This window comes from Triturus cristatus, chromosome 1_1 (genome assembly GCF_964204655.1).
Source record: "Triturus cristatus chromosome 1_1, aTriCri1.1, whole genome shotgun sequence".
Lineage (NCBI taxonomy): Eukaryota > Metazoa > Chordata > Amphibia > Caudata > Salamandridae > Triturus > Triturus cristatus.
In genome coordinates this window covers 874,284,246-874,572,603 of record NC_140579.1, presented here as the reverse complement: position 1 = coordinate 874,572,603, position 288,358 = coordinate 874,284,246, and positions in this window count along the sequence as shown.

The following is a 288,358-nucleotide window of genomic DNA, read 5'->3' as shown; positions in this document are numbered from 1 at the left end:
TATTGTACACTGTATGCATTGTCAGCCCCCATGTGTGGTGCTTGTCTGCACATGGCCGAGAGTGTGTTATGTTTTCACAGCACGGTTAGCCTCACCATATCTCTGTGGGAAGGGGACACAACCACTAGTTTGCCCCAGAAGTGTTTAATGTGTTGGGAGCAGGGATCATACATGCTGTTTGTTATTTGCAGCTTTGACAATGATGACACTTACCTTTTGGTCACTGTGATGAGGGGGGGTTTAGTTCCCATCACCACAATGCTCAACATCTGCTGCATTTTGGAAGCCCCCACTTAACTTCTGTTCTACACAGTGAATGGGTGTTCTTTTTACATTGCCACAGTGCTATGGTGATGCTTGCCTTGTGTATGTCACACTCATGTGTTGGTCACACATGTGCGGTTACTTACATTGTATGTTCGTAGTCATAATCACTGTTGTGGGCATTTGTCACAGACTACACACTGTTGTCATGATGTTAGGGGGGGGATGTATTTTGCTGGCATACCTGATGTTAGAGTATGCTGGATGTGTTGCGCATCACCCATCCTATGGTTGGGGGTGACAGTAGTGATGGGCAACATAAGCCCTATGGCTGGGGGTGGCAGTAGTGATGGGCAACAGGTCCCCTATGGGTGTGGGTGGCAGGGGTGATGGGCAACATATGCCCTATGGATGGGGGTGGCAGTAGTGATGGGCAACAGGTCCCCTATGGGTGGGGTGGCAGTAGTGATGGGGAACATAAGCCCTATGGCTGGGGGTGGCAGTAGTGATGGGCAACAGGTCCCCTATGGCTGGGGTTGGCAGGGGTGATGGGCAACAGGTCCCCTATGGCTGGGGGTGGCAGGGGTGATGGGCAACAGGTCCCCTATGGGTGGGGGTGGCAGTAGTGATGGGCAACATAAGCCCTATGGCTGGGGGTGGCAGTAGTGATGGGCAACAGGTCCCCTATGGCTGGGGGTGGCAGGGGTGATGGGCAACAGGTCCCCTATGGCTGGGGGTGGCAGGGGTGATGGGCAACAGGTCCCCTGTGGGTGGGGGCGGCAGTAGTGATGGGCAACATAAGCCCTAAGGGTGGGGGTGGCAGTAGTGATGGGCAACAGGTCCCCTATGGGTGGGGGTGGCAGTAGTGATGGGCAACATAGTCCCTATGGCTGGGGGTGGCAGTAGTAATGGGCAACATAAGCCCTATGGGTGGGGGTGGCAGTAGTGATGGCCAACAGTCCCCTATGGCTGGGGGTGGCAGTAGTGATGGGCAACAGGTCCCCTATGGGTGTTGGTGGCAGGGTTGATGGGCAACATAAGCCCTATGGCTGGGGTGGCAGAGGTGATGGGCAACAGGTCCCCTATGGGTGTGGGTGGCAGGGGTGATGGGCAACATATGCCCTATGGGTGGGGGTGGCAGTAGTGATGGGCAACAGGTCCCCTATGGGTGTGGGTGGCAGTGGTGATGGGCAACATAGTCCCTATGGCTGGGGGTGGCAGTAGTGATGGGCAACAGTTCCCCTATGGGTGTGGGTGGCAGTGGTGATGGGTAACATACGCCCTATGGCTGGGGGTGGCAGGGGTGATGGGCAACATGTGCCCTACGGCTGGGGGTGGCAGTAGTGATGGGCAACAGGTCCCCTATGGGTGTGGGTGGCAGTAGTTCTGGGCAACATATGCCCTATGGGTGGGGGTGGCAGTAGTGATGGGCAACAGGTCCCCTATGGGTGGGGGTGGCAGTAGTGATGGGCAACATAAGCCCTATGGCTGGGGGTGGCAGTAGTGATGGGCAACATAGTCCCTATGGCTGGGGGTGGCAGTAGTGATGGGCAACATAAGCCCTATGGGTGGGGGTGGCAGTAGTGATGGGAAACAGGTCCCCTATGGCTGGGGGTGGCAGTAGTGATGGGGAACAGGTCCCCTATGGCTGGGGCTGGCAGTAATGATGGGCAACAGGTCCCCTATGGGTGTGGGTGGCAGGGGTGATGGGCAACATAAGCCCTATGGCTGGGGGTGGCAGGGGTGATGGGCAACAGGTCCCCTATGGGTGTGGGTGGCAGGGGTGATGGGCAACATAGTCCCTATGGGTGGGGGTGGCAGTAGTGATGGGCAACATATGCCCTATGGGTAGGGTGACAGTAGTGATGGGCAACAGGTCCCATATGGGTGGGGGTGCCAGTAATGATGGGAAACATAGTCCCTATGGCTGGGGGTGGCAGTAGTGATGAGCAACATAGTCCCTATGGGTGGGGGTGGCAGTAGTGATGGGCAACAGGTCCCCTATATCTGGGTGTGTTAGTGGTGCTGGCCATGCAACCCCTATGTTGGGCTGTTGTTAGTGGCCAGGATGTGGATCCCCTGTGTGTGTTTGCCATTTTGTGGATATGTGTCGTTTGTTTATGCGGTAGGTGTCTGACTTACCACCAGCCACGGTCCGTGGAGGGAGTTCCGTGGGGCGGAAAGGCGGGGTGGGGGAGGGGCAGGGTGGGGGGTACTAAACACCGGAATTTGGATAATTGGAGGTAAGTAAACAATTAAATAAATAAAACGAATTTCGTAGCGCGTGTTGCATCACAAAATGCGATGCAGCGCGCGCTATGAAATTCGTTCCCTACTGTTGCACTGACTGGAGTAGGAATAGTACATTTCATCCATCCGCTATCCAACACTTTCCCATCTGTTGCACTCACTGGAGTGGGATATAGTCATTTTTACCCCTTCGCTATCAAACACTTTCTCTACTGTTGCACTCACTGGAGTGAGAATAGTACATTTTACCCCTCCACCATCCAACATTTTCCCTACTGTTGCACTGAATGGAGTGGGAATAGTAAATTGTATCCCTCCGCTATCAAACACTTTTACTACTGTTGCACTCATTGGAGTGGGAATAGTAATTTTTATTCCTCAGCAATCCAACACTTTCCCTACTGTTGCACTCTTTGGAATGGGAATAGTCATTTTTACCCATCCGCAATCCAGAACTTTCCCTACTGTTGCACTGACTGGAGTGGGAATATTACATTTTGCCCCTTTGCTCTTTAACAGTTTCCTTGGTGTTGTATTGCCTGAAATGGGTGCAGTAAATATTTTCTATATGTAATTTATCTTTTAGTACAGTTGCATTTGTTGGAGGGAGATTTGTACATTTTATTTTTATCCAGTCTTAATATTTATGTGTTGTGCTAAATGGGAGTGGTAAATTGTTTATGTATTTACTTTAATAGTTTAATACTTTAAGATGTAGTGGGAATAGAATGTGTATTAAATGTTATAATTAATTTTGTATTGTTATAATTTATATTATTATGTTTTGGTTATTTTAAATTATAATATTTTTAATTATTAATATTTGTTAATTGGAAAATAATGTTTACTAAGTTTAAAGATTTATAAATAGTTTAATTTGTAATATAATTAGAATGTTTGTAATTAGATTTTATGTTGTTGATATATATATATATATATATCAACAAAAGCTCGCCCTACGCCTCCATGCCACTCCGCTGGAACAAAGCGAGAAAGGACCCAGATAGGTGCTTGATTAGTTTATTGTTACAAGCAACATTCCACCATGACGCGTTGCGGCACCTCCTCTGCCTTGATCACATGACAGCGCTTACACGGAAGGATTTCATTTTTAAAGTGAAATTGTAAGGTCACATGGTGCAATGGACATAGAAAACAGAAATATGTAATTACAACAGTATGTAACTCGAAAAAGAGACACCAGGCTTTACAATTCTGTCGCTGAATGCCTGCCATTTTATGGTATCCTAATTGTTATGTCAGCTATTAAAATAATATTTCAGGGTGCCATACGTGAAGAGTCTCTTAAGAAGTTAATTAATGGCATGAATGCCAGAGACATACGAGTTTCCATATGTTAACGTACATTGCAGAAAATATTTACATGGGACCTATGTGATAAAATAATTATAACCGTGCATCCAATAAAATTGTAAAAGAAAGTTAAGAACTAGTTAAAGAACCGGTGTTAAAGTGTAAAGTGTCAGTGCATAAAAAGTAAATAAAAGTTATATAAAGGGACTGGTTGTTAATATGTAACCTCCCAGTGTATATAAATATAATGGTAACAAGGATGGTTCTAGTGTCACATTATATTATATTTATTTGTTATGTTTTTCTATAATTTTAAAAATATAAAATACATTAAAACTATTAGTTTAATAATTGTTTTAAAGTAAATATATTTATATATATATATTAATTATAATATATGTGTGTTTAACCTTTTTAGATTGTTTATTTGTTATATCTTTTTAAATGTTAAAATGTATATTAAGGGCCCGATTCCGATCCCTACGGCCGGCACGCGTTCGTAGAGCTTTCCGAGCGACTCGGGCTCCTGGGCTCCGAGCGACAGTGTACTGCGGTGATGGACTCGGGTAGCTCAGAGCCCCATTGAAGTCTATGGGAGCCTGGTGTCCGTTGTGTACATAGGCTCCCAAAAACAATAAGCGCACATCTCGGACAAGAGCGCCCCCTGTCGAGGGGACGCCTCGGTCCCGCCCGCATCGTGCATGCATGTGTGGGGGGACACGGGTGAAGGAGGGCCTGCTACGGACCCCCAAAGTCCGCTTCCCGGAGCTTTTTCGAGTCAGAGGCAACGACTCGATCCAGCTGCTCGGCGCGCGCATCATACTTGGTCATCCGGGAATCCACCCCGTTGCACTGTGCGTATCGGCCATGGTGGAGTCGTCCGGAGGAGATCGCCGTCGCTCGTAGTGCGAGGTGATTATCACATCGTACTTGCTCGTACAGCTGTACGAGTCACACGGAAATCGCGCGTACGACTTGGACTCGCTACTGACAGATGCTGTCAGGAGCGCTTCCGAGCGATATCGGAATCTGGCCCTAAATGTAATGTATTTTTTTTTAATTAATGTTAGTATTTAATAAATATATATATATATATATATATATATTGAACGCCGAAAGGCCTGAACTCGCTGCATACCCGCGGCGTTAGTCTGGAATAGCTCTAGGCTTATCTTATGAAATATGGCTATCTGAAAGATAAACACAGCCATGAGAGTTCTGTGCAACTGGCAGAAGCTATAAGATAAATAGGGTGCCGCTCGTCGGACTAGGCTGGTGGTCATTCTGAAGCTGCTGTTTCCCCCTGCCTGGGACTGCTGAACTCAACGGACTTTGCACTTTGGGAGGTTGCTGTGCAACATCGCTACTCCGGGACTGCGAGGACCAGGGTGCTCGCTGCTGCCTTGATCCAGCACACCTGTGTCCTCTTCCCGGCCCCTCCCCCATCCAGTTCATTACCTCTCGCGGCCCCCGCTTCGCGGGTGCCGCTCGTCGGACTAGGCTGGTGGTCATTCTGAAGCTGCTGTTTCCCCCTGCCTGGGACTGCTGAACTCAACGGACTTTGCACTTTGGGAGGTTGCTGTGCAACATCGCTACTCCGGGACTGCGAGGACCAGGGTGCTCGCTGCTGCCTTGATCCAGCACACCTGTGTCCTCTTCCCGGCCCCTCCCCCTTTTCCAACACTCGAGCAGCTTAAGAGCCCCGCCCCTACGCGCCAGTGGTACGCGCCCGGAGCGAAGACCGGGCAAAGAGTGGGCCGTTTGAGGCCGTTCGAGGACAGGAGAGGCAGGGACAGGGCTCACCTTCCTAGGCCCTCACCTCTATTGTATTAATGGCGTCTGCGAGAGAAACTCGGAGTAAAACAACGCAGGCTGCTGTTAAGCCCACAGGTACTTTGGACTTATACTTTGCAAAGGCAGGCTCTCTATTGGTTGACGACATAACTACCCTAGAGAAGCGCATTTCCCTTGAAATAGATTGGATTAGAAGATCGTCTCTAGGCCCCCTCAGACAGGCTACCTCCCCGCCACAAATGTCAGAACATGTCGAACCCGCTACGGGGGGGGCTGCCCGGCTCCTCGACATTACTGAACCCAAACAATACGTCTAATATAGACTGTGACATTTCCACCTCATTTGATTTTACCGCACTATCCCTCCTGCCCCCAAGGCTTTCTACTGCCTCGTTAACACGCAAATCAAATATAGCCCCTGAGATACCTACGAACATTAGTACTACCCCTACTTCACATATCACTCAGGGGAACCGTGAGGGAGCAATACCCAAGAAGAAGGGAAGGGCTCAAACTGTAGGGGGGCGTAGGCCGAAAATCTTAAAGCACGCTCCTAGGGGAAAAACAACTCCTCCGACAGCGGGACGAGGGGGAGTGGCTTTACCCCCAACCCAGACTAACAGACCTGTGAGTCCAAAAATTGCTGTGCGGAAGGAGGGCTTCTCACTTGCCGACATAAAATCTCTCATGAGTGAAATGCTCACCCCCATAATAGATCGCCTTGCATAATTGGAATCATCCATACAAAATTTACAATATGGATTGGTCCAGTTAGGGGACACATTTAAATCAACCAAAGTAGTCACAAAGCCCGCAGACGCACCACTATCTAGGGATAGCCCTGGCCCACAACTCCTTCCCCACTTACATCTGCCCAGATTGATTGAATCTCCAATACCTGGGCCTAAGATCCCCTCACGGAATATTATTCCCAACCCCCCAGACATTCCACTACTATCTCCATCACGGGTGCAGGGACAAGACAGTAGACATAGATTAGTTAATCTACCACCTGAGTCAGCCGCCTACACAGTTATCCTAACGGGTATCCCGGAATTAAAACCATCGACCAGTGAACCATTGGTGGCTTTAAAAAACAAAGTCATTCATTGGCTTTCCAAGAACAGGCCTCTACCTGAGGGTGTTAATAGCGAGGTTCTCATGGTCAGGAGACTCCCGTGGCTGGGAAACACCAAAAAAACTATTACGGGTGACTGTGTATTGATTAATTTTAGGGATCCCCGCACAGTTTCTCATATATGTAGCTGGCCATATCTAACATCGGGATCTCTTATCCAATCTCTTCCACTTTCCTTCTTTTACCCTCCCACAATATCTGCACACGCTGAGGATGGATGGGACTTAGTATCCAGGAGAAATGGGATAAGGGCTTCACTGGCGGACAGGGAACGCTGGCAGAAAGGATGCCCCAGACGCGACCAAGTCCCCACCCACAATCGTTTCTCTATCCTAGATATGGTGGATTGACCGTTTGGGTTGGTGGGCGGTGGAGCTTTGAACAAAAGCAAGAATAGTCAACCAGTACCTCTCAGGGAGAAGGAACACCCGCGTCACTTCCAAGTTACAGAAGAGGGTGGTTTAGAGGTGGCCCTTCTTCCTAGGAGTACTCCACCTCGGAGGGCTATCCAGGGAATTGACTACGGCCCAACCCCCCCCCCCCCCCGGAGGTTGGAGCTGGAAGTGGTCCCCTCCCCAAGCCCACCCCTTGTGGTACCAACTCTTCCCCCCTTAAGATACTATCATGGAATATTGCGGGGCTCTCCAACAAATTGAATAATCCGTCCTGGTGTTCCTTTATTGAGCAGAAAGACATCTGTCTCTTACAAGAGACTTGGGCTAGAGAAAACATCGCTCATAAGGGGTATGCATCCTTTTCTACACATGCAACGTGGGGGGGTAGAGGGCGTCCCTCAGGCGGCCTTACAACATGGGTGGCCACCGACTTAGGCTGCAGGGCGGATGTATTACCCACTAATTCAGCAGATATTCTTGCTGTGCTGCTGGAGTGGCCGAATATCGGCAGCCTTCTGTTGATTAATATCTACTCACGGCCAACAAATATCACCCAGGAGTCTCCCACCATAACGGAGCTCGCTTTGGTTGTGAAGGATATACCACAGGGCACCGCCTATCTCATAGGAGGGGATTTTAACTGCCACTACGAGCCCCTCCCTGGCTTTATGGAAGGCTTGGCCACGGAGGAGGATCTCCTTTGGCACATTCCCCCCACACAGGCTCCGGCCCCAAAGATATGGTCCCCCTTGGCTCTGCAAATTAATTCCCTTTTGCTGAAATACGGACTACGTGCCTGTAATGGCAGGTCTAAGTCTGATACCATGGCAAGATGCACATTTAACAGAATGGGCAGCGAGTCCAGACTGGACTACGTATTAGTCCCGGTGTCTTCTTGGCCTTTTGTTGAAGATTTTTGGGTCACATTCAGGAACGATAGCGACCACAACGCCCTTGAATTAAGCTATAGTCATCCCGGCTCCCCAGTTAGGGGAAATCAAATGGCCGATTCTACGGATTGTCGGGGACTCGAGTCTAATAGACGCAGAATAAAGTGGGAGCATTTATCCTCCCATCCGGATAAGATTCATAATTTATATGCTCAAACACTGCCTCTTCTCGAGAAGCTTCAGGTGTTAGCCGAGAAAGCCACCAGCGAGGATATTCACTCCGACCTGGGACAGCTACATGCCGACCTCCTTAAAATAGTCTCTGAATTTTAAACCAAACCAATAACCAGGACTAATAGGAAAACTCTCGGTCCATCCTGGTACAACGGCGCTTGCCGTAAGGCAAAAGCCGACCTTCTGGAATCAATCAAGGAAGGAAGGGGTGCCGTGGACATTAGGGCCAGACGGAGTGTCTATAAGTCCTTGATCTTAAATGCCAAAAGTGAATGGGAACATGACAAATGGACTAAACTTACTAACTTCCTGGCCCGTGCAGACTCGCGCAAATTTTGGCGCTGTGTCAACACGGGTTCTGAGGAACTGCTACCTGCCTTAGAACCTAATATCTCAGCTAAGGTGTGGGAGGACCATTTCCAGTCTCTTTATAAACTACCAGAGGATGTTGAGGAAAGTTTTAGCTTTCCCCACTGCCCCCGTGAGACGGGCGAACCATTCACATTAAAGGAGGTACGAGCCGCTTTGACTGGTCTCGCCACAGGAAAGGCACCTGGCTTAGATGGTCTTCCGGGCGACCTGTTCAAGCAGGAGCCAGACGTTTGGACCCCCTATTTCTTGACTCTCTATAACGCCATCCTAGCGGGCATGGCTATTCCGGGTACTTGGCTGGGGGCAGAGATTGTCCCAATTTTTAAAAAGGGTTCGCCTCTGCTCCCAGCCAATTATAGACCCATTAGCCTAATAGATGTACCGCAGAAGATTTTTGGCAGGCTCATTCTAAATCGCCTCCAGGATTGGATCGAAGAAACAGCGATTATGAGCCCCTACCAAGCGGGATTCCAACGAGGTATTTCCACTACCGACCAAATTTTCCGCTTAAATCTTTTATACTGGAAGACGGTGCTGATTGAGGGTGGCAGTCTCTACACAGTTTTTGTGGATCTTCGTGCCGCCTTCGATCTGGTGCCTAGAGATAAGTTATGGTCGGTGTTAATGAAGATGGGGGTCCCCGTGGATATTCTCTCAATTTTGAGAAGGCTCCACCAGGGGAACTATGCCAAAGTAAGGTGTGGACGGGATGGTACTTTGTCCGACGCTTTCCCTGTCGATAGGGGGGTCAGGCAGGGATGTGTCCTCGCCCCGACCCTTTTTTGTCTTTTTGTCAATGGGGTCGTAGATCATCTTTGCACCCTGATTGACATTGATGCCCCCAAGTTGGATGGCAGCAGGGTTCCTGCAATCTTGTTTGCGGACGATACCCTGCTGCTCTCCAAATCCCCTATGGGCCTCCAACGGGTTTTGGATGGCTTCGTAGGTTTTTGTGAGGAACGTGGGTTGGAGATCAATGCTGCTAAAACGAAATTTATGATCTTCAACCCCCCCCCGATCACACGTGCGTGCCCTAGTATTGGGTCCTCTAGGTTGGAGAGGGTCTTTACCTTTGAATATCTGGGTATAGTTATTAACGAGCGCATGACTTGGGAATCTCACAAATTAAGGGCTAATATGAAACTGACTCAGTTGGTGGGAGGAATTGGCAGGCTGACAAAAGGCCTCACATATAGGCCCCTAGGCCCACGTATACAAATATACAAGGTCCAGGCTAGGGGGGCAATTATTTATGGTGCAGATATTTGGGGACACACGTCTTCACAGAAGCTCCAGGTAACGGAGAATACTTTTCTCAGGCAGCTGACAGCGTTACCTGCTAGTACCCCTCTTCTGCCTCTTAGACTAGATTTGGGCTTAAGACCGATTTCAGTGGAGCTGGGCTTAAAACCCCTAACTTTATGGTGTAAGATATGGTCTTCCCCTGAACTTTCTAAATACAGATCAGAGCTGCAAGAGATTCTGCGCCTCCGTAACAATACACAAATACCTTGGTTAAGTTACATAAAGCATACTTGTGAGACACTGGATCGACCAGACTTATGGCATGATCCCGAGGCTGCATGCCTCAGGGACTCACGTAAACTCATCACGAAGGCTTTTCGTGAGCATCATTTGCAAGATGCTATAAGGAACGCGAGGGAGGGCTCTCACACTGCCTACTTCCTGGCTTTCAAAGACTTTTACCACCTTGAGTCGACTTATAATGATATGGGTCCCACTCTCACAAGAAAGCTTTATATGCAATGGCGCTATAATACTCTCCCCCTGAGGGCATTTACTGCTCTTTGGCCACATTCAGAACATACGGCCTTATGCCCCTTTTGCAAGCAGACACAAGAGACTGACTTGCATGTTATATTTTTTTGCCCGGTATACAGAAGAGCAAGAAAGTACTGGCTTTGTCCACTACTTAGAAACATGGGATTTAACCAATACTCCCCCGCTTTTAGATTACTTAAGTCTGACATTTCGCCCCCAATTGCATTTGCGGTTGCCAAATTTTTAACGTCCATGTGGTTTACACGATTACGCCTTCTTAAAACCATATCAAGTAATGATGTTTTATCGAGCTAATATCTTTATTACAACTGTGTAATGCTTTTATACTGTAATGTGTTTTGTATTATGATGTACTCTTTTATGGTCTCAATGACCGAAATAAAGATACTTGATGATGATGATGATATATATATATATATATATATGTATATTACCTACTGGCGATAGCCAGTAGGTAGTTATAGTTAGGACCACGTTTCCATAGGAAAACCTCAACATTCTATTTTGAATAACTTTGGCGCCGGTCGACGAATCCTCGCAAATTTTTCAAAATAGGTGGGGCGCTACGCTCCGCTCCTACCCTGAAAGTCTCGGGGGGATCCGTCAAGCGGGGGCTGAGATAAAAGGGGGGTCCCAAAACGCGTTTTTCCCATGCATTTTTCCATAGGACCTTTAGAACGAGCTACAGCCCGAACGGCTGAACAGAATTACTCAAAATTTGGCAGAGAGGTAGTCCCTAGGTCAAGGAAGTGCCTTTTGTAGGTTTGGTGTAAATCTGTTCAGTAGATTCTGAGAAAATAGCCTTTAAATCAATATATATATCTGAGCCAGCTTACGGTACGCTTACCGTACGCTTACGGTAAGCGTACGGTGGCGTGCGCGAGCGCGATTCTGATTGGCTCTTAGATCTTAGTAAACATTCGAATCGGCCGAAACCAGGAAGCGGCGGCCGCCATTTTGTCTCTCGCACTGAGAGTGATTTTTAAAATATCAAGCCCAAAAACATGTAAAGGGGCTGTTTTGACAACTCCCTCCCACATAGTCATGTTGAGGGAGTCCCCAAACATCCCCCAAGTGCAAAAACGGTTTTATTTTTTTTTCGGCAATTTCGCGGGGTACGCTTACCGTACGCTTACCGTAAGCGTACGGTAAAAAAATAAAAATAAAAAAAACACTATCCACACTTACCCCACCCCCTGTGCTTTTGGTGGCCGAAGGCCACCAAAAGCACCGGGCTTATGTTAAGGGCAAAAAACACTATCCACACTTACCCCACCCCCTGTGCTTTTGGTGGCCGAAGGCCACCAAATGTACAGGGCTTATTATAAGGGAAAAAAACTTAGCATTTAAAAAACCGTACTAATTCACTGAAAAAACCATAGGTTTCACACACGTTATAGTTAGGAATTAGCATTTAAAAAACCTTGCAAATTCACTGAAAAAACCATAGGTTTCACACATGTTATAGTTAGCGGAAATTTTACTGATAAAAAACCAGTGAAATTCCCCCGTTATAGTTAGCGCAGGCAACTATAACTCACGCGACTGCAATCTTCTGCTGATGACATATGTGTCTTTATGAAAAAAAAATATTTGTAATATATGTATAGCTAAAAATGTATGGAAGAAGACATGGGCAAATAAGTGTCTAAATACAGTATTAGCATCAGCAGAGGATTGCAGTCGCGTGAGTTATAGTTGCCTGCGCTAACTATAACGGGGGAATTTCACTGGTTTTTTATCAGTAAAATTTCCGCTAACTATAACATGTGTGAAACCTATGGTTTTTTCAGTGAATATATATATATATATAGATATATTCACTGAAAAAGCCATAGGTTCAGGCACGTTATAGTTAGGAATTAGCATTTAAAAAACCTTAGACATTCACTAAAAAAACCATATGGTTTCAGGGGCGTTATAGTTAGCTGGACTTTTCACTCGTACAAAACCATTGAAATTCCCCCGTTATAGTTAGTTCAGCTAACTATAACTCGCGCGCCCGCAATGCACTGCTGATGACGTCACATATTGCATCACTCATGACATGGTCAGTGACATCACTCATGACATCACTGATGACATCTCAAATGACATCACTGATGACATCATCCAGTGAATGTGTGTTTTTCTGACAATTACATATGTTTTATATATGTATATCTCAAGGTCGATGGAAGAATAAATCGGTATATAAGTGTCTAAATGGATGATTTGTTTTTGAAAAATTGATTGTATAACTGACTGATTAAGTGTATCTTAGTGAATACATGGCTTAGTGAGTAATGTTTAAATATGTAAATATCTGTATCAGTCTCTCACTTTGTGTATAAGTGGCTGCATGGGTTGGTGAGTAGCTACATGAGTGTCTATATAGGTTATTAGTTGTTTTTTTGAGTATCAGTATGAGTGCCTGAGTGTCTGTATGGTTCGGTGGGGGGTATTACGTAGTGCATAGGTGCATGAATGAGTGACTCACTGTTTGTATGTGTTGAAGACAGCATGTGTGCACGACTGTATGGGTGGATGAGTGTGTGCATGGGTGTGTTAGTGAGTGAATGACTGTCTCAATAGTGTCTTTATGAGTAGCTACATATGTTTTAAACTAGTATATGTGACTATTGGTATATATAAGTGAGTATATGTGAGAGTGAGAAATTGAAAGAGTTCCTGTATGAATAAGTATGTGTTTCTACAAGTGACTGTTTAAAAGACTAAGTATGTGTAAATTTCTGTAGAAGTAAGTGTGGTGGTGTGTGTATAACTGTATATGCAAGTAAATGGATGTTAGATTCTTTATTAGCATGAGTGACTATGTGTGAGTAACTCTATGGATGAGTGGCGTTGTGTAACAGGATGTATAGGTGTATGAGTACATATGATGAGTGAGTACATGTATGAGTGACTGTATAGGACTGTTGGTGAATGAGTGGATGTGTATGTGGATCTTAGAATTACTGAATAGGTTGTTGTAACTGGTATTGGTATGTCCATTGTTTTGAAAGTTTTAGTTTCTATTTTTGAATGTGTGTATCAAAGGTTATATTAGGGGGAGAGGAGGTCTGCCACTCTATCACAAGGATGATGTCATCAGTGATGTCATCAGTGATGTCATTTGAAATGTCATCAGTGATGTCATGAGTGATGTCACTGACCATGTCATGAGTGATGTAATATGTGACGTCATCAGCAGTGCATTGCGGGCACGCAAGTTATAGTTAGCTGAACTAACTATACCGGGGGAATTTCAATGGTTTTGTACAAGTGAAAAGTCCAGCTAACTATAACGCCCCTGAAACCTATGGTTTTTTCAGTGAATATAGATATAGATATATATATATATATTTTTTTTTTTCAGCCGTTCGGGCTGTACCTTGGACTAAAGGTCCCTATGGAAAATTGCAAGGGGAAAACGTGTTTTGGGACCCCCCTTTTTTCTCAGCCCCCGCTTGACGAATCCCTCCGAGACTTTCAGGGTAGGAGCGGAGCAGAGCGCCCCACCTATTTTTAAAATTTCGCGAGGATTCGTCAACCGGCGCCAAAGTTATTCCAAATAGAATGTTGCGGATTTCCTATGGAAACACGGTCCTAACTATAACTATCTACTGGCGACCGCCAGTAGATAATATATCAATACAAGATTTGATACCTACAAAGCCATACGCAAACTAAAACTTCGCAAATTCCATGCTTTGAGAAAAACAAATACGCTGACATCGGATACTGGTGTTACACCTGATACAGGACGTATCTTGACATCACAAATACCCAATGAAATCGTGGAATTATGGCAGAATGAGGAAACGAGCACACAGGTTGCCTTACAGACCCAAGGAAGTAATGCAATTGGACAACAGGTGACCGAGCAACAGATCTCTCCCCTAACGCCATTCAAACCAATCTCTACTTTTGTCCCAATACTTCTACGTGATTCTATTGATATATATAATGAGATTGTCACAACTCAGATCAAAGAGCTGCACAAACGTACAAGTAATAAGAAAAACCCCTTTAATGCCAAGCAAGCAAGATACTTTGCACTTATCGAAAAATTAAAAAAGGATAAAAAAATGGTTATAAGGGGCAGTGATAAAGGAGGAAATATCGTGCTGATGCCCAGAGCACTGTATGATAAAGAAGCATATTCTCAGTTAAACAATCGAGAACACTATGAACGATGCAACATATCCGATTTGAAGACCTTACAATTGGAATATCACAAGAATCTTCTGAAATGGAAAAATAAATCTCTCCTATCCAATGATGAATATGCATACTTGAAAACTGACTTTCCTAGAGTTCCATTCATTTATTTCATTCCAAAGGTACATAAGGATATGATCAATCCCCCTGGCAGGCCTATCATATCAGCCAGGGGAGGCCTTTTGGAAAAAACCTCTGTATATATTGACTATTTTTTACAAGGTTATGTCAAGTCGCTCGATTCTTACATTCAGGACACGGGTGATTTTTTATTTTAACTCCAAAAAATTGAATGGAAAACAGGGTATTGGATGTTAGCATTGGATGTATCGTCCCTTTATACCAGCATAATACACAAGGATGGCTTGGCAGCGATTAATTTTTATTTATCTAAAAGGGACAATGACTTTTCTGACCATACCAAAATGCTTTTAGAAATGGTGAAAATCTGTCTACATAACAACATCTTTATGTTTAATAATTTGATGTACCGACAGCTCCAAGGAGTAGCCATGGGGGCCAGCTTCTCTCCAAGCTACGCATGTCTACACATGGGGGCTTGGGAGGAGCTGGTCCTCAGAAGGGAATATAAGGCCATAATGGACACAAATGTTATAGCATGGTATCGGTACATCGATGATTTATTTGTGGTATGGGACGGCACTAGAGAAGCAGCTGTCAATTTTGTGGATCTAATTAATACCAATGATTACAATCTCAATTTCACGGTGAATCTCAGTCAGACCGAGGTTACATTTTTGGATACTGTAGTGTATATCCAGAATGGGACCATTGAAACTAAACTGTTTAGAAAAAAAACAGCTGGCAACACTATCCTGCACGCGACTAGTGCACACCCCCAACATCTCATCATGAGCATACCTTATGGTGAGATGCTTCGAATTCGAAGGGTCTGCAGTGACGAAACTGAATTAAAAGCGGCCCAAGAATCCAGTAAATCGAGATTCTTGCAAAGGGGGTATTCTGTTAAAACTATTGAGGGGGCCATTGGCAGATCTCTAATGAAATCTAGACAAGATCTACTCAATAATTATGACACAACTAAGGTCACTCAGCCCTTTAACCCATCTCAATCTGAACCTCAAAATGTTTTCAGGATAATAACAGGATATAGTAAACAACATGCTGATCTTTATCGCATATTCAATCGCAATTGGCCCATTTTGCTAAGTGATCCTATTATAGGTCCAACTTTACCTCGCAGAGCTACTATAACTTTCAGTCGGGCATCCTCCCTAAAAGATCTTATTGTAGATACCAATCCGGAGGTGATGGAAAAAACTGGTTGGCTCCAATCAAATGGAGGATTTTTTAGATGCAAAACGTGCAAAGCTTGCACACATGGGGTCAACACCAAGTATTTTAAAGATGGTTTTAGTGACAAGAAATATAATATAGAGAAGGTTTTAACTTGCAAAACTGAATACGCGATATATGTGCTTCAATGCACATGTGCACTTAAGTATGTAGGAAGTACGAAACTGGAGGTACACAAACGTATCCTCCAGCACTTGAGGGCGATCACTAATCAGGACAACACCTACCCGGTGGCACGACATTTTAAGGAGGTACACCGTAGTAACAACAAGGACCTATCTTTTTTTGTCATTGACTCGGTGCCACCGAGTAGACGTGGGGGAAATCGTGAAGCGAGGTTGAGACAGATGGAAACTAGATATATACTCCAGCTGAACTCGAAATCCCCCATTGGACTTAACGTCACTGAAGATTTGCATACTATCTTACATTAAACCCTTCTCAGGACACATATTTATTTATTTATGTATTCAAATATCTATTGGAACTAATAGAGTGCAATCGTTAGTAGCAATATGAAAGAAGTCTGGCCCAAGGTTTGGGACTATAATAAACCATTGAGGGTTTGTATTAAGAGGTTATTTTAAAGGGGGAAATCATTTTTACCTTTTTGTAATTTATTTATTGTTTTAAAAGAACAAACAAAGTCACCATTCCTTGGGATGAATTATGCCAGAATCATATCAATAAGATTGCGCAGCAATACATACCACATCACCAATTAGGTTCCCTAGGGTTGATGGTATGTTGAATTATATGTACTAATATATGGAATGCACTCGCCCATCTTTTCTCATTAGGTATATCTCAGCCTATTCTTTTTGATATCTTTAAATACTGCAAACCCATGATGTTGATTATTTCCATCACTCTAAATCAATAATCTGGACTACTCATAAGCATTGTATCCAGTATCACAGACCGGGAAGGCAGGTCCGAGGTCAATCAACAACAATTTGACAGCTGGGATCAGCCAAGGCCATCTTTTCCCCATTAGCACTTACATTGCACAGAGTTGTTTTTTATGAAATTGCCAATGTTTATTAACGTATCTTAATTGGTTTTAAGGTTTTTTTCATGTATAACTGTTTTTTAATGCATTGTATTTGAGTGTTAAATTATTGAATTCTGTGTTAATTTATTAGCATAAATTTTGCACTCAGCTAACTACCTCAAACCTTAAGCACGACCGCAGGGAGCTGCAGTTAAATGAATATTAAATGAAGGCATTAGGAATTATATTTGGAGGATGATGTGGGATTTATCCCGATAGCTGACTTTATAATAATATATACAAAAATCGGATTTTTTTCGTGGATATTAATCCAATTAGTAAACAACTTTGGGTGTTTATTACAAAAATCAAAATGTAAATATCGTTTGGTTCATAGCAACATACCAAACTCAAGTCTGTCTTCCATTCCTATACCCTAATGATATCACGTGCTTTTCAAGGTTCCTCCTATTTAAGGAAGTGATGTATTTTCATTTGTTGTCATGTGATCAAGGCTCAAGGGGAGCCGAAACGTTATGGCGACATCAAGCAGTTGAGCGAATAAATTCCTTGCACTAAAGAAGGTGGTCCGTGTTTGTGTTGTTGCGCGGGGGCTACGAGGAGGCTGCCCTGCCAGGGATGCAATTGAACTGATATATATATATATATATATATTTTGTACAACTATATTTATGACATCAATATTTCTTTTGCTATTTATGTACTTACCATAATAAATATAGGATGTTGATATTTTTGACATCGCTATTTATAACTCGATATTGTGGTATGGGGATATTTTAGGTGTTGATATTCTGTCAGTGAACCAGTTTCCTTGAAATTCAGCAGTCCCAACAGGTAATTGAAGCTTATGTAATGCCACCCTGGGGCCGATTCCGGTCACAAATCGTAACGACCGACACGGACCCGGACCGGATACCGACCGACACGGACCAGCGCCATACGACCCTTGCAGTACGATGCAACGCGTGTGAATTACAACCGACACGTACGGAATACAAGCCGTACGACCGAGCCGTAGGGAAAATAGTGAACCGGACGGAAAACCGACGCGAATTTCACCGACCGACACGAACCCGGAATGAACCCGACCGACCCGTACCCGCGATGTCCGATCCGCGCAGTACGATGCAATGTGTGTATACCCAGAACGACTCGCACGGAGACCAAGCCGCACGACTGACACACACAGAAAACCGGGCCCACAAGTAATAGAGATCTCCGCGACCGACGCGTATGAAACACAGAAGATAGGCAGCATGAACGAGGCAGAGAAGCCCGCACGAGCCATCAGCGTCCGTTTCCATCAGAAGAACGTCTCCTTCATGCCTACAAAACCCAAAGGTAAAAAGGAAAAAAAAGGACCAAACAAGCAATGACAAAGCCAATAAATATGAAATAAAAAAAACCTGGGACAAAGAGACACCCACAACTCCAAATATATAAAGGACTACAATCACTACCATGATCCCTTGCAAACAAGAGACACAGCCAGCAGCAAACACCATTACACAGCAACCACAGACACTCACAACTCACAACTCACCCATCACACAACTCACACACCATCAGCACCTCATCCAAAAGCACAAACACATGCAGCCAGCAAAGCGAACACCAACCCACCCTCACACACACATCCCTCACCACCACCACCCATCACCATGCCCCCAAAGACGAATCCAAAGTTCACAGATAGTGAGTTAGAAGTGCTGGTAGACGAGATCATCAGAGTAGAGCCACATTTGTTTGGTACATTGGTCCAAAGGTTCCCCATGTCACAGCTGTGACAAGGCTTTGACTTTATTGTGTAATCACTTGTACTGTACACATGTTACAAACCATCTGGTCTAAGTGTTTCCTGCTAGACGTGCTAGTCAGGAGAGTCAGGTGTTCAAGATTGAAATAACATAATTCTGGGGAAATACAATGATGTGTGGGCAAGAAGAATTGGCGGTGATCAGGGATAGACTTGGAGGCTTACTATAATAAGGTGGTTAATAGTCGAGATTATGCAGCATAGTGAGTGAGACTTCATGGAGCTCAATAGATTGTCGGTCACTAGTCCACTCATAGAGTGTAATTTGTATTGTGATAATACAGGTCCTTCTGAATAGCTGAGGCTCCTTGTGTGTAATTAACATAGTCTGGAAGTTTATTTTGGTTGCAGGTGAGACTTGTTAGTGGAGGAAGTGCACTGACTGGGGCAGACCTCCCGTTGAGGCACTGATGCATATGCATTCCTAATGTGGAAAAAATATCCACAAAAATTCAGTGCAAAATTTTACGATTTAAGAAACATTTCCCTTTTCCAGTTGACCTCTAGGTCCTTTCAGAAGCTGCCATGAGCATCCCAAATTTGATGAACATCCCACATTTCTTGCTTCCTGTACCTGTGCCTCTACCACTTCTCATCAACTTCTGTCAGGACAGTCCATACAGCGAACACATAGATACATTTTCTTGTGCTAAACATACTTATTACAAGTCTGCTTATGGGTCTCTCTAACTATTCTTTTGTCCCACAGCACGAACACTTACAATGTCCCTGGCACACATCCCTTTCTTCCAGTTGGTACTAGGCTAGAATGCCGCCTGCAGAGACCTTAACTAGTTACTAACATTTGTACTTGAAACTATTTATGACTTAGCAACCTACTGCTTTCCTCCAGCCTAATGCACTGTAACCCTGTCCATACTCTGACATCTGTCAACTTGAATCTTCTGGTTTCACCAAAACTACCCAGCACAGGCATCCTGTCCTCCTTCCTCCTTCACCAGTGCCTCATCTATAAAATTCAAACCTCCCACAAACAGTAATCACCTGACGTTGGAATGAAAAGGTTGATTCTAGTCTTTCAGCCATCTTGTACTGTAAATATGTAGCTGATCTTGGCTATTTGTGCAGTGCTAAATCACAGTACCATATATAGATATTGTCCACTAATCACGGACTGGCACGGGAACCCACAGCAAAGGTGTAACTGCTGCTAAAGTGATCAAATGTTCGCTAGGGGCTTGATCAGTCCAGGAAAAGCGAAAGCCAGGAGGGTGATAACGTGAAGACAATGTTAAAGCCAAGCTGGTACGCTGATAGGGACCTAGGCTATGAGTGGTACAGAAATAAACAGGTATCCGTTTCCCTTAAGGTAACCCTCTCCCAAGTGAAGGGGTCAACGAAGCAGTGTTTGGGAGTTCTGTCCTGTCTCCATTACGTAACCTTCTTGCAGGTCTCATAGATGAGTCAGTAGATCCCTTTTGGTGTGCCCACAAAGGAGACTAAAGGTGGAAGTAGAGATTAGACCCGATTGCCGGTACAACCAACAAAAAGTAAACTAGCAAGGACCTCCTTTAGTCAAGAAGGTTACTGTGACACAGTGCTAACAGGCAACACAAAAGCTCTGAAGTATCGCAGATGCACATGCTGTGGGTTGAGACAAGCAGTAGTAGTTCAGTACTCTTCAGACATCTTGCCGCGTATTAAGGTGGAGGAGCAAGAGGTGGATATTTAGGTTGTCTGGAGACTCTATGCAAATCCACACCCTCGCTGTGGGTGTGAGAATGCTTAGTTTTATATATTAGGATTTAGGCTAACAAAATGTTTAACTGCATGGCAAGGTGTGGGTATATACCTATAAAGAAGCTAAACTTTGTGTAACGAAAAGTGTAATCACTAGCTTTTAGTATACTCGTGTTTAACCAAATATATTTTCTTAAAGTTGGCCGACCAAACAGTCAGTACCCACAACAGTGGGTAAGCCACTTCCCCCCCTGCCCTTAAGCATGACTGCCCACTCTCCTTTTTTCTCTATGTACGAGAAAATGCGCGGCTGGGGCGCTCTCCCCTGCGCCTTACCAATCACAATGCTGCCATTGCAGCGCTGTGATTGGCTTAGGGGAGCAAGGGAGGCTGCCTAAAACCCAGGAGAAGCAGGAGGCAAGGAGCTGAGGCGCCAGCGCATGATGGTGGAACTTGTGGAAGGTAAGGTTTTTTTTTAAATTTATGGCCACTTAACCTCCCACCGCGTGAACTCACCCGTCCGTTTTGCCGGCCGCGACTGGTCAGAGGGAAGGCTGAGCGATGCAACGAGTCTAGATTGGATTCTGACCAGCGCTTGATTTTAGAGACCTACTCGCTGTGCAAGGTAGTCGCCAGGAAAATAAAATAGCCCCCACTGCACTACGAAAGTGAGGAAAGTGAGCGATTTCGACCCGCCCCATTAAGTGGGACTCGTACACGTCCATTTTTCAATTGTTTAAATTCACGAGTACAAGAGAGAGGTTTTTAGAACGGCGGGGCAGGCATTGGCCACGCCAAAGGTATGGCGGTCGAGCCGGCCCCCTCCGCGACGGTGGTGGGGTGGGGAGGGGGGCGTGCCTTTCGCGCACCCTAGTGATGCGGCGGCCTCCCCCCAACCTCCCCTATACCCTAATAGGTCCCGGGCGTGGGCGCGACCCAGAAGTGATTGGAATCACTTCCGGGTCGCGCCGATGGGCTAACGTCGGTTCGGGGGTATAAAGGGCTGGGGAGCCCAGGAAACCGCCTCTTGGTTCCTGGCTCCCCAGCTTGCCCCCCACACACGCCTCGCTAGGAGGCGTTAACCGTTGTTTTGTTTTCTTCTTCCCCTCCAGGTCGTCGTGTGGCGAGGACGGGCACCGGACAGCAATCGGCCTGAAGTCCGACGATCGCTGGAAGCCGTCGATCGCTGTCGGGCGGTTTCGCGGGGGACGGCAGTGAAGCTGCGAGAGGTGTCCGTCGGTGGCTGCTTCGACGTCGACACAGTGGGCGGAAAAAAATCGCATCGGAAGAGTTGCGGCGCGCACGGAGCGGATCGGAGGTCGAGGGCAGGAGCTCCACGAGCAGGTACCCAGCGGGGGTTTGTGCATAACCCCTCCGGTTTGTGCACCGTTGGTGCTGCTGAAGTGTTTAGCTTTTACCAGTTGGTTCGCGCCCTACTACGGGCAAATTACAGTTTTTGTATTGATTTGGCATTTGAACTGTTTTCCTGAACGCGCTGTGGGTGATTGTTTGGCGGCTTTAGCATCGGTGATAGCTCATTAGATTGAGCGTGAGTTTACAAATCGCTAGGTCTCCGGTTGTGCTGAGCAGCCTGTTTTCTCTTTTCATTGGTTTTTAAAATATTTTGCATTGGAATACAACTCTCCCCCCCCCCTCCCCCCCCCCCGCTTAGGTTTGAATTAGGTGTCCACTCGCACCGAATGTCACAAAGTAACAGACAATGCATCGTGGGTGGAATTGAGGGGTGGGGAGCACCAGTTTTTTCCAATATTTTGGGGGGAACCAGTTCTCAGAACCTTTCTTGTGGGATTTTACAAGTTAATTGTTCACATGAATAAACATCGCAATACAGACGTGGATATATTTGGGGAACACAATAGCTGGCTCTGTTGCGTGTGTCTTTGTGAATTGCTATCACGTGCGGGCGGGGCATCAGTATTTGGTGGTCCTTTTGGCGACAAGTGTCGCAGGTTGACTGTTTCTAAAGTCTTTGCATTAAATTCCTGCACGACTGAGGACTGCTAAGTGCACTGCCCTCTGTACACAGTTGAGCGACCGCATTAAGCTCCAGTCAGGTTAAGAGTCTGATCTAGGGAGGGGTTGTGGTTTTCCATAATATATAGTTGCATTATGGCAGGTAAGGCGAAGAGGGGGGAACAGGGCTCTCGCATGGAGAGGCTGATGGAAGAAATGATGCGGAAGGTGACAGAGATGGGGCAGGACCTTGCTAACCTCAGGGAGAAGGTCGAAGGACAGGAGGGTGAGAGGCCTAGGCGCCCACATGTGCCCCCCAAGGCCGCCTTTCCATCTATTCCCAAAAGGGTGAGAGCCAAGAAGCGCGTGGCGAAGGGAATACCTTCACCCACCCCCCAAGCGCCAGGGGGCGATAAGGTGCCACTTACCCCTGCCCCGGTACCAGGCCCAGTGAGCCCAGTGTCACCAGTGCCGGCGACAACCCCAGCGGTGCCGGCACCGCTGGCACCACCTCCGCATCCAGGGCTGCCGGCTATTCCCGTGGTCCCTGTGCCCCAACCCGCCCCCCTAGGGGGGCCACTCCCAGCGACTCCGGGCCCCGTCCCGTTACCAATACCACCGGTGGGGGGGGGGGGGAGGTCCCGCAAGATGTAGTGTCACATCTGGCGGCAATTCTGCCTTGGTTGGGGAAGGCAGGCATTTTAGCCCCTGCGGTGGGAGTAAAAGAGTTAGGTACCGATGCGTTGGCAGAAGCAACGCGAATTGTGTGTGAGTTCAATGCTGGGAGCAAGGAGCAGAGCATTGCTGGGTCTGTCACTGCGTTACCTTTCATTTCAGGGGGGGTACCGCCACTCAGGAGGACAAAGGGGTGTCAGTCCCCAGTGCGACATCCGGGATTCCACCGGAGGCTTCGGCGACAACGGTAACAGGTAAACTGCCTACATTGCCAATGTTGGGTGTAGGCGAGATCAGCTCCGAGCGCAAGTTCCTGGGCAGGCATGTGTCGCAGGAGTTAAAAAACAGGATTTGGGCTGGTGAATATATTGACATGTTTTCGCTACTGATCTGCGAGAGGGAAAGGGAGGAGTCAAGGAAGAACAAGGATTACATGCTCCCAAGGGAATGGGCTAGTGAAATGCTGAAATATAGGGTGGAAGAGAACTTACTTAATTGGATTAGAGCCTTTTCCATATTTATGGCTGTAACAGCTGAGCGTTTCCCAAACTTGCAGGCGCAGATGGCTTGTTATCAAAACAGGATAGTGTTGGCACATGACAAATTCGCAGGCGGAGGGTGGTTAGTGTATGACCAAAATTTCAGGGTGGCTAAGGCATCGGTCCCAACCCTGTCATGGGACCGAATTTACACAGTATCTTGGTTGGATCTATTTGGGAGCGAGGGGCATGGTAATACAAAGAGTCAGTCCCTTCAGCCAGCTCAACCTTTTCAGCCCTTTCGGTCACAGGGTAACACAAACTACACTGCGAGTTCAGGCAATAATAATAGAAGGAAAAGGACGTGCTGGGACTTCAACAGGCGGACTTGCACCAGACTACAGGGTCAGTGCAGGTTCAAGCACACGTGTTCCATTTGCGCCAATCCATCCCACCCCGAATCTAAGTGTCTTAAAAGATCAAAGGATAAGAGCAGAAAGAAACAGGATTGAGGTGGGGTCCCCGCTCAAAGCGCGCTCCCCCATTGATGTGACGGCACTGACTCCATGGCTCAACAAATACCCATGTCACTCGACAGCAAGGATTCTGTTGGAGGGTTTCAGGGATGGTTTTAGGATACCAGCTTCAAATTATGTGGGGGCATCTGAGTGCCAGAACCAACTCTCCGCCCGGACCAATCCAGGCATAGTCTCCACAAAGATTGCCAAGGAGTTGCGCCTGGGTAGGGTGGCCGGCCCTTTCAAGTCGGTGCCAGTTGAGAATTTTTTATGCTCCCCTTTGGGCGTAGTCCCCAAGAAGGTAGAAGGGGAATTCAGACTCATCCACAACTTGTCCGCTCCCAAGGGTAACTCTCTGAATGATGCCATTAACGATGAGTTCTGCAGTGTTAGATACGCCTCATTTGACCAGGGAGTGGAGATCCTCAGGGGTTTGGGCCCCAGAGCACTGATGGCAAAATCCGACATAGAATCAGCCTTTCGGTTACTCCCTGTACATCCGGACGATCACCATCTGCTGGGTTTTAAATTTCAGGGACATTTTTATATGGATATGTGTATGCCTATGGGCTGCTCTGTGACCTGCGCATATTTTGAAAAATTCAGTTCATTCTTGGAATGGGTTTTCAGACAGAGGACAGGGCACCAGTGGGTCATGCATTACCTGGATGACTTTCTTATCCTGGGGTCGCGGGGTTCCCTGGAATGTGGGTGGGCGCTGCAGGAATTTTGCGCGCTCATGCAGGCTTTGGGGGTTCCTTTGGCTCCGGGGAAGACGGTTGGCCCAGCATCTACAATAGAGTTCCTGGGCATTGAGCTGGATTCTATTCAGAGGTGTTTTAGGCTACCCATGGACAAGGTCAACAAATTCAGGGCATCTTTACAACTATGCTTGGGCAAGCAGAAGGTCACATTACACCAGTTGCAGCAGACAGTTGGGCAACTCAATTTTGCTCTACGAGTCATTCCAATGGCTAAACCATTCTCCAGATCCATCTCCCAAGCCATGGCTTTTTCAAAGAAAAACATCACCACACGAGGCTGTCAGCTGAGGTTCGGCAGGACATGCGGATCTGGATGGCATTCCTGCAGGATTTCAATGGCATGGTAGTGTGGCCCGGTCTGCCCATTGCGCCCGCGGAGTTGGGTTTAATGACTGACGCCGCGGGCAGTGAGGGATTCTGCGCCATACTCGGTACCGAGTGGGTGGCTCAACGTTGGCCAGCGTGGTGGGTGGAGAGCGGCCTAACAGAAAACATTGGCTTCCTGGAGCCATTCCCCATCTGGGTGGCATTGATTGTATGGCCGGAACAATTGTGTAATCAGTCAGCGATCTTCTGGTCAGATAACATGACTGTTGTTGAATGCATCAACCAGCAGGCAGCCCGGAGTAAGATGATTCTCCGCCTCTTGAAGGAGATTGTTCTCACATGTATGAAATTGAATGTACAATTTAGAGCGAAACACGTGCCTGGTGTACTTAATCATGCGGCTGACGCACTTTCTCGCTTTAAGATGCAGGTGTTCAGGTCTCACCTCCCAGCAGCGGCAGAGTGTGCCACCCCCTTCCCAGAACGACTTTGGCAGATTGGTGCCCCTGCTTACCAGACCTCGTGACAGCGAGTCTAGCACCCAGGACCAGGAAAGCATACGAAGGGGCGTTCTGGCAATATTGTTCTTTCTTGGGTGAAGGGTGGGCTGAGCGGTGGCACGACACGGGGGCACTCATTGCATACTTAGGTTGTTTGAGGACCAACGGGCGTTCAGCGGCCGCAGCAATTTCCTTCTTCGCTCAGATCAGCGACAGGGGTGATCCCACTAACAGTTTCACAGTGAGGAAGGCTCTGAAAGGGTGGTAGCGCCTCCAGGGGGCGACCCCAGACACAAGACAGCCGATTGGGGTGGAGCTTCTGATGTCCATATTAGCAGCCCTCCACGCAATTTGCAACTCCTCAGGGGAGGTCCTGTTATTCACTGTTGCCTTTTCATTGGCCTTTTACGGCGCCTTTCGCATTGGGGAGTTGGTGGCCCAAAACAAACTAGACATGCACGGCGGCCTGCAGTTTGAATGCATTAAAATCAGGGCCAATACACTATTAATATCTGTCAGGAAGTCCAAGACCGATCAGGAGGCCCGGGGGGAGGGGGTGATTCTCCACCGGGCACAGGGTAACCCATGCTGTCCTGTATCACACGTCGAGGGCTACCTACAGGTTAGACCACTCAATGTAGGGGGGCCTTTCTTGATCCATGCGGACGGGGTCCCGCTGACACGATTCCAATTTAAAAGGGTGTTGGACATGGCAATTCTGAAAGCAGGTCAGAATCCCGAGAGTTTTGGTACCCACTCCTTTAGGATAGGGGCTGCCACTGAAGCAACAGCCAGGGGTCTATCAAGTGGCGATGTGCAGAAGATAGGGAGATGGGTGTCCAATTGTTACAAACGTTATGTACCCCTACACATGTTGTGAGGGTGAGAGGCACACAGCGCTGATGCACGGTTTTTCTGCTTCCATTACAGTTTCTCAAGCCTGTCACACAGGGGAGAAACTCAAGACACCGCACCAGCAACAATCGGCAACACGGATATCATCACCACAAGAGGAAACGCTACAGACTGTGTGGATCATAGGCCATTCATATGTAAGGCGTCTGTCTAACCTTTTTTCTACAGGTGATTGCAGGGAAAGAGCGCGTCAGGGAGGTTTTGAAGTAGCATGTCATGGAAAAGGGGGGCTATGTTTTGATTGGTTCAGGGGTATCATACTGGACCTGGTAAGAAAAGGGGGTCCACCCCCTGATATAATTATTCTGCACCTGGGGGGGAATGATTTAGCAAGACTAGGAAGAAGAGGGTTGGTGGAAACGATAGTCACTGAAATAGGCTGGTTAGCTAAGACTTGTCCGGGCTGCACTATTGGGTGGTCTCAGATGATACCCCGATTCAAATGGAGAGGGGGGAATCTGTAAAGGCTTTGAATCACTCTGCAAGGAGAATCAATAATAAGCTTGAGAGACTTTTCAGGGCTCCCCACTTGCAGACCATCGCCCATGGATGCATTAGGGGCGAGCCGTGCTTCTTAAAAGATGGCGTCCACTTATCCCAGTTAGGCAACGAGGTGTTCCTGGAGAATATGTTGGAATGGTTGAGGGGCCTTAGTCGCAGGGGATGACCTTTCTAGTGGGCACAGGGGGGGGTTAGATAGTCGGTCAACTATGCTAGCCTGTGGCGGTATGGTCATGATTGGTGAGCAGTAAATTTAAGGTCCTTAGAGGGCGGCGCCATTCCCGAATGGTGTCGCCCAAGTGGGAGGGACAAGTGGTCTCTCCTAGTACTTCAGGGGCAGTTGGGTGCGGGGGAGGAGGAAGTCACGCTTTCTCTAGGCTGATTGGCCATCCCGCACGTGCACAACGGCTGCAAGGGCCCCTTTATGGAGATCAGGTATAGAGCGTACGGGGGTAACCGGGGGGGGGGGGGAGTACCCTCACGGTGAACGGGCCCTCTGCGCATGCGCACTCTGGCTGGAGGGCGTGGTTATAATTTGATAAGGATCTGACACCAGTTAGTGACCTTGCCGTAGGCCTCTTTAGGACGCAGAAAATAAAGTTTGAAAAGATTGTTAAAGATATGTTTAGATATGGACAGGAAACCTTTGTATTAGAGTTATGTTAAGGTTAGCCATTCGATATCTGTACTTATGAATTGTAATCTGTGTAAAGTATATTTTCTGTTGTGTTTTAAAAGTGAAATTTTAATGTTTATTAATTTTGTATATTAAATACGGCCGGGGGGTGTCACGCCCCCTGCCTTCCAAAACTTCTCCCCTGTCACAGGTCTTTTGTGGGGAGGAGGGGGTGTAGGGAGTACCTGGCCATATAGGTGGCTGGCTTAGGGGGCTTTGCCAAGGGTGTCTGGAGTGAGATAAGGGTGTCACCTGCCCGCCAGATGATGTGGCCTGAGGTAAATGTGTATGATCCCTCACAGTAAGACTCCACTAACAGAGCAGACATTGTGAGGCCTTGAATGCACGACAGGGCTGCGGAGCCAGCTTCGAGGGCGCGAAGAAATAAAGGGGTGCTGGAAGGCGGGGGGATGGGGCGAGAGGGAAGTGAGATGGAAAGAAACGATGTGAAGAAAGGAAAAATAGGAGTGCACAGCAGAGGACGAGGGAGAGAGGAAACGCAAACGGGAGAACGACTGAGGGAAGGGATAAAATATAGAGAAATAGACTAGAGAGAGGAAAAGTGGTAACAAGGGGGTTGAGAGAAGATGAAATGGAAGGAGAGATGGGGAGAAAGAAAAGGGAAATTGGAACTGAGAACAAGAAGACACTGGATTTACATAGTAGAATCCAAGCGATAAGGTCATAGGCGATTACATTTAATGTGAGGGAGTGAGCGAGAGAGAAGAAAAGAGAGAGCAAAAACGGCACCAAGTGGAGTCCAGAGAAGATGAGAAGGAGAGATATGGAAAAAGGAGAATGAGGATGGCAGGCAAAATAGAGGACTAGCGAAAGAGAGATAGGAACTTACAGGGAAAGAGAAATAAAGATCTAATGGAAGAGAGTGCCTCAACGAGAGAATGACTTCAAGAGGGGCTGAATGAGGATGAGAAGGAAGAGCGAGATGGGTGAGAGAAAGAACTGATGGTAACAAGTCGAGGAGAGAAGGAAAGAGAGAGAAGGAAAGAAAGCGAGAGATACAGAGGGAAAGAAATAGAGAGAGAGAGAGAGAGAGAGAGAGAGAGAGAGCAGAGTGAGTAGCGAGGAGATAGACACTAGGGAAGAGAGACAACTCTTTCTGTTTTGTCACGTCATTTTAAGTCGTGAGTGCATAGAGCAGGAAATGTTGGCTTGTTGGGTGGCAGTGTTCTGATGACGCCATACCCCTTTTTCTCCTGCATGCCATGTCACTTCATACATTACATTCCCTGTATGAAGAGATGTTTAGTGTGATTTTGTTTTGCCATGCTTTGTGTTAGTGAACTAGGACAGAAGAGGGCTGGGTCTGTGATTCAGCAGGCCGTGGAGCTCTCTGCCTCCTGACTGAGAGGAGGGGCTAGCTGGGGGCGCCAGCTTTGGTGTTCAAGAAGGAAAGCAGCAGCAAATTCATCTGTACTGGGGCTCTTCAAGAAACAACTCAGAATGTGCTGCTTGATAAAGATAACAAAATACCTTCGAGCGCCCAACGAGTGAGGGGCCCTGGGGAACATGCACCGGTTTTCCAGTGTATGAGCTGAGTGAGACCAGGCCCTGAATCACAGAATAAGCGGTGTCTGCTCTGAATAACTCTGTCAGATTTATTACGCATGTGCGCAGACGTGTTATTATTGCCCCACCACTTTAAAAAGTCACCAGTCGCGACTGTGAAGTATATGAAAGTTTCGTCATAAATAAATAGCAATGGATATGTGACATACATGCCAGCAGACCAAATTCAGGCTGGAGACTTCCAATTGTGGAGGCAAGAATGGCTTTATTTTAGCTGTCTCCCACCTAAAATTGCTTCTGCTTTCCCCCATTTTTTCAAAATCTCCCACTTTCCTGTTCTAAAATGCTGGCATGTATGCCATTATATAGATTAAAATGTATTTATTTGGAGAGACTCTCCTTAAGGAGTGTATGAGATTGGCTGTTACACACGTTGCATGAGTGCTGTGTCTGTGAGGCGAATCTGATAAAATTGTAGTGTTATTCTAAAGAGCCAACCACACACAATGTGACCCTGCACAGAAGATTCCACAGTTACAAAATACACCCACTGCCAGTGGCGGCTGGTGATCTTTGAAAAAGGTGAGGCGTAATACCTGGACCGAATTTCATCGACATACTCCAGAGTGGTGTGACGGCAGTTGTCCCTCAGTAATTTTTCTTGTTTAAAAAAATAAGGCAAAATCATGCATTTTCCTATTCAGTTATCAAAGAAAAAGCTAAAAGGCACAATTGGTTCTACAACAGCACATGGACTAGGGGCCAGCACATATTAATGCTAAACAAGAATGAGGGATATTGTTTTTAGTAGAAGTCCTTAGTGCATGTTTCCAAGATGGAAAAAGTTCCCCAACTTAATAGGTGGCATTTATGTGTAATTATGACCATAGAGGTGTCACACTGTTGGCCACAGTGTGTTTCTTTAAATATTAGTAATTTTAACTTTACGCCAGCAAATGTATGTTGCAGTCCTATGACTGTTCATGTCATAGTGCATGCCTACTTACTGGCTGTGGCAAACCAAATACTCTGTATGCCAAGTTATGCGTCAGGAAAAGCCCCAAAATGTCCAGTTTCTGTCAGTGGACTGTTTTTGCACGCTCACTGACAGATGCCTTCTTTGAATGTAATAGATTTGCTATTTAACCATTTACAGGATTTCCCTCTATAGAGTTTGTATGCCTGCCACTATCTTTTTAAATAGCCTGTCTCCTGTCACTGCATACATCATCTGCTAGGCCTGCTCAGCATTAATAACTCACAGGTGCAATACCTTATAATAAGGCAGTTTACCACTTAGCTACCTAACTTTGCAATCCATCTGCATTTTTTTGTGGGAACTGTCAAGTACCAGTGTATCAAAGAAACAATTAAATAGGGTTTTTAGTTGTCCATATGCCACTGTGAAAGGATAAATGGTCAGTTACATCACAAAGAAAATTATAAGTGTGAACAAATGACCAATCAGTGCCAACATGTTGTGACTATAAGCACAAAAAAGAAGTACTGCTCATGCTTTAATATCACCATAAATTACAATATTGTCCATCCAAACCCTGTCACATCATATTCTCATTTGCTTCTTCATGTAAACCATTAAAAAAAGGCATTTGTGCAGTGGTGTAAAATGCAAAACAATGGCTATTGTATTGAATCTTTTTTAACTTTAATACTGAAAAAACACAAACGTGTTTTTCAGGGGACCGCTCATGAAACAAACTGTATGTTTTAATACCTACTGTGTTATGACTCATTTTGAGTCACATAGCACGCACTCCAGGCAGATATAAGGATCCAGGCGCAGCCACAAATAAACCATAAATTAAAAAACAACTCTATTTGTTAAAGCGGTTTTGGAAACTGTCAGGTGTCTGTCAAAAATGTATCCCCCTGCCAATAGTCAACTATTTCCATCTCGTTCATGCACTCTCTCACCATGTCTCTATCTAAACCTATTATGTTCTCTTGCACCCTATTTCTCTCACCCCGTCTTTCTTTCTCTCTCCCTCACCCTGCCTCCTACTCCCTCTCTCGCCCGTTCTTCGTTTCTCCCTTTCGTTTCGTCCATGCTGCATCAAAGCATTAATGCTGCATATTCAATAGAATGAATGATCATGCCACACAATAAGAAGTCTCGAATGGGCCAGATGCTGCACTCGCTTCTACCATGACTGATTAATAACGAACTCAAACTCAGCAGGACTTTGTTAATTAATTGCAGAGAGTTTGATCTTGCCTGGCTTTTTAACCGTACCCTTTCATACCTGTTTCTGGATGAATTTTCTTAGGGAAAGATTAGAAACTCTTTTCAAATTCTGCTGACCTCGGCTGGTAATTCGGTAATGTGTTATCTCCCTAATTTCTTCTGCCACGTGTAGTGAAAGGGGAAAACCGATAGAGTGGAAGAGGCCTGCCTGCCTGCCTCAGACATCATCTCAGCCTTTGACAAGGAAAGTGAAAGTTTAACTCCTATAACGAGCAGGAAGTGATCTGATCATCCCGCCTCCTACTGTTCTACACTGAATTTAATTGGTAATAGGAGCTCTTTTGATGCCCGCCCGTTGACATTGCTATGTTGCGCACGTTATGTGCTGTTGTACGCATGCGCAGTGCAGTCTGCTTTTGAACATGGATTGTTTTTTGTGTTGAAATTTTTTATTAGCATTTCAGAATCATTAAACAAAAACAAGAAAACTCAAATACAAGTAATAAGGGTAAGGATCATATGATAGAGATTAAAAAGTAAATTCATATATAAAACAATATTTAATATTATGCTATCTAGGACAGTAAATATATATAACAATATATAAAGGAAAGAGTGAAAAAGCATACACAATCAAGTTTTAAAAACGAAATGATAACAAATACAAACATGTTAAGAAAGTAAAAAAGTATTCCATATCTGTGAAAATAACTCTAGTTGATCTTGAATATTATATATAATCCTTTCGTGCGAAGCATTTTGAATCATAGCAGATAACCAGGACTCTTGAGATGGTGGAGTGGAAGATTTCCATTGTCTTAATATACAGATTTTAGCAGTTGCAAGCGCGGTATGTAGGAAACGAGATTGTGGTTTAGAAAGAGTGGGAACATTTCTGAAATCATGTAATATAATATTAGCTGTGGAGAGGGGTAAATGCAGTGAGATAGACTTATGTAAGGTCTGACCTATGTAAGACCAATAATGTTTAACCAATGGACACGTGCAAAGAATATGAACAATATCACATCCAGAAGCATTACATCTCCAACAATTGGAATGCGGTAACAAGCCTGCCTTATATAATCTAACCGGAGACCAATGCCAGTCATGTAGAATTTTAAATAAGCAAAACTTTAAACGAGCTTCTCGAGCTCCCTTATCCAAACCATCTAGTATATTCATCCATTCCATATCTGAAAAAGAAGTCTGTAAACGTGTTTGCCATTTATGACGGAGATCGCAGGATAATGGGTGTGAAAATAATTGAGATGTAATTGTTTTGTAGAGACCTGAAATGACACCTTTCTGTTTGCCCCAAATTTGTAAATAAAACACTATTGGTGATATAGATAATGACCAAGGTGTGGCACCAAGGGCTTTGAGAAGAGATTTTCTAAGTTGATCGTATTTGGCATGCTGCAGCGGGGGTAAGTTGAATTCATCCGTTAACTGTGATAGAGGTTTAAGATCCCCGTCATGGAGAATTTGGTCTAGTGTGAGAATGCCTGCCGATTTCCATTGAGGCCATAGAAAGCTTCTACCTTTAATGCGTATTCTGGAGTTGTTCCATATAGGAGCCTTTACATGTAAACGAGAATTAATGCCCAAGATACGATGCGCTCTTTGCCATATCTTACGCATTGCAGACAATAGGGAGTTACGTGGATCTATTCGGCTTGAACCAGATCCATATAAAACTGCAAGACCATTTGTTGCAGAGAGAAGATGTCGCTCAACATGGACCCAATGTGGTGTATTTAAATTATCTTGGAGCATGTATGAGAGCTGTGATAAATGCAAGGCAATGGTATAATGTTCAATGGAGGGAAGACTGAGACCACCATAGGAATGATTAGCATTTAATTTATGTATAGCCAGACGAGGTTTAATAGAACCCCATATGAAAGATTTAATTTTGGAATCTATAAGGCGCAATGTGGATAAGGGAACATGAAGAGGAAGCATACCAAGAATATAAAGAAAGCGCGGTAACGTAACCATCTTCACCGTTTGAACTCTACCCCATAAAGACAGACCCAGCGCTTTCCATTTATCAAAATCTCGTTGCATCTGAATGATTAAAGGCCCTAAATTATCTGATACCATGGCGTCCAATCCCTTATTTACCAAGATACCTAAATATTTTAACCGAGAAGGTTGCCAATGAAATGGATATCCCTGTATCACATCCCTGGGGGTGCCATCTGAAATGGGAAGTGCTTCACTCTTATCCCAATTTATTTTATACCCAGAAAAAGAAGAAAATTCCTCTATAATTTGAAGTAACAATGGTAAAGATCTGTTTAAATCAGTAATAGTGAGCAGTATATCATCCGCATATAGATAAAGTTTAGATTCACCCACCGGTAAGGAAATACCAACCACATTGGAAGATTGCCGAATAGCGGCCGCTAAAGGTTCAATGGCTAATAAAAATAAAAGTGGGGAGAGGGGGCATCCCTGGCGGGTGCCTCGCTGTATAGTAAAAGTATCGGAAGTAAATCCTCCACAATTGACCAGTGCAGTGGGTTGTTCATATAACAATTTAATCTTTCTTATAAATTGTTCTCCCAAACCAAATTTTTCTAAGATTAGGAATAAATAATCCCACTCCACTCTATCAAATGCCTTTTCAGCGTCTAATGATAATGCCAAAGCATCATCCTGTAAAGATTTAGCAGTATGCAGAGTGTGAGCTAGGGAGCGTAAATGATTTCTGGAAGATCGACCAGGTACAAAGCCCACCTGGGTATTATGAATGAGAGAGGGAATAACTCTGCGCAGACGAGAAGCAAGAATACTAGCTAGAATTTTAATGTCACAGTTAAGAAGTGAAATGGGACGATAACTGCTACAAAGAAGTGGATCTTTTCCTGGTTTTGGTAAAACTGCTATTACTGCTTTATTAGATATATAACCTAAGGTGGAAGTACGTTCGGCTTCTTGAAATGCCGCATGCAAACAGTCTATAATTTTATCTCCGGACCAGCGATAAAATTCTGCTGGAAAACCATCCTCTCCTGGTGCTTTGTGATAAGGAAGTTTAAGGATAGCGTGAGAAATCTCTTCTTTACTAATGTCTTCATCCAGTATGGATCTATCGTCATCAGAAAGAGATGGTAGTTCTAATCCATTTAAAAAAGACAACATTTTACCCTGATCTATATGGGCGTCTGGAGTGTATAAAGATTTATAGTATGTGGCAAATTCATTAGCAATATCCTGAGGACATGTTAACATGGAACCCTTAGAGGATTGAAAAGCAGGGATAGCCATAGCAACCTCTCTTTGCTTCAATTGTGCTGCTAGAAGTCTACCCGCTTTTTCACCCTGTTCATAATGTCTTCCTTTCATTTTTTGTAAGGCATATTCCGCCTTGGAGGTGAAAAGAGAATTTAATGCCATGCGTGATTGTTCCAGTAATTTTCGATTTTGTAAAGTAGGGCTTTTAGTATATAAACGTGTGAAATTGGTAATGTCTTGTTCCAATTGATTTTGTTTAGCAATATTTTGTTTGTTGAACTGGGCTGCATCTCGCATAAGTCTACCACGAATATTAGCTTTAGCAGCAGCCCATATGACCCTGTGAGAATCCACTGAATTTTGATTAAATGTGAGATAATCATGAAGATGTTCTTGCAATTGTTTTTTACCAAGGGGTGTTTTATGACGTTGGATGTTCATTCTCCAGGGTTTACGACCTGGTTTGGGTGTCCCAGTCTGTAGGCACAAGAGGACCGGAGAATGATCAGAGATGGATGCCGCCAAAATACAAGAATCTTGGATTGATTGGACCGTTCTTTGAGAAATTAAAAAGTAATCCAATCTTGATAAGGTGCCATGGGAGGGAGATGTGAATGTATATTCAACATCATTTGGGTGTGATAAGCGCCAATGATCTATAAGGCCGTTGTCTGCAATGATATCATTCATAAGGGCTCTGTCCGCTGCATTATTCTTATCAAGAGGTCCAGCTTTGTCCAAAACTGGATCTCTCACCAGGTTCCAATCGCCTCCGATGATGTATTGTGAGGCATCAATCTCCGACAGCAAACGATTCAAACGTAGAAAGAAATCTTTTTTAGCACCAGTAGGAGCATAAACTGAACCCACACATATATGAATATTACCAATGCACATTTTTGCAAAAACATATCTGCCTTGTGAGTCTTCCCATGTTTTAAGTACACAAACTGGTAATGTTTTTCTGATAAGGATTGCTACCCCACATTTTCGAGTAGGGCCTGCTTCTGAAGAAGACCCATTGCTGATACTACTGTGGATAACTTTACCCACCCAATCTCTACGAAGTTTTTCAGACTCGAGTGTATTTAGATGAGTCTCTTGAAGAAGAGCCACATCCACCTTTTTAGATTGTAAATAGGAAAGAACCTTCTTCCGTTTGATATAGTGTGTTAATACATTGACATTCCAGGATATAGCAAATAAATCATGAGCAAGGACCATGTTAGAAATAAAAATAAATAAATAAAATAAAATTTAAAAAAAAAAAAAAAAAAGAGAGAGACTTGCAAAAAGATGTGATGGAAATGGATATAGAAGAGGAAAGGAAAAAAGCCACCAATAAGAAAGATAAATTAAGATAAAGTATAGAAAGCAAATAAAGAAAGATTTATAGACTACAAAAGAATAATAGAAAGAGTATAATAGAATAACAATAGACTTTTAACCGCGGGTCTGGGCGCACTATAGCACCGCTCTGGGCCGGGACTCCATGAATAAGGAAAATCCAGGGCTAGAACATTTAAAGAGAGAAAAAAGAAGGGGAAAAAAAGCAATTTAAAGTGGCCAATAACATTGATATGAGAAGCTAGGAAAGAAAACCCTGAAAGAATAAAATAAAGTAAAAATAGAAAATATGAACTAAGCTGGTAAGGAATATAAAGGGATATAAAATCTGCCCTTTAAAGGATAGCATATTAAGAGAGCATAACATTTATATTATAACATTTTGGAAATATATTAGAAGATTTAAGTCATAGTAAACTAAATATTGATAAAGATATAGGATTTGAAATATATAAATATCTAAGAATAGGTCAAATAGTCATCATAGATAAAATAACTATATTGCATGTGATAGATAAATCATGCACTAATAACCTATAAAGGACATCATCAAGAAATATAATAGTAGTGAATAATCAAAATCCATAACATAAATAATAGCCCTAATAAAAGATAAGCATGAAAAGTTAATACTGAGACATTTTGATGACTAATATATGTAAAATGCTACAGAGTTGTGACTATCTATTCATGAATACAGGAAAATAAATAGAACATTCCAAAAGGACAAGAGAATTTAACCAGTAAAACAGCACAGAGATCATCTATATCTGTCAATTAGAGAGACATAAGCAAATGTACCTGCAACCTATGGCTTAATAAGTTATATAGGAGCCATGACATCAAAATTATTTCTCATTAGAGGCAGACTTTAGAGGAGAACGGGACTTATCTCGACGTTGTTCCTGAGTTAAGGTGGAGACAGTGTTTAAGGCGGAAGATGTATCATCTTGACTGCGAATAGACCGTTCAAATTCTCTGCCTCTTTGACGGGATTCATGTAGATTGCGAGGCATGTCATCCACAGATGTGGGAATAGCTTGAGGATTCCGAGAAGGAGCAGGGGTAGGAGCAGACTGCGTGTCCATGTCTTGAGATGTCATGTCAACCAAAAAACGTTGTAATTCATCTGGATTGTAGAAGTCTCTGGTGTCCCCATTCTTAGAGACTCGAAAGCGTGCTGGATCAAACAAACCATACTTAATGTCTAATTTCCTCAATTGAGGTCTCATGGAGAGAAACGCTTTCCTTCTTTCATTGGTGTCACGGGAAAAATCAGCTGCCAATCGTATTTCATAACCGTCATAAGAGTAGGAACCCTGAGTACGTGCTTCTATCAGTAGTTGTCGAACTTGCTCATGCCTTAGGAAACAAGCAATAAGGGGTCTTGGACGTGTGTCTTTACCGTGCCGTGGATGACCTAATCGATGTGCTCTCTGGATCTCAAGCGGTGGATCGAACTGTATGCCAACTAATTTAGGGAGTACATCACACAAAAAGGCTCTGGTATTCTGGCCTTCAATTTTTTCTGGAAAGCCAAAAAAACGAATATTGTCTCTTCTGCTGCGGTCTTCTAAATCCACTAACTTACTACGCAGAAAAAGAAGTTCTTCATCTCTAGACTGAGTTGATGCGATTTTATTTTCAACAATTGTCAAACGTTGATCAAGACCCTCTGTTTTAGCATGGAATAGTGCTATGTCAGCTCGTATTGATTTAGTTTATGAGGTAAGAGATGAAATGTTTATATCCATGTCAGTTAGCCGACAGCTGATTGTTGAAATTTCTTGGAAAAGACGATCCATGGCAGCATTGGATACCGCCAAGGAAGTATTATGTGCCTTATTAGAAGTTGATGCAGTGGAGTTTTTTCCAGACATCTTGCGTGGTTGTTTTAATACATCAGCAAATAAAAGTGAATGAGAAGGTGTGTTTCCACTCTTGTTATTAGACATTCACTTCTAACTTCAAATGTCGGGGAATATTTAAAACTGCAGACAAACAACCCTTCAAGTAGAGCGATCCAAAAAGCAAGATATAATCAAGTGCTACTGGAGTCAAAAAGCATTGAGGAAAATATCGCAGCAGTTTTATGTAGATTAGAAAAGTAAGCAACTGTTTGCAGACCTGCAGCTGAAAAATCTCCTTATTTTAATGAAAATTATCATGAGAGAAATACTTAAGTTGTGAGGAGAAAAATAAATGAGGAGTTTGCGCTATATGAATAGCATTGATGCATATTGATGTACATGCAGACAGCATTAAACCTTTCAGGGAATGCTGGAAAAATCACTGCAACAATGATTTCCCTCACTTTCTTTCAGTAATAATCCTCATGTGAGAGAAAAAAAAGCAGATTGCGCAGTTCTGCACTTTGATTATGTTAAGCCTCAAGTGGAGTTGTCATTCATCATATATAAAATATGAGACCGGGAATATTACATCCAGACTGAGGCCTGCAACACTTGTAGCCCAATTAGCAGGTAAGCAGTGAATATAATGTGCTATCAACTCACTTCCTTTTTTAACACATGTCTGTACACCGATTACTTTTAGCCAAAAGTAAAGCTGCCTTTTTTCATAAATACATTTTCCATTGTTAGTCCATTTAGCAGAGGAGTCAGCAGGAATACAAGTCACACATGCTCCAGGAAACATAAATTATTACTGGGCCCAGCAGCCATGTGTTGAAGCAATGTTTCTTATTTCACTGAAGCAGTTGAAAAAAGCTTAACCTTAAACCAGAGAACATAAATTACTGCTGGGCCTGGCAGAAGTGTATTGAAACAATGTTTCTTGCTTGAAAAGGAACTGTGGAAAAATGCTTAAAAAGGCAACTTAATAATATGAGACAGCAGAATTTCTTTAAATTGTTGTATTAGCAGTGAATTGTGAGTGTTTTTTTCCTCAGAATACAACACTTCAGTTATAGATGATTATAAAAAGGGCCGGTTTACCTCATGAAGAAAAAATGTTTTTGACCGGGAATGTTTCCTCCAGCCGTTGTCTCTGGAGTCACAGCCCAGCGACAATGTATCCACACTTCAGAAAAGCCAGTTAGGGATGGTCTAGCAGGACAGAATTTTCACCTGCAAATAGATGTTCAGTCCATTTGAGTGCCGGCCCAGAGCAGAGCCTCACAGTTAGGCGGCCATCTTCCTACGTGGCCAGACCACGTCCCCTCTTGAACATGGATTGTGCCTATGTGAAGGGATGTTTCTAAATTACGCCCTCATATGCACAATCCAGCGAAGATCTACAGAGTAACGTCTGCTTACTCTGTAATGCGATCGCATTTAAAGAGAGAGCTCTCCCTGCCGTTCAACATCGGAAGAACGGGCTCTGCATTTCCTGGCGCACAGTAAGTTTGGTTTTTAAAAGACACAATACAAGCAGCATATTATCATGCACCACTTTTGGAGGCAGGCTTATATTAAGCTTCCAGTGCACCAAATGCAGCTCACAAAATATAGGGGGGGCGCCGCTCCAAAGCCCCTGTGGATAATCCGCCACTGCCCACTGCCCTTCCTGTGTTAAAAAAAAATACATACATCATGCGGTAGTTTTAAGGTTCAAAATGTTCTGCTTTGCGATGGAAATACATTTTTTTTTTAATCTGTTTGCAGAATATATGCAGATAGCTATTGTAAGACCTGGGGTCTCCAGGCCCTATGGGGCGGTAACGTGACACGAGCGGTCGGGCCACCAAAGGTCTGTGTGTAAAGCAACCATACAACACGCACCTCACATGCGACGAGGAACACACACAATAAGTGACGCCACCCTGTAGGAATTATGTAAATACTCAAGTTTATCCAAGTAGGTCACGTTAAATGCAGTTCATGAGGTAGCAGTACATTTCATATGCGGATAATACAATAGCTAGCGATGTACATATCAGTCAGGAGCTATAAAGGCTGTTCCTACCACATATGCAATTCATGAAATGACAGTACTGCCTGGGGCACAACTACCAGTCACGTAGCTGCACACGCGCGTTGGGCGCGCTAACCGGTGACGACCTCAGAACGGGGCACCTAGCATGGAGAGCTACTCGTGATCTCTGGCACATAGCACTGTAATAGGGAATATAAATAACAGAGCGCTATTCGTAATCAATAGCGTTTAACACATCAATATGGCACAGGAATAACAGCGCGCTACTCGGACTTGATAGCACGTAACACTTCAACCTGGCACATGAATAACAGCGCGCTACTCGGACTTGATAGCACGTAACACTTTAAAACAGGGCATGTAAACACAAGGCGCCACTCGTAATCGATGACTCTCAGTACCTTGGAGCGGAGCGTATAACATAAAGCGCCACTCGTAATCAATGACTCTCAGTACTTTGGAGCGGAGCATATAGCATAAAGCGCCACTCGGAATCAATGACTCTCAGTACTTTGGGACGGAGCATATAGCATAAAGCGCCACTCGGAATCAATGACTCTCAGTACTTTGGGACGGAGCATATAGCATAAAGCGCCACTCGGAATCAATGACTCTCAGTACTTTTGGACGGAGCTTCCAGCGGGGAGCTCCGGTGCAGTTCGTTGGGCACCACGCTTCAGTACCGCTCGAGGGGGCACACGGAAAGGATCCCTCGGCGGGGTCTCTTCCGTCGTGAAGACAGGGGGGGGAATCCCACGGAGAGGAAACCCGGCTAAGGGTGCGGTGTGGCTCCCAACCCGCAGGGGGCGCACCGGGGGCGATTTCAGCCTCCGGGCTTACCTCGATCTCGGCGTCAGCAGGCGTCCGCTCCCACGATGATGGGGGAACTCGGCCCTGGCCTCGCACACCTCCTCACGCAGCTGCGACGGCAGCGACGGGGCCCCGGGCTTCTCCGCAGGCCTCGTGACACGGCAGGGCACTTCTCCAGGCCTCCAGGCCACGGCGGTGAGCGCGCTGGCGTCGTCGTCACCAGGGGGGGCTCAAATTAAGGATGGGGTTCTGTGCTCAGCGGAGCATGCTGCCGGGGGTCCCAGACCACGGCAGGGAGCGCAGGGGTCACAGCGCTGATACCTGGTCAATCCCCGGTGGTTCTCCAGTCAGCTTTGCATCAGGGTTCAGGGGTCAGTCTGGACACACAGTCTCAGTGCTTTGGCTTGTAAGTTGAAAGTTCAGTCTGGACACGCAGTCTCAGTGCTTTGGCTTGTAAGTTGAAAGTTCAGTCTGGACACACAGTCTCAGTGCTTGGCTTGTAAGGTTAAAGTTCTTAGATATCAGATAAGGTCTTGTTGGTGCAGATGTATCTGGCGCCCTTAAGGGGTTCTGTTACAGGGGGTTAGGAATGGAGAGGGTGACTAGATCCTTCCTAGTCAGGCTGGGCAGAGAGTCTCTGGGTCCTCCTACTGCTGGGCAAGATCAGTGGGTTTCACAGGGTCCCTCACTCACTTAAGAGGCAGTACCTAAATCCTGTCACTCTCAGAGGCATAAGTCCCTGGCTAGGCCCTACCGCCTACACTCCTGGTGGATTCTTCCAGCTCTGCTTCACCCCAATGGCCAACTCACCACAAAAGTTTCCCTCCCTCTCTTAAGTAGCCCTAGGTCAGGTGACCTCTGGCCAAGGCGGCAAAAGAAAAACCACACCTCCCTTCTAGAAGGTTCCAGCACATTCCAGGAGCTTCCCCACTCTACCTATGGGACAAAAAGGCAGGCTGGAGTCGCAACATTGTTGTGGGGTTCCAGCCAGCTCCTGGCAGCTAGGGTGCTACTATGACAGGCCACTCTGCAGTAGCAGGGGCCTGTGGCAGCCATCTTGGGTGAAGGGAGCACCTGCACCTTAACACTACAAAAACGAAAACTTTCAGGGAAAAAGGGCCAAGTCCAACATAACCCCCTTCCAGCCAAAAGCCAGGGTAGACCGATCAATGGCTTGATGGTCTTCCCTGCTTGGGGCGAGAAAAGGTGGACGCAGGCCCGCAACTGCAGATTCTCTTCCACTCTGGAACCCGATGGTTCCCTCTCAATCCTTCCTGGACCAACGAAACCACCCCACTGGGGCTCCCTAGCTAGTTGTGGCCAGGACCGGCCCCTGGGCCATCCAGATGTCTCTGGCCCTCGTGGTCTCGCAGAGTGGGGGGCAGTAGCCCCAGGCCTGTAGTGCCCGGTGACCACTCTCCTACTCTTCCTTGCAGTCCTAAACTGTCTCTGGTCCTTCCACCTGGGGTCCACACCCTTAGGCTGACCAGCCTTCAGGGGCGAGGCTCTCCTCCCCCTAACTCTCCTTCTGGGGTTCCTCACCCTACCCTGCGAGGCACCCTCAGACCATCACTGTCTCCTCAGTACAGGGCCTTGACCCTTCAACTGATTCCCCAACCTAGGGCCTAAACCCTTCGGCTGAGCCGGTGCCCGAGGCGAGACCTTCCTCCCTCTGCACCCCCTTCCAGATTTCAGCACCCTCCTAACGGGAAAAGTACCCCTGGAAGTCAATTTCGGGGGGACCCTGTTAACAGAGGCCCCACCCGCCAGGTCAGGCAACCCCTGAGCCTGGCACCCCAGCCCAGGATCTAAATCCTGCAACTGGGCCAACCCCAGAACCTCAGGCTCGCTGGTTACAGTCGCCCTGGGTCCTCCTGACACTAGGGGCTCCCTTTCCTCGGGCGGCACATCGGGACAGCCTAGGCTCCCAACCTGGGGCTCCCTTGCGGAACTCTCCAGGCCCTGAGACTGCGGATGGGGCACCTCGGGACACCTCCCCGTCTCACTCCTTCCTATGGATAGGTCGTGAGGCCCTACAACCCTCTCTCCCTGGGACCTAGCTGGGCTATCTGCCACCTCCCCCACCTCGTTGGGTTGGAAGAGCCCTGCACCACCCCCTTCAGGGTCACCCACCAATGCCTCCTCAGACACCCTGGTGATGTCATCCTGGGGTAAATAAAATTCCAGCTCCTGTGGAGCTTTCGGTATGCTGCCACCAGTGTCCTCACTGGACACATTCTTCTGGAGGGCACGCAACTCCAGCTCTTTTAGCCGAAGCTCGTGAGCCATCTTCATTTCCTCCATTGCCCATCTCTTGTTTTCCCTTTCCTGTTCTAATTTGGCTAATTCCCTTTCTTTCTCATGTTCCAATCTGGCCCTTTCCATTTCTTTCTCTTGTTCTAACTTGGCCAGTTCCCACTTTAACTGCCTCTCTTCCCTCCTGTCCTTGTACTCCTCTGGAGACGCGCTCCTCCTCGACCCTGTCCTACTACTGGCCCCAGAACGTCTCCCTGGGGGCACATTTTCGGATACATCTACATTTAGTATGTCGATCACTTCTTGGGCGCTCTCCTCCTGAGGTGCCTCTGGTGCCTCCTGTCCCTCATCCCCTCTCCCGTCTGGGTGGGCTTCTACCCATGCCCTAATGGCAGTGCGGAGTTCCGGTCCTTTGGCCCTCCGTACCCCAGGCACCCCCATCCCCTGCCCGAACTCCCTTAGTTGCTTCACTGAGTACCCCTCGAGGTCAGCTAACCGGAATTCCATTCTGGCAGGTGGGGACCTAGACACTAAGGAGAAAAATTCCTAGGGTATAGGCAACAGTTATCAGCTAACCAGGCTCCTTGCACTCTCAACCTGGACAGTGGAAATAATAATGCAGCAATCAATGGTTTTTAAGCTCTGGAACAAATAGGCGTTTAATTGTGGCGCCCTTCGCTTCACGGAAGGGTGCTGTATGGTCACAGGTCCTAAGGATCCCACCGCTCGCCAACAATGTAAGACCTGGGGTCTCCAGGCCCTATGGGGCGGTAACGTGACACGAGCGGTCGGGCCACCAAAGGTCTGTGTGTAAAGCAACCATACAACACGCACCTCACATGCTACGAGGAACACACACAATAAGTGACGCCACCCTGTAGGAATTATGTAAATACTCAAGTTTATCCAAGTAGGTCACGTTAAATGCAGTTCATGAGGTAGCAGTACATTTCATATGCGGATAATACAATAGCTAGCGATGTACATATCAGTCAGGAGCTATAAAGGCTGTTCCTACCACATATGCAATTCATGAAATGACAGTACTGCCTGGGGCACAACTACCACTCACGTAGCTGCACACGTGCGTTGGGCGCGCTAACCGGTGACGACCTCAGAACGGGGCACTTAGCATGGAGAGCTACTCATGATCTCTGGCACATAGCACTGTAATAGGGAATATAAATAACAGAGCGCTACTCGTAATCAATAGCGTTTAACACATCAATATGGCACAGGAATAACAGCGCGCTACTCGGACTTGATAGCACGTAACACTTCAACCTGGCACATGAATAACAGCGCGCTGCTCGGACTTGATAGCACGTAACACTTTAAAGCAGGGCATGTAAACACAAAGCGCCACTCGTAATCGATGACTCTCAGTACCTTGGAGCGGAGCGTATAACATAAAGCGCCACTCGTAATCAATGACTCTCAGTACTTTGGAGCGAAGCATATAGCATAAAGCGCCACTCGGAATCAATGACTCTCAGTACTTTGGGACGGAGCATATAGCATAAAGCGCCACTCGGAATCAATGACTCTCAGTACTTTGGGACGGAGCATATAGCATAAAGCGCCACTCGGAATCAATGACTCTCAGTACTTTGGGACGGAGCTTCCAGCGGGGAGCTCCGGTGCAGTTCGTTGGGCACCACGCTTCAGTACCGCTCGAGGGGGCACACGGAAAGGATCCCTCGGCGGGGTCTCTTCCGTCGTGAAGACAGGGGGGGGAAACCCACGGAGAGGAAACCCGGCTAAGGGTGCGGTGTGGCTCCCAACCCGCAGGGGGCGCACCGGGGGCGATTTCAGCCTCCGGGCTTACCTCGATCTCGGCGTCAGCAGGTGTCCGCTCCCACGATGATGGGGGAACTCGGCCCCGGCCTCGCACACCTCCTCACGCAGCTGCGACGGCAGCGACGGGGCCCCGGGCTTCTCCGCAGGCCTCGTGACACGGCAGGGCACTTCTCCAGGCCTCCAGGCCACGGCGGTGAGCGCGCTGGCGTCGTCGTCACCAGGGGGGGCTCAAATTAAGGATGGGGTTCTGTGCTCAGCGGAGCACGCTGCCGGGGGTCCCAGACCAGGGCAGGGAGCACAGGGGTCACAGCGCTGATACCTGGTTGATCCGTGGTGGTTCTCCAGTCAGCTTTGCATCAGGGTTCAGGGGTCAGTCTGGACAAGCAGTCTCAGTGCTTTGGCTTGTAAGTTGAAAGTTCAGTCTGGACACGCAGTCTCAGTGCTTTGGCTTGTAAGTTGAAAGTTCAGTCTGGACACGCAGTCTCAGTGCTTGGCTTGTAAGGTTAAAGTTCTTAGATGTCAGATAAGGTCTTGTTGGCGCAGATGTATCTGGCGCCCTTAAGGGGTTCTGTTACAGGTGGTTAGGAATGGAGAGGGCGACTAGATCCTTCCTAGTCAGGCTGGGCAGAGAGTCTCTGAGTCCTCCTACTGCTGGGCAAGATCAGTGGGTTTCACAGGGTCCCTCACTCACTTAAGAGGCAGTACCTAAATCCTGTCACTCTCAGAGGCATAAGTCCCTGGCTAGGCCCTATCGCCTACACTCCTGGTGGATTCTTACAGCTCTGCTTCACCCCAATGGCCAACTCACCACAAAAGTTTCCCTCCCTCTCTTAAGTAGCCCTAGGTCAGGTGACCACTGGCCAAGGCGGCAAAAGAAATACCACACCTCCCTTCTAGAAGGTTCCAGCACATTCCAGGAGCTTCCCCACTCTACCTATGGGACAAAAAGGCGGGCTGGAGTCGCAACATTGTTGTGGGGTTCCAGCCAGCTCCTGGCAGCTAGGGTGCTACTATGACAGGCCACTCTGCAGTAGCAGGGGACTGTGGCAGCCATCTTGGGTGAAGGGAACACCTGCACCTTAACACTACAAAAATGAAAAAATTCAGGGAAAAAGGGCCAAGTCCAACAGCTATAAAAAAGGTTGCCAATGCTCATTCAGTTTAAAAGCCACGTGGAAAATATACTAGATATTGCACACATCCAGTTTACATTAAAAATCAGAAGACAATGGTTTTGTCGCCCATTAAGAATCCAAAGAAAATTTGACTTGCTTTCGGTTTTATCCGAAAACCAGCAATGCCCATCCCGGTTAGCCAGTGAAACATCTTTTTCTTTGAAGCGTCGGGCTCTCCTGTGGCCACATTGCAGTGACCAGAAGACTTGGGTCCTCCTCAGGGGTGGCTGGTGACATTTGAAATTGGTGCGGAGGAAAAGTTGAGGATAAGTGTTATGTCGATAGCGAGCTCGCCGACTATGATAGGAGGGACTCGGGGGGAGAGGGACTTGCAAAGTGTGTGCAAATGGAGCATTTTACAGCAAATTTGAGAGGGCAAGAATGTTTATAAAGCAATTCTGAAGGTGTAGACTTGAAATATGCAAATACATTACAAAATACCCCATATCTTACAGCACTAAACATATCCACCTTTGACTGTAGTGTACACATAGTAATGCAACATGTGAGCTTTTAATTATCTTACCAGGTAAATACTACACCCGTACCACATTCCTGATGAACGAGTGTAGTGCATTTGTGATACTTGTCTTGTGCTACCTTTGGATTTTACACAATCCCTATGATTTCAGTCACAGCATTGATGGCAGCACCCCCACTCTGAAAATTGTTCCAGCACCCCTGTGAGAAAGTGGCTCTGTATATACTGTTCCTTAATAGGTACAGGGTGTACAGAGTCCACAGACCCCAAGGGTTTAACAGAGGTTAAAGTTAGATATAACCTTACTCTCCAAAGTGGTAGCTTGGTCGAGCAGTAAGGCAGTATCAGAGGACAGTGTAAAGCATTTGTTGTACACACTCAGTCAGCAAATGGTTCCACACACTCAATAACTGAACTCTAGGCCAATGGTTTATATATAAAAAATATATGCTTGTTTTATTTTAGAACCAACACTTGGAGTTAAAATATACTTTCTCGACAGGAGATGTTTCATATAAATACTTTTCTATGTGCAATAGACTTTAGTAAAAAGTTACAAGTAGTTGCAGTAGGCAACTCTATTTCTAAACACAACAATACATTGAGCTCAATGATAAATTCAAGTTATTTGCAACAGATTACTTTTAGGATTACTTTTGGAATTCCAGGCCTGGATCCTAGATTCAGTCCTGGGTCAGTACTTAGAATCAAGTGATGAAAGTCGACTTAATTACTGTGGTGATTTTTAAACAATATTTAGCTATTTCAAAAATTGACAGAAAATATTTCAGAGAAAACAGTCAATGATTCCCTATGGAAGAAAATGTAAGTTACAGGTACAGTATGTTCTCGTTACTTTTGTAATCCAGTACTGGGTGCCTAGACTCAGTACTGGGACCTTTATCCAAACCATTAAGTAATTACGTTTTCAGATATCATACGATTTTTTTTTTTTTTATATAAGAAACCTTTATTACACATTAATAAGATACAAACAAGGGCCTACAACCACAAGGGCCGGCCGCTAGAAAGCCCGGGAGCCAGCAAGGCAACGCCATACATTCAAATGAGCCAGAAGCAAATGCTCCCGAAAGTTCGTAAGCACATATAACAGGCCGCGGCCACAGTCCAAGGGCGATCAAAAAGGACGGTTTCATATTTTCTATTTAAAAAACAAACAATAACACACAAACAAGGCAATGAGAGTCCGAAATAGCAGCGTGCGCTCCCCAGGACGGGGGAAGATCCACGTTATCTGGAATAACTCTTGACAGGAGGTGGTAGTGGGGGGCGGCGGAGAAGAGGACAAAGCATACACAATTACGTAGAATGTGCGGCTAGGGGGACAAAGTGACGTCGACCTCTCGCGGCAGAGGCGGAGCGCAGATATTTCCACGATAGGAATTCCATGGACCCCACACCTTAGTCCACCTCCCAGGCTTGCCTCTCGCCACATACACCGTCTTTTCCCTGAACATACACCAATCCATATTCTCCTTCCATACCGAAATCGTAGGCGGCCTCGGGGAACCCCACAACTGTGCGATATTGCGCTTAGCCACCATGTACCCCAAAGTCACCCACTGCGTCTGCGCTGCATTATAGTCATTTGGTTCCCAGACATTCAGCAAACACCTCCTGGCCTCTGGTAACAAAGCGACATGCGTGACCTCCTCCATTACAGTATGTACCCCGTTCCAAAATCGCACGACCGCCGAACATTCCCATAGGATATGAAGAAAGGTACCCAACAAGCCACAGCCACGCTTACACATTCCATCCCTCGAATAACTCATACGTATCAAACCAGGCCCTGTGACATACACTCTATGGAGTATCTTCAGCTGCACAAATCTAAGGCGGGCCGGGATCGCCACCTCTTTCGGGGAGGCCACCGCCGATACCCAATCCTCATCGTCCAGTTCCAATCCGTCGGCCGTCCACGCCTCCCGCAGATGGGTCAGCAAGTCCGTACGATCATTAATAAGTTTTTTATAGATCAGAGAAATAGTGCTGTCGGGCACATAGCCATCTAACACCCTATCTTCCAACGGGGAATATTCTGGGATAGCAGCAACATCCGCAAAAACCGAACACAGCGCATGGTAGACCTGTGCATATCGGAAGTACTCCCTATCATTTAATTTGTATTCAGTTTTGAGCATTTCAAACGTTTTAAAGGACCCTTTCGCCCAGAGGTCACCCACCTTACTTATACCAATCATATCCCATTTCTCAAAGCCTTTCGTTTTCCACAGACAACCCAAGCGCTGGGAGGCATACAACGGTGTCGCTCGAGTCAAGCGATCCCTCCACGCCATTGCAGCATTCGCCGCATGCCACACGCGTACCGCAACTTGCGTTGGTCCTGTCAACCGTGCATCCGGAGTCGCCGAATACAGTGCCCTATTGTAATCCCCGCCCGGAAGTAATAACTTATCCATCTCGAAGGCCTGATTCAAAGCAGGACCGTATATCCCGTGGTTCACTGCCGCCAATTGAGACGCCCAATAGTATCTTTTAATATCGGGGAGGGCAACACCCCCATCATACCAAGGGAGTGTCAACTTGGCGAGAGCGATCCTCGGTCGCCCGTCCCAAAACAGTTGGCGCTGAAGACCCTCCACCTCACGGAAGTAACGGGCCGGCACGACATCCAGCGTATTTTGTAAAGCGTACAAGAAGCGAGGCAGCGACATCATTTTAAACAATGCCGCCCGTCCGAGCGGCGAGAGCGGAAGCCGTCGCCACCTCGAGACATCGGCCTTCAATCGCTGGAGTGGAGGGAGAAGGTTTTGCTCATAGCGGACCGCGGGGTCCAGTGATATGAAGATTCCCAAATATTTGAACCCCAATGTAGCAATCTGAATAGGGCATCCCCGCGGCAGGAGGGGGGCCTCGCCCGAGAGGACGTAAACACATGACTTTGCCCAGTTGATAACCAGGCCAGAATTACGACCGAAGGAATTCAATACGTCCACCAATACAATTAGCGACTTTCGAGGAGAGGTGAGATACAAAAGGATGTCATCCGCATAAAGGGAGACACGGTCCTCAAATTCCGGCGTCCATCTAATGCCCCGCAACGACGGCTCCCAACGCAACCAGGCAGCGAGAGGTTCTAAAGAAAGTGCAAAGAGGAGGGGCGACAACGGACAGCCTTGTCGCGTACCTCTCCCCAGCGCGAGGGGAGCCGACACCCTACCATTCACCACAACCTGCGCCAATGGGTCAGCGTATAGTAATTTTACCCACCCAATGAATTCAGGGCCAAACCCGAACTTCGCTAACGCAGCCCAAATATACGGCCACTCCAAAGTATCGAACGCCATGGTAGCGTCCAAAGCCGCCAAGATGGCCGGCTCACGCATAAACTCCGCTCTAGCAAGCACGCCATGCAACCGCCTCAGGTTCAGGGCGGTATTACAATGAGGTATAAAACCGGACTGGTCCTGATGAATCAAGTCGCCCACGACCCGAACCAGACGATTGGCCAATACCTTAGCCAGAATTTTGGGTTCCGCGTTCAACAACGAGATAGGCCTGTAGGAGGCACAGCGGTCTCGCGGCTTCCCCTCCTTATGTATCACAACTATGGTGGCAAGACGTTGGTCAAGGGGGAGGGAGCCCGCCGCCCGTGCAGCGAGGAACATGTCACGGAGATACGGTGCTATCTTATCTGGACGCAACTTATATAGTTCAATGGGGAGACCATTGGGACCCATTGCCTTACCAGAAGCGATCGAGCGAATGGCCAAAGCAATCTCATCCGGCGACAACTTCGCCTCCATCAATATGCTATCAGCCTCCGAGAGTGACGGCAATGCAATATCTCTAAGCAACAGATGAGAGTCCTCCTCCGAACGCCCAGAGACCGGAGAGTATACCCCACGGAAGTAATCCGCGAAGCAGTTAACAATTTCTACCGGGTCAGTCACACACACGCCATCCACTCTCTCCACAACCGGCACCACTCTACTCGCTCTCTCCTTCTTGTCCAACCAAGCAATCAACTTTCCGGCCTTATCTCCCACATCATACAGTCGTCCTTGTTGCTCTCTACTCATCCTTTTAGCAGCATCCGTGACCAGTGCTCTATAATCTGACTGTTTAAGGCTGAGAACGTGCAATTTCTCATCCGTAACACCCCGCTCCAAATCCCCCTCCATCTCAGCGATGTCAGTTTCCAGGCGAACCACCCCTTCCCTCCCGCACCTCCTAGCATGGGAAATAAGAGACAAGGCATGCCCCCGGATCACCGTTTTATAACCTTCCCATAGGGAGACAGCAGACGACACTGACCCTACATTATCGTCGAAGTAGTGATCAATGGACTTAACCAGTTCCGCGCGAATATTAGGGTTACGTAAATACCAGGGGTTAATTGGCGCTACTCTTCCCTCTGCCCCAGGAACAACCTCCATCTGCAACAATAGAGGGGAATGGTCAGAAATACCTCGGGCCAAATGACGCACCTCCCCGATCATTTCAGCCTGGAACGCCGGCATAAGTATATAATCAAGTCTCGAGAGACTCCCGTGGGCCCCCGAGTGGAAGGTGTATTGTGCCTGCCCCGGGTGCATCAGTCTCCAGCAATCTATAAGTCCTAAAGTATCTAGAAAGCCACCCAGCCAGGCCTGGGCTCTAGGGAGATCCCTGGGGGGGTGACGGTCCTCCATACCGGATACAACAGCGTTAAAATCACCCCCTAATACCAGAACCCCCCCCCAGGGAGTCCCAGGACCAAACGCCCCAAATCAGCAAATGTAGCCGTCTGCAATCCCGGTGGCACATAGACAGCAACGAGCGAAACAGTTCTACCCTCCCATCTCCCCACCAATGCTGTATATCGCCCTCTATCATCGTGGAGCACCTCGTCCACCTCCAACGGGAGAGAGGCCCTGACCAAGATACCAACTCCCCTAGAGCCAGAAGTGAAACCAGAGTGAACAGCAAGGCGATAGCCCCGCCTATTCAGGGCATGGAAGGAGTTCCCAATCAGATGTGTCTCCTGCAGGAAAACAATGTCGGGTGAGATCCGTTTCAAAAACTGCAATACCACCCCGTGCTTGATCCTATCCCCCAGTCCGTTCACATTCCACGAAAGTATTCTCAAACCCTTACCCCCCACCCCGCTCCCGTGCATGATGTCCACATCCCGGAGAACACAACCAGGACAAATCAACAGCTAACCTCACATTGCCTTGTGAAACAAACAAACAGTCCCCAACATCCCCCCTTCCCCACAATATCCAAACCACAACTCCCCCCTCCCTGCACCCCTGCTTGAGCCCAAACAGCCCCCCCAACTTGCAGTGTGCCTGTCGCCCTAACATATACTGAACCACAAAAAGAACCCCTGAAGGAGGAAAGGGCCCCAATATGCTCTCCACAACCTCCGAGCATTTGAAGGGCATATTGCACCAAACTTGAATCCCATAGAGCTAAGGTACAAAACGTCACCAGCCTAGCCCATCACCGGGAACCAAAGTTCTAGTCCTGTTCCGCCGAACCCTCGCCACTCTCCGCCGTCTGACCATCCTGATCTCGACTCCGAGACAGGGTATCCAACCAGTCTCCAACCGCCTCCGGCCGGTCGAAGAAGTGCGAGCGATCCTCGAACTCAACCCGCAACCTGGCCGGAAATAGCATCGCATACTTCAGCTCCATGTCCCTCAAGCGCCGTTTGACGCCCAAGAATCCCAGTCGTTGTTTTTGGACCGCTTGCGTAAAGTCTGGATAGAAGCTGGCGTTAGAGTTGTCAAATTTCAGCGGCCCAGTCACCCTCGACGCCTGAAGGATAGCATCTCTGTCCCGAAAGTTAAAAAGTCGGGCAATTATAGGCCGCGGGGGAGCACCCACTTTCGGCACACCACCCGGAATTCTGTGAGCCCGCTCCACCGCAAAGAATTTGCTCAGCCCCTTGGATGCGAGATGGTTGACCACCAGATCCTCCACAAAAAGGTCAGCAGCAGGGTTCTCCGATCGTTCCGGTACCCCAATTATACGAACATTGTTCCGCCTGGCCCTGCTTTCGGAATCCTCAAGTCGACGGTCAGTTAGGTCACTGGCCAGCCGTAACCTACGAACCTCCGTTTGCAGGGCGGCCACGTCCACAGTTAGGCTCGACGCTGTGTGGTTCAAAGCATTGACCCGCTCATTCGTTTTAGACAGATCCGCCCTGACCAGATTTACATCGATCAGGACCGCATCCAATTTACGAGCCAGGATATCAAACTGCTGACCCACTGCAGCCTTCATCTCCTCAATGGCGCCCATGACGTCTATCAAAGTCAAGTCAGCAGATAGGCCAGAGACATCCTTGGACCTTTCCGGCGATTTATGCGACCCACCAGGGGATCCCTTTGTCTGCGCATAGCGGTCCATGTTATTAGCCTGGGTGTAAACTCCCCGCCGGGTATTCTTGGGTTTCTGCTTATCTCCGTCCAGCCTCGCCGCCATCCTCCGGTGACCACTGAGATCGGCACCTGCCAGCACAGGAGTAGGGACCAGACAGCTAATTCAAGGGACCACAGCCGTCACGGACTGTAGCCTGTGTATAGTCCGAGATCCAGGCCAAACACTCCACCGTCCACGCTCCTCTGGAACATCAAGGTCCCTCAGCCGATGTCAGCAAACAGGTTCGAAAACGAAAGTGAAAGTGCGGGGTACGTGACAGGCCAGGCCCTGCATGCCGCTGTTGTTCACTTCGTACCCGGGCACCTCACCAACTCGAGTTCGGGACCAAGGCAGGAGCAGGCCGTAAACTTCAGATCGCAACCATTCCGGTTCCCCGAGCCCGATTTGAATTTGGAGAACGGATGGCACCTCAGCTCAGGCTCATCAACAAAAGCCCGTCGACAAAACCAGGATTGATTCAGGATAGACGTGGGAGGTTGCGGAGGCCCTCGGGAGCCTTGAGCCTACGCGGCCATCTTGATTACGCGCTAGGCTCCTCCCCCTATCATACGATTTTTAAGGAATATTTAGAAATTGCAGAAATTGACACTTAGAAGAAATTTCACAGAAAAACAGTCACTGGTTTCCTATGGAAGAAAATTGAGTTAAGGGTAAGTACAGTTGTAGAGATTTTTCGGAGTCAGTGCTGGGCATCAAGATCCAGCACTGGGAGTTCACCGAGGAACAGGTGAGTAAATTCGTTTTTGCCACTCGGCTGTTTTTTAGTGAATATTAGAAGATTTGAAAAGTCCACACTTAGAAGAAATTTCAGGAAAAAGCCAGTCAATGTTACCCTATGAGGAAAATAGGGTTTGCGGTTTAAGGGTAAGTACTCGACTGGCAGAGTTGAGGTTCTGGGCACAGACTCAGGGGTCTCCCAGGGTCAGGTAGGTACAGTTGGTTCACCCTCAGCGGCTCTAGGGCGGCCGGGTGCAGAGAGAGTTAGGCCTAATGTTATCCTATGAGGGATAGGGGGGCCTTGTTTGGTGGCTGCTGTCTGGCAAGCCACGCGGCTGTGGGAGCTGGGCTCCTGGTCACTTACTCAGGGCAAGTGGGGAAGTAGGTAGGTGTAGAGTTTTCACTGCCAGGGCCACTTGGGCGGCTGGTGCAGAGTGCTTTTGAGCCTTCGGGCGCTCAATGGATTTCAATGGGAAATCTCCGGTTTGGAAAAAGACTGCAAGCTCGGGGACGAGGACTCTTCAGGTGCCACCACCACTTCGACAGGTAAGTTGGGTAGTTGGAGGATAGGTAGGTACCCCGTGATTGGACACAGAGGGCCGTGGGGCGCCGGGTGCAGGGGTGCCTTTTGGTGTCGGAAAATCTTACCCTCTGTTGATCGCGGTTGGGGTGGCACACGGTTCTGAGGCTGCAGGCTTCTTCAGGATTGTCGAGGGGGGTCCTTGGGTGCCGGACTCGGGGTCACAGTCGCCGTGGGGTCGTCCTCGTGGGTTTAGTTCACTCCGGCACCGGCCAGGCTTGGCTGGTGCAGAGTGGGCTGAGTTTGCGGTTCCGGGCTGCTGCCAGGGGTGAAAGGTAGGTTCTGAGTAGAGCCTCTACTCATGGGAGTCCCAGGGAATCAGAGTTCAAAGGTAGCCAGGTCCTCCGGGGTTTCTGAGGTTGCTGGCCACAAGAGATGCCGCGCTGGAGCAGGAGCAGGTTCGAGGGTCGACAGGCCGGTAGGGCTGGGGCCAAAGCAGTTGGTGTCTTCCTCTTTTCAGCAGCTTCAGGGCAGGTCTTTGTTCTTCTTGCTCTTCTTGTAGTTTCGAATCTGGGATCTGGGGAAGGAAGGTTCAGGGTTCCCCTAAATACTAGATTTAGGAGCGTTACAGGTAGGTGAGGGGCAGGGACCAATGGGTCCCTGTCCTGGGGTGGGTACACCCCCTATCCTGCCTCTCTCCTATGGGAGGGGGGCAGTAGCCTAATCTTGATTGGGTAGGGCTTCCCATCTTCAAGATGGCGAGAGCCCGGGGATGTGCTTCACCTCGCCTCCCCCACCTGAGGGGTGGGGTTGGCAGGCTGGCACATTCCTTGTCCTTATTTGGGGTTTCCGGCCAAGCTTCCCGCCAGAGTGGGGGGTTGCAGTGGCCTGGGGAAACTCACAGAGGCGGCATGCCTTTGAAGCTTCCCCCTGCCCATCCTGGGGGAGGAGATTTAGCACCTCGCCCAGGATGTGCATTGTTGCAGGCCCAGGAGAGCAGGGGCTCTCCTACCCAGGGGTCCAGCAACATGTCTGGTGTGTGGCAGCCTAGGCAGCCCCAGCACAGACGTGGATTGTAGGTGAGGTTTTAGGGGGCATCTCTAAGATGCGCTCTGGGGTGCTTGGCACATTAAATCCCACACTGGCATCAGTGTGGGTTTAATGTGCTGAGAAGTTTGTTACCAAACTTCTCAGTCTTCAGTGCTCCCTTTATTGTGCTGTGGAGTTCGTGTTTGACGAGCTCCCAGCACCATGTACTCTTAAAGGGCAGCACTGCACTTACAGAGCCCAGGAATGGACCTGGGTACTGTAGGGGCACAGGGCTCCTGCTCCTGTGCCCACACCATTGGCATAGGGCACCCAGCTAGAGGGGTGGCTGATGTATGCCATGGCAGTGTAGGTGTGGGCATGGCACACAGGGATGTGTGCCATGTCGACTCTCTGTTTTGTCTTGTACCCAGACACTCAGCCTGCAAGAGCAGTGTGTGTGTGTTAGGGTACAGGGCCTGTAAGGGTGGCACAATAAGTGCTGCAGCCCTTAGAGGCCTTCCCTGGTCACAAGGCCCTGGGTACCTAGGGTACCATTTACCAGGGGCTGACATGTGGCCAGGGTCTGCCAATTTGGGTTTTGTCTATTAGGCAGTTTTTTAGGGAAGGAACACAGGCCCTGGGCACCTGATTGGCAGGAACCAAGGGCACAACAAGGAAAAGTGCATCAGCTATTAGGCAAAAAAAGGGGGGGTTACTGCAACAAAGATCCACTTTCCTACAACCCCTGCAGTCTTCAATTATCGCAGACCAGATCAATAGACCTTGAGCCGATGCACTTTCATTGTGGGCCAGTCTGCCACCAGCAACGCGTGTGTTCGTTTTAACCATATAGATCATAGGTCTTCAAACTGCCAGGCGCGCCCCCCTGGGGGGGCACCGCATCCCCTCAGGGGGGGCGCGCACTCCACCCCACCACTTAACCTTCCATTGTCCTTCCAGGCCCATTAGGCTTCGTGTGTCTCAGTCCGAGCAGCTGCTGCAGCTCGGGCTGCTGGGGGCTAGTCAGGGCAGCGTCTGGAGTCTTATCTCCGGCACGTCCGAGCTTTTCACAAGTCTTTAAAGACCATTTGCAACCCATGTATATCTTGGAAACGGAGCACAAAGAGCCAAACAAGAGCTCAAAGCAAGCACAAAAGAGCACAAATTAGTCCAAAAGGTCAAAGAATCGTACAAATAACACAAAAGGGCACAAAAAAGCAGAACATAGCAAAAAGGAAGAAGAAAGGAGCAAAAAATGCACATCCCGAGTGTGACCCGTTTTATGCTGTCTCGATAGAGAATTTCAGTATTGTTAATGGCTGCTAAACTGTTCAGGTTTTTTTAAATATGCTTGGGGGTAGTCTGAACCGAAACCGGACCTATTGATAGCGAACCATTTAAACGTTCCTGTTACATTTGAATGGCATTCATAACTTCATAAGCTCCGGTCATAAAAGGCATGATTGTAGGCTTAACAGAAGAGGAATCCCTTTAGAGAAAACCAAAAACAATGGAACTTTTTTTCTTTTTCTGTAGTGATTTTTGTTCAGGCTTTTGTTTGCCCTTTACTACTGTTTCGATGTTGCAGGTAAAGGGGCAGGGCTACGTGTTTGGCGCTTTACCCAGGCTCCACTACCTCAGTGAATGGACTTGACCCAGGTGAGCTTGGTGCTTACTTAAATAAACTCTGAACATTGGTGTCCATATTTCACCCATGTTTCTATGTGTAGCCAGCTATACACCTTGTGTAAACTGGCTACAGAGGCTGTTTGTTTTCTGGTTCCAGTACCCCCTGAGCCCCCACACTGCCTATTTCTTAAATTTGGATTTTACTTTGTACTGCCTTAGTGTGAGAATGCATTTTATGAGTAGGTATATAAAGTTGGGTTACCAAAAGAAAAATGCCAGCCATCTGTTGTTTAAAGAGCCTGCAAAGGCCTTGTCTTGACACTAAGGTGCCGATTCCGATCCGTTAAAAAAATTTACCGTCCGACTCGTATTCGTATATTTTTAGGTACGAATCGTACAAGTACCGTACAAACTGCGAAGTACGATTTGTACGTGAAAAATACATACGAATTGCGTCGGGAAAATGGTCCGAGAGGGAGCCGTAAAATTTTATGTCCGAATAGCGTCGGGAAAAGTGTCTGATAGGGAGCCGGACATTTTTACGTGCAAATCGTAAAACAGAAGTCCGAGCGCGCTAGTACAATCCGTACCGCCCGTCTGAATACACAACCGCATGTAAAAGGACCCGTACGGAGCGAACGCTGTAGCCTACATGTACACGGGTAAACTTGTGCCCGAATACGAGTCGTACAGCCCCCCTCACCCCGCACATGTCAACAACGTACCCCCGTATGTCAGCACCGTACCCCCCCTCCGCACCGTACCCCAACACAGTAGCCCAGCCCGCACCTGTACGCGCCATACCCCAACACCGTATCACAGCCCGCACCCGTACGCGCCGCACCCCAACGCCCTAGCACAGCCCGCACCTGTACGCACCGTACCCCAACACCGTAGCACTGCCCGCACCTGTACGCACCATACCCCAACACCGTAGCACAGCCCGCACCTGTACGCACCGTACCCCAACACCCTAGCACAGCCCGCACCTGTACGCACCGTACCCCAACACCCTAGCACAGCCCGCACCTGTAGGCACCGTACCCTAACACCGTAGCACAGCCCGCACCTGTACGCGCCGCACCCCAACACCGTAGCACAGCCCGCACCTGTACACACCGCACCCCAACACCGTAGCACAGCCCCGCACCTGTACGCACCGTACCCCAACACCCTAGCACAGCCTGCACCTGTACGCACTGTACCCCAACACCGTAGCACAGCCCGCACCTGTACGCACCGTACCCCAACACCGTAGCAAAGCCTGCACCTGTACGCACCGTACCCCAACACCGTAGCACAGTCCCGCACCTGTACGCGCCGCACCCCAACACCGTAGCACAGCCCGCACCTGTATGCGCCGCACCCCAACACTGTACCCCAGCACCCTCACCCAGCATCGCGTATGTATGGACCGTAGCACTATGGCGTACGCCTACGGCAACACTACCATAGTGCTACGGGCCCTACACATGCGGGTACGGCCCGTAGCACTAGGGTAGTGTTGCCGTAGGCATACGCCATAGTGATATGTGCCGCACATACGCGGGTACGGCCCGTATCTCTATGGCGTACGCCTACGGCAACACTACCCTAGTGCTACGGGCCCTACACACGCGGGTACGGCCCGTAGCACTGGGGTAGTGTTGGCGTAGGCGTACGCCATAGAGATATGGCTCGTATCCGCGTATGTACGGCCCGTAGCACTATGGTGTACGCCTACGGCAACACTACCCTAGTGCTACGGGCCCTACCCACGCGGATACGGCCCATAGCACTGGGGTAGTGTTGCCGTAGGCGTACGCCATAGTGATACGGGCCGTACATACGCGGGTACGGACCGTATCTCTATGGTGTACGCCTACGGTAACACTACCATAGTGCTATGGGCCCTACACACGCGGGTATGGCCCGTAGCACTAGGGTAGTGTTGCCGTAGGTGTACGCCATAGTGATACGGGCCCTACACACGCGGGTACGGACCGTATCACTGGAGTAGTGGTGCCCTAGGGGTACGTGTGGAACGCACCGTACCTGTGTGTGGATAGTGAAATTACATAGGGGACACGAGGGACAAGTATAAGGGCCTAAATGCATGCTGGTTGTCATGGAGACCAAATTTCCAGTTCAAATTTTTGCATCAGGTGGCCAGCAAAAGTCGGTTGGAGACAATATACTATGTTGCAAAGTGGTTGTTGACTTGACATCATGCTCAAATTTTGAACCATGCAAAGGCCCTCACTGGGGTAGGTTTAAAGGGATTGGAGGAAACGTAGGATGCAAATGTGATTGACCAATCACTCTGTACTCCTGTAAATGAAACAGCCCAGCAAGGGAGATATAAGGCAGCCAGGACCCATGAGAGAGCACTTGCCTGCACAACCTTTCATTCCACACCACTGCTGCTGCTCGTGATTCCTCTGGCACCATGTCCAGGTCTGTGGAGAGGGCCCAGCCATTCACCCAAGAGGAGAATGAGGCGTTGCTGGACGTCGTCCTCCCACAGTACCCCTGCCTATATGGGAGACCAGGGGAGCAGGTGAGTGCTGACTCCACTAGCTGTGACTGTGCCCCTTTTTTGTGTCTGTCACTTCTGGCATTGTGTCCAGGTGTGACAGACATGCAATGTTGTTCATGGTGGGTCCCGGGGGGGGGAATGCCTTATGTCTCCCATGCAGAGCCTGATGTGGTTCATATCTGCACTCCTCACTTGCATTGTGCTTACTGTGACAATTACTGCATGGTGCATGCCACATTCAGCCTTGCTAATCCCCTTGGGAATGTTGTTTCCATAGATGTGATTCTGTGGTCCCCCCAGTGTGACAGGTGACTGTGCCCACAGATGTGTGTGAGTTGAGTGTACCTGTGGTGATAGTGTCCAAATGATGTGTACGGCCCCTGGACATTGGTGTGTGTGTGTGTAAGTCCCCTGTCATGTGGGTGAGTGTCTATGTGGAGTGTTGCACCCCAGCTGCATGGAGGATGCATATGCCCTACCCATCTGATGTGAGCAGGGAGCCGTGCTGTATGTCTGACGTGCTGAGCTAGGCCCACACCTGTGCCTCCCCCCAGTCAAGTGGCACATGTGCAGAGTGATGTTTGTACCCGCAGTTGCCAATGGTAGGTGATTGTCCTGTGCCTGTGTGTCTGTGTACTCCGCTGAGGTTGCGTCAGTGGCCTGGGGCATGTGACTGCTTTTAGGTGCTGTCCATTATCCTGGTGTTGCTTGTGATGCAGAGTGTGAGCCATGATCATTGATTCTGTCGCACCCCTCATGCCACCTGTGTACTTTAAATGCCACGTAGTGCATTTGGCCTTCCCCAGAAGATAATGTCCCTATGACAAAGGTGCAATGAGTTTGCTGCATACTATGCCCTGTTCAAACAAGCCCAATTGTTCTAATGTGTGTCTCTGTGACATGGAGCAGGTGTATTGATGTTGTCTCACTTTGTCATCCTCACAGGTAGCCACCTACACCAAGGGGAGATTTGGAAGTGGGCCGTCAGGGCCGTGAGGTTGGTGGAGGGTCGCAGTCTGCGCCTGGCCCAGGTGAGGAAACGCTGGCAGGATATCCGGTGCTGGACCAGGAGGATCGCCCGGGTCCTGCTGGAGGACTCACCTCCATGCAAACACGGCCGGCGCCTGACCCACCAAATGAAGCGTGTCCTGGCGGTGGTCTTCCCTGACATGGATAGGCGGCTACAGGAGAAGCAGCAGCAGGAAGGGGGTAGGTACATGTGTGTTTGTTGTGTGTCACCAGCTTTTGGAAGTGCTCAGTCGCCTGGATACACTGCCAGGGTTTATATGCGCAGTGCATATCCTGTTCCCCAAAGTCAACCGGTCCTGTTCTTCCTCCCTTCCCCTCCTTGACATGTGTTCCCTGGTCTGTGTGTAGTCACTCTTGCACAAGGTAATCTAGGCTGGCAGTTAATCCAAGTGCCCAATGCTTGCAGCATCATGTGTGGGGGTGGTCTGTGACATGTGTTGGGACCTTGCCTGTGCCCTGTCCAGTTCAGTCATTTGGGGGTCCATGATTGTTGGCACTGATGCAGAGTCTCAACATAGGAGTGTGAGGCTTAAAATGAACTGCCTTGCAGCATGCATGACCGATGTTGTGGCCTCAGACAAGATGTGCATGAGGGGGAGATATGCATAGTGCGGGGACGGTTGCTCCTGTTGCAGTCAGATCTATCCACGACCATGGAGCAGTGTGGCCACTACAGTTCCCTGAGACACCTTTTCCTAGGAATCATGTGTGTCATCCAACACTGTGGACATTCTCTGTGTCTTCAGCATAGGTTGGCCTCTGTGGCATTGTACCCTTGCCTCATTTGTATTTACGTAAAGTGTGCTACATGTGTACACTGTACAGGATGACCCAATGTGGCTTGTGCATCCTCACACTGGCCAGTGCCTGTGTGTCTGTGTACAACTATCTGATGATGGTTGTTTGTCAATAATATGTGTGGTCAGCCCCACGAGGGGTAGTTAGAGTGCAATTAGGCTTTAATGGAGCCCATTAATGTTATCCCCGATTAAGAGGTGTAAGTCCTTCCTCTGTCTCAATCACATTGTCTCAGGTAGGGGGGGGGTTTGTGCGGGCAAGGCCTACATGTCCAAAGCATATGTCTCCTTGCCAGGTCTGGCCTGTGTGTGATGATAGTCGGAACAGACACTCAACAAGTATTGACCCAGTCATGTTGTGCAGGGTTTAATGTTTGTGCTTTGCAGCATGTGTCAAAAGTTAAAAGACATGGTTCCTGCTCATCCATTTTTGGCAACGGTGTGTGGTCCAGATGCTGTGCTCGACTGACCCCAGACATTAGCTTCTCTGTATAATTCGATATCAAGTTCTTTGCTGTTGTGTCATACTCTCCATTGTTTCAAAGTGGCATGGTGGCTCAACCAACTGTGTAGTGCATGGCCTACATATGTGCGTAGTATTGTAGATGTTACCCATGATGCTTTTCATGCTATGCACTGTGACCTATGTAGTTTGGACTCATGTGTCATATGTATACAGGTGTCTGATTATTTCCTGTCTCTTCACCTTGCCCACAGCATCGTCGGGGGACACCGAGGGTGACACCGGCACGGACGTGGAGGAGGGATCCAGCACCGGTGCCACCAGTGCTGGGGAGTCTGGCGCAGCAAGTGGCACGGAGGGTGAGGGGAGTCAGGTGGAGGAGCTGTCCAGTCCCAACACCGACTATGACGCTGACGGGTCCGAGGCTGAGCTCCCAGATGGGGCGGAGGCTGCTCCCACAGCTGAAAGCAGCAGTACATCTCTCGCCACCCCCTCCATTCCCATCACCGCCCTCCCACTTGCTCGGGTCCCTTCTGTCCGTGCTAGGCGACTACATGTCTCCTTCGTGCCAGGCACCGCACCCCCTGCCCCTGTCTCCCCTGCTGCCGTCAATGCCGAGTCTGTGGACATCCTGCGGCAGTTGCAGGTTGGTCAGACATCGCTGCTTAATGTCCTCCATGGCCACACCAGACTGCTGACACAGATGGTGTCGTACATGAAGGGCATGTCATCAGCGATGTCTGACCAACGGATGTTGCTGAGGTCCATGGACTCGTCACTGACGGCAGCAGTGGGTCTCCTGTAGCGCTCCGTCCCCCCCCCACCCCTGCCCCATCCACACTTCCCACTCCCATGCCTGTCCCAAGCACACCCAGACATCCCCATGCACGCACCCCACCAGACACAGGCAGCACACCAACAGGGAAGGCCAAGCGCACTCCTCCAGTCACACACACACAGGGGGAAGTAGGCACACCCACAGGGTCGGGGGGCAAACGGCAGCCACAGTGGGAGTCCGCAGTCCTCACGACCCACTTCCTCCAAACCCACTCCCCTTAGCTCCCCTGCCCAACAGTCGGACAAAGAGTCCTTCATGGCCAGTCTGTCCCTCAGCCCCAGTGTGACACCACCCCGCAAGCGGTCGAGGAAGTCCCCAGGCAGGGGAGTTGAGTCCCCCCCCCATCCACACCCTCCCCCACTAGCGCTGCAACCCATCCCTCCGACCCCCCCCCTCCTTAGGGCCTGTGGTTCCTTCGGGTGCAGGGGAGACGCTGGCAGACCTTGCAACCGTGTGCAGCGCCATCCTAACCACCACTTTTGGCGCTGCCCCACCCCCTGTAGTGGAGTCGTCCGTCCCTGCACCCACAACACCTACCCTTGCCCCTCCTGTCCCTGGTCCTTCCCCCCACATGATGCCCCCCCCCCCTGTGGATGGAAAGGAACTGTGAGCTGTGCAGGCAAGCTAGGGGAGACGAATCCCAATGTGTCCCCCCGGGGAATTCACATATGGACTGGCCTATGGGCCTTGTATATAGTGTACATTTCAAATCCAATTTTTTTTTTATGCTGAATAAAGCATTTTGTTTTTCATTTGCACACAAATGCTTTTCTGGTATTGCTGTTGGTGCTGCTGCTCCCTGAGTTGGGGTGGTGATAATGTGTTAGGTGTCTGAGAAATGTTGTAGTGTGCTGCTCATGGGGAGGACCCTGGTATCTGCGTGCCATCACAAAGTCTCTGCAAATAATCTTTGGTCATGTAAGCTCTTACTGTATGGTGACATTGTCCCAAGGAGTGTTCCTTCCTCTGTGGCACCTGACTTCTTCCCTGCAGGGTGTTTCCCAATTGTTGTGCTGACCTGTGTCTACAGTTCCTTGCTGTGTGAGGGATCCCTTCAACTTTGCCCATGCCTGCTCAGCAATGTTTCCGCCTGCATCGTCTGTGCCATCCTTGGTAGTCACTGTACTTGTGTATGGAGTATGTTGCCATGGCTTAATGTGGACATGGTCCCTTTTCCGCACTATGCATGTCTGTACTCCCAGCCTAGCACACATGTGTTACTTGTTCTGCAGGGTATTTGGGCACCTGACTGACAATTGAGGGCATTGTATCTGTGGGTACTCCACCCTTTTCCTTCCATGGGAGGCAACAACTTGTTGGCTGCCCCAGCACCTGTACATTCCTATCAGTCCTGGAATGTGGGTGACAGTGTGTGTTCCCTTTGGCTCTCTTAGTTTAGTGGGGTTTCACATGAGGATACAGTCTTGTTGCATGATCTCAGTGTGTGTATTGTGCTGCCACCGCCAGGGGTGGGTATGCATATGTAATTTGTCATCACACCCACATGTGGTGTGTCATGCAGTGGGGGAAGGACATCCATCCTCATGGGAGTGGGACACTGCTGTCAGTGATGTGTTGTCATGGCACTATCAACATAGTCGCACATTGTGGATGCCTTCATGCACCCATGGAGTTTTGCTAATGGGAGGATGATGTACACACCCCCATGTCTCTGTCCACTGCTGGGAGGCCTCTGCACCCACCCCTCATTTGTCTGGGCACTGTTTGGGAGTCCTCTGCACCCACCCCTCATATGTCTAGGCACTGCTGGGAGTGATGGGCACACACCCCTATGTCTCTGTCCACTGATGTGGATCGTAGCACGACACCCACCCACACGCTCTGAAGCCCTGGGTATGGGCCGTACCACCATTGTTGTGGTGAGGTAGGGGTACGGCCCGTAGCCAGGCCTGAAGAGCGTGGGTACGGGTCGCACCACGCGTACCCCTACGTCACCCCAACAATGGTGGTACGGCCCGTACCCAGGCCTGAAGAGCGTGGGTACGGGTCGCACCACGCGTACCCCTACGTCACACCAACAATGGTGGTATGGCCCGTACCCACGCTCTTCAGGCCTGGGTACGGGCTGTACCACCATTGTTGGGGTGACGTAGGGGTACGGCCCGTACCCAGGCCTGAAGAGCGTGGGTACGGGTCGCACCACGCCCCCCCCACCCAGTGACCAGTCCCTGGAGGTACGGTATGTACAGGGCATGTGTACATTTTGCCTTGGGTGGGGGTTATGTTTCCTGCCCCTGCCCCCCACCTTTGCCCCTGGGTGTTTGTGGTGATGTGTTCCAGTTAATAGAATGCCTATGGTCTATGATGTCATTAAGAATGTTTTCTAGGGCTATCTTTGAATGTGAGTGTGACAGTTGCCTCCGGGGCTTCGGCGGTGCTTGGGACGGCTCTCTGTATGTCTCAATAAATCTCTTCCACGAACAACTACCGTTTTGCGCCTTACTTCACTTTGCGACAGGATGGGATGCGTGTCTACACGTTCTGTATCGGACTCTACTGTGAAGTGTTATGACGTGAACTAATCCACCGGAAAGATTTCAAAGGTTCCGGTATCTCTCGCTTCCTCAGCGAATTGAAACTGTTTTTGAGTCCCTGCTCTTCAGCTAACTGTGAGTAATTTTTTTTCTTCCCTTATTGACTGCAATTTCATTAGCGAGACTTCACGGAAAGAAACAGAGAGCCGTGCCCGCATTTTCTTTATTTAACCAGAGCCACCTTGAACTTAAAAAAAAAAACTCCCGTCAATCGAAGCAGACAGATTTTGGGGCTACAAGCGTAATTTTAAACGGGTATTTCAACGCGCGCCGCAGCGGAAGCCTTACCGGATCTCGAGGTGCAAGTGGAGATCGTTCTACAAGCTACGTGAAGTCAGCTGGAACGCATCGTTGACACGCACGGTCTGCGTACGTCACACGCAGGAACAATTTTTCTCACGTTCTCACAGCTGTTCTGACCTTCTGCGGCGTCTGCGTTGGTTCCTGTGCACCAGGTCGTAGGCTATGAGGGCCGGGATGACACGTAGGATGGGGTCCATGGCTGTCCGTTGCGTACAGGTGCTCCTTCCTCGCGTCCTCCTCAATTTCCCGGCAGTTTTTGGCTCCCGTAAAAAATGCTACGTGCGGAGTGACGTAGGCATGAATCGTACTTGCTGGTTCGTAAAACGCTGCCTGACTCCGTCCGGACGTCACGTACGCGGTGTCCCGGATCGGAATTGTGGGTATATTTTAGCCGGTCGGTGTTTTGTACGAATCGTACGGAAATGGTATTTCTGTACGAATCGTACTTGCTGGTTTGTAAGGTGGTTTTCCCGGGTACGAGTCGGACGGAGAAAACGCTCCGTACGACGGTTCGTACCCGGGTTTTACAGGATCGGAATCGGCACCTAAATAGGGTTATAAATAAAATAGTATGTCTTTATTTGTAATGTGACTTTTCAATCTATGTTCCCTTTAATTATCAGTCATGGATCATTCAGGCAGCCCTAGAACACAATTAAAAATGCTTTCTGTTCAAAGTATGCACAGATACGGGCTGAAAATTGTACGGTCTGGGACATCAATATAATGCGCTGGCAACCCTAATCCCAAGACTGGAACTTTGTTGCAGGATGAGCACATTTTTTCCTCCACCCTCGATCCCTGGACCCTGACTAATGCCATAAAAGCAATAGTGTAACTTATATATGAAATCCTATGCCAGCCCTCAATAACATGCTGAATAACTTCAACTGTGTCTGGGAATGCAACCTGCATTCAGACAACTCACTTCTCATTCTCGCCCTTCACTTTCACACTCACCCTGCACTCACAGGGATCACAATGTACTCACACTGATCACCATACACTCACAACACCCGCTCACCCTGCACTCAGTGACCACACTGCACTTATGCCACTCACCATGAACTCACATTTTTCTCCCTCCACTTACCCTGCGGTCACATGAACACACCGCTCACTCTGCACTCACAGTGATCACTCAGCACTCACAATGCGCTTGCGCTGTTCACCTTGTACCTCAACCTGCAGTCACACGAGCACACTACTCACCTTGCTCATGTGACACTTCACTCACCTGTCCCTCACTGCTCACTCTGCAATCTCACCCAAACAAGCCCATCACTAACCATACATTCATTTGTCCCACTCTGCACTTACATCTGCACCCAAATGGTCACCTCACGCACCCTGCAGTCACTCCTCTTACCCTACTCTCACGCTGTCGCATCGCTCACCATGCACTCACATGGGCACTCCTGCCACCCACACAGCGCAGAGGGTTAATGTGCCTGCTACAAAGAACGTGTATCATGCATATCACAGAACTGAGAGTTAGTGAACTACGGTAGCCCTATAAAAAAGTGAAATATTGGTCAGAAAGGGGCTATAGAGAGATGAGGTGCATTGTTGGCGATTGGTAGTGAGGGAATTCAAGGAGAAGGAGGAAAGGGGCTCTCAAAAAGACTGTTGCACCATGGGCGACAAGTGTTAGGGCAGCCCTGGCTGGGAGTCTTAGCCCCCTCCCCCCGAAGTCCGGGTCTAGTTGCAACCCTGGTTGCTTCCCATGTCAGAAGTATATTTGCTGCCTGTTTTTCATACCCCCCTCTCGAGTTAGGGCTCTCTGATTGGAGTAGTCATCCAGAACCGCCAATCAGCATGTAGTTGCTGCAGCAGAGCACTGCTTTGACGTCAGCACTGACGTTCCTCCAATGAACGGGACAGCAGGAGAGATGCCAGGGAGTGCCACAAATTTTGTGTACATAAAGTTGCAAAATACTTCAAACTTTGCTAATGAAACAGCACTTCTTCTGTTGCCTTTTGCCTCGTGGTTGCTGAATTTGACATGTTGGTTGCTGCTTTTCGCCTCTCTCTTGAATCCTCCCCCCTCAAGGTTATCCTGGGTTGTACCCTGGCAGCTACTGCATTTTACTGCAAGGAATTTTCAATGGTTGTATCTTTCCTGAAGATTCCATCCTCTGGCAGGTAAGAGTGAAGAGCTTTTTGTTTGTTTTTAAAGCTTCGCTTCTTTCCCCTTTGTCCCACTACTAGTGGGAACATTGGAGGCTTCAAGGAGGAGCGGATTTGGAGATAATGCCATGGGTGCTGACTTTGGTTCTGGGGACCCAGGTTCGAGTCCTGGCATCGGCTCAACATCATGTGATCCTGGGCAAAATCACTTAATTTACCAGTGACTTACGAAAAATGAATTTGACCTTGATTAATGTCGCTGGTGCTTGTTTGACATGCTCCAATCCCTAGAGCTGAGTACACAAGCCTAATATAACAAATATTGTGAAGTATGCCTACCATCTGTCCTCACTTCTTTCGTAGACCAAATTTAAATGCTTTCTTGTGCAGTTATTTCTGAAGCTTTCCAAGGCAATCTTCTTTCTAAGCCAACTATTGACTCTTGATGCTGTTAGAGAATAAAGATGTATATATCCTCTTGAATCACTTATATCACATGTGTATGATGTAAATGTCCCCTAGGCCTTCTTGGAAAACTGTGGCTGGGCTCCTATTGGCACGGCAACACCTGGCCATACTCCAGATAATCACAGATTTTTTAATTGTGTCAGAAAACATGTTTTGTGGATCCCCTTTTTCTGATATCTTGTATAGGGACAAGGAGGTGGCGCAAGAGCCAGAGCTCAAGACTAGAGCTTGGGAACCAGGTTCAATTCTTGGTGTCTGCTCAACATCCTGTGATTCTGGGCAAATCACTTAATCTCCCTGTGCTTACAAAATGATGAATGTGTGCTTGTGTAATGTAAAAGATGCTCCTGTAAGGCGCTCCAATATCTTTGGGTCATGTTCGCACTATATAAAACAGCAAAAATATATTACAAAATGTTGTGAGCACTACCGTTTCTGGGTACTGCTCAAAACTGGAAGTGGAGCACAACCAAAGGATGGCAGAAGCAAGAATCCATCCACACATTGACTGTCTCTGTGGAGAAAAACAGGCACAGCCCACACCTGTTTTTCGGGAGTGTTTTTACTAATCTATCCTAAATTTTGTGTTTTATGTTAAAAATAAAGCACCAATGTAATTTTTTGGGGCAATTGTTTTCTTGGAGACTTTTCATTTGAACTTTATAATAAGCACAACAAAAAAATCAGTTTACTAAACACTCTTACTTTATTTAATATTATTTGCCCTATACCACCAGGGCTCTGCAGGAGGGAATGGCCATCAATGACGCAGAGTACCAGCTTCCATAACTTTTTTGTCAGGGGGTGGGGGGGGGGGCTCGACGTGTAAAAACGTTTAGATGGGGTGCTCAGCCGACAAAAGTTTGAAGACCTCTGATATAGATGGTTTCGTTTGATTCAGACAAAACTGTACACTGCGTTGCCAAAGAAAACCACATGATGTCAGTATTGCATGCTCTTCGTAATTTAAAAAATGTGGTAAGGTGTTCAGCAGCATCACGAGCGGAGTGGCTATCAGAGGGTGGAAAGCAAAGGATCACGGAAAACGGCTCAAATGAGCTAGTTTAAACGTGAATGTAAAACAGAATGATGACCAGTCAAAGCTAGACTAAACGTTTCAGTGTTGTTTCACTTCGGGCGAAATATGATCATAATTAAAACGCAAGTGTTCAGTCACAATGTACACAGATCGCTGCACGTGTACTTTTAATCGGCCATTATTTCCCCCAAAACTACGACAATAATATAAAAGACCAAAGGAAAGGTGGTAAGAGCAAGCACTTTCATCTGTCAATTCCACTCTAAAGCTGGTCTTTTTGTGTATATGTGACTTCTTACATTGCTTTCCTTGATTTCTCTAAGCTGAAGTAAGGTCACTAAAGGCCACGTCTCCCCTGCCCCCAACTCCCCGAAAAAATACTATCAAAAAAGGCAAAAAACAAACTCCCAAACCTTGAGTGTGTAGGGGATGCTTAATCTGTTTTCTGCGGTTTCAATTGTGTTTGAGCGTATGTTTATCACTAGTTTTGTCGTGGTGAGATGAGTGTTTTTTAAGCATTATTTAATGGCTTCAAATTTGGCCTTACCTGTAGGGTTGTACAAGAACTACAAAGTGTGTATTCGGCCAGTCTGCCTCCAAGCAGATTGCAAACTGAACAGTAGCGCTCCCTGCCCCCACCAATCCCCCCCCCTTTGCACACCCGTTTTTGGTTAAGTGATTTGGCCAGAGTCACCCGAACAGGCCAAACTAACTGGGTTCACACACCCCAGCCCACCCCAGAATCTGTGATCTGACATTTGATGTCATCGGGGTGTTGCTCTGGTGAGCGCGGGGGGCCCAGTCACAGGGCCCAGGAGTGTGAGGGCTCCACTGCACCTCGGTTATACCCATGGGCGTCCGCAGGGGGGGGGCAAGGAGGGGCGCTTGCCCCCCCTGGAGTGCCCCTCCTTGCCCCCCCCTGCAGACGCCCTTGCTTTTACAGACGCTGTTTGTCTGTAATTCTGGGCCCTGCAGGGAGCAGAGCTGTTCTCTGCCAGAGGCCTCAACTCCCTGACGCGGCGCCTCGCACTCCTCCTCGCAGCCCCTCCCGCCCATTGTCATTCTGTCTGTGGCTCATTATCACATACAGAATGACAATGGCCAGTTTGGGCTGCTAAGGCATACTTCCCACCCTGGAACCTCTATAGCCCTTAGCTTAAAACAGGTATTCAAACGGTGGGGCGCGCCCCCCTGGGAGTCCATGGCTGCATTCCCAGGGGGGCGCGAATGCGTCTTCAACTAGTTGTTATTTTTCACAGTGTGTGGAGCGCTTTGCTTGGGAGAACCTGATTTCAAGTTAGCAGACAGAGTGTCCCCCCCCTTTAAACGGAATGGCAGTGTGTGTGTCCTTCAGTGCGCCCCCCAGTCAGGGGAGCCACAGCATTAAACAGTCCAAGAGTTGAGTGACACTTGGAGGCACCATCCCTCTGTATGCAAAATTGCCATCAGCCACTAAAGAACCCCCCCTTGCAAGGCCGCTCGTAAACGAAGCTGCCTGGCTAACAACCTGCTCTATGTCTAAGTGTGTGGCCGATCCAGCCGATCGTGGCGAGGCTTCAAAGCTCGCACTCCTGCACTCACAATACTGGTGTTTGAGCGCCGAAACTCGGGCCATGAAGGAGGAGCAGCGCTATCTCCACTGCCATCCTGCAACCTCGGAAGGCTGCATTACAATACCGCAGTCGAGCACCAGAGTCCCTGAGAAACACTGCCAATCTCATCTCCAAGGTACCGGGAGTGGTATGGGCCCAGAGGGTGATGGTGGCACGTTCAATACAGCTGAAGCCCTTGATTTTATGAGACGCAACACGAGCGGTCTTCACTGTATTGTGCAGCGCCTCATGTTCTGTGCTCTCTTCACCTGGATTGGGATTGGAAAGGTGAGCAGTAGGGGATGTGAAAGAACAGTAGTGTGCACGTGTGCGCTGTCCACGGGGTTTCCCACCCTTCACACCACCAACTATGAAAGATAGATCAGTAAAAGGATGGATTGATGAGTGAAAGGGTGGATGATGGGCGAGTGAATGGGTGGATGGATGAGAGAAATGATGGATGGATTGATGAATTAATAAGTGAAAGGGTGAATGAATGGATGGATGGATGACTGGATGGATGGGTGAAAGACTGGATGAATGAGTGAAAGGGTGGCTTGGGTGAAAAGGTAAATGGCTGGATGGATGAGTGGGTGGATGAGTGAGAGGATGGATCGGGTGAAAGGGTGGATGGGTGATGGATGAGTGAAAGGATGGATTGGGTGAAAGGGTGGATGGTTGATGGATGGATAAGTGAAATGGTGGCTGGAGTGGTGAAAGGGTAAGTGGTTGGATGGAGGAGTGGATGGATGGGTGGACGAGTGGATGGATGAGTGAAAAGATGGCTTATGTGAAAGGGTAAATGGTTGGATGGATGAGTGAGTGAATGGATGGATTGGTGGAAGAGTGGATGGATGAGTGAAAGGATGGATTGGGTGAAAGGGTGGATGGATGATGGATGGATTGGGTGAAAGGGTAAATGGATGAGTGAAATGATGGATGGACAAATAGACGTTGGATAGGATTGCAAATGGTTGAAAAGGTTTGGATATGGATGGGAACACAGTTGGAAGAACAGAATGAATGGTGAAAGACTGAATGGTAGATGAAAACACTAATAGATAACAGAAAGTACATTTGAAATGGTAGCTGTCAGGGGTTTGATGGAAGGATGAATGACTAGATCCCTGGACAATATACCCCTTCTGGGGTGGGTTATGATGACTTACTTTGCTTTCTTGGTGCCATAAGAGCTTTAGTTCAAAGTGGGAGGTATTTCAATTTTCTGGCTATTCCCTTGCCTATGTATTACTATTCTGTATTTGCTGTGTACTTATGTGTGGGATCCATACATCATACATACGACATTTTGAGTGACACCCAACTACTACTTGAATGTTACACTAGTAATTGTAAATGTTTGCATGCTTTGTTTTAGGTGTAAGGTTTTAGGGAGAGCCTCATAGTGCCATAAGCTGTGCTTGAGATGTATATTGTGTTTGTAACAATAGGCAAGGTGTCAAAAATAAACTATGTGATAGTGTATTGACAGTGCCTTCTTTAAGAAAGCTGCAGGGAAAAGCACCTTTGTGACTTCCGTCAGCTAGTGCAACTCTCTGCGAAGCCCCCATAAGCAAAGTTAGATTCCATATTTTAAGTTCCACTTGCTGAAACACCCATAATGCGTTCCCTACAGTGGGTTCATCACAGCAATCCTCCCTTTAAATCACCTATGCTTGCCACTTTACATCTCACAATGGCACTCAGGTAAGAGATGCTGGTAACAAAGTCTATCCGAGCAGATCTTCCTCAGCACTTCTCGCACCATACATGTCTGCTCAAGACCGTGAGTTGTAAACAAAACATCAGACTGGCTAACCCAGTGCAGTAACCATATAAATAGATTATTATCATATGAAATACCTCAAAAAGACCTGCACAGTTGCTCAAAGCTGTGCGCATACCAAAAAACCGTGAAGTGCACGATTGCCACAACTTGATATAAACTTATTTTGACTTGTATTTAAGTGGTTGTCTATTTACTTACTTTTATACTATCGCGCAACTTCCTCTGATGTTTCTGTAAAACGTACCTTTTGTCCTGAATTTTCGTCCTGAATTTTGACCCTTTGTCCTGAATTTTTACACTTACCATCCTGAATTTGCAGCCACGTCAGTTGGTCACTTAACATTAACTGGTGAGTTCACTTCGGGCGCAGCGTTCACACATGACGTCACCAAAAGTACAGAGTTCACCCAAACGTGTCTGCAAAGCATTCACCAACGCATCCATGGTACTTACAGTGTGAAACGCTGGGATGCGCAGATCTGGACAGGACTGAAGCCCAGAAGCTTGACTGAAGCACGCACCTCCACTAGCAGGGACAAGACACGCTACAAGCGGGAACCATGAGCCTCCTTCCCCGCCACAAACGTCCTGCTCAGTCCCATTCCAGAACAGGGATTTCTCAAGAAATCTTCTGCATGTGGGGGCCCTTTTGTTGCCAATCTTCATCTCACATTGAAGTGACCCCTCAGCCAGCGCTTTAAATTGGCCGGGTCCCCCGGGTCGCAGAGGACGTTGCAACGGGTCCTTATCGGGCTCTAACGTCATGCCCTTTATTCTGACATAAACACTGATCGATTTCTAAATAATGAATGTAAAAAGGCAATCCATGTAAGCGATTTAGTTCCTGTTTGTGTTTGACGTTTTACTTAATATTTCATTCCCTTAGAGCGTTAAGCATTTCCCGGAGGTTGTGTTTCTGTATTATTTCCATGTAGCATATTACGCTTGTAAAGCGCCTACTTTGATCTGAGCCACCACCAGGTGCAAAGAACTAGCCATGGTTGAATGCTAAGCATCCGAGAATGTGATTTGTATGACCCCTTCTGAGAGGCCCAGAACCAGCCCGAGCCAGCCCGCCTCTGAACGGTTTCAGCGACCCTCCCTGCCCCCACCCTTTGTTTTCTTTTAGACTGGTGCCACCGAGGTGATATTCTTGCCTGAAGGCAGGGATTTCACCTAAGCACTTGATGTGTTGTGAATGTGAGCATGGGGTGGGAGTGGGAAGATGTGCACAGCAGGGGGAATGGGATGGCCAGTGCTGGTGACGCTTTTCCTCTGTAAAGGAATTTCTGCTGGTGTCATAGCCCAGGGTTTGCTGTCTGTGCACTTGTATAGATGTGTATTCCATACAAGTGCACAGAGCAAACCCTGGGCTATGACGCCAGCAGGAATTACTTTACAAAGGAAAAGCGTCACCTGCACTGCCATCCCTTTCCCCCTGCTGTCTGTGCACTTGTATGGAATACACATCCACGGCGCTGCTCACCAGATAAATGATGAACAGGGCCATGGATCTGTCTCTTTTTGCATCCAAGGGCACCAACGAAGAAGTAGAGGAGGCCCAGGCAAGGAGAAACCAGGAGACATTTGACCTACATCTATCTACACAGTGAGACCTTCGGGAGGGGCTGGATGCCAGGAAGACAGTGCTGCTGATCAGCCCTACTCCACTGAATAGTATCAGAAGAGGAGGCAGCAGTTTTTAAGTAGGTTCCAGTAACTTTAATGCATTCTACAGCATCAGAATTACCTACTGGCTGCATATCTAGGTTTCTCTCAGTGAACGGTGTTCTAGACTTACATGCATGGAAACGTCAAGGAGGACAGTCCCCTCCGAATATCGAAATGTAGTGTAAGCTCGTAGTGTTCAGCTTTTGGGGTGCCAGGTGGTAACTTAAGGATTCAGGTTGGGTGTGTGTTTTAGGGTGCCAGGGAGTAATTTTAGGGTTCAGGGTGGGTTAGGGATTGGGGTGCCAGTGGGTAATTTGAGGGTTCCTGGGGGGTATGGGTGTTGGTATGCCGGGGGTAATTTTAGGGTTCAGTGTGGGTATGGGTTTTGGGGTACCAGGGGTGTAATTTTAGGGTTCAGTGTGGGTATGGGTTTTGGGATGCAAGGGGGGGACATTTTAGGGTTCAGGGCAGGTATGGGTTTTGGAGTGCCAGGGGGGGGTAATTTTAGGGTTCAGGGTGGGTATGGCTTTTGGGGTGCAAGGGGGGGACATTTTAGGGTTCAGGGCGGGTATGGGTTTTGGGGTGCCAGGGGGACAATTTTAGGGGTGAGGGCGGGTATGGGTTATGGGTTTTGGGGTGCCAGGGGGACAATTTTAGGGATCAGGGAATGTATGAGTTTTAAGAGGCCAGGGGGTAATTTTAGGGTTTATGTGTGCTCTAATTTTTGCCCAGTTTCAAATGCAGAATTCACTACTGTTTTTTCTCAGCTTGGCCTGAGCATTACCCGATCCTGATTGTCTGCCATTTTAGCCCCGCCCCTATTGATTAACATTAGCCACGCCCCTTCATTTGCCAGGTTAGCCCCGCCCTGGAAAAATTTCTGCGGACGCCCATGGTTATACCTGTCTTTTGCTACCTATCAGGGTTTCAAGAGGAAAGGCAATCTTTCTCACTTGCATTAGGGCCCACGCAAAAATAGCCAAGATGCTGCGGTACTCGAATTAAGTATGAGTCAGAAAAGAGTATGGGACAGAAAGCATATGACAATTACCGCGCGGGACGAAATCAAAGCGAAGGAGGCGGGGTGTTGTTTGCTCAAATCACTCCTTGCACTTTCTGAAATGGGACAAAGTGCCACAAGTTCATTATTGAACTTTTGTGAAACACAACACGAGGTAGAGCGAGTGTTGCACGGGCACATCGCTGCTCCTCCTTGTGCCACTGATCAGTGAAACCCGGAACCAACCTCACTTTGAAAATAATTTTAGAGCGCACACATTTACGCCTCTGGGTGTTAGTCATCTCTGTGGTTGGCACTGGGGATTTCAAGTCAGTTTTCAGTTTGGTTTCGAGTACAATTTCAGTTTGGTTATCAGTTCAACGTTAAATTGTTGTATTCACTCACCTGTGTTCTCTTGCTCTCAACCCGACCCCCCTTCCTTCTGTGAACCTGCTCAGCCCCGGAGCTCCAGCCACCAGTAGTTGCCCGTACGCTGCCCTTACGTAGAGTACGGCAGCTCCCTGGTTCCCAGCCATTTATACAGAGGACACGTCACATTGGTGACCGTCGAATGTGTCATCATACATTATCAGTCTGTGGGTGGGTACCATTTGGCCCGGGTTAACAGGAGGACAGAGCAAGCATTGGGTGCCGTCCTATTTCTAACAAGATCCCCTATGAAGTCACTTGTATGATCAAGTCATGGCCCTGAAAAGAAAAACTCAGGCTACCTGACATATTTCCCCTACAGTGGTCTCTGGTTTTGTCTCTGACGCACGTTAGAACTCCCTTCTGCATGTACCCGGGGCCTCATGACATCACAGTGGAGAGCCTGTGATGTCACAAGAGTTCCGTCCATTTGTGTTTCTCGCAAGCGTTGGTTAAAACAAATGATACATTCGGAATGCCCGTCGAGCTCTTCCGATTGATATATTAAGGATTCTCAGTGGGTTGCATCCACAACTCTGTGAATGGCAGACTCCCGGGGCCGGGGTGTGTGGAGGATGCATTGCCCAGGAGGCGCCCGCTCCTGGGACGGGGTGCTGCTGCCAATCTCGTCGTCCTCGTCTCCCTCCTCCTCGACCCTCAGCACTTCATCTTTGGCCCCGAGATCCTCCACTCGAACTCCTCGGTGGAATGGTGGCGTTCCGTCTGCGCAGTGCTCGTCGACTCTCTGATCTTTCTCTGCCCTCCGTGTGTCCTCTGCCCACCGCTCTTCGGGTCTCTTCAGCCCTGCGTGCCTCATCTGCCCTCCGCGCCTCATCTGCCTTACGAGCCTCCTCTGCTCTATGTGCCTCTTCTACCCTCTGTGCCTCCTCTGCCTTACGTGTCTCTGTAAAGGTATGGATTACAGGAAACAAAAGCCACTTGTAAAGAAATCCAGAGATCATTATCTTTGTTGAAGTTGATTTATTCTTCTGTCTTGAAAGGAAGTCACTGGAGCACGTCTGTTGCGGTAGAAATCCAACTGCTGAACAAGTTCTCCAGTTTGGAATCATCTACCACAACAGAGGCACGACAAGAGCGCTCCTTGAAAGTAAACATACTTTCAATAAGCGCACGCCACAGAACAGAGAATATACAGAAGAGAACTGACATCACAGAATACAAGTTACATCATCTACTTACGTACTCTACAGTCTCCGCCTCCTTCACGAACAGCACTGACTAGAGTGGACTAGCAACCAACTCCTCTCAGCCAATCCTGGCGCTGCCAGCAGCGCCATGATTGGCTTAGGGCATTACTACTCGCCCGCCTGTTGGTCTACATGATTGTCAGTTCACTTCTCCCTCGGCGTCTTTGAACTGAAGAGTAAACCGATTACTTAAGTTCAAAGTCGCCGAGGGAGGTACGGGCGGGGGGCTACGCCCCAACGCCCCAATGGATGCACCGCGCCTAAAATGAAGGTGCGGTAAGGAATCTGCGTGTAAAATTTGATAGTGTCATGATGTTTACTAGCGAGTGATAGCGAACGCGCACAAGCTCTCCTGCGCGAGAGCATCCCTGTCCTCCTTCCCTCCCATTGTTTGCCACAACATTCCACCTGCCCTGATGTTCCCTGTCCCCAACTGTCAATGGTGATAATCCGGCGAAAAAGAGGTTCTTCCCGCACCTGTTTGGGTCTGTTATGAATAAAGCTTCTACTTGTGAAACGTTTCAGCGTCCTTTCCACAAGTGGCGACGAGCGGACTCACTCACGAACAGCCCCGCCGCGGATTCTTCGGTGTATTCAGATTTCACCGTATGGAATGTCAAGACTCTACCCTACAAAATCCAGCTTCCACAGTATCCAGACCTGCTTGCATCACGGATGACTTACCGATTGTAAGTCCGACGTATCCTTTCTGCCTGAGGTGCCTCAGCCTGTTCCGTGGTGTTTCTGCTGGCTCAAGGTAGGAGCTGTCCTCTCTCTCGCCCCGCGCCTCGAACTGATCCTCCCCTCAGATTGACGCTGCGTGCCCCGCCCTCCACATGACAGCTTTTCAGCGAGGACTGCCTTGTTAACCCTCATCTTCGGGCGCAGCTGTTTCGTCCTGTCAGGGAGTCTTCGCACGCCTCAACGCTTGCCACCCACGTCATTGGAACGCAGTGTCAGGCGCCATTTTAAGCGAACTGCATTTAGGCTCATGTGTTCGATTCCCATTGCGGCACATTTACGGTGATGTGCACACCATTTCAACTTATATAAACGAACTTCTGCACGGTTTCTGTGGCAACTTTCAATATGTGCAGCATGATTATAATTGATATGCCCACTGTACACTAACCTTGAAGCATCTCTGGCATTGTTACCTTTTCACGCCTTCAGGTCATAATTAAATTCTTCTGTGACACGCGCAAAAGTGGACTTACCTTCAATATTTGCGTGTGTGATTCTTATGACCATCAGTGTACATCATGTGCGCGTTAAGTTCCTTGAATCTAGCTCAACCTCAAGCCTTTCTTCCCCTCAAAGGGGCACCGTGCATGCCGTGGAAAGAGTGGAAAGAATATTTTTGTAATTACATAGAGACGGTGGAGGATGAGGATTTCACTTCTGCGAAGAAAAAAAAAGTACTTTTGTATTGTTTGGGTCCTGGTGGCATAAAAACTTACAACAGCATTGAAAAAAAAGTTAGAGAAGGTGATAATGTTTTTCAGCATGCGTTAGATGATTTAGATGCTCATTTTTCCCCTATAGTGTGTGTCGCTGTGGACCGTTACAAATTCTCAAGAAGGAAGCAAGGGAAAGACGAGAGCATTGACGAATATGCCTCAGCTTTGAACAACCTAGCCTTAACATGCAGATTTGGTCAACTACAAGAAGAGTTTATACGTGATCAAATAGTTATGCACGCTAGCAACACAAACATTCAAGACAAACTTTGGGTCAATGGTGAATCTCCTCTGAAGGAAGTAGTCGCTTTGGTTAAGAAAGCAGAGCTTACAGGTCGATGTGCCAAAGCAGTCCTGGACGAGCCTAACATAGTAAAAGCAATTAAGTCTTCCAATGCTGGCAAAGTAAGATCTAAAGGGTTTACTAGTGAAAGTCCTCGTGATCTTCGCAAGAAAAGTGACCATCACATACATAAATCCAAGGATGAGAAGTTGCACACGGAACGCAAGTGTTATCGCTGTGGGTCTCCTTCCCACTTGGCAGACTTTATTAAATGTCCGGCTAGACATCAAAAGTGCACGTCCTGTGGGTTAACTGGTCACATCGCGAAAGCATGCAATAAAAGGTCATCTAGATTCAGCAAGCCCGTGAAACACATTCAAGAGGAGAGCGACTCAAAGTCGGAGAATTCTGATTATTCTGATTCTGACGACATCAGTTATGTATTTTCCATAGAGTACGACGTACTTGAACTTACTCCCTCCAAGAGGAGAAAACCCATGTGTGAAATAAAATTGGGTGGAGTATCGATGAATATAATGGCTGATTCCGGATCCCCTTTCACAATTATTAATGAGAACGTTTGGAAACAACAGTTTATAGACAGAATTGGTACTACTCTTGAAAAATCAAATGTTGTTGCTAGGAGTTATACAGGTGACAACATAGAGTTCTTAGGGACCCGCAAACTTGAATTTGAATTCAAGAACAGGAAAGCACTTTGCAAACTCTTTGTTGCCAAAAGAGGACCTTCGGTTTTGGGATGGAGCGATCAAGCTGACCTTGGCATCATCCTCAACCCCAATAGTGCTGACCCTGTTTTGTCCGTTGATGAGTCGTACAAACACAGCGTGCACAATGACTTTCCTGAAGTATTCTCGGGCAAAGTGGGTTTCCTAAACGGTTTCCAACACAAAATTGAACTAAAAGACTCGGCAGTCCCATGCATGCACAAAGTAAGACATCTTCCCGTTTCTGTCAGAGGCGACGTCCAACGGGAATTGAACAGATTGGTCCATGATGGTATAATTGAAAGAGTGGAATCTGCTGAGTGGGTTTCTCCCTTGGTTGTCGTTAAACGCCCCAATGGGAAACTCAGACTTTGCATAGACCTCAGAGACCTCAATAAGAACATTATAGTTGACCAATACCCCTTGCCTCGCATCTGTGAAATGTTCAATGCCACTAATGATATGGTTGTGTTCTCTATTATAGATTTAAAATCCGCGTATCACCAGATACCCCTACATGTGGATAGCAAGAAGTACACCACATTTATTACACCTTTTGGATGTTACCTCTTCACCAGGGTACCGTTTGGTCTGGCTTCGGCCGCAGCGCTTTTCCAAAGAATAATGACTGCTATCTTTGAGGGCGTTGACGGTGTGAGGTTTTTCCTGGTCATGGGTAGCACCCAATCGGAACATGATTTACGCCTCAGGCAAGTTTTGAACAAACTTAAAATGCATGGGCTAACAGTTGAGTTAGACAAATGTAAACTATCCCAAAACAAAGTGACATACTTGGGTCACACGATTAGCCAGGAAGGTATCAAACCCAAACAAGGCCTAGTGGACGCCATCCTCAATGCTCCCTTTCCATCTAGCAAGGAAGATGTGAGAGCCTTCCTCGGCTTAACTGAGTGTTACTCCAAATTCATTAGGAATTTCTCAGAAAAGACGTACAATCTAAGACAACTACTTAAAAATAGAACCAAATTTGAGTTGTCCCCAGATTGCCAGAGCACCTTTGACGCCATCAAGAAGGAAATCAGTAATGCACCGTTTCTCAAAGGTTTTGACTCGAAGGCCAACATTTTTTTGACTACCGACGCAAGCAACAAAGGACTGGGCGCCGTACTTGCGCAGAAGGACAATGAGAACAATGAATGGGTTGTGGCCTTTGCATCCAGATCGCTCACCCCTGCTGAAGAAAAGTATTCAGTAATTGAACGAGAGATGCTGGCCTGTACCTGGGCGTTCAATTACTTCAGAGCCTATGTGTGGGGATATAACGTACACCTTCGCACGGACCACAAACCATTAATCAAGATTCTGTCTGCTTCTGGTTTGCAGAATGCTTCCCCACGATTAAGTAAAATGTCGATCAAGTTATTGGATTACAACTACTCTGCAGAATACTGGCCCGGTGTTAAGAACAAAGTAGCTGATTTCCTAAGAAGGCTGCCTCTACCACACACTGAAAGTCAGGACGACCAGGTTGAGGCAGAACAAGTAGCACTACTGTTCAACTCTGACGGTGGCGGAATATCGGCGGAGGAGTGGGAACGACATATGGCTAGAGACTCAACACTTCAGAACATTTGCAAGTATGTCAACTCCTCTTGGCCTGAGAAACGTCACCTCGATGAGAATGCCAAAGCGTTTTGGGAAATAAAAGATGAACTGAGCTTGGAGAATGGTGTGCTGTACAGAATGGGCAAAGCCATAGCCCCCATCACTCTGCGGACCAGAATTCTCAATTTGTGTCACATAGGTCACCTGGGCATCTCAAAAACTAAGCAAAGAGTCAGAACTAACTATTGGTGGCCTGGCATTGACAAACAGACTGAGGTTTTGATAAGAGACTGTGTAGAATGCGGTGATTCAGACAAGACCCTCAAGACGTCCAGGGTTCCTCTCTCTCCCATCACACCCCCCGCGATGGCATGGGAAAAAATCGGATTAGACATCGCTGGACCCATTGAAGGACATGATGGTGAAATCAAGTATTTGCTGGTGGCCATGGACCATTTCTCAAAGTGGCCCGATATAGAAATTGTCTCCGGCGTTGACAGCTCTACAGTCATTTCCTTTATGGACAAGCTGTTCGTGAGCGAAGGATTACCCAAATATGTGCTCACCGACAATGGTCCCCAATTCACCTCCGAAGCGTTCAAATATTTTCTTGAAAGGAACTGCATCACCCACCACACCACCTCACTCTACCATCCGGAGGGCAATGGTCTCGTCGAACGTTTTAATCGTGTCTTAAAAGGACACATACAATTATCGAGGAATGCCAACCTCAATTGGGAAGAAGAAATATTCAAACTTATTTGGGCCTTCAGGATTTCCCCATGTGCCAGTACCGGTGCAGCACCTTTTGTCCTCATGAGAAGCAGACAACCGTTAAGCAAAGACTTGGGTTGGATGCCAACTTCAAAACAATTGGAATGGTCACCAGAAACTATAAGAAAAAACATTGTCAAGGCGCAAATGTGTTATAAAGATTGGTATGACTCAAAACATGGAGTGAAGGAACACTCATTCAAAATCGGGGATCTTGTGAAAGTTCGCCTTGAAAGGAAAGTCAGGAAGGGAGAAAGCCGATTCACCGCCCCCCTTCGAATCTGCAAACTTTACAACAATGCAGCAAGACTCAGTGATGGCAAAGTCTGGCACATGAATAGGTTAGCCAGATGTCATCATGAAGCCAAACAAACGGATCGATTTCATAGTGATAGAATTAGCAAAGACTTGTGGGTCGATTATGGTGAAGCCACGAAAGACCATGTACCTATGTCAAGTAATGGGTTTGCACAAGATCACACATCGGGCACTGACTCCTCTGATTGTCACACGTCGGACCAGTTTGTGGATGTGAGTCATCGCACACCGATGCTCAATCGGAGTTGCGGGGGCGATTCACATTCTGACTCTGAAGTTACATCTGACGGTCAGTGCCACAGTGGAAGGGTTGGCAGAGCTCGCAATGAATCCCACTCAGACACAGAATGTGTATGTGACCCTCATAGAGCTAAGGGCAGGTTTGGCAGAACTATCAACAAACCAAAACGTTATGATGATTTTGTTTGTGATTAACTTTGTACAGTTATACTCTAAATTGCATAGGACTTGTAATGTCGTTTAAGCATTCAAGAGAGGAAGATGTGTTATGATGTTTACTAGCGCGTGATAGCGAACGTGCACAAGCTCTCCTGCGTGAGAGCATCCCTGTCCTCCTTCCCTCCCATTGTTTGCCACAACATTCCACCTGCCCTGATGTTCCCTGTCCCCAACTGTCAACGGTGATAATCCGGCGAAAAAGAGGTTCTTCCCGCACCTGTTTGGGGCTGTTATGAATAAAGCTTCTACTTGTGAAACGTTTCAGCGTCCTATCCACAGATAGCCAGCTACCTTTTAAACCATAGGTGAGAAATATCCCAGCGGTTTGATTTATCCTTTTAAAATTTCTAAAGATGACTTTGCTCTTCCTACCTGGCCACACTCGCAAGATGCTGATCTATGCAATGATCACGGCGAAGCTTGTTTATGCAAATTCACTGTATTTTGGATTGCCAGCTGGAGTTCTCAATAAATTACAGTTGGTATTAAAATGCTGCTGCGGTCTAATTTTGAACTAACCCAGAAGACAATCTACTAGGCATAAGTTGAAGGCACTACACAGGCTCCCGATCAAACAGTGGGTAGTGTTAAAAGCCCTGACTATGGGGGGCGTGGCTTGGACGCCGTAGCTGCATGGCGGCTTCTGTGTGAGCTCTGTGTGGACGCGGAGCTTAAGTGTCCTTTTCGCATCTTCGGACGCCACCTCTTCACGTCAGATGGCACCTTTGGGTTCGTGATGATTTGGTGCATCGGTATGCCGCTAATGGAGACTCCAGCAGTGCTCTTCGTCCTGGGAACCGCGGCGGTGATTATTCTCTCACAAAGACGCGAGCGCCCGCCATTTTGAATCGCAGCGCTCGCGTTCCGATTTTTCTGGCTTCTTCCTCTTCAGGGTGCTGTGCCTGGATGTCCATCAACTTCGATGTGCCCTTTCTGCGTTTTTGTTAAGAGGACAACGCAGTGAGTTGTTTATATCGTCTTTCCTCGCCCATTTCACCAGCTTAAATGGCTCTTCACTGCAGATGCTGCTATTTTCCTCAGAGATGCGAGCGGCCGCCATTTTGTATTGCTTTTTTGCGGTGCTAGGTTCTTTTTTTCTGTTTTTCATATTTCTAATTGTGTTTTTCCTTGCACAGCTATGGAATTGTGACTTTTTATATCTCCAATGTTCTTATACATGGTCTGAGGCTCCTCATGGGCATTAATTGGTTATATTCTCCGCTGCCTTTTTTTTTTCTCACCTCCTGCTGCTGCATTGGTTTTTTCATGGTCTTTACCTCCCAGTCAATACATGAGCTTTTCCTGCTTTTGTTTTCTATGGCGTGAACTTTCCTCATCAGTCACGGTCTCCTCAAGTACTTGCTGATTTTGTGAGACTTTTTCCTTCCAACGTCGCTGTGCCGATTCCAGTCATGGTGGGATCTTGTTGAACTGTGTTCTAGTGTCCAAAGGGTGTAGCTGCTCCGGGATAGGCTATATCAGATTTCCAAGTCGCGTTCCTGCTTCTGCTGAATTTACTACTATCCTGCGCTACAGTGTCGCTGGGCTCTTGTTGATTTTGGGCTACTGTACCCCTGACTCTCTACTGCTCAAGGATGTCAAACGATCCGCTTGCGCCCAGAGCCTCGAGCTCAGGTACAAAACCGAAAAGGCACAAACACGACCCGCCTTCACCGATTTTATCCTCACAAAACCCTGTCCTGGACTCCATTCTAGATGAGGTTCGTGGCCTCCAACCATTCATGTCCACTACCAATGACAAGCTTAAACAAATTGAGGTACGATGGATTGTTATGGAAAGTAAGGTATTAGATCTCGAACAACGAGTCAGCGATTTACAGGATATCTCCACAAAGATCCCTCTTCTTGAACAGGAAGTTCTTAAACTAAAGCTCCACACAGAGGATCTTGAAAATCGCAATCGCAGAAACAACCTTCGCCTTTTTGGCCGGCCGGAAAATGTTGAAGGGGCTGATCTAGTGTCATTCTTAAAGAAATTCCTCCCAGAGCTTCTAGACCTTCAATCTTCATCAAATCCTCTTAACATACAAAGGGCTCACCGACTGGGTCGGCCTCAACCTTCTGCTACCAGACCGCGTGGAATTATAATGCTTTTCCTGGAGTTCACAGATCTTATGCAAGTCTTGAAAGCCGTTAGAGTCAAACGCCGTCTTACCTGGTCTGGCCATAATATTTATATATCTCAAGATATTTCTAATGCTACCAATGCCAGACGTAAAGAATTTCTTGCTCTTCGACCTCAGATGCGTCAACTTAACATTCAATATGGAATTCTTCATCCTTGCCTGTGCAAAATCACACATGAGGGTCGCACACGCTCCTTCGAGGATCCGGAAAAACTCAAACTTTTTCTTCAGAATTTTTCTGCACATGGCATGGACACTGGTTCTTGATTTCCTCTACATTGATGGATTGTTTCTCTTTATTGATATAATGATCTGCATGTTTTCCTTCCTTGTTTTTTTGTTCTCTTTATACACGTGAAGTTCTGGTACATTTCATTGTTCTCTTTACCTGTTTTCATGGTGGTCCGTGTCCTTCGGTGTCGCTATGCTCCCCGTTCTTAGATCTTCTCTCTTTTTACAGATCTGGATGTTCTTCCTTGATCTGTCTACTTTTTTCCACTTACTCCTCTTGTTGCATTCTCTTCCTTCTTTAATTTATTTCTATTCCCCTTTGCCTCTCTCTTCCTTATCTTTTATTCTATTCTCTTGCTTTGGTGTTTTTTCCAGGATTTTGTCCTTTGATTTAGCTATTAAAAATTGTCTTTCTTTTTCTTTTTTTGTCACTCCTGCAGTCATGTGGTCCTATGTCCGTACGTTCCCCTCCATCCAGAAGTATGGTTAATGTCGTTTCGTGGAATGTCCGTGGTCTGGGTCACCCGGTCAAACGTCAGAAGGTATTGTCCCATCTTGCTAAAGTTAACACACAGATTGCTTTTTTACAGGAAACTCATTGCAATGACACTGAATCTCTTAAACTTAAACGTCAATGGGTTAACCAGATTGTTTTCTCCCCTGCTAAGGATCGACATGGTGGTGTGGCTATCCTGTTTCATAAATCTATCAATGCTCAAATTTTGTCGACTGAATGTGATCAAAATGGTCGTTGGGTATTGACTGAGGTTATCATAGACAAGAAGCAGATAGTTTTTTTCAATATTTACGGTCCTGTTAAACCAGATCCAGAATTTTGGCATTCTATAAAGTTGAAACTTCTAGCCATCTCCAATCCCAATATTGTGGTTGGTGGTGACTTCAATAATTGGTTAGACCCGTTCACCGATAGACAGTCCAAATGCAAGTTCAAACCTGACAAATCCCACAAATCATTTCAAACTGCCATCTCCTCCCGCCCTCTATTTGACTCGTGGAAAACGTGTAACCCTGATATCTCAGAGTTCACGTTCTTTTCACCCGTACATCATACTAGATCCCGAATTGACTATATACTTGTCTCTAAAGCATTGTTACCCTGTCTACTGTCCTCTGACATTGGGTCCATTTTTATATCTGACCATGCTCCTGTCTCCACCCGTATTGATTTATCCCTCACCACTTGTAAACAGGGCAGATGGCGCTTTAATAATTTCCTGTTATCAGATCGCACTTTTATTTCAGAAGCGACTTCTTTTATCAAGGAATTCTTTTCTTTTAATAATTCCCTAGACACTTCTTTACATAACAACTGGGATGCTTTTAAAGCATCTTTTAGAGCCTTCACTATTGCTTATTCCTCTAAGAAAAAAAGGTTACTGCACACTAAATATAAAGAAACTTTAGCCCATATAAAATTGCTTGAACATAATTATTTTTCTTCCAAATCTTCCTCATCATTACAAGATTTAATAAAAGCTAAGTCCACTTTAAATAAGATTATTACCAAGGATGCCTGTAATATTCTCCTTAAGATTAAGTCGAAATATCATGGTGGCCAAAACAAAGCCGGGAAATTGCTTGCTAATTATCTAAAAATTAAATCAGAACGAAAAGTTATTGGTCCCATTCATTCAGAGCTGGATGATGCACTCCTTTCATCTGATCCTGATATTATTGCCTCATTTCAGTCTTTTTACAAGCTCTTATATACCGAAACTACCAATCCCTCTAAGGAAGATTTGGTCTCCTTTTTCCGTGATGTCCCTAAGCCTAAAACCTCACAAGATGATTTTCAACCCCTGGAAGAAGATATTTCCCTACAAGAATTGACCGATGCTCTTAAATCCTTGAAGAAAGCAAAAGCTCCTGGTCCTGATGGCTTTTCAATTGAATTAATTTCTGCTTTTTCCTCAATTTTTGCCCCCAAATTACTCGAACTTTTTAATTCTTTTATTTCCAACTCCCTGGCATGTGGCTCTTTTTTGGAAGCTCTTATTGTTGTACTCCCCAAACCTGGTAAGGATCCAACCTATTGCAAACATTTTCGTCCTATTTCACGAATTAATTACGATTGTAAAATTTTTGCAAAAATATTGGCGTCTCGTTTAGAGAAAATCATCCCTATACTCATTAACCCAGACCAAGTTGGTTTTGTTAAAGGTCGATTGGCCTCTGACAATGCCAGGATGTTTTCCAATATTCTTGCCCTTAGTAAAAAATATCCTTCCCCGCTAGCTGCTCTATCCTTAGACGCAGAAAAAGCCTTCGACCGTGTTAATTGGGAATTCTTAATTCATGCATTACAATGGTTTGGTTTCGGCCCAAAATTTATTTCTTATGTTAAATTGTTATATACTAATCCTAAAGCTTGTATTTCTGTTAATGGTCTCTCTTCCCCCTATTTTTCCCTGCAGAGGGGTACACGTCAGGGCTGCCCTTTGTCCCCATTATTGTTCCTGTTATGTTTAGAGCCTTTTTTGGAACGTGTTAGGAATAACCCTCGCATTACCGGTTTCAGTTTTAAATCTACACAAATTAAGCTGTCTGCATATGCTGATGATGTTCTTGTTTATATGTCTAACCCTGAATCCTCCTTACCCCCCTTTTTACAGGAAATTTCATCTTTTGCTAAAGTGTCAGGTTACAAATTAAACTTCTCTAAGACTGAAGTTCTACCCTTAAATCCCTCATGTTACAGATATATGTTTGAGTTATCTGGTTTTACATGGTGTCCTCAAAAAATTAAATATCTCGGCATCTGGTTCTCCCCCAACATTCGTGATACACTACTTCATAATTTTTCTTCCTTAAAATTTAAGATTACTAATTTGTTAAATCTTTGGTCCCCTTTGTTTCTCTCTTGGTGGGGCAGACTTGATACAATTAAAATGATGATTGTCCCCCAGGTTCTATTTATATTGTCAATGTTACCTTTTAAGATTCCTAGATATTATTTCTCTCAGATTAATTCATTATGCTCCAAGTTTCTATGGAATAACAAACATGCACGTATTGCCCTGTCTAAACTGATTCGACCTAAGAATGAGGGTGGGGTAAGATTTCCTGATTTTAATTTATACCATGATGCATTTTTGATTCGTCAATTCTTTGTTTTGTCTAAGGATTATCAGGATTTACCTAAGCCTCCTTGGGTTACTGTTGAAAGCTCTCTGTTAAATGATTTCTCAATACGTGATGTTGTTCACATGTCTAACTGTACTTTTATTTCTAAGTATCCTATTTTGAAACATTCTCAAGTTCTGTTGCACACACTTTTCTTTAAGTCACTTAACAACTACCAATCTTTTCTAGCGTCATCACTCTGGTTTAACAAATACATCAAATTTCGCCACAAATCATTTTATTACAAACAGTGGAAAGAAAAGGGTATTTATTAAGTACATCAAATGTTTGCCAATAATGTGATTCTTTCATTCCTTCAGTTGCAAGAATCTTTTCATTTGCCTGATTCCTGCATCCAGCAATACGATACTTTAGTTCCAATTCTTCAGGGATGTATTCAAACCTTCTTTCCTCTACCAGTTCCTACTTCCTTTCTTCCTGTCTCTTCTCTATATCAAATTTCTAATGATACTATTCCTACTGCCTCTTTCATTTATAAATCTCTATCTTCCCCTACTGTCACTCGGAATAAGTCTAAGGTTGAATTGGATTGGGAACAGGACCTCTCTTTGACCCTTTCTATATCACAATGGGACAAGTTCTGGCTGAAAATATTTAAGACATCTAAGGCTGCTAATCTAACACAATCCCTATTTTTTATTTATAATAGAGTTGTTATTACTCCTCTCTTGCTACATAAATTCAATCATTCTGTCACTGCTTCTTGTTGGTCTTGCCTTAATGCTGAAGGTTCTTTATTGCATCTATTATTTTACTGTCCTAAGGTTTATGCTTTCTGGGATATTATTTGGTCAAAATGTGCTGTGATTTTTTCTCATAAATTAAAACTTAATCTTCAAAATGTATTTCTAGGCACTCTGTCGCCAGCTTTTGATACAGTGACTCCTATTTCACCCTTATTGGATTTATTTCTTGCTGTGGCTTTTAAAGTTATACTAACTTGTTGGAAAGACAACTCTAAACTATCCTTTTTACATTGGTGGAACTTTATATGTGATGAACATAGAATCGCCTCTATTCCTCAACCCTCCATTCATCTTCAAATCAAATCTGATTTATTATGGCTCCCCTTTACATCTTTTCTGTCATCAACACCATAGTCCTTCTCCTCTTTTCTTCTTCTCCTTTCTTTCTCTTTTTCTCCCTTCTCTCTGTTTATTTGTTTTCCTTTTCCCTTTCTCTTTCCCTTTTTTGATAAAAAACAATTAAGTATCCTATTACTTACAGATTTTACTCCCCCTCACTATGTCCTTTGGTTCTTTGTTTACTATTATAATACAATAATTTTTGTTCTTGCCTCTTATTTTTAGCAACATTATTATCTCCGTTCATAAATTATACTACACTTTTTCTATGTATTATTTGCTTAGTGTATTACTACTATTTTATATTTGCCTGTTTGCTTATACTTATACTCTTTTTGGCTCAGTTCATATTTGTAATCCTGTGCTTTCTTATCTTAATAAAAATATTTAACAAAAAAAAAAAAGTCCTGACTATCACTTATACGACCTTACATCAATCTGGGCCTATACTTACAAAGGAGATTCAAGAAGTATGACCCTATTAGGACTTTACACTCCTACAACCAAGGATTGATGTGTTTTACTAAGATACATAAGGAGAGGCTGGGAAGACGTTTCACCATCTGTCTGGCTGCAAAAAACTGGAACCGGCATCCCAAAGCTCTTAGAGATTTAGATACAGAAAAGGCTTTCATGGCATCAGAAAAAAGTCATCTTTTCAGCAAATTCTAAGTTAGTGTTCCTCTCTACAGACTTCTTTAGGGCCAGGATGCTTCTTTAGAAGCAGCTGCATACTTTATAAATGACATTCATTCATTCATTGCACATCCGGTATCTGTAACACTAATGTACCAAATATTCATGCTGATCTAGTAAGTGGCAGACAAATGCTACAATAAGGCTTAGGGGAAGTAAAGGCAGGGAACTCTTAGGGAACTCTTGGAACTACGGGAAGGCCAATGAACAAAACTTTGCTTAAATAATACACACTGTGCACACCTTTAACCGCCACCTAGAGGCACCACCTACCACCGAAATAGTGTATTTTTAAAAAAAAGTCAAAAGTTTACTATTATTTTAAATAGCAAAATGCTTACCGTTTCTTTAGCTATGGACTTTGAAACATGTTTATTGGCCTCGCCAGACTTCAGTTTTCCAAAAGAATCATACATAATACATACACATAGAGAGGCTTTTTGTCAACAGGCTGCACTTATTGGTGTGACATGGTCATTCACAGTTTGCTTCCACCCACCGCAGCATACAGTAAGGGGAAATGGATCAGTGTACTTTACCCATTGACTCCCTTCACTTTGAGTGACTGCACTAAGCTTGTTTACACTGTTCAAAACGTTTTAAAATAATATCTTTTTATTCAGTGAGAAAACTCTTTCAAAGTGTGATTTTTATTTTTATATGCTATCTTTAAAAAACGGCTCGTTATTTTGCGTTCACTTCAGTGGCCCAGTTAGATGGGAGTAAATTTCTTGCCTCCATTATAAAATGTTCAATTGCTGCTCGCAGTTTGAGCACTTGGTTAGCTGATGGTTTGTTTTAAGGTCTGGCTCTGGCCGAGACCTTTTGTTTTTAGTAAAAACACCTATACTGCACACACCTATGAGAGGGGTTTTCAGTCATCCCTCTTCCATCCATTGCTCTGCAGTAATGTCATTCACGCTTTGTTTCTGACCAACACAGCAAACAGCATTCAGTCCTCTGGTGAAATGTGCAGCAGGGCAGTGGCGTAACAAAACTTAAGGGGGACCCCTGCAAAACACATGTAGGGAGCCCCCCCGGCGGCCTGGCCCACCACCTACCACTTTGCCCACCGCCTATATATCTGGCATATTTTGATTTGAAACCTCCAACATTTAAATGAAATGCCTCTATATTGTCTTTCTCAAAGTTCTAATGAGAAAGCGGGAAACCCTCTTAACATATAAGCTATGCCATTTGTAACAATACTGTCAAAAGCAGATTATTTAACTGAGGCAGCAATCCTCAGAACAATGCCAAGGAGAGATCCTATTGTCTCAGAAACTGCCTATGGCTGAAGAATAAATATGAAGGGTCTGAATTAGAATTGACATTAATGGACAATAGCATGAAACTTTGAAAGACAAACCCAAACCAATAATTCCATAAAAACTCGACTGACAATATACATGAGAAGAACACAAGATATAACTCAGTATCCTGCGAAAGGCAAGAGAAATAGACTGGTGAATTATCTGCATGCCACACACTAGCGACTGTCAAGGGTTGTGCATGATAATAACGTGAACTGAGGAAACAATTTCAATTTCTAAGACCATGTCTTTATTAGTAAGCATTTCAAAACAGGCAGGCAAACAAGGCTGAGGAAGAAAACTGTTTGGATGCTTCAGAACATTGATGCAGATGTTTGCCTGTTTTAATGTATTATTTCTGTAGTGTAAACAATGCTAAATACAAGATTTAAGGTACACGTATTACAGACAAGTGCAAGCAACACCATAAATAACACTGCATGTAGAATAAAAACAAACCATATCAGCAATCACCTAATGACAATCTATACAAACTGTAGTTGGTAAAGCAAAATAAAAGTGCAAATACTTTCAAAGTGACCAATAAAGCAATCACCAGTCTGGCAATAAACAAAAATGAAGCATGTTTAGTAAAACAATTAACTTTCTTCTTGCATCAACGTGAAAATACATTCAAAGTACATGATAAAAACAAGTCCAGCAGTATGCAAAAATGAAGCCAAATTAGTCAAACAATTCCCTGTTTGGTGTGTGCTTAAAGGCACATATATTTCAAAGCAACTGGTAAACAATAACAACTACAGCACCATACAATAATCAAACCAGTTTAACAATTCCCTTTTTGAAGGCTCAAATATTTCAAAGTGACTAGCAAAACAGTAACAAGTACAGCAGGCAGCAGCATACAAAAATCAAACCACTTTAGTCAACCAATGCCCTTTTGGTTTGTACTTGTGCATGAAGGTGCAAATTATTCAAAGTGACAGGTAAAACAATAACAAGTACAGCAAGCAGTAGCAAACATACATAAAACCTATTTAGTCAAACTAATTCCCCTTTTGTATGTGCACCACCACAGAAACACTTATGCAGAGTTTAAACATTCTGCACCTTTGCTACAATTTGTATTTTTAAATAAACCTTATATACTAAATGACTTTGCCATGGACCTAGAAGTGCCAGCCCACGTGCTAATTAAGGCCATCATATTCACAGATGGCACCAGGAACATCTTAAGGATATTAGGGGCCAAACATATTTTGGGGACCCCTGTAAGAACAGTTTTGAATTTATGAGCCTATTTCAGCTCTTTCATGTCCTCTTTCGGAGAGTCACAGACAGTGCACAGACACACTAGTCAAAATTCTAAATGTGTTTACATGTAATATTCAGAGATAGTGATGTGTGTTTTCAATATTGTAACACAGCAGCATATTATTGCAAATAATCTCTTTGACACTCTCCCATTTCTCATATGTGTGAGGTCCTGATTTGATCCAAAAGAAAATGTTATGGATGTTGCATGAAACCCAACATTACTCTACAAAATGTCTGTAATAGACACACATCATCAATATTGAAAAAAGCGAAGGAAAGTTGTATTTAAAACAATCTGTTCAAGAATCATTTAATGCGATCAGGGCAATACTCTACAGAACAGAGTGGGTTTTATCAGGGGGCCCCTGAAAGTCTGGGGCCCTGGGCCGAAGCCCACTTTGCTCATGCCTCAAAAAGTCTCTGGATTGCATCTGACATTCTTTTTGGCGTGCCCTCCCTCCTCCTTTTCAATGAATTCCCTCACTACTACTCACCAACAATGCACCTCATCTCTCTGTAGCACCTTTCTGACAAACATTTTTTTTTATAGCGCTACACATAGTTTACTCACACTCTGTTCTGTGTTCTGCATGGTACATGTTCTTTGTAGCAGGCATATTAACCCTCTGCGCTTTGTGGGTGGTAGGAGTGCCCATGTGTGCACGTTAGTGATGCGACAGTGTGAGAGTAGGGGAAGAGGAGTGACTGCAGGGTGAGTGAGGTGACCATATGAATTTGGATGCAGATGTAAGTGCAAAGTGGGACTAAACAATCATGGTTAGTGATGGGCTTGTTTAAGTGAGATTGCAGATTGAGCAGTGAGGGGGACAGCTGAGTGAAGTGTGACATGAGTGCAGGGTGAGTAGTGTGCTCGTTTGACTGCAGGGTGAGGTACAGGGTGAACAATGCAAGTGCATTATGAGTGCAGAGTGATCACTATGAGTGCAGGGTGAGGGGTGAATGGTGGGATTGCATGGTGATCAGTGAGTGCATTGTGATTGCTGTGAGTGCACATGAGCGTAAAAGTGAAGGGCTAGAATGGGGAGTGAGTTGTCTGAATGCAGGGTGCATTCCCAGACACTTAAAGTAACTCAGCATGTTATTGAGGGTGGCATAGGGTTTTCAGATATAAATGTTAAATTATTGCTATTATGGCATTAATCAGGGATCGAGGGTGGAGGAAATAAATCATGTGCTGATCCTGAAACAAACTTCCAGTCTTGTGATTAGGGTCGCCAGCTCAATATTTTGATGTCCCAGACGGGACAAAAATAAGCAGTCACCTAAAGCCGTATTTTCAGCACTTATCTGTTCATACTTCGAACAACAAATATGACTAGAAATCACTTAATTGTGTTCTAGGGCTGCCTGAATGATCCAGGACTGATAATTAAAGTGAACAAAGACAGAAAAGTCACATTACAAATCAATACATACTTTATTTATAACCCTATTTAGTGTCAAGACAAGGTCTTTACAGGCTCTTTAAACAACACATGGCTGGCATTTTTCTTTTGGCAACCTTACTTTATATTCCTTTTCATGAAATGCATTCTCACACTAGGGCAGTAAATGTAAAATACAAATGTAAGGAATAGGCAGAGTGGGGGCCCAGGGGGTGCTAGAACCAGAAAAAACTAAGCTTTGGTAACCAGTTTACAAAGGTATGTAACTATGCAAATAGTCTCTGGTCTCAAGGCAGTTGCCTTCAACCCCCTTGCTGCTGGGCCTTCAAGCTCAGGTCACCTGCACCCACCGAACGTGGCACGCACCATTTAATTTATGAGGCAGGACTGTTATGAGCAACTCACTGGTCCAACCCACGCCGGCGAGAGAGTGTAGTGCTGCCTGAGTGTGCTACAGTGATGATGGGGCCCCTGGAGGCTGGAACACGGGGGCTGCTGTGGGCATAGCTGCCAAGGTTTCAGCTTGCCATATGTGACATTTTCATAATTTCAGTGTAATTATGAGTGATATTTCAACTACGAGTGACATTTTCTTGCGAGCAAAATTATGCAATGAAGACAATCAAAACATATAAATATCAGAAATTACACTCATTTGAGCAAGAAGAAACCTGAAGAAGATCTTAAAACACCATGAAATGGAAGGGAACTCAGTCATGGAATGGCACAGTATGGCCTCTCATTGTATAGTAGATGGTCATGTACTGTGCGTGTCCTTCCCTTCCACAGAGGCCAATGGTCCATTTTCAAGCCGTGCAATCCTTGAAGACGCACACCTGCAGGGCATAGAAACTACACCGCAATACACAGGGCGCAGTGCTAGCAACGTAGAACCACCTTGATACAAACTAACCCCCGGGGCCAAGCATCATTAAAAAATACATACCTAAAACTCATGCCAGGAAACAGAAATCAAGGTTTTGGAAGTGTGTTTTGTCAAAAGCTGTTAGGAGTGTTTTATAACACAGGGCAGCTGGGAACACGGTTTAAGCACATGATATGGCTTGTGGTACACAACATGACCAGTATGGAAACCCCCATGTTGTATGTGGGGGTAAAAGGAATATTTAAAACAACTTCTGATACTTAATCTACACATTCCCATGTGCTTTTATGTAATACAAGATTGCTGCCTGCTGCAGAGGTGCCCCTAAAATTGCCAGCCTTTGCCCACACTGGGCCCCCTCCCTGCCAGCAATCAATCAGGAGAGCCCCAGGACTCCAGGGACTCTCTGTTTACGAAGGACCCAACCCAACAGGATGTGAGGCGGTCCCAAAATGAATAGTTACAACACACGGATCCATCTTAGCTGCCTAAGTGTGACACTGACTCACGCACGGACAGGCACCATACTGCATTATCCTCAGGCTGAGGCAGGAGCTGTGCAGTAATCTCACAGCAAAACCAACAGCTAGTATGACTGTCAGAAGAGACCCACCTGTTTTAAATTACCCCCAAAATACAAAGAAGCACGGCCGCCAGAAAGCCGGCTGCATTTGCCGACAAGCGCTTGAAATAATGCGCGCACGTACCTGCGGCATTGCTGTCAAGTTTTTAAGATTGCTGATGTGCGACATTTCAATTGCGATTGCAATCGCAGAGCCCACCTAGGCACCAAAGGCATGCATTAGGCACAAGTGGTCTTGGAAGTGTAAGAAAGTGCACATAACATTCCCAACTTTCAAGGTTGTACGAGGCTTTAAACATATCCCAGTCGTACACGTTCTGTTTTTTCAGAGCGCGAAAAATGAAATGAATGAAATGAAATGAAAGAAGCATTTATAAAGCGCATGGCTACCCTAAGGCCTCCCAGCGCTAAGAACCAATCAAACAGAAGAGCAGACTGATTAGACAGTTGGGAAGAGATGCGTCTTCAAAAGTCTCAGAAAGGGAAGATATTCCTCCTCCAGACGGATAGAGTCTGGGAGGGCGTTCCACGCCTTGGAGGCAACATAGGAGAAACAGCGGCCTCCACTTCTGGACCTGAAAATTCTAGGAACCATGGCCAGGCGTTTATTTCCAGAGCGAAGGAACCTTCTGGGACAGTATGGGGAAACTATCCTTCGAAGGATTAGTGGACCCTTAGCGGCCATGATCTTGTGTGTAACACAGAGGGCCTTGAATTTGATCCTTTCTGCAATAGGAAGCCAATGCAGCTGTCTAATTGCTCCTCTCGCTGATTCTCTCTGCGGAATTTGCAAGAGAATTCTTGCCGCACAGTTCTGGACCTTCTGAAGTATGCTTATTGTGGATTGAGGGACTCCCAAATAGAGGGCATTAGCATAATCCAGACGTGACAGAATTAATGCTTGGAAAAGCAGTTTTTTCGCATTAAACGGGAGAAGAGGCAGGATTTTTCGCGCTGTTTTCAGTATCCCGAAACAGCACCCAGCTACCTTTTTAGCCTGTATCTTCATGTCCAGTTTGACATCCAGCCAAACTCCTAGGCTCTTAATATGATTTTTAGGAGTAGGTGGGTTACCCATACAGCTAGGCCATGCCAGAAGCAGGCTTGGAGGCAGAGGCCTACCCAACAGCATAAGATCTGTTTTTGCTCCATTTAACTGAAGGCAGGACTGTTTCATCCAGTCTGATATTTCCTCAAGACATCTGGAGAGATTACTTTCAGGCTGTCCTGGGTCTTTGAGGGAGACTATCAACTGGGTGTCGTCGGCATACGTGACAATTTGTATGCCAAACACCTCCACTATCTTAGCTAATGGACTCATATAAATATTAAAAAGAGTGGGGCTTAGTGAAGAGCCCTGAGGCACTCCACGCTTCAAGGGCACATTCTTGGAAGTCACGTTATCCTCAAAAACCTGGAATGTATGGCCTTCCAAAAAGGAGACTATCCATCTCAGTGCGGTTCCGGTCACCCCCATCTCATAACATCTGGAGATAAGGATTCGATGGTTGACGGTATCGAAAGCCGCACTAAGAAAAAGCAAAAATCATTGAGAAAGGCCTTTTTCAGAAAAGTTAGGGAAGATTTAGAGCTACCTCTTGTAAGCCTATCACTTCAGTGAATCAGGTAAAACGTCAGAAATTGCCACAATGCACAGGCCTCAATCTATGTATGCTGTAAGGTATGTTTCTTTGGTGACTAAGCGGCCGCCCATTATTTCTAGACTGAAGGCCTATATTATGCACTCAAATTTGATTATGGTTGAGGCTTGTGCACCGTCGGGTGGCTGAAATAAATCACAATTTTTAATCATGATGATTGTCACAATCATCATGATTAAAAATTGCGATTTATTTCAGCCACGCGACGGTGCGCAAGACGCAACCACCCATAGCTGCCAAGGTTTCAGATTGCTATGTGTGACATTTTCATAATTTCATTGTGTTTGACCTGGCACATTGGCGTGAGTCTCCCTTACATTTTTCGCTGTTGCCTCATACGTTTTTGCTGGTGTTAGTTGCTCAGGGCACTGTGCCACTGCTGTCCAGTGCCACAGTGCAAGTGCTCCCTATTGTAAATTGATGTATAATTTGTGATTCCATGATTGGTTGGTTTGGTTTACCTGTCAGTCCCTAGTACAGTGCACCAGGAGTGCCCAGGGCTTGTAATCCAAATACTGCTGGTGGGCTTGCAGCACTGGTTGTGCCACCCACAGAAGGAGCCTGTAAACATGTGTCTAAGGTCTGCCATTGCAGAGCCTGCTTGCAGTCTGGTACTGTCATGCTGACTGGGCAAGTGCACCCACTTGCCAGTCCCTAAACCTTCCCTTTTCTTCATATCAGACACCCCTATGGTAGACCCAAGGGCAGGGTGCATTGTAAGGATGAGGTAGGACATGCCCTGGTGTGTGTGGCATGTTCTAATAGTGAATTACAGCCATTTTCGTTTTTCACTATTGCAAGGCTACCTGTTCTCCATAGGCCAGAATGGGCAGTTTGGTTATTACATCTTATAATCCTAACTGACTAAGAGAACATGGTAGAAATTCAAATTTAGTATGCCTGAACTCAGGATGATAAAATACAACTTTTAGTGAAGTTGGTTTTAACATTCTGTGTTTGAAAATGCCACTTTTAGAAAGGAGGCATTTTCTTGTCTAACCATTCAAACCTGCCTCTGCTAGGCTGTGTGTATTCCTTTGTCTGGAGTTTGAGTGACAGGGCTGGGGAATTCCAGGAGACAGGGTGAGGTGCCCCAGTGGTGAATAGAGAGATCTGCATCCAGATGGGTGGGAGGAGTTGCACCTGGGACCTGAATAGGGCTGTGCCTGCCTTCCACAATGCTGGCTCCACCTCCTGGGGAGCGGCTGTTGTCTCTGCCCTGCACAGTGAATGAAGAGAAGGAATCCTGTCAACAAAGTGCTCCAGGGTTGTACTTGCCTTCCACAATGCTGGCTCCACCTCCTGTGGGGTGTCTAATGTTTCTGCCCTGCACTGTGAAAGGAAAGGAGAAGTCTGGTAAACAGAGTGCTCAGGAACTGGTTTGGACTGGGCAAAGGCCCCTCTGCCTTCAGAGGACAAAGGATTTCTGGGTATAAATATTGGGACCCTGATCCCAAGAATTTAGATCACTTTGGGAAAACAAGAAGAACCTCTGCTGAGGGAGGAACCAGAAGAAGCTGAGGAGGAAACTATCCCTGAAACGGGGGATTGGCCTGCAGTGGTTGCCTTACTGCCAAAGAGAGGAGAAAGGAACTTTGTGTATACTTTTGCTAAACTTGTGAAGGATCTCCAATGGCTTGGAAAAGAGCTTGCCTCCTGCTGAAGTATCAGGAACAACAGACTTCACCCCCCAGCTCCCCAGAGTTCTTTGGAAATGCCTGCTGCTGTTGTTGGGCCTTCTGAGGGACTCCGTGTCGCAAGGAGCTGGAAGCGCGACTCAAGAAGGAGAAGCGTGCCCCCGTCGGAGCTGTTGTCATCGCATCTCGTAAAGTGTGTCGCCGCTGCAGCATCGCATCGAGCGGAAGCGTCTCGCATCATCCAGGAAGTGTCCCGCAACGCCGAAGAAGCGTGTCGCCATCGCAGCCATCGTAGCTGACGCATTGCACCGTATCAAGAGAAGAGTCTCGCATCGAGAAAGAAGCGTGTCACCATCGCAGCCATAGTAGTTGTCGCATTGCACCGCATCAAGAAAAGCGCCTCGCATCCGCGGAGAAGCGTGCCGCCGTCGGAGCTGCTGTCGTCGCATTGTGTAAAGGGGTGTCGCCGCTGCAACATCGCATCGAGCGGAAGCGTCTCGCAAACGTCAGAGAAGAGTGTCGCTGCCAAGGCTGCTGTCGTTGCATCGCGTAAAGGGTTACACCGCTGCAGCTGAAGCATCGAGTCGAGTCTTCTCGCAACATCGGAGAAGCGTGCCGCATCTGGAAGATCTTCACGTCTTTATTTCTTTGCACCAAAAACTTCATCGCATCAACATCGTTGCAACACTTTTTTTGCCCTGCGTGTCGCATCTAAAAGGTACATTGACTTAAAGTGTCGCATTTAAGAACTTTCTTTTTTAAATCTTTTTATTAAATTTCAAAAGTAAGCAATGAAAGCAGCACACATGTGCGCCACGCAGGGCGCATATCGTAATATGAAAAGAGAACAAAAGAAATCAAAGGAAACATTGCCAGGTGATCGATGCATGCACAGTGCAGATATCGCAACAACACATCTCCTACTCTCTAGCCACAGTTCCAACCCTGTCATTCGATCAGACTCGACAAGACCCATGAGCAGAGCAAACAATCATTAATATTTTAAGAGACAGTGTCCCCAGAGGAGGTGGAATCTTGCAATTACTGTCTAAGCGGCTCCCAAATATCGTTAGGCCTTGACAGGGAGGGTAATTCCTCTGCGTAGGTTTCAAGAGTTTCCTTACAGTATATTAAATCCTTAATCCAGTCTGATATCTGAGGACAGAGACGACCATCCCAGGACATAGAGACCCGCCTTTTAGCTAATAAAAGAGCAACGCAAATAAATCTCCCCAGCACCCCCTTTATATGTGGTACATGACAGAGCAAACACGCCGTTGCCGTGCATTGTATCAGAGCCCCCGTCATCTCGCGTATATGACGGAGGATCTCCTTCCAGTATGTGTATACCGCCCCGCAGTCCCACGCAAGATGGCAGAAGTCCGCGCCGTCGTGTCCACATCTCCGACAATGCGCGGAGTCTCGTAGACCCATTTTGTACAGTTTAAGAGGTGTATAGTATACCTGGTGTATAAATTTTAGATGTATCCTACGTAGATTACCATTGGGCGATAACCGTCCTGTAAGGGTGCATATTTGTTCCCAGTCTTTCGCTGTCAAGGGGACCTCTAGAGCAGAATTCCATCGCTCTAAACTACTGTCCACTCCCCTTCGCGTCTCCTCCTGCACCGATTTATATAACTTTGTAATTAGTTTCTTCTTGGAGGGGACCACCAGCAGCAGCTGTAGCGAGAGAAGCGCTGGGGGCTCGGATGGAAACTCCGAATAATGACTTTTCAAAGCGCACATTAATCGGTGTGTAGTGTATGTGAATAGCGGCGTGGGATTGCTAATGAATCCCAATTCAGCGTCTACCATGCACGTGCCCTCCGAATATACATCGCGTATGTGCGTTATTCCGACTTCTTTCAGCGCCCTAATAGGACCAGCTTCCTGCATAACAGATAGAGCCGCATGTCCCGCAAGCGGCATCGCTGGAGCATATAGAGGGAGCTTTCCTGCCATCCTACCAATTGCCTGCCATGCCGTTACCGTCGCGTCTATCGAGTTAATTTCATGTTGAGGTGTACCTCTTTTTACATGAGTTAGTATTCCCGACAGTGGTATGGGATGTGCGTCTCCACTCTCCACCGCCAAGTGAGGGGTGTAGTCATGAGGCCGGTACCAATAGTAGGCGTACTGAGCCTGGGCGCACAAATAATAAAGATAAAAATCGGGCGCACCGAATCCCCCCTAGCATATGGGAGCGCTAGCGTGGCCCAACTTATCCTCGCCTGCTTTCCTCCCCACACTAATTTCAGGAGTTGAGTTCTGACCGTTACGAAAAAATGTCTGGTTAGTGGTATGGGAATATTACAGAACACGTACAAAAATCGCGGCAGAACTACCATTTTGAGTAGCGCAACTCTATCCGCCAGAGACAGAGGGAGATGCACCCATCCTTCAACCTGCTCCTATCGATGCAGCGCCTTGCCGTAATTCTCCCTTATAACCACCTCAGGATCACGATGCACCCAGACACCTAAATATTTAACTGGCTCAGTCGTCCAGATTAACGGATATTCCAAGGGAGGGGGACACGTGTCAGAGGTTAGCGGAATAATCACTGACTTTCCCCAGTTGATCATAAGGCCAGAGTAAAAACCAAATCTGATGTTTTCTCTCAGCACCTGCGAAAGGTGAGTCTGCGGTTCTCGTATGAAGAGGACCATGTCATCCGCGTACATGGATATCCCGACCAGGCATTGATTGAAATTAAGCGCTGTCTGTCGATGGCGTTGGCGTATTACACAGGCCAGCGGTTCGAGCACAAGAGCAAACAGGAGAGGCAACAGCGGGCACCCCTGCCTGGTGCCTCGGTCTATGCAAAGGGGGTCCGAGGTATTTTCCCCAACCCTCACTCTCGCAGAGGTATCTGTGTGGAGGAGTTGTAGCCATCGCAAGAAAACATTTGGAAGGCCCATTCTCCTCAAGATGTGGAACATATACCCCCATTCGATCGAATCGAAGGCCCTAGCGGCGTCGAGCATGACTGCAGCAGCCTGTAGATCGGGGTTAAGGATGTGATACATGGCGAAGATCGTACGCAGATTGTTGGAAGTAGAGCGTCCCGGGATAAACCCAGCCTGATCCGGAAGCACCATAACCGGGAGCAGAGGCTGCAGTCTAAGAGCTAATATTTTCGCAAAGATTTTGGCATCTAGATTTATTAATGACAAGGGTCGGTACAATTCGCATTTGGCCGGGTCTTTATCTTTTTTTAATAGAGTGATAATAAGCGCCTGTCGGAGTGAGGGCGGAAGCATCCCGGACTCATGCGCCTCCGCATACACCTCTAAGAGGTATGGGGTGACAATGTCAATGTATTGCTTGTAAAATTCCGAGGTGAGCCCATCCGGGCCAGGGGCCTTGTTATTAGGTAGGGATTTAATGGCTTCTTTAATGTCAGACTCCTCTATGGGCCGACCGAGGTATTCGCGGTGCCCGTCTGCAAGCCAGACGCATGCAATTCCCTCAAGGTACTCAGACAGAGCCGCGTGGTCACACATTCCCCTAGAAGCATATAACTCGCCATAACATTTTTAAAATTGTTCTACTATGTCCTGGGGTTGATAGTATTCACCCCCATGTTCATCTACTATCTTTTGAATATGCTGGTGATTAGCGCGATTCCGAATAGTCTCAGCTAGCCTCTTGCCTGGGCATCCGGCCTCCCATAAGCCCTGGCCACCTGTCGCTTCGATATGTAACGTATCTCTTTACTCGCTAAGTCATCATGTTCTTTAAGTAGAGCGTGTATCCTATCAAGTGGAGTGGTTGTCGGGTTCACTAAGTATTGTTCTTTAAGTACGCCCAACTGCACTTCAATCTTCGACAACTGTCCTCTAAGGTCCCTCAGTATCCCCGAAGAGGTGCTCATACATACCCCCCGAATCGTAACCTTGAATGCTTCCCAAAGCGTTGCAAAACTATCCACTGACCCCACATTCTGTGTGAAATATTGTGTGATTGCCTGTCTGATAGTGTCGTCATATATCGGATCTAATAATGCCTCAGCTCTGAATCTCCAGGTAAACGGAAAGTGCCTATTGGTTGGTATAAGGATTGTCAGCAGTACTGGGTTGTGATCCGAGAGCGTGCGTGGTAAGTTGTTTACATCCACTACCCAGCAGTTAGCACCCTCATTCAGCAACCAGTAGTCCAGCCTTGACCAGCTGTGATACTCCGTCGTCACATGCGTACCCACTCTTTCGTTAGCATTCCGTAATCTCCATACATCTATGAATCCCATTTCCACCATAGCGTTACGTACACACTGCGCTACCCTCACTGTACGTGCTCCTTGTGGGAGAGACCTGTCGAGGGTCGGGTCAATATGAGTATTAAAATCACCCCCCCATAACGTCGCCGCTTCCGGCCAGCCCCGGAGCACATCCAACAGCTTTACATAAGGTTGTGTATCGTCCACCACTGGTCCGTACATGTTGACAAGTGTAATCAGTGTATTTCCTAGCTTGCCATGTACTAAGGCCCATCTCCCCCCATCGTCAGTCTGCAACCGTATTGGGGTGAATGGAATGCCCCTCTTCATCAAGATCAGCACCCCCTGGCGTATGTGAAGAAAGAGGACGCTAGTCGGTATCCCGCCCATCTACGCGCTACATTAGATTCGCTCTGCATGGACAAATGCGTTTCCTGCAGCAGAGCGATATGAATTTTATGCCTATCCAAATGCGCCAACACCTGCCGAACTTTTTTGGGATTGTTCAGTCCGCGTATATTCCATGTCACACAGTTGTAACTCTCACCCATTGTCCCCACTGCCACGCTTTGCTCTGCACGCAGATATCAACACTGACATACACCCCGACCATCCAAGAAAAACAGTGTCTACTCTCATCACACATAACACACAAACAACCCCAGCAGATGGCCGAGGCCCTCCCCCACCCCCACCCACTTTAGCAACCCCAACACGCCAAAGACAATCCCTGCTATAACTGTCCCATCAACCAAAAGAGTACACCCCGCAAACTTAACTTGGGGTATTCCCATGGGGGGAGTCGTAGTGACGCGCATTTCTCTCCCCTATCAAAAAAAAAGAAGAGAAGGGAGAGGGCCGCCAGCAATCTATCTCCACTGAAGCACCCGCACGTAGCCCACATCGTACAGATAGATCTCAGTAGGAACCGAGTGCCCAGGTGTCCACGTCGATACACATCCAGCGACAGGATATCAGGTCAAATGATCATCCCATCGTCCCGCATCATACAGTGTACCATAGCACCTGGCAGCGCCATACCCTTCCATATATTTCCATCTAGGGCACAGCTCACCCCCGGCCCCACCAATCGACTACATGTGCCGCAGTGCCGGCAGTCGGCATGCGCCAATGCGCTTCTCAGCAGACCCGACCACAGCCGTAACATCGGAGGCCCACGAGCCAAGAAAGTATGGGAAAAAAAGGAAAGCATCAGGACATCTAGTACATAAATGCTATTCAACATCAGAAGTGTGTCCAGGTGACTGTTCTTTGCGCCTCAGGGTCCGCGTGTATTCCATAGCTTGCTTCGGGTTAGTAAAAATCTTTGCTGCTCTGTCTTCGGCGATCCGTAGTCTCGCAGGATAAAGCATAGCATATGGAACATGCTCCTTAAGCAGCACCTTCTTGACCCCCTGAAATTCCTTTCTCGCCGCCTGAACCGAGGCCGTGAAATCCGGGTAGAAGGAGAGTTCGTTACCCTGATAGAGTAGCTTTCCCTTCTGACATGCCACACGTAAGACCGCATCCCTGTCTCTGAAATTTAGCAGGCGTGCTATAATGGGCCGTGGCGGGGCACCTGGAGGCGGGCGCGCCGCCAGAGATCTGTGCTCCCGCTCGACCACCAACATATTGGAAAGGTTTTCCGGCCCGCAGACGTCTCACAGGAGAGTCTCGATGTACACATCCAAACGGCCCACATTTGTTGACTCCGGCAGGCCTAAGATGCGTATGTTGTTACGCCTCGAGCGCGCTTCAATATCCTCATTTTTGTCTTTGATCAGCGCCAGCATTTTTTCCATATCCGTCGCTTTGGCAGCCACTTGTTGCAATCCGTCTTCAGCGTCAGAGATCCTCTGCTCAGCCGCCCCCAGTCTCGCACCTTGCTTATCCAGTTTTGCTGATATATTGTCCATGCGGCTGGTGAGCGCCTCAATCTTGCTGTCTATTGATTGCAAGCTGTTCTGAATCGCCTCCAGAGTCTTTTCCAACGCTGTGGGAACCTGCTCCGTCGCGTCCATCTCCACGTCTGAGGGCGCACCCTGCGGAGCCTTGCTCGATTTGCGCGACTCGAAGTTGAGGCGAGGCTGGTGCTTGTCGGGTTCGCCCATTTTTCCGAGTATTGTCCCTTCTTGTCAAGTATTCTCTGAAGCGGCTCGCGATGCAGTGTCAAACAGAGACAGCACACCTACCAGACGCCCACCGCTTCACTGATCTGCGAGATAGCACTGCTAGTCCACACTCCAGCCCGGCCCGCCGGTTCACAAGGCCCTATATCTCGCAACACATCTAGAAGACTCCGGCGTGGATGGGCAGTCACCTACCAGAGTCTGCTTAGCTTAGCTCCACAGTCCCCGCAGGCCTGCATATACCCCTCGTGGCCCGAAGGCCGGCTCCCCCCCGGAGCTAGCGCAGACCAGCTTCCCACCAGCAGAGACGTTAGTTTTGCACCGAATGTGTGGTGAGGAGCACAGGCCTGGTCCGCAATGTTGTCAGCGCCTTCGGAGAGGGCCCCCCGCCACCCGCAAAAGACAGCGGTACCGCTAATGTCCCGAATCAGATGTCGAAAGAGGGGGAGCATCCAGCAATCAGAGTCCACGGGGTGGTCAGCATCAAGCAACACATGAGCCCTCCAACATGCGGGGCGGCTTCTCGGCAGCAGCAGTTATAATATAATCGTGGGGGGGATCTTATCTCATTTACACCAATCACTGCTACATGTCTTCAGCCGATCCTCCGATGAGCTCCTCCGCCCCCGATCAGCGCCTCACGGCCCAGTGCATCCCCGCAAGCCGGGCGCTCGCGTGGCGCCCGCCCGTGACAACAGGGCAGGTCGCGAACACGCGCCTCCTCACCGAGCTCCGGCGCAGGCGCGGGGTCACATATCAATGAAGGACCGCAGCGGGGGCCTCCCAACACCTCGTCGATCCCCCGCTTTGCCCGATTTGCAGCAATCAGTTGATCACGATCTCCGCCGCTTCCCCGAAGCCTCTCCTTCCCTCAGAGCGCCGCCATGTTGTCTACATGCGGGCCTCGCAGGTCCATCCGGATTATGGCGGCGGGGCCGACGCACTCTGCCGCAAACACGGCCGCAGCGGTCCCCAGGCACTCGGGAGCAGTTCCACCGCATTTGGGTCGCGGGAGAGCTCCGGCAAGTCAAGATATTCAGCAGATCTTAGCGGCGACCGGCGGTGCTGCACTACAGTGCCGCCATTTCGCCGCGCGCCAAGCCACGCCCGTCGCATTTAAGAACTTAAGAGAACTAAGCAAAATTCTACTATCTAAAGTAACAGTATTGTGTGTATTTGTCATTTAATGGTCTTGTGGTAAATCTATATAGAGAATACTTATTTTTTATATAAAGCCTGTGTGGTGTCCATTTGTAGTGTTGTCACTTGGTTACTGTATGTGTTCACAAATGCTTTACACACTGCCTCTGAGATAAGCCTGTCTGCTCGTGCCAAGCTACCAAGGGGGTGAGCAGGGGTTATTTTAGGAGTGTACCCCCTTACCCTGACTAGAGGAGAGGGTCCCTATTTGTCACAAGTGCATACCTGTGCCAACTAGAGACCCCCAAGTCTAACATTGGTGGTCAGCGGTGAGGATTCTGGACTTGCATTTGTGACTCATGTACAGTGATTGGTGAACACTACTTAGTGAGTACAGACCATAACGCGACCACATACTTGTTGGTAGATTTCTTTTTGGGACTTTCTATTTTTGTGAACTGCCAAGTTTAATCATGATGGAGAGAGCAGCATCCATAGTCTCTGTTGATAATGAGTGGGAATGGGAAGAAGATAAACTGGACAGCTACCCAGTAAAACAGCTAAAGTTCTTCTGCAAAAAATTCAATGTTTCTACTACTGGATGTAAAAATAAGACAGAGTTCTACAAGGCGCTGAGGGCCTGGGTAGAAGCAAGGAATGCCACTGATGATGATAATGCAGAGGAGCAGCTGGATGGGCCAGTGGGTACAAGAGGAAGGAGAACCTCTTCCCCTGCCGGTAGTAGTGTTTCTGGTAAAAGTCTATCTCCAGAGGAGTTGGCAGATAGAAAAGAGTGTAGGGTGCACGAATTGGAGCTGACCAAGCTCAAGTTAAGTGGGCAGTCAGAATTTGGAATGCAAAGTAGAAAGTTAGCCTTAGAAGAAAAGAAGCTACAGTTTGAAAATGAACAGATTTTGAGGGAGTTGGAGTTGAAAGCCCAGAACTTAGGGAGTACTCCCTCTGGTGGCAGCACACCGTCAATGCCTGTGGAATCTAGAGTATATATCCCTAAAGATGTAGTGAAGGCATTTAAAAAAAATTATGATATTGGGCTGTGGTTCAAGGCCTATGTGGTAGCCATGTCTTCCCACCGGTTGCCTGAGAAGGATTGGGGAGCGGGGTTGTGGGGACTGTTCCTTAGTGAGGGGCGGGGCACACTGCTAGACTTGCCTTCTGATGTCTATAATTCCTATCCCCACATGAAAGATGCATTGATGTCTAGATATGGTTTGAACCCTGAGATGTACAGACAGAGGTTCAGGGGTTGCACAAAGATAGCAATCAGTACCTATGTTGAATATGTCACGTTTTTCTGCAGAGCATTAGATGGTTGGGTGAAGGGTAGCAAAGTCAATGATTTTCAGGGACTGCTTGATTTGATTGCATGGGAGCACTTGTCAAGTAACTGTTTTCCTGAGCTATGCCAGCACCTGATTGATAGTAGGCTGACTAATCCTAGGAAGCTTGCTGAAGAGGCGGACCGCTGGGTCAGTACCAGGGTCCACAATGGTCACGTGGGAGACTCAGCCAAGAGTGGGCAGGGTCCCCAGCAGAAGAGTGGGGGGGACAAGGGTAAACAGAGGGAGTTCCATAGGAGGCCCCAAAGTAATCCCCATGGGAACCAAGGGAAAGGTTCTCAGCCTCCCCCCCAGAAACCATCAGGGGCCCGACAGGTCCACCTGTTCAAAGAGGGCCCCAAATGTGGAGAACTGGGTCATTTTGCCAATGATACCAAGTGTCGCCTGTTTGGAAAACCAGCACCCACTGGTGCAGCCCCCCGGCAGATGGCTAGTGTAGCCCTGGGTGAGGAGAGGGGTGCCCAAGGTGGGTGGGGTCCCGCAGAGATGTCCCTTGTCTCATTAGGACACTGTGAGGTGGTCCCTAGGACCCAGCTGCCTGATAACACTAAAAAATACAGGCAGTGGGTGACCATCAATGGCCATAGAGTGGAGGCTCTGAGAGACACAGGGGCCAGTGTGACAGCTGTCAAGTGTCACCTGGTGTCTCAAGAGCAGGTTGTCCCTGGAGCATTCTACCCAGTTGTTGCCGCTGACAACACAGAGAGTCACTGCAAGGTGGCTCAGGTTCCCTTTGAGTGGGTCTCTGGTACCCTTCAGGTAGCTGTGAGGCCCGCCATGCCTGTTGACTGTTTGTTAGGGAATGACTTGGAGAGCTCACCTTGGGCGAAGGTGGAGCGGAATGCACATTTAGAAATGTTGGGTATGCCTGACTGGGCGTGTGTGACCACCCGGTCAATGGTAGCGAGTAAAGGTGCTCAAGAGGACCTGGAGCCTGAGAGGGAGGCCCAGGTACCTGCCGTCAAGAGTAGAGGCAGGGGGCGCGGGAAACCGTCCCCGAAGTTCCCACGGTCCAGGAAGGAGCAGACCCTGAGGGAGATGCCCTGGAGCCTACAGGGGAACAGGTAGCCGAACTGGGGGACCTGCCTGAGCTGACCCATTAACAGCAAGAAGGAGGACCCTCCAGGGAGGAATTCTGCAAGGAGCAGAAAGAATGCCCTTCTCTTGTGGGTCTGCGGCAACAGGCTGCAGACCAGAGAGCAGGTGATCAGTCTGGATCACATTAGATCTACTGGGAGAATGATCTCCTGTATACAGAGCCTAAGATTGCTGAGCCTGGGTCAGCCCGTGTGCTGGTGGTACCCCAGCGCTTCCGAGCCTTCCTACTGGGGCTGGCTCATGATGTTCCATTAGCAGGACATTTGAGACAGGAAATGCGCAGGAGTGCAGACACTCACTGCAGGACGTGTCAGACTTGCCAGGCAAGTGGTAAGAGTGGGAGGAAGCGCAAGGCTCCTCTCCAGCCATTCCCTGTAGTCAGCACCCCCTTTGAACGGGTGGGTATTGACATTGTGGGGCCACTGGACCCCAAGACAGCCATGGGCAACAGGTTCATCCTGATCTTGGTGGACCATGCCACCCGGTACCCGGAAGCCATACCTCTGAGGACAGTGACGGCCCCCTTGGTGGGACGAGCACTGATGGGAATTTTCTCCAGAGTGGGATTCCCTCGTGAGGTAGTGTCTGACCGGGGCACCAACTTCATATCCAAGTATATGAAGTCCCTGTGGCAGGAGTGTGGTGTAACCTATAAGTTCACCACTCCTTACCACCCCCAAGGAAACGGGTTGGTTGAGAGATTCAACTGAACCCTTAAAGGCATGATAATGGGTCATGAGGAACCCATGAGGCGTAAGTGGGACGTCCTCTTACCATGCCTGCTCTTTGCTTACCGTGAGGTGCCACAGAAATCTCTAGGGTTCAGTCCCTTTGAGCTTCTCTATGGACACCCCGTAAGAGGACCTCTAAGTCTGGTCAAAGAAGGCTGGGAGCAATCTCCCAGGAAACCTCCCCAGGATGTATATAGCTATATGCTGACCTTTAGGAACCAGACTAGGCATTTCAGACAACTCGCTGAGGCGAATCTGGAAGCCAGCCAGGAGGAGATGAAGCGGTGGTACGACCAGAATGCCACTCTGGTGGAGCTTCAGCCTGGACAGAAGGTGTGGGTCATGGCCCCAGTGGAGCCCTGTGCGCTCCAGGATAAGTGGACCGGCCCCTTTGAGGTCGTGGAGCGCAAGAGTCTGGTTACCTACTTGGTGGACTTGCAGTCTCCCAGGAACCCCTTGAGGGTCCTGCATGTCAACCGCTTGAAGCCCCACTTGGAGAGGTCCCAAGTGGGCATGCTCTTGGCAACAGATGCTGGGATGGAGGAGGAGACCGAGCCTCTTCCTGACCTCCTGTCAGCCCGAGAGCAAGCTGGGTCAGTGGATGGTGTCAACCTCTCTTCCACCCTGACCCCTGAGCAACAGAATGACTGTCACTAGTTGCTGGGACAGTTTTCTGATCTGTTCTCCCTGGTTCCTGGTGTCACTGATTGGTGCGTCCATGAGGTGGACACTGGGGACAGTACACCTGTGAGGCGCAAGGCCTACAGAGTGACTGACAGGGTAAGGGCTTGCATCAAGGAGGAGGTCTCCAAGATGCTTGCGTTAGGGGTAATTGAGTCCTCTAGCAGTCCTTGGGCCAGCCCAGTGGTCTTGGTCCCATAGGCTGCCGCGCCGGGTGCCACACCCGAACTCCAGTTCTGTGTGAACTACCGAGGGCTCAATGCAGTCACCAGGACTGATGCATACCCCATCCCCAGAGCTGATGAGCTCATAGATCGGCTAGGGGCTGCGCGGTACCTCACCACATTTGACTTAACGTCTGGGTACTGGCAGATCGCCTTGACTGATGGGGCAAAGGAGAGGTCAGCATTCTCCACACCAGATGGGCACTACCAGTTCCGAGTGATGCCCTTTGGGATGAAGAATGCCCCTGCCACCTTTCAGAGGTTGGTCAACCAGGTGTTGGACTGGACTCGTTCAGTGCCGCCTACCTGGATGACATCGCAGTGTTCAGCGCCAGTTGGGAAGAACATTTGCGCCACCTCTGGGAAGTGTTGATGGCACTGCGGAGGGCAGGCCTCACGATCAAGGCGAGTAAGTGCCAGATCGGGCAGGGTTCCGTGGTGTACTTGGGACACCAGGTAGGGAGCAGCCAGGTGGTGCCCCTACAGCCCAAGATTGAAACCATCCTGGCTTGGGAGCCACCCAAAACCCAGACAGAGGTGAGAGCCTTCTTAGGATTCACGGGTTACTACAGGAGGTTTGTCAAGGGATATGGCAACATTGTTGCACCCTTGACAGCGCTGACTTCCAGGAAGCAGCCAAGGAAAGTGATTTGGACTGACACCTGTCAGGAAGCTTTTGAGGCCTTAAAAACTGCTATGTGCACAGCGCCCGTGCTCCTGGCACACAACTTCTCCAAGGAGTTCATAGTGCAAACCGACGCTTCAGAGCATGGTGTGGGGACTGTTCTATCACAGATGAATGAGGGCCTAGATCAACCTGTAGCCTTCATCAGTAGGAGGTTACTTCCACCGGAACAGAGGTGGAGTGCTATTGAGCGTGAGGCTTTTGCTGTGGTCTGGGCACTGAAGAAGTTGAGACCCTACCTGTTTGGGAATCACTTCCGGGTTCAGACAGACCACAGGCCCCTCAGATGGTTGATGCAGATGAGGGGTGAGAATCCAAAGCTGTTAAGGTGGTCCATTTCCCTACAGGGGATGGACTTCACGGTGGAACATCATCCCGGTACAGAACACGCCAATGCTGATGGTCTGTCCAGATTTTTCCGCCTCAGTGATGAGAACTCCCAGGAGGTAGGGTAGTTCTCCCCACATTTCAGCTGGAGGGGACACGTGTTAGACCTGGCACATTGGCGTGAGTCTCCCTTCCATTTTTCGCTGTTGCCTCATACGTTTTTGCTGGTGTTAGTTGCTCAGGGCACTGTGCCACTGCTGTCCAGTGCCACAGTGCAAGTGCTCCCTATTGTAAATTGATGTATAATTTGTGATTCTATGATTGGTTGGTTTGGTTTACCTGTCAGACCCTAGTGCAGTGCACCAGGAGTGCCCAGGGCTTGTAATCCAAATACTGCTGGTGGGCTTGCAGCACTGGTTGTGCCACCCACAGAAGCAGCCTGTAAACATGTGTCTAAGGTCTGCCATTGCAGAGCCTGCGTGCAGTCTGGTACTGTCATGCTGACTGGGCAAGTGCACCCACTTGCCAGTCCCTAAACCTTCCCTTTTCTTCATATCAGACACCCCTATGGTAGACCCAAGGGCAGGGTGCATTGTAAGGATTAGGTAGGACATGCCCTGGTGTGTGTGGCATGTTCTAATAGTGAATTACAGCCATTTTCGTTTTTCACTATTGCAAGGCTACCTGTTCTCCATAGGCCAGAATGGGCAGTTTGGTTATTACATCTTATAATCCTAACTGACTAAGAGAACATGGTAGAAATTCAAATTTAGTATGCCTGAACTCAGGATGATAAAATACAACTTTTAGTGAAGTTGGTTTTAACATTCTGTGTTTGAAAATGCCACTTTTAGAAAGGAGGCATTTTCTTGTCTAACCATTCAAACCTGCCTCTGCTAGGCTGTGTGTATTCCTTTGTCTGGAGTTTGAGTGACAGGGCTGGGGAATTCCAGGAGACAGGGTGAGGTGCCCCAGTGGTGAATAGAGAGATCTGCATCTAGATGGGTGGGAGGAGTTGCACCTGGGACCTGAATAGGGCTGTGCCTGCCTTCCACAATGCTGGCTCCACCTCCTGGAGAGCGGCTGATGTCTCTGCCCTGCACAGTGAATGAAGAGAAGGAATCCTGTCAACAAAGTGCTCCAGGGCTGTACTTGCCTTCCACAATGCTGGCTCCACCTCCTGTGGGGCGTCTAATGTTTCTGCCCTGCACTGTGAAAGGAAAGCAGAAGTCTGGTAAACAGAGTGCTCAGGAACTGGTTTGGACTGGGCAAAGGCCCCTCTGCCTTCAGAGGACAAAGGATTTCTGGGTATAAATATTGGGACCCTGATCCCAAGAATTTAGATCGCTTTGGGAAAACAAGAAGAACCTCTGCTGAGGGAGGAACCAGAAGAAGCTGAGGAGGAAACTATCCCTGAAACTGGGAGATTGGCCTGCAGTGGTTGCCTTACTGCCAAAGAGAGGAGAAAGGAACTTTGTGTATACTTTTGCTCAACTTGTGAAGGATCTCCCAGGGCTTGGAAAAGAGCTTGCCTCCTGCTGAAGTCTCAGGAACAACAGACTTCACCCTCCAGCTCCCCAGAGTTCTTTGGAAGTGCCTGCTGCTGTTGTTGGGCCTTCTGAGGGACTGTCGCAAGGAGCTGGAAGCGCGACTCAAGAAGGAGAAGCGTGCCACCGTCGTAGCTGTTGTCGCATCTCGTAAAGTGTGTCGCCGCTGCAGCATCGCATTGAGCGGAAGCGTCTCGCATCATCCAGGAAGTGTCCCACAGAAGCGTGTCGCCATCGCAGCCATCGTACCTGACGCATTGCACCGCATCAAGAGAAGAGTCTCGCATCGAGGAAGAAGCGTGTCGCCATCGCAGCCATCGTAGTTGTCGCATTGCACCGCATCAAGAAAAGCGCCTCACATCCGCAGAGAAGCGTGCCGCTGTCGGAGCTGCTGTCGTCGCATCATGTAAAGGGGTGTCGCCGCTGGAACATCGCATCAAGCGGAAGCGTCTCGAAAGCTTCGGAGAAGAGTGTCGCTGCCGAGGCCGCTGTCGTCGCATCGCGTAAAGGGTGACGCCGCTGCAGCTGAAGCATCGAGTTGAGTCTTCTCGCAACATCGGAGAAGCATGCCGCATCTGGAAGATCTTCATGTCTTTATTTCTTTGCACCAAAAACTTAATCGCAACAACATCGTTGCAACACTTTTGTTGCCCTGCGTGTCACATCTAAAAGGTACAGTGACTTAAAGTGTCTCATTTAAGAACTTAAGAGAACTAAGCAAAATTCTACTATCTAAAGTAACAGTATTGTGTGTTTTTGTCGTTTAATGGTCTTGTGGTAAATCTATATAAAGAATACTTATTTTTGATATTAAGCCGGTGTGGTGTCCATTTATAGTGTTGTCACTTGGTTACTGTATGTGTTCACAAATGCTTTACACGCTGCCTCTGAGATAAGCAACCAAGGGGGTGAGCAGGGGTTAATTTAGGAGTGTAACCCCCTACCCTGACTAGAGGAGAGGGTCCCTATTTGTCACAAGTGCATACCTGGGCCAACTAGAGACCCCCAAGTCTAACACATTGTAATTATGAGTGACATTCAACGACTATGAGTGACACTTCTTCGCAAGAAAAATCAAGCATTGAAGACGAGGGAAACATACAATTATCAGAAATGACACCCATTTGAGCAACGAGAAACTCTTAAGAAGATCTTAAAACATACCTGCAAAAACAAAAGCACTAAAAATGGAAGGGAACTAACCTAGTGCCCTTGTAATTTGATCGGTCAGTGGGCAAGAACACTCGGCATCGAGCAAGGCTCAGGAGAGTGAGGCTGAGGAGCACATAGATTACAGCCAGCCAGGGTGTTCATTGATGCTCTCAAGCCTGCTAATATTGTATGAACGCTTAATCAACAGTGGAGTCACCAAGACAGGAGATAATTCAATTTAGTTGTATAACTTTGGCCATTGCAGAAGAGCACTCCACTTGCTGTCAGCTGTACGTAAATTATTATATACCGGGCCGGCTTGTTTGTTTGTTTGTTGATGCCCCCAATGACAACTTCCGCCACGGACTCTCTCACTACCACGCTTCAACAGTGCCCCTCAAATCTCCATAACCAGTCTTTTGCTGAGATGCATTTAATTAGGTTTATAGCACCACTCATACCAGTGTAGGGTGTCAGAGCACTCTACATCACACACATATTACACAGAGACAATCAATCAAAATGTGTAAATCAGTGTATAGTAATGTTACATAGGATAGAGGATAGAGGACTACAAGGGTAAGAGTCACATGTCATCCATACTGATAGACAGTATAGTTTAAGGGTGCTTGGCCTAGAGAAGTACAAACTCAGAATTTAAAACGTAACACCGTGGTTAGGGAGTTCTCTTTAATATTTAGAACTGTTTTTTTTGTTTCACCAAAATGAACCCTTTTTGCAATATTCCAATAATGAAAGGCTGGGGGGGGGGATCATAGCACTCTAATCTATACCTTGCAGTTTGTATGCATCTCTTCTATGACAGTTAATGGCTCACTGGGATTTTAACTTAAACACTCACTGCAAGTAAACAAAAGGATGTCTCGAACAAAAGCACTAATCTATTTACATTATATGCTCTCCCTGATCTGCATTCAACACATAATTTGCAGCTGGCATATTAACTCCCTGCTCTACTTAATAATCAGCCAAAACTTCCACTAGACAAAATTCCGATCTATATGGTGACATTTTTATTGTTGTATGAAAATTTATGGAGGAAAGGAAGACCGCAACAGATGCTTGTAAAACTAAAATACTTGCAAACAACGTGAACACTACTTGTAGTCGTTAATAACGTATTGGCTCCTAATTGATTGTAATCAGGTTTCATTGACAAAGGGCTGCAATGCACAGTTAACTTCTAGAGTTTGAGCCGCGTAAACAATCAGAGTAAGAGTCTCAGGGATAAAATAGATATTTAGATATGGCTCTGAAGGCGACCATAGGGAATCTTCCTCATGCTAACAGACCGTAAAAGGGGAACAGTGCCCCGAGGAAAAAGCCTAGACTGGAAAATATAAATCTTTACCGGAGGCAGGAGCTGAAAGAAACTGCCGGTGCAGTCAGGATAGGTGCCACATCCTCGCACTGGAGCAATCGTCACGGTCTCCGTCTCCACTCAGCAGAACGGTCAGAACCGGGGCCAATATGAACTTTAACTTTTATTCCCGGCCGCCCACCCCACGATGCATCCCTCCAGGCGTCATAAGACAGGGGAAGAATGCAAGGCTAGCCAGATGCAATAAATAATTAAATGATGGCCTGCGCCCACGCGGTCCCTCTCGGTCATCTCTGGCCTCAGTGATGCCTCGCCTCACCAGATGCGCACTTTCAATTGCGCGCCACTCTAAGGGTGAAGAACACGCAGACACTGCGCGGAATTGTAAGATATTTTGTCATGTGTGAGACGTGGGTGGGTCTGTAGTGGAAGCTCATATTTTGATCCAGACTGCAATGTGCTCAGGGGGCCCCCTGGACCCGGGGCCGCCCCCGCACCGTGGGGGCTGCAGGGGCCTTTGTTACGCCCCTGCAGCAGGGTCAAGGATGACCCTCAGCTGTCTTAGCTCAAAACACGGATCACTGTTAAGGAGGGTGGTGCCACTCTAAAGTCTGCATCAGCGAGATAGGGTTTTACTTTCGATGGTGGCACAGGCCTGGTAGGAGAAATCAGAGGGATGGAGAAACCAAGGGGCATATCAACAACAAATAGCGCTAATTATCGCTAAGCGCTGTTAGCGCTAAAAAATCAGTTCCGGTGCCAATGAATGGCGATAAAATATCAGTGCGTGTAACAAGAGGGAGAGAGAGGACTAGAAAGCTAGTCCATGTCCCCGAGGGATTTATATGTGGTTAAACAAAGAAGACTAGCTTAAGTTGACCAAAGTGATGCAGTACTCAAAGTAGTTCTGTCACAGACACCTTGTAGGTGTATTCATGAAGCCCTCACCCACCAACCTAGTTGGTGGCATGCTTCATCATCGGGCCCACCCAGTGACACCTAGTATGTCCTGGGTGTGCTACGACGCCTGATTACAGCGGCCCAGTTATTAAAATTTAATTTACCCTTGGGTACTGGGACCACCACCAAGCCGTTTTAAATCACAATTCACCCAACCTCACTGCACTCTCAGCAATATACCAGCTCCGCTGTAATCAGGCGTCGTAGCACACCCGGGACATACTAGGTGTCACTGGGTGGGCCCGATGATGAAGCATGCCACCAACTAGGTTGGTGGGTGAGGGCTTCATGAATACACCTACAAGGTGTCTGTGACAGAACTACTTTGAGTACTGCATCACTTTGATAAAATATTAGTGCCAGCGATAAAAAAACGCACGCTAAGCCGCGAAAAATTGCGTTAAGCCAATTATCTCCAAAATCAGCCCGACAATTGCCAACAGGCCTGCATTTTGCACGCAGCAAGCGGGAAAATGCACTATAAAAGGCCCCCAACCAGGCCAAAAAATAAAAAAAATGGAAAGCAGAGACCAGACCAGAGACATGGAGGAAGCGGAGCCAAGCACGTAGACCACAGCAAACCCCACAGCCAGCCAGGAGGAGCAGGGAGAAAGCCAGGGGAAGGAAAAGAGGAGGAGGAACCCCAGGTTCAGCCACCAGGAGAATCAGGTCCTGTTTGGCCTGGTGGCTGAACACCAGCAGGAGCTCTTTATCCGGAGGACAGTGCCATTGTCCAGGAAGAAACAAATCTGGGAGGAGATCACAGCAAAGGTCAATGCTGTGGGAGAGAGGAAGAGGAGGACCGTGGAGAAGGTAAAGAAGCGCTGGAACGACAGCAAAAAGAACACCAAGGAGAAGATGGCCACCAACCGGAGGGCAGCCATGGCCACTGGAGGTGGTAGCCCTGTGCCCCTGCTGGAGCTGGATGAGCAGGAGGAAATGGTGGCGCAAGTCATCACTGAGGAGACGGTGGTTGGAGTGCCGGGTCGGGACACCACTGCAGGTGAACAGACACAACCAGAGGGTGAGTACAAACTATGGAGTGGGTGGACGGGGGTGGATGGCCACAATGGCACACATGTACAATAAATAGTATTGCATATCCACAATTACTGTGGTTCAGGTCCCAGATAGCCCTGTGCCTGGTGGCATGGACACACATCAACTAATCCAACATAAACATTGCTAGACACACTTTGACGGACACACTCACATTGAAATGTGCACTGAAACGTCAGAAAAACGCAGTCCATGTACATCATCAGACCACAAAATAAGTGCCACATCACATACCAAAATGCCACATCACATAGAGACGCAGCATGCTGCCAAAATGCACCCCTTGCACCATCACAACCCATATCCAAATCATCTCCACAAGGCCGCAACTCACAAGTGCCAAAATGAGTATGCAGTGTGAATGTGACTGATCATGCGCACGAGTAAGCATGCTAACAGCAAGACCAGCACACCTGCAAAATAGCACATGTGGCTGACTTGTGTGCAAGGATGTGCGTGGCCAACAAGGGTGACTTGGAGGGTCACACACAACCTTGCACACGAGCCAGACACATGTGCAATGTTGCAGGTGTGCTGAGCCTGTCGCTGGCATGCTTACTCGTGCACGTGACCAGTCACATTCACACTGCATACTCATTTTGGCACATGGGAGTTGCGGACTTCTGAAGAAGATTTAGATAAGTGTGGTGATGAGGCAAGGGGGACATTGTGACAACCTCATGCCTGTACTACAAAAATGCCCCCTTGCCTGTACATGCTATGCAGCACTGTGTACAGCAAGATGAGAAAGTAATGAGTGACTCTGCATATCGACAACACATGCAATGTCACACCAAAAATACGGATTATGGGGCATATTACCAAGGACGGCGTTGAAATAATAGCCGCTTGAGCGGCATAAAACTGCCACTAAAGCGGCGATAATGTGCCTGATAATATGCCCTGGAGAATTCCAATAGAAGCCCATGTTCACACCAGAACATGGACTTCTATTGGAATTCCCCAGGGCATATTATCAAGCCCATTATCGCTGCTTAAGTGGCAGTTCTCTGCCGCTCAAGTGCCGATAATTTGTAATGCCGTCCCTGATAATATGCCCCTTAGTCGTGTGCCCTCCATTGCAAAATGCGATGCAGGGCGCACCATGAAATCCATTCAGTCATCCAAAGGCAACTAACCTGCATTCACACATATCCCTGTCCATAATACCCACCACCCTCCCCCGCCCCACGTCAACGCATGGCATGTACTATTTTCTCTTGCAAATTAAAAAACTCTTCATGTCTGCGAAAGCTAGATCTTCAAATCTAACAATCGCACCAACCTAGGGACATATTATCAAGACCAGCGTTAAAATTATCGCTGCCTTAGCGCCAGGAAACTGCCACTAAAGCGGCGGCAATGGGCTTGATAATATGCCCTTGTGAATTCCCATAGAAGCCCATGTTCACACCAGATGATCTTGATAATATGGCCCCTAGTCCCTCTACCCTCACTATGATGTTCAATTGTCTGAGCATAGGATCCTTGGCTTGTTACTATGACATGTCTCCTCTACTACCTTTAATATTAAGAACCATGTAAAAAGCGGAATAACAACCAATTTACAACACAGGCCATATAAACAAACATCATCATCACAAATCCATCCGAAAGTCTATTTCACACTCCCTCAAGGCATGTCACTACCCATGTTGCTCTGTACTCCTTGATAGCCTTAGCAGTGCGTAATCTGTGGTATCCAGAAGGTAAACACTAACAACACAATATATAGGCTGCCGCTTTAGATTCACCCGTCATGCATGTCTACAAGGGTGTCGAATGCTCACATCGACAGGCTATAAAGGCCCTACCCTGGTACCAGCTCACCTGGCTCAGTGTTGACATCGCTCTGGCTGTCTTCGTCCACCAATGGTCCAAAGAAATGGTCCCATGCCCTAGCCGCCTCAAGTGATCCCTTGCTCACCGTACCCTTGACCAGTAGTAGCCTAATTATCCCATCACACTCTGCCCATTAGGTGAACTCGCACTCCCATTGATCTAAACTCGTGGCCCCACCTGCCTTCCAGTGCATCGTAATATCCCCTCATGGCCACTAATAATCCCCTATCCATAAACTTGCGGCAAGCCCACTTTGAGCCGTGTGTGGGAAGCAATGTAGGATACAAGCCCCCTACGACAGATCCACCTCCCTGTCCGTCAACACCTTCAATAGTGTCATCACTATGGTCCAATAAGTAGCCCAAAGTGGTCACCCCCAAACAGGCGAGGGAAGTTTACCCCCTCTCCCTGAACCCTTGTGCATTCCTATGAGTCAGTGTAGAAACATGCATTGACTTTTTGCCGGTGTGAGGTAAGGCGATGTAAAACATTAAAAAGGAGCCTGTGGAAGCGGGTGTGCCTGGTGCACCTCCATGCTTACTGTACAATCTCAGCACAAGCCCTTTCTGGTATCTCTCTCCCTACATCTACCTCCCATTTCAATTAAGTATGTCCAAAGGGGGCAGCTCCACGAGACCCAGGCGCATGTACAGGCTTGTGACTGCCTTAAACTTTACAGCTGCTGTCAATATGTATTGGCACCCTAAAGAAAGCTCAGGTCCTGCTTGGTCCCCTTTACAATGCACACGAATATCTGCTGTGATCGCTGCATGGAGTATGTAGTCCCCCCTTCTAAAATCAAAGCGCTCATGCAGAGTCTAGAAGGTCAGCACCTGGTATGATGCACAAAACGGCCCACCACTGCCACACACACTCCACATGTGGAAACAAATCTGTGGGTAATGGGTGTGGACACAGTCTGCTCAGACAGCAACAACAATTGCTATACATGCTGCACCATACTCTGAAAGGGTTATCCAAAAGAAGTGCAGGAAGCAAACCATGCAAGATTAAACATGACAGACGCAATGCACACAACACAAATCGCAAGGAGCCAAAGCGACTTAGAGGCACGTGTCCTACACAGTGCAGCTTTGTAGAAAAAACACGGTGTATATAATCGAGGACGTTCTTAAAATTATCGCCACTTCAGTGGCATGAAACTGCCACCAAAGCGGTGATAATGTGCCTGATAACATGCTGCAGAGAATTCCAATAAAAGCCCATGTTAACACCAGAAAATGTGCTTCTCCAGGAATTCTATGCGGCATATTTCCAAGAACATCTTTTCCGCTTGTAGCGGAAGTTTCCTGCTGCTAAAGCGCCAATAACACCATGGCCGTCCATGATAACATGCCCCCAAGTAGGCTCCCATTGCCAATGTGCCAAAAGTGGGCACTCATCACACATTACTAATAGCACACTAAACACATGCACATGTGCAAGCCCCTGCAAAGCTGCAACTCCTTGAGCCACACTGATAATGCATGTGATAGGGCATGATGGATAGCATGCCTGCAGGACAAAGAGATTCACATGGTGCAGGACACCTCACTGATGTTGCGGAGTGTGGAACTCATCCTCAAGGGAGCATGTCACACCCTGTCACAAACCTATGTACACACAACCCCTGATGTTAACAAGACACTTGATGACCTACTATGCACAAGTGTCTCAACTCTAACAAGGACACACAATCCACACAGATTTCCACATGTCTGCATTGTCCATACACAGAAGTCAAAGGCCCATTTCATGAAAGGGACAAGGGGCAGCTAAACAAATGCAGCAGGTGCCACCATCACACAATGCAGTGTACACATATACTAATCTGAGTACATCAACATTGCCTAATAGGTGTTGCGGACTGCATTAGTCACATAACACAAACCAGGACACAACAGGTAGCATTTGTGTGTAGACACTATCAAGACACATTTCTCACCTAGGCAACTTGTGATATTACAACGTACAAGTACACCCTTACATCTGTGATGTCTCTGAAATAATCACCATCCAGAAACTAGCATTCGTATTGTACAAAATATCTATAATGTACAGTCTCCCTCAGTCTGATTGTTAAGTCAAATAATGCATGCCCATACATGGATACCACTGTTAAACTGTATCTCCCATGAAAATTTCAGAGGGAGTGACAACACCTCCTGGACGACCCACTCTGCCACGATGACTCGTCGCAAACACCCACCATCAATGTGGACGAGTTTCAGCGTCTCCTCGATTCCTTCAACACACCAACTCCAGTAGCAGGGCTACCCAGCAGCATTGCGCCCAGCCCACCCCCTGCACAAACGACCCAGCAGCAAGCACCTCCCACCACAGCTGCCTCCCAGCACCCAGCCAACCCATATGCGGCCTTTCACACCATGGTGCTTGAGGTCCAACGGGAGACACAGGACTTTGTGCGGGTGGGCTTGGAGAGCCACGGCAGCCAAATTTGATGAGCTCAGTGGGTGTCTGAATCGCCTCGACAACAACATCGCGAGTATGTCAGACATCCACACACCCCTCAATAACATCCAACGCACCCTGGATGACATTGCTGGGGTCCTGATCCGGAGAGCGGACACACTGTCCATACAGGATAGCTCCAGCAGTGTCTGTGCTGCATTATCCCGACTGTCAGGGATAATGGAGGCCAGGGAGCGGAGGGAGCTCCAACAGATGGCTGCCACGGCTCAACACCAGCGTAATCTGGAACGGACATGGCAGGCCATGCTTCTCTATATGACATCTTTACCTCCCCATGGTCTTGTGACAACATCTGCTGCTTGCGCATCCACATCCTCAGCTCCGCAACCTGATGTGTCTGTGCCTCACAGTACTGCTCCCACCATACCACCACCCACATGTGAGACACATGACACATCATCGGACGAATCTGAGGATAAAACTGCCACACTGGTAATGTGCAAGTCCAGCTAGTAGTGATGTACAAAGGCCTGTCGGTTTGTACATGCCATCATTTCACTGCCTTTCCTCTCCCACTGTCTGCCGACATCCAACAACACACAGCTTGGACCCACACATTGACCTACAGCAAATATCCTCTTGTTCATTGACAATGGCACTGCAAAATCCGCCTCTTCCCCTGGCTCTGTCACTCACAATGGACTGCGACTCCAACAGGCATCCTACCAATCCCATGTCCTATGGGCCACTTCTGGTACATGCAAAACCTTGTCTTGTAAATAAATTCCCTTAAATCACACAGGTGCGTGTTTCCATGAACAATCAAGTATTTAACTAAGGCAATAAGTAAGGGGCTGAGAATTCACAAGAAGGTCCAGTAAGGCTAATTCAATCAATGTACATGTGTCACCTGACACGGATAGGCAGTGAGATGGCCGTGTATGTGCAAAAGCAATCTAGATAATTTTACTATGACAACATCTTTAAAGTGCACCACTAACCCGTGAGTGTCTCAAGGAGCAGGGGGAGTGGGAGTCTGCCACTGCTTGGAAATCCCGTTCTTGAGGAGTCACATTAATGTTAGCATGTGCTGTGCCTGCTGCAGGAGGGTGGGGAGAGTGTTCCAGTTCTTTGCGTTGAGGTGGCATAATGATCTTCTGCAGGAGTTAGCTTTCCAGATGCGGGGGACTGTGGCGATTGCAATGTCAGCGTAGCGGACCTGCTGGATTGGGGTGCAGAAGCTGAGTTGTCTTTTGAGGTATGCATGTCCGGTGTTGTGGAGTGGCTCGTGTGCGTGCCTCTGGCGCGTGGAGGTGATACACTTGTTGGCCAGTACAGGTCTCCCAGGTGGGCTGTGATGTCCTGTCGGCGAGGGATGTTGAGGAGCAGGCGTGCAGAGGCGTTTTTAATGCGTTTAAGTCGTTTTTAGAGTTTGGTCGAGGCTCATGCACAGAGGGTGTTACCGTATTCCAAATTGCTGCTGCTGAGTGCTGCTGAGTGCCTGTGTGACTGTTCTCCATGTTTCGGGGGGAATCCACCTGTAGAACTTGACAAGCATCTGGAGGGTGATGAAGCAGGAGGACGAGACGGCGTTTTCCTGCTTTGGCATAGAGAGAGTAGAGTTGATGTTGAACCCCATGTTGCATCCGTCGTTGGTTGGTGTTGGATCTGTTCCCAGGGCGGCCGCACACCAGGAGGTGTCTCATGTGGAGGGGGTGGATTTGAGGATGAGCATTTCTGTCCTGTCTGATGTTTATCTCCTGTTGGCAGTTCTTCCTCCACTCAGCAACATCTTACAGTCCTACATGGTGTATGGTTGTGTAAGTGAGGGTGGCCATGGTGAGGGAGAAGATCAGCTGGCTGTCGTTCTCGTAGGAGATGATGTTGAGGTTGTGCAGTCGGGTAACGTGTGCGAGTGGTGACATGTACATGTAGAACAATGTTGTGTGAGGGATGAGCCCTGGGGTAATCCGCTGATGATTACTGTGGACTCTGAGCAGGAAGGGTGGAGGTGGGCGGACTGCGTTTTGAAGTAGAGGAAGGAGTTTGTCCAGTCACAAGCCTTGTCTCTGATCTCGGTGTTGTGTATGCGTGTGCATAGTGTGCGGTGCAAGACAGTGTTGAAGGCAAATCACAGGTCCTGGACAATGAGTACTGCTGTTTCACTGTTGTCCATCCGTGGCATTATGTCATTGGTGGCAGAGATGTGTCCAGTTTGCTGCAGGAGTTGCTGCTGAAGCATGAATGGGACGGATCCAGGATGCTGTTCCCATAGAGTTAGTGGGTCAGTTGTCTGTTGATGGTCTTCGCAATGACACCTCACAGGAATGGTAGCAGGGAGATGGGACGTAAGTTCAGGCGGTTCTTGGGGTCAGTCTTTTGTTTGTGGAGTCAGGGGTTGATATCAGCGTGCCTCCAGCTCTACATGAAGGTTGAATTTACGAGGGAGATGTTGATGCTCATCTGGAAATGGGGTGCAATGGTGGGGCTGGCTTTGGAGCAGATGTGGTGTGGGCATGTGTCTGACGTTGATCCGGAGTGGATGTTGTCCCAGATGTGCATTGTGTTTGTGTCGTTTACGTTGGTCCAGGAGAGCAGAGGGTTGGTGCGTATGGGATCCGTGGGGATGGAGGTCTCAGTGCTATTCATGGCAGTCGTGGGGTTGTAGCTGTCGTGGATGTCTGCACCCTTGCGATGGACGAAAGTATCAAAGGAGTTGCACAGGTCTTGCAAAGGTGGGATGGTGTTGGTGTTAGAGCTGGTGTTGGAGAGTTCTTTCACTAGGTTGAAGAGCACTTAGCTGGTGTGTGCGTTGTTGGCAATGCGGTCTTTGAAGGAGGCCCGATTGCGTATCTGATGAGGTGATGGTGTCTGCGTGTGGCGTCTTTGTGGGGTGTGTAGCTGTCCAGTGTCTGTTCACGGTGCAATTTCTTCACTAGCTCATGGCAGGTCGGCATTGAGGCCTGGTGTTCTGCATTGAACCAGCTGGCTTACTTGCTGGTGTGTCTGTTGGAGTGTGTCTTAATCTGGGCGAGTGTGTTGGCGCAGTTGCCGATCCATTGTCTGAGGTTCTGGGCGGTGGAGTCAGTGTCGGTGGTTGTGCTCCAGGCAAGGCTGCTGGTTAGCTGTGCTTCTGTGACTTTGCTCCAGCAGTGCCAGTGGATCTGTCGGGTGTGGTGGCGCATGGTGTCTTCATGGAAGGCGAAGTTGATGCATAGATGGTTGTTCCAGTGGAGGTTGGTTGTGTGGTTGGAGTAGACCTGGGAGCTTGTGGATAATATGTGGTCAAGCGTGTGGCTGTTGTGGAGGGTGGGTGTTGTGACAAGTTGTATGAGGCCGAGGTTGGCCAGGGTGTCGATCAGGGTGGTGGATACGGTGCCGTTAATGTACACGAGGTGGAAGTTCAGCTCAACGTGAAGGATGTAGTCTGTGGATGTGAGGGCGTGTGTACTGACAAAGTTGGTGATGGAGTTGCAGAACTGTGTTAGGGGTCTGGAGGCTATGTAGACGCGGGTTATTCTGAGGGTGGTGTTGGGATTGGTGTGGATCTGGAAGTGCAGGTGTTCTGCGTTGATGAGGATGTTGTCGTTGTTGGGTGAGACTCTGAGAGTGTTCTTGTTGACGATGGCAATTCCTAGTCCTACTCCGTTGGTGCGGTCCCTGTGGTTAATCTTGTAGCTGCACAGTATGGCTATGGCGAGGTAGTGATCCGAGGAGGGGTACAATTAGGTCACTGTCATGGAGACCATGTCTGGGGAGGTTGAGTTGAGTAGGTCCCAGAGTTCACTTGTGTGTTGGTGTCTGTGGCGGGTGTTGGGGACAATGCATCTGAGGTAGTTGGCTTCCAACACAGTGGGTGGATTTGCAGATTGGATGCTGGTGACAATGCAGTTCCGGCTGGAGAGGTGTCCTTGTGTGCGTTCTGTTCCGGGCAGGAAGCAGGTGTGTGATCGTCCTATGTTGAGGGCGTTGAGTGTGCTAGCATTGTAGTGGCAACGTGTGTAGTTGCGTTTGCTGACCCAGGATGTCCCTGCACTTTGCGCAGACCCGGCGAGGGTGTACGCCAGTGGAAGGGGAGGTGGGAGGATCAGCCTGGCATGTGGGCGGTACGAATGTGCATGTTGCTGTGCGGCTTAGCATGGGATACTGTGGCGGGAAGGGAGAGCGGAGGCGGTTTCAAAAACACGTGTCAGAATACAGGGTAAGAAATGTAAATGAGCAACACAACTAAACCCGGCAGAAGGGGGCACAGTGGGCCAAACTAAATAATACTTGCGATGACGGCACAGATGAGACAACCGGAGTCAGACAGTGAAGAAGGGGCACAGGGGGTCACACGAGATTACACAGGCAAAATTGCACTGACAACATTGATCAGATAGCACAATCTAGCAATATCCCAACTCTGAGCCCCCGACATGTATGACACATGTGTGAGAAAGTACCATCTTTCCTGCATGCTATTCCCCCATTTTTTGCTGAACTGCTGGATGGACTTTGACTGAGTGTGCCCTGGACTCCTGACAATCAGGTGCCCAGGGCCTATGTTCCTTCCCTAAACACTAACATTCAAAATTGGCAAACCCTGGCCACATGTCAGCCCCTGGTAAATGGTACCCTAGGTACCCAGGGCCTTGTGACAAGGGAAGGCCTCTAAGGGCTGCAGCACTTATTGTGACAGCCTTAGAGGCCCTGTACCTGAACACAAACACTCTGCCCTTGCAGGCAGAGTGTCTGGGTACAAGGCAAAACAAAGAGTCGACATGGCACACATCCCTGTGTTGCATGCACACAACCTACACTGCCCTGGCATATAACATCCACCCCTATAGCTGGGTGCCCTATGCCAGTGGTGTGGGCACAGCAGCATTATCCCTCTGCACCTACAGTACTCTGGTCCATTCCTGGGCACTGTAAGTGCAGTGCTGCCATTTAAGAGTATATGGTACAGAGAGCTCGTCGAACACGAACTCCACAGCACCATAATGGTAACACTGAAGAATGAGAAGTTTGGTATCAAACTTCTCAGCACATCAAACCCGCACTGATGCCAGTGTGTGATTCAATGTACAAAGCACTACTGAGGGCATCTTAGAGATGCCCCCTGAAAACTAACCTATGTTGGACTTGGCCCTTCTGGCAGGTTTACCCCTGAACTTTTTGCTTTTACTGGTGACCTGGTGGTAGTGATTTTTGGTTTCTGCGCACTTTCCCTGTGTCCCAGAGTAAAGTGCGTGCGCACTCTGAGTGCATTTGGTGAGATAGGCCTGCCCTCCCATAGGAATGCATGGGGAATGTATGTGTCCCTGGTAGTTCCTGATGCGTGGGGTGTGCAGGCTCGAGTTTGGTATGTGCGGACTCGTGTGATCGAATGCTTCGCAATGATGTATAATGTGTGATTATGCCATGTGCGGAAGTGCCACTTCTAGGAGTTGGCATATTAGTGTAAAATGTGTCTGGCGTGTGATTGGCTGGAGCTGGCTGGTGAGCCTGGCTCCAGGAGTCTGGGTGGGTCTGCCCCAGTGGTGAGTGTGAGATTAGCATGCTGATGGCTGGGGAGGAGTGCACCTTGGTCCTGAATAGGGCAGGGCTTTCCCTATACAATGCTGGCTCCGCCCCCTGTGGTGCGACTGATGACCCTAGCCCTGCCAGTGAATAGAGTGAGGGGCTGAGCACATCTAGGGTGCTCCCCAACCAGCTGCGACCGGTTTTCCCCCTCACCCTGAACCAAGAACAAAGGGAAAAGGTGTATAAGAAGGGGCTGTGTCCCCTTACAATTTGTTCTCTTCCAGGATCCTATCTGAGGGGGGCTGCTGCTGCTGGAGGCCAGGAGGAACCGCCACTTAGGACTGCCTTCCTGCCTGGAGGGCCCAGTGAGCTGGCCCCTGGCCCAGCCTTGCCCCCCTGCCTACCTTCCTGGATACCGAGGGAAACTTTGCTGGACCTTGTTTTTATTTGTATCCCACCGCTGCCACCAATGTTAGAAATGGGATTTCTGGTTGGCTCCCCAGGGAGGGTTGAGTCCAGTGGTGGCAGTTATGGAGAGTCCCTTGAGAGAAGTCCCACTCCCAGTTCCCCGAGTATGGTACCTGTTTCCCAAGAGGAGGAGTATAGGTTGAAATTCAGGGGCAGTAGGAAGCTGTCTCACCAGTCTTGGGAGGAGTTTGTGGATGCATGTGAGGATGCACTGCCTGATTGGGTAAAAGATCCCGCATAATCTGATTTTGATAAACTGTTTGATCTGGTTCTCAAAGAACACCTGCTCAGTTGTTGTGTGCCGGGGTTGCGCCAACACCTGTTGGGGTGTGGATTGTCTGAGCCATTTGAGCTTGCGGATGAAGCAGAGCGCTGGGAAAGTGCCAGAGGTTCTCTAGAGTCATTAGGGAGTGACTCCAAAAGTAGTGGTTCAGGTATCTTCCAGCCCAGCGTGGTGGAAGAGGCTCAGTGTAGCCCAGCTAGGTCCCAGGATAGCGAGGAGGGTGTAGGGGCTCACGGCCTGGCTCAGTGGAGCAGGAGTGAGAGGGTGACCGAGGGTCCCCAGAGGCATGAAGCCCTGCCTCAGGACTTGGATGGTTTCATGAGGGAACACCAAGTTGGGGACCTAGGCTGTCCTGTTACTCCACTTGAGGAAGAGCTCTTAGTGAGTAGAGGACCTGGAGCACCTGTAAACAGGGCTCCTGTGGTTCTAGAGTCTGGCAGTACAGCTCCGGTAGGGAGGGTACAGGAGTCCAGCGTGAGGAGTGATTGGGGGATGAGTTTCCCAGTGGAAGAGCCAGTGGGTCAGGGACTACCCAGTTGGGCCAGGATCCCGTGTAGTGACCATGGTGACACCACTTCTGTTCTGGGGGATCTCTGCGCACTGTCAGGTGGACAGGGGACGGGAGATCCGCGCCAGACAGACAGTCACCCGACATATGTGTCGTTTGTTAGCCTCAGGGGGATGGAGTGTAAATCCCCAGAAGTCCTGGAGTGCCAGGTGATTATTCCACCAAAGGTTCTAGGCCGGAGGTTGGAAGGCCAGGTTCGGGATCAGCCTGACCTGAAGGGTGGGACGTCTGTAACCAGCGTCCCGACCGGTTCTTCTTCCAGGGGTACCGCCCCAGCTGGTAGGGAGCAGGGCTCTGGAAGGGGGTGCAGAGGGTGGGAGAGCCCACCTCTGACCCCGGTGCAACCTGAGGGGTTAAACCCTGGGTTGGAATGGCGTTCTAGGTGTACCCCTCGCAAGAGTAGGAGGACCCCTAGGAGAAGAGGTAGGGGGAGGAGAGCCTTCCCTGAGACTCCTGGTCCGCCTGAGGTTGTAGACCCTAGGCTGGAGAACCAGTGGCAGTCTAGTCCTGTCTTGCAGACAGGAAGAGTGGAGAATGGCCGCTATGTGCCAGGGGTTACTACCCCCCACTCTGTGATTAGGCAAGGACCGGTGGCACCTGGGTGGCCTAGGGCCTGGTCTTGGCCGCGGACAACTTGGGAGTACCAGTGGGGTAGCCCAGTTGGTCCGGACAGTGGTTTTAGAAGGAATCCCATGGGTTCACCGTGGCGTAGAACAGGAGGGTGTCCCTGCAGTTGCTGGCCCGCGTCCGTGTTCTATCGCCCCAAGCAGGGAAGTCCATCACGGTGGTGATTGGTCTGCCCTGCGTTTTGGCTGGAAGGGGATTGCGTTGGACTTGGCCCTTCTGGCAGGTTCACCCCTGAACTTTTTGCTTTTACTGGTGACCTGGTGGTAGTGATTTTTAGTTTCTGCGCACTTTCCCTATGTCCCAGAGTAAAGTACGTGCGCACTCTGAGTGCATTTGGTGAGATAGGCCTGCCCTCCCATAGGAATGCATGGGGAATGTATGTGTCCCTGGTAGTTCCTGATGCGTGGGGTGTGCAGGCTCGAGTTTGGTACGTGCGGACTCGTGTGATCGAATGCTTCGCAATGATGTATAATGCGTGATTATGCCATGTGCGGAAGTGCCACTTCTAGGAGTTGGCATATTAGTTTAAAATGTGTCTGGCGTGTGATTGGCTGGAGCTGGCTGGTGAGCCTGGCTCCAGGAGTCTGGGTGGGTCTGCCCCAGTGGTGAGTGTGAGATTAGCATGCTGATGGCTGGGGAGGAGTGCACCTTGGTCCTGAATAGGGCAGGGCTTTCCCTACACAATGCTGGCTCCGCCCCCTGTGGTGCGACTGATGACCCTAGGCCTGCCAGTGAATAGAGTGAGGGGCTGAGCACATCAAGGGTGCTCCCCAACCAGCTGCGACTGGTTTTTCCCCTCACCCTGAACCAAGAACAAAGGGAAAAGGTGTATAAGAAGGGGCTGTGTCCCCTTACAATTTGTTCTCTTCCAGGATCCTATCTGAGGGGGGCTGCTGCTGCTGGAGGCCAGGAGAAACCGCCACTTAGGACTGCCTTCCTGCCTGGAGGGCCCAGTGAGCTGGCCCCTGGCCCAGCCTTGCCCCCCTGCCTACCTTCCTGGATACCGAGGAAAACTTTGCTGGACCTTGTTTTTATTTGTATCCCACCGCTGCCACCAATGTTAGAAATGGGATTTCTGCCTGGCTTTGGCGCAAGCCTCAGCCAACCAGAAATCCCATTTCTAACAACCTACAATCCACATCTGGTTTGGAGGCTGCCTAGGCTGCCACACATCAGACATGTTGCTGGAACCCAGGGTGGAGAGCCCCTGCTCTCCTGGGCCTGCAACAATGCACATGCTGGGTGAGGTGCTAGGTCTCCTCCCCCAGGATGGCCAGGGGGAAGCTTCAAAGGCATGCAGACTCTGTGAGCTTCTCCAGGCCATTTGCTGTACCCAGAAAACTGCCCCCAACCCCCCGGTTCTGACACCCACTCTGGCCGGAAGACTGGCTGGAAACACAAAATAAGGACAGGGTATGTGCCAGCCTGCCCACCCCAACCCTCAGGTGGGGGAGGCGAGGTGAAGCCCATCTCCGGGCGCTCTCCATCTTGAAGATGTGAAGCCCTTCACAATCAGGACTAGGCTACTGGCCCACTCCCACAGGTGAGTGGCAGGATAGTGTGTGTATCCACCCCAGGGCAGGGACCCATTGGTCCCTGGCCTGTACCTACCTGTAACGCAACTAAACCTAGTATTTAGAGGCACCCTGAACCTTCCTTCTCCAGATTCCGAAAAAGCAAGGAAGAGCAAGAAGAAAGAAACTGCCGTGCAGCTGCTAAGAAGAGGAAGACACCAACTGCTTTGGCCCCAGCCCTACCGGCCTGTCGACCCTTGAACCTGTTCCTGCCAAAGCCCAGGCCCACTTATGGCCAGCAACCTAACAAACCCCGGCGGACCTGGCTACCTTGTGACTCTGATCATCTGGGAGTCCCATGAGCAGTAGCTCTGCTCAAAGCAAGTTTCTAACCCCTGGCATCATCCCGGAACCGCAAACCCTGCACACTCTGCATTGGACAAGCCTGGCCTGTGTCGGAGTGGACAAAGACCCCAATGACGTCCCCCCCCGGCGACTGTGACCCCGAATCTGGCCACCAAGGTCTCACCTCGACGCTCATGACGACGCCTGCAGCCTCAGAACCAGGGACCCCCCCAACCACAATCAACAGAGGGTAATATTTCCCAAGACCAAAAGTCACTCCAGCACCCGCGCACTGCGGCCCCCTGTGCCCAACTCCTGGGTACATACCCACCCTCCAACTACCCAATTTACCTCCCAAAGTGGTGGGGGCACATGAAGAATCTGCGACCCCGAGCTTGCAGCCTTTGTTTGTCCTGAAGCTTTCCCATTGCAATCCATTGAGCGCACGAAGGGTCAAAGGCACCCTGCACTCACCCGCCCGAGTTGCCCTGGCAGTGTAACTTCTACTCCTACCTACTTCCCCATTTGCGCTGAGCAAGTGACCAGGAGCCCAGCTCCCACAGCCATGTGGCCTGCTAGTCAGCAGCCACCAACCAAGGCCCCCCTGCCTTCCATAGGATAACATCGGACCAAACTCACTCTGCCCCCGTCCGCCACAGTGCTGCAGAGGGTGTAACAACTGTACAAACCTGACCCTGGGGGAACCCTGAGTCTGTGTCCAGAACCTTAACTCTGCCAGTCGAGTACTTACCCAAAAGCCCATAACCCAATTTTATTCCATAGTGTAACATTGATTGGTTTCATCAGAAATTTCTTCTAAGTGTGGAGATTCTAAAATTTCAAATATTTGCCTAAAATCAACCAAGTGACAAAAACGGAAAAACTCTATTGGTACAAGGAGAGATCCCAATGCTGGATCTTGGTGCCCAGCACTGACCCTTTAAAGCACTCACAACCGTACTTACCAATAACACAATTTTCTTCCATATGAAATCATTGCCAGTTTCTCTGTAAAATTTCTTCTAAGTGTCAAGTTTTGAAATAGCAAAATATTGCCTGAAAATCACTACAGCAACTACAATGGATATACTCACATGTTTCCAAGACCTTGCACAGGACTGAATATAGGATCCAGTCCTCTACTTAGAAAAGTAATCCTGGAAGTATTCTATTGCAACTCACCTCAAACTCACATTGAGCTCAATGTATTATTGTGTTTGAAATTATGTTGCCTATTGCAACAATTTGTAACTATTACCTACCAAAGTCAATTGCATATTACCAAAGTATGTAACTAAAGCCTCGCAATCTGAGGAAGTATATTTTGATACCTATTGTTGGTTATAAAAAACATATTTTGGTATAAAAACCATTGGCATAGAGTTCAGTTATTGAGTGTGTGAGACCATTTGCTGACTGAGTGTGTACAACAAATGCTTTACACTGTCCTCTGATACTGCCTTACTGCTTGACCACTTCATAGAGTAAGGTTATATCTAACTTTAACCTCTGCCAAAACTCTGGTGACTGTGGACTCTGTGCACACTGTACCTATTTGGGAACAGTATATACCTAGCCACTTTCTCACAATATGCATGTGTGACAACATGTACAAGTCTGTTGCAGGACACAAGTAGTGTCGCCAAGAATAAAAGCAAAGCATAATCTCCTGGCATATCGCCAAACACAGGACGTGTTGGTCAAAGATTGTTGTGATGTAGCACATTGCATGTCACATCTCTAGGTGTTCACAACAGATTCACATTGCTGATGAGTCCCAAGGGCACAGGTCTAACATATATACATGGAACTACAAAGTAAGCCACACTGAAGTTGAGTCCACAATACTTACTGAAGCCAAAGTGCATTGCGTCAGTCAGCCCCTACCTGTGCACAAACAATGCCAAAGCAACTTCTGAGCACTGCCATGAAGTGCACACATATTGCCCAATGTGCCCACGGTTGTCAGTTGAACTGCACTTAGCATATAGTTTGAATCAGTGGCAAGATTACAAGGGTGTCATCACTATGAGACAATGCGAAAGTTACAGCTAGGATGAGTGGCTATGGCACTGTTGGTACAGGGAGCAATGCAGCATGTCACCACTTGTGTGCAGCAGAACTGTGTATCTGCAAACAAACATCATCAGGTCCCAAGGCATAACTGTAATGATTAAGTGTGTCACAAAAGCAAGAAACTCGAAGTTAAGTCTGTATTCCGGACAGTGCTAATACTCCAAGACACCTGTGAGGGACCTCTATTCCAAACTCATTACTGAGTCTCATATAACTCATGTGACTCACTAACACTGTTGTGCCATGTGACGTTAACAATGGACCCACAAATGACCAACAGCATGCATGGAATGGAGATCGATTGGCCATGCCCAGGAACATGTGAGATGTTGGAGGTCACAATGAACTGTCACCAGAGTAGGCCGTAAACCATAATTGCTAATCTATCAGACATGCAAGGTCATTGTGCCCACATCTAAGGTATCTGGCATCAATCCATCCTGCACAGTGACAGGTCAGGACCATAGTTACACATACAATGATTACTCCAGTGATGGTATGAGTTGCACACGATGGGGCAAGCCCCACTCCCCCGCATCAGCCATGATATAAGTGCAAGCAGAAATCTATAATTAACAAGATTTATTCTACAATTATATATAAAAACAACCCTACACTAATCTATGTCCCTAACTCTAGCCCTAAACTAACTACAATTATTTATTCTAACTAAAGCTATCTTACCTAACTATTTACAAACACCGACAATGAATAAATACATCAACCCCCCACCCAAAGATAAATGAAACCTATCCCCAAATCCAATAACATTCAATAAGTAAAAAAGTCTAAAGCTAACACTAACTAAGCCTACACTAAAACTATGTTAAATAACACACACAACTATGACATTACACAACATAATAATAAAAGGGGGACAGTGTGGGAAGGGAGAAGAGGTGGGGGGGGGTGAGAACAGGGGCAGTGTTCATGGCAGTCCAAGGTGGGCCTGGATCTCATGTATCTGCCGGTTTAAGTACAGGAACTCATGGTGGATGTTCTGGAGAATGTTGATGTGGTCCTGGACCATCCGCATAAGTTGGGCCATTCCAGGATCCATGGGGGCCGGTGCGGGCGCTGGTGCCGGTGCTGGTGCTGGTGCCGGTGCTGGTGCCGGTGCTGGTGCAGGTGGCGGTGCATGGTGGCCTGGCACTGGTGCGGGTATGGCGGCAGGGGGATTGACATCTTGGGAGCCCACACTGACACCTGAGGTTGCAGGTCTGTTGCCGCTGCCAGTCATGATGCATGCTGGCAGCGACGGCCAGGTCCCTGCATTCTCGGACCGGTACCTCCTTGCCATCAATCTTAATCCCTTATGTACTGTTAGACTTGGGGGTCTCTGGTTGGCGCAAGGTTGCCCTTGTGTCAAGCAGGAACCCTCTCCTCTACGTCAGGGCGCAGGATAACCCCTTTTGAATGACCCTTGCTCACCCTCTAGGTGCGTGGCGTGAGCAGCCAAGGCGATTCCTCAGGCGTTGTTGGTTAAGCACTTACAATCGCACACACAGTAAATTCATCAATCCCCCCAGAAACGGACACCAGCCTTAGATATGTAGAAAAATACGCTTCTTTATGTAAAAATAGGTATATATATCTCAGCAGACTTATCACAAGACCAATAACGTTTTCGCTATGCCACCAGGTTATAAAGCAGGCAAATGTTCTTTGTTCGTAGTTTCAAATGGATACTTTGTAGTCTCTTGCAAATGTTACTTGTGGTTCCAGTACTCACAGAGATCGGCTCCGGCGAACGGGGAAATAAGGCGTTGCGGGCCCCGAGCCCGATACTGGAACTTCTTTCGTGACGTGGAGAGTCGGCACAGGTCGGTGCGACTCTCAGCTTGGGAAGTGGTCTTGGGTCCTCGATCAGCGGGTGTGGGCAGGTAGGCAGGCGCGGCCAGCGACCCTCAGCACGGCGGTGCAGGGGGAGTCTCCACAGCGGGGGCGGCGCGGCCTGAGATGTCCGGGGATAGCGAAGCGGGGTCACAGGGCACGGCCGGTGCAGCTGGATGACCCGGCGTAGATCACAGTTGTCGGACGGTTTCCGGCGGGAGGGGTGATAGCGCGTTCAGCGCGCTCCAGTGGCAGGCGGTGACAGGGGTGCAGGCAACCTAGCCCGGGGACAGAGAGCGGCTCCGGACGGAGCGGGGCTCTCACGGGGTTGCGGCAGGCAAGCTCCTGAGTGTCACGGCCCTAGGAGGGGCGATGAGGGGCGCAGTCTCTTTCCAGCGGGATGCACACACGGCTCGAATCGGAGGACGAGCAAAAGCACAGAGAACCCACTGGTCCTGGGGTTCAGTTCAGGGGGCAAGCTCAGATCAAGCCCTTGGAGAATGTTTAAAGCACAAAGCAGCAAAGTCTTCTCAGTAGTCTCTTCCTCTCCTTTCTCAGCAAGGCAAGCAGCAGGCCAGCTCCTCCAGCGTCTTCTTCTCCTTCTAGTCGGGCAGAGGTTCTTTGTGGTACAACAGGATTCTGATTTCTTAGGAGCCAAGCTCCTACTTTTATACCATGATTCTTTTGTTCTTTAGCGCCAGGGGGCCTAGGCCTGGCCCAGTCCAGTTCTGGAGCACTTTGTTATGGTGACTCTGCTCTTTCCTTTCAGCAGCAGGGCAGAGACATCAGCCGCCCCACAGGGGGCGGCGCCGGCTTTGTGGTGGCAGAGCACAGGTCTATTCAAGAGTCAAGGTGTACTCCTCCCACCCATCCTGGTGTCATCTCCCTACCCACCACCTGGCAGCCAACCTGTCTCTGGGGATTCCCCAACCCTGCTCCTTACTGTTGCTAGGCAGAACACACACACACAGCAGAGGCGGACTGAAATGGTCAGGCCAGTAAATACTAACTTTCTAAAAGTAGTATTTACAAACCCAGGATATTAAAATAAACTTGACTACAAGAAGTATTTTATTATTCTGAGTTCAGGCATACTAAACTTGACACTCTACCATGCTCTCTGAGTCCACTGGGGTCACAGCGTGTAGTGACTCCAGCAGCCCATTCTGGCCTATGGAGAGCAGGTAGCCTTCAATAGTGAAAAACGAAAATGGCTGTAATTCACTACTAAGACATGCCACACACATCAGGGCATGTCCTACCTTATGCCTACAATGCACCCTGCCCTTGGGCCTACCAGAGGGGTGGCTAATATGTAGGTAAGGGAAGGTTTAGGGACTGGCAAGTGGGGGCACTTGCGCAGTCAGCGCGACGGTCCCAGACCGCGCACAGGGTCTGCGGTGGCAGACCCTAGACACATTTTACTCGGCCGCTTTCTGTGGGTGGCACAACCAGTGCTGCAGGCCCACCAGCAGCATTCGCATTTACAAGCCCTGGCACTCCTGGTGCACTTTACTAGGGGCTGATAGTAAACCGAATAAGCCAAACATGGACACCAATCAATGTATACATTTTACCATAGGGAGAGCATATGCACCTTAGCACTGGTCAGCAGTGGTAAGGTGCCCAGAGTCATAAAACAGCCAACAACAGGTTAGAAAAAACACAGGAGGACGGCAAAAAGTTTAGGGATGACCCTGCAAAAAGGGCCAAGTCCAACACAACCCCCTTCCAGCCAAAACGCAGGGTAGACCAATCACCACCGTGATGGTCTTCCCTGCTTGGGGCGATAGAACAAGGACCTGGCCCGCAACTGCAGGGGCAGACTCCATTTCTACGCCAATCTGAACCTATCGGACTCCCTCTGTCCATACTCTCAGGGCCCACCAAGCCAATCCATGGGGAACCCTTCTCCTCACCTGTGGACACCACCTGTGCAGCACCTAACCTTAACGGGCCCACAGGTGTGTCCCAACAGACAGACAGCAAAATGCTACAGTGGCCACTGACAGTAGTCAGGGATGAGACCCAGGCCGTATGCCTCTCAGGGCTCTCAATCCTCTGTGGCGCCAGGGAGCGGGGGGCAGTAGCCCCAGGTGCTTGACACCCTTTGTCCATTCTCCCCCTTGTCAGGTCAGGTATGACATCCTGGCACTGACCCACCAGCCCCAGGACTGTACCCGGCGGCTGGACCCAAGACTGGGGTGGCCACCCCCACACCCGGTCCTTCTCCTTGGGGCTCTGTACCCTCCCCCCTGGAGTGGTACCCCCTTCCAGAATTGCCAGGGCACCTGGGGCAGGTGTCCTGCGCAATTCGCCCACCAGTTCAGGTGTTCTATCCTGCAACTGGGCGTCCAGGTCAGGGGGGACACCCTGAACCTGGCCCTCCAACCTAGGGTCTAAACCCTTCAGTTGAGCCGGGGTCAGAGGCGAGGACTCCCTCCCTCTGCACCCCCTTCCAGAGTACTGCCCACTCCCAACTGGCGTGGTACTCCCAGAAGCAACATGGGTTAGGACACTGGTTACAGTAGTCCCACCCTCCAGGTCAGACAACACCTGAACCTGGCTTCCCAACCCTGGGACCAACCCATGCGGTTGAACGCTCGTCTGGCGCACCAGGACTTCCCGGGGAGCATGCATGCCCCCCCTGAGGGTGACACACAACTCATGTGCCATGTGACAGTCTGCCTGGCGCTGATCTCCCGACCCCTGTCCATCTGACAGTGCCTGAAGATCCCCCAGGACAGAAGTGGTGTCACCATGGTCACTCACGGGGGATGCAGCCCTTCTGGCTGGCCCCTGACTCACTGGTTCTTCCACTGGGGACTCTTTCCCCCTCTCACCCCTCAATCTGGACCTCTGCACCCTCCCAACTGGAGCGGTACTGCCAGACACCAGAATTGATGGAGGCCTGCTTACAGACACTCCCAGCTCACCAGACACTAGGGGATCCCCCTCAACGGGCGGCCCATCAGGACAGCCTAGGCTCCCCGCCTGGTGTTCCCTTAAAGACCCATCCAGGCTCTGAGACTGGGTTTCGGGCACCTGGGGGCACGCAGCCCCACACTCACTCCTTCTCCACTGAGACAGGACGTGAGCCCCTACACCCCTCCCACTACCATGGGACCTAGCTGGGCTACTCTGCACCACTTCCACCACTCTGGGTTGGAAGATACCTGAGCCACTCCCCACAGGGTCACTCCCCAATGCCTCTCCCGACCCTCTGGAATCCACCAAAAGGTCTGCCTCCAATGTGAGTTCTCTGCGGTCAGAGAACTCACTCTCCAACAGGTGTTGACATAGCTCTGGAAAACAGGGACTTAAAGTATGCTCTCCCACAATTGGATCACACAGCCCCCTAGCAGGGTTAACCAAACTAGCCTTCACCTTACCATCCAGTGCCTTACACACGTACTCCACACCACTCTCCTGAGACTGGCAAGACAGTATCTGACTGTCTCTGTCCCACAACCCACACTCTTCTGGGCGGTCTTCACATTCACCCACCAGGACTTCAATTTTGGGGGAACCCCTCTCCCTGTACCTCTCAGCTAGAGTCAGTAGAGTGTCCCACCCTCCACTAGGACCATGAACCCCTGCGCCAGTTACCCTATTCCCTTCAGGGATACTGCGCACTACTGGAGCTACCTCATGCCCTTGAACCTCCTGGTGTATGTTAACCCCCTCCTTCAAGTCAGGCGCCACATCTCTGGGTGTGCGTACTACTCTCTCAGCACTGTAAAACTCAATATTGCTGCCACCAGAGGGAGAGCGGTCTAAACTCTTGATCTTGCGATCCAACTCCCTCATTTTTAGATCATGATCCATTTGGCGTCGTTGTGCCTCCAAGGCCCACTTCTGCTTCTCCATTTCCATTTGTCCTGCCAACTTTGCCATCTCCATTGCATGCGCCCTGTCTGCTGCCCTGTCTGCCAGCTCCTCTGGCGACAGGACTCTGCTGGGCTCCCCAAGGTTGTCGGGTGGAACGATGTCCCCCGCATTCCGTGGGTCTCTTGACTCCTTCCAGGCTCTCAACGCCTTGGTGTACTGGACCTTCTTCTTGAATCCAGAATGGGGAACTCTGAATTTTACACTGAAGCCTTTCAATTGCTCTACCGTGTAGCCTCCCAGTCTCTCCCAATCCACCTCATCTATTCCAGAAATCACAGAGAGTGCTCTTCCAGCGGAGAGTGAGCCAGGCATGGTTGCAGTAATGGCAGATGTCTCAACAAAGTTCAAAAATGAAAACCTGTGGCTGCGTTACTTGGTCTTCTCTCACTATCTGGTGATTAATAATTCACTGTATGCAAATTACAAATGCAAATCCGAAATCCCACCCGCTGCCAACAATGTTAGACTTGGGGGTCTCTGGTTGGCGCAAGGTTGCCCTTGTGTCAAGCAGGAACCCTCTCCTCTACGTCAGGGCGCAGGATAACCCCTTTTGAATGACCCTTGCTCACCCTCTAGGTGCGTGGCGTGAGCAGCCAAGGCGATTCCTCAGGCGTTGTTGGTTAAGCACTTACAATCGCACACACAGTAAATTCATCAATCCCCCCAGAAACGGACACCAGCCTTAGATATGTAGAAAAATACGCTTCTTTATGTAAAAATAGGTATATATATCTCAGCAGACTTATCACAAGACCAATAACGTTTTCGCTATGCCACCAGGTTATAAAGCAGGCAAATGTTCTTTGTTCGTAGTTTCAAATGGATACTTTGTAGTCTCTTGCAAATGTTACTTGTGGTTCCAGTACTCACAGAGATCGGCTCCGGCGAACGGGGAAATAAGGCGTTGCGGGCCCCGAGCCCGATACTGGAACTTCTTTCGTGACGTGGAGAGTCGGCACAGGTCGGTGCGACTCTCAGCTTGGGAAGTGGTCTTGGGTCCTCGATCAGCGGGTGTGGGCAGGTAGGCAGGCGCGGCCAGCGACCCTCAGCACGGCGGTGCAGGGGGAGTCTCCACAGCGGGGGCGGCGCGGCCTGAGATGTCCGGGGATAGCGAAGCGGGGTCACAGGGCACGGCCGGTGCAGCTGGATGACCCGGCGTAGATCACAGTTGTCGGACGGTTTCCGGCGGGAGGGGTGATAGCGCGTTCAGCGCGCTCCAGTGGCAGGCGGTGACAGGGGTGCAGGCAACCTAGCCCGGGGACAGAGAGCGGCTCCGGACGGAGCGGGGCTCTCACGGGGTTGCGGCAGGCAAGCTCCTGAGTGTCACGGCCCTAGGAGGGGCGATGAGGGGCGCAGTCTCTTTCCAGCGGGATGCACACACGGCTCGAATCGGAGGACGAGCAAAAGCACAGAGAACCCACTGGTCCTGGGGTTCAGTTCAGGGGGCAAGCTCAGATCAAGCCCTTGGAGAATGTTTAAAGCACAAAGCAGCAAAGTCTTCTCAGTAGTCTCTTCCTCTCCTTTCTCAGCAAGGCAAGCAGCAGGCCAGCTCCTCCAGCGTCTTCTTCTCCTTCTAGTCGGGCAGAGGTTCTTTGTGGTAAAACAGGATTCTGATTTCTTAGGAGCCAAGCTCCTACTTTTATACCATGATTCTTTTGTTCTTTAGCACCAGGGGGCCTAGGCCTAGCCCAGTCCAGTTCTGGAGCACTTTGTTATGGTGACTCTGCTCTTTCCTTTCAGCAGCAGGGCAGAGACATCAGCCGCCCCACAGGGGGCGGCGCCGGCTTTGTGGTGGCAGAGCACAGGTCTATTCAAGAGTCAAGGTGTACTCCTCCCACCCATCCTGGTGTCATCTCCCTACCCACCACCTGGCAGCCAACCTGTCTCTGGGGATTCCCCAACCCTGCTCCTTACTGTTGCTAGGCAGAACACACACACACAGCAGAGGCGGACTGAAATGGTCAGGCCAGTAAATACTAACTTTCTAAAAGTAGTATTTACAAACCCAGGATATTAAAATAAACTTGACTACAAGAAGTAATTTATTATTCTGAGTTCAGGCATACTAAACTTGACACTCTACCATGCTCTCTGAGTCCACTGGGGTCACAGCGTGTAGTGACTCCAGCAGCCCATTCTGGCCTATGGAGAGCAGGTAGCCTTCAATAGTGAAAAATGAAAATGGCTGTAATTCACTACTAAGACATGCCACACACATCAGGGCATGTCCTACCTTATGCCTACAATGCACCCTGCCCTTGGGCCTACCAGAGGGGTGGCTAATATGTAGGTAAGGGAAGGTTTAGGGACTGGCAAGTGGGGGCACTTGCGCAGTCAGCGCGACGGTCCCAGACCGCGCACAGGGTCTGCGGTGGCAGACCCTAGACACATTTTACTCGGCCGCTTTCTGTGGGTGGCACAACCAGTGCTGCAGGCCCACCAGCAGCATTCGCATTTACAAGCCCTGGCACTCCTGGTGCACTTTACTAGGGGCTGATAGTAAACCGAATAAGCCAAACATGGACACCAATCAATGTATACATTTTACCATAGGGAGAGCATATGCACCTTAGCACTGGTCAGCAGTGGTAAGGTGCCCAGAGTCATAAAACAGCCAACAACAGGTCAGAAAAAACACAGGAGGACGGCAAAAAGTTTAGGGATGACCCTGCAAAAAGGGCCAAGTCCAACATGTACCTTACGCATGTGGAGGTACCGGCCCTTGGCAACCTGGAATCGGTGCTGTTCCTCAGGTGTCATGTTGTCTGAGAGAAAAAAATCTGTCAGTTTTCTGTCCCCATCACTATGTAACCGTCCAACATGAGATCTGTATCACAAGTTAAAAACAACATGTTAAGTCAAGTTTCGACCTGTTAAACCCAATGTCTATGCATGATTCAATAACTACATGCTGTTGAGACTGACATGACAGTGCATGGCATGGTACATGCACTGACACAACTGAAAGCTAAGGACACGCTACGAACATGGCACCATTGCACAACCGGGCTGTGGGTGACATGTACAATTGACTTCATTTGGTAGGCATAACGCCTACGTGCACAGCACAACCTTCTCCCATCCTGTGACAGACAGCTGCATCAAAAGTACAATGCACATATGCAGCCATGTGTGTCCCCCAGGTACTGTGTGCAGTACATCAAGTCAGTGCCAAGACAGGCAAGGGTGTATGTGTGCAGGTGTGAATAACTACCTATTGTAGTCTCACACTACATGCACAATAACAGGCCTGGGCTGCCCTACTCACACTTGTAATCATGCTGCATCATGCCACACACATGGAAACATGTTTGGGGTATGAATGCTGACTTAGGCACTTACTCACTCCACCATTACTATGCAATTGGTGATAGTCATCCACTGCGAGGGGGATACATCATTGACCCACAACTGCCAGTCTGCATGTGTTGTAACCCCCAATCTCACTCCGATGAACACGCATGCATCAACTACACAAACTGTTACAATGGATTACACATTGTAATGGCACCCTGGGATCACGAGGGTTGTGTAATTGTTATGGCTAATGCGTACACACAGATATTGTTTCCGCAGGCTTGATTTGCAAATCTATGTGATATCAAATGATGCACAGCTAATGCATGGGTATGAAATGTGTGTTAAGTGATGTCACCAATTGTGTCAGATGAGTTGGTACACATGATCCTGATTCCAGCATGGAATGTCCACATGGACATAGCCTGTCAACACCATTGCAGTGCACAAATATCAAATCTCAATTGACGTACACATCTATGGAATGTGTTTGTGTAACACGCCATTGACAAAATTGGATCTGAGATACACCCTGCCACTTCTGCTTCTGTGCTATGCTGCATACCTTAGGTATCACTGTGCCAAGATGTCTGACCTTGTACGGACATAATAGCACTGCCTCATTGTGCACAATTCTACACCCACTGCACGCCCCTTGGACGATGTCTACCGCATGTAAGTGTGCCATCTTGACTAGGCTGCGCAAATGAACATGGGAGTAAATGCTAGTGGCCTATTGCCAACACAACTGCAGTGTAAATGCCTAGTTGGCAGCATTAGACTGTTGATGGACAAAGTCACAACTCTGAATGAGATGCATTGTACCCCTTTAAAATACCATATTAGACACAGTTCGGAAAGGCTGAATACCTCTGCACATCATCGGCAATTGACATGCGATACACACCCATACTGCTAATCAACAACGTGATGCATTTGGCACAGACACTCATGACCACGCAACATGCCAATATTTCTTGTCACTACTCACCAGTGGCGTGTGGGTCTCGGAAACGGTCAATGTCCCCCTGGGTGATAGGTTCGCATCCATCTGTGAGAGGACAAACACAAATAGGTGTTGTTAGCAAACCCCAGCAAACGTGGCATATTCACAATGTGAATTGTTACAGTGACAGACAATGCTACATCCCTGTGGTGTTGACTTCATGTTGGCCACATGACTGGGCCTACTTTGAATGGCATCCACACACGAACATGTGGAAGCAGAGGCTGCACAGCCAAAACATCACTGTTGGCCGAGCTGCACATATGAGTTGTTTCACGCCATATCAAGGCACATCATCCACACGGAGCGCAAAACCAAACCTTTTTACTCATCATCCTTGACCGATCGCTGCGGCATTCAGCACTGTCTCACAAAGCCCACCAATATGCAGACTCCACAACAAAGGGATCTAAGACAAGGCCCTCAACTGGATCTGCTCCTTCCTCAATGTACATACGGTGTGGGTCAGACACCCCTCTGTTGTCTTGGAGCCTACAACAACCAGCCGTGGAGTCCCCCAGAGATCCTCATACAGGCCTACAATCTTTCACATCTACATGTCTTCGCACGCCACAATCGGGATTAGCTATGGACTCAACATTGTATCATAGGCTTACGACTGGCAACTCCTCCTCGACACATCCAACCAACACGACTCCGGCAAAAACAAGTATTGCGAATCCATGGCCGACCTTGCTAGATGAATGTCAAAGAGCTGCATACAAGTGAGCAACAACAAAAGATAAGTACCCATCATGCGCCAAAACCTCCACGCATGTAATTACACAAGCTCCTCACATGGCATGGGGAACCCACACCCCAACACAGCCAAGGCACGCAACATGTAATCCATCATGCACTCCGATGTCCAAGATAATTGCAAGATCTATCCGGTCTCATCATCGTGCTTCCACACACTCTGACTCCTATGTCAGACACTCAAATGACTCCAACTCAAACACACATAGACACTCACTCATGCCCTGTGCAATAGCTCACCCTACTACGGCACCACAGTCCATGACAGATTTTGCATGAACCACATCCGCAAGCTGCAAGACATCTCAAATGCAACCACAGGACTGATCCTCACACTGCCAGGACCCTGTCACACCTCCCACCACCTGCGCACACTCCACTGTCTCCACATCAAAGCTAGAGTCACATTCAAGATGTGCACCCAGGCTCACACAGCAATCCACAACACTGGGCAAACATACCTTAACGTACAACTCTCTTTCCATGGCACATCAAAGGACCCGACGATCTGACCAGCTGGCCTATGCCGTGTTCCCCCGCCCCAGAGAGACCAGATTGTGAGTCTGCTCCTTTTCCTACCTTGCAGATATGGGCTGTGGCAAACTTCCGCTACACCTCTGACAGGCAACGTTGCTCCCCATCTCAAAGCACTAACTGTGAACATTGCTCTTCAACAGACACACCCCTAGCTATACTTCAACATGCAAACACCGCCAGGCCCCTGCAACCCTTCCTGCTGAGTATTCGCTCACATTAAGCATGTGTATTTTGGGATATTTAACACCGGGGATCTCCATTCCTAAGTGGTATTTCCAGTGGCAAACGTAATCTATGCGGTCATTGCCACCCCAATCGTCACTCCACCTTGCACTGCATGGCGCACATCAATAATGGGTATTTGGATTGACTATCCCAACACCTTCCATACTGTTGCACACACTGTAGCGGGAAGAGTGAGTCATGCAAATCCAAGGTCAAGGCCATCATGCGCAAGTATGTTTCGCAAGTTGCATTGCATTAACCACGTTGTTACAGTGTCACGGTCTTGGGACAGCATTAAGACATCATATCTTCTTCTCACACACGTCACTCATATATGTACGTAACATTAGTTGTGGACAACAAGGGAATTGGTACTTACCACCCTGGATGCCAGGCATGACTCCGGTGTAGTCTAGCAGGTCCACCTCCCGCGCCAGCATGTCCTGCCAGCGGTGCTTCCACTGGCGCACGGTCCTGTTGATCTTAAAGCAGCGGAGCATCTGCACCCGCACACGCTCCCACAGCAACTTGCGCACAGCCACACCATAGCCCTGGAGGATACGTCCTCCCCTCTCCAGCATCAGAGGCAGGTAGCACCGCACCAGCCACATGAAGCCCCCCAATGCCCCCTCTGACATCCGCCCTGACCTTCCCACTGCCGGCATCTCCACACACCCCAGTTCTCACCCCAGACTACAAAAAGAAAACCCAATAATGACAATAAAGGAAAATAACCCACAACAAACACAACAAGACTGAGGACAGTAGACAGTAAAAAGTAATAAATATGTGAAATAATCCAAAAATACACGTTAGACAGGACACGGCAACACTCCAAAATACACTCTCCACCAGCACAATCCCCAAAACACCTCCTCTCTCAGCCAAATCAAACACAATGTGCTCAAAAGAGAAAGTGAAAGTGAATGCCACACACAAGGAGACAGGAAGCAGGCATACATCACATCCTGTGTGTTAGAGGCATTTTTTGTACAAAGTGGTAAGAAACTGCATGCTAAGGGGCGCTAATGTACTCAGGCTGATACTGTAATGTGTATGCGGCCCGTTTTATGAAATGCGATCATAATCTGAACGCTAAGGGGCCGCTAATGTCATGAACAATAAGAACATCAGAGGGTCCCTGTACTAATAGATTGATGGGGTACAGTAGCAGGGAATAAACAATTCAAAATACAAAAGAAACAACCCCTGTGACAAGATAACCTCTTAAAAGACCACAGAAAAAGAACAAGGGGCCGCTAATGTCATGAGGCTGAATACATGCGATCAAAATCTGCACGCTAAGGGCCCGGTAATGTCCATAGGCCTACTGTAATGTGTATGCGCCCAGTTTCATGAAATGCGATCAGAATCTGCACGCTAAGGGGCAGCTAATGTCATCATGCTGAATACATGCGATCAGAATCTGCACGCTAAGGGCCTGCTAATGTCCATAGGCCTACTGTAATGTGTATGAGTCCAGTTTCATGAAATGCGATCAGAATCTGCACGCTAAGGGGCAGCTAATGTCATGAGGCTGAATACATGCGATCAGAATCTGCACGCTAAGGGCCCGCTAATGTCCATAGGCCTACTGTAATGTTTATGCGTCCAGTTTCATGAAATGCAATCAGAATCTGCACGCTAAGGGGCAGCTAATGTCATCAGGCTGAATACATGCGATCAGAAACTGCACGCTAAGGGCCCGCTAATGTCCATAGGCCTACTGTAATGTGTATGCGTCCAGTTTCATGAAATGCGATCAGAATCTGCACGCTAAGGGGCAGATAATGTCATCCGGCTGAATACATGCGATCAGAAACTGCACGCTAAGGGCCCGCTAATGTCCATAGGCCTACTGTAATGTGTATGTGTCCAGTTTCATGAAATGCGATCAGAATCTGCACGCTAAAGGGCAGCTAATGTCATCAGGCGGAATACATGCGATCAGAATCTGCACGCTAAGGGCCCGCTAATGTCCATATGCTTACTGTCATGTGTATGCGGCATGTTTCATAGTTTGTAATGGGTTTCTTCACGCTAAGAGGCTGCTACTGGCCTGATGCTGATACAGTATTGGGGAGTGTGTCCAGCCATGTCCTTTTAAATGTGCGGGGGACCTATCATCGTGTTTGCAATATAGCAATGATGGACATTCAGGCAAAAACTCTGGTAACAGCATTTTAATACAATGTGAAGATAGGTTTGCACAATGAAGGCCAACTCCATTTTAGGGTTATCTATTTTTATAGGAAGGCAGGCTAATGTGGCAAACCCAGCTTGCTGGCTACATCCGGATGCCGGCCATGCAAGCATTGTGGGCATTTACACAGCGTTTAAGCCGCAACCCGGAGGCCAAACACATACCGGAAGAACAAACAAGCCACTAAGAGCGTCTTCCATTTTCCAAAGAATAAGCATGTAAAACAGAGATTGAAACAATCAAGGACAAGGGAGAAAAGACACCACTCCCCTAATAACCCTCCCACAACCCCACCTTCTGCACTGGTTGCAGCCTACCTAGATGATAGTAAGCATACACAATATGTGTGGAAGGGAGCCCCCTCGTCACTCCACTGTGTGAGCCGCGGAGGATGATTGCCCCATCGGGGGAATGCGTCAGACCTGCAAGTACTTTGGGCATGTGACTTCCCTCATATCTCTGGACAATGAAATCACAAAGTGGCAACAAGGAGTTGCAAAATCTCTAAGCCTTCCCTCTGTACCCCGAGACAGACGCTCCAGACCCAATAGGTTCCTTAGACGTTGTAACCAGGACAGGAGCCCTGGAACTGCCACTGTACCCCACTGTGCTAGGACAACCGGCCTGTCCGCCAGCAACGCTGGGACTATTTGCCTACCCCTTAGGGATGTTAGCGGGAAGGCCTTTGGATGTGAGAGGCCAAGGAGAGTGTACTCCGGTGCGCCGGGCATTGCGATGTCTCACACTGTATCTATGTTATGTAAGGACTCACCCCAATATCTCTACAATTTAGGACAATGCCAGAGTAAGTGCACGAGGGTACCAGTCATCCAGCATCCCCGACAGCAGCGATCTGGCTTGCTTCTATCCCAGACACGTAGTTGCATAGGTGTGAAACGCCAATGAGAGCAAACCTTTAAGGGGGGTTCCAGCCCCCACTACAATGTGCGCAGTGTGGTGTGAGCAATACAGGATACGTTCCCATTCCTTGGCTGTAATTGGCCTCACCAGCTACATTTCCCACAAAACCTGCACTTTTGTGCACTGACCACTCAGACAGGTGAAAAGCATTTTGTACAGCTCAGATATATGGGAATGTTTGTCCTCCTTACGCGCTATCCACTTCGCATATGACGTAACCAACGTCGAGTCCCGTGACCCAGTGTGTTATTTGGCATTATGAATACACAACAGCAGCGGGAAATTCATTATCCTGTATGGGCCACAGATATGGCACAAAGATAGACCCTGTGCTCTTGCAGACCTGTTTTTGCCAGCGATGGAATATCGCTGATTCCTGTCCCGGGGGCAAGTCCGGGTTATCCACGCTGTAGTTCGTCGGTGAGGGGAAAGTAGCCCTCCCCTTCCATACTGCCACCCTGTCCAAGACCTTGTGGGTGGGCGCCCTAACCAGCAATGAGTACAAGCCCCAGGGCCAGTGCTTATGGGCTAGCCACAGTTAGATCCAGATGTTTTTTCCCGCCACAGACTGGTCCATGAAGTTACATTGCTTCTCCCATAGCAGCCTATTCCATTCAACTATATATCAAAGGCATGTGGCTTGTTAGTAGCCACCAATGAGGGGCAATCCCAGGCAACCTTGAATTTTCGGCCGTGTAAGCTGCACAAGTGAGAGGCAAGTCCGCTTGCCCTCCCTGACAGACTTATTAATGATGGCTTGCAATTGTGTGAGTGCACAGGGGTGGGACACCATGTGTCCAAATTGACATACATAGGAAATGCGTGGAAGACTCCACATTTTCCCTCCCGCTATGCATCAAAACCATGTGAGGCTCATTTTTGAGCAGGCGTCCAGCGCCTTATCCGTTTCATCCAACAGTGTTGAATATTTGAGCTTCGCTGTACAGGCAAGAGTCGGAGCACGTTGTAGGCCCAGGTACTGTGTATCACCCTGCACCCAACAGAATTGGAATTGTTGTTCCATAGCCAACTCTTCCTCAGGGGTATACACAGACTACCTTTTATGTTCCAAGACAGTTGACACCCAAAATGGCATGTGACAGTACTCATCCCCACATCTATTGGTAATTTCACAGACATTCATTCCAAAAAGAGATGTGAATTGTAAGGGTACTACTCCCCTGCGGTGGTCTGTAGGTGATGAGTATGTGTGCAGATCAATCCGACAACAAGGGTGGGCATGATGTGCCCTACTCACACGTGAGGCTCCCAAGTCGCTGTGGGGGAGTGGGAGTGCAGCTCCGCCTCAGCCAAATAGCCATGTCTTGTTGTTCTGCATGTAAGCATGCTGGGTGTGAGATTGTTGGAAGTTGACTTTCATCTCGTCCGTGGCTTTGCTGGTGGCGTAGGTGGCAGCTCTTCCTCTGCCTTGTAATTTTCCGATCCTGGTCGAGTCTGCAAGGGCAAAGGTTGTCAGAGCAGCAGTTCCTCTTGGGGATGTTGAGGTTGACTCTCTCGTGGATGTCTTTGTGACTGATGATGTGTAGTGAATTGTATGTGTGTGTGAGTAGTCAGCTGCTTACTTTCTCCTTGTTGGTGCTACATTGGATGTTCTGTATGTGTTGCCTCTTGTGTTTGGGATGTGGGTTTCTGAAGACAAGTGAGTCTGCAGCTTTCAGGCTGTGTTAGAACTTGTGTAGTGGCGTTTTGTATCTCCCTGCGTAGATTTTGTTGCAGTAGTTCAGTCTGCTGGGGATGAGTGCGTTTGTGCCAATTTTAATGCATCCTGGGGTTATCCATTGTGATGGATTTGGTTAGATCTGTAGACAGCTGTAGCATGCAATGGAGTAGATCTGGCTGGGCAGGATGATGGTGGATTTGGGATGATGCCAAACTTGCGTGCATGGTCTGTCAGTGAGGGCGGGCTCACAAGGGCAGACAACCACCAGAGGTTGTCCCATGCGGATATGGATGGAGCGGAGATGAGGAGGTCAGTCTTCTCACAGTTGATCTTTATGCAGAGGTATGTCATCCAATCTGCTAGTTCCTGGGAGCTGGCTTTTGTGTCTTCTGTGTTATTCGTGAGGGGGAGGATGAGCTGTGTGTTGTCTGTGTGGGATGATATGCTTACCCCGTGCTGTCTAGCAATGGCAGTGAGTGGGGACAGGTGCATATAGCAAAACGTGTGTCTTAGTGACGCTCCATGTGGTACTCAAGCAAGCAATCAATCAATCAAATAATTTTTCAAGCGCACTACATACCCGCAAGGTTTTCAAGGCGCTGAGGGTGGGGAGGGGGGATGCTGTTGCTACCGGTCACACAGCCAGGTCTTGAGTCAGCTCCTGAAGGTTAGAAGGTTTTCGGTTTGTCGTAGGTTGAGGGGGAGCGTCTTCCAGGTCTTGGCGGCGCGGTGTGAGAAGGATCTGCCTCCGGCTGTGGTTTTACGGATGCGTGGGACGGTAGCCAGGGAGAGGTCTGCGGAGCAGAGTTTCCTGTTGGGTACGTAGAAGGAGAGTCGACTGTTGAGATAGTCCGGTCTTGTGGAGTGCCTTGTGTGCGTGGGGTCTGAGTTTGAAGGAGATTCTTTTATCGGAGGGGAGCCAGTTCAGGTTCCTCAGGTGGGGGTGATGTGTTTGCGGCGCGGGATGTCGAGGATCAGGTGTGCAGAGGCATTCTGGATTCTTTGCAGTCTGTTGATGAGCTTGGTGGTGGCTCCGGCGTGGAGTGCGTTTCCGTAGTCTAGTCTGCTGCTGACGAGGGCCTGGGCGACTGTTTTCCTTGTGTCTGTCGGATCCATCTGTAGATCTTGTTGAGCATACAGAAGGTGTTGAAGCAGGTGGAGGAGTTGTTGCCTGTGGTTTAGGAGATAGGGGTGGGTGAGGGGCCTTTGGCTTATTGCAGGGAAGACGGAGTGGATCCAGATGAGGGCTGTTCCTCGTATCTCCTTGTGGTGGTGTCTGGCATCCGGGGTGTGGTGTGTGAGAGGGTGTTTGTGGCTGCATAGAGGTGTAGTAGGATGTGTTGTCCACAATGTGACACAGGTCAAGTGGCATGCATATTTAAGCATTTTCAGCATGGTGTATGTTCTTGGTGCTGTGCTTGATACCCAAACAAGACTGGGAGTGGTCCATGATTGAGTTCTCTTCAATGTAGCCAGTCAGCTGGGTGTTTATGTGTCTCTCGGTGACTTTGTCCACCACGGGTTGCAGGGAGATGGTCAGATAGTTCATCTTGTCTGTTGGGTCATACTGACAATGAGCCGATTTGTTCAACGTAGAGACCGGTCTTGACGGTCTTCCTGAAGGTGTCCAGGGATGGTGTGCATGTGAGCTCTGCTGGTGGCTCATTCAATGTCTTGGATGCATGCAGAGATATATTTTCAGAATTGTCACCATTTCACACCCACTTTTCATATTTGCCCCCAATTTAGGACCCATATTTCCAATTTGAGCACCATTCAACACCCACTTCTCAGATTTGAGCAACATTCCACACCCAATTTTCAGATTTGTCCAGAAAATTTGACACCAAATTAACCATGAAATTCATTATTTGGCACTTACAAACCCATACATTTCAATTTTTAATAATAAGTACACCCTGTGAATCATGATTTACATGCTATTTGACACAACCATTGATGAACTGTGTGCCAGATTTTACTCCTTGTAAAGTCAAGTTGTGCACGATTGACACACTATTAAATCTCTGTGATGATGAAACATACACACCAGGTTTTTATAATTGGACTCTTACTTGCAATTATTGTACAATAGTAACATTTCATAGTGATATACTGATGCAGGAAAGTAACTTGCAGACAAGGTATGTGTGTTGAGTTTGTTTATTGTCAAAAACAGTTCTTTTTACATATACATGTCTTTGTTTTTGTCAATGTGATGTGCTCATGTGAAGTAATTGTTTATTATCCTGTCCCTTCGGGCAAATCCAGCAGCAGTGGCAGTGGTGTGTGTGCCACCTCGTTGATCTTCGTCATCATCCTGGTCATCGCCCGGTGCTGCAGGCACATGGATCCAGGGGGCATTTGTGCGGACACAAATGTTGTGCAATACACAACATGCTAGTATGATTTTGTTGACCATTTCTGGGCTGTACAGCAGTTTGCCACCTGTAATGTCCAGGCAACGGAAACGTGACTTGAGCACGCCAAATGTACGCTCCACGATACCACGTGTGCGTCGATGTGCAGCATTGTACTGCTTCTGTGCCTGGTTGGTGGGGTTTCGTATTGGTGTCATCATCCACGGGCAGAGAGCATATCCTTGATCACCTATGAGATGTAATAGGGAGATGTGTACATGATTCATTAGGCATACTATGTTGGCAGTGTTGACATATTTTCTATTGTGATTTTTGCTATTTTTCGACTTAGGTTAGACTGGCTATTTAGCGGCATCAATGCTGAGTACATTGCCTCAGTGTTGATCCTCCAACCATCCCTTTTGCTGGTGTTTGCTGCACGGTTGCATAAGTGTCACTACAAGTGTACAAAATGGGAATGATACCTGCACAAAAACAACAGACACCAACAGGCAGCCTGGCTCTCCTAACATCTAGCCATGGCACTGATCCACACTCGTTGCAGTCACCGCCATGTGAATGTTCAAATGACATAGGCCACACATGGCACAGCTAACATTCAGTCATGAAAATAGATGTCCCACACCTTGCAGTTCATCACGAGTTGCACAGCTGTGTAAACTGAGTGTTCCAAATAATTCACTTTCACCAAAGTTTTTCCTCAATTAATCCATGTTTATTTTCATTATTTATCCAAGTTTCATCGTCACGCCAGGGTTACGAGATTCGTTAAAACTTATGCATATAATTACTTCATGATTGCCCATCCAGGCTTAAACATGCGCAATGCTCTAAATCTCGAATCCTCCAGCTAACATTCAGACATGCATCTCATGCTGATGGCAGATCTGTGACACCACACAAGCCATGCAATTGTATGTCCAGAGCTAAAACGGAGGAACAGACCACAGCCACCTCATCTGCAGGGCCCACTGGGGACAGTGAAGGTTGGGGGACATTTCCTGACCAAAATTCACCGCTAAAGGGACTAGGTAAGTCCTTGCAGGTACGCGGATATTGTCTTCCCTTCCCCCGCTGCCGCAGCTCCAACTACGCAGTCGCCGAGCGGGGAAGGATAAAGTGGACTACACCTCCCAGCGTCCCCTGGGACGGGGACGCCGACTGCCACCTCCCACTTCCTGCCTGGAGGCAGTTAAGAACAAGCAGCCGCTCCGGCTGAGTGGGGGACATTTCCTGACCAAAATTCACCGCTAAAGGGACTAGGCAAGTCCTTGCAGGAACGCGGATATTGTCTTCCCTTCCCCCGCTGCCACAGCTCCAACTACGCGGTCGCCGAGCGGGGAAGGATAAAGTGGACTACACCTCCCAGCGTCCCCTGGGACGGGGACGCCGACTGCCACCTCCCACTTCCTGCCTGGAGGCAGTTAAGAACAAGCAGCCGCTCCCGCCTCGCGGGACGCGCGCGGGCGGAGCCTGGGCAGAGGGCAGGCCGTCTGTGGCCGTCCGAGGCAGGGCAGGGCCACATCTCTAACATCGCCACCTCTACGCCCATGGTAAGATAGACTTAAACATAAGTTTTGTGTGCAGGTCTACATTGACTATAGGTGCACGTATACCTGGACCATGGGGTAACGAAAGTCTATGGAGGCCGGGGGAGGAGATGGAAAACCCCCTAAAAAAAGGAAGGGTAAGAAATCTAGAAAAGTGGCCAGCCATGCATCCGAGGATGTTCTGGAGCAAATTAATGTTCTTGTCGATGAGTGTAGGGAGATCATCGACTCCGATCAGCATCAGTGTAGCGGGGAAGTCCCAAGTGAGAAGGGGGACACACAAGAACCCCAAGAAGTCAATAACATTTTACCAATAATACCAGCAATGTTTCGGGCCAAAAGAAAACCTAAAACATTGGCCAATAATGACATTGAAAATAGGGACTGTGTGATCATACAAAACAACGACCAGGAACATGCAGCCAAGGATCAACTGGAAGGCGTGACCAGTGATATTTTACCAGCGGTTGTTGTCCCTTTAATACCCTGTCATAATAGGTTCACAGTCCTGGCTGATATTCATAATGTGCCCCCCGTCGATCAATTAATGTCACTAGAAACAGATATTAACCCAGCTGAAGGCGAGATGGCTATCTTGGACGCTGTCCTCAATCACAGCGTTAGAAAGGGAGTAGCTGTGAGCGAAGAAGTATCCAACTTAACAAATCTTGTCATCCTTCTCCGAGATGAAATAGAGTCACTAAAATTATTAGTGAAGAACCTAAGCATATTAGTAAGGGATGAGGGCGAGGGAGGAAGCAAAATCAAAGCTAATGCAATAAAAAGTCTGCAAGGTAGCTTCCCCCTGAAACGAAAAAACAATAAAGCCTCAGCTAAGGGTAATGGTAATGACTTAAACGTACCACACTCGATTGATCCGAGTGAGAATAGACCTGCCATACAGACAAGATCACAAGAAGCACTTATATCTAATGCTCCTAGAGTCAAAACGAATGCCCAAAATACCCAAGAGAAGTTAAGAAATTCGAAAGAAGGAACAACCTAATGCCTAGAGCCTGTGAAAAGAGTAAAATACCAGCTGTTAGCATCCAGGGGAAAAGAGGGACTAGCGATACTAACAAAGGACACCCTTCAAATAAAATCTATATGACCAGTGTCCCCAAACTTGTTAAAGGCAAAAGGGAGTTACCCGACTCTCTCACAAACAAAGCAATTCATTGGTTGCGTTATGTGAGAGGTTGTCGGTCAGTGATAAGGGAAGATATCCTGCAGGCAAAACGGATTAGTGCCCCTAATCACAAATATGACTCCATAGAACTTACAATGAAGCATGCCTCCCTTGCTGAAAACCTCTTTGCCCTAGAATTCAGGACTAGTGCCCCTGCACAATCTAAGATCCAGTTAAGAAAATCTTGCCCCCAGCTCCAAGAGCTCTCCTCTCGAGTCATGGGTGGAGTTCACGAGAGAAGCGGCTCAGGACTGGATTGCAATGATTGACATCAAATATACCAAACTGATGGGATTGGGATCACTGAGGAGCTCGTGGACCAAATAGAAATAATAGGGACCTTAGAAATAGAGAACACCACAGATGTGAATGAAGTTTACCCCCCAAAACCTAATATCGAACTGGGTGTAACCTTCGGGGATACTTCTGAGACTAGTCCAATAGTAAGACCTGTCAATGTAGAAGAGCTAGGTCTGTTTGCAATCCCGGTTGTATCTTCCGTTAATGGAATCTCAGAAGATTTATGGGGAGATAATGGTACGCTAGTCTCCTGGAACATAGCGGGGTTAGGCTCTAAGCATGACTCACAGGAATGGAGAAGTTTTGTAAACTCATACGATGTGTGTATCTTCCAGGAGACCTGGCTCTGCGAGCCATGCTTTAATGAAGGCTTCCTGAATTATTACATCCCAGCAATAAAAGGTGTCAAGGGGCGTTCAATGGGTGGCCTTACTATTTGGGTACACCAATGTTTAGCGCTTACTGTTAAAGTAATTGACACTAGAAGTAGAGACATTCAACTTATTAGAATCGACTTGGGTCCTAAAGGTTGTTTTGACATCTATAATGTCTATGCCAGGGGCAATAGGGGAGGAAGGTCAGAAGTTTGTGCAGCTTTGGTTTCCCTCCTAGAAATTCACTCGCTTGATAACAGAACTGTGATAGCGGGTGATTTAAACAGAACTTTTGAACCCTTGGCTATTCAAGATGACTGGGCTGGATATGAGGAAGATAGGCAATGGGGTGTCCCCAAATTGCATCTGAAACCTGTCACCCGATGGTCTGAGGATATCATTTCCTTAAATGCAATTTGCTATGAAAATAGCTTGAGGGCATTAAATGGAAGGACAAGAAGTGACAGGTTGGGGGCTTGCACTTTTGACAACGGGAGACATAGTAGCCGAATAGACTACGTTCTATGTAGTCTAAAGCTTTGAGGACAAGTGATCGATATGGAGGTTAAAACTAGAATAGAAAGCGATCACAATCCGTTACGTGTTAAACATAAATGGTGGGCTCCATATAGTATGGGTGAGGCATGTGAGGTAGTTAATGCCCCTTTGATTGTCCCAACCAATGATATGCGCAGGCTGAAATGGTTGCATGTTAAGGCTAACCAGCAAACTATAAAAAGCATTAATTCCCAGGTTGATGAAGCGGTAACACTTCTTGAACAATTAAACCCTAAATATCCAGGGAGTGATAAAGCAACCAAAATCCATGAGAACCTCTTCATAGCTATTAAGGACTATTTCCAGAAACCAGCAAAGAAAGGTGACATAAGAAATGCCAAACCAGTGAAGTGGTATAATGTTGAGTGTAGGCAGTCTAGAGTAGCCTTAGGAGTTGCGATCAGGGAGAGGGATATGGTGTCTACTCATCTTGCCAGAACTGCGTACAGAAAAAGCATAGCCAATGCGAAGAAACTGTGGGATGAGCAGCATTGGCGAGAGCTAAAGGAAGCAAGCGACAAAAATGACTCTAGACTATTCTGGAACATTGTCAAATGGGGCAAGGGGGGTTCACCAGAGCCCCCTGATAATAATGTATCCCAGGAGGACTGGATCAACTACTTCAAGCCGCAGTATGCAGACATTCAGTCCAATAACTTGATGACTGAATATAGACCTTCTTTTTATAAAGACAATTTATTCTGCAGTAATGAGGTTATGATGGCCTTGAGTACAGTTTCAAATGGTAGAGCCCCGGGTCTAGATGGGGTGCCGGCGGACCTTTTCCTCAACGACAAGGAGCGCTGGTGTAAATACATCCTTCTCCTATTGAATGCGGTTGCTCAGGGCGCTAATATACCGGCGTCATGGCAATGTGCAATTATAATTCCTATCTATAAGAAAGGAGACAAATCACAACCAGGTAATTATAGGCCCATAAGCCTAATTGACACCATCCAAAAGGTGATAGGTAGGGTGGTTGCCAACAGACTTTTGGACTGGGCCGAGGAAAATAACGCCTTATCACCATTTCAAGCAGGCTTCCGAAAATCTGTAAGCACAATGGATCAGGTCTTTCGTTTTTCCCTTCTACAATGGAAAACCGTGCTACTAAGGAAGGGTAGCCTGTACACAGTCTTTGTAGATTTGCGGGCCGCCTTCGACCTCGTTCCAAGGCCCAAACTGTGGCAAGTGTTGAAGAACCTGGGCATCCCAGAAGAACTTTTAACGATGTTAATGAGGCTCCATGAGGCAAATTACGCGAAGATTCAGTGGGGAGGGCATGGTAAGGTAACCTCTGACTTTCCAGTGAAGCGTGGGGTACGACAAGGATGTTCTATGGCCCCCACACTGTTTACACTGTATATCAATGGAGTTGTTTCCCGCATGTTGGCAGAGAATGTTGATGCCCCGTTACTGGCTGGTACCAAGATACCGATTTGAATGTTCGCCGACGACACTCTGATTTTATCCAAGACCCCAAGTGGTCTACAACACGCTCTAATAATCTTTGATCAATTTTGTAAGGACCACGGACTAGAAATTAATGTGTCTAAGACTAAGTCAAAGGTTTTCAACCCTCCTCGTGGCCGTAAACCCCATATTGTTATGAATGACCGCCCATTAGAGATTGTCAATGCTTTTACATATTTGGGAATCCACATATCAAACGATTTAAGTTGGACCAAACATATAGATACTGCAAGTATAAAGCATAGGCAAATAGTTGGTGCACTTGGTTCTGAGCACAGAAAATCCCTAACAAAACCAGTAAAACCTGTGCTCCAGGTATATGAGGCCAAAGCTTTAGGATCATCACTTTATGGTGCAGAGTTATGGGGCTATGAGAACCTAGGGAAACTACAAACTTCGGAAAATAAGTTTTTTCGACTTATCACAAGTCTTCCCAAGAGCACCCCCCTGCTGCCATTAAGGTATGATCTAGGCAGAAAGGCACTAATTGACTTAGCAAGATTAAGACCTATTATGTATTGGCGTAGACTTTGGACTACACCCGAACTCTTACACTATGCGGAAGGATTTAAGGATATAATCAATGCAGATGAGTACCACAAAATAGGATGGCTAAATGAACTAAGGAAAATGCTGGGCAAACTAGGCCTCTACATGTTATGGGAAAATCCGGAGGTGGTCACTTTTCCAACAAAGCCTAAACATAAAGAGATCTATTGGGAGAAGGTGGCAGAACGGACTTGGAATGAAATCAACCAAGAGATTATGGCTGGAAAATTTCTGCAAGCAAAGTTCCTCCCAAGTCTAGAACCATACTGGGACACTATCACTAGCCCAAGGGATAGGAAGTTGCTTTTCCAGATTAGAGCAGGTTCTCTCCCTCTTAAATCCCTAACAGGTAGGTGGGGAGGCCCCTCAAATAGTTCTTGCCCATCCTGTGGAGCACATGACGAAACAATCGGTCACTTTTTATTTGCATGTAAATCCTATGTAGAGCCCAGACGTATCTGGCTTACTCCCATGTGTAAGAACTTAGGTACGACCAGCAGTGTAGTGGCATTAAGAATTATTTGTACTAGTTCTTCATTGTTTATATTAATAGCCAATTCTAAATTTCTTGGCTGGTCATGGTCCATTAGACAAAAGTTTTTAGATAAATGAATGAACTGGAGGTCATTAATCAGAGTGTACATATTTTATCTGTAAATTTTATGTGACAATGCATGTGATACATTTTTTATCAAATTTTGCCTAATTTTTTTTCAACCGATTTAAATGTTTTATAACAGTTTTTTAATGTTGTTTGTAAAGCTTTTATGAGTTTATTCTCGAATAAAGCAATTTTAAATTTGAAAATTTGGTTGGCACACACCATCAACAATAACTTGTGACACAACGTAAACTTACTGGCCTGCGTCATCTGTCACTAGCAGAGCATAAGACTCACATGACACAACTTCTCACAATCATTTTCACTATGTGGTTTATTCAACAAGATCAGACTGTCCACACACTTCACCACGCTGATACACATGGCATGACTCACCTTTGCACACTTCTTGGCATTTGTAATGGATTAGCATTTGACAGATCAATTACAACACACAAGTAGTGACCGAATACACATCCACTTACTCATCGGGCAATCACATGACACACCATATCACAGGGGTGAGATTGAGAAATATGTGTGGCATAGTGAGAGAGGAGATGCTACTAGACACATCAACAGCAGCACCAACAACACTGCAGTCAACACCAATGGCGCTGTATGGTGGTTTCATGACACATTTTCCGGCATATGCATGCACATTTGCCACACTCTGCACTTCCTACAATCAAAGTGCATTGTTACAACCTTGGTCACGACAAACCTCAGAATTGACACACTGATTGTACATGTGTGAGTACTTGTGAAAAGTTGAGTCACCCTAATAGGTCACCGGCAACAAGAACTGCAACATGATCATCTTCATCAACAATGCGACCACACACCGGACTGGGATACCAGTCCGGATGACTTTAATTAGGTAAATAGATGGTCTGGTATTGGGGGTTACTCTACACCATGGGTACTCACATACTTTCTCTCTAGTCCCAAATTTGCTGTGTGGTTTGTGTCAATGTGCCATACGGGTGGGGGGGTGGTCAGTGGGGACTCCTCCCTCGGTCGCCCTCGGCCTCCCTCCCTCTGTTGCACTCATCCCTCTGTCTCCATCCCTCTGTCTCCCTCCCTCTGTCTCTTTGCCTCTCTCTCCCTCTGTCACCCTCTGTCACCTTCCTCCCTGGCAGCCTGGGCTGGGACAGCTTCCTGGGCACACACACAGCCACACCCCAGTACTTCACAGGTCTTTCATGGACCATTTACTTGTTAATGAGTTTTTGTTATATTTCACCTCTTGGTGCACATGCATCTCCACTCTGACTATAGCTGGACTCGCACAGCCCCCATGGTGCAGAGTCTCTCGGAGTCCGAGCTGGTGCGGCAGTGTTTGGTGGCACTCTTATGAAATCTGCAGACATGGCACACAGGTACAATGTCTGCAAGGTCCACGGCCCAACAAGAAATGCTTGCCAGGCCGCTGGCAGCACGTGGGCCATACTATGAGTAGCCGTGCTCTACACAGTGGAGCCTGTATACCTCATCCTCGTACACAATACATCAACATGTGCCCATGCATTTTGTGCACCCCCCAATCAGTACCTAGGCAATGTATTTACATCCTACCTCTAGATGGGTCAACATGATTGTGTTTTTTGTGCATGTGGTGTGTTCAGTTGGTACTTACCGACAAGCAATGCATTCCCATATGTGCCATCCTGGAAGCGCTGGTTTATGATGCATTGTCGGAAGATGAATGCATCATGCACACTCCCTGGAAATTTGGCAACAACATTTGTGAACAGTCCTCGGAGGTCCACTATTGCCTGCACATTCATTGAATGGGTGTGCTTCCTGTTGCGGTAGATGTGTTCGCCGTCCGCAGGGGGCACAAATGATACATGTGTGCAGTCAATTGCACCGATCAACTGTGGCATGGAATCCTTGCTTGATGGCAATCTGCTCCTGCACAGTGTTGGGGAAGTGTAGGTGTTGAGGAATCAGGATGAGCATGCCATCCAAGACAGTGGGGAGGAAGGTTGAGAAGGATGCCTGTGATACTGTAGTGAAGGCAGCGATTTAGATACATACATTGCTATGTTAGCATAAGCGCGTTAGCTGTTAGAAAAGCCATCTTGCCACTTTTGCTGCTTTTGCACACGACACTGCAGAGACATGTTATTATTTGAAAACTGCTGGCTTGCCTTTTCTTCACATGAGAACTGTCTGTTATTCACATCCCTAGACGTGCACTGCGACCTTGGTCTGAACATTGTGTGCAAAACACTCTGAGCCGCCAAACAATGTATGTTTTTGAGTTCAGGTTGATCGGCCCACTCTCTAGCCATAATACGCACACAGCTGCAAATACCTGAATGTCGAGAGCCTTTAATATTACTGTTTGCATGTGTTAGAAACACATTCTGTAGAAGAACATTTCCAGGAGCAGAGCAAAGCTGATCCTGTGATGTGATTCACCTAAGCTGATCTTTACGGTATGGGGTTCCCCATTCAAGCCTAGAGACCTTCTATTAGTATAATAGTACTAGCCTACTAGCGAAGGGAAGGTGGTTGTATTCCACTGTCATTTGTAATATGATTTCTCCCTTCATTTTCTATGGTATTGTAACAATGCGGATGGTTTTAATTTTAATCATTTGTCTGCTTATGTTAGCCAAAGTACTGCATCTTAGGACACGTAGTTTATAAAATAAACCTTTTAAACTTTACCGTGTCTCTGATTACTCTTGTTGTGGACTGATATGAGAATAATAACGAACAGGTATTTCTGATTCCCACCATTCCTGAGAGTACTCTAAGTCGCTTGTTCTGGGTTGTCTATACATTGGGACCTCCGAGAGAATACGGATAACGAATGGGACACTGATGCTGGTCGGATAGAGGTTCTGGGTACTGAGGTGAGTTTTTGGTACACCGCAATTCACTGAGGTCCTGGTTTCCTGCGCATATTTCTGTGCATGAGCAGAATCCCTGCAACATGGCACACCTAACCTTTGGTCTTTTGATTTGAAACGCCTTAGTAGTGCTTATATTAGTCCACGACACCTTCACTCTTGTTTCCAGATAGCGGGAGTGACGGTTTTAACCTACCTGTATGTACGATAGGTTCCCTCAAGCTTGTTAATTAAAAAGGTTTTTATATCTCTGATCCCTTGTGCTACTGTAATATCCATTGTTGTTCTTCTCTGTGTCCTTATGGCGGTCGATATTGCAGCGCATAGCCGTACACCTCTGCGGCGTCATTTGACGCAGTATGGGGTGCCGGACGATGGGATGGCTGTTATTTTTGTATTGAGTGCCGATGCGTCTTACCCCTACGAGTTGTTTTACTCTTGGGTGACACAGCCAGCAGTGAATGCGGATGATAATACGTTTCAGTCATATACTCACACACGGGTCCCAGCAAATTATACGCCGTATAGGATGCAGGAGATTCCCCTTTCGGCCTGGCAGCATCGCATTTGGTTTAATGGCACCCTTCCCCATGCGGTTACACCGGCTAGAATGGACCCTTTGTCAATTCCAGGGGGCCACATGGCCGGTGCTGGCCGGATTTACGCCTTATCCCCGCTATCTGACTGTTGCGGTGGATGAGTTGCGTGTACTCCATACAGCCCTTATTAGAGTATATAGGGCTTTAGTGCAATACGTTTCACGCAACGTGCAGGTGGGGGCACCTGCTGTTGCGGGACAACCAGTTGGCCAAACCGCGGTTGTTATTAGTCCCGTCATGGTTAATTCAGTAATGGGCAAGCGCCCCCAGAATAAGGATGATTTGCCTTATTGGCTTGCTGAGAAATTTTACCAACTGGAAGCGGTATTTCCGCATTCTACCCCTGTGGAGAAACACAGGATCCTCACCATTAGTTTGCAGAAGGACTTAATCCCAGAGGTGTCCGAGTGTGACAACAGGGGCAAGGTCTTTGCCGCAGTCAACTCGAAGTGCTTTGGCACCCCGTCTATGGCTGTGCTTCCCTCCGTCATTAAACCTGTTCAAGATAACCACGGTCCGGAGGCGGCTGTAGAGTTGGGAATGCGGCTTGTCGGTGTGTTCGACGTAGTTGCCTCGCTCGTCCTTGGTAATCTCAAGGGAGATGCGGTGCAATTCCAAGTGGCTAATGGCTTAGCCCACGTCGATGAGCTCGACAAGCCCAAAGAGTTGCCTAAAATTATTGCGGAAGCATATAGAACTATTGGCCACAGTAGCTTAGGGATTAAACCGACTATAGTCATTCCTGACTTAATACAGCAGACTAAGGTGAGTTTGTCTGTCAAAGACGATTGTCCAACTTTTCCAAAACAAAATTGGCGAACAAAGAAACAGGGCAAGCAGCAACAGAAACAGGGGTCTCGTCCTGCCTCTCCCATACAGGCGACTGGTGAACGCACATACGATTTGCGCGATCGCACTAGTATTAGGTCACCTGATAGATTTCAGGTTACTGAACAACGTTCTCCTCGTTCTTCACAGGAAACATCGGCCTCACAGTCCGGTGGCGGAGAACGTGGAAAAGGTCGGGGTGCCCAACAAGGACGTGAGCAACCCCGTCAGACTGACGGTAAAGGCAAGCAGGACGAGTTTGCACGTCAACGTCCCCCGTTTCAGAAGAAGAAAGTTGCTGCATTAACAGCAAGGTATGCCACAGATAGTGCGGACGCAGCTTCGGAACCTGACATGGGCACTAATGCTGCTCGGCAGCGCAGTGGAGGTTACAGTAGTGCGGCAAGCACTGCGTCCATTTCTGGAGGCGACAGCAACTGACACGCTCATTACTGTAGAAACTGCTGACACTAGAGTGGCTCCCCCTGAAAGACTATATGACATAGTCCTCTTAATTGAAGGTGACATACAACTATAATACAAGGGATTTTTTGGGATAATCTGACCTCTTCCTATGACATTCTCTTGGCAGAGGCGGACTGGCCCCCGGCTTTCATTTTAGATGCTCCTAAAGGGGAGGAGGTAATCCTCCCGTCCTTTGCGCACACAGTGCCAAAGGAACACGCTGAAAGGTTTGCCGAAGAGTGGGCTCAGGTGCTGGCACCGGCTTTGTATCGTACTCAAGTGGGCTGGGATAAATTGTCTCCCAGCCATGAGATTGCCTTACGGTATATGCCTCAACCACAACCCTAATATCCCATGCGCCGCGAAGCTAGATCTCACGTCGCGGAAATCCTTGAGCAATTGGAATATCAGGGAGTTATTGAAACATGTGTGTCACCAATGAATAATCCTTTATTCAATGTAACGAAGCCTGATGGATCGTACCGCCTAGTTTTGGATTACCTGCATTTGAACTCTCATTGCCGGACGTGCGCGGTACTGAATACCCACAGTTCTGCCCTCGTTGATAGTCTCGTGAGAAAAAGGTTTAAAACCACACTTGACATATCCAATGGCTTTTACAACCATAACCTGTCCTCTATTAGTAGTCAGTGGACAGCGTTTACTTCTGGCGGCAAGCAAAAGCAAATTAAGAGATTAGCCATGGGCTATGAAAACAGCCCTGGCGTCTTTGCCGCACGTTTTGTCTCTCTGTTAGAGAGCATTGACCCTGATGCGTACTTGTATGTTGATGATATCTATCTCACAGACGACGAGTTGTGGCCGCATCTGTGTCGCGTTGATGGCATTATCGTTATGTTTGCAGACTTCGGTTACAAATTAAACTTTGCGAAGTCTCACATTGCAGAGTATACAGTGTTGTTTTTGGGCTACGAGCACAACAATGAGGGTCGAGGATTAGCTCCTCACTTTCTGGAGAAGTGCGCATGTCTGCATGCTCCTACAACATTGAAAACTTTGCTGGGTTTTCTGAATTTCGGTCGTACATACATTCCCGATTATGCCCAGCGTATCAAGCCACTATATGCCTTGGTACAACCTACTTTTTCCAAATCGAGCTGGCTGCCAGAGCATTCAGCTATTTTGCACTCTTTGCAGGCTGATCTTCTTGCTTCGAAATACTTACTGACACGCGACAACCACACAAACCTGGTAATGAGAATTGTGCCAGGTGCAGTGGGTTTCACGTACTTAACATTCAATGAGGGCGACACAGTCCCCATTGCCTACAAATCACACTTGTACACTTCGGTTGAATTGCGCTTTTCCTCAGTCGAAAAAGTTTTGACTGCGGTGCAGATGGCGATTCTTAAAGAACGGGCGCTGTCGCAAGTAAAACGCATGTTGGTGGTCACACCGTATCCATGTCCTAGAGGCAGTGATGAAAGCCAGTGTACCCAATTCAAAAGCTTTGCATCCACGTTGAATACAATGGGCCACTTCTCTGACATCGCCAGATGTCACCTATATCTTTGATGCCTCATTGCAGACGCAGGAGTACTTGCAATATGAATTTATTCATCCGGCTCCTCTGTCTTTGCGCCCGCTCGAAGATTACCATTGTGTCATTTATACTGACGGTTCGGCGCAACCGGCGATGGGATCGAAGCACGCCTATTCAGCAGCCTGCGCAATTGTAGCGGGTACTTTCGAGAATGGAGAATTCAAGTCAGATGTCGTGCATACGCAGTCATTGGGTGATTGTACTGCACAGTTGGCAGAGCTCCGTGCTCTGGTGCTTGCACTGGAGTTTGCTGATCCTCGAGTTACTACTCTTATCGTGAGTGACTCGTTTTTCTGTGTTCAGTCTTTCAACGACAATCTATTATTTTGGTCTCAAAATGAATATCGTGATTCCAAAGGTAGCACAATTAAGCATAAAATGCTTTGGGTTCGAGTGGCAGAACTTAAAGAACGTCTGCCTCTCGTGAATGTAATTCACACTCTTGGTCACCAGCGAGTTGGTGTCCACGCTGTCGGCAACAGCTTGGATGATGAGGCAGCGAAAACAGCAGTGGCGACATATCTAGTAGCAGCAGTTACAAGATCCAAAAGTAAGATCGATGATGACATTTTGGCAGCTTTTGCTGCTACAGAGAAGGGAAGTATTTACCCGAGAGGTTTCCCTTCTCGTTACCATTATCACTTAAGTCCTGATAACCTCCCATTAGTGAGAATTAACGATGTTGGTGACAGATTGATTCCCAACGCGGACTGCAGACCATCCTTGATAACAGCAGCTCACGAGGGTATAGCCTCTGCCCATGCCGGCGTTGCAGCAACTGTTACTCTGTTACAACAACGTTACTGGTGGCGTGGGTTATATAAATAGGCTTGCACTTATGTTCTTGATTGTGACATTTGCCAGCAGATTAAACCTTCAACTGCTGCGCGCCCACCACAAACTCAGTTGTACATATCTAATAAACCACTTGGGTGTGTTTATCTAGATCACTGCGGTCCTTTCTACTCTGATACTGCGTACAAGTATATCTTAGTTGCAGTGGATTCGTGCACACGTTTTCTTTGGGTATGGCCACAAAGGAGTGCTGATGCCCGTACTGTCATCAGGGATTTGCGTGTCTTTGTGGGAAGTTTTGCGTGTGGTACCTTTCATTCTGATCAGGGCCCTGCGTTTGCCTCTAATACGTACAAAGAAGCCATGAAATCATTGGGGGTCCAAGTCAAATTTTCGTCTCTATACCGACCTGAGGGTAATAGTGTAGTGGAGCGAATGAACCGTGACTTAAAGCAATCCTTGACAGCTAGGGTTTTAGGCACTGGCCGGAACTGGTTTGCCCATCTGTATAACGTTCAACATGCACTTAATAATCTCCATAGAAGGTCTCTGGGTGGGCGGACCCCATACATGATGCTCTTTGGCATAAAAATGTTTGTCCCGGACCTTGATGGTCTAGACATGGCGGCGTCTGCTGCACCCTTTGACATAGATGATCACTGTGCTGTGTTACAGAGTCTACAAGAGACCAGAGACAGTCTCGCGAAGGAACACTTGCCCTCCACATCTGATGCTGCGCTTCAGATTCCGGTAGTCGGCTGGCTACCTTGAGTTGGTGACCTGGTCCGTGAGAAGGTGGAGAACAAGAAGGAGTTCGGCCCCTCTTATCATGCTCCGGTTCCAGTGCTTGGCGTGCAGGGTACAAGAACAGTCATTTTACCTCCACTTCCTGGTCGCAAGGATAACAGGTACATCTCCATTGACAATGTCAAACTACAGCGAGTGGCCGATTCTTCTTAGTATGACGCCCTGCGATGCTGAGAAATTTTGTTTTGGCTCTGGCTTCTACCACCATGCCTGATATTGCTATCGAGATGCATACAGTTGCTGATCCTTTGTTGCTACCACCAGCTGATGGTCTACCTGGAGATACTGAGTATGCTTATCCTGCAGATGTAACATTGCCTGTTTTACAATCAACCGCACTTACCCAGTCCCGTTTCTCCTTTGATACTAACTCTATGACTTCCAGGGCCCCTTCAAAAGTTTCTATTTTTGCTGTTTGGTTTAAAAGACTTTTTTGATTCCCCCTTGGACTTACATTTGGCTGATGCTCATATGTATTTTTTTGTTTATGTCCATCAGATTTGTGGTGGTATTTTTTCGTCTTGTGAATGGACACTACCTAAAAGAAAGATCGACAATTAGACTAATTGATGGAACTCCTCATCACACATCATGAAGAGAGACCAGACTTTTGTGAATATTACTGCCTGGCCTGTGTTAGATGGGATTGCGTGGGATGCTGTTAAATTTAAAATTCATGGATCCACTGAGGTTATTAATGTTCCGAATGTATTTCGTGTTTCTATGGGTGATGTGGTTAAACAAAACATCCGCTCTGATGATTGGGACGTTCAGGCCATAGAAGCACTGTTTTCTGATTTGAAATATTATGCAGCTTTTGATGATGAAGATTTGTGTTTAGATACTGCTAATTACGGGGAGCTGTTTTGCTATCCACATTATGGCAATCATTTCCTACATAAAGCCAATACGTATCGTAATTTTGTGAATTATACACAATGGGAACATTGTCCAACGCCAATGTTAGGCAGCTCCAGCACATTGGTGAACAAATTTGCCTATTTCACTGATTTCAGTGTTTCTAAACCTGCCGCCTTTTATTTTAAAGTGGCAGCGGAATCTGCCTCGAAGGTTAGGCTGACACACACTAAATTATTGTATTCCAAATCCTTTATGGATGATTTAGCGGTCAGGGGTTTTGATCTGTGGAAAGCTACTATTGATCTTAAATCTGTTTGGGGTTCTAAACCATGGCAGGTACAAGGAACAGAAGCTTTGCATCGTGCCTGCCTCATCCCGAACCACATATTATTTTTGAATTCAACTATTTTTCAGACCACCTGTTTTGGATTGGCTACTTCTAAAAATCTGAATTCCCCCTCTATTCCAGATCTGGGTGCTTATCCATATTGGGATAATCATACAGATCTGTCCCTTGATGCGTTGCAGTCATACATTACTAACACATCATTCACTATTTCCAAATTAAATTCAGAAGGATGGTTGACTTGGCAGACGAGCTCAGATTCCTGTCAACATTGTTTTTTGGGTCTGCAGCCTGGGCATACGCAGGTTCGTGTAGACCCCCGCTTTGAATCTTCTCATTCTGTTACTACCTACTCTGTTGGGAAGTTATGCCAGTCTTGGCTGCAACATTCCACCTTGGCATCTGTTAAAGTTCTTTTATCTAAATTACATGACAAAAATAAATTTGAATGATTTTGTTAAGGGTCCTGTGGGTGGCAGGTCCAAAAGATGGGTGTATGCTATTTATAACGAGGTTTGGAAGTTATCACAAATTGAAGCTGCTTCCAGAGTGAGAGCTATTGATCAAGCCAATATTGAAAAAGTGCTAGCTGTTATAGATAATAGCATTAACACCCTTTCTTCCAGAATTTACACATTAGATAATATTGTTTCATCTGTTGTTGATATTGTACAGGATGATATGTCTGTTTTGTATCATGGTCAGAATCAATTGCGTTCTATAATGCAGTTTGCGTGGACTTTGCAAATGTTAAAGGCTGGGAAAGTCCCCTGGGACTACATGAATACTTCATCTTTATTCCTTCCCTTTAATCTAACTGCAAAACAACAATTCATGTCCATGAAAGATGCAACATACTCATTACTGCATATTGAAAAGTTAGAACCTTTGCCTTTTTAAGTCGCCGAATTGAACTCAGCTGTGTGGCTTATCCACGGGTTAATTACATTGCCATTTCCTTTGTTTAAATTCAGTTTGTGCATGAAACATTATGCCCTAGGCAAATATGAACCGTTGGGTACTGCTTTCCTGCATGAAGTATGGTCACTCCCATTCACATACAGGTGCATGAGAGAAGGTAAAGAAGTTTATTTGAAGGGTGAGGAATGCTCTTCCACACCTGATCACTCTGTAGTCTGTAGGCACATACAATTGCATGGCACGTGCAATGTGCAAGCGCCTAATTTAGCATGCGTCCTGAAAGGGATTCCAGTGCCAGCTATTACACCCTCTTTCACGTTGTTAGCTAACAGTAGTTATTTGCTTTTAAATAATGAGGCTTGCTGTGGGATGCTAGTGGTAATTCCTTACATTGTGACAGAATAACAGAGAGTAGTCTGCTGTAAAAATGTCCTTTTCCCACCCCCGCATGGGCAGCTGGATGTATCCATCTGGCCTTCCATTCCAACCTTGAAAGCAGAGTTCAACAAGATGAGCAGAATAAGCGCTCTATTGTCTCAAAAAGAAGTCGCTCTGACTTCGTCTTGTGAAACATTTGTCCTTCACGTAGCCAACACCCGCACCGAGGTGCAGGCGCTTTTAAATACTGATCTCCCACTTCATTTTGGTGCCCTGATTCAAACTATATTTAATGCCTCGTCAACAACTGGCTTGGCGCATTTTTTCAAAATTGTGGGCTCCGGCCTAGTGACCTCCTTCCAAACTATTTTTGGTGTGATACCGGCATTTTTTCATTCTATTGTGCTGCTGTTGGTCTGCTTACTGCGCAATGGCTGCACAATTTGTGTCACACGACAGCCTGTCCCGGCTGCTCCATCTTCGTAACCGGATACTTGAATATTATGGGACTTTACCACTGGCAACCCTGAGCATAGACTATGGATTATCATTCTGGTTTTCCTACTTTACATGCGCATGTGATGTCTTCTTCCTTCTCATGACATGATGTACATTCTAAAGAATGTAGAATGCTGGTTGTGAAAGGGAGTTCCTGAGCGGTCAGTTGCTTCTTGGACTGATGGCTGAGGTGTTATCAATTAAACCTCTTCACTAAACTCAACATGTGTACCTCATTAATGTGAACTTTACATTGGCGACGATTTATGGGATCCTAAGGAGGAGTGAAGAAAACACCTCAACATCAACGGTAGCGATTTACCGAGTCAGAGGAGGATTGAAAGGCGGAGGAGGAACTGTTCTGTCCGCTGAGTTTCAGATTTTTGCGGAACGGTTTGGCATATCAGAATTTGTAAGGTACTGTTTCATGAAAGGAGCATTTTTTTTTTATTGCGCTTTATTCAAGTCTGATTGAGGAGAGCTTTGCCTGGTTATTTAAAAATAATTTCAATGGGTTTAGTTTTCCGGAGTAATCAGTTCGCTCTAAAATGGTAAATGCGCATATGGATGTCAAGGCGATTTTAAAAGGAAAAGTAAACTATCCCCTCCAGCGGCTGAATTTAAAGAAGGGAAGTGCGTAAAGAGTTTTCCCGGCGGCAGGCATTTAATGAATATTTATAAAGTGTGACCTTACCTTTGAAGGGTAACGAGGGGCTGAATCTGTTGAGGTGAAAGGATCAGCTATGATTTGACAAGTCGAGGCTGAGTCGAAGGAGGTCGGGTTTCCGTTGTCTGTGAAGTGGGAGCTTCGTTTTCCTGTTGTTCGGGAGCCAGGAGGTCCGTGCAGTTGCGAGGCAAGAGGAAAATGGTGACGCATTAGAATCCTGCGTTTGGAGTCGGCAAATTGAACGCGTTACTCCATCACGTGTCAGCGCGTCGGAATTATTAAAGGAGAAAGACTCTTTTCATTTGAAAAAAGGAGACGAAGGAAAGAAAGACATTCTTCAAGGTTTAATGTTTTTGCTCATGTTATTGGGTGAAAAGTATAGTGTGAAACTTTAAGTTAAAAATAACAGTTCAAGGGGGACTGTAAAAGGAAAGGAGCATATTTACAAAGAGGTAAAAACGGTATATTTGAAGTCTCTGTTTTCTCCTTAAGGAAATTTTTTAAGGAAAAGTGAATTGGTATTTTTTATTTTTTATTTTATGTTTAACATATAAATTAATTTATGTAAATGTTATATAAATATATTTATAGGAGGGCAAATTCATGATGAGAGAAAATAACCAGAAATAAAAATTAAAAAAAAGAGGGTATAACAGGACAGGAGAAACGGAGAAACTACTGTTACATTGAGGTCTGTGTAGGTTTTTTATATTTTAAAAAAAACAAAAACACAGTGGGGTTGATTAGTTTTAATTAATACATTCAATATGCAAAACGTAACTCCACCGGTGTTTTTTCTATCAAGTCCAGGTGATCTTGTTATTACTGTGTTTTAAAACAAACTTACACCTGCTCTGGGCATTTACCGCGCTGCAGCTTAGAGGCAGCGGCGGGATTTGTTGTGTTGCCGCGATTTTCGGGACACTGAGGCCACGCCCATCAACACCTGGCCACGCCCCCCTCCACACCAGCATTTAAAGCGCGCTGATTCGCTAGCGCCTTGCCTGACATCAGACCTCTTGAGGCGGGTTTTTTAAATTTGAGCTGTGCACTTGTTATTACTGTGTTTTAAAACAAACTTACACCTGCTCTGGGCATTTACCGCGCTGCAGCTTAGAGGCAGCGGCGGGATTTGTTGTGTTGCCGCGATTTTCGGGACACTGAGGCCACGCCCATCAACACCTGGCCACGCCCCCTCCACACCAGCATTTAAAGCGCGCTGATTCGCTAGCGCCTTGCCTGACATCAGACCTCTTGAGGCGGAAGCCGGGAGGGTCACTACGCCGGGTTTTTTAAATTTGAGCTGTGCACTTGTTATTACTGTGTTTTAAAACAAACTTACACCTGCTCTGGGCATTTACCGCGCTGCAGCTTAGAGGCAGCGGCGGGATTTGTTGTGTTGCCGCGATTTTCGGGACACTGAGGCCACGCCCATCAACACCAGGCCACGCCCCCCTCCCTATCACTCGCCCCTACCTAAATATGTGCAATTTCCGGAAGCGCAGCGGACGAGCGCAGCGGGCGCGCCAATTGCGCGCCGAAGGCGCGCCTAAGGCAAGCCCGTCTGCGCCCGTCCGCGACCAGACCGCGACCGGGGCCGGGCACTCTGCCGGTAAGACTGCACACATAGATAAGATTGTTTGGACGCGTGAAAACCTATGGTCCCTAAACACTCTGGCCGACACATGTTCTCACAACATTGACCTTGGGTCCCACAATCCCCCATATGTCTGCAAGACCTGTGGGTTCCAACTGGATAGTCCAGTCGGCAGAAGGGCTGCTCGTTTCATCAACCCACCGATTAGTAAAGACATTAGAGCGGGACTACTGAATTGCAGATCCCTCGCAAAACATGCCGTTGACATCTGGCTGCTTTTGGAAGAGCACCAGTGGGATTTGCTGTTTCTAACAGAAACTTGGCTCAATGATGATAACATGACCGCCATTGCACTGGCTATCCCCCCTGGGTACAAAATGTGTTCCTCTAACAGGCTAGGTGGAAAAAGAGGTGGGGGAGTGGCTGTCATATTTAAGGAACAGCTCACACTCTCCTCTTCTGCCCCCATGGCCATCCAGGGTCTGGAGGGACTACACTTTTGCTTTCAGATTGGAGCTCAGCTATCTCTAGCGGGGTTAGTCATCTACCGCCCCCCGGGGGAGGAAGAGCCCATCCTGACCACTCTGATGGATATTATCATCCAGAGCTCACTCTCTCACCCTCAGTTTCTGGTCGTCGGTGATTTTAATATTCACATGGACAGGACAGACTGTTCTTCAGCGGATTTACTGAGGTCCACTCTGAACTCAGCCAACCTTAAACTTGTTAATGAGGGCCCTACACACAGAGCGGGCCACATGCTCGATTTAATATTCTCCAACATCACTAATATGATGGCTAACACCCCATTACCCCTGATTTGGTCAGATCACTCCCTGATACCATTTCAATTTGTAGTAACGGCGGATAAACCTATGACCAGTAAGTGCTCGTTCATGAAGAGACAATGGAGCAAGCTGGTCCCAGCCACTATGGGTCCACACCTAGCGGAGACCATGCCGACCTTCTCCTCCAATGCGGACACCGATGCTCAGCTTTTTAATGACTGGATCGGGAATATGCTAACATCTATAGCTCCGGCAACAGCCACAATGTCCAAACGAGACTCCCCATCTGCCCCCTGGTTTTCTGAGGAGCTCAGAGTGCAAAAATCGCACTGTAAAAAGTTGGAGCGACTTTGGAGGCTAAATTATGATCCTGCAGAGAAGGCCTACTATAAGGAAGCCTCAAAAAAACTGCATAAAGCCATCAGAAAAGCAAAAAAACAGTACTATGCGAACTCGATTCAGCTAGCTGAACATTCTAGCAAAGAAACCTTTAAAATAGTTCAGTCATTTTTCAAACCCATATGTATTGAGAGGGAAGTTTCCCCATCAATCTCGTTCTGCAACAGCATTTCGGACTTTTTTGACTCTAAAATCAAGAAAGTATATGAGTCTTTTGGGCCAGTGAAGACCACGGTTAAATCCGATTTAGCGGGCTTAACACCGAACTATGCTACCCTGACACAATTTGATTCAATAGACCTAAATACGGTCAAGCAGGAACTAAGTCGTTGCAAATCGGGCTCGCCAGACGACCCTTGCCCTCCTAAACTCTGGAGCCGCATAGCTGATTTTGTGGCCCCCGCTATTCAACGCATTTGGAATTTGTCCATCTCATCGGGGGTGTTCCCGGATATTTGGAAACATGCCACTCTTCTCCCCCTAAAGAAAAAATCTAATGGGGACCCTAAGGATCTCAATAATCTCCGTCCAATCTCCCTCCTTGCAGCACCAGGCAAAATGCTTGAAAAAGTTATCCAGCGGCAATTAAATCAATTCATTGAATACAACAAAACTCTACATGAGACGCAATCAGGCTTCCGACCTGGTTTTAGCACCGAAACAGCTTTAATTGAGGTGGCAGAGTCAGTAAGGTGGTCGATGGACTCGGGAGACTCAGCGATGCTGGTGCTCCTGGATCTGTCGGCCGCCTTTGACACGGTCGACCACGCTATACTACTGTCTCGACTAGCGGAGATAGGCATCCAGGGTCAGGCACTGAAGTGGTTACAGTCCTATCTGACTCAAAGAACTCAGAAGGTGGCATTAAGGGACGTCTTTTCTACACCTAAAGCACTGAACTGTGGCGTCCCACAGGGCTCGGCTTTGAGCCCACTTTTATTTAATGTCTACCTGGCTCCACTCTTTACGCTGATCGCCAATTGGGGGATCAAGGCAATCTCATACGCCGACGATACCCAATTGGTGTTCCCATACTCAGAAGTGTCAGAGGCATCCTTCTCAAATTTTAAGGGGTGCCTACAAGACGTAGCCTGCTGGATGAACACCAACAAATTAAAACTCAACACTAGTAAAACTGAGGTGATCTTCTTTGGCAGAGACCCCCCCCCCACCATCTGATTTATGGTGGCCGGCAGAGATGGGTATAGCTCCCTCGCCTAGCCATTCTGCAAGAAATCTAGGTGTGCGGTGGGATGATAAGTTGTCCTTTGTTTCACACATACAGCAAGTTGCTGGCTGCTGTATGAGCAAGTTGAGGAATCTACGTAAGATTCTTCGACTTCTACCAGTCAGCTGCCGAAAAATCGTAGTCCACGCCACAGTCACATCCAGGCTGGATTACGCCAACGGTCTGTATTTGGGCCTACCAAAGTACCTTATACAGCAACTACAACTGGTTCAAAATGCGGCTGCGAGACTTTTAATGAGGATTCCGTTCAAGCACTCAGTCTCTCCGTACCTCCTCTCCCTTCACTGGTTACCAGTTGCTAGTAGAATAAAATTCAAAGCACTCACTCTGGCCTTCAGATCCTTATATGGAAACTGCCCAAATTACCTGAAAGTTCGACTTCCAAGGTATTCCCAATCTCGTTCGCTCAGATCCAACAACCATGTGCGTCTGACAGCCCCTAGAGTAAAAAGAGCCCGGCTGGGAGGACGAACCTTCTCGGCCAATGTGGCCAATCTATGGAACTCACTACCCATCACCCTCCAACAGGCCCCATCTGAAGCCTGTTTTAAACACCTGCTGAAAACCTGGCTGTTTACCCAGTCTCGCTAAATGCTACCCTCTCCAGCCTCCATGGTCTGATACACTTGTTCTCTCAGCGCCGGGACACCTCCTCGTGAGGTAGCTGTTCGCGCTATACAAAATTCTGTATTATTATTATTATTATCCTTTGGCGAAGTGGAGTAAGTGGAAGAAAATATTTGCGCACTATGCAAGGGTTTGTGGGACTAATTTAAGTGCGGAAAGGAAACATTCCTTACTTTTGCATTGTTTAGGAGGGGAAGGACAGGAAGTATTAGAAAACTTACCAGATTTAACGAATGAAGAACAGAGGGGTTTAAATGAATATGAGATTTGCATTTTACAATTGGATAAGCACTATTTACCCAGAACTAGCACCATTATGGAAAATAAATAAATAAATTGTAAATTTGATACTTGTATAGCGCACTACTCACCCGCAAGGGTCTCAAGGCGCTTGTACGAATACCGCTGTGGAACCCATCCTGGCTTTCCCTGTGAGGCGTCCACTCCTTGGGACCCCCAAGGTGGAGGCCAGGCATCCTTAGCATTGTGGGGGCCATTGTGGAGATTAAGCAAGCTATTGCCCAGAGTTGCAGAGTGGGACTCCATGATTGGAATAGGCACCGAGGCGAGAATTATCAGGTCCGTGGAATTTTTTGAGCCCAAGACCCACCGAGGCGGGGAATTGAACCCTGGTCCCGGGCTAGACCTCTGCATCAGGGTCTGCCACTCTAATCATTGAGCCACACTTTCTATGGAAAGATATCATTTTGGTTTGAGAGCTCAAGGCAAGGATGAATCTGTGGAAGATTTTGTAACTGCATTAAGGAAGCTTGCTTCAACTTGTAAGTTTGGGGGGCTAAATGAGGAACGAATAAGAGATCAACTTGTTTTAAAATGTAGAGAAGAGAAAATAAGGGAAGAGTTGTTGCTGAAGGATGAGCCAGCTTTAGAAGAAGTAATCTCTATTGCGAAAAGAGTAGAGCACATGTTAAAATGTGTAATGGAGTTGAAAAATGAGAAAACTAAGGTAGATAGTTCTACGGAGGATGTACAGAAAGACGTGTGTGTGGTGAAAGAAGGTAAATCTTCTGTTTCTTTCAGTGAGGAAAAGAAAGAAGAGGGTGCGGATACTTTAGTTGTGTGTATTCGATGTGGCATGACTGGCCATAAAGCAAATTTTAAAAAGTGTCCAGCGATGAATGTAAGTTGTCATACTTGTGGGAAAAAAGGTCATTTTATGAAGTTCTGTAAAACTAAGCAAAAGAAAGTACAAAATAAAGTGGTAAAGGAGGTAATTTGTCAAATTAGCAAAAATGTTTCAGAACAACATCCTGTGGGTAAAGTAAAAATTGATGGAGTTGATTTGGAGATGAAATTTGATTCATGTTCGCATTTGACCATTATTGGAAAGGAAATTTTCAAAAAGTGGTTTCAAGGAAAGAATAATCTACACAGAATGGATGTGAGTCCGGGTGGTTATGGGGGCCAGCCTATAAAAATGCTTGGTTATTTTAATGCTACCATTGAGATGGAAAAGAATTTGATTTTAGGTAAAGTCTATGTGGCACACAAAGGGGATGATTTATTAAGCTGGCCACATCAACGTTTGTTAGGTGTCACCCTGAACCCAAATGCAGAACCACAAGTTCAGATTCAGGAATTAGAAGCAGGTGAAAAGATTGATGTAGTAAAAAAAATTCCAAATTTATTCCAAGACAAGTTAGGGTGTTTGAGAGGCTATAAACATGATATTAAACTTAAGGGTGGAGCACAACCTTCCATAGCTAAAGTAAGAAGAATTCCTATCGCGTTGCAAGGAAAAGTGGAACAGGAATTGGATAGGTTGTTAGAACAAGGAATAATCACACAAGTAGAAGCATCTGAGTGGTTGGCTCCGGTAGTCGTTGCCAACAAGCCTAATGGAGAGATTAGGCTTTGCATTGACCTTCGCTCGCTGAATAAAGAGGTGGTCGTGGATACATTTCCTTTACCCAATATAGATGAAATGATGTCTACTTTAGATGGTGCTAAAGTGTTCACGACATTAGATCTTACGCAAGCGTATCACCAAATTGAGCTAACTGAAAATTCACAGATTTTGACATCTTTTATCACTCCCATGGGTGCGTTCAAATATAAGAGAATGCCATTTGGTTTGGTGAGTGCAGCCTCTGTTTTCCAGAGAATAATGTCATCTATCTTAAAAGGCATAAAAGGGGTAAAATGTTACCAAGATGATTTGTTGATTTTTGGTGCGAATCAAAAAGATCATGATGTAAGACTGGAACGTGTTTTGAAGAGATTAGAGTGTGCAGGCCTAACGTTAAAATATGAGAAGTGTAAATTTTCGGTAAATGAGGTAAACTATCTAGGTCATTGTATTACTTCAATGGGTGTGGTACCTAAAAAGGAGTTGGTCGATACCATTGTAAATTTGGGTGCTCCAATAAATAAAGAGGAATTAGTCTCTTTTTTAGGGATGGTGGAGTATTATGGAAAATTCATTAATAACCTCTCAAGTAAGTCATATTCGATGAGGGAGCTGTTGATAAAGAATAAGGAATTTATTTGGTCAGATGAATGCCAGAAAGAATTTGAGGAATTAAAAATGAATTTGAAGGATGCACCAAAACTTCAAGCTTTTCTGCCAGGTGAAGAGACGGTAGTGGTAACTGATGCTAGTTCGAAAGGATTCTAAAACAGATTAGAGAAGGAAAAGAACAGTTAATTGCATGTGCATCTAGGAGTTTGAGAGGTGCAGAAATTAAATATTCAGTTATTGAGAAGGAGGCGTTAGCTAACTACTGGGCTCTGAATAAATTTAGAAATTTTATTTGGGGGACTAATTTCAAAGTCTGTACAGATCATGAACCTTTAAAGCAGGTGTTTGAAAAGAAAGGTCTGGATTTTATCTCTTCTAGGATAAGAAGATGGGTAATTGGTGTGCAGGATTTTGATTTTGAGGTTGAACATCTTCCAGGGGTGGAGAACATAACGGCGGATTGTTTATCTCGTTTGGTTGGTTTAACTGATGAAGATCTAATTTGTGAAGGAGAGTTTGAAAGTAATATAAGAGTGTGTGAAATAACTAGTGGTACTGTGAGTGAAGAAGAGTGGAAAGAGGAATTAAAGAATGACTCTGAGTTAATGGAAGTTGTTAACATGTGTCACAGGGAACGCTGGTGATAAGTTGTTAGCTAAAGTCTGGCGTATGGTTGCTGATGAATTGTCAGTGGATAATGATGTTCTACTAAGAGGTGATAAGTTAATTTCGCCTAAGTCTTTGAGAAAGAGGTTGATAGAGGAGGCTCATATAGGTCATCTTGGAATTGTAAAAACCAAAGAGAGGTTAAGATATAGCTTTTGGTGGCCGGGCATGGATTTGGAAGTTGAACGTGAGGTGAGAGAATGGGGCCGATTACGATCCTGGAAAAACCCGGTACAAACCGTGGGTCGGAGCGTTTTCTCCGTCCGACTCGTACCGGGTTGTAAAACTTTACAAACATGCAATTACGATTCGTACGGAAACACCATTTCCGTACGAATCGGAAAAAAGACCAACCGACAGAAAAATACATACAAATGTGATCCGGGACACCGCGGACGTGACGTCCGGACGGAGTTAGGCATGTTTTTACGTACCAGCAATTACGATTCGCACCGACTGCAGTCGGGGTACGCCCCGTACATACGGGGGGCTGGGGGGTACGCTCCGTACATACGGGGGGCTGGGGGGTACAGGGGTACGCCCCGTACATACGGGGGTCTGGGGGGTACAGGGGTACGCCCCGTACACACGGGGGGCTGGGGGGGGGGGTACCGGGCACTTGTTTGGACATCTCCATGGTTGCTAAGGGAGTTCGCTCCGGACGGTCTTTTTTCCATGCAGTTGTACAATCGGACGGATGGGACGGATCGTAATTGCGCATTGGGACTTCAGTTTTCCCATTTGTACGTGAAAATGTCCGGGGACGTGTCGGAGACTTTTCCCGACCCGAGGACGTGTGGGGGAATTTTCCCAATGCGATTCGTATGGACTTTTTCCCATACGAATCGTACTTGGCAGTTTGTACGGCGCTTTTACCATTTGTACGGAAAAAAGTCCAGATTCAATTGGGTTGGGGAATTTTTTTCCAGGATCCTAATCAGCACCAATGTCTTTTATGTAAAGTTAGTGATAAAGTTCTGTCTCCAAGAACTTTGCCCATGGTTTGTCGAACTTTACCTAATGCTCCTTGGGAGGAGGTTGCTATGGACATAGTGGGTCCACTCACTGGAGAGCACACCACGCCTTATTTGTTAGTTTTGATTGATTTGTACTCTAGGTGGGTAGAAGTATTAAGTGTGTCTGATGTGACTTCTAGTAGTATAATTTCATTTTTGAAAGAAATTTTCAGAAGGGAGGGTTTTCCAACAAGTTTTTTGACGGACAATGGTCCACAATTTTGTTCAAAACAGATGGAGGTGTTTTTGGAGTCTTGTGGTATTAGGCATAAAAAATGCTCAGTTTATCATCCAGAAACGAATGGCACAGTTGAGAGGTTCAACAGAGTAATAAAGGAAAATATTCAGTTGTCAAGAGTAAATTCATTGTGTTGGAAGGAGGAATTGCAGCAGTGTATTTTAGCTCATAGATTCTCTCCTCACACTTCTACTGGTAAATCACCTTTTGAGCTGTTTAAAGGGAGGACTCCAAACACGAAATTAAGCCCAGGATGGATGACTTGGGGGAAAGGTATCAAGGATAACAGAATTGGCACTTGGCGAGAGAGAGAGGAAAGATTACAAGGGAAAAACAAATTATATTATGACAAGAGGAAGAATGTAAAGATGTTTCATGTTAAGGTTGGAGATGTTGTTAGAGTTAAGGCACCAGTAGGAACAATGTCTTGGTCTAAATATACCAAGCCTTTACAAGTGGTTAAATGTTTCAAAAATGCTGTGAAGTTACAAGATGGAAGAATTTGGAATTTAAATTGTGTTGTTCTTCTCAAGTCATCTCAAGGGAAAATATATGACAGTAATACTAATGCTGATGTCAATCATTCTAATCTGTGTAATGTACCAAGGAGGAGTGGACGGAGGTCCATATTTCCTTCACATTTAAAAGATTTTGTGAGCTAAGTTATTCTGTAACTACTTTGTGTTTAGGTTTGTTTTGTATTTTTAGCATGTATTTAATTTGTCATTTTCTTGATAATAGAAGGGAGATGTGTGATGTCTTCTTCCTTCTCATGACATGATGTACATTCTAAAGAATGTAGAACGCTGTTTGTGAAAGGGAGTTCCTGAGCGGTCAGTTGCTTCTTGGACTGATGGCTGAGGTGTTATCAATTAAACCTCTTCACTAAACTCAACATGTGTACCTCATTAATGTGAACTTTACAGCGTACAACCTGTTTTTCATTGCCTAGATTGGCCTTTCGAATGGGCTCTGGATTTGTGCTTGTCAAACTCGGTGTCTCCTGCCCCGGATTATGATCGACTGATGAGCCCATTAGTGGCTCATGAGTTGGACTGTTCTGGTGTCAGGATTATGGCCTGTGGAGCGGCACATGGAGTCCTAGGGAATTGGGACATCGGAACGGCAGCGTATGACTTCTTGGCAAGAAGTTATCTTGAAGAACACGCCAGTTGTCCTCTGATTGTGCTCGAGGCCCCAGTTGTCGAGGAACATGTATGTTCGTTTACCTTATTAGACTGGATGGCGGACACTTTTGCTAATCGTTTTAATGACTTCCTCTTGGAAGCTGTCGCTACGTACTGTGCTTACACATTGATGGATTAACTTGATTATCGTGCAGCTTCCCTTGCACAAACCACACATTTTTTTTGTGTGTTCCAACATCTGGGCTCGTCGAGCCTTTGCATGATGTATTGACTTACCATTTTCTTTTTTCCCCTTCATTTTGGTTTTTTGTTTACCTTTTTTTTTCTTTTTCTCTCGAACTTTCACTCCTCTTTATTTGGATTTCCAATACATGCAATTAGTTCCGCTCTGTCGAATTTGAACTCTGCATTCCTTTTTGTATCCCGATTTGTTCGTGGTCCGGTCAAGGGGGGTGTAGTGAAGGCAGCAATTTAGATAAATACATTGCTATGTTAGCATAAGCGCGTTAGATGTTAGAAAAGCCATCTTGCCACTTTGCTGCTTTTGCACACAACACTGCAGAGACATGTTATTATTTGAAAACTGCTGGCTTGCCTTTTCTTCACATGAGAACTGTCTGTTTTTCACATCCCTAGACGTGCACTGCGACCGTGGTCTGAACATTGTGTGCAAAACACTCTGAGCCGCCAAACATTGTATGTTTTTGAGTTCAGGTTGATCGGCCCACTCTCTAGCCATAATACGCACACAGCTGCAAATACCTGAATGTCGAGAGCCTTTAATATTACTGTTTGCATGCGTTAGAAACACATTCTGGAGAAGAACATTTCCAGGCGCAGAGCAAAGCTGATCCTGTGATGTGATTCACCTAAGCTGATCTTTACGGTATGGGGTTCCCCATTCAAGCCTAGAGACCTTCAATTAGTATAATAATACTAGCCTACTAGCGAAGGGAAGGTGGTTGTATTCCACTGTCATTTGTAATATGATTTCTCCCTTCATTTTCTATGGTATTGTAACAATGCTGATGGTTTTAATTTTAATCATTTGTCTGCTTATGTTAGCCAAAGTACTGCATCTTAGGACACGTAGTTTATAAAATAAACCTTTTCAACTTTACCGTGTCTCTGATTACTCTTGTTGTGGACTGATTTGAGAATAATAACGAACAGGTATTTCTGATTCCCACCATTCCTGAGAGTACTCTAAGTCGCTTGTTCTGGGTTGTCTATACATTGGGACCTCCGAGAGAATACGGATAATGAATGGGACACTGATGCTGGTCGGATAGGGGTTCTGGGTACTGAGGTGAGTTTTTGGTACACCACAATTCACTGAGGTCCTGGTTTCCTGTGCATAGTTCTGTGCATGAGCAGAATCCCTGCAACAATACTCCACCGACTCTGGCTGCTGTTGGTTGGAATGTCCCAGAGGCCAAGAAGTGCAGCACAGCAAGCAGTTTTGTCTGCGGAGGGATATTGGTTGTCCGCTGTGTTGGTGGCGTCAGCCTGTGGGCAATGAGGGTCAGGATGTGCTGGATGGATGTCCTTTTGAGCCTGTAGTGGGCTATGACTTCCTCTGGCCTTAAGTCTGTGAGTTAGACACGTCTGCGCAGTGACCGTTGTCTTCTTCGTCACTGCATGGGTGGTGGTGGTCCTGGTGGTGGTGGCATTGGCGGTGGTTGTTGTTGTTGCTGCATTGGTGGGACTCCAAGCTGCATGATGACCATCTCCATGGCTTCTGTGGCTGTTCTGGGAAGGCTCGGGCCAACTCTCCCTTATATACACCCACTTATCTCCAGTTTAAGTCAGGTTTTTATCAGGTGTTAAAAACTGGAGTTAGCGGGAGTTAGCGTGCGTTTTTTTGTAGCTAAGCGGTTTGGCGATAACCTTGTTAATAGTGAGCAGCTGTGTTAGCGACTTTTTTCATGGGATTTCAGTCAGGAACGCCTACTTTGCATGTCATTAGCGATAATTATCGCTGGCTTGAAAAGCGATAAAATTCCGGTCGCTATCGCCGGAAAAGTAACGCTAACAGGGGTTAGCGTCGCCTTCTTGATAGGGCGATAAAATTATCGCCGCTTTATCGCCGGCAACTGGCGCTAATGCGGCGATAATTTATTATCGCCGCCTTGTTGATATGCCCCCAAATGCTTTGACTTTCTAGCCAGGTGATATACTACAGGCGGCAAGATGGTGAGTGTGTGATCACGGTCGCTGGGAGCCCTCTCCAGGGGTGTAACAAAGGCCCCCGCAGCCCCCGTGGTGTGGGGGGGGCACCCCGGGATCCAGGGGGCCCCCTGAGCACATTGCAGACTGGCTCAAAATATGAGCTTCCACTACCGACCCACCCACGTCTCACTCATGACAAAATCTCTTACAATTCCGCGCAGATGTCTCCGGGTCTCCGGCTGCGCCTGCGTGTTCTTCACCCTTAGGGTGGCGCGCAACTGAAAGTGCGCATCTGGTGAGGCGAGGCATCACTGAGGCCAGAGATGACCGAGAGGGACAGCGTGGGTGTAGGCCGTCATTTAATTATTTATTGCATCTGGCTAGCCTTGCATTCTTCCCCTGTCTTATGACGCCTGGAGGGATGCATCGTGGGCCGGGCAGCCGGGAATAAAAGTTAAAGTTCATATAGGCCCCGGTTCTGACCGTTCTGCTGAGTGGACACAGAGACCGTGACGATTGCTCCAGTGCAAGGATGTGGCACCTATCCTGACTGCACCGGCGGTTTCTTTAAGCTCCTGCCTCCGGTAAAGCTTTATATTTTCCAGTCTAGGCTTTTTCCTCGGGGCACTGTTCCCCTTTTACGGTCTGTTACCATGAGGAAGATTCCCTATGATCGCCTTCAGAGCCATATCTAAATATCTATTTTATCCCTGAGACTCTTACTCTGATTGTTTACGCGGCTCAAACTCTAGAAGTTAACTATGCATTGCAGCCCTTTGTCAATGAAACCTGATTACAATCAATTAGGAGCCAATACGTTATTAATGACTACAAGTAGTGTTCACGTTGTTTGCAAGTATTTTAGTTTTACAAGCATCTGTTGCGGTCTTCCTTTCCTCCATAAATTTTCATACAACAATAAAAATGTCACCATATAGATCGGAATTTTGGGCCATATGTAGGAAGCCCAATACCGGTCGGTAACGGCCGATTTTCGGTAAATATCCCGTTACCGACCGGTATTCAGGCTTTTGGTATGTAGGGGGCACATTTCAGGATTCGGTAATTTACCGAATCGGTAAAATTACCGATTCGGTAATTTTACCGATTCGGTAAATACCGAATCCTGAAATGATATGTAGGGAGAGTGTGTGGTTGTTGTGGGGATTCGTTATTTACCACCAACTAAAAGTTGGTGGTAAATGACGAATAGCTGTAAAAAAGCATTTCTTTGCACTTTGAAGTGTGCAATGTGGCAGACATACATGCCCTTAGGGCATGTATGTGTGCCACATGTGCACACATGCAGGAATCAGGGGTGCAACAGGGTGTCACTGTGACACCCTGCCACCCTTGATTGTGCTCCCCCCATTACCGAATCGGTATTTACCGATTCGGTAATGGTAACTGGCTTCCCATTGATTCCTATGGGCCTCCTGGCCCATAGGAATCAATGGGAAGCCAGTTACCATTACCGAATCGGTAAATACCGATTCTAAATTACCGACCCATTCCGAATCGGTAAATATTACCGATGGATTACCTACATAGCATTTACCACTTTATAAGTTACCGAATCGGTAAAATGCGGTATTTATGAAGTGGTAAATGTTAGTCTACCTACATATGGCCCTTTGTCTAGTGGAAGTTTTGGCTGATTATTAAGTAGAGGAGAGAGTTAATATGCCAGCTGCAAATTATGTGTTGAATGCAGATGAGGGAGAGCATATAATGTAAGAAGATTAGTGCTTTGTTCGAGACATCCTTTTGTTTACTTGCAGTGAGTGTTTAAGTAAAAATCCCAGTGAGCTATGAACTGTCATAGAAGAGATGCATGCAAACTGCAAGGTATAGATTAGAGTGCTATGATCCCCCCCCCCCAGCCTTTCATTATTAGAATATTGCAAAAAGGGTTCATTTTGGTAAAACAAAAAAATCAGTTCTTATTATTAAAGAGAACCCCCTAACCACGGTGTTACGTTTTAAATTCTGAGTTTGTGCTTCTCTAGGCCAAGCACCCTTAAACTATACTGTCTATCAGTATGGATGACATGTGACTCTTACCCTTGTAGTCCTCTATCCTCTATCCTATGTAACATTCCTATACACTGATTTACACATTTTGATTGATTGTCTCTGTGTAATATGTGTGTGATGTAGAGTGCTCTGACACCCTACATTGGTATGAGTGGCGCTATAAACCTAATTAAATGCATCTCAGCAAAAGACTGGTTATGGAGACTTGAGGGGCACTGTTGAAGCGTGGTAGTGAGAGAGTCCGTGGCGGAAGTTGTCATTGGGGGCGTCAACAAACAAACAAACAAGCCGGCCCGGGATATAATAATTTACGTACAGCTGACAGCAAGTGGAGTGCTCTTCTGCAAAGGCCAAAGTTATACAACTAAATTGAATTATCTCCTGTCTTGGTGACTCCACTGTTGATTAAGCGTTCATACAATATTAGCAGGCTTGAGAGCAACAATGAGCACCCTGGCTGACTCTAATCCATGTGCTCCTCAGCCTCACTCTCCTGAGCCTTGCCCAATGCCGAGTGTCCTTGCCCACTGACCGATCAGATTACAAGGGCACTAGGTTAGTTCCCTTCCATTTCTGGTGCTTTTGTTTGCAGGTATGTTTTAAGATCTTCTTAAGAGTTTCTCGTTGCTCAAATGGGTGTCATTTATGATAATTGTATGTTTCCCTCGTCTTCATTGCTTGATTTTTCTTGTGAAGAAGTGTCACTCATAGTCGTTGAATGTCACTCATAATTACAATGAAATTATGAAATGTCACACATAGCAATCTGAAACCTTGGCAGCTATGGGTGGTTGCGTCTTGCGCACCGTCGCGTGGCTGCAATAAATCAACATTTTTAATCATGATGATTGTCACAATCATCATGATTAAAAATTGTGATTTATTGCAGCCACACGACAGTGCGCAAGCCGCAACCATAATCAAATTTGAGAGCATAATATAGGCCTCCAGTCTAGAAATAATGGGCGGCCGCTTAGTCACCAAAGAAACATACCTTACAGCATACATAGATCGAGGCCTGTGCATTGTGGCAATTTCTGATGTTTTACCTGATTCACTGAAGCGATAGGCTTACAAGAGGTAGCTCTAAATCTTCCCTAACATTTCTGAAAAAGGCCTTTCTCAATGATTTTTGCTTTTTCGCGCTCTGAAAAAACAGAACGTGTACGGCTGGGATATGTTTAAAGCCTCGTACAACCTTGAAAGTTGGGAATGTTATGTGCACTTTCTTTCACTTCCGAGACCACTTGTGCCTAATGCATGCCTTTGGTGCCTAGGTGGGCTCTACGATTGCAATTGCAATTTAAATGTCGCACATCAGCAATCTTAAAAACTTGACAGCAATGCCGCAGGTACGTTCGCGCATTATTTCAAGTACTGTGGAAATATGGATTTTTATGGTCAGTTATGTCCCCTATCTTGGACCCCAACGGTTTCATGTATAAACCATAAGTACATGTATGTTTCCTCCAGTTCCAGTTATGAAGACGCAAACACATGTGTGTCCACCGTCAACATGTCCTCTTTCAGATCCGCCATGAATGGGCCGGATATTCTATTCCTAAGTATGAAAGGCCACCGGCTTTATATGGTTCATTTATGCCATTTTACAGTCCAGGCGAGTAGGCCCTGATTCTGCCATCAAGCCTTTTCTGCCTTCTGCCTCTGAAAGCTCCAGTCTGAGCTCGCATCTGTATCCATGAACTTTGTCCTACTCCCTGCATGGCTAACGGTGCCTGACTCCAGCCTGTTGCCTGCCAAAAACTGTATTTCACCTTCGAGATTATCTGCTCCGCTCCCTATCCAATGCATTCCTGTCTAGTAGTTTAAGTAAACATTCTTCCAGCTACCGAGCAAAGGGCCCGGCTTCTCTGTCTTTATGCAAGTAATTCATAGCCCTGTTACTATGGAAGATTTCTGCCCTCGCATCTAGTGTAGACACTTAGACGCTTGTACACGCACTCACAGTCAGTATAGAATAGATTTTGTTCGAAAGACCTTTCCTTGTGGATAACATAGTTCTTTAAACATAGGATGTTAGATATGATTTGGGATTAGGTTGACATAACCCCAGACTTCTGTCTCCACATGTAGAGCTAAATGTCAAGTCCCCTTCAACCCCCTAGTTGCACGTCAATCACACGTCATACTGCTGCGCGCGCATCTCTGCCAAGTATTTCTGCTGACATTGCGAAATTCTTTCATGGAACCACCCATTTATGACATCATACCTGATGACGTTCTTTAGTTACGCCCAGTTACACCCACTTTAGTTACGCATGGATGTTTTATCTTAGTTATCAATTGTTACGCCTCTTGCATCTGTTTCACTGTAATGCCTATTGTATAAAAATGATTACTTGTCAATAAAGTAGGTTCCTTCACTTCCTGAACCTTCGTGGTGATGGAATATGGAGTCCTCAATTCGAATTGATTTTGGAATAAAGCCCGTTCCGAACCTCTAATACCACGGATTCTGCCTCTTATTTTACTGAGCTATTATTATAAGATTTTCCGCATCAAATTAAGTTCCGGTAATTAAATTATTTACCACATATATGGCGCCCGAACAGGGACACTTTCTCATCTCACGCGCCGGAGGTGCGTTGCAGGCCCGGTCTCCTGTCACAGCTGGACGGACAACAACGCGTACCCACAGGATTTCCTGTATCTCCCTCCTGCCGAGCGGGGGTAACTGAGGCTGCGATCAACACCCAGACGAGGCGGTGAGAAGTGCGAAGTATCCCGACCAGAGCCTAGCTGAGAGAGCAAGATCCGAGGTATACAGAGGCCCACCAGTTCCGAAGTTCCGAAGTATCGAGTCGAGTCGAGTCCGGTCCGAGTCCAGTTCAGTTCAGTTCCGAGGCCTTCCGTTCCGAGCTACCCGGTGAGTACCATTGTCGGGGAGGCGTTCTGACGTGCACATAGGTTGTGCCGGTCAAGACGGGTTTGGGTACACAAATCCGGTCTGCACTGTTTCAGCAGTGTATCTGTACTGTTTAGCAGTATTTCAAGTATTTGTAGAATATAATTCAGAATTACCTAGTTAGTGCCGAGTATTATGCTTAGTGACTAGTTCCCTAGATGGCCATCATTGTTGTTTATTAAATGTTAAATGTTAAAATGTTTTAGATACGTTCTGCATATTGTGGTGTGAATGACTGTTCATTATTGTGTTTCGTTGTATTAAACGTGTTCAAAATTAGGTATCAGATCAGTTCTCAAAATGCCGCTCTTTTCGAAATTAAGACAGATAAAAACCAGAAAAGGGGTACTCGAAGAAGCTGTTCCCATTCCTCCTAGGGACACTCCAGGGTACTTCATGTATCATAAACATGGCCTAGACGCCATATTATTTCTTGATTTATGGGTAGACTACACCAAGGAATTACCAGAAAGTCAGAGGTGGCCCGCAGCTGGGACCTGGGATGCAGATTGCATCGTGAAAGTAGAGGAAGAATTATGGAAAAAGAAAGCTAGACAGTCACAGAAAGATGCCATTGAATTATGGCGTAAAGAATCGTATCGACGTACAGAAAAAGCACGTAGACAGGAAGAGAAGAGTAAGGAGAATTCAAATAAAGTTCGAGAAAATCTATTAATTGAAGAAGGTACTCGAGTAAAATCAGAACAAGTAGACAGACAACGAAATGCCCTTATGAATGGTATGTATCCTCTTCTGGCCGAAGGGTTACCTAAGGCTACTCCGGAGATACCAAAAGACTTGCCACCCCCATTGTTTCCGATAAAAGTACATCCCAAAGGGCATCCCAGAACCGCAGAAGATGTTTTTCTTTCCTCTTATTTAGACGACGCAGCTCCCGAGTATGCTAATGCTGCGCCACATAGACCGCCTGCAGAGGGGGTTCAACGCCAAGACCCTCTTCCGTCTGTACCTCCGCAACAGCAAACTCCGACACAAGTTCCGGCAAGCACATCTGCTTCGACATCTGTATCCACACCTATAGTTGCTATATCACGTTCAACGAATCCTTTCACATCCAGCACCCCAGGTGGGGCTACCGGAGGTACATCAAACATTTTTTCCACGCCACCCAGAGTAAATAAACTTTCCTTTCAAGAATTAGCCCACCAACGTACGCCCAAACTAGTAACTCCCAACACGCTCAAGGAACTTCTAATAGATTGTAGATATGACCCTGTGCCCGGAAAAGGGGACGAAATGATGCTGGCATCATTACTTATCCGACGAGCTGCAATATATTTAGGGAAGCTACCAGGAATGACTACACATTTAGAAAATATTTATCACTTTGTCCAGTCAGGGCGAGATTCTGAGAGTATTAACAGAGCCATGGAGTACCAAAAAGTGGAAATACAGGGGGAACTGTTACGTTTCCTCATAAACTGTGTGATCAGAAATCAAGACCAACCAGGGGTAAATCCGGAAGAAATGCAAATTCTTACCACATGGAGTCAGAATATATCAGAGGGGAGACATGATAAACGATCATGTATAGTAGCTATGTGCCGAAAGATCCGCAAAGAAATAGACCCAATACACGAAGAAAGATTAGCAGTAGACGAACCTGAACAAACCGAGGATGAGGAAGAATTAGAACTGCCCACAGGACAGTTAGAAACCATTGCCTACGTAGGTAGAGGAAGATCTTGCAATAATACTAGATGCCTTACTGATCCGATACGTCCGATACGTCCAGATAATAGCAGAATTTTCCAGACTCCTATAATAAATATAAGGTCCCCCGAACATTCGTTCCAAGCCGCTGACAAATTACTCCGAGAACGAAGGGGTTATCATATACTCGATTCTATGGACGAGCAAGAATTAGCCAGGTCAGCCGTTCAGTGGGTTGATAGTCCCGGAAAATATAGTGATGATACATTAGCACACACGTTTTTGAACCTCGCCCCAGATGAACAACGTTTAGCGGGTATCTATATGATTCAACAACTCCTTATATTATATAAAAGCCAACACTCCGATCCTGGCCCCTTACCTGATATATTGACTAAATTACTCACGAATAAATGGAGAGGTTCAGGTACTGAGTTAATTAGAGAAATACTAGAATCCAGAAAGCAGTACATTCTTTTTGTATGTCCCGAACATGTCTCACTGCCCATCAAGGAAAGAACGACGTATTATATGGATAGACAGAATCCCTTACGCGAAGTGCACCCGATAAAAGGTGAGGACAATCAGTTTAAACGTGTGTTTGTATACACACTCATATCCAAAATAGAACTATTAGAAATGAAGAAAGTGGTACCCAGTCATGACAAAGACCCAGCGGGTTTCCACCGAGAAATTAAAGACATGTTACTCATGGGAGAATATACCAACCCCGACATTATGACAATATTGAAGGTATTAATGCCTGCGGGCATTTACGAAAAACTCAAGGAAATGGATTGGGAGGTGGGAGACCAAAAGATAGATTGGACAGCATTAGAAAACGAAGAAAAAGCTCGAGGTCCAGGTGCAGGGCTTGGGGAAAAGACCAAAACACTACCAGGTTTACTAGTACAGGTACTGCCACGTTTATTAACTACGAAAAAGGAAGACTGGGGTGCAATCTCAGCCTGTAAACAAAAACCAGATGAGGACACTAGTGATTTCTACGCCCGATTCGAAAAATGTTTTGGTATAAATAGTGGAATAAAAGCAAGTAGCGAATCGTATCCACATCTGTTTGTGACAAAGTTAGTTGAAAATTCTTTGCCCCAAGTTAAGAATAGAGTATTGAAATTCGAGAGTACCTGGCAAGGTAACACTCCGTCACAAATGTTACAAATGTTACAGTACCATCACAATAGAATTAGAGAGGAACAAGAACATGAACAAAGACGCATGAAAGACACGAAAATGAAAATGCTAGTTTCCCAGACAGTTCCAGCTGACGGTCATAAAAAGGGTATGACACAGTCTAGTGTTTCAGCAGGTCCTGTAAAAGGGACATGCAACTATTGTAAACAGCCAGGTCATTATGTACACGATTGTCCAGTTTTAAAACATAATATCGCCATAGGTAATACAAAAGAAAGACCACGGCCACTTAGACAGGATCAGAACCAACAAGGAGCTCCGCAGCATGCACAGTCCATGCCAGCTCCGCAACCGTCTATGCCTGCTCCACCACCGCAGCCTATTGCTGCCACACAAACAACGACACGACAGATGTACCAGACCGCACAGTATGACTATCCTGATTATCAACAATACTCATGAAACAGCCTAGAGAGGGAAGTTGGCTTACCCCTTATCGAGGTCCCTGTAGATCAAGAAGGACCTTATGTACACAGTGAACTATTAGGCCAAGATAGAAAATTCTTACTTGATACAGGGGCAAGCCGAACAACTATAAAACGAAGTGAAGTTCCAGGGGCACCTCTCTCAGGCTCACAGAATATTTCCCTTGGTTTCTCAGGAAAACCTATCATTAACGAAGTATCACAGCCTCTTCCACTTACGATTGGTCCCTTGACACGAACTACAGATTTATTGCTTACTAAGTCATGTCCAGAAAACCTGTTAGGCATAAAAACATTGAAAGCTCTAGGAGCTATAATATGTTGTTCTCCGGAAGGAGTAAGATTGTTTCTACGTGATTTCAAAGGGCACTATGTGTCCCGAGACATGGATCACCGACTGCAGACTTTACCCACACATTTATGGGCACAAGGCCCTACAGATGTTGGTTGCATGAACATTACACCATATCGAGTCACACTAAAGGCAGGAGTGGTACTACCACGAATGCGACAATACAAGCTACCGCCAGATGCTGTAGTGGCTTTACTGCAAATCATTGACGAGCTTATTACCCAAGGAGTGGTTGTGGAAACAGACTCCAATGTATGTAATTCACCGATAATTCCGATTCTTAAACGAACTGATCCAACAGCCCCGCCAGTATATCGATTGGTTATTGATCTGCGCGAATTAAATAAATGTATTGTACCACAATACCCCGTAGTCCCAGACATTTCTTCATTACTGACAGCCATTGATTCTGAAGCAACATTCTTCACTGTAATTGATCTCAAGAATGCCTTTTTCAGCGTCCCAATAGATCCGGAAAGCCAATACTTGTTCGGATTTAGTTTAAATGGACGAAGCTTTAAATTCACACGCGCACCTCAAGGATTCACAGAAAGCCCCAGCATCTATAGCCAAGCACTGAAACGAGAACTTGACAGTATCCACATGCCAGTCAACACTGCCCTGCTTCAATATGTCGATGATCTGCTGATCACCGCTAGAAGCGAACTTGAATGTGAAAAAGCCTCACTGACGGTTTTACAATTTTTGGCCGAAAAGGGGCACAAGGTGTCCCCTTCTAAGCTGCAATTCTGTGTCCAGCGAGTTGTTTACCTTGGTCACTCGCTGTCCAAGGAGGGAAGGCAGCTTACACCCGATCGCATCCAGTTAATTGCTAACATGCCAATACCCAAGACACAAAAGGAGGTGCGGGCCTTTATAGGCCTCACTTCATATTGTAGGCAGTGGATCCCGCAGTATGCATTTCTAGCAAAACCACTCATTCAGTTGACAACACAGGAGGCAGCCACATCGACTGTTCTCCCTTGGACTCAGGAACATACACAAGCTTTTGAAAGTCTAAAGAAAGCTTTATGTCAAGCGCCTATTTTAGCAACACCATGTTACAATAAACATTTTACACTCTTTGTTACAGAACGCGAAGGTACTGCCTTGTCAGTACTCACACAGGAACAAGCAGGATCACACAAACCGTGTGCTTATTTTTCTAGTACATTAGATCCCGTAGCTCAGGCTCTTCCTGCGTGCCTGAAATCAGTGGCAGCGACAGCTTTAGCAATACGACAAAGCGATGCCATAGTGTTAGGACACCAATTGACAGTACAAGTACCACATGCAGTAGAGGTTCTCTTGAACCGCACACAAACACAACACTTGACTATAGCACGACTCACTGGTTACGAATTAACATTGTTTCAGCCACATATAGACATCAGACGTTGTAGTACATTGAATCCTGCCACACTGTTACCAGTAAACGGAACAGACCCACTTGCACATGATTGTATTGAAGTTATCACCACCACGACGAAACCCAGACAAGACTTGACAGATGTCCCATTGTCAGACCCAGACCTGACGTTGTATGTAGATGGTTCATGTATGAGAACAAGTACAGGAGAGCTAGTGGCCGCTTACGCAGTCACAACAGACACCGAAATCATTGAAACAAATCGCATAAATACCTTGTCCGCTCAAGCAGCAGAGCTCGTCGCTCTGACACAAGCCTGTATTCAAGCTACGAATAAAAAAATCAACATATATACTGATTCACGTTATGCATTCGGAGTTGTACATGACTTCGGCGTGCTGTGGCGAGAGAGAGGTTATTTAACTTCTCACGGTGCCCACATTCAGCACGGACCCCTCATTCATGCCTTATTAGATGCAATACATCTACCCACTGCGATATCAATTATGAAATGTAAAGCTCATACGAAAGTTACTGATATCATTTCCCAAGGCAATGACCTAGCTGACAGAACAGCTAAACAGACTGCTCAAACTCAAATATCTGACATGACAAAGACAATAGTCCCGACACCAGCACATTGCATGACGGTTAAGGATCCCGCTCTTGACGTAATTGACATACAGACACATGCTACACCAGATGAAATAAAGAAATGGACTGAATTAGGAGGGATCCAAACGGATCAAGGATGGATGACGAAGGAAAAATCTGTGTGGTTCCTTCCTGATTCAATGGTCCAAGTTATCATTAACACTGTACATAGTCCAGCGCACCTAGGAGAAAAAGCTATGCTAGACAGCATTCAACACATTTGGTTCAACAAACATTTACGAGCAGCAGCTAAACAAAAAGTTCGTACCTGTATGATCTGTTGTCAGTTTAACCCAGGTAAAAGCATTCCCGTAGAACAAGGTGGATTTCAGCCTCCTGATCACCCTTTTGAAGTCCTCCAGATGGATTATATCCAGATGGAACGATGTCGAGGATTCAAATATGTTCTTGTAGTTGTTTGTGCTCTTTCCCGTTGGACAGAGGCATACCCGGTTTCAGATTACACTGCCCCGACTACTGCCAAACAGTTGGTTCGAGAATTCTTCCCACGGTACGGTTTACCACGTGTTGTCTACTCAGATAACGGCCAGCCGTTCTCATCCGAACTAATGAAACACGTTTCACTTTTGTTAGGCTATCAGTGGAGATTTCACTGTGTCCGACACCCCGAGGCAGCAGGTCTCGTGGAACGACATAATCAAACTCTGAAAATTAGATTGTCCAAAATATGTAGAGAGAAAGGTGTCGACTGGGTAGTAGCCTTACCAGTTGCACTCTTTTACATGAGAATGGTAGCGCACTCTCGAACAGGGCTATCCCCTTATGAGGTGGTCTTTGGTAGACCACCAAATATGTGGGGGACGCCTATACCACGCAAAATAACTGATGTTGACTGTAATATGCTGACAGATTACTTGGCTTCCTTGATGTCTGCACTACAATCTTGTCGTTCACAGGTAGCTGCAGCCTTTCCCGACAACACCGAGGTGAAACCCCATGACGTAATTCCAGGGGACTTGGTGTTAGTGAGGTACTTTGACCGGAAGTCTCAGCTGGATCCTAGGTGGAAATCGCCTCAACTCGTACTGTTAACCACGAGGACAGCCGTGAAGATCGAAGGTCGAAAAGGCTGGATACATTCAAGTCATATCAAGAAATTTCATGGACTACCGTCCGATGTAAATGACACACCTTGCGTGTCTTCACCGATTGACTCAAAGCTTCCTTTGGTTGAACTGAATGACAAGGAACAATACAGACTAAAACTAAGGTCTAACAAGTCAGACAATTTGATTGTTTAAGTCCTCTCCAAGGTGAATCGGTCGAATTTGTCCCTGACATGAATCCCCTAGACCTGAATAGAGAGAGACACCGAAGGAAGCGAATGAAACAGCATGCGTACTATAAATCACTGCGTAGTCATTGCACAGTGACGTTATTAATTTTGTTTTTCTTATGTCTTTTAATAATCGCTGCAAGTATATTGTTGCACATATATTATCCTATTTCTAAACAAGTTTACAATGTTACTGCTGAACATTCTTTTAGTGAATTACCCCCGCATGAGTTGTCCTATAGATTTGCGCTGCGCAATAACACTTTTATTAGTATGTTACATCATTCCCATCAGGTTAGCAATGCTACAAATTGTTGGATATGTGGCCGACTCCCTCCCTATCAGAACTATAAGGGAATTCTGCCTCTCTTTCCATATCCGTTCACACACAATGGCTCCTGTGGAGCATGGTTTAGTCTAATTAATTCCCTAGATTCGAATTCTGCAGTTGATAAAGACAACTGGGTATGGGGAAACCTGAACTTAGTTTTACTTAAAGTCTGTTACCCTAACAAGGAGGGACTTCCCAAAAGAACAGGAACTGATTTAGAAAATGAAGTATATGGATTAGGTAATTTCACGCTTAATCTCATGATCCTGAATGTCGAATCCGAAGCTGCACCAATTTTGCCCGCCATGTCAGTATTTCCAGTTAAAGGTGAATTATGTGTAAGAAAGAATGGTTCCATACATATGGGCCATAGTAGATGCACCACTGTAATAGAATTCAGTGATCAAGGCAAGTCTACATTCAGAGCTTCTCGCCACTCCTACTTCATATGTGGTCAGACTGCATATATACGTCTGCCTCTAGATTGGGATGGTACCTGCTACATCGGATTCCTTTTGCCACCTGTTTTCCTAGCTCCCCCTGATTATCATAGAAATACTCATTTAGTACACAATAGAGAACGGAGAGATCTCCCAATAGTCGATTACACTGAGACAGCATGGGAAAAATACACAGATTTCAATAAAGGTCTCTTTCCCTATATAGGTACAGTTACCAATAGTAAGCTGATACGTAGATTAACCAGAACCCTTGAAGCAGTAGTAAATGAAACTATTTCCGCCTTAGGCAATTTAACAGAAGAGCAGTCTGCTATGCGGATTGTTGTGCTTCAAAATCGTCTTGTCCTTGACGTCATCCTGGCCGATAGGGGCGGAGCTTGTAGGGTCATCGGATCAAGCTGTTGCATTTTCATACCAGAAAATTCGCCATCTGTATATAAAGCCATAACTCGCCTCCATAAGATTGTAAGCCAGATACACCAGAATCCAGGCACCTGGACTTGGTCCGGTTGGTTTTGGAGTGTATTATCTACCTTTGGATGGAGGGTCCTATCCTTCCTAGGTATTGGCTTTCTCATACTATTCAGTTGCTGTTTATGCCTACAATGTGGACCAGCGATCTGTGGTCTGTGTGCCACATCGTGTATTCCACCACCAAGATTTCATTCATCCCGGAAGAAGAAAGAAGAGCAAATGATGCTATATGAACAGATCAACGGATTGATGAAGATTGACATCTCTTAAGGGCAAGTAGGGGACAAGGAGGGAATGTGGAAATATGGATTTTTATGGTCAGTTATGTCCCCTATCTTGGACCCCAACGGTTTCATGTATAAACCATAAGTACATGTATGTTTCCTCCAGTTCCAGTTATGAAGACGCAAACACATGTGTGTCCACCGTCAACATGTCCTCTTTCAGATCCGCCATGAATGGGCCGGATATTCTATTCCTAAGTATGAAAGGCCACCGGCTTTATATGGTTCATTTATGCCATTTTACAGTCCAGGCGAGTAGGCCCTGATTCTGCCATCAAGCCTTTTCTGCCTTCTGCCTCTGAAAGCTCCAGTCTGAGCTCGCATCTGTATCCATGAACTTTGTCCTACTCCCTGCACGGCTAACGGTGCCTGACTCCAGCCTGTTGCCTGCCAAAAACTGTATTTCACCTTCGAGATTATCTGCTCCGCTCCCTATCCAATGCATTCCTGTCTAGTAGTTTAAGTAAACATTCTTCCAGCTACCGAGCAAAGGGCCCGGCTTCTCTGTCTTTATGCAAGTAATTCATAGCCCTGTTACTATGGAAGATTTCTGCCCTCGCATCTAGTGTAGACACTTAGACGCTTGTACACGCACTCACAGTCAGTATAGAATAGATTTTGTTCGAAAGACCTTTCCTTGTGGATAACATAGTTCTTTAAACATAGGATGTTAGATATGATTTGGGATTAGGTTGACATAACCCCAGACTTCTGTCTCCACATGTAGAGCTAAATGTCAAGTCCCCTTCAACCCCCTAGTTGCACGTCAATCACACGTCATACTGCTGCGCGCGCATCTCTGCCAAGTATTTCTGCTGACATTGCGAAATTCTTTCATGGAACCACCCATTTATGACATCATACCTGATGACGTTCTTTAGTTACGCCCAGTTACACCCACTTTAGTTACGCATGGATGTTTTATCTTAGTTATCAATTGTTACGCCTCTTGCATCTGTTTCACTGTAATGCCTATTGTATAAAAATGATTACTTGTCAATAAAGTAGGTTCCTTCACTTCCTGAACCTTAGTGGTGATGGAATATGGAGTCCTCAATTCGAATTGATTTTGGAATAAAGCCCGTTCCGAACCTCTAATACCACGGATTCTGCCTCTTATTTTACTGAGCTATTATTATAAGATTTTCCGCATCAAATTAAGTTCCGGTAATTAAATTATTTACCACAGTACTTGCCAGCAAATGCAGCCGGCTTTCTGGCGGCCGTGCTTCTTTGTATTTTGGGGGTAATTTAAAACAGGTGGGTCTCTTCTGACAGTCATACTAGCTGTTGGTTTTGCTGTGAGATTACTGCACAGCTCCTGCCTCAGCCTGAGGATAATGCAGTATGGTGCCTGTCCGTGCGTGAGTCAGTGTCACACTTAGGCAGCTAAGATGGATCCGTGTGTTGTAACTATTCATTTTGGGACCGCCTCACATCCTGTTGGGTTGGGTCCTTCGTGGACAGAGAGGCCCTGGAGTCCTGGTGCTCTCCTGATTGATTGCTGGCAGGGAGGGGGCCCAGTGTGGGCAAAGGCTGGCAATTTTAGGGGCGCCTCTGCAGCAGGCAGCAATCTTGTATTACATAAAAGCACATGGGAATGTGCAGATTAAGTATCAGAAGGTGTTTTAAATATTCCTTTTACCCCCACTGTTGGAAACGGGTAGCGTGGTGCAGAGCGGGCGGGCCAAACTCCGGAGGAAATGTGCAAAGCATCCACGCAGTACACACAGGCGACACACAAGGCACACTACAAAAAGAGACACCACACCAGTTTAGGTAAAAATAACTTTTGTATTGTCCAAAACCCCAAGGTGTCAATAGGCAATCTCTGTACTGCGCCAACTGGCGCTCGGTTAACATTTACAGGGGGGAATTATGTACAGGGCAGGGCCAATCGGGCCCCTGCCGGAATCATTGCGATTTAGAAGGTAGTAAAAGTAAGTCCATTAGCTGCAACCTGCAATAAAGTCAACTTAGGGCATAACATCAGCAAGAGTCCGGGACACCTGGAATAAAACACATCATGGCATTCCCGTATGCATCATCAATATGATTGACTCCTGATCCTGAGGCAGAAATTAGGGTAGGCAGCACATCAATACATCAAACCCTGGCATCTGAAACTAGCGCTGCACAGAACAAATGACTAGCACTTTAACTCAGGCCTAGGAACATAGCGCTGCACAGGGCATTTGAATAGCACTTTAGATCATAACCTTCAACATAGCGCTGCACAGGGTAATAGCGCTCAGAACATGGCACATAAACATAGCGCTGCACCTAGCCAGGCGAAAGCGCTTCAAAACATAGCCATTGCCATAGCGCGGCACATAGCACACCAATAACGCTGCACAACTAGCATTGACCATAGCGCTTTAAATATGGCATTATAGCATAGTTCTACACCTGGCCTATCAATGGCGCTTCAGCTAGGGCCCTCACTGGGAGCATTCAGCATAGCAAGCTCTTGGAGCAGTAGACTTTGCAAGCTCTGGGAGCATCAACCCTGGCCAGCCACTGCAGCGCTAGGCATTGCATTTAGTCCGGGCATGTCCGTGGGCCCTCCGATGTGTCCACCCCCTCCAGCATCCCTCTAGGCCGTTGCAGCTGCCCACTGTCCTGTGGGGCAGCTGTGCAGGCTCCTGGCACCAGGGGCGGGCACCGGCAATGTACCCCGTTGCCCCCCCTCCTCCACTACCAGTCCCACACGACGCAGGGGGCGGGCACCGACAATGTGCCCCGACACACCCTCCAAGTGCGCCCCCCACAAGGTCCCAAAAATGTGAAGGATCCCCGGGGCGGCCACCGATAATGTGCCCCGTTGCCCCCTCCACGCCACTGGTTCCCCCAATGCCCCACTCACCGGGCTCTCTGCTGCAGGCGTCTCGGCGGCCTCCCAGCAGCAGGCTGTCACTCTCTCCGGCTGCAGGCACAGCCACACGCAGGCGGGGTGGGCTCCCGCCCGGGCTCTCCCCCCCAGCTCCTGGGGAGCTCTGACATGCGCCGCGCCTTCACCCGGGCCTCTGTTGCTGTAGGCGCAGCATGCGGAGGCTCTCCACAGCTCCAGGATAGCTCCGCACAACGGCGCTTCCTCCGACTTCGCCCGGGCCCCATCCTGGGACCCGGGACTTCTTCCACGGGGCCCTCCTCTCCTCACGGGGAGCCCCCACCGTCACTGGGGCACTTCCTCGCCAGGGGGGAGAGACGGGGTAGGCTCCCGCTCTCCCCGGACTTCTTTGACCGGCGTCCTCCGGCCTCGGCCGTCTCCGGGGCTGCCTCCTGGCATCACGGGGGCACGGCCGATGACGCGGCCGGCGCCCTGGTTGCTGGGCAACGCTCACACGCACGGCCCAGGCCCGGCACCTCCTTCCCACAGCGCCCGGGCGGCGATTTTTCCTCAATTCGAAGCGCGGGGTAGGCTCCAGCGATAATTCTAATCGGCAGAAGGGCGGCAATACCGCGGGGTGGGCACCCGCTTCCCTGGCAACGTGGCGACCTCCCTCGGCGGCAATCACGCGGGGTGGGCACCCGCTCAGTTACCGGAGCCTGCGAAACGCCGCCATTACGCGGGGTGGGCACCCGCGGCGCTGGCACATCACCAACTCTTCCGGGCCACACAGCGCCTCACCTCCTTTGGGCCACGAGGTATAGCGCTTTGCAGGCGCAAGGTGGTCCCACCAGCTTTAGGGGCAGTGCACAGTCACTTCAAAGATAGCGCTCACCAAATCCAGCGCTCTCCTTCCAGGGGCAGCTTGGAAATAGCGCTCTCCTTTGTAAATAGCGCTCTCCTTCCAGGGGCCGCTTGGAAATAGCGCTCTCCTTTGTAAATAGCGCTCTCCTTCCAGGGGCAGCTTGGAAATAGCGCTCTCCTTGGTAAATAGCGCTCTCCTTCCAGGGGCAGCTTGGAAATAGCGCTCTCCTTTGTAAATAGCGCTCCCCGGTTCCTGCCCCTTGCTTGAGGGTTTCTGGAGGGGGGAAATTGCGTTGGTGGCTGAAGGCGGACTAATTAGTCTCTGCCTGTCGTCCCTGGATTCTCCTCTCGCCGGGCCAGATCAGTGGGTAGTTCAGGATCCCTCACTCACTTAAAGGGCAGCGCCTAAACCCTGTCACCTTCAGAGGCATAGGTCCCTGACTGATCCTACCGCCTAAAACTCCTGCGAGGGCTTCTCCAGGTTTGCGTTGCCCCAACTATATCTTTCCCTCGCCCTGTGGACAGTAGGGGGGGTAGGGAGGCTCAGGGCCCAGCACACAGGCCTATGTGGCGGTAATCCCTGGCAGCAGGTCCCCTCTCTCCCTGGTCCACCCTCTGACTGACTGCCTGGCAACCCAGCTCCTCCCTTTAGACGCCCCTCACCCCACCTTCCAGACAGTGCCAGAAGCTTCTAGAAGCGTCTGGGGAAACTGGCTCTAACTGGCCTAGGGGGATGGGTAGAGCACCCTGGGTGCCAGGCTTCCCTCCAAAACCTGGGGTTGCTGGGAAATAACGCCTAGACTGTCAACCTAGCTCAGTCAAACGGCGCAACCACACAGCTTTGGCATCCATTTTAAGTTATATTTTTAAACGGGGGAAACTCAGTCTGCACACATTCATACAGCATTCATATATCATTTAGTTTCCCCGAAAAGCGAAAAATTTCTGGGAAAAAGGGCCAAGTCCAACACAACCCCCTTCCAGCCAAAAGCCAGGGTAGACCGATCAATGCCTTGATGGGCTTCCCTGCTTAGGGCGAGACAAGGTGGACGCAGGCCCGCAACTGCAGGAGCACCCGCAGGTTCTCCTTCACTCTGGAACCCGAAGGTTCCCTCTCTCAAACCTTCCTTGACCGACTGAGCCACCACCCGGGGGTCCCCTAGATGGTTGTGGCCAGGACTGGGCCCTAGGCCACCCAGATGTCTCTGGCCCTTGTGGTCTCACAGAGTGGGGGGCAGTAACCCCAGGCCCGTAGTACCCGTTGACCACTCTCCTCCTCCTTGCAGTTCCGAACTGCCACTGGTCCTCCCACCTGGGGTCCGCACCCTCAGGCTGACCAGCCTCCAGGGGCGAGGCTCTCCTCCCCCTACCTCTCCTTCTGGGGTTCCTCACCCTACTCCCCTGCGAGGCACCCTCAGACCACCACTCTCTCCCCAGTCCAGGGCCTTGACCCTTCAACTGGTTCCCCAGCCTAGGGTCTAAACCCTTAGGCTGCACCGGTGCCAGGGGCGAGTCCTCCCTCCCCCTGCACCCCCTCCCAGAGTTCCGCACCCTCCCAACAGGAGTAGCACCCCTGGAAGACAATTCTGGGGGGACACTGTTAACAGATGTCCCACCCGCCAGGTCAGGCAGTACCCATCCCTGGCCTCCCAACCCAGGATCTAAGCCCTGTGGCTGAGCCGGTGCCCGAGGTGAGACCTTCCTCCCTCTGCACCCCCTTCCAGAGTTCCGCACCCTCCCACCTGGAGAAGTACCCCTGAAAGTCAATTCTGGGGGGACACTGTTAACAGATGTCCCACCCGCCAGGTCAGGCAACCCCTGAACCTGGCATCCCAGCCCAGGATCTAAACCGTGCAACTGGGCCAACCCCAGAACCTCAGGAGCTCTAATTACAGATGCCCCGGGTCCTCCAGACACTAGGGGCTCCCCCTCACCGGGCGGCACATCAGGACAGCCTAGGCTCCCAACCTGGGGCTCCCTTACGGAACTCTCCAGGCCCTGAGACTGCGGTTGGGGCACCTCGGGACACCTCCCCGTCTCACTCCTTCCTATGGATAGGTCGTGAGGCCCTACAACCCTCTCTCTTCCCGGGGACCTAGCTGGGCTATTCGCCACCTCTCCCACCTCGCTGTGTTGGAAGATCCCTGCACCACCCCCTTCAGGGTCACTCCCCCATGCCTCCTCAGACACCCTGGCCCTCACCCAGAGGTCTGCCTCCTGTGCAAGCTCCCTGGGGTCAGAGAACCCACACTGTACTAGGTGGTGACGCAACCTTGGGGAACAATTCCTGAGCATGTGCTCCCGGATGACTACCTGGCACAGTCCTTCCCACTCATTCACTGCACTCCTCACCACCCAATCCTCCAATGCAGTCCCACACACCTCTGAAAACTCCCCCCAGGACTGTTGGGACAGTTTTCCCCTGCCCCTGAACTCTAACCTGTCCCCCTCTTCCTGGGAATCAGGCACCATCTCCTGGGCTCTGGGAGTGGGACACCCTACATTGGATCCACTCTCGCTGCCACCACTGGATCCCACCCTTACTGGTGAATCCAGACCACAAAAACCACTCTCAGGGGACAACCTACCCTCCCGAGCTGGTCTCTCCCTGGCAAAGGCCCTCTCTGCCTCCGCCATCCTCTCCTGCGCTAGGACCTTCTCCGTCTCTAGCTTCTTCTCCTGCACACTCAGCCGCGCTAGCTCCACTTTGAGCCTTCCCAGCGCCAGCTGATGCTCCCTCTCTTCCCTCCTATCTACCCACTCTTCTGGGGACAGGGAAAGGGACGGGGCAGTGCCCCCGGGACTGGACCCAGCGCGGGACTCCCTAACTCTGGTGTCCTCACTTGCTACTGGCGTCTCCCCCCGGTCATCTTCCTCCTCCTCGTCAGTGTCACCCCCCTCCTGGGTTATGGACTGGGCCCCCTCACTCTCGGAGTCCTCCCTACACTGGAGGTCCTCCTCCGGGTCTCCCCTAAATCCACCCTTTAAATATGCGGAGGGGTAATCTGACAGGTCCCCACCAATCTCTAAGGGTTCCCCCCTCTTGAGGGCCTCATAGAGAAATAACTTCCTGCGTATGTTGCCTACTGGGGGTATCCCTCTCTCCCTGCAGAAATCCACTACTTCCTGCTCCGTGTATTCCATAAGATCATCCCCGTTGTAGGTTGACCCCATCCTGGCACGGTACACCACCCACAGTGCAACAAGGGGACACAATTTAAAAACACACTTCTAGGAGGAAATCACAATCAGACAAAAAAACAATAATTCCCCAAAACCTGAGATCACATTACACGCTCAGTTTGCAGTGTAACCCGCGGTCGCTGTGGTACTGCGCAAACACAAGTCCTATCCCACCGCTGAACACCAATGTTGGAAACGGGTAGCGTGGTGCAGAGCGGGGGGTACAACTACGGAGGAAATGTGCAAAGCATCCAATTAGTACACACAGGCGACACACAAGGCACACTACAAAAAGAGACACCACACCAGTTTAGGTAAAAAGAACTTTTGTATTGTCCAAAACCACAAGGTGTCAATAGGCAATCTCTGTACTGCGCCAACTGGCGCTCGGTTAACATTTACAGGGGTGAATTATGTACAGGGCAGGGCCAATCGGGCCCCTGCCGGAATCATTGCGATTTAGAAGGTAGTAAAAGTAAGTCCATTAGCTGCAACCTGCAATAAAGTCAACTCAGGGCATAACATCAGCAAGAGTCCGGGACACCTGGAATAAAACACATCATGGCATTCCCGTATGCATCATCAATATGATTGACTCCTGAGCCTGAGGCAGAACTTAGGGTAGGCAGCGCATCAATACATCAAACCCTGGCATCTGAAACTAGCGCTGCACAGAACAAATGACTAGCACTTTAACTCAGGCCTAGGAACATAGCGCTGCACAGGGCATTTGAATAGCACTTTAGATCATAACCTTCAACATAGCGCTGCACAGGGCAATAGCGCTCAGAACATGGCACATAAACATAGCGCTGCACCTAGCCAGTCGAAAGCGCTTTAAAACATAGCCATTGCCATAGCGCGGCACGTAGCACACCAATAACGCTGCACAACTAGCATTGACCATAGCGCTTTAAATATGGCATTATAGCATAGTGCTGCACCTGGCCGATCAATGGCGCTTCGGCTAGGGCCCTCACTGGGAGCATTCAGCATAGCAAGCTCTTGGAGCAGTAGACTTTGCAAGCTCTGGGAGCATCAACCCTGGCCAGCCACTGCAGCGCTAGGCATTGCATTTAGTCCGGGCATGTCCGTGGGCCCTCCGATGTGTCCACCCCCTCCAGCATCCCTCTAGGCCGTTGCAGCTGCCCACTGTCCTGTGGGGCAGCTGTGCAGGCTCCTGGCACCAGGGGCGGGCACCGGCAATGTACCCCGTTGCCCCCCCTCCTCCACTACCAGTCCCACACGACGCAGGGGGCGGGCACCGACGACGTGCCCCGACACACCCTCCAAGTGCGCCCCCACAAGGTCCCAAAAATGTGAAGGATCCCCGGGGCGGCCACCGATAATGTGCCCCGTTGCCCCCTCCACGCCACTGGTTCCCCCAATGCCCCACTCATGGGCTCTCGGCTGCAGGCGTCTCGGCGGCCTCCCAGCAGCAGGCTGTCACTCTCTCCGGCTGCAGGCACAGCCACACGCAGGTGGGGTGGGCTCCCGCTCGGGCTCTCCCCCAGCTCCTGGGGAGCTCCGACATGCGCCGCGCCTCTCCCGGCTTCACCCGGGCCTCTGTTGCTGTAGGCGCAGCATGCGGGGGCTCTCCACAGCTCCGGGATAGCTCCGCACCACAGCGCTTCCTCCGACTTCGCCCGGGCCCCCTCCTGGGACCCGGGACTTCTTCCACGGGGCCCTCCTCTCCTCACGGGGAGCCCCCACCGTCACTGGGGCACTTCCTTGCCAGGGGGGGGAGACGGGGTAGGCTCCCGCTCTCCCCGGACTTCTTCGACCGGCGTCCTCCGGCCTCGGCCGTCTCCGGGGCTGCCTCCTGGCGTCACGGGGGCGCGGCCGATGACGCGGCCGGCGCCCTGGTTGCTGGGCAACGCGCACACGCGCGGCCCAGGCCCGGCACCTCCTTCCCACAGCGCCCGGGCGGCGGCGGTGATTTTTCCTCAATTCGAAGCGCGGGATAGGCTCCCGCGATAATTCTAATCGGCAGAAGGGCGGCAATACCGCGGGGTGGGCACCCGCTTCCCTGGCAACGCGGCGACCTCCCTCGGCGGCAATCACGCGGGGTGGGCACCCGCTCAGTTACCGGAGCCTGCGAAACGCCGCCATTACGCGGGGTGGGCACCCGCGGCGCTGGCACATCACCAACTCTTCCGGGCCACACAGCGCCTCACCTCCTTTGGGCCACGAGGTATAGCGCTTTGCAGGCGCAAGGTGGTCCCACCAGCTTTAGGGGCAGTGCACAGTCACTTCAAAGATAGCGCTCACCAAATCCAGCGCTCTCCTTCCAGGGGCAGCTTGGAAATAGCGCTCTCCTTTGTAAATAGCGCTCTCCTTCCAGGGGCCGCTTGGAAATAGCGCTCTCCTTTGTACATAGCGCTCTCCTTCCAGGGGCAGCTTGGAAATAGCGCTCTCCTTGGTAAATAGCGCTCTCCTTCCAGGGGCAGCTTGGAAATAGCGCTCTCCTTGTAAATAGCGCTCTCCTTCCAGGGGCAGCTTGTAAATAGCGCTCTCCGGTTCCTGCCCCTTGCTTGAGGGTTTCTGGAGGGGGGGAAATTGCGTTGGTGGCTGAAGGCGGACTAATTAGTCTCTGCCTGTCGTCCCTGGATTCTCCTCTCGCCGGGCCAGATCAGTGGGTAGTTCAGGATCCCTCACTCACTTAAAGGGCAGCGCCTAAACCCTGTCACCTTCAGAGGCATAGGTCCCTGACTGATCCTACCGCCTAAAACTCCTGCGAGGGCTTCTCCAGGTTTGCGTTGCCCCAACTATATCTTTCCCTCGCCCTGTGGACAGTAGGGGGGGTAGGTAGGCTCAGGGCCCAGCACACAGGCCTATGTGGCGGTAACCCCTGGCAGCAGGTCCCCTCTCTCCCTGGTCCACCCTCTGACTGACTGCATGGCAACCCAGCTCCTCCCTTTAGACGCCCCTCACCCCACCTTCCAGACAGTGCCAGAAGCTTCTAGAAGCGTCTGGGGAAACTGGCTGTAACTGGCCTAGGGGGAGGGGTAGAGCACCCTGGGTGCCACGCTTCCCTCCAAAACCTGGGGCTGCTGGGAAATAACGCCTAGACTGTCAACCTAGCTCAGTCAAACGGCGCAACCACACAGCTTTGGCATCCATTTTAAGTTATATTTTTAAACGGGGGAAACTCAGTCTGCACACATTCATACAGCATTCATATATCATTTAGTTTCCCCGAAAAGCGAAACATTTCTGGGAAAAAGGGCCAAGTCCAACACCCACATACAACATGGGGGTTTCCAAACTGGTCATGTTGTGTACCACAAGCCATGTCATGTGCTTAAACCGTGTTCCCAGCTGCCCTGTGTTATAAAACACTTCTAACAGCTTTTGACAAAACATACTTCCAACCCGTAGGTTGGCAAAAACCTTTGATTTCTGTTTCCTGGCATGAGGTTTAGGTATGTGTTTTTTAATGATGCTTGGCCCCGGGGGTTAGTTTGTATCAAGGTGGTTCTACGTTGCTAGCACTGCGCCCTGTGTATTGCGGTGCAGATTCTATGCCCTGCAGGTGTGCGTCTTCAAGGATGGCACGGCTTGAAAATGGACCATTGGCCTCTGTGGAAGGGAAGGACACGCACAGTACATGACCATCTACTATACAATGAGAGGCCATACTGTGCCATTCCATGACTGAGTTCCCTTCCATTTCATGGTGTTTTAAGATCTTCTTCAGGTTTCTTCTTGCTCAAATGAGTGTAATTTCTGATATTTTTATTTTTTGATTGTCTTCATTGCATAATTTTGCTCGCAAGAAAATGTCACTCATAGTAGTTGAAATATCACTCATAATTACACTGAAATTATGAAAATGTCACATATGGCAAGCTGAAACCTTGGCAGCTATGCCCGCAGCAGCCCCCGTGTTCCAGCCTCCAGGGGCCCCATCATCACTGTAGCACACTCAGGCAGCACTACACTCTCTCGCCGGCGTGGGTTGGACCAGTGAGTTGCTCATAACAGTCCTGCCTCATAAATTAAATGGTGCGTGCCACGTTCGGTGGGTGCAGGTGACCTGAGCTTGAAGGCCCAGCAGCAAGGGGGTTGAAGGCAACTGCCTTGAGACCAGAGACTATTTGCATAGTTACATACCTTTGTAAACTGGTTACCAAAGCTTAGTTTTTTCTGGTTCTAGCACCCCCTGGGCCCCCACTCTGCCTATTCCTTACATTTGTATTTTACATTTACTGCCCTAGTGTGAGAATGCATTTCATGAAAAGGAATATAAAGTAAGGTTGCCAAAAGAAAAATGCCAGCCATGTGTTGTTTAAAGAGCCTGTAAAGACCTTGTCTTGACACTAAATAGGGTTATAAATAAAGAATGTATTGATTTGTAATGTGACTTTTCTGTCTTTGTTCACTTTAATTATCAGTCCTGGATCATTCAGGCAGCTCTAGAACACAATTAAAAGTGATTTCTAGTCATATTTGTTGTTCGAAGTATGAACAGATAAGTGCTGAAAATACGGCTTTAGGTGACTGCTTATTTTTGTCCCGTCTGGGACATCAAAATATTGAGCTGGCGACCCTAATCACAAGACTGGAAGTTTGTTTCAGGATCAGCACATGATTTATTTCCTCCACCCTCGATCCCTGCTTAATGCCATAATAGCAATAATTTAACATTTATATCTGAAAACCCTATGCCACCCTCAATAACATGCTGAGTTACTTTAAGTGTCTGGGAATGCACCCTGCATTCAGACAACTCACTCCCCATTCTAGCCCTTCACTTTTACGCTCATGTGCACTCACAGCAATCACAATGCACTCACTGATCACCATGCAATCCCACCATTCACCCCTCACCCTGCACTCATAGTGATCACTCTGCACTCATAATGCACTTGCATTGTTCACCCTGTACCTCACCCTGCAGTCAAACGAGCACACTACTCACCCTGCACTCATGTCACACTTCACTCAGCTGTCCCCCTCACTGCTCAATCTGCAATCTCACTTAAACAAGCCCATCACTAACCATGATTGTTTAGTCCCACTTTGCACTTACATCTGCATCCAAATTCATATGGTCACCTCACTCACCCTGCAGTCACTCCTCTTCCCCTACTCTCACACTGTCGCATCACTAACGTGCACACATGGGCACTCCTACCACCCACAAAGCGCAGAGGGTTAATATGCCTGCTACAAAGAACATGTACCATGCAGAACACAGAACAGAGTGTGAGTAAACTATGTGTAGCGCTATAAAAAAAATTAAATGTTTGTCAGAAAGGTGCTACAGAGAGATGAGGTGCATTGTTGGTGAGTAGTAGTGAGGGAATTCATTGAAAAGGAGGAGGGAGGGCACGCCAAAAAGAATGTCAGATGCAATCCAGAGACTTTTTGAGGCATGAGCAAAGTGGGCTTCGGCCCAGGGCCCCAGACTTTCAGGGGCCCCCTGATAAAACCCACTCTGTTCTGTAGAGTATTGCCCTGATCGCATTAAATGATTCTTGAACAGATTGTTTTAAATACAACTTTCCTTCGCTTTTTTCAATATTGATGATGTGTGTCTATTACAGACATTTTGTAGAGTAATGTTGGGTTTCATGCAACATCCATAACATTTTCTTTTGGATCAAATCAGGACCTCACACATATGAGAAATGGGAGAGTGTCACAGAGATTATTTGCAATAATATGCTGCTGTGTTACAATATTGAAAACACACATCACTATCTCTGAATATTACATGTAAACACATGTAGAATTTTGACTAGTGTGTCTGTGCACTGTCTGTGACTCTCCTGTTTGGCCCCTAATATCCTTAAGACGTTCCTGGTGCCATCTGCGAATATGATGGCCTTAATTACCCCATGGGATGGCACGTCTAGGTCCATGGAAAAGTCATTCAGTGTATAAAGTTTAGCAAAAAAACACAAATTGTAGCAAAGGTGCAGAATGTTTAAACTCTGCATAAGTGTTTCTGTGGTGGTGCACATACAAAAGGGGAATTATTTTGACTAAATAGGTTTGATGTATGTATGCTGCTGCTTGCTGTACTTGTTATTGTTTTACCTGTCACTTTGAAAAATTTGCACCTTTATGCACAAGTACAAACCAAAAGGGCATTGGTTGACTAAAGTGGTTTGATTTTTGAATGCTGCTGCCTGCTGTACTTGTTACTGTTTTGCTAGTCACTTTGAAATATTTGAGCCTTCAAAAAGGGAATTGTTAAACTGGTTTGATTATTGTATGGTGCTGTAGTTGTTATTGTTTACCAGTTGCTTTGAAATATATGTGCCTTTAACCCCTTCTGTGCCCATGACGAGATAGTCTCGCCATGGAGCGCGGATGCGCTGTGCCCATGACGAGACTATCTCGTCATGGACCCCGTCCGCTAATGAAAGGGCCGGCACAGGAGGGGGAAAGGGCGGGGCACTCAAGGGGTTAAGCACACACCAAACAGGGACCTGTTTGACTAACCTGGCATCATTTTTGCATACTGCTGGACTTGTTTTTATCATGTACTTTGAATGTATTTTCACGTTGATGCAAGAAGAAAGTTAACTGTTTTACTAAACATGCTTCATTTTTGTTTATTGCCGGACTGGTGATTGCTTTATTGTGCACTTTGAAAGTATTTGCACATTTCTTTTGCTTTACCAACTACAGTTTGTATAGATTGTCATTAGGTACTTGCTGATATGGTTTGTTTTTAGTCTACATGCAGTGTTATTTATGGTGTTGCTTGCACTTATCTGTAATACGTGTGGCTTAAATCTTGTATTTGGCATTGTTTACACTACAGAAATAATACATTAAAACAGGCAAACATCTGCATCAATGTTCTGAAGCATCCAAACAGTTTTCTTCCTCAGCCTTGTTTGCCTGCCTGTTTTGAAATGCTTACTAATAAAGACATGGTCTTAGAAATTGAAATTGTTTCCTCAGTTCACGTTATTATCATGCACAACCCTTGACAGTCGCTAGTGTGTGGCATGCAGATAATTCACCAGTCTATTTCTCTTGCCTTTTGCAGGATACTGAGTTATATCTTGTGTTCTTCTCATGTATATTGTCAGTCGAGTTTTTATGGAATTATTGGTTTGGGTTTGTCTTTCAAAGTTTCATGCTATTGTCCATTAATGTCCATTCTAATTCAGACCCTTCATAGTTATTCTTCAGCCATAGGCAGTTCCTGAGACAATAGGATCTCTCCTTGGCATTGTTCTGATTGCTGCCTCAGTTAAATAATCTGCTTTTGACAGTATTGTTACAAATGGCATAGCTTATATGTTAAGAGGGTTTCCCGCTTTCTCATTAGAACTTTGAAAAAGACAATATAGAGGCATTTAATTTAAATGTTGGAGGTTTCAAATCAAAATATGCCAGATATTTGGGCGGTGGGCAAAGTGGTAGGTGGTGGGCCAGGCCGCCGGGGGGGCTCCCTCCATGTGTTTTGCAGGGGGGCCCCCTTAAGTTTTGTTACGCCACTGCCCTGCTGCACATTTCACCAGAGGACTGAATGCTGTTTGCTGTGTTGGTCAGAAACAAAGCGTGAATGACATTACTGCAGAGCAATGGATGGAAGAGGGATGACTGAAAACCCCTCTCATAGGTGTGTGCAGTATAGGCGTTTTTACTAAAAAGAAGGCGGAGATAAAAATAATTCCCTATTAGACATTTCAGACTGTTCAGACTCAGATAGTCAGGGCCATGAATTGGACTTTAGTAATTTGAATGAGGGGCGAGACGAGGTTCCGATTGATACTGCAACAGTCAAGAAGGGGAGGAATCCTCATGATAGAAGCAGCAAAAAAATTAAATAAAGACTGTGTTCTTGTTTGGGACTGCACTATTTCCCCAGTATTGGAAGGAAATATGTCAGCAGCAGGTAATACTACAGGAGCAGCCGAACCTGCCTCTTAGGAATTTATATACCAATGCATCATGGCCCATAGGGAAGAAACATACATTTAGAGTCGGAGAGTTCAGACAGCCTGTAGGAAGATGCAGGGAGCCCTTCGAAAGATCTCTAAGACTTGTTCCGAGTTTGTGGAAAGAATGAATGAGGTGGAGAGCAGAGCGAACACGCTGGAAAATGAAGCCTCAATTCATAAAGAAATTACAGTGTCATTGGAAAATCAAATGTCAGATACCCAGTGGAAACTAGAGGACTTTGAAAACAGAATGAGATGGAATAACTTGAGGGTCGTGGGTATTCCGAAGGGGAAGGAGGGGCACGATACTTTAAAATTTATGGTCTATCTCCTCAAAGGGGCTCTCCCTGAGCTAGAAAACTGGGACTGGGCTGAAGAAATACAGCGTGCACACAGGTTCCGATTTAAGCAGAATCCTTCATTGTCAGCGGGGAGTAAACCCCAGGCTATTCTGATTTATATAGGGAATTTTCCTCTGCGCCAGGCAATTTATGATCTAGGCCGGCCAGATCGACAGCAATCTTTTAATGAGCATACTTTTTTTGTAAGGCCTGATTGTCTGCCACAGTGGAACGTCGATGGTGACTTCGGCAGCTAATGCAACCTTTTCAAAGCAAGGGGGCTCAAGTCGTCTTATTGAATCCTGCCAGGCTCAAAGTAATTCGGAGAGAAACCCCTCAATTTTTCTCGTCAGAAGTTCAAGCTAAAGAGTTTTTACAATCTCTTGACTAAATTCTATCTCTGCTGGGAGGGGGTTAATAATAACAATGGTGCTGTTCTTTCTCTTATTATATTTTTTCTCCTTGGGAGGTAGTGGTAGAATTGCGGACGGGGCGGGAATATGGGAGGGCTCCCACTCGCTTGCGAGGGGAGGGGGCAGTTGGGGGCAGGTTGGTCATGGTCTGGGGGAGGGAAGGTGGAGGTGGAGGAGGGCAAGCAGTTGTGGGTTGATTATCTTTTTATATGTGTCATGGCACTCTTTTTCATTTAAGGAGGATTGAAATGATTTCTATAATTGTTCATAATCATGTGTATCTTATGGAAAGATCTGGTATCAAGAATCATAAACACAAGGATTGCGGGTAGAATTTGTATTTGCTCATTAAATATATGTGAACTCAATGATAGAAAAAAGGGGTATGTTGGCTAAGAATCTCCGATTCATGTGGATTGATTTAGTATGCCTTCAGGAGACCCACATACCCTGGAGCAAATGATGGTGGCTGAGGGATTTGGGCTTCGATTTGATAGCTTGTACTCGGCAAGGGACATTTAGCAAGACATGGTATGGAAATTTGTAAACGAGTCAAAGAAGATAAGCTGGGGCGCCGGGCCATTGCTGAATATAATTTAGCAGCTAATAACGCCACTATCTCAATTTGCTCTGTTTATGGATCTAATCTAGATGATCCTGATATATTGAACCACTTAAGTGTTGAATTGGCCTTATGGCCACATCCCCTGATCTTCTGTGGTGATTTTAATACCCACCTAGATAGTGATTTCAACTTGACTGCTGATCTGCCATACCAGGGCAGGAAAGTTAGAGTTTTTAATGCCCTACAATGTCTGGTAAGGGAACACAGGTTGGTTAATAGCTGGTGTAAGCATAGATCAGTTTAACCTGGGTTTACCTTCTACTCGGCCCCTCATAACAAACTAGTCCGGCTGGACTATTTTTTTTGTCTCTAACCAATTGGCTGAAATAGCTAGAATTGAGAGCTTCCCAAGGATCATTTCAGATCACAATCCTCTAGTAACTGAAATTCCATTGAGTGGTATTATAAGAGCTCAAAGGCCCTGGACCTTTGAAAGGAAACTTCTTTACGATCAATCATATTGTGATCATATGGTTAAGTGGATTGCGGAATTCTTTGATATTAATAGACACACGGCCGCCGAAGCTACTGTCTGGGATGCTTTCAAAGCAGCAGTTCGAGGATAGACCCTGAGCTTTTCTATTTCTCAACAGAAAGTGTTACAGGAGGAAATCCGAAAATGGGTCGAGCAGTTAAAGACAGCCAAGCTTGAACTTATGAGAAGAGTAAGTGAGGGTCAAAATATAGAAGATTGCCAACAGGTAATTGCAAGCACTAAATCAAAAATCCTCAACATTTTGGAGCAGAGGTGGCAGCCAAATATTTGCAGTACAGGTCTGAGCTATATGAACTGGGAGAAAATGCTAGGCGGGTCTTGGCAAAATGAATGGAACAGCGGGAAGTGATAAACCAAATTTGTAAAATTAAAGATCATTTAGATCGGGTTCAGGATTCCCCTGCAGAAGTATTGAATGTATTCAAAAACTACTATAAACAGCTGTATACTGAGGGAGTAACTTCGCCAGGGGTAAAATCTCTGGAAGATTTTTTTAAAGATTTAGAGACGATGGTGGTCACACATGATCAAAAGGAAATCCTTGCAGCCCCGATAACTTGGGAAGAACTGGAAATTGCCATAACTTCTCTAGCTCCGGGCAAAGCCACTGGCCCTGATGGCATTCCCCTAGAGTTTTATAGAGCATTCTTGCAGCCTTTGTGGCAAGATATAACGCAACTATTCCAGCTGGTCCAAATGGGCTATATCCCCAATTCATGGTAGAGGACAACTATAGTCGTGTTTAAAAAAAGGGCACGCCGTAGCTAATTCCAGCTTCATATAGACCTATATCACATATAAACTGTGACAGCAAGATATATTTGAAAATACTTGCAACCAGGTTGGGCAAGATCATCACTCCTCTGGTTTCAATCCATCAACATGGGACATGACAGATGAAGTGTGCCGTGTTATAGCCCTTCTTGACTAGGCTCAGGCCACGGAATTACCGCTGGGGGTAGTCCTGTTGGACGCCGAGAAAGCGTTCGACAGGGTCTCCTGGCAGTTTCTGTGGTCTGTCCTACAATGGAAGGGGATATGTAGGGAATTTATGCAGGCTGTTAAGGCATTGTACCTATCACTAAAGGCTGTAATTCGTATTTCAAGGCAGGACTCAAATCTGTTCGATATCAGCAGAGGTACTAGGTAGGGGTGTCCGTGCTCTCCTCTGCTTTTTGCTTTCTATATTGACCCTTTTCTTAAACCACTAGAGCTGGATGTCAATATCAAGGCTGTGTGGGTTAACAATATCGATTATAGAGCATTGGCATATGCGGACGACATCGCGGTACTTACCACTAATGTCGCCTCAGCACTTCCAGAGGTGAAGGTTCTAGCAGAACAGTTCGGTATTCTCTCAGGATATAAATTAAATATGGAGAAAACCCAGATTCTTTGCTCAGGGAATACTTGCTCTGCAGGACTCCCGGTTGTTCAAGAGGCAACCTATTTGGGGGTCAAAATTACAGCTGCAGTAGACAAAATTCCTGATATGAATATCGCCCCAATAATAGAAAATGTAAACAAAAAATTGGAATTGGCTAGACCACCTGCACCTTTCTTTATATAGACGAAGTAATGTTATCAAAATGTTTTTAGTGCTATCCCTCTAGAATTTGCCTCATCTTGCCTAGCAAGGATAGAGAGGATCATCAACAGCCAACTCGCCACCTTCATCGAAGAGCACAACATCCCGACTCCTCCCAATCCGGCTTCAGAAAAAAACGCAGCATAGAAACCGCCCTCCTCGCCGCAACAGATGACATCCGCTCCTCGACTGGATCCACTCCTTCCTCTCTGCCCAAACGCAGTGGATCAGACTCCCCCCTTTCCTCTCGGACCCTACACCAACCACCTGCAGAGTCCCCCAGGGGTCCTCCCTCAGCCCCATGCTCTTCAATGTCTACATGGCTCCGCTCGCCCCCATCGTCAGAACCTACGGACTCAACATTGTGTCATAAGCAGATGACACCCAACTCATCCTCTCCTTATCCAACGAACCCAACACCACCAGACACAACTTTCATGAAGGCATGGAAGCCGTCACCAAATTGATGAAAAGCAGCTGCCTACAACTCAACACCGACAAAACAGAAGTACTCATCATGGGCCCAAACCCCGACGTCTGGAACGACACCTGGTGGCCCCCCGCCCTCAGAAGCCCACCCACCCCCACGGACCAAGCACGCAACCTTGGAATCATCCTGGACTCCGAGCTCAAAATGGACCGCCAGATCAACTCCGTCGCATCCTCCTGCTTTCACACCCTCCTACGTAAGACCTTCAAATGGATCCCCCACGAACACAGAAAGACCGTCACTCACGCCCTCGTCACCAGCAGACTCGACTACAGCAACGCAATCTACGCCAGAATAAACAAAAACCTCACCCGCAAGCTACAAAACATCCAGAACGCCGCTGCAAGACTGGTCCTCAACCTGCCAAGACACTGCCACATCTCCCAGCACCTGTGCACACTCCACTGGCTCCCCATCGAGGCTAGAATCACCTTCAAGATTCTCACCCACGCACACAAGGCCCTCCACGACACCGCACCAGCATACCTGAACAGCCGACTCAAATTCCACGCACCCCAAAGGACCCTACGATCAGCCCAGTTCTCCTACGCCATGGTCCCCCGCACCAGAAAGACCAGATCGGGAGGCCGCTCCTTCTCCTTCCTCGCGGCCAGAGCCTAGAATGCCCTTCTGCCCCACCTCATACAGAAAACAACCCTCCCCATCTTCGCGAGAAACCTCAAAACCTCAAAACCTGGCTCTTCGACAGACCCCCTCCTTATTGGATTGGAACCTGCAGCCCCCCAGCGCCTTGAGACCCTTAGGGGTAAGAAGTCGCACTTAACAAACGATTGATTGATTATGTTATAGATTTTTATAGGGGTATCGCAGACCAAGGAGAGCGACCAAATGGATGACCCTCCCAAGACTGCGGGGGGATGGGCCATGCCTGGTTTTCTTCTCAACCACTGGGCATCTATCTTACCAAATATGGGCATTCTGCTTGTGGGGGATAAGGCTGAACTTTCGGTGGAGGTCAGACCAACTATATATGAACTAGGGTTGGGGAACAAAGTCAAGGGATGTTTGGTCAGGATATTGGAACACGGCTATTATAAAAAGGCCAAATTTAAAATACTGAAAGCTGCTTATAAGGTATGGAGACAGCTATGGCGGAAATTGAAGATTCCAAACTCGAATGTATATACTCCACTCTCCGCTCCAGGTATCCTCCCACAGATTTTTCAGGACCAAGTCACCTTTAGATGGGGGAGAAATGGAATTAGTTCTCTGTGCGATTTCTACAGGGTAGGCCAGTTTCTATCGTTTACGAATCTACAGGAAGAGTTTGGGGTGGATAAGAGACATTTCTTTAAATATCTGCAGATACGGAGTTTTCTGGGGGTAAATGTGAACAGAATTGAGAAAAGATACTTTTGGTGGAAAAATTACAGAGGAAGTCCTGGATTGGGAAAATCTATCAAATCTTGCTTCAAGCTTCCCCAGATGATATTGATACTCAGAATGTAAAGTGGGAGAGTAGGCTTGGAGAGGAAGCAATCAACATTGAGGACTCATTGGAGCTGACGAATCAGATGCTGCTAACTGGGAGCCTCAGGAGCCAACAATTTATGTCTGTCTTTGATCTTCATTACATCCCAGCAAAGATAGCTAGATGGGGGAGAACGAGGGTTGGGAAATGAAATAGATGTAGTTTACAGGCTGCCCATACCATACACATGTTTTCCTATTGCCCTAAAATGGATGTTTCTTTGCAGGATCTTGAGGCTGTTTTAACTATGGTTTTAAGGTTCACTGTCTCAATAATGCCAGCTCTTTTAATCCTGGGATTATTAAATAACACAGAGATAAATATGAGGGTGAGGTCAGAGATAGGGTTCGTGTTTATCGCAATGGCCATTACTCGCTCATGTATTACCTCACAATGGATAAGTAGTGACCCCCAACTTTCTCTAGCTGGCGGTCGAGGATGCTGACTATTTACAATATAGAATCCTCAGTACATAAGTCAAGAGCTGGGGCAGAGAATCTGGGCTCCTATTGCAGGACAGGTGAATCAATAATGGTCAGCCAAAACGAACTTGAAATACTTAGGGGCAGATTTACAAGCCCCTTGCGCCACTTTTGCGTCATTTTTAACATGGGAAAAGTGACAAAGGGTGGCGCAAGGGGCTTGTTAATAAGCCCCTTAGTCTTTACATGTTCTTAGGGAAGTAGCAGGCAAAGTCAGGCAGGGACAATGTAACTCTGTTCTTATCCTGCGATGCTTGTCTGCTAATCATGCTAATCAGCGAATCAGTGAATTTTATTACTCTATTTATCACACAGGCACTCTTCCTTGGTAAGTAATAATGTATGCGGTGATATGAGCTGCTATTCCTTGTACATATTGAATTAATTGAATGGCTATAATTTACAGGTGTATATGTTATCTTTCCCTCCTTTATTTACGGTGTTTAATGTGTAATCTATTATGTGAAGAAATACCATGACGTATTAATTAATTTTCGCAAGTGAAAAAATCAGTAAAGTATTTTTTTGTAAAGAGTTTCTAGCCAGGTATTGTGTGAGTCCTTCATGGTAATATGGGACAGCTACTGTGCACCTGGACTTGTTTAGACCCATTGACAATGAGAATGAACTAAGCTGAATTTAGGTTCAGTTTTATATAGTTTCATGTGACTTTACCAGATGCAATGATACGGTCAAGAGCTCTGCAAGTGTAACAGGACAGAGGATTGACTCGTTCTAACTCCTAAACCCATCTTTTATGACTGGCTAAAGACAGGTGACGCTTTCTGCCAGATTCTTTACAGTTACTGCTGGGATGGATATGGTTTCCTGCCTGGCCCTGGAGAGCATGTGCCCCTGCCTGAGTTCTTCATAGCGAATTTCTACAGTATGTTTTCTAATTTTTATAATCAGTACATGCAACAGTCCTGTCTGTATGCTGACAGTTCCTTGTGACATGAGACCCAGAGTTGGGCTATGTGGTCTGCAGAAGTACCCTCTGTTTTCTGAGCTCCACTACTATCCGTTCACTGGGCAGTGGGACTCAGAGGGGCAGATTTACAAGCCCCTTGTGACACTTTTGCACAGTCGTTGCGTCACTTTTGTGATGCAGCGGCAGCGTAAACTATGCGGCCAATTTACAACGTGACGCATCTAGGTAGATACGTCACGTTGTAAAGCCCTGCGTAACATTATACCTGCATCAGGTATAATGTATGCAGGGCGGGCGTTCCCACGCAGGAAAGCCTTATAAAAGTGATGCAGTGAAATCTACAAGATTTCACTGCGCCACTTCTAGGATGCCACTGCTTCAAAACCTTACGCTTGCTTGAAGCAGGCATAAGGAGTGACGCAGTACAGTAAGTATAGGCCTCAGCATACATTGCTGGAGTTGTGTCGTGCTTGCGTGTCGCAAGCTCCACCAATGCGTGACTTTTGGGCCAACATATGAGTCAAAGGTTAGAGAGAGCCCCAGATAGTAATTTAAGTTGCAGGGCTCCTCCAAAGCATTCCTGGGGTCCTTTGTAGTGGACAAGGCTCTAGAGTGTGGAGGAGAAGAGACAGAGTGTCTTTTTTTGAAATGTTGGGACAGAAACTACACACAAGACTGCCAAGATTTCTTTATCAGGTGAATGACTGATTCTAGACATCACCAGGAAACCACATGGTCTAGATATACCGAGACCTGGTAGCGATTGGCAGCATGGGTAGCCAAAAGGAACATTGCAAGAGCTTAGGGCACCACTGCCCCACCATCCCAAGTTGTGGGCTGGGAAGCGGACCTGGACTGGTGCCAGAGGGCAGAACAAGTGATATACAATGCCCAAAAAGTGGAGACCACAGGGTTGAACAAGGGACGGGATGAGTGATGGGAGGGCAATCAGGGTGCTTCCTGCATATTTATGGGCCGTAAAAGCACCATTTTGAAATTGATGGATATGGTCATCCTACAATGTGCCAAACCGAAGATCCGTATATGGATAATATTCATTGACTTACTCGGTAATGCGTGCTATATGAAGCTTTCCGGTGGCGTAGCAAGAGGGGGCGGCCCGCCCCGTGTGGCACGAGTTTTGGCCGCGGCGGCTCCACCCCGCTCTTACAGAGTTTGCTACGAGAGCGGCAAACACAGGAAACATCGGCAGCGCCTCCACCCCCCCTGGACTTCAGCGCGGCTGCAGGGCAGCAAAGGAAGGGACTGCCACAGGTGGCAAAGTGCCTAGCTATGCCACTGAAGGTTTTCCTTAATAAGCATCCCATGGCCCCAGTGGTGACCAAGAAACGCTTCTGTGCTCAAGGGGTTGGGTCGCTGACTGCCCACTCTCCTCTGTGAGGAATAGGAACCGGGATGTTGTGCAAATCTACCAGGGGTAGCTGTTCAAGGATGCCTTGCAGGAAGAAGTTGACTGCTGAGGAGGGGTGCTGGAGCCGCCCAGCCATGAAGAGGCTGACATGAAATGCAGGACTGCCAGGAATGGAGGCAGGAGTAGAAGAACACAGCTAGTTGCAATCACATGAACCATCTGCACTGCCAGCCCTGTCGTGACGCCTTGAGACCTCATAGACCCAGGCCATGCCAAGCAGCTAAAGTGCCAGTGAACGATTGGCACTCACTGGGATTGCTGCCACATTTCTCAGTCTTCCCACACTGAAACAAAGCTCCTGTGATTGTAGGAGTGTGCGAAGAATCTAGAGTGCGTGTTGAGGCTAATTTAATCCAAAATCAAATAACCTTGAGAGAGTAGGAGCTACTACAAAATGGTGTTCCGCAATCGACGGCCTTTCATCAACGTTCTCTGGAAGATTGCTGCAATGGGATGGGGTCTACACTGTTTGGATCAGGGGCTTGGGTTTGTGCCCGAAAAGAACCACCAATGAGGGTCTACCCACACCTGAGCAGCACAGTGATTAGCCCCGATTTCTACACTGGAACGTGCGCCTATGCATTTGGCATGAGGTCACAGATCCTAATAGTGTTGTATGGACCAGGTCAGCTCACCTGCTCTTGGTGGGTTGTCTCAGACCATATGGAGTCACACATTCCCCAGCAAAATCGACCCATCCGCCCAGACTCTAAGGGTTAAAGAGGACGCCATTAAGGGAACTGTGACTAAGAAACTGATATATGTGATCATAAACCTAGCCATACTTCGAGTGGGGACAAGTGGGAGAACCCAGAGAGGTATGTCAAGAAGACCTATACCCACCAGATTCCACATAGGGCAAAGGTCCAGAGTTTGTACTGAAGAGATCGCACACTGCCTCAGCACGGTAAATAGCATTTATAAACTAGCTCACTCATAAATGGTTTGCGCTTTGTAACTGTGTACTGCAATTTTTGTCTTGCCCTCTAATATTGTATGTACAGTATTGCATTATACTCATTGGCTTTGTGCCTTTCTCTGACCCTGTACAGGGTTACACTGCTTTTTGTAAATAGGCCCCTATACCTCTACGCTCAGACATTTCCAATATGTCAAATGCTACCAAAGACTTTCATGGGGATTCAGCATTTAACCCTTCTAAACAACATTCACTGCAATGTCTTCCTTAGTATCACCTTTCAAAGACACAAGCCTTCACCCTCTTTGGAGATATAGCAGGTCAGAGATATGTATTACTGTACAAACTGCACAGAAACTTCACAAATCTACTCTAGAGCACTGCACAGTATGCATTTGCACCTGTTCTCACTCACTGCAACTCTTCGAGCTTATTGATAATGCCCTCGGGCGGCTCCTCCGCAATGGCGCGGAAGAGTTTCGCCCCACTGCCTTGCTCAGAGCCAGCAATGAAAAATGAAAAGATGTTCTGGCATCGTTTTATTTTTTATTTGAAGCCAGCTTGTGCAGGGAGGGGTGGGGTGGGGGATGGGAGGAGTTGTGCTATCTGCACTGCCTAGGTGTGCATATGTGTTTTGCTGGCCGTCTCAGGCTGACCAAAACACACAAGCACACCTACATTTCTCCAGCCAGGCTGCATTGTACAGCCAGGCTGGAGAAACCCCCACAGACTCCCTGGTCTGAGCGGAGCATATTTTCAGCCCACTCAGGCCAATTCCCATGCTGCAGCATGGGGATTGGATGTGAGTCTGTGATGTGGTGGTCCCAGTGTCGGCTGGGACAAGGAAGAGCAGAGAGGGAGCACGTCGCGGGAGGCTGCCAGCAAATTACGGTAAATTATAATTTTTTTAGTATTCTAACACCCCATCAGAGCGTGTGTCCCTCTCACTCTCACCCTCCCGCATTCTCTACACCCGCCCACCGCCCTTTGTTTGTGGCAGCTGCCACTGATAATGCACCAAACCAGACGCTTTATAAAAACCTCATGCATTTCACCAAACATGGCTACATAATGCCCATTCAAGCCAGCCTGGATGACAAGGAGCATACCCGACATATTATCTAGACAGGCTAAAGAATTTACTTGAGCATTAGTTGGGCAGAGACAGTCCTACCTAGCCTGCAAATCCGTGTGATAGAGACTTGCTGTGTAAACTAAACTGTACAGATTTTTGTACAAGCAATGGAGTATTTAAACATTCCACAAACAAATGAAATTTAAGTTTTAGCAATGTTATGTGAATCAGATAATCAGAATAATAAATGTGAACCTAGAAAGCCTGAAGAATTTACTGAGTTGCTTGGACAAGATCCTTCTAATTTGTGGTCAGCCCATGCAAAGGATGCTGATGCATCCTCTCCAATGCATCTCACAATTTTAACTGGTTAGGATTAAGGTGAATCCTATGAAGACATTACTGCGTATTCCACATTCTGAAACAGAAGCTGATTTCGATCTGCTGTCGCTGATCAGAAATAATTCTCCCATTGTCCCCATCAAAAAATCGAGCAAGACCAGAGTGTATTGCTTCTTTCAAGATCTGTGCACCATCAACAGCATGGTGATTCCCTAGTTTCCCTATATTCATGGTTTGTTATGAGACAATTATAGAGCACGACAAACACATTTATTTGAGGCCTAAAAGAAAGATGTTGATCAGTCAGAACAGCAGGGCTTTTTACAGTTGGGTTTGGAGGTGGTAACATACCCATTTCTAAAGGCCAGTAGAGACTCGTCCATATAGAAGTGTTTTGATTTAACACCACAATTTTGGTCTTTTCAGCATTTAATTTTAGATGGTTATGTCCCATTCATCTACTGATAAAGCACATCATATCTTTAAAACACATTTGTGCTGGTGTCAGGATATCAAGCTGAAGTAAGATCTGACAGTCATCAGTGTAATAAAAAAGTCTGACAACCTCTATTTGGAAGTTCTTTTATGAGGGACTGAAAGCAAATATTAAAAAGATGGGAAGGGGAGGGGAGACCTGTGTGGAACCCCACACTCAGTCTTTATTTGTGGTGCTCTAAATAGAGTAAGTTGAACTGCATGTGTCATGTCCTCTAGAAAAGAGGCAAACCAATTAAACGCCATCCCTGCAAGACCCTCAGCTTGCAGTTGGTCCAATAAGATCTTGTGATCGACCGGGTCAAAAGCACAGATAAATCAAGTAAACTCAACGCTGGAATATGACAATCATCCAGAACCCCTCTCAAGTCATTTATAGCTGATAAAATTACTGTTTCCGTATTAAGACTAGGTCAGAAACCTGCTTGATAAGGATCTAAATATTTAAAGTTGGAGAGATGATAACTCACTCCCTGCACTATATTGGCTTTCAAGAGTTTGGAGCAGTAGGGCAGTAAAGAAATAGGAAGAAACTTCTTTATGATCTTTGGGTTGTCACCAGGTTTTTTTCAATAATGGGATTATAGTAGCTTTTTAAAGTATGAAGGAACTCTACGTTCATTCAAAGACGCATTTAATAGTTTGGGGTAAGAGGGTCTTTGATGGAAGGAGCCATCCATGTAGCACTCTAGGAGGTCATGGATCACACAGAGATTCCGATTTTTCTTGAAATAGCAGTCAATGTATCAGACTCATATAGCTTCAGGCAATTCTCCTCTCCTGACCAATAATGGTCCCCACTACGGCTATCAAGTATAGCATCTTTAATGGTCCTAATTATTTTGATAAATAACACTTTTAATTCATTCGATTTTTTTTTGAGGTGGTGCATCAGAGAACGATTAAATCTTTCCATGTTAGAGAGACTCTGCACAAAATGATAAAAAAAAGTTCTTTATTTTGGGTTTGAGTCGTACATATTTTACTTGTAAAAAATATTGTCTTAGCATGAGTAATCATTCTTTTTTGTAATTGCAAATGCCATCTTTAAAAGCTTGTTTACTAGGGTCATTTTAGTAACGATGAGGACTCTATGTAAGTTAACAGCATTAGTTTATTATCGTAGTAGTGCAGAGACAGCTCTCAGCACGGTGCTCCCTGCGACCAGCAGCAAACAACTGCTGTTCACAGAACGCCCGTCCCGAGACCATCACCAAGGACACAGAGTTCCATGGTAAGCACGTGACTCTACATTACAACACATTCCCTTTCCATACACATTGATAATGTGAGAAGGTGGCCTGATATATGCTGTCCACTAGTACTAGTGGGCACCTTGTAGCAGTCCAAACAACCCCTTAGGGTGAATTGGTTAAAGACAACCTTTATTGAAAGCTATCCTAGTGGTAGCTATGGAGAGCAGCCTTCAGGCTAAGTCTTGAAGGAATGTAAAGCAGCTTGTTTTACCAGTCTATAATCTCCTGAATGATCAAATGAAAGGACAACCACAACAGGAATATATTTAAAATATATGTATTTAGGATAAAACACACCCCTCTAGTCTCTTTATGAGACTGGAGTTCGAAGTACTTAATTTACAAAATTAGCAATCAACAGTAATAGCACAAATACACATTTGGGCCCTAGGGGCGTACCAAACCATATACAAATAAAGTGGTATAAGAACCACGACTGAACTAGACACAGGGCCTAGAGCCTGTACAATCGCTGGGACCCCAAGGAACCACCCAAGGTAGTGACACAGGGGACCCACGGGGACTGTGTGCAGTGTGTAAACACAACCGCAGGTTCCCGTTAGCTTCTATGGGCAATGTCGAGGTTGGAAATTTAAAGATTAGGGACACTTACAATCGAGTCAGGACCAAACCCTTTTGGACTTAGGAAGTTCTAGGGCTAGCTCCCACGGGAGCACCAGAGTACTCGAGTTACCTCACCCAGGGAAGCCGGGTGCATAGGTGTCTTTTGGTGTCGTGTCGCATCGTCGATTACAATGGAAGCTGGTGAAGAACTGCTGCTGCCGTGAAGAGGAGAAGTGTCCGAAGAGATCCAAGCCTGGATCTAGGATAGAAGGAACCGGAAAGCAGAGGGGACAGAGTCTGGGTCACTAGCCAGTGACCAAGGGCAGGATGGACCAATGCCCACAGATGTCGGGTGCTTCAGGTGAGTTGACAGGTGTCTTGACTCTTCAGCCACGAGGTCTATGAGGCGTCGACAAAGTCCACGAGCTGGATTCGAGCTGTCCCACAAAGTCTGTCGAGTGCTGTGGTGTCGGCGACCAGATTGAACCCAACAAGCCTAAGCAACGGCAAGTCTTGTGGAAAGAGAAGAAGGACATTGGTGCAGACCAGCAAGGTCTTAGGGAATCACCCAGCAAGGGTAAGTCAGGGCACGTCTGGAGCAACCAGGAAATCCCAAGCAGAAGACGAGTTGCTTTTATGGGGACCCACTAGCCAACGGGCTAGTGATCGCAAAGGAGCCTCAAACGGTCGCACTGGAACCTGGCCCACGGATCACTCGTGGACTGGAGGCCAGAGATCTTCGGTGCAGTCTGTGCTCAAGGCTGGGGCTACTCGGAGCCCAAAGCAGAACTTCAAGAATGAACAGGAAGTCGATGTACCAGCAATAGTATGCAGTGCCCAGGGGTCATGGTTCCTCATCACCCACGATAGCCACAGGCCTCAGCTTTGCTGTGGTCTCAGGGTAGCCTCGGGGAAGTCAGGAAATCCACCTCTGGTGATGCAGAGACTTCGGCGTCCAACGGGAGCTTTGGAATTGCAGACTGGACAGTTGCTTCTTTGGTGCCTGCCAAGCAGGGGAGTCACTTTTTGACCCCAAGGGAGATTTCTTCCATCTTCTAGTCAAAATAGAAAGTCGAAAGTCCAGGATCTATATTGCAGAGTTTCGTCCAGGGTAATCTAAAGTCGCAATGACTGGGTTCCCATACTTATACTAAGTTTGGGGGTTGGACATACTCTAGGGACCCACCTATGGGAAGGTTTGGAAAGAGGGGTGGTTACACCTATTTCCCTTTGAGAGAGGGTCTATTTTATATCATAGCGTGCCCCAGGCCCGTTCTGTCCACACCTGAGGTATGTAATTACTGTGCCTCTCGTAGAGCAAAGGGAAAGACTGCGTCTGGCATCTTTCAAGGGCTCACTTTGCTTCATTGATGTTATAATTTGTTACTGTGCCTTTTTTTAAAGCCAGGGAAGACTGCGTCTGGCGTCTTTCAGTGGTGCTCATTTTTTTATTATTGTTATAACGTGATTTGGTGCCTGTCCACATATAGCAAGGGGAGGGCCTCTGTCCGAGGAGTTCTGAGGAGTCACAGGGACCTGACAGAGAGGGAAAGGTTGCATTTACAATCTTTCAGTGATTATTTATGTGTTTTTTATTTCCAGTGCTCCTCTGAAAATTCAGAGGGGGCCCCTATTTCAGTACCAATAGGGAAGAGGTTGATTACTCCGGCCCGCCTAGCTATCGGGCTCAGGGATATCTCCTGTTTAGAGTGGTTTATAAGTGGTTTCCCCGGGATGATTTATTAGATATTATATTTTCGCTAGCTTAAGCATTGTTTTTTTTAAGGACTTACATTATGTTTTTTTTTTTACTATTATGGAGATATATTTTGTGTAACAAAGATAGAGTTTACGCCTGTGCAGGAAGGCAAGGAGTTTGCATGATGCAAATCTCAGCTTTTTGCGGGCTCAGGAGCGGTTCCGAGTCCCAGATAAGATGTGCCATTATACGTCTTGTGACTGGCACATGAGGATTTATGATAAACAGTTATCAGACTTCCTAGGCTTTTGCGAGGGACTGTCAGTTTATATTTTTATTTCCAAAGACAGTCAGCATGAGTATTGTGTGATTATGGTTTGTGAACAGAAAACCTTCCAATGTGGTTTTCTGTTCTCTTCCTGTGTTAAAATGAAATGTAAAGATGTTTATTTTTTGCTATGTTATTTTGAGACACCCTTCTGTATGCATTTAGGCCAGAAGAGGAGAATGCGCAAATAGCTCTGTGGGTTTATATATATAGATAGACGTGTACATAATATGCTTCACATTTTGTATAATTGAAGTGCGAATATTTTACTGTCAAATGTCTTTTTGTTGTGGCCTTTTTAGCATGCATTGTGGTTGTCTTTTTAAGAATCTGTGCCTGGCGCACCTACCTTTCATGTATTTAGTAAGACCAATAACAACTAGGATTGTTACTGTTTATTTATATCAAAGCTGTTGCCTTTTTGTGAATAAATAGTATTATATAGTTACCCCTTGCCCCGCCAGCCCCTGCCTGACCCATGTGGCGCAGCACCATATTTAATTAGCACAGGTCACTTGCAGATAACTGACCACGTAGTGCACAACAATATATCTCGAATTGTTTAACTATTTCCTCACATTTATATTTTGAAGCATGTACTTGGTGACAGGAGGTTGTGTCTGGCGTCTCTCACTTTGTGCCACAAATACATGTTCATGGAACTGCGTCTGGCAGCTCACATTTGTTTTGAATTTTGATTACTTATTTGGTGTAAATTGTATTGTTTGAACTTTATTTCTGCAGGGAATGGGAGGCATCTTATCGCATTGAGTTTAACAGTGTCTTTTTTTTTTCCAACTTCGTGCTTCCAAAAGGGGAGCTACTATCCTTCATCACATCGCATTGTGGTTTCCTATCTCTGGCCTGGCTGTAGCCAACGCCTTTCGACTTCTCTCTCCATATTGTAATGGGTGTCCTCTGTTCTTCTCCTTTTTCAGCTACATACGGTGTACTTTAATAGATATAATGTCTTGCACCTTCTCTCGATTTGCAATTTAGCGTCTCTCCCTCTCTTACCTGGCTTATAGGCCTTTCTCCCTGAAGTGACGCAAATCCTGTTCAATAGGTGCTCAATTTCATTTTGATTCATGGTCAAGTATCCTGTGACTTTGAGAAAATTTTTGTAGCATGGGTTGCAGTTCTATTTTCTTAAATATTTCCCAGAAGTAACCACAATGCGTCATGTCCTATAGGTCAGAGGCACCCGATGATGTTGTCCTTTTGTGGTCAATAGTTCATCATTAAAAGAGTATAAAAATATGCTCCTTAGTCCATTCGACGGACTACCCCGCTGCAGTGACCCCTCGGGTCACTGACGTCTGTGTGGTCTCCTACAGCCCTCTATCTAAGCCTCTTTGGCTGAAACTCTAATTTCTTATTGTACTTTGAAATGGTCTTTTTCTCTATCCTCTGCATTGCCCTTATTCTAAAACATTATTGCAAAGCACTAATGGCTGTCCCTCCTAACTTAACATGTGCATTCCTAGCATTGCAGTAAAGTGTATGTTGCATTTTGAAAGTATTTCCATTGACTTAAAATATATTTGCATTACATGAGTTTGTTCTTCGCTCCAGAAATGTGTCTTTAAATGCCAAGACTTTGTTAAGACTTCCAGGCTATATATATTGAATTTTTATTAATGAAAGGGGTTCTTCTTTCATATAGATAAGACAGCTATTTTTCCCTATGGTTTACACGTCTATTTTGTCATACTTTTGCAGAAGCACCCGCTCAAATTAAGCTGCCTTGGTGCAGTGCCCCAGGACCATGAAATTTAACTCTTTCATTGCATTTAAATGTATTTTGAAATTGTAAATCCTTGCACGATTAATTTTCTCATTTAAGGGTTTGCCTTCTGGATACTTGAGCGTCATAAACATCTATTCTTGTGTTACTATTTTTGGCTGATTACAATTGTAGTTTTGAATAGTCTTTCTGGAGCTAACAAATTGATGAATATATTCTCTGCTGTGTTAATGATTTGATGAATAAAAGTGGCACTTCAACGTAAGACCTTTTGCTTATGGGCCCTCCTCATCTCTTTCTCTCACAGTGGTACCACAGGAGATGTTATATATAGGTGTACGTTTCTTGTGCACTACAGTAAGAAGTGATAAGCAGGATCATCTGGGTACGTGCCAAGCACACCCACTTCAACTGAGACAGGTTCAACTGGAGACCACGCAACTGGTGCACGGTACATCCAGTGAATACTGTGTCTAGCTTCCAAGTAGCTGCCTTCACGACTCTTAATTACGTCTTTTTGAGCACGGTTTTAAATAGGCTCCCCTATTTTAACTCATTACACACTAAATTATGTACATTCTGTTCCTTGACAGTGACACCTCACGCTTCTCATCTCACCTTTCTGGCGTGCTTGCACCCATAGTAAAGGATCCTCCCACTTGAATATTCAGTAAAGTGGTAGTAAGAGGGGGAGGAAGGCTTTTGCATGCATTTTTCGCCACAACACGCAGCACCGTTTGCATTTTCTGGTTGCTATTATGCCCTAGACTTGGCCCAGCGTCAAATGATAGACCAGCCACATAATAAGGTGAGGTCAAGGACTGCCGTCCCTTACCGCCCAGAGCACAATGATAGAAGATGTAATACCAGGTAAAGTGGCGCTGTTCCTTTTGATATTTTTGGATCATGGCCCACAATATTAAAAAGACTAAAAATGCGATCAATGTAAGTAATATAGTTTCCCGGCAGAAAAGGAGATTGAAGTAAGTACACCGAAGGTAAGCTGTGAAAAGACTTTATTAAGTCAAAAGTTAACAGGCACTCCAAGCAGCTGGCTGTCATCGCATCTGTGAAGGCAGTCTGTCAACATTCCAAGGCTGCCTTCACTCCAACATTCTAAGCTGTACCAAACGTTGATAAGGGAAGGGGGGGGACATGGAACCTACCAAGTGGCAAGTTATAACACATCTTCCCCCTTTAATGTAGACAGTACAAAAAGGATGAAAACTGAAAACCTGGACCAGACCTAGAGGGAAAGAAATGGTTAAGAATATACAAAGATCACACCCTTCTGAAGTCCTTGAGCCATCTAGGGGGATTGCGTTGTCTGAATCCCCTTCCCTCTTGGGTTCCCCTCGCTCCGGATCCCGTTCCCAGATTCCCACTGCGCCCCACGTGGACAGACCCCCTCTGTCCTGTGGCAACCCGATCCATGCTCCACTTCCGCCCATCCTCCATGATGACAATGTTTCTCTTGACCTCCCTTATTTTTTCTGGAGCATAGAACTTGTCCTCCTTACTTCCCCTTGCCACAGGTTTGCGAATATACACTTCCTGTCCTCTGCTGAAAGATCTTTCTTTGGCGCCCCATTTGTTGTCATAGGAATCTTTGTACATCTTTTGCCTAGCTTCCACCTTCCTACTAAACTCTTCTTGATGGACCACCACAGGGTCCTTGGTCTTCAGCCAATTAGGTGATAGTTTGGATCCTGCTTTCCTTCCCCTCAACAGTTCGAAGGGTGTGTGTCCCGTGGATAGACTAGGTGTCGTGTGGTATGACCAGAGCATGTCTCTCAATGCTGCTTCTATGTTCCCCCCAGACTTAACTGCTAGTTGGATACATTCCTTCAGCATGCGGTTGGCTCTTTCTACTTTGCCATTGGCTCGCGGGCAGTACAAAGGAGTACGTATATGCTTTATGGACAAGTCCCTTAGGAACTCTCTCATTTCCTCTGACACCAGTTGTACTCCGTTGTCTGTGATCAATGTTGAGGGTATGCCTTCCTTCGAAAAAATGTCACTCAGAAATTCAACTATTGCCTTGGTGTTGATGCTGGTTACAAATTTGTGAGAGACCCAGTTAGAATAATAGTCAATGATCACCAAAAGGTACCATTGCTGCGGCCCCTTTGCCCTGATAGGGCCCGTGATGTCGAATCCCAACTTGTCCCATGGGGACTTTGGAACTTCCACCGGACTAAGTGGAGCTCTCCTGGTGTTTTTTGACTTATCGCTAATTTCGCACGCGTAACATTCTTTCACTCTCTCTTCCATGCTGGAATCCATGTCTGGGAACCAATAATCTGATCTTAATCTAGCCTTGCATAGACTCCTTCCCAGGTGACCTTCATGGGTTAGGTCAATAATTTGCTTCCTTAACCCCTCCGGGGGAACTAGTCTGCCTGCTTTGAGGAGATACTCCCCTTCAATTGACAGTTCGTTGCGTACATTCCAATAGGGTCGTAAGTTTTTCCGGCAAGCCTCCACATTTGTTAGGCCACCCTCTGACTACCCATGTTTTAACTTCTCGAAGGATATTGTCCTGTTCCATGTGGCCATCCCACTGCTCTCTTGTCATGGCCGGGATTTTTATTTCCGAGACCCTCTCACGGTCTTCTTCCTGTCCTTCCACTGGAGCTCTGGATAAGAAATCTGCCACTTTGTTCTGTTGGCCAGGAACATACGTAGTTCTGAAATTGTAGCCTTGTAACCCCAGCACCCACTTTGCGATGCGGGGAGTGATATTCTCCAACACTTTGTTTCCGAACAGGTTGACCAAAGGCTTATGGTCGGTACATACTACGAATGGTAAACCCCAGACATAAAAACTGAAATGTTTGATAGCCCAGTACACCGCCAGAGCCTCCTTCTCAATGGTGGAATAGTTGGATTCCGCCCCAGACAAGGTCCTTGATGCAAATGCCACTACTTTTACTGTATCATCCACTCTCTGTGAAAGCATGGCCCCCACACCTTTACCACTTGCATCAGTAGTGATTACAGTGTCCTTTTTTACATCAAAGTTACCGATGTAAGGTGCCGACACGATAGCCTCTTTAATCTTCTCAAAGGCCAGCTCCTGATCTTTCTCCCACTTGAATGGTGTGTCTTTTTTCAAAATTTCTCTGAGTGGATGGGCTATCATAGCAAAAAATTTTATGAACCTAGCCATGTACTCGGCTAGACCCAGAAAAGACAGTACTTCTTCCTTGCAAGATGGCATGGGTGCTTTTCTTACTGCCTCCACCAAGTCTATTTTGGGCTTTATCCCCTCCTCCGAGATGGTATGCCCTAGATAATCCACTGTGGTAACTCCAATTTTGCATTTGCTCTCCTTGGTGGTGAAACCAACCTCTCTTAAACATCCAAGAACCCTTCTCACATTTTCATCATGTTCAGTATCACTCGCCCCATAGATCAAAATATCGTCCTGAAAACACATGGACTTAGGACAATCCCTCAACACGTGCTGCTGCCGCTGACGCCAACCCAAAAGGCATTCTCATAAATTTAAAATTGCCAAATGGTGTGGTGAAAGCGGTCAAGGGTTGAGAATCGGGGTGCAGACGGACTTGGTGGTAGGCCGATGAGAGGTCGAGCACACTAAAGAACTTGGCTCCCTGTAAAGTACTCAACATTTCATGTATCCTTGGGAGAGGATGCCTGTCCACCACAATATTAGCATTAAGCGCCCTCAAGTCCACACATAACCTAATGCTTTTCCCTCCTTCCTTGCTTGTAATGACAATGGGCGCCAACCATGCAGAGCATTCTATCTCTTGTATGACCCCTTGTTTTAACAACTTCTCCAACTCCATTCTTAAAGGCTCTCTCATTAGCAGGGGAATAGACCGTGTTTTGTGTACAGTAGGTGTTGCTCCAACCTTGAGCTCAATCCTATGCATGTAGTTTTTTAGCACCCCCAGTTTCTCATTAAACACCTCTGGAAATTCTTTCACTAGGTTAGACCCCACCCCCGGGGATTCTATAAGAAGCACCTGCTCCTGGTTGTTCGGATCAAGTCTTATACCTAATTCTTTCTGATGTTTCCACCCTAATAGACTTGAACCTTCACGGGTGACATATACCTTCCCCACTGTATGCCTGTCTTTGAAGGATATTCTCTTTCTCACCATCCCTTCCAACTGGATAGGTACTCTATTATACCCTGTAGGGGCTATGTCAGCTGACTCTAAAGTGATGTTGTGTTTCGCAAATTTTTCACTGAACACTTGCTTGTCTATTAAGGTGAACGGAGAGCAAGAGTCTGCAAACACCTTAAATTTCTCTCCATCTAGTTTTATTTCGCAAGTTGGGTACTGTGTACTTTGTTCCTCACTTTCGTCTTCAATTTGACAAATAAAATTTTTCTCTTCCCCCACTACGTCTTCAGGGTGATCTACCATGTGAACCTTTGAGCTCCCCACATTACATGTTTTAGCAAAATGGCCCTTTCTGTTACATCTTCTGCAAGTGACGTTCCTTGCGGGGCATCGCCAATTGTTGGCCAAGTGATTGTGGTTCCCACACCTGAAACATTTAAGACCTTCCATCTTGTTGCTCACCCCTTCTCTGGACTTGCTCTCCAGTTTGCACACAGTTTCCCCCTCCGATGCCTCTTTAGACATAGACTTATCTTTCCTATCTTCTGACACTTTCATCTCTCTCATACATATGGCTGTATGTTCCAGACCCTTTGCTATGCTTATGGCTTCCTCCAGATCCGGATTCCTTGTGAGCAACTCCTCCTGCACCTTCTCTTCATTGGTGCACCTTACTAATTGGTCTCTGATAAGTGAATCAGTAAGCGCCCCAAACTCACATGTAGCTGCCATACCTCTCAACACAGCAATGTATGAAGACACTTTCTCCTCTTTTCTTTGCACCCTTTTGAAAAATTTGTGTCTTTCTAAGACTACATTAATTTTCACTTTAAAATGTGCTTCTAACTTACGCAATGTGTATTCATAAACATCAACACCTTCATCCTCATCCTGAACCTCGTCCTCTACTAATCTCCCAGTAATGTCCTCGTAAACTTTTCTTCCCTGTATTCCTAAATTATGTAATAGTATGTGCTGTTTCCTAATGTTAGAGAAGTTCCCTCCACCTATGGCTATCAGGTATGATTTAAAAATACCTTCCCACCTTTTCCAGGGGATGTCTGGTTCCCCTAATTCATTTAAAAATGGTGGGGGTTGACTCATTCCTGCCCCCGCCATGGTCAGGTACAGTCTAACGCAGAGAAAACACTAGAATATTTAAGGAACTAAAAAGTAGGGAAAGAATGTTAACCTATAAGTAGAGGTGAGTGGCAAAGAATCTAAAGGTTTGGGGTATGGCTGCTGGAAAATAGGCTCCTGGAACTCTCTTCAAAGGTGACACCCTCCAAAAACCACACAGAGAGTCTGCTACACTAAAAGAAATGCCTAACTAAAGTTCAGTCCCCTTTCTATCTTCACAATAGACTCCCAGCAGTCCCTTCATGTGTTTCCTGTCACTCCTCCTGCCTCCTGACGAGATCAGCGCTTTCTTCTGAGGAAAAAGATACCAGCGCAGACTGCATTCGCTGAGATGCCTCTCCTTCACAGACTGCTTCCCTCGCCGTGATGTAAACACCGCTGCCTTTAGATACAACAGCCAAGACGCGCCTCACTTCAGCATACGCCGGCTACTCACGGACCGTCTCCTGTGCGCCTCCAGCGTCGCGCGGGCCTGGGACCTCCCCTGAGGTATTCCGGTGACAACCGCTGCACAGCACAGACGCTCCTCACGCTGACCAACAGCAGCTGCTCACCGCCAGTCTTCAGTTTTCTTCCTGGATAGCGCGTGACAGGAACCAGACCTGAGGCGTCACAGCATCTACCGGTGCAGGTTACGCCAACAGCAGCTATTCACAGCCAGTATTCTGTTTTACTCCTGGATCGCACGTGACAGGAACCAGACCTGTCACGGCATCTGCCGGTACCAGTTACGCCAATATGCTGCTGGTTAAATTCTCGCCTCTGCAGCCGCTGCCTCACCAGCCTCACCAGATCGGACAGCTCCACACGGGTCGCTCAGGAGTGGGACACCCCAGCCGTCAGGCAGCCGCTACAGCCAGAACACTTTCCCGCTGTCCATGTGCTACAGACTGCGCCTCTCGTGTCAAGTCTCATAAAAATTCAGGCTGCATTAATTCATCACCACGACAGCCTCTCATGAAGAGTTGACAATCAAGTTCAAATACGTTGAGCGCACCACTGCACTGCCTAGTGGCGAAGGTTTACGTAAGCGCTCCGTTACCCAGCTGTCACACGATGCTTCTCATCTAAGTTGCCAGCATGCCTTAATTTTCGCAGGGAAGAGTGCCACGCTGTCCCTGCCACAGCCACAGTTCTCCTCGTCGCCAAGATGAAGTAAGTACACCGAAGGTAAGCTGTGAAAAGACTTTATTAAGTCAAAAGTTAACAGGCACTCCAAGCAGCTGGCTGTCATCGCATCTGTGAAGGCAGTCTGTCAACATTCCAAGGCTGCCTTCACTCCAACATTCTAAGCTGTACCAAACGTTGATAAGGGAAGGGGGGGGACATGGAACCTACCAAGTGGCAAGTTATAACAGAGATGCTTTCAGTTTCAAATGCATATGAATATCTCTCTATTTGGATGGCCAATTATAATTCACACTGAAGATTACGCCAAATGCTGTAGTACTGAGCAACCAAGTACAGAATAATTTGCTCCTACCTGCGTCCAAATTCAGCAGCAACTGAAGCAGGCACAAGCAGTAGCCCGAATGCTAGGGTAGATCCAGTAAGTGTTGCCATAAAGAGCACACAGTTGGGGTTAGTTAATAGGGAAAACTTTGAAAATTGTGTCTCACGGCCAAGAAAGTTAGTGACACTAGACTTAGAGCAACGTAAATGTCGGAGCAGATGGTGAACATTAGACAGAAAATTGGAATAAGCAAGTTAAGACTGGAGACTGTTCACTTCCAATTTCTTGTGCATGGAAGTGCGCAGAAGAGGGGAGATAAAATGATGGAGTAGAATGCACGCTAGATATACCCATAGTTTGACTTCATGGGCATACGTCAAATGCTGCTAGGTCTCCTCAGCCTTTCATCTTTCCAAGTTGGATAAAATGAGTACCATTGAGTTAGGGGAACAATAAAGATTTGCTATTTTGAGCCACAATACCATTCTGAGTAAATGTGCGCTTTACAAAAAAAAAGCCATAATATTTTACAATAAGCTATATTTTACGTACAATTAAAGACAACACGTGTCTGGATATTGTATGGTGTTGAAGGGTTAACAGATTTTTGAGGCTGCCTTCAGAAGTAGCATTCCTGGCCGACCACAAATTCTGGGCGTTGAGCCAGGCAGGAAATGGGCTTCCTGTGGTTGGCAGCGAACATAGGATTTAGAAGAAAGAAACTGTATGTGTAGAAATATATTTGTGTCTGTGGAAGTAAACAAAAGAAATAGTTGCCTAGAATCACACAATTTGGTAACGGGGGAAGCCAAGTTTGAATACAGTTTTTCAGGTTTCACGTTGTGCAGGTTAGTGAAGGAATATGTATGTGTTTATGTGCAGATGGGTGAGAGGAGGTAAGGAATACGTTTTTGGATATGCACAGCCGTGTGCAGCCTTCGAAATATGAGACAACCAGAGATTCGTAGGAATAAGATTACCACAGGTAGCCACCACCTGCCCCAGTACTAGGAAAATACAAAAGAATAAATAATACGTGCAGATATAAAATAGATCTCAATGTTAAAGGACGGTATGCATAGCGTTAGCAATGCTCAGTATCGCAGTATTGCCAGAATAATAGGTGTGAATTTAAAGAGGCCTTCTAAAATTAGAGTTGCAGACTTTAGAGGTGGTTGCATATATTTTGCAGTTCGACCACTACAAGTTTTATCTCTCTTAAAAGATTCTATTTTCTGTTTGGGTTCTTCTTTCGCTTTCGTAGTTAATGAATGATTAGAGGTTATTATTATTAGATTCTTCCCTGCGTATCCAAGAAGAGTATAGGATTTCCTGTCTTCGGGATGTTTGCTTACATAGGCTCAATGTTATTGTTTTCATCACCTCATGTCTGGTTAGTAATAAAATACAAATAGGAAAATTTATCATGCCACAGGCTCAGGCCTACCACATTTTGCCACACGCTTGGATGACAGCCAGACCATGTGTCCATCATGATAAAAAAGCAGCAACAACTTTCAGCAATGCCTGAACGGACTGTTTAAAGGTAATAAATTGAGAGAAAGCAAAAATAGTTTATTGCCCATGGATCACTCTGTTTTCACTCACAAATATTACAATGTTCTGACAACAACTTAACACCCCATATAGTTCTCCCTGATCAGTTATTATATGTATAGGTCACATCAACTAGATATCACAGTGGCACTGAAATTATGTAAGAAGGCATATATTTGTATAAATTAACACCCGCTGCGAAGTTTCTTTCTACTCGGGTATTTAGGAAGAAGGGGAAGGGCCCCATCATCCCTGAGTCCAAAGAAGAAGAGGACAGGTGATCAGCCACAACAGGAACACCGCCATCTTCACAAGCAGATGTTCTTCAGAGTGGGAGAGAATATTGGAGTAATAAATTACAGTGTAAGGTGGAATGTGCTAAAATGCATTCTAAATGCAGTGCATTCGCCAGGGACTACAAAGGATAGGAGTAATAGGAAAAGTAGTAATGTTGTGTTTATATTATGTTTAGGTATTGATCATTAGTAATGAGTATATGCCAATACAGAAGGATAGTGTGCATTGAATAACTGTGCTTCGTATTATAATATTTCAAGTATACAATGTGCACAGATTTAATATGTGTTTTAATATATAGGTGCAATGTTTCAGGGTGTTTGAAAATAGGTTTCAAGGTGTAGGAATTGGCACAAAGGGGTGTGGAATTTAATGAAGTATCTATATGTTCATGGGGCAGGTGGCTTCTTAAATATACTTGTCCTGTAACACACTCCACTTGTCCCTTTTGTGCTATGTAATGCAGCGACAAATTATGGCAGCAATGTCATTATATAAGAGCTCTGACGCAGCCTCTCTGATTATGTTAGGACTCCTTCCATAGTTGGCTTTGAATACTAACAATTCACTTATGTTGCCACGTTTCCGCAGATCTACATACTGGGGCTGAAGGTAGTGGTAAGCAACAGTTCTGGCTCACAAAATAAGTGGCTGAAGGAAAAGTGAACTTGCAATGGCTCATATTTTTGCTTGAGCAAAATAGTACACCTGCATATTTGCTCATGCTTAAATACAGTTCACAAATATCTTCTAGGAGTACTATTTCTTGGCCTACTTCTGTAGTATTGTGAATTTACAACAGTTGTATATCTGCACTTAATACAAGGACATGGGTGCACTTTATTTCATGATTTGGCCCCTAATTAGGTCTGGCATTAACAAAGGCCTTTTATGTTTAGTAAAATGTTGTCTCTCCCTCCCTCGCTTGGCTAGCTTCACTGTGAGTGACTTCATTCTGTTCATTCACAAGGAGCATATCCACACACAGTTGTTTTATCCAGTGCCAGGAACTACTGTGCAATGTGTGATTCTTGAGACCACAACAATTTCTGCTTTTGCCAATGTTTGCTATAATGGTGAGGGCCCAGCAACTCCCACACCAATGAGGTTTCACAAAAATGTTGCCAAGACAAGTTGTGCATTGACAACGCCAAAGGACTGAACAGCAATTTCATTGGCTTTGCCAATGCGTGTTTATTTTTATGTTGCAAAGAAATGGTACCGACCTTATTCTAGTAGTTTAGCGAAATGTTTTGCATTCTTTTTGTGAACATTTTATTTTAAAAGCAAAGAATTATCAGTCTTGCTTTCAAGCTTCTGCAAATATTTGCATGTAATTGAAGATCATTCTGAGAGCAGTATACATAGCCTCACATTGCTAAATATTGAAAAAGTGTGTACACATTTTCATACTCTAACCACTGTCAGTAGTGCAGTCTAAGCTTACAACATTTACTTAGAGCGCTCACCCTAATAATAAAGCCTTTGCATTAATGAACAATAAATACAAGTTTGAACATCATTAATGCATGGACACAAATATTACCTTTATTGCAGACAATGCCTTTCCCTGATCCATAGTGTGGCACTGTAAACTGACAGCCAAGGGGTTTGTGCTGTAGGGAGTTGGGCATACTTGTCCCAAAGACGAAATATGCATGAATACTTGTTGCCGTTGACCTCAAAAGAAAATATGTCCTGGGCGTGGGGCTATAGGAATTACACATCCCATGGCCCAGTTTGACAACTATGAGTATTTTGATTCCTAAGGGTGTCACTGTGACAGAGATTTTCATCTGTGTTTGCTGATTAGGTCAAGCTATAGTACAATGATTTAATTACTCTTTTGCTTTTGGAGATAATGAATTTCGTTTTAAAGTCTTGTATAGGGATGCCAATATAATTTTTGGGTTCTTTTCGTCATTTGGAGTTCCCTCCTTACCTCAGCTGGACAGCACATGCAGCGTGCACCATTAATAGCTCAACTATTGCAAGGCCTGTTGCTTCCAGTTTCAATTGTAGAATGTGCTGCACACGCCTCTCCCAGGGACTGTGTATCAATTGGTAAAGAATTAATTGATGCAGATGTACAAGAAAGAATAGCATATGACACTAAATATATTATTAAAAGGGCTGGGTGGAAGAAAAGGAAGAAGGGAACAGGGGAGGATGTATGCAAACAGAAAAGGGATATGAATAGGCCCAAATGGAAAGATATTTTTACCAACCATAGTGCTTGCCCCCATGGCCTGTCTTTTTTCATGGTTCATCACTTGTACGACGTGATAGGAAGATCAGACTGTTTTCCTAAAGCTGTATTTTCACTGCCTCAGGCCACTTCATTTCCCCACATTAAATGGACTTCATCAACATACCCCCTACTAAAACTACAAGTACGTGTTGGTTATTGTGTGCATGACTAGCAAATGGACTAAGGCATGTCAATTCAAGATCAGCAATGCACAAACTATTGCCAAATGCCTCCTGAAAGAGTACATACCGCGCTTTTGAGTACCTCTGCTATTGGGTTCTGAAAATGGACCAGCGGTCATCTCACATGTGATTGAGGGGTTGTGCAAGGGGCAAGGAGCCACACAGAAACTACATGTGTTCCATGGAAACTACCAAGTGGGAATGGTATCCCAAGCTCATCCTGAAGAGTTGCACGTGGTACACAGAAGAGAAAGGACGAGTGTGTAAGCGGGCCCCAAGGATACATCACCTAAAGAACGTCTGGAAACATGGACGCCCCAACCCCTCAGTCTACAAGTTGTGAAAACGAGACATCTTTACCTTTTCTTCACTTTGTTTTCTTCATATCGAATATGCCTAAGCAATAGAAATGCTTGCAAACCTCTCAAATTACTTGAAGACAGGCACCAACGGTTACTTTTTCTGTTTACAGGTATCATCTCTGAGGCTCTACATTATTATTCAGCAGACTTTTTTGAACATAGTACAGACGCAGCAGAAGATAAGACATTCTTCCAACTAGTCACACTAGCCACACGTACCAACGATTGGAACAATGCCTCAAGACTTGCTCAAGACTTTCAGAACAATTAACAATTAGAGAAAATGATCATGGGTGCTACTAGCAGCATTGACCCCCATTGCTGCTATTATAATGACTTTTGTACCACATTGAATAAATTGCCATTGATAAAGACGGGACAGGGGGACAGTTGACAGAGCACGATGTTGTGTTTGCACACACCGGCATACCGACACAGAAAACAGCATGTGCTACAATGTCATACCTGTCTCTAAATACGTGGGCTGTGTCCTAATGTACAATATGCTCTTCAGTAAACACACTGAGTATGTTACAGTTGCACCTCCTGAGAAATGCATAATTAGCAAAGGGAGAACAAGGATAGAACAGGGAATGTGAATAACTTAGCACTTATAGAAGTTGTAGAAGTAACAATAGGACTACACTAAATGCAGCCTGCTACCATTACCAAATACCTCAAAGACCTGAAAGGTATGCTGTAAGGATTTTGTTAAAAAATGAACAAGAGGAAGGAATGAGAGAGGGTCGATTTTATATCTGTCTGGGGAGGTGGTTACACCACCCTTCGACAGGAAACCAATTGTCCAGGCCTCCCCTCTCAGAGTTTCGGTCAGCAGCATGAGGCCAGACCTGTGTCTGTGGCAGAGGCATCCATTTTGTGATGCGAGGGCTCAAGAAAGTCCTACCAGGTTAGACCAGTGTGAACATGTCTCTCCCTCTAGAAGGGTGAAGTGCTATCCCCGCCGCCAGAACTGGCGGGGGGGGGGGGGGGGTAGTATTCCAAAGCGTTTGACACCAAACACGACATGTTTCCGTGCAGCCATCCCAAAGTTATCATTTACCGTGAGGTTATAATGCACTTAAGAGTATATGGTCAGGCTGCACCACAAACAGCATCAGAGGAGGTACTCCGAACGCTGCAGAGGGGCTCTGCTCATGCAGGGGCACCCTCTCACATAAAAAACAAGCACTCTGCCTTCAGGATTGTTAAGGCCTGCCATAGGAGTGACTTATAGGTTCTATATGTATGTGCAATGGTAGTGATATAGGTAGCCTATACCACTGTAAGGGGTGCAAGCACACCCTTACCCAGGCTGCAGTAGCAGACCTGTGGTGCCATTTTGGAGTGCTTCCCAGGGGTGGCATAATACATGCTTCAGCCCCTGGTAGGCCTCTGAGGTACCTATGCCCTAGGTACATAGTATACCATATACTAGGGGCTTATAAGGCACTCCAGAATCCAATTAGATATGTACCTATTGCACATGCAAACCATTTTAGAGAGGAAGCAGCTAGGCTGTGGTCCTGATTAGCAGGGCCACAGCCAGACTAAGGTCGAAAAACAGTGAAACACCAGCAAAAAAGTGGGGGTACCCATGTGAAGCAGATCCTACTCTCCTACACAACCCCCCCCACCCCCCAACGCAGGGACATTACACTAACCTTGACCAGTTGAGTCTTCATGTTCTAAGTGGAAATACCTAGGGAGTCCATCTGGATTGGGATGGTTACTCCCAGGTATATGTTCCACTGTAAAGTTCATCCCCTGTAGGGAAATGGACCACCTAAGCAGTTTGGGGTTTTCACCCTTCTTTTGTTTTAGCCATAAGAGGGGCTTATGGTATGTCTGAACAAGGAAGTGAGTACCAAACAAGTATGGCCTCAACTTTTTCAGAGCCCAAACCACTGCAAAGGCCGCCCTCTCAATGGCTTACCAACGTTTCTCTCTAGGGGTCAGCCCTCTGCTTATGAAAGCTACTGGCTGATCCTGACCTTCATCATTCAATTGTGACAGTACAGCCCCTACCCCCAATTCAGATGCATCTGTTTGGACAATTAACTTCTTGGAGTAGTCAGGACTCTGCAGAATGGGAGCAGTGCACATGGCCTGCTTCAGGTCATCAAATGCCTTTTGACAGCTAGCTGTCCACTGAACCTTTTTGGGAATCTTTTTAGAAGTTAAGTCATTCAGGGGTGTCACTATTAATCCATACCACTTGACAAATCTCCTATTGTACCCAGTCAGGCCTAAGAAGGCTCCCACCTGAGTTTGGGTAGATGGAGCAATCCATTCCATTATGGTCTGGATTTTGCTCTGCAATGGTTGAACCTGGCCTCCACCTACAAGGTGGCCCAGGTACACAACCTGACTCTGCCCTATCTGGCACTTAGTAGCCTTGATAGTTAGACCTGCTTTTTGCAGGACCTCCAAAACATTCCTTAGGTGGACCAGGTGATCCTCCCAGGTGGAGCTAAAGACAGCAATATCATCATATGCTGCACTAAAGTCTTCCAGGCCTGTAAGGACTTGATTCACCAACCTTTGGAAAGTGGCAGGTGCATTCTTCAAACCAAAAACAAACTGATAGTGCCCACTAGTGGTAGAAAATGCTGTCTTTGGCTTTGCATCATCAGCTAGTCTGTTCTGCCAGTAGCCAGCTGTCAGGTCAAATGTGCTTAGAAACTTGGCTGAGGCCAGAGTATCTATTAGCTCATCTGCCCTGGGGATGGGATGGGCATCAGTCCTAGTGACTGCAGTGAGACCCCTGTAGTCTACACAAAACCTCATTTCTCTCTTGCCATCTGTGGTGTGAGGTTTAGGTACCAGTACTACTGGACTACCCCAAGGGCTAACTGAGGGTTCAATCACACTCAAATCCAGCATCTTTTGGACTTCTGTCCTTATGCAGTCCCTGACATGGTCAGGTTGCCTGTAGATCTCATTCTTCACAGGTAGACTGTCCCCAGTGTCCACTTCATGAGTGCACCAGGTGGTCTGACTTGGAGTCAGAGAAAATATATGTCTAAACTGGCTGAGAAGGCTTCTGCGGTCAGTTTGCTGCTGGGCATTGAGGCTGCCTGCCAAGGCTACACCATCAACTGACCCATCATCAGGGTTTTGAGAAAGCAGGTCAGGGAGTGGGTCACTCTCTTCCTCCTGTCCTTCATCAGTAGCCATGAGCAAGCCCATGTCTGCCCTGTCAACATATGGTTTAAATCTGTTGACATGAAGTACCCTATGGGGACTCCTAGGGGTTCCAAGGTCTACCAGGTAGGTAACCTCCCCTTTCTGTTCAACAATTGTATGGGGGCCACTCCATTTGTCCTGGAGGGCTGCTGGGGCCACAGGCTTCAACACCCACACTTTTTGTCCTGGCTGGTAAACAGTCAGTACAGCCTTTTGGTCATGCCAGGCTTTTTGCAGTTCCTGGCTAGCCTCAAGGTTTTTGTTTGCCTTTTTCATGTACTCAGCCATCCTGGAGCGGAGACCAAGTACATAGTCCACTATGTCTTGCTTTTGGGGGCTTGAGAGGTAACTCCCATCCTTCCTTCACCAAACACAATGGACTCCTGACAGGGTGACCAAACAAAAGTTCAAATGGGCTGTAACCAACCCCCTTTTGAGGCACCTCCCTGTATGCAAATAAAAGGCAGGGCAAGAGTAGGTCCCATTTTAGCCTAAGCTTCTCTGGGAGTCCTTTAATCATGCCCTTTAAGGTTTTGTTGAATCTCTCAACTAAACCATTGCATTGTGGGTGAAAGGGGGTGGTGAACTTGTAGTTCACTCCTTCCACATAGCAGTCAAGTAACTAGACATGAATTTTGCATCCCTGTCAGATTCTACCTACGTAGGAAAGCCTACTCTTGAGAACACACCCAAGAGAGCTCTTGCCACTACAGGTGCTGTAGTGGTCCTTAGGGGAATTGCCTCTGGGTACCTAGTGGCATGATCCACCACCACCAGTATAAATCTGTGCACAGATGCTGTTTGGGGATCCATGGGACCAACAATGTCAATCCCTACCCTTTCAAAGGGCACCCCCACCACAGGTAGTGGTATCAGGGGGGCCTTTGTAGTGCCACCTGCCTTGCCACTGGCTTGGCAGGTTACACAGGAGAGACAAAACTCCTTTGTGTCTTCAGACATGTGGGGCCAGTGAAAGTGTGGGACAATTCTGTCCCAAGTCTTGTTCTGGCCCAGGTGTCCTGTTAGGGGAATTTCATGGGCTAGTGTCAATAGGAAGCCCCTAAACTTCAGAGGTACAACCAACCTCCTGGATGCACCAGGCTTGGGGTCTCTACTCTCTGAGTATAGGAGTCCATCATCCCAATAAACATTATGGGTGCCACTAGCATTCCCAGCAGCCTCATCAGCAGCTTGCTGTCTGAGGGGTTCAAGAGAGGGACAGGTTTTCTGCTCCTGGCTCAGATCAGACCTGGAAGGGCCCCCTGTCCCCTAGAACTCAACCTGGTCAGGTTCAAGCTCCTCTGGGACAGTTCCTACTTCAGGCTCAAAATCATCTCCCTGAGGAAACTGATTATCATTCTGAGTCAGGTGGGAAGGCTCTGCCTTAACCCTTCTGCTCCTCCTCTTGTGAGCCACCTGGTCCATTATCCCAGAATCCAGGGCCAGTCCAGCTTTAGACATTCTGGCCTGTGACCTAGTCACAGCAAAGACATGAGCAGGGATCCCTAACATTTCTGCATGTGTCCTGAGCTCCACTTCAGCCCAAGCTAAAGTCTCTAGATCATTGCCAAGCAACCACTGTACTGGTAGGCAGGCACGGTGCGTCCATTGGGGCGTAGCCCCACTAAGCCACATGGACGCACCGTCACTCAAGCGCAATGTGACCCGCTGCCCGCAATCTCGCTGAGAATATTATTATACGCGTGTCCCGGTAGCTAGTAGTACCGGGACACGCCCGCGGCCTGACTGAAAATGCGCTGCTGAAGCCAGGGGGTGGGGCAGGGGCTGGGCTGCAGCAGCTGAGCCTGAGTGACAGTCCAGACTCAGCTGCCTGCAGCAGTAGAGACAGTGCGCGCATGTGCATTTTTGGGCTAGGACCAGCCCGAACATGCGCACAACAATCTTCCATTAAGACGAGTCAGGGACGCAAGGTGGTGCTGCTTCATACAGCAGCGCCAGGGCCGCAGCCCCCGGGTCTCATAATGGGGGAAGAGTAACTGTGCCCCTGTTAGACCTGGCACCATTGGCGTGAGTCTCCCTTCCATTTTTTTCACTGTGCCTCCTCTGTTTTTCTGGTGATAGATGCGCTGCGCCACTGCCATTCAGTGCCGCAGCGCGGATGCTCCCTGTATAAAGATGAGATATGAATTGGTGTATCCCTGATTGGCTTATTTGGTCTACCTGTTAGTCCCTAGTAATGTGGCCTGTGTCTTCCCAGGGCTGGTAAACCAAATGCTGCTGGTGGGCCTGCAGCGCTGATTTGCGCCACCCACAGAAGCAGCCTGTAAAGTGTGTCTCAGACCTGCCACTGCAGTGTCTGTGTGCAGTCTAGAACTGCCATCTTGGCTGTGAAGTGCACCCACTTCCCAGCCCCTGAACCTTCCCTTGGCATCATGTAAGCCACCCCTATGGCAGGGTGCATTGTATGTGTAAGGTAGGACATGCTCTGATGTGTGTAGCATGTCCTGGTAGTGAATTACACCCAATTTCGTTTTTCACTACTGGAAGGCTACCTGTTCTCCATAGGCCAGAATGGGAGGTTTGGCTATTACATTCTATAGTCCTAACTGACCCATAGAACATGGTAGAAAAACGAATTTAGTATGCCTGAGCTCAGAATATTAAAATACATCTTTTAGTGAAGTTTATTTTTATATTCTGTGTTTGAAAATACCACTTTTAGAAAGTAGGTATTTTCTTGCCTAAGCCTTCTAGTGTGCTCTGCTGTTATGTGTATTGGCTGTCTGGTTTTGGAGGGACAGGGCAGGCTGAGTCAGACCTGGGTTGAATAGAGAGATCTGCCTTGGAGTGAGGGGAGGGGTAGCTCCTGCACTTGAATAGGGCTGTGCCTGGCAAGGTGAATGCTGGCTCCACCTCCCACTGTGCGTCTGAGGGCAGACCCCCTCTTTCTGAAAGGAAGGATGCAGCCTGGTAAACAAATTGCTACAGGGCTGGGCAGAACTGGTTCTGGCTGGGTTCAGTGACTTGTAGCTTCTGAGAACAAAGACTTTTGGGATATAAATATCTGTGCTGAACCCCCTACAATTTGTATTGCCTCTGGATCTCAAGACCAACCTCTGTCCGTGGAACTGAAGGAAGCTGCAGGAGAGGACTGCCCTGGTGTTGTGTGTTGTTCCCTGGATTGGCCTGCAGTAGTTTTCATTGGACTGGAAATAGGAGGGAAAAGGAGCTGTAGGAGAACTTTTTAATCTTGAACCTGCAATCACCCAAGGGCTAGTGAGAGAACTAGCCTCCTGACTGAAGTCTCAGGACCAGTAGACTTCATTTTGTCGCTAAGGCCTGTTAGCGAGCCGCCGCAACCGAGGAGCGTCAAGAAAATCATCGCACTGCTGCCGCAGAGGGCTCGCTGGCCTGACCATCGCCCCGCATGTTTGCGGGCCTAAAGATTATCGCTACAGCCACGGAGCGTCAGGAAAATTGTCACATCGCTGCCGCTGAGGGCTCGCTGGCCTGATCATCGCCCTGCACGTTTGTGGGTCTAAAAATTATCGCTACAGCCGCGAAGTGTCAGGAAAATCGTCGCATCGCTGCCGCTGAGGGCTCGCTGGCCTGATCATCGGCCGCACGTTTGCGGGCCTAAAAATTATCGCTACAGCCGCGGAGCGTCAGGAAAATCGTCGAATCACTGCCGCTGGGGGCTCGTTGGCCTGATCATCGCCCCGCACGTTTGCGGGCCTAAACATTTTCGCTACAGCTGCGGAGCATCAGGAAAATTGTCACATCGCTGCCGCTGAGGGCTCGCTGGCCTGATCATCGCCCTGCACGTTTGTGGGCCTAAAAATTATCGCTACAGCCGCGAAGTGTCAGGAAAATCGTCGCATCGCTGCCGCTGAGGGCTCGCTGGCCTGATCATCGGCCGCACGTTTGCGGGCCTAAAAATTATCGCTACAGCCGCGGAGCGTCAGGAAAATCGTCGAATCACTGCCGCTGGGGGCTCGTTGGCCTGATCATCGCCCCGCATGTTTGCGGGCCTAAACATTTTCGCTACAGCTGCGGAGCATCAGGAAAATTGTCACATCGCTGCCGCTGAGGGCTCGCTGGCCTGATCATCGCCCTGCACGTTTGTGGGCCTAAAAATTATCGCTACAGCCGCGAAGTGTCAGGAAAATCATCGCATCGCTGAGGGCTCACTGGCCTGATCATCGCCCCACCCGGGTGGCGGGCCCCGAAATTGTCGCTAACACCCGTTAGCGAGCGGCCGCGACCAAAAGCGTGAGGAAAAACATCGCTAACCCGCCGTAGCGGCATTTTTGTGGATTATTGTCAACATCACCCCAGAACTGTGAGCAAAAGGGTCGCAGAGACCATTGCCCTGAACTGAACTTTGCATTCCCCATTTGAACTATTTTTGCAGCATCCAGAGATAATTCTTTTTATACAGAATTGTGGTTTTCTCGTTATTTGGTCTTGTGATAAGCCTATCTATAAAGATAACCATTTTTAATGACTACCTGTGTTGTGTCCCTGATGGAGCAGGGTTTTTACTCCAAAACGAATACCCGTTTCATTTTCGCATGTTATAACTAAAAGTACTACCGACTAATTATTAATGATTAAAAGTTTGTCGAATGTTGACTAATCAACCTTATTAACGAGAGAATTACACGTGGGAATGCTATTGCATGGCTAAATAACAAGTGAACTAAGTTGGTGAGCAAACTGACAGAAAACGATGTTGCTTATGTGATGTTATGGTGTTTTGCGCTTCTAATTAATATGCATTAATGGCTTCTGATGTCGCAAATGGCTAAATAAATACACACACATAAGGGTATTAGCTGGGGAATAACACTGTTCAGTCATTTCTATGCAGTAATTATGTTTTGTGTTTCTTTGCTCTTAAGTTGACAATTGTGGCCTACTGAAAGATGGCCACCATCTGCAGCCTGCAGTCGAGTAGATGCAATAATGAAAAAGGCTTTGCACGGACTGCGACCCTGACTTCTGGTTGAACTGAAAAGCCATGAACATGACGACAAATCCAGGATGGCAGCCAAAAACCCCTGGATGTGAAAATTTGTAGCAACTGAATAATCTGACTACATGAACTTTTGGTGGTCTCATAAGATGATACATTTTTAATCCGAAAGAAAACTTCCGTAGAAGTAACAAAATTATGGACATCTGACTTTTTATTCAGAAACTTAGAATTATCAATAATGGGAAAATTCTTGAATGTTACAAGACGACAGCTTTTCCTGTTCAACGGATGTTTTAATGTTCTTTTTGTAACTTTTGAATGTAGAATTTTTGTATAAAAGTAAGTAGGCTAGAGAGGTCTAGCGCCACTTCTTCCCGAGCTGATGATGCGAGGTCCCTATGCTGACGGAGAGGACGATGACTCTACATGACGACAGGAGACTCTAAAACTTCTACAGAGGACCGGTTCTGACTTAGGATCTGACTTTTAGACAGAATAGGTAAATATGAGAGAAAATGAATTTTGCATTTAATTGTCTTTTCTTGAAATTTTAGATAAATGAACAATTTGTTTGAATTACTGACTCGGGTGATTATTTCTGGTCATGTTTATTGATTATTATTGCATATTCTTTGAAATGTATTTTGCTAGATCTACAGCAATCAGCTGGTCGCATTGACCTCAAAGTACAGGCAGATCAGATAGAGCATATGTGAAAGGTGGTTTTCTCCTTTACAGGGCACGGATGTATTTGGTTTAGGGTGAATGTTGGTGTAATGGGCCCCACCAGCGTGTGATGTGTGTATGCGTGTGTGACTGTGAAATCATTCCGTCCGTGGAAGTAGAGGGGATTCGGAAGCTCTGATCTGCACCAGTTTCTTGGTAGCAGATTGATGGTTAGCTATTGTCTTGATCTAGCGGAATTGCGTGTATATAGGTTTGTTGATTTTGATTGATATGTGTACTAACTCTATATGTTGAAGTCGTGTTGAGTTCTATGTATTGTGAACGGCTTCTGGGATGTAGGAAGTCGGTGACAGTTCCGTAGTAGAGCAGAGGGAGTGTTGCTCTCGGAAAAAGGCGGGATTGTTGGCCCTGTATGCAGACAGGGAAAACGTGTGACAATCGAAGTTACGCGTCGCATTGTCTGGGTTCGACAAGGTAGCATCGCCGTGTGTTGCCATTAAAAATGTTTTCTGTGTGATCGAAGTGTATATGATAGCAAAGGTTATCTGTGAAACTCTTGTCTTAAGTCCCAGGGATCCGTAAGGTTTGCCGTTAAAGCTTACCGCTGGAGAAGTAATAGGTATTCTCGGAGCTTGTTAGAAGGGCAGGGCAGAGGTAAGCGCTGCTTTGTTAACGTGTGATATAATTCTGTAGTAGGACAGACTGTTCGCTGTTCTCGGGAAAGACAGAATTCTGTGTGAATGTACTACATTTTCTGGTGTGTAAATGCGTGAATGAGGAGGAATTCTGGTTAATTGTGAAACTCTTAGGAGCATTCCGAAGGGAAACAGTTAATTGATGCTTGTTAGAAGGGTAAAGTAGAGGGATGTGCTACTTTATCAACGGAAGTAATAATTCTGTAGTAGGGCAGAGGTAAGCGCTGTTCTCGGGAAAGGCAGAATTCTCGTGGGAAAGGTCTTTTGCTGTTCTGTGGCTAGCGAAGCAGACAATGGAGATGTTTGTATGTTGTAACTAACAGACTCGTAGAAGTTGAAACAAAGTCTACCAAGTAGTCTTGTAAAGGAGGGGTAGACGGAAGAGGAAGAGACAGGAGCAGAAGCGACTGCAGCGGCTGCTGACGTCAGGGAGACCGCGCTGTGATTGGACAGTGGGTTAGAACGGAGGAAGCGCAGAGATTGGTGTGCTAGTGTACGCCGCGCTAGGATTGGGAGACATACAGGGTGACGTAGACGCTCCAGGATTGGTGCATTAGTGTGAGTCGCGCTAGGATTTGCGGACTGAGTCAGTGACGTAGACGCTCCAGGATTGGTGCGTTGGTGTGAGTCGCGCTGCAATTGGACAAAAGATCGTACAGCTGTAGTAAGAGTAAACAGTTAGTGGAAAATAAGAAAGATGTATTACCATGCTGAGGAAAATAAGAAAAAGTCCTTGTTCAGTAAGGTTAAAACCTGGTTCGACAAGGATAAGGATATCATAACTAGGGAAGGAGAATTACTTCCTCCGACCAGAACCCCTGCATCCTTTATGGTTGCAAAATATGGGTATCATACCTGTATTTGGTTAGACAACTGGGCGAAGTATACTAGAGAGGATGGGGTTTTGGCTTTCCCGGAACATGGCTCATTTAATTTGGCCGTGTTAAGAAATTTACGAGAGAAAATGATGAATTTAGAGCCTCGGCCTAGACCGACGCAATTCGAGGCATTGGTGGAATGGGAAGATGAAGTACATGAGCGAGAAAAACAGAGAAGTGGAGGTAACTACCGATATATGTTCGGTAGAAAATATGATCTCGAAACCCATCATGACAGAATGAGAAGGTGGCGAGATGCCAGCATGACCGAGGGATTATATCCTGTAAGAACAGCAGAGGAATCAGGAGGGAGAAAATGTACAGAGAAAGCACATAATGTAGAGACCAGAAGATATGGGGCAAATGAGTCTGATGATGATATCTTAGAGGATATGCTCTACAAAAGACCACCCCCGTATAGAAGAGAACCAGAGGTAGGAACAGCAGTTACCCCAATGAGAAACACCCTGCGGATTATAAAGACGGAGGCTACAGCCCCTGAGCTGAAAAGCGGTTGTTCTCTGGCAGACAGAGAAAGAGAGAGAGAAAGAGAAAGGGAAATAGAGAAAGAAAGAGAGAGAGAGAGAGATAGGAAAAGAGAGAGAGAAAGAGAGAGAGAGTTAGAGAGAGAAAGAGAGTTAGAGAGAGAGAGAGAGAGAGAAAGAGAGATAGAGAGAGAGAATGAAATTGAAAATGAAAAGACCAGAGAACTAGCAAGAACTACATCTGAACTAACAGAGAAAATCAGGGAGTTGACTAAGAATCTTGAGGCTGTTACAGTGCCTGTGACAATAGGCCCGGTTATGCCGATTTTTGACAAGCAGAGGACGGGTGAAAATGGTTTGACGGTGCCATATGTGGGCAATAGGTTGATTGTACCTCCGGAACAGGCAGAAATGAGAGTGGGAGAAACACAGTGGAGAACAGGAGAAAATCAGTGGAGACATACTGTGTGTGGAGGGGAAATGAGTGTGCAAACTAACTCAAGTTTGAATTCTGGATGTATGGAAGGGAACAGAGGATCAATTTTGGAACCACAGAGGGTGGCAGAACCAGGGGGTGTGGAAAAATCTGTGATAACTGCTGAAGATTTGAATGACTGGCTGAAAACATTACAGAAAAAGGAGAAAGAGTCCCAGGGAATGGATGTAGCTAGGCTACGTATGGAAATGGAAGAATTGATAGTAGGAACTATACCTACAGAAACACTGAAGAATTATCAGGAAGGGGAGATTCTCTTTTTATGTAAGAGCATCACATGGAGAGCAAAGAACATACACGACAGGTTGAAAGGAATAGCCAGTGAGGTGGGAATTGACATGGATAAGGTGAAAGCTTTACAGAAAACATACCGAGTGGATTTTTCAGACAGAGATATTGAGAATCTGAACAATGCAGGCCGAACAGGACAGATTAAGGAAATGATTACCTTGTTAAGGAAATGGGGAGATGTAGAAAGATGGAAAGACAGATGGTATCGAAAGCGAGAAGATGGAGTGGATAGAACCTACTCAGCATTTCCCCCTGACAGAAAAAGAGAAGGCAGTAACAGCTTACCCCATGAGAGAGATTCCAGGAGGAGGGTACGTACATGTCCCATGGACCAGACAGGATATTTTATCATTCACGAATGATTTCCCTCGATTAAGGGAAAAGCCAGTGGAGTGGTAGAGACAAGTCGACAGATTTGTAAAGCTGTCAAAAGTACTATGGATTGACCTGCATAGTCTGTTTGATATAATTGTACCAGCAGACCTGTGGGCCGAATGTAAAATAGTCATAGACTGGCCTACTAAGGATTACCCGAGAGATCCAAAAACAGGAGCTCCAGGCCCGGAGGTCATGAAGAAGTATGAGCAGGTTATGGCCTTCTTGAAAAATAAAGTACCCCCCAAGGAGACAGACTGGGTTAAAATAGATCGAACACATCAGGAATTGAAAGAATCAGTTCATGCTTACTATGAAAGACTGATACTAGCTTTTAAGCAGTTCAGTGGAGATGAACACTTGGGTGACAAGGATCTGAGTCATTTTGTGTATAGATTCGTGTATGGTCTGCGGCCTGAAATCAGTGAAATGATACGGCAGCATACCGTGGACTGGCAGACTAAGAAGATTGATGAGATTTTGAGACATGCAAAATACTTTAGTGATGAGATTGAGGCAAAGCAGAAAGAAAAGGCAATGTGGGCACAGGTGAAAGTTGCAGAAAGACAGGAAGCTCAGCTGGTTGAACAGGCAAATAACCCAGGAAATAAACCCAAATATGGTCCAGGAAAAGGGAAAGGGAACATAGAAGAGGCCAAAAAGAAGTTCCCGTGTCACAACTGTGGAAAATTGGGGCATTGGAAATCCGAGTGTAAGAATCCACCATCCACTAACAATGATAATTCATCATTGAATTCGCAGGTGCAGAGTGAGGGGTGTGGTCAGCATCGGCAACAGCAGAAGGCTGATAAGCAGCAGAATCAGGTGCCAAAACCACCCTTGCCACAGAGAAAAGGATCCCAGAAGTACAGCCAAGAATCGGGGTTCTACGATGAAGAGCAGGTAATAAAACCAAAACGCGCGAGCGTTGTATCTCAGTACTGGCTGAAAAATGAGGGAAGTGACTCTGAGGGAGACTTCTGACGGTGCCGAAGAGAGGAGGAGGAGTGCGTACTTGGCGCTACTCTGGAAATAGACCAGGCAGGACCTTTTGTAGACGGGAAAATTAATGGTGAAAGCATCACTTTCCTAGTTGATACTGGGGCTACGAGATCAACTGTCAGGTCAGCTGATATAAAGAATCTTCCTCTCTCGGATGAAGCAATCCAAGTGGTTGGTGTGTCCAACACACAGATCAAAACACTGCTTACTTAACCAGTAAAGGTTAGAATAGGGAAATTTTCAGATATGCACCGATTTGTGGTGTGTGACACTAGTCCAGTGAACCTGTTAGGCAGGGATCTGTTGTGCAAAATGAATTGCACTATTTTCTGTACTCCAGATGGAATAACCTTTGAGACACCTGATGAGGATGTGCTATACAGAATGACCATGGATAACAGAGAATGCGAAAAATTGGGAACATATGCAATATTTAATCCTGATGCATTACCCACAGAGTTGAAACAGACAGTGAAAGCAGCAGTTTGGGATTTTACTGGAGAAGATGTGGGCCTGATGAGAAATGTAGATCCAGTAAAGATTACTGTAAAAAAGGGAGTGGTTTACCCAAATATACCGGAATACAGATTGACACCTGAAATAATTGAAGGGATAACACCCTTAATTGAAAAAATGATTCAGCAAGGGGTGTTAAGAGAAATATTGAGCAGCCCATGTAACTCACCGATAATGGGACTGAAGAAACCTAATGGAAAGTTCAGAATAGTACAAGATTTGAGAAAGATTAACAAGATTGTTGTGCCATGTTGCCCAATTGTGCCAAATCCATCAGTGATTTTGTATCAGATTCCTCATGATGCAGAATGGTACACGGTAATTGATTTGTGTCATGCTTTCTTTTCAATCCCATTGCATCATGACAGCCAGCCAATATTTTCATTTAGATTTGGAGAGCGGATTTTGGCATGGTGCCGAATCCCACAGGGGTATACAGAGAGCCCCTCAATATTTAATCAATTGCTCAAGAAATCTCTGGAAAGTCTGACAATGCCCAAAAATTCAGTCTTGGTCCAATATATTGATGACCCACTTGTGGCATCAAAAACACGTGAAGCTTGTGAAGTAGATACCATTGCATTGCTGAATCACTTGGCAGATGGAGGATTAAAGGTATCTCCAGCCAAATTGCAGTTTTGTAAGAAAGAAGTCCAGTATCTGGGACACAATATTGAGAAAGGCCTGAGAAAAGTGACTATTGACAGAATCAAAATCATTAGGGGAATGAGAGCCCCAATGACACAAAGAGAAGTGAGAATGTTCCTGGGAATGGTGGGTTACTGTCGTCAGTGGATAAGTAATTTTTCCCTGATTGCCAAACCATTGATTAAATTGACCAAAAGTGAGGTGAAAGACCCATTAGAATTAAACCCAGAAGAAATGGCTGCATTCAGAGAGCTGAAAGACAGACTTTGTGAAGCTCCCGCCCTAGGGATGCCTGATTATGAAAAGGAATTTGAATTGTACTGCAGTGAGAGAAATGGATGTGCACTTTCAGTGTTAATCCAGAAACACGGACGTCTGAGAAGGCCAATCGCCTATTTTTCAGCAACTCTTGACCCAGAATCTGTGGGTTTGCCAGGTTGCCTGAAAGCAGTAGCTGCTACCTGCAAAAGTTTGGAACAAAGTGAGGGAATCATAATGGGATACCCAGTACGGGTATTTGTACCTCATGATGTGGCAATCCTTTTAACAAGGAGCCGGACACAGTTCATGTCTCATAGTCGGCTGACTAAATATGAAAAAGTCATTCTTGATGCAACCAATGTAAGTCTGGAGAGATGTGTGAATGTGAATCCAGCGACACTGTTACCTGATGCTGAATGTGTGGGAGTGAGGAATGATGTTGATCATGACTGCCTGGATGTATTTGATTACTGCACAAAACCAAGGCCAGACATAAGAGATCTGCCATTGCCTGAGAGTGATCATGTGTTGTTTGTGGATGGATCTTGTCTGAGAACAGAGGAAGGAGTGTTGAGTGCTGCATATGCTGTGTGCAAAGTCTCGGAAGTTGTGGAAGCATCACCCTTGAAAGGAGTTAAATCCGCTCAGGTGGCAGAATTGGTGGCACTGACAAAGGCATGCAAGATTGGGAGGAGTGTAAGAGTGACTGTGATGACTGACAGCCAGTATGACTTCGGAGTTGTCCATGATTTTGGCCAGCTATGGCTACAAAGAGGTTTCCTGACCTCAAGTGGAACTCCCATAAAGAATGCTGAAGTGGTTGGAAAACTGCTAGAGGCGATACAGCTGCCTAAAGAACTAGCAGTTGTAAAATGTGCTGCTCATGGTCATGGTGATGATTTTGTAATGACATAGCACAGTATTGTGCTAGGAACAATCACTCGATTAACAGGAGCAAAGAACGGGAAATGTCTTCTTGTTCATTAATGTTTACTAATGAAGTGGGGACATGGGAAGAAGTAAAACAGCTGCAGGATGAGGCAGAAGGTGATGAAATGGGGGATTGGGTGAAGGCAGGTTGTGCACCTAGGGAAAAGGATCATGTGTGGGTCTACAGGGATGGAAGACCAGTCATGCCAAACAGCATGCTGTCAACAATGGCAAGGATGTATCATGGCCAAGGACACTTGGGGAGGGATGCTATGATAAGAGCCTTTAAGCAAACCTGGTACAGTCCAAAGTTCAGACTGATAGCAGAAAGTCTCTGCCAGAGATGTCTGATATGTCAGCAATTCAATCCTGGAAAGAAAACAGTGGTGAGCCTAGGAACAATAGGCAGAGAGGGAGGACCCTTCACAAGAATGCAGATAGATTTCATTGAAATGCCCCCAGTCAACAGGTTGAGGTATGTTCTGGTGGTGGTCTGTTTGTTCTCAAGGTGGGTGGAGGCGTGCCCGACAAGAAATGATGGGATAACAGTGGCCAAATTACTGTTAAGAGAGTTCATCCCAAGGTACGGGTTCCCAGTAACCATTGAATCAGACAGAGGAGGACATTTTTATAATGAAATCATGAGTCTGATTTGTGAAGCATTGAGTGTACAGCAGAAGTTGCATTGTGCTTACAGAATGGAACACCTGTGACAGGCCGGGCCCTCCAATGTGATGTTACGAGGTCGGAGGTCTGCGCCAAGTGCAGAGGGGAGGTCTCCGCCACAGCAGAGACAAGCAGAGGGAAAGAATGTCCGGTAGGATAGGGGTCGTCTTTTTGAGCTTTTCGCAGGATAATTTTTGTGACTAAATAGGTTTTTGCTTTCTTTTCAAGACATTGAATTAAAACCGTGTTTCGCCTGCCCCCTCCCTTACAATGCAACACCTGTCATCTTCCATAAATAAACCGGTGATGTATGATGGCACGTTGAAAAGTCTCTATTGTGACTGTGTCCTTGGTATAAAAGGCTGCCAGGCTGGTAACCAGGCAGCCGCAGCACTGCACTCATGAGCACCGGACAGAGAGGACCACTGCTGGCGGCTGGAGTTGAGGCCCACGAGAGGCGGAAGCAGCAGGGGCCTGTCAGGCTCCAAAAAAGAAGTGGATGGGGATGGGTCTAAAGGGACACGGCGAGTATATAAACCAAATGAAAACTGAACTGAAAACTGAACTTGAAACCAAACTGAAACCAAACTTGAATTGACTTGAAACTGGCTTGAAACTCAATTTTCCTTCCCTTCTCTTCCTTCACTGCCGATCAACTTCCGCTCCGTTCCCTTCGCTTCCATCCCTCTTCCTTTTCTTCCCTGATCTTCTCCCCTACACTTCCCTTCTCTCCTCTCCCTCCTCATCTTCCATCCCTTCTCGCCTCCCTGCTCTCTCCCCTCCCCTCTCCTTCTCTTCCCTCTCTCTTCTTCCCCTCACCCCTCCTCCCCCTCCCTTTTTCCCCTCACCCTTCCCTTACCCCCACCCTTCCCTTACCCTCTCTTCCCCTTCCCTCTCTACCCCCAGCATGTACCCTCACCCTCCTCGTTCCCCTCTCCCTCGACCCTCCACCTTCCAATCTCCCATCCCCCTCCACCTTCCCCTCTAACTCCCTCATCCTCACCCTTGCCCTCTTACTCTCCCTCCCCTTCATCCTCAACCTCTCCCTTCCCCTCTCCCTTCCCTTTCCCTCACCCTCACTCTTTCCCTCTCCCTTCCCTTCTGCCTCACCCTCACCCTCACCCTCACCCTCTTCCATTCCCTCACCCTCTCTCTTCCCTTCTCCCTCTCCCTTTTCCTCACCCTCTCCCTTTCCCCTCTCCCTCCACCTCTCTCCCTCTGAACCCCCTCTCCCTTCCCCCTTTTCATTCCCCTCTCCCTTTCGGCTTCACCTCTCCATTTCAGCTTCCCCTCTCCCTCTCCCTCTCCCTCACCCCTTCCCCCTCTCCCCTCTCCTTTCCCCTCTCCCAAGTTAAGCCGGTCGGGTCTTTACCCCAGCTACCAGGGGGGAGTTGAGCTCAGGTTCACTTAGCGACTGGGGATCCACCCAGACAACAGTGGCGGCGATTGCTTATGGTGGGTAAGAAGTCACCCTCCAATTAGAACAATGTAAAATGTTTAAAAGATATAAGTACAGGTGACTTTATAAGAGAATGTAGGCACAATAGTTTGCTCCAAATCGAGATTTAATTGTGTTGCTTTTTAGCAGAGCCAGCTTTAGGGCAGCGAAACTGGTGTACCTTCACCTGGCACGGACCTGGGGGTGTGGTTCAGAAGCACCGGCTGTAGCATTCCTCCCGTTTCCAGCTGTTTTAGTGACAATACAAATGACACGATAACTGGTGATTCATGTTGACTGGAGAGGAGCTCTCTAGAGACAGTGTGACTCATCACAGTGCAGAGGGTGAACATGCCCGCTGCAAAGAAGTGGCTTGCAGATCATAACTATGTCAGTGGGTTATGGTTTCAGATCCTTTGTTTATAAGTAACAATCCTAGTCTCAGGGACCTGTGAACCGAGAGTTGAATGATATAGATCAAAATGTTGTTCCCCAGTCTGCCATTATCTTAATGTTGGTAATAGAGGTCGTTTGGGAAGAACCTAATTAGGAAAGCCAACCACTGCAGTATCAGTATGTATAAAATCCCTCAGTTTACGTTCTCCAGAACATACTCTTAAAATACACTGCCTAGTAGTAGGATGGCAGACTTGAGTCCTACACCTTGTAATTCTTAATTTGTCTCAAGATTACTATAGACCTATTTACACATGTATGATTCAATGTCTCTGTATAATGAGAAGAGCTGACACGACACTGGTAGGAGTAACACCACAAAAAAATGAAACAAAAAGGTGCAATGAGCACTGTTGGAGGGGTTGTGGTAGGAGATTAAAAAAGAAGGGTTGCACCATCAACACTTAAGTCAGCCTTGCTCTTTAAATGCATGATCAGCACCAGTGTTAATGAACACTCACTTGTCGTCAAGCACTAGCCCAGTTATGCAGTCCTGAGCTGTTCCATTGGTAGAATCCAGAAAGAAATGCAGTTTTAAATCCGGCGTCAAGACAATACACATACAAGTAAACTGATGTGTATGGGTGGTCTAGGCCACATCCACACTTCCAATGAAGTATTGCACTTTAAATAAGTAACTTAACATTCTCAGATACATTTGCTGCCAATAGTGACATTGTCAGAAGTCATTCACCACATAATGCACCTAATACCTGAACAAATAAAACCTTGCAAAGCATATCCAAAAAGTATATTTATTTCTTATAATACATTTCCAAACAAAGACACAAACTCCATGAACACACAACATAAGCCGATCCCTTTTCAAAGGTCCCACATGTTAAAGCTTGCCAGCCTCCGTTACTCTCACACGTTCCTTTCCGCACCCTCGTTCCCTTTCAGGTTGATGTTTTTTTACAGACTTTTGGAGAGACTTAGGAGAATGTGCGACCTCCTCCACCTCTGGCTTTCCATGTGCAAGTAGGAGGCTGACCGAGCAGACATTTCTGGTATATGTGTGGAATTTGATGTAGCTCCTAAGGTAGGAGGTGCCCCTAGGCTGTCCAAGGCCTTGTGTGTGTGAGGAGTTTGAGTGCGTGTTTATGACCAGTGAGCCAATGGGGGTCTCCTGAGTTGTGAGAGGGTATTTGTGTGTGGGAGGAGGAGGGAGGAGGATGAGTGTGCGTCTGGCTGCCACATTTTATATGGTCTGGAGTCTTCTAGTCAGTTGCCGGTGGTGCTGACAAAGAGTGCATTGCCGTAGTACAACCTGTTGGAGATGTGGGCCTGGGTGAAGTTCTGCATATGTTGATCAGGACCACTTAAAGATTTTTCTGAGGATCTTAAGGGTGTAGAAACAGAAGGATGTGACTGAGATGACTTGGCAGGTTATTCCAATTTGGTTGTCCAGCACTTTTACAAGGTTCTTGGCTGGTTGGGCAAGGTGTGGGTCCGAGATCTGCTGACCACCATGTCGAGTTCCATATTGTGGTGCACTTGCTGGAGAGTATCGCTTAAGTTTTGTCTGTGTTGAGTTTCAGACAGTTGGCCTTCATCTAGCTGGTGACTTCAGACGTGCATACAGTGAGGGTGCTTTGGATGCTGGATTTTTTGTCAGAGAGGAAAAGTATGAGCTGAGTTTCATTGGCATAGGAGATGATGTTGCTTCTTTGGATCTAGGTGATGTTAGCGAGAGATGCCATGTGGCGTTGAACAGTGTGGGGCTGAGGCAAGCAAAGCGCTTTAGCAAGCGGCCTCCTAACGAGAGACAATAAAAATTTTATGATAATGCTGATGGTTAATGCTCTTCCTAGAGAGAGATCAGAGTTTTGTCTAGTGGAAGTTTTGACTCATGGAAAGGTAGCGCAGAAGGTTAATGTGCCTGCTGCAAAGAACATGTACCTGATGCAGATCACAAAATGCACATGATGTAAATAGGTCAGTGAGTCACTGCTTTTGTCAGAGAGATCCTTTTGTTACTTGCAGTTTGTAAGTTAAAATCCTAACATACAACAGTGAGCTATTAACTGTCATCTAAGAGCTGCATGCAAACTGCAAGGAAAAAATTGGAGCGTTATGTTTTTTTCCCCCAGTCTCAGATTACCCTAGTGTTTCAAAAATAAATTGTTATCTTTTTATTTTCAGCACCTGGTAAAGCCTGACAACCGGAAACATTACCAAATTGTGGGGCAATTTTTCGGCGAAGAACAAGAGGCCCCAACGTCCTTTGCTGCTCTTTCACCCCGGCTACGACCCAGCAAACACCAGTGTTAAATGTAAGGAAACTGATGCTATATTTTTTAACATGGGAGTTAGGGCTATGTATTTGGGCACTCTCAAGGCTTTCAAGCAGTGTCTGTTTCAGTGCCTCCAGCAACCACTATGGCACAGAGAGGCAGCAAGCAGTAAGGCTGTATTATTAGCAGTCATGTTGTGCAAAGGGGAGCTGTTGGAGATTTATTGCGGTACTGCACAAGATATATGTATTTATACTGAAATTTGATATTATTGCACCGCACCTTATACGTTGTACTTTGATTATTGACAGGTTTCTTTAATACATATTGGTAAGGCCAGCATCGGCATCATGAATACAGTACAAGAGCTGATTACAAGGTCATTCCAGGCACGGCCACTTGAAGAGAAACTACATTTAAAGTAATAAGGACCTCTTCAGCCTGACATAAACCTACAGAAAACTTCCCAGGACAGAGGAAAAATGTCCAAACGTACATTCTCAAACGCCTGGTACACAAAAGCTGATTGGCTTACAGGGTGCCCTTTAAGAAATTCTCTGTTCTGCTTCCCTTGCTTGCTGTTTGGTGGTGAGTTTTCTTGGACAAATCAAGGAATAACAGACTTGAAGCATTTGTCAGAAAATATAAAGAAGCATGCATACACAAGAAAGCATATTGAAAACCTGACGAGACTGGGAATGTTGGGGGAAGACGCACCGATTGAGCAGCAGATAAACGATGCATACCGCAAAACAATACAGATACACAATGAAGCCGTTGATAGGAACAGACAGATTCTATCCAAAATAATTGATTGCATTTGTTTCTGTGGTGCTTTCGAAATGGCATTGCGAGGCCATGATGAATCAGAAAGTTCCTCAAAACCTGAGATCTTCAGAGGCCTAGTGGATTTAATGGCAAGCATTGACAAGGAATTGGAAACACATTTAGCAAATGCTACAGTGTTTAAGGGCACCTCTAAAACGATACAAAATCAACTCCTTGAGTGTATGCTCGAAATTATGAGACGCCATATTGTGCAAGAGTTGCAAAACACGGACTTTGTGGCTATTCAGGCTGATGACACCACACGATGTGGCCACTAAAACACAGCCCGTATTAGTGTTTCGGTACATTGACAATGACAGAGAAGTTGTGGAGAGGTTCTATGGTTTCACACATTTAAGAGACTCTAATGCAGAAACCATTACTGCAGCTATACTGTGTCAACTGAACTTAATTTTTCCAGAGCTGCCTCAAAAACAAAAACTTATCGCACAAAGCTATGATGGTGTGTCTGTAATGAGTGGAAGCCTTAGGAAAAGAATTTGAGATGTGTACCCTAATGCTCATTATGTGCACTTTTACACCCACCAACTTAATCTTATAATGCAACAGGCAGTCTCAAAGATCACAGAGACACGAATTTTCTTTCAGGATGTAGGAGGCATGGCAGCATTCTTCTCACGTTCCCCCAAAAGAACGGAAGCACTTCATGAGATTGTGGACAAAAGCGTTCCAAGGGGATCCTCAACTCGTTGGAACTTTAACATCCGTACAGTCAACCTAATCTATGAACATAGGGAGGACCTTGAGAAATGTTTTGCCGCCATAGAAGTCAATAATGAGTTTGATTACAAAAGTCAGACTGAAGCCCGTGGCTTTGCTAGAACACTACAAGACAAAGAGTTTCAGTTCTTACTGTTTTTATTTCATGATATAATGGTTGCTGTCGACCTGTTATACCATCAGTTACAAGCACGAGAGATAGATACTGTCAAAGTGCAAGTATGTACCGCTATGTTTGTACAAAGCATAAGCAAAGTGAGAGATGGGGTTGACAATGTAGACAGCAAACTGCCAGAGCATTCTACTTTTTCAAACCGCAGGAAAAACAGCACCACTCTGGTCCGAATTGCAAAGGAGATATGTGGCATTGTAATAAAGCAGGCACAAGAAAGTTTTTCTTTCACTAAACATTTGGTGAGTGCCATATTATTGCAAACTGAAGAGTTTGCAAAATATGATGAATCCTTCCCGGAGCGTGCTCTGAATGAGGCTGTGGAAGCTTATCCTATGCCCTCAAAAGAGCAGCTGAGAACTGAGTTGACTGTACTGTACGCAATGCCTGTGTACCGGAAGGCCACAAGTGCCTTGACTTTGCTTTTTACATAACCTTCATCTGGAAAAGTCACTTACAGAGACAGTGACTTTACTCAAAATTGTCATAACCACTCCTATGACAACATCCGAGTCTGAACGATGTTTTTCAGCCTTAAGAGGATTAAGACATTCCTCAGGAACACCATGCTTGAGGAAAGACTCAATGCTTTGGCAATGCTCTCTGTAGAGTTCAGAAAATCCCGGACTTTAACATTAAAGTTATTGACAAGTTTGCTGCTCTTAAAGAGAGACGTGCTGATTTCATTTACAAAAAGTAAACAAAGCTGCTACCAGTTTAGTTGTTTGTTAAATAAAAAACATCTGTGAGTGAGGTACTCAGAAATGCATTGTATCTCGAAGTCTGTTATGAAGCTCTGTGGTTATACTGAATAAGCAGCTACCTATATTATATGACATCTCTTTATTAATGTAATAACTGCACTTTCACAATTGCTTTATTAACCTTCTTGCTTTCTCAAATTTGCTTGAAAATGCACCATTTTCTTCTCTTTTTTCAAAATTTCCTCGGGGGGAGAACCCCCCCGAACCACCCTTATGGTGGTTTGGGCTCGCACTCGTTACGCTCGCTCGCAACGGTGCAGTATGCCAATCATTTTACGCCTCACCACTTTCAAATGTCACCAGCTGCCCCTGCTGGTAGGTCTGCACTTACCACAACCTTCTTAAGGCCAGTTACCCCTCCCCAGGAGAAGTAAACAACTGCCAGAGAATGGTATGATCTGACATTGCTAGCATTGGTCACTTGGTACATTTCACCAAGTATAATCTGCCCAGGATCCACAAGATCTTTTGTCACCATTGTGACACTTGCTCCTGTGTCCCTGAATGCCCAAACTTCTACTCCATTTATCAAAGGCTGTTGTCTGTATTTGCCCAGATTACTGAGACTCACACAAGGGGACATATCCATGCCCCCATCACAGACAAGCACAGCCTGAGTTGGAACTCTGACTAGGCCAGAGTCCATGTCAGAACCCATGGTCAACCCTACTACACCCTTATTCTGTGTATTCCCTCCACCAATTGTAACTGCACTAGGGGGAGCAGGTACCTTAGGGGCGTTGGTGGGGGCTGGAGTATTCTCTTTGGACTTGGTGCTGTCACTGGTCCAGTGAGTTTTCTGCTTACAGATTTTGCACCATGGTTTCTTTTGGCCTTTACCCTTACTTGACTGGGACTCCCCATTAGAAGAAGATTTTTGGGGCCCTTGAGAAGACTTCAGGTCTTTGCCCTTGTCACCACCCTTGTCAGAGTTCTTGGAATCTTGCTTCTTTGGGTCACCACCTTGTTTCTGTACCTTCTGCCTCACCCTGGTTCTGACCCATTTGTCTGCCTTCTTTCCCAATTCTTGGGGAGAGGTCAGATCAGAGTCTACCAGGTACTGGTGCAACAGCTGATTTTGACAGTTATTAAGAATCTGCTCCCTCATTATCAGATTGTACAATCCTATGAAGTCACACACTTTACTGCCCAGTAACCAACCTTCCAGAGCCTTAGCAGCACAGTCAACAACGTCAACCCAGTCTTGATTTTGTGCTTTTTGGGTATCTCTGAACGTTAACCTGTATTGTTCAGTGGTTAGGCCAAACCCATCTATTAGTGCACTTTTCAAGACCTGGTAATCATCAGCATCCTCTTCTCTTACAGTGAGGAGTATATCTCTACCTTTGTCTGCAAAGGAGAGCCATAAGATTGCTGCCCACTGACCTTGAGGGACCTTCTGTACTTTACAGGCCCTCTCCAAGGCAGTTATACATTTGTGGATGTCATCCCCACTCTGGTAGGGAGGGACAATCTTACTTAGGTTTCTATGGTCATAAGACCTCTCCCTATCTCTAGGGAAATTGCTGCCACCAAGGGACTCTAGTCCCTCCTTTTTACTAGCTCTGTAAAGCTCTAGGGCTTCCCTATCTAAGGCCAGCTGCTGCTTTCTGAGGTTGAACTTGTCTTGATCATACTTCAGCAGTTTCTCTCTCCTCTTCTGGGAGGTTTCCCTCCCTCTGTGAGAAGAGACAGAGGTCCCTATAGAGGAGTTAGACTGAACAGATTCCCTTGACAGAGATCTATCCCTTCTAGCCCTACTTTCAACTCTACCTGGAAGAATAAAGGAAGGAGCATTGTTGTCATCCTCCTCATCCTCATCCCGGAGAGCTGTGTTCACCAGATTCTGATCATTGTCATCAGTCTGGTCAGCATTAGAGGTAGGGTCAGGGGAATTGCTACCCCTAGGCCCACCCTCACCTGCTGCCCCACCCACACTGCCTACCCCATCAGGCCCACTAGGCCCTGAGATATCATCCAGCTTAAGTATCTTTATGAGATGCTGGGTGGATGGGCTTTTGCCTGTCTTCAGCTTCCTAATGGAACATAAGGCCCTAAGCTGTGCAAAGGAGAGATCTCATATTTATTGGGAAGGAGTTCACTGGCTCCTGGCAGGGACCCACTGGTTCCTGGCTGATTAGACATTACTGATGTGGTGTGGTGTACTGCACTACCTACACTAGTGTGGCCTATTAAACTCTCTTGAGTTGTAGAAAGGGTGTGCTATCCCTTAACACACAACTCTACGTTCAGTACAATTTACTGTAGCTAAACTTGATATTATATGTACCTAAGGTACCTTTAGTGGTTTTCAGTTGATCAATTCAATTGAGAGTATCTGGTAAAACAATAGCAAGCTGGAATCCCACCGCTGCCACCAATGTGAGAAGGTGGCCTGATATATGATGTCCACTAGTTCTAGTGGGCACCTTGTATCAGTCCAAACAACCCCTTTGGGTGAATTGGTTAAAGACAACATTTATTGAAAGCTATCCTAGTGGTAGCTATGGAGAGCAGCCTTCAGGCTAAGTCTTGAAGGAATGTAAAGCAGCTTGTTTTACCAGTCTATAATCTCCTGAATGATCAAATGAAAGGACAACCACAACAGGTATATATTTAAAATATATGTATTTAGGATAAAACACACCCCTCAATCAACAGTAATAGCACAAATACACGTTTGGGCCCTAGGGGCGTACCAAACCATATACCAATAAAGTGGTATAAGAACCACGACTGAACTAGAAACAGGGCCTAGAGCAGAGGTCTTCAATCTGTGGGGCGTGACCCCCAGGGGGGCCGTGGAGGCATGGAAAGGGGGTCGTGCACTTCATTTTCTAAAAGAAAACAGCCCAGAGAGTTAGTTAAAATACTTTCCTGTGCTGGGAAATCGAGGCCAGGCAGACCGCTAAACATGCAATTTCTACCAGTGTGTTGCTGGCCTAGAAAAAATGCAAATGTGCACAATGAGTTAATCTGCAAATGTTAAGAATTTGAAGATTAACTTTCAGGCCAGCAGCACACTGGCAGAAAGGTGTGTTTAACTGTCTGCGGGGCTTGATTTCTCAGGACAGGAGAGTGCTGTTGCAGTTAATTGATCAAATCACTTGAAGCTTTTTGAGTGGTAGAGCTGTGAAGTGCTTGCGTTTAATTGTCTTTGTATTCACATAGTGCTTACTATACCTGTTGAAGGGACAGTTATGGAAAGAAATTGCATTACATAGGGTCTGGAAATTACTCTAATCTATGGGCGTTATTTACAATGAAATGGTGTAAGGCAGCTCTGCAAGTATTTTTGCTGCGCTGCCCTATGCCAATTCAAATGAGCAGGAATGGACTGTGTTTATAAGTTACGGGGCACTCCTGTCCTTTCTGCTGGCGCACAATTTGGTGCCTAGTGCCAACGCAGACACCTTTGCACCATGGTAGAAGGGCGTCTGCATTGTTGGTAGGATTGTTTTTGTTTAAGAAGGTACCCCTTCCTGCGCAAAAACAACCAATGGAGGCTTTTTCCTCTTTCTATGTGTGCTACACATAGAAAGAGGAACCAATTGAGGCGAAATAAAGATATTTATCCTCTTTACGCATCCCCCAGGAAAACACACCGCAATGCCCATGGAACACCCCTACCTCCCGATGCAGTGTAAGGCAACGCATCGACTTGCGCTGCGTTGCCTTACACCATATCTAGGAGGCCATGAAAAGCCATGCAAAGTGACTTTGCGTGGGCTCTTAAATATGGGCCTGCGCAACCAGAGCGTCATAAAAAATTATGCACCGGCAGGGCAAGGGGCTTATAAATAAGCCCCTATATTTTTGAAGCACCCCATATATTTTGGAAGCACCATTTTATAGTAAAACATAAAGTTCCAGCCCAGGCATTGCAGCTGTTATACCAAGGGCCACTGGAATTATGTGATTGTGCGACCGCAGCGATTTTAGCATAATTAAAGATTTGCCGCATTTGCCACATAATCCATCATCTCCCGCATAATCTGCTGATTTTAACAGAACAAAATTATTTATTCAAAGGATTCAAATGTTACTAAAAGGAGCAACAGGTGTTGCAGTTCTGTAGAAGGCCTTTTGTGAAGTTGTACTGGTCATCTTTTTGTTGCTTATTGCACTTATTGCAATATTTGGATGTTAAACTGGCACTTATGAGGTGCAACCACAGATTGACCGTTTCTCTGGAGAACATTTAGGGTTGTCAACGATAAGTACTGGGTTCTAGAAATTTTTGCCGGGAGGGGGTCCTTACGCCTAACACATTTTGATGGGGGGTCTCGGCATCAAAAAGTTTGAAGACCACTGGCGTAGAGCCTGTAGAATCACTGGGACCCCAAGGACCCACCAAAGGTAGTAACACAGGGGGCCCACGGCGACTGTGTGCAGTGTGTAAACACAACTGCGGGCTCCCGTTAGCTTCTATGGGCAATGTCACGGTTGGAAATTTAAAGATTTTTACATTTACATTTACAATCGAGTCAGGACCAAACCCTTTTGGACTTAGGAAGTTCTAGGGCTAGCACCCACGGGAGCACCGGAGTACTCGAGTTACCTCACCCAGGGAAGCCGGGTGCATAGGTATCTTTTGGTGTCGGGTCGCGTCGTCGATTACAATGGAAGCTGGCGAAGAACTGCTGCTGCCGTGAAGAGGAGAAGTGTCCGAAGAGATCCAAGCCCGGATCTAGGATGGAAGAAACCTGAAAGCAGAGGGGACAGATTCTGGGTCACTAGCCAGTGACCGAGGGCAGGATGAATCAATGCCCACAGATGTTGGGTGCTTCAGGTGAGTTGACGGGTGTATTGACTCTTCAGCCACGAGGTCCAGGAGGTGTCGAAGTCCACAAGCCGGATTCCAGCTGTCCCACAAAGTCTGTCGAGTGCTGCAGTGTCGGCGACCAGATTGGACCCAACAAGCTTTGGCAACAGCAAGTCTTGTGGAAAGAGAATAAGGACGTCGGTGCAGATCAGCAAGGTCTGAGGGACTCACCCAACAAGGGTAAGTCAGGGCACGTCTGGAGCAACCAGGAAAGCCCAAGCAGAAGAGGAGTTGCCTTCATGGGGACCCACTAGCCAATGGGCTAGCGATCGCGAATGAGCCTCAAGCAGTCGCACTGGAACCTGGCCCATGGATCCCTCGTGGAGTGGAGGCCAGAGATCTTCGATGCAGTCTGTGCTCAAGGCTGGGGCTACTCGGAGCCCAAAGCAGAACTTCAAGGATGAACAGGAAGTTGATGTACCAGCAATAGTATGAGGTGCCCAGGGGTCATGGTTCCTCGTCACCCACAATAACCATGGGCCTCAGCTTTGCTGTGGACTCAGGGCAGCCTCGGGGAATCAGGAAATCTACCACTGAGAGACTTCGGCGTCCAACGGGAGCCTCGGAATTGCAGACCGGACAGTTGCTTCTTTGGTGCCTGCCAAGCAGGGGAGTGACTCCTTGACACCAAGGGAGATTTCTTCTGTCTTCTAGTCGAAATAGAAAGCCGAAGTTTCGTCCAGGGTAATCTAAAGTTGCAAGGACTGAGTTCCCATACTTATACTAAGTTTGGGGGTTGGACATACTCTAGGGACCCACCTATGGAAGGGTTTGGAAAGGGGGGTGGTTACACCCATTTCCTTTGTCCAGTTTCACGCCAGAGCAGGGGCAGGTAGCCCCTGCAACTGGTTTGAACTGGACTATGCACAGGGACACCAAATGTGCCCCCAGTGCAGGACTTCAAAGCACTAGAGTGTGCTCCCGCCCAGCCCCAATACACATCTGCCTGTCTGGGGAGGTGGTTACACCTCCCTTCGACAGGAAACCTATTGTCCAGGCCTCCCCTGCCCGAATTTCGGTCAGCAGCAGGAGGCCAGACCCGTGTCTGAGGCAGAGGCATCCATTTTGTGATGCCAGGGCTCAAGAAAGTCCTACTGGGTTAGACCAGTGTGAACATGTCTCTCCCTCTAGAAGGGTGGAATGCTACCCCCGCCGCCAGAACTGGCGGGGGTAGTATTCCAAAGCGTTTGACACCAAACACGACATGTTTCCGTGAAGCCATCCCAAAGTTAGCATTTACTGCGAGGTTATAATGCACTTAAGAGTATATGGTCAGGCTGCACCACAAACAGCATCAGAGGAGGTACTCCGAACGATGCAGAGGGGGTCTGCTCATGCAGGAGCACCCTCTCACATAAAAACCAAGCACTCTGCCTTCAGGATTGTTAAGGCCTGCCATAGGAGTGACTTATAGGTTTTATATGTGTGTGCAATGGTAGTGATATAGGTAGCCTATACCACTGTAAGGGGTGCAAGCACACCCTTACCCAGGCTGCAGTAGCAGACCTGTGGTGCCATTTTGGAGTGTTTCCCAGGGGTGGCATAATACATGCTTTAGCCCCTGGTAGGCCTCTGAGGTACCTATGCCCTAGGTACACAGAATACCATATACTAGGGGCTTTTAAGGCACTCCAGAATCCAATTAGATATGTACCTAATGTACATGCAAACCATTTTAGAGAGGAAGCAGCTAAGCAGTGGTCCTGATTAGCAGGACCACAGCCAGACTAAGGTCGAAAAACAGTGAAACACCAGCAAAAAGTGGGGGTACCCATGTGAAGCAGATCCTACTCTCCTACAGATAAATCAAGCCCAACTGCTCGGAAAATGTATCCCCAATCTCTAGCTAACAAATGAAAGATAAAGCAACAACATTATGGTTACCAAACTAAACATCTCGATCAACAATATAAATAACTACATATATGGTGTGAGCAGCAACTCATTTGAGAAGAACAACAACGATCCCATAACCCTACTAAAACGTGCACATGTGCTATCATACATAATCTGTCAAAAATGTTGGTTGTCTTCTTGGTCACAGTATTCTGCTTGTACTTATGCTTTGCTCAACAGAAATTCCACCTTCCGAGGATGCACAATACCATCCCCACCACCCTGCACACCAGAATTCACACCCTGTTCGCTCTCACTCCATTCTGTTTCATCAGACATAAGCATGTACCCGCTGCAACCATTATGGTCACCACCTTGTTTTCCAACCCGATGCCCACCATACTTTGCTACTCTCCTCAAGTTCCAACGTTTACCATTAGACAACACTACATGCCGCTTATGCACCTCCTTGACCTTAAAACGCCCTAGAAAACTGTCAACCTCTTTTTTTTACCTGCCCGACTTTATTTTTGCCCAATCTCCAAGAGTAACCCTAACCTTGTCCGTAACCTTTCATCTGCGAGTGACCCCAGGCATACTGACCCTCACATCTTTTCCCCCATTGGAACCTTTGCTGACACCAGTGAACTTTCCATCAATCATATCACACATCCAGGATGGGCAAAGTTTTGAATGCGGTTTTCTTCCACGCATCACACAAAAAGGAATGTTCCCAGTAACTGAGTTTTCAGTAGTGAGGTACGCCCACTCTAGATCACAAAACAAGTTCTCCACATCCAACCGATTAGCATCAGCCATCTGCAGGACTCCTTTCAACATGCGGTTGGCCCTTTCAATCGTTCCATTAGAACACGGGATGTAAAGAGACGTACGTGAATGCTTGACACCACACAACAACAAGAATTCACCCATCTCATTTGAGGTGAGTTGAGTCCTGTTGTCAGTGATGAGCACGGTCGGGAATCCCTCTTCTCTAAAGACCTCCTTGAGCACACTGATGGTTGCTTGCGTGGTAATTTCACACACAAATTTTACAACAAGCCATCTTAAATATACAACAATCATAGCTATAGCAAATCTCTTTCCGTGCCCCAACTCACTCATGGGACCAATGCAGTCTAAACAAACACTGTGCCATTCTGAACCAGGATCAGTAAGCCTACCCCCAACTTCAACCTTTTTTCACTCTCATTAAACTGAAAGCACCTCCCTACCAAATCTACAATGTTGCAATCCATGCCTGGCCACCAAAACTCATTTCTTATCAGTTTCTTTGTGACAGTTTGGCCCAATTGTCCTTCGTGAGCTAACTCAAACAATCTCTTGTGTACCCCTACAAGGGGAATCAATTTATCGCCTCTCTTAATTATAGTACCTTTGTTGATAGACAGTTCATCCAAAACCTTGCAATATGGTTGGAAAGATAATGGAAGGGTACTCTATCTCCTATTGCCATACTTGATCATGCGTTTCACCTCTGTCAACACCTCATCATTTTCCATTGCTTTTATCCATTCTGCTTCACTTACCACAACACTCAAAGACATCCCCAATACTTGCAACTGCTCCCTCGCTCTCTTTACTCATTACTGCATCTCCATCTACAATCTACCATTGCAGTGACAACCATGAAAGGCAATTGGCTTGAACATTTTTCCAACCTGGAATAAACTCCATTTCGTAGTCATATTCCTGTAATCGTGATGCAAGCCTGGCTAACCTAGCTGAGCTTTTGCCCGCACAACCAGGAAGTACAATTTTCAACAGAGGTTTGTGATCAGTGCGCAACACAACACGGCTGCCCCACAGATAAGTACGGAATTACTCAAGACCCCACGCTGCTGCCAATGCCTCTCTCTCTATAACCGCCTAGTGTCGTTCAATATCAGTTTACGTGCGTGACGCAAACGCAACTGTTTTTTCACCCACACCATACATTTGTGACAATAAGGCACCTGTGCCGTAGCACTCGCATCCACTGTAATAAATGTTTTGAGTGTTGTATCAAATGGTACTAAAATCTGTGCTCTACATATTTCCTCCTTGATGATAACAAAGCAACCTTGCTATTAAGTACCCAATTCAAATTTCACACCTTTCCTCATCATCACTTTCGAACACTCCGTTTTGCTGTTGAAATCTTTAACAAATGTTGATTAATACTCTATTAGTCCCAAAAATGAACTCAGTTGCTCCTTATCTTTAGCTGACGGTGCAAAGCTGATAGCAGCCAGTAGATCAGTTTTGGGCCTAACCCCACCAGCAGACAACGTATGACCCAAATACTCAATCTCTTCCACCAAGAATTCACATTTCTCACTTCTCAAATTCTGGCAAATGATCCAAGGCTAGTTTCAAAGTGACATTGTGATTATGTACAGTATGTACAGTATCACCAAAAATAAGTTTATCGTCCTGGAAAATTATAACTATGTCCAACCCCTTAAAGATTACATTCATCATTCTCTGGAAGACACTTGCTGCTGATAATAGTTCAAAAGGCATTCTGGTAAACTGAAAGGTGTCTTCCATGGTGATGAACGCAGTCAAGGACTTCGACTTCGGGTGGAGACATATTTGGTGGTACGCATGTTTGATATCTAGTTTTGAAAAGTATCTCCCTCCTTTAAGTAAGAGTAACAATTCATTGATATTAGGAAGTGGGAAATTGTCAGATACAATGTTCTGATTCAGTCCCCGCAAGTCAACACATAATCTGTTTCCCATCTCTTTTTTTTTGTGATGACCACTGGATACCCAACTTGATGCTTCAACTGGCTCAATCACACCACTCTCTAACATATCTTGCAACAGTTGTTTGACCTCTTCTATTATCCTAATGGGCACTTTCCTAACTTTATGATGCATGGGAACAGCATTGGGTTTAATTTGATCTCATGCACATAACCACGCAGCTCCCCCATGCCATTCCTAAATACCTTCTCTGCACCCTGTAAAATGTCTTTCAGCGTTGTGTCTTCTACCACCATGATCTGGTTTAGTGCATGTGGATTAATGATTATATGCAAAACATACTGGTGGTACCAGCCAAGGATAGGTGGTCTTGATTCTGCTACGTACACCTTCCCTTTAATGCTCCTATCCTTGAATACAATTTCAGTTTCCATATACTCGATATGGTCAATCTGTTCACCCTGGTATCCACCAGGATCGATCTCCTTAGGTAACAAACGTACACTCGGCCACTCCTTGGTGAACATACTCTTAGGAATTATTGTGTACAGTGACCCAGAGTCCACCATCAATTCTATCAATTGATTCTTAATGGTAAACTCGGCTTCGGGTCTACTAAATCTGGCTGAATGGACATCCGTGGTCTGATCCTCATTTACGCACAAAATTTGGTCACACAATCCAACATCAGTGCACTCATCCATGTTCCCTCGCACGACTGCCACTTTTCCCTTCACGGTGTGTCTACTCTTACACATTTTTGCAAAATGTCCCCTACACCCACTCTTTCTGCACTCCTTCCTTATAGCATAACAATTTCTGGCCTCAGAGGAGTGATAGATGCTTCCAAACCTACTACAGTTTTTGGCAACCAACCTGTTACTACTTCCTTGTCTACCCAACCACCTAGGGCCGCTATGTAACTCTTCACAATTGAGACTGAACTGCACTCCTTGACCTCCCTTCTTTCCATTTCTCGCATACAGTACTCCGATTCTTCCACCACCTTTGCTATCTCAATGGCATCTTTTAACGAAGGATCTTTAGCTGCCCATAATCTCTCTTGTATTTTTTCACTCCGGCATTGCACTATAAGTTGGTCTCTAATAATTTTGTCAGCCATCGCCCCAAACTTGCACTGCACTGATAGCTCTCTCAGACGTGTAATAAACTCATCCAAAGATTTATCCTCCCTTTGAGGTTGAGTGTAAAACCTATGTCTTCTCTTCACCACATTAGCAGTCTTTGCGAAGCTATTTTCCACCCTTTTGTGCTCTTCAACATAGACATTCTCAATGGCACGCCCAGTCTAGTTCAGTGCTTTGGTTAAGTATTTAAAAACATGCTGGCCCTCTTTTCCCAAAGTGTTCAAAAGTATTGCTTTTTTCCTGCCAGCGCTGAATTCTAGACCAGCCAACAACCCAGATAGCTGTTAAAAATGTCAATCCATTCCTCCCATTCCAGGGATGGCACACCAGGTTTAGCGAGAAAGACTTGGAGGTGGATTGATAGCTGCAATATCCATTTATGCTTAAGGATAACCTCTTGACTAGGGAATCAAATGAGGATGTAGAAATGAGTATACACTTAGACTAGATTTGAGTAGCACTGAAATCTGGAATAAGCAAGTGTAGCATTAGCACAATATATAAAAAGAAATATGCACTGAATCTTAAATAAGGTGATGTGCCTGTCACCTAAATGAGACAGGCTCTCCAGTTGAATGGAAGATTTGTTGTGCCAATCCTTGAGCGTGTGACTTGGTTATGCTGCTTGATTAATGATCCCAGGGCAGCAATGCTGTTACATGCGAGGATTTCCCTTAAGCGTCGCAACGCCTTTATCGCATGCACGGACTGTTCGTTGGCCTCTAGGCAACCCGGTTGTGTTGACGTCACCGCACAAACAGCAGAGGATGGGAGGCGTCTAGCATATGAAACATGGGCTCGCAGGTTTGCGTGGTATCCTAGCAACTCCTTAGTGCAGAGCACAATGACGACACTTGCCTGGTGATAAATGCAGAGGTCAAGCAAAGGGCAGTGATGACTGGGTTGGTCACGGTACTTGGGCCGACTCTATACTGTGCGTGCAGACTCACAGCAATCGCTAGAGAAGAGTCCTTCCTCATGAAGATAAGGCACACTTGATGTGGGTTGAGGGAAGGGCTTTATTAGATAAGATGTATAACCAGCCCGGAGCCAGGCAGCCACCAACTGACTCCAGTCACATGAGCCGGAGCCCACATTCCAACCCCCTTTATTACATCACAGCCCCCACCATATTCCATTACAAGTACTAAGATGCAACATATCTCCCTTAATACCAATTTCAATAACTATTTTACATGACATTTTGTTGAGGAAATAGACAATGAATGCATCCTACCATAATGGGATACCTAAAAACTATATACACATACAATGTAGGTTTAGAAGGCTAGTAGTTCCAGTAAAATGCAAAAGCATAATTCATAACACGTAATCATTACACATAATCCTTTAACTTCCTAGGAAATGTTGTGACGACAACTCCTTCACACAGAATTTTGGACATTTGTTTCCACCCGTGCATCATCTTTCTTGTCATCACACTTCTGTTCAACTCCTGCAAATTTCTCTTTTAAAAAAACACTTTAAGACCAGCTGAGAATTGAGCAGATTCGACCTTCCCACATCTCACAATATTCCTTACATTGCGTTTTTTTCCATCATCCACAATAACATTGAGTATGTCAATGCCTTCCATACTTTTTTAGGTTACGACCATTTGGATTCACCCTTCCTGAATGATTGGAATTTCCTCACCCTTACCAGATCACCAACCTCAAACTTAGAAGCATAATTCTTGGCTCCCACCATAGTTAACCCGTACTTTTGCTGTTTCTTACGCACCACATCTTTCATCTTCTCATCATCCATCCTTGCCACCCTGCTCTTGTTCATCCATGCCGGAACAGCCACAGTACATGCTTTTCTACCCCTCAATAACACAAAAGGTTTTTCCTCAGTGGTAGAATGTGGAGTAGTCCTATAATTCCACACCAATTTTCTTATTTGTTCTTTTCAATCCAATCCACTGTTTAAAGACAATTGCAAATTCTCTGCAACCACCCTATTAAACCTTTCCAACAATCCATTTTCCTGGGGATTATATACAGCCGATTTTTTATGCCTTAAACCACTCTGAACTAAAAAAACTGTAAATTCTTAGGCCACAAATTGCGGACCATTATCCGAAATAAGCGCTTCATGATAACCTTCCCTTCTGAAAACCTTTTTACAAAAATCAATCACCCCTTTGGTTTTAACCTCCCTAACAAATGTAATTTCAGGCCATTTCGAATAATAGTCCACAAGAACTATGGCAAACCTCTTCTCACTGCCCAAAATATTGAATGGCCCACTCACATCGATTCCAACCCTCTGCCAAGCAAACTTCGGAAACTCCATTGCTACTGTAGGTAACCCTTCCATCGTGTTGGATTTGTCATTACAAAGACAAGCTACTCAACCTCTCACCCATCTCTCCACCTAAAGATCCATACCTGGCCACCACAAATCAAGTCTCACCTTACGTTTCATGGCTGACATGCCCCCCATGGCCTTCATGTAAAGCATCAAGCAACTTCACACGCAAACTCCCAGGTACAACCAACTTGTCACCCCTTCTTAAAATTGCATCAATACAAGACAACTCAGACCAGACGTATTTGTAATTCTGCAATCCTTCCTCCTTGTCCCATAGCGTATTCAAACCAACAGGTAATCGATTAATGATTTACTGACAAATCTTGTCCTTGCTGATCTCATCTCTCCATTCTAGTTCTGAAATAGCTTTACAGCAAATATTGTCAATATTGGTAATCATCTAATCCTCCTCAGATTCCTCAAAACCCCCTTGTACTTGAAAATGTGATAGAAAATCAGCATTTACATTTTTTACCCCAGGGATGTATTTTGCCTTGAATGTATGTTCTTGTAATTTAAATAACCATTCTGCAATGCGTGGAGTAGCATTTTCTACATCTTTAGTTGTAAAAACATCGACCAATGGTTTATGGTCCGTCCATAATTCAAATTCTGTACCCCTTAAAAAATTTCTAAACTGCTGGATTCCCCACTAACAGGCCATAGTCTCTTTCTCAATGGTAGAGTAATTCAGTTCTGCACCCTTAAATGTCCTGGAAGCAAACCCAATCACTCTTTCATGTCCATTTTTTCCTCTTTGCATAAGCACTGACCCCAAACCACACATGCTAGCATCAGTTGCAATCATAGATTGATCACGAGTGTCAAAGGGGGATAAGGCAACGGCCTTGCTTATACACGTTTTAATTTCACAAAATGCATTCTACATTCTGTGGACCAAATGAAAGCAGTCTCAATTGCTTCCACCAATTTTAATCTAGGCTTAATACCTTGGGCAGAAAGGGTATGGCCCAAGTACTCCACCTCCTTCAAAGCAAACTTGCATTTACTCAATTCCACTGTTAAATCGGAATCATTTAATCTACTCAACACTTGTCTTAGAATTTCATCATGTTCACATTTGTTGCGACCCCACACCAAAACATCATCATCCTGAAAAAACCTCACCTGATGTAAATCTCCCAACAGTTTGTGCATCACACGTTGGAAGACTGCAGACGCTAAACCACAAGGGTCTTGAAAAAACGATATGCTCCTGGCATTACGAATGATGTCAAATGGCGAGAATCATTGTGTAAAAGTACTTCGTGGTAAGCACTGGATAAGTCTATTGCGGAGAAATATTTTCCACTAGTCACACCAGCTAACAACTCTCCCATATTTGGTAAAGGGTGTTGATCTACCCAGATGTTACTATTTAAATCTTGCAGATCCACACACATTCTGATTTTTCTATTAGACTTATGCACAATAACGATGGGACTCAATCAATCTGACGCTTCAATCGGTTCAATACTGTGATCTTTACATAATCTCTCCAATCCCACCCTCAAAGGTGTTCTTAATGCCAAAGGCACACTCCTCACTTTATGTACAACTGGTGTTACATTCTCTTTTGCAATGATTTTATGAACAAACTTCTTTAGACATCCTAGTTCCTGACCAAAAATTCTAAGAAAATCACCTGCCCATGTGGATACCTCGTCACCAACTGTGGTTAACACTTGTCCGACAGCATTGGGATCCAATTTTATCCCAAGTGTCAGCTGTTCTCTCCATCCCAATAACAACTTACCCTCCCTCACAACATACACAGTACCAGGCGTGCATCTATCCTTAAACCCAACCACAGTCTGAAAGCAACCTATAATGAGTAACTTGCCCCCACAATATCCTACTGGTTCAATATGGGTTTTACTTAGGCTGACCCGGACTAACCTTTCCCATGTTTCCTTATTGATCAAAGTATACAGAGAACACAAATCAGCCCACATCCACACATCTTTTCCACACAGATTCACTTGACATTTAGGAGGTCGATATTCATCCTTGGACTTGGATGATTCTCTATTTACAGTACCCACACATTCTTGTAACATTAAAACTTCCACTTCCTACCTAGAGTCGGATGACTCCTCCTCCTCAGCTTGCCTCCCCTTGCAAACTTAATGTATCGTATTAACGACATTTACCTTGTTACCATAACCACCATTTTTGCATATTCTTGCCAAATTCCCCACTTTCTGACATTTGTAACTTTTTACTCTTAGAGCAGGACAGTTGCTGGATGAGGCACACTACCACATCTGAAACATGTTTTCCTATTACTTTCGTAAAACTGTTTTATGCCTTCCTCATTAGGCTTACTCCTACTTCGACTCTTTAATTTTGCACGCACTTTCTATGGATTTTAATTCTTCCACATACTTAGACGTGTTTTCCACTCATTTAGCAATCATTATGGCTTTGTCTAACAATGATTCTTTCATCCCTAACAGCTTCTCCAGTATTCTGGGATTATTTGTTCGATTAATTAGCTGACCCCTTATAATTTCGTCTTGCATATCTTTGAACTTGCATGAAATGGCTAAATGTCACAATTCGGCAACATACTGGTCTACTGATTCATCCACACCCTGTGCACATGAAACAAATTTGTGTCTCTCTACTACAACACTAATTTTACGACCAAAATAGTCCCCCAAAGCATTCATTGTACATAAATGTTCATCAATCGCATCCTCATCCATATCCGAATTATCCTCCTCAACATTCTCCAAATTCCTCATACCAGGCAATGCTTTTAAGACCTTTCTACCCTCCACCCCAAGGGTATGCTTAAGTATAGCCACCTTCCTTTTAGCAGTAAAAATCTCACCCCTTATTGCTTCCAAATAAGTTTCAAACGCTTCACGCCAATCCTTCCAAGGCATCACTGGATCACCTGGTTTGGCCAAAAATGCAGGTGGAGGAGGAATGGCCCAATACACAGCTTAAAGACTAACATTTGCAATATGTAAAGTGAACAAAATAAAATATAAAATAATAATCTAAAACAAATAAAGTCTTCACCATTATCCCAATATTGAGCACCTAGAAAATAATTAGCTAACATAAATAAAGTCGTCACCGTTGTCCTCAGCGATGAATTAGGTATTTTAACAACTTAACATAAGGTTGTAAGCTCAGTTAGTATGGTTTCCACAGAATGTATTCTCCTTGTATGAGTGCACGTGGTCCTAATTCTCTTTCTACAGCTCAGTCAACATTTAGTCCCACTTCAATTTCCACCGCACTGTGAAAGTTTTTTTTTCTTATTGATAGTTCAACACAAACTAACAGGCTCCTCGCACCTTCCACAAATGACGGGTAAGATTTCTACTTAAATATTGGCCACACTGCCCCAAATAAATGTTCCTTTGCAGATTGCTTGTTTGGGCGTGTTAGGAAAAAAGACTACATGCCTGCTTCCCCTTATGTTCCGTATCACCAGATGAAACCTCGGCCAAACGTCAGCGCTATTCAATTAAGGGTAACGCTTAACAAGCCCTAGACGGATATAAATAAATACAGTCCTTCGATAAATACACCCAGCCGCCGACAATTGGAGCTGGAGAAGCAAGCATTGGCCGTGTTACCGCTCTAACGCCTTCTATGCATAACTGTTCCATCAACAGTGGACATACAATCATTGGCCGCAACAGGGCTTCATAAATTTCACATGCTGCTACTCACAACCAGAATGTCTGCACCTTGCAGGCTCTCTTGATCCCCCAAGCGAGTACCGTGACCACCAACAAGAACACACTCAGTGTACTTGGACCCTGCAAACCACGGATAGGCACGTCATTCGAATCGGACTGGCAACAGAATTTTATTTTTTTAAATCCCATAGATTGTCTCCCATTGAAAAGTCCTTCCTCATGAAGATAAGGCAGACTTGATGTTGGTTGAGGGAAAGGCTTTATTAGATAAGATGTATAAACCAGCCCGGAGCCCAGTCACATGAACCGGAGCCCACGTGACAACCCCCTTTATTACATCACAGCCCCCACCACATTCCAATACAAGTACCAAGATGCAACAGCTAGCACATATCCAGACTTGACTGTCCAGTTTCTTCTTCTATTGCTGTGGATCTATTATACATCTTGTGCTGGCTGAGAGCTTGGTGTCCAGCTTCCGCCCGTCTAGTCGTCGCCACAATTTGTATTATCGCAGCGGTGCGGAGACAGCTCTCAGCACGGTGCTTCCTGCGACGAGCAGCAAACAACTGCCGTTCACAGAACACCCGTCCCGAGACCGTCACCAAGGACACAGAGTTCCACGGTAAGCACAAGATTCTACATTATGACAGTCATCATAAGTTTTCCACCATTGACGCTCAAGGCATCTAAGTTGTAGTTTAGCTCCTGCCAAATCACTGGAATATCAGGCAGCTTCCAATGACATTTTATTAGTACACTTTATCTCGTATCCTGCTTTATCGATCACATTACGGGTTATCATTTAATGTAGGTTGTTAAATTCAACGTCTCCTGTATACATATCTTATCAACTGTATCCAATTTCTGGGTTATCCCCTTGTGGCCCCGAAGCTGCCTAACTTTCATCAAAGGGTTTTTAAGGATTGTCAAATTAAACAATGATCAGACCATAAATATTGGTTCAATACTATAATTCAGAACTGGGCAGTCCAAGGTCCAGATCAAGTGTGTAGCCCTTACAATGCGTAAATTCTTTTATATGCTGGATTAAATTGAGAGAATTCATAGACCTTTGGGCAGTTACTTAACTTACCTGCCCAACAATTAAAATCTACCACTTTTACTACATTACTAAAGAGCACATTGTATTGTAGAAATCGATAGGAAAGTCGCTCTTATAATGTGGTGAGAGGTAAACCACCAGGAACATCAAGACTCTATGGTGGGGGCAGAGCCAGCTGCCATGCACTGAGGAAGCGGGCGATGGAGCTCCTCATACCCACACGATCCATCGGCCCTACCAGATGGCTGTTACCTTCCCCGCTGCCTCAGAGGAAGCTGCCGGAAGCACCCAAGACCTCAGCGGTCCACCTGTGAGCCCCGGGGAGTGTGGGGCTTGGAAAAGAGGCTGCCGCATTCTCCAGGCACAGAAGCAATGCCCTGCAAAAGATGACGGCCCCACTTTGTTTGCAGTGGCCACTCTGCTGAAGCCCGCAGCCACAGCAGTGTGTTTTGTGGGACTGGTGCCCCTCCTTTCCTGACTTACTGAAGGTGGCCTGTGCACTGGTTGACCCACATCCTATCACCCTAGGTTTCCTTGAGCCCCTACGTTTGGTTGCTGGCCCCCCTCATTGGCCTTCGGAGGCGAGCTGCATTGGGGACATAGAAGCTCTACACTTTACTTTTGGTGGGGACTTAGTCGGCTGCAGTTACTCTTGTGGGGAACCCCCCTTCGCATCTTTGCTATTGGCCCCATACCCTGACTGGGTTAAGGTCTCTTGTACTCTCTCGAGAACATTTATCTCCTGCTGCATTGTCTCCCGTTGTACCATCTGGGGAGTTGGTGACTTACCCTGTGTCTCTATCTCTGGTATTCTTTGGGAGCCCTCGCTCATTCTTGGTGTTGATATGGGGCGCCTACGACACACAAAAGATGATGGGCCCCTTCAGCAGGGGATCAGGCAGTGTGCTGGCAGCAGAGACACATTGTACATGGACCACAAGTTTGATAAACTTCTGGCTGCCATTGACACTACAGGGGAGCGATTGGAGGGCAAAATCGATTTCCTTCCCATTAAGTTGGGATTTTTCCGTGAGGACTCGCAGAAGGTCTCAGAGAAGGTCACTGCCCTAGAGACCGCAGTTCAGACTCTGGTGCCAGCGGTTCAGTCAGCGGATCATCGCATATCGGCCATTGAGGCGCAGACTCAGTCCTGGCCACCCACCTGGATGATCAGGAGGGACGAGCTAGGCGTAGCAAAATTTGCATTGTGGGGCTGCCTGAGCATGCAGAGGGGGACTCACAGTTGCCTTTTCTTGAGTCCTGTTTACTGAAAGTCGTGGCCCCCGAAAGTCTCTCCAACTTCTATAGCTTGGAATGTACCAGCTCGAGAACCTCTCCCTTATGCCCCACCACTGCCTGTAGTGGCCCACCTCCTGCATTTCAGGGAACAGATCATCTTCTGCAGCAGGACCGTGCCCACTTCCCATTATTGGTGGACAATGCCAAGGTGTCCTTGTACACTGATTTTACTCTTCAGATTGCACACAGCATCCCTTTAGACTGTTGTTCTTCTTGAGTGTTGGTTTTCCCTCTCTCACTGGCAGCTTTCACCACGTGCAATCTTCTGTTATGGACCCACTTGGGCTTTTGGCCTTTAGTTTGTTCCTCTTTGAGACCTGTCAGTGGTGTTGTTTGGACAGGATGGTTGTATATCTCAGTCCTTGCTGGGTGGGGGGGTTTTGTTGGGAAACTGTTTTGTGTTTTTTTGTGTTTCTATTTGCTTGCCAGAAGTGGTGCAAATGGGACTGTGAAGCTATGCGTTTGCTACAGTGGCGCCTGCCTGGAAGTGGAAGGTATTACCGCTGGCGGGATCACCGGGCGATTTCTTTTTTTCCTCTTCTCCCACTTACGGCTACACAACTTAAATTGATACAAAAATTTACATCGATTACATCGAAAGTTCTTCTTCTTCTAAACTTTCTAATGTGTTTTTCTATTTGAAACGCCGGGGGGTTCATTTTGCAATTCTCTAGGAGACCCACTTTACAGAGTCTGAGGGCTGGACCGTTCTGGGCTCTGGTGAGGCCAACTCTATGCTACTTCATATTCCACCTTTTCGAGGGGGGCCCTCATCTAGATTAGGCCTGGAGTCCCTTACCACGTGTACAGGGTGGTTACAAATCCTGAAGGCTGCTATATCCTTGAGCTGGGGAGCCTGAATGGCAGGGATGTTGCCCTCTTAAATATTTACGCACCGTATGTGGATCAGTCTTTGTTTCTTATCAGCTTGGTGCCCCTGCTTTTTCTCATTGTCCCCTATTGGAGAGTGGTGTGAGGTCATTTTAATTGTGTTGAGGATTTAAGCTTGGGCAGGTCCCATCCACCCCTACATGATACTCCAGAGGGCAGACTGGTGGCAGCTGCCCAATGGTGGTAGGGCCAGTGGGATTTAATAGACTGCTGGCCGGTCTGCCACCCGAAGTCTCATGTATACTCCTACCACTCTGGATTACATGACTTGAGGTTTGTATTGGCAGACTTTATACATGTAGGGCACTCTATTGATGAGTAGTTGGGCTGGAATACTTAGCAAAATCATATTATGATCACGCTCTTGTGCTTTGTCCTTTCCAATAGTCCTCATCCAGACCAAGCGGGACTAGGTAGCGCTTTGCTCTGGCACTTCTGGATGATCAAACCTTCGAGGGATTGCTCGCAGAGCAGATTTCTCAGTATTGGAATGATAATACTGATACGGCCTCGTCTGGGGGCATAGAATGGGAAGCTCTGAAGGTGGTGATTCAGGAGTATTGTATCTCTAGTAGAGTGGAAGTTCGCTCTAAGCTCCTGCCGGATATTCAGCAAAAGGAGGTAGTGTTATATGGTCTGCTGAGTGGGCTGGAGGAGAACTCAGATGGTAGGGGATGGTTGCTGGAGGAGCGAGAGAGGCTGTTTGCGCTGGTGGAGCACCTCTGCCACTATTGATCATAAGGCACATTCAGCTAGGGTTAATGTAGAGCAGGATACGTCAGGCAGGATGATGGCATGGCTGTTACAAGATGTTGGGGAGCACAGTCTTTCCTTCTATTACGGACCCCTTCGAGATATGATGTCTTCACACAGGAAGAGATCAAGGTGATCTTCCTGCAGTTTTATCGTGATCTGTACTCCTCGGGGCGGCAAGTAGTGAGAGGGACATGTTGGACTATACTGCAATTGCTTTTCTGTGTCCCTTGAGTCGACAGTGGCAGATCAACTGGGTGTAGATATTTACTGAGCAAGAGCTGCAGGGAACAATTAAGGACATGGCGAGGGGTAAGGTGCTGGGCCTTGATTGGTTTCCGAATTTTACACAGCTTGTTCCTAGGCTTGTGGCACTTTTTAATCACTCCTGGAGGCGTGGTTAACTTTTGCCGTCACCGAGGGAGGCTGCCTTTGTGTCACTTCCTAAGAAAGATAAGGACCCTCTTCTTGATTCCCATTGCCCCCTTTCTGTGCTCAATGCAGATTACAAGATCTTGAGTAAAATTCTAGCACATCGTCTACTCCCTCCCATGTGCTCTCTCAATCATATAGACCAAACAGGCTTCATCCCTACAAGCAGCACTATGCCTAATATTCAGAATTTGTTTCTGGTCTTGTCCCATCTGGAGTTTCTCCCACCGGAATCACTGTTTATCTCGGTGGACATTGCGAAGGTGTTTGATTCGCTCCGCTGGGAGTTTCTCTACACTACCATGATTAGCATGGGCCTGGGTTTACCCTTTCTTAGATCGACAAAGCTTCTCTACACTGACCCTCTGGCTAGGATTCATACTGAAACCTTGATCTCGGAGGCCTTCCTGGTGGAGTGGGGTACTCGGCAGGGTTGCCTCCTGTCGCCTCTTTCATTTGTGTTGGCATGGAGCCTTTTCCCTGCATGGACTGCCGGGGACAACACTATTAGGGCTTAAGCATCACCTATAATTGTACTTACCTTTCCCTATATGCTGATGATATGTTGTTGTATTTTAGGGAGAGGGATAGCGACTTCCTGGGAGTGGTGTTGGCTCTGTTGGAATTTGGAACCCACTCGGAACTCGAAGCCAATTGGGGTAAGTCCTGTGTTTATCCCTTGATGGGAGATACCCCAGCATGAGGCTCGGTTCTAACGCCTTGATTAGAATGTTATACTGTACAGTATCTAGGTGTGACAGTTTACCACTCCTCGGACTTGTTGTATGCAGGGAATTTCGGGCGTGTGTTGGCTGAGTTGCGTTGCTCCATTGCCTTCTGGTCTACCTTGCAATTTTCAGTGAATGGCTGATTGACTGTGTCAAAAATGATTATATTGCCACGTCTTCTCCATTTGCTTGCTGCTCTCCCATTGGAGCTGCCTCAAAAATTCTTTCAGGAACCAGACTGTTGATGGAGGATGATTCTCCTCTGACAGCTAAGTGCTGGCTTTCGACACTGGAGCGATGATTCCAGCCTCAAGTAGTGCCCCCTGATGGCCCTCAGCTCTCTTTATTTCATTACTCTGCCTATTTCCGACCAGGTGGGGGCTCGGCTCTCGAGGACTGCGTGTGGAGGGCAAGTTGAATGGGGAGGACACTGCTTGTCCATTTCCATTCGGTGTTTATCATACTCCTGTGTCTTCTGGGCCCTTTCTTGAGGGGATGCACTGCCTTGCAAGACCATCCTGATTTGCTATTGCCTCTAACTGTACATCTATTGTGTTTACTGATCACAGTTGTCCTGTCTCTGAGTAATACCTGCTGGCATTGTTAGTGTTTTTACATATTGCTTTGTTGTGATGTGCTATAAAATCCCCAAAAAATATTTAGACCGACTTTTAAATTAAGCAGGAGAAGGTCCATCTCCATAACCGGTTTGATTTCGAACTTTAGAGCTATGAATGTTTGTTTTATAGTGTCCGCTAGTCCCCTGATAGTTTGCCACCAGGTCGATTTTCAATCAACCAAAAAAAAAAAAACCTGGGTGACGGCCTCTAGCAATGCTGGCACGGATGTGTCTGTTAGCCATGTTTTGAGTGACGAGAGTATATCTGGCTGACTATCGCACAACAAATCAAACATTTCTATACTGTGCTTAACCAATGATCTTGCATATAGATATATCAAGTGTAAGAGATTAGTGATTTTCTGTGTGGAGGGTTGCAACAACGTACTATCTGCTCCTTTCCCACAAGAGGTAAAAATCCAATTTTTAGGTGGAGCCTAAGCGCGCGCATGCACTTTCTTTGAGACATGCTGTATTTACTGTATGGGCTTTGGGCACACCCCTCGCTTTTAATTAGTTCCTTATAGTGCCCCTAGCAAAATATTGCTTTTCTATGGTCCCTTTGTTGCCTGTATCCCGCCTTTTGGTGGTTATGTCTTTAAAAAAAAAATATATATATATATACATTGAACATAGCACGAACTCCACCACAATGTATCGGAGCCCTTACACAAACACCAGTTGCGTACTTACCCACTGAGGGTGTTGAGCCTCCTGCACATACACGAACCGCTCTAACTCTAGCAGCAAACTCAGTCGCTCTAGCCTATAAGATACATCCTCTCCCGAGATTAGCATTTAAGAAGGCTGGTACTCCTTTGGAACTCACAATTAATATGCATTCTTAAACAGAGGCAGGCATCTTGTTTTCAAATGCTGTAACCCTGTTTAATAGTGTGGCGCGTTGGGGTCGTGCGCCACAAGTATGCTTCCAAGGGAGGAGACTCACATATTTTACACTTCATCAACACCTACTTTAAAAGCATTCTTTGCGTTAGCCCCGTATCACAAGATGTTTACAAGTGCTGGCATTCAGCAATTTCAATCTTAAACTGTGCTGTATGGTTAAATACTTATTTTATTTTGTCATTGTAATTTCACATCAATTTACCATCTGCCATCCGTGAGCCTATTGAGTTTTGCTATGATAAACATTTCAAGATCTTCATTTCAATCGTGTATTTTTTTATGTTCTAGTTTCTCCGAAGACTGTCACATTTTCCTTGATTTCGTGTACTTAAACTTCGTAATTCACATGTGTTATACCCCCTGATCTTCTAAATGTTCATATCATTGCATCAGAGACGTCACTTTCAAGTTTCGTAAATCACTGTTCTCTTCACTGATGACTAACACACTTATAAAAAGAAACAGTGTCACCTATTCGGAGTATTAATGCTCGTGTATGCAATATGATTACTGTTGAGATGTAGCACTGATGCTGAAGAGACATGCATTTTTGTCATTTTTGTTGAACCGATTCCACACTTGCTCAGATGTACAAAAGTGATACTAAGACACGTGAATTGTATTTTAATGCCAATGCACGTTTCAGCTGCAGAACTTAAAGAAATGGTTTATGGTTCTAACCAGAAAAGAAATGGACATAATATAGGCACACACATTTATACAAATGGATACTCATTAGTGCAATTAGTTTGACTATAATTTCTCCAGGTAGCATCTTTCAGTAGCATTTCCATGCACGATAAATACTTTTCACTTTATGTCCGATAGGCACACACACATTAACTACTTGAAAATGTTGCTATATAAATGCATGCACGTAGGGCAGTGGCAGTGTGCAATCTGTTGTAAATTATTAATCACTACTAATTAAATGAATAATAAAATACATTGCACTAATATAAGCAATCAATTAAAAGAAACAATTAACATATAACCATTTATTGGCAACACGTACCAAAACCTAGAATTTTATTGCAAAACAGAAATGTAGCTGAAGTTAAATTTCTTCTTATTTATACGAGGCACAACATACTGTCTGTCACTGGCATCAACACTATGCACACAAATCATACAAACACCACATCCAGTATATATTGCAAATCCTTTACAGTAAGACAGGACGTAGGCCAACCAGGATGGTCAATATTCAAGACAGTCCTCGTGAGGGCAAACACGTCCTCATGAAAGACCTTACAATTCGATGAAGAGGACTTATGCGCCGGTTCTTTTTCACTCCACTCCACTGCTCGTCATAAGCCTTAAAAATCCATCCCCTTTTAAGGATGCTGCCCAGATTCCTCTTGACAGAACACATTTCCAACTCTAGGCTTTTCAGCTGCAAAATCTTTGGTATCCGGTGTGTTGTCAGTAAAGAACTGTTAAACGCCCACCGACTTCAACTCCCAGAACACTTATGGTGGTTTGTCAGATGAAAGCCCAGGACTGGAAATATAGTGCTTCGACAACACAGATCTAAGTGGTAATCCCAAACTCATTCAGAAATGTTGCTGTATAAGCTCTCAGAAATAAAGATTATGATGTTTTTTATTTAACAGCTGATCTTTAAATAGCATTTGTTTTCCCCATTATGACCTTATGTTTAGGTTCCTCTTAACACTGCTTGAATAGCATTATTAGTCCCTCACACGAATATAAGGTGTTCTCTGGAATTTGAATGAAATGTTTTTCATGCTTAAAGCGGAATACAAATATGGATTTTCACTGTAGCCCAATTGACCTATCAAATTTGCTCATACCTGCATTACGTTAGGAGTCCCATTGTCACTACAGGCCAACAACAGTGGTTTAGATCAAAATCTTCTCTCCCTTTGTCCAGCAGAAGCTAGATCATTTGACATCTTTCTTCCACTGTAAAACAACAAGTAGCTGGAAATCCTCTCCTAACCTCAAAATCACCTTTGAACAGAGACATGAAACTGGACCTCAAGTTGCATCTCCAACCAGATGGGAAGGGGGAAACCCCCGGACATTTGATAATACTCTAAATGAGTGCAATCTCAATATTTTAGTATCTGAGTGAATCCTCAGATCTTGAGTTGTCCTCAAGAGACCCTGTTTGTCTGCCGCTCCCAAGCAGAAAGTCAGCAGTGCCCCATAGTGCCATAGCAGAAACCTTCCTACTTAATGTTTCTTGCCAGTTTATATCTCTAGTTCCTTCTACCCATTCATTCATAGAGAAAATCGTGATCTTCCAATAATGAATTCACCAGATTTGCCAGTGATCAGGTATATTATATCTGCACAGCAGTTTAACTCATGCCTCGCTTTCTATTCTTGACCACAGACGCTGATCCCAATAGCTTGTTTTTTGAAGAATTATCTTTCATGGTTCAGAACCTATTGACATAACAATTTGATGCCCAAAAATATAGAACTTCTACAAGCACCCAAATAACCTGCAAAGTACTATAGATGAAAGCGATTTAGGTTGTGATTCTGGCACCTGTAAAAAAAAAAAAATATATAATATATTTACTGAAAAAACCAAAGGTTTCAGGGGTGTTATAGTTAGCTGGACATTTCCCTCATACAAACCCTAGAAATTCCCCTGTTATAGTTAGTTCAGCTAACTATAACTCGCACCCCCGCAATGCACTGCTGATGATGTCACATATTACATCACTCATGACAATGCTAATTCCTATCTATAACTTATCTCTAAAGACATCATGTTTAATTATTTTGATTGGATTGCTATATTTTTCAAATTCAGTGTGTCAATTTCATTAATTATGGTTTTTTTTAAATACTTTTATCACCATTTTTTTAATTTATTTTTTTAATTAATTCTTTTAAAATTTTAAAAACATTTTTATTATTGGGTTTTTCAAACATATTTTATGTTCAAAACTTTATTTTATATATTTTTTTTGCAATGTTTTTGGATCTGCGCACCCTATGCGCACCGTTCTCGATCCCTACGCGTTAGCATCCGCACATGGTATGCGTTGGGTACGTGTTTAGTGCGCGATCGCAATGCGACCGGTACGGGACTCCCAGCCTATACGTGACACGTTCGATGTACATAAAGCGGCGTTTACGCGCTTCCGTGATGCGTCATCTGCGTCTCTGACGTGGTAGGTGCAAGGATTCCGCGAAATATTTAACATTTAAAAAATCATATATATATATATATGTATTTCATGTGAATATTAATTGAAGACAAACTCTAAACTAGTCTTAAAACAAACATATTTTTACATCTAATCCTATAATTTTTTTTAATTCATTTTCGCGGATGCGCGCTGTGTGCATGCTGCCTATGCGCAGGGTGCGCGGATCCCATGTGACCTGCAAAAAAAGAGATTTGATTGGTTCATTACACTTCCTCTTCTAACTATTGAAAGACCCCACCCAATTCAATCATTCTTCTTTAACCTTCTTTGGAGGAGCATCTCTTTGCAGAGAAGAAGATTTTTTTAGACTAAGTTTACACTTCGCTCTAACTTTTTTCAACTAAAAATGGCTTCAGGGCAGCAGGCATCACCTGCATCTCCTCATACATCTGAGGATGAATTTTTGGAGGAGGCACCACGCAGAGAACATTTTTCTTCAGTGGTGTGGAAATGTTTTACTTTTCCCGAGGGGCAGAATAAGACCAATGCCACCTTGGTCACATGCAAGATTTGCAAAAGAGTGCTGTCATGAGGGGATCCTAACAAGAAATACTCGTAGCACATAAGGACCCTTCATCCATTGGATAAGGACCCTTCATCCAAACAATCTTGCACGAGAAGAGTGCAAACGGATGAGAAACACTCCTGCTCCTGCGCCTTCCACCTCATCGCAGCCGAGCACTTCAAGAGTGCATCCATCAGCCCAAAATTTGGACATCCGTCCTCAATTTCAATATTTAAAAGTGCTCTGCACTAAGTGCAATGCGATTTTGTGCTACGGTGAGCAGTCGATCGATCTTATCTGCCGCCAGCAAGAAAGTCACATTTGCTAGTTGTTTTTATTTTGTTTATTTTTATTATTCC